The 288358-nt window shown below is 41.4% G+C and overlaps 8 protein-coding genes and 2 pseudogenes across 12 annotated transcripts; 8 read left to right on the forward strand and 2 right to left on the reverse strand.

The window, feature by feature from the left end:
• Positions 1 to 24082: 24082 nt before the first annotated feature.
• Positions 24083 to 61672, forward strand: cntn2 (contactin 2). Of its 2 annotated transcripts, XR_011239228.1 has the most exons (25): positions 24083 to 24380; positions 26914 to 27026; positions 30573 to 30724; positions 33299 to 33440; positions 34617 to 34792; positions 35029 to 35124; positions 35463 to 35675; positions 36821 to 36923; positions 37160 to 37341; positions 37487 to 37623; positions 38186 to 38315; positions 39170 to 39320; positions 42964 to 43091; positions 43825 to 44000; positions 45223 to 45343; positions 47123 to 47281; positions 47386 to 47535; positions 51302 to 51372; positions 53905 to 54139; positions 55423 to 55538; positions 55710 to 55896; positions 58118 to 58230; positions 59319 to 59487; positions 60516 to 60614; positions 61277 to 61672. XR_011239228.1 is itself a non-coding variant. In XM_020104320.2 (24 exons), exons 3-24 carry the CDS (start codon positions 30667 to 30669, stop codon positions 61381 to 61383), a joined length of 3120 nt encoding a protein of 1039 aa, XP_019959879.1. In that variant the 5' UTR covers positions 24085 to 24380; positions 26914 to 27026; positions 30573 to 30666; the 3' UTR covers positions 61384 to 61672. The 2 variants fall into 2 exon arrangements, 1 of the variants encoding a protein (XP_019959879.1); XM_020104320.2 differs by lacking the exon at positions 60516 to 60614 and having other exon boundaries at positions 24085 to 24380.
• Positions 61673 to 63173: 1501 nt separating this feature from the next.
• On the forward strand, positions 63174 to 70984 carry chia.1 (chitinase, acidic.1). 2 transcript variants are annotated; one of them, XM_069514414.1, is made up of 12 exons: positions 63174 to 64845; positions 65089 to 65171; positions 66228 to 66257; positions 66360 to 66564; positions 67660 to 67716; positions 67857 to 68022; positions 68509 to 68633; positions 68943 to 69066; positions 69533 to 69715; positions 70033 to 70149; positions 70338 to 70464; positions 70653 to 70984. In XM_069514414.1, exons 2-12 carry the CDS (start codon positions 65153 to 65155, stop codon positions 70859 to 70861), a joined length of 1362 nt encoding a protein of 453 aa, XP_069370515.1. In that variant the 5' UTR covers positions 63174 to 64845; positions 65089 to 65152; the 3' UTR covers positions 70862 to 70984. The 2 variants fall into 2 exon arrangements, with proteins under 2 accessions (XP_069370515.1, XP_069370518.1); XM_069514417.1 differs by having other exon boundaries at positions 65093 to 65171.
• Positions 70985 to 78407: 7423 nt separating this feature from the next.
• LOC138405485 (uncharacterized) lies at positions 78408 to 79990 on the forward strand (annotated as a pseudogene).
• Positions 79991 to 88866: 8876 nt separating this feature from the next.
• Positions 88867 to 92504, forward strand: chia.3 (chitinase, acidic.3). The gene is made up of 12 exons (XM_069514426.1): positions 88867 to 88890; positions 89012 to 89061; positions 89206 to 89232; positions 89340 to 89544; positions 89835 to 89891; positions 90582 to 90747; positions 90849 to 90973; positions 91060 to 91183; positions 91269 to 91451; positions 91557 to 91673; positions 91763 to 91895; positions 92196 to 92504. Exons 2-12 carry the CDS (start codon positions 89037 to 89039, stop codon positions 92441 to 92443), a joined length of 1410 nt encoding a protein of 469 aa, XP_069370527.1. The 5' UTR covers positions 88867 to 88890; positions 89012 to 89036; the 3' UTR covers positions 92444 to 92504.
• Positions 92505 to 113376: 20872 nt separating this feature from the next.
• On the forward strand, positions 113377 to 128190 carry arfrp1 (ADP-ribosylation factor related protein 1). Its single transcript, XM_020105771.2, has 7 exons — positions 113377 to 113765; positions 119239 to 119326; positions 119789 to 119871; positions 124644 to 124725; positions 125017 to 125087; positions 126466 to 126566; positions 127839 to 128190. Exons 1-7 carry the CDS (start codon positions 113673 to 113675, stop codon positions 127924 to 127926), a joined length of 606 nt encoding a protein of 201 aa, XP_019961330.1. The 5' UTR covers positions 113377 to 113672; the 3' UTR covers positions 127927 to 128190.
• Positions 128191 to 137651: 9461 nt separating this feature from the next.
• On the forward strand, positions 137652 to 144770 carry LOC109641337 (serine/threonine-protein kinase 35-like). The gene is made up of 3 exons (XM_020105773.2): positions 137652 to 138295; positions 139525 to 140266; positions 141738 to 144770. The coding sequence occupies exons 1-2, from the start codon at positions 137806 to 137808 to the stop codon at positions 140241 to 140243; spliced, it is 1209 nt and encodes a 402-aa protein (XP_019961332.1). The 5' UTR covers positions 137652 to 137805; the 3' UTR covers positions 140244 to 140266; positions 141738 to 144770.
• Positions 144771 to 153885: 9115 nt separating this feature from the next.
• Positions 153886 to 220506, forward strand: LOC109643244 (serine incorporator 1). Of its 3 annotated transcripts, none has more exons than XM_069514452.1 (10): positions 153889 to 154284; positions 182029 to 182190; positions 182459 to 182652; positions 213322 to 213401; positions 213540 to 213677; positions 213899 to 214068; positions 214627 to 214717; positions 215122 to 215323; positions 219271 to 219468; positions 220089 to 220506. In XM_069514452.1, the coding sequence occupies exons 1-10, from the start codon at positions 154246 to 154248 to the stop codon at positions 220222 to 220224; spliced, it is 1410 nt and encodes a 469-aa protein (XP_069370553.1). In that variant the 5' UTR covers positions 153889 to 154245; the 3' UTR covers positions 220225 to 220506. The 3 variants fall into 3 exon arrangements, with proteins under 3 accessions (XP_069370564.1, XP_069370553.1, XP_069370542.1); XM_069514441.1 differs by having other exon boundaries at positions 153891 to 154284; positions 219256 to 219468; XM_069514463.1 differs by lacking the exon at positions 220089 to 220506 and having other exon boundaries at positions 153886 to 154284; positions 215797 to 219298.
• On the forward strand, positions 200733 to 205213 carry LOC138405497 (uncharacterized). Its single transcript, XM_069514472.1, has 2 exons — positions 200733 to 201311; positions 204578 to 205213. Exons 1-2 carry the CDS (start codon positions 200733 to 200735, stop codon positions 205211 to 205213), a joined length of 1215 nt encoding a protein of 404 aa, XP_069370573.1.
• A 21008-nt stretch (positions 220507 to 241514) lies between the features above and the next one.
• Positions 241515 to 246224, reverse strand: tp53rk (TP53 regulating kinase). The gene is made up of 2 exons (XM_069514486.1): positions 245920 to 246224; positions 241515 to 242110 (listed from the first exon to the last, which is right to left on the reverse strand). Exons 1-2 carry the CDS (start codon positions 246140 to 246142, stop codon positions 241623 to 241625), a joined length of 711 nt encoding a protein of 236 aa, XP_069370587.1. The 5' UTR covers positions 246143 to 246224; the 3' UTR covers positions 241515 to 241622.
• A 24136-nt stretch (positions 246225 to 270360) lies between these two features.
• LOC138411303 (uncharacterized) lies at positions 270361 to 280218 on the reverse strand (annotated as a pseudogene).
• Positions 280219 to 288358: the final 8140 nt, after the last annotated feature.

Below are 288358 nucleotides of genomic sequence, written 5' to 3' on the forward strand. Positions count from 1 at the left end.
AATTCCAGAGCAGCCTATTACTCATCATTAATAGAGGAAAATAAGAACAACCCGAGGTTTCTCTTCAGCATTGTAGCCAGGCTAACAGAGCCACAGCTCTATTGAGCCATCTATTCCATTAGGTCTAAGTAGTAATGACTTTATGAGCTTCTTTAATGATAAAATTATAACTATTAGCGACAAAATTCATCACCTCTTGCCCTCAACAGGCACTGATCTGCATTATTACACAGCAAGTTTGGAAACAGCTGTAAAACCCAATATATATTTAGATTGTTTTTCTCCTATCGACCTTCATCAAATAACTTCAATAATTTCTTCATTAAAGCCGTCAACCTGTCTCTGCGCACGTGAACCATGAGGAGTGTCCGGGCGGACCAACGCACCCTTGGAAGACCATGCAAACGTCCATGTGGAGATTCCCGGGCTGGATTCAAGCCCCTGACCTGACACTGACTCAACCCCCCCTTCATTTCCTTTTGTTCCCCTGTATAACTTGTTATTTCTCCATCACCCCAACCGGTCCTGGCAGAGGCCGCCCACACCGAGCCCGGTTCTGCCGGAGGTTTCTTCTACCTGGGAGTTTTTCCTTTCCGCTGTTGCTCATGCTTGCTCGGTGTGGAACAAGTTGGATTTTGTGTTTCTTAAGATCTTGGACTTTTGTGCAGCACCCTGAGACAACTGTTTGTTGTGATACCGTGCTATATAAATAAATTTGATTGATTTGATTGATCCCAAACAGGCTGCTCAAGGATGTTCTACCTCTAGTTAGCCCTTCTTTATTGGATATGATTAATATGCCTTTATTATCAGGATTTGTACCACAGTTCTTTAAAGTAGCTGTAATTCAACCTCTTCTTAAAAAGCCCACTCTAGATCCAGAGGTTTTAGCCAATTACAGGCCGATATCAAATCTTCCCTTTCTCTCTAAGATACTTGAGAAAGCTGTAGCCAATCAGCCGTGTGACTTTCTCCACAAGAACAGTTTGTTTGAGGATTTTCAGTCAGGATTGAGAGTGCATCATAGCACAGAGGCCGCACTTGTCAAAGTTACAAATGACCTCCTAATGGCATCAGACAAAGGACTCATCTCTGTATTTTTCTTGTTAGATATCAGTGCTACATTCGACACCATTGACCATCAAATACTTTTACAGAGACTGGAACATCAAGTTGGCATCAAAGGAACCGCCTTTAGCTGGTTTAAGTGTCACAGTTCATCTCTGCCTCACCACTCCTCACCTGCCTGCTTCAATCTGTCAATCAGACACACCCCTCTCATCAAGCCAACTCCACTCACCTGTGTTCTCTGCTCTGCTCTGGCTGCATTTAAGCCCCAGCTCCACTCTCACTCATTGCCAGATTGTTCTCGATACTTGCACCAGACTCTCCAGCGTTTCTCTGCCTGATCTCCCGGTTTCGACCCTGCTTGTCTCCGACCATCCTGCCTGACCGATCTCCTGGTAATCAAGTCAGCCTTCCGTCCCCGACCATGATCCTCGCCTGTCCCTTTCTGGATTCTGCCTGTCTGCTCCCTTGGCTATCCGGTGATTACCTGATTCAGCTCTGCATAGGGAGTGTCACTCTCGTCTCCTCTGTGGCATCCTGCAGTTCTGTGGCTCTGACAATAAAGTTTGTTACCAACGATACCCGCCTGTCTTTGTGCTGCTATTGGGTCCAAACCACACCCTTTACATTAAGTCCTATTTTTTAGATCGATCTCAGTTTGTTCATGTCAATGATGAATCCTCCATGCATACCAAAGTTTGTCACAGAGTCCCACAAGGTTCTGTGCTAGGACCACTTCTATTCAGTTTATATATGCTTCCTTTAGGGAAGTCTATTAGAAATCACTCCGTTAATTTTCATTTTTATGCTGATGACACCCAACTATATTTATCGATCAAGCCTGATGGAACCAATCATTTAACTAAACTTTAAGAATGTCTTAAGGATATAAAAAGTTGGATGACCTACAATTTTCTGATGTTAAATTCAGACAAAACTGAAGTTCTTGTAATTGGACCCAAAAACCTCAGAAACTCTTTCTCTAGAGACGTAGTAACTTTAGACGGGATTGTTACGCCCCGTTGCCGGGGAAAATATAAAGTAAAAAAGTGGAAAGAAGCTACACAAACACGACGAGTTAGCAACCAGTGTGTATTCTTCAGTCAGCCATACTGCTTCTTCTTCAACACGGGAACAGACATCAATAATCAATCGCCCTGCAGCACATTCGCCACGGACTTAATAAAAGAAAACAAAGACACAATTGTAGTTACAGAAATACTTGCAAGTTAAATTTGATCAAAGGTAAGTACAAAGTTGTAAACAAAATAAATTATTTTATCTATAAGTGCTGTCCTGTCTCTGTTCGTCTTCAATACCTGCGAGGCAAAAGCAGTTGAACACTGAATAGATGATCGATCATCATTTTAACCTCTTTTAACTCAAGACACTTGAAAACAATTAATTATTATTCTTTTTTAACTCACTCTTTCTAATGAACTGCTATCTTAGCATATGAAAATCATGAACATGAATTATTATTATTTTCATTCATTTTATCCTATTTTAAACACATGAAACATTTTATTATCCGGTATTATAATCATGACAGTCTTTTTAAACACATTTTGCCATTAATTATTATTATTCTACTCAGTCATAAGCTCTTGGTTAACCTTAGCTTTTTATCATGTTCACTATTACAACCATGTTCACTAGTACAACCATGTTCACTAGTACAACCATGACAGGATCACCCTGGCCTCCAGCTCCCCGTTAAGTATCTTGGAGTTGTTTTTGATCAGGATATGTCATTTAATGTCCATATAAAACAAATTTCAGAGATTCAGACTGCTTTCTTCCACTTACGTAACATCGCCAAAATTAGGCGCATTGTATCCCAAGCGGATGCAGAAAAACTAGTCCATGCATTTGTTACTTCTAGGCTGGACTATTGTAACTCTTTGTTATCAGGGTTGCTCCAATAAGTCTCTTAGGACTTGGCAGGTAATTCAGAATGCTGCTGCAGAGATCACATCTCTCCCATCTTGGCTTCTTTACATTGGCTACCTGTGAAATCTAGAATAGGATTTAAAATTATCCTCCTCACATACAAAGCTCTTCATGGGCAGGCACCATCATATCTCAAAGAGCTCATAGTACCTTACTACCCCTCCAGAACACTGCGCTCTCAGAATGCTGGGTTCCTTGTGGTTCCTATAGTCTCCAAAAGTAGATTGGGAGCCAGAGCTTTCAGCTATCAAGCTCCTCTTCTGTGGAACAAACTACCCTTTTGGGTTAGGGAGGCAGACACGGTCTACACTTTTAAGAGTAGACTTAAGACTGGGGACCCCCCCCCCCCCTTCTCTCTCTCTCTCTCTCTATTATCATCACCATCTGTAAACATAAATGTCTCATTAATGCATGTTAATGCATGTTATTAGCTAAACTTCTCCCCCCGCAGGTTCTCATGGATCATGGCTGCTCCCAGGTCATGGATCATGGTTGCCACTTCTACCATCGCCCTGCCTGACATCCACTACTACTGTTATTATTATTATTAGTCAGAATTCTATGACATTAATATTAACTTGTATATTATTGTAGCATTGTTATAACCCACCACTATATATATTACCACCACTGCTAACCACTGCTACTGTAATGTTTTTGTCATTCATTGTAATTGTACAATATGTTTCTGTTGCTTTGTTCTGTAAACGTGACATCTTTTGCACGTCTGTCCGTCCTGGGAGAGGGATCCCTCCTCTGTGGCTCTCCCTGAGGTTTCTCACTCGAACTGAGGCAAAATGTGTTTTGTGAATTTGGGCTAAAAACATAAAATTTGATTTGATCTGATTTGATTTGGCAGAACAGGTGATGAAGATTTACCTGCTGCAAAACCAAGATGGGTCAGTCGATGTTGTGATTGTGATTGAGGGCAGCACTGTCCTCAGTAGTCTTAGGGATCTTATCAGAGCCTGCTGCTATCTGTTGGGACTAACCTACGCGTTGGATCTGAGATACCCCAAGAACCTCAAATTCAGTTTTGAGGTATTCCAGAAAGTACTGCTGGAACTGGATTTCAAACAAGGTCCAGAGACTGTAAAACTATGTGTGTGTGTGTGTTAATAGTATGTAGGTGGTGGCTACTGCTCAGCAAGATGCTCTCTTAGTGAGAGAATTCTTCATTTGAAAGGTCTGACTGTCGGAAGTTTAGCTGATGCACTATTGTCTTAATGCTTACGTAAGAGTTCAGGTTCCCATTGATAGTGAATTCCATTCTGGATTGGTATTGTTTGCTGTTGTGAAACTTTGATGTGAAGCGTCACTGTTCTTGCTGCATTTTAAACGGATGCAAAATGTCATTGTTCTTGGTGTATTTCAGCTATATGCAGTTAAGTCTGGCCTGATGCTCTCATAGCATGGACATTATTACATGTCATTTGCAAAGTAAAGAAGTTTGGATTTACACTTGATGTTTTAAACTTGTCAAATTAGACAAATAAATGTTTCATGAAAATTTTGAATGTGTGTAGAATTGCTTCATGTTTATTATTTTGTTTCATATTGACCTTAAGCAAAGTACTCCTAGAGTAAAGAGTAAATACATTTTCAAAAATGAAGTAACTGTAACATATTTATTCTGATAACTGATAACTAAAAACATGAAGTAAATGTAGCAGATTTGTTTTGATAAATAATAGTCTCACTTTCAGTTGCATCTACCTTACATTTCACTTGTATCTACTCATTTGTTTGAGTGGTTTGGACTTAGGGTTACTATTGCATTGACTTTTAATAATATCTACTCAATTTTATATTTCATAGTACTCAATGTAGTTATTCAGATATGCTTCAATCTTTCAATTACATTCACTTCATCTATAAGGTAAATCTAAATGATTTCACAGCTTTCATATTTACTCAATATTTTTAAGTGTAAAATGTTACACAGATTAAATTGAGTATAGCATAGTTAGGGTTTTTAGAGTGCAGTTATCAGTGCTATATGTTAGGTAATAAAACTTGCAGAGTGGACCTACAATCTAATGTGTATCACAACTTTACCTTAATTTCTAAGTATTATTCTGTTTCATATTCTGTACTGTATTTTTACATATTCTTATTCTGCTTCTTTTTATTATTGTAATTGTATCACAATGCACACATTTTACAAACTTTTTATTTTAAACTCTTACCCGTATTTAGTTTTTTCTAGTTATTGATTTTTGTTTTTTATCTATTTCTATTCTTGGCTAGAGTGACTTTAACTGAAACCCAATATTCCTCTGGGATGAATTAGTATTTCTGATTCTGATCAGTCTTGTCTTGCTGTCCAGAAAGCACCTCTGTGGTAGTGCTAAATGGTGATGGATTACAACACGCAACAAAAAAGGAGCCTCTTCCATGCTGCATAATACAGCTGTGTTGTAACAACATAAAACATGTCTATGCCTCTTTATATACAATCTATGATATATGCCTACATTCCAGATTTATCATGATTTATTCAGCTACCTGTACAAACCAGTCTTCATTTATTATAGTATCTAAAGGTGGGAATTGGTTTTGAAAAAGATGCTGTTTTTCTCCTCAGGGTGCTCTGCGGTCTGTGTCTCCTTTTACATGCTGCCATCAAATCTAGTCATTTTTCTATTAATCTCAGTATACACAACAGGTCATTCATCTGTGTTTTATTTTTGCCAGTCAATGAGCTGACCAGTAACCTCCAGTCCATCTTTGTCAATCCTTATCCATTGAGAAACTTGATTAGCCGGATTCAAGCTCCCTCCTGGATATCCATCCTCCTGCCTTTTAATAATCAATCTGTGTTATTGTCATATATTGTTCATTACTCAAAGAGAGGATCATCAAACACAGCTCAGCATATAATGCCATTAAAGTTCATTTGTCAATGATTAGAGAAATTAAAAGTGATGTGGTAGCTTAAAAGGCACTGAGCCACAGCAGGCTCAATTTGGCAGGACTAAATAATTCATGTTGCATAAGACATCTGTTTATAGAGATGAGGAAAGAGGTGAGCCAGGAGAACATATTGTGTTTATATTGTATTATTTTCAAAGGGTCCATTTATTGTTAAGAATATTAGACTGGAGATTATTGAAAATAATGAGCTTGATACATTTTATTGCTTATTTGGAGAAAGCTTTTGATAAGATACGCTTAGTCTTATAAAAATTTCAGTTTTATGGTAGATCACTGATTGATTGGGTAAGACTGCTTTACAATGACACTAGTTGAAGGAGCAATTATGTTCATATATCTAAATATGTGCTCTTAATGATAAGAGTAAAACAGGGATGCCCACTGTCTCTAAATGTATTTATAATTGCTATGCAAATATATTAGCCACAACATTATGAAGAATGTGTTCCCCTCACTCATCTAATAAAATGATCTCTGCTCAAGGAAGAGATTGCGAACGGAAATCGGATGCCTAAATTGTTAGTGTGTCACCCTGTCAATAGAAAAACAACATGGTTTAGAGGTAACAAGATGAATACAATTTTTTTAAATTTCTGTTTAACAATGGACAACAGTAGACAAGTCAACATTTTTTCAGTACAAGTGTATTTACAATTTTTTGTCAGAAGGAAAATGTTGAAGATTTGGGATGTAAATGTCATTTTTGTTTTATTGAATCTCAGTCAACAGAACATCTGTTATTATTATTATTATATGAATTGTTGCTGCTATCATTAATAACATCTATACATCTAAAATAATAACTCTTGTCTTCATTATAACAATATATATTATACAACAGCTAGTCTGTCAGAGCTGAAACCTGATGGTACACAACTGTTCCTGGTCTCTCTCTCCTCTATATCCCTCTCTCCTAACCCTCTGCCACATCTCTCTCTTCTCTCCACTCTTAACCAACCATCTCTTCTCTCCTTCCCTTTTTTTCTGCTCACCCCAACTGGTCGAGGCAGATGGTCGCCCACATTGCGGTTTCTTCCAGATAGTGAGAGAGTTTTTGTCTCTCCACAGTCGGCAGAGTGTTTGCACATTGTGGGAGCTGTTTCTTTATAATTTTTAGGGTCTTGACCTTCTATGTAAAGTCCCTTGAGATAATGTATATTATGATTTGGCGCTATACTGAATAATTGAGTTGTTATATTGTTTTGGCCTTTTGGGGGATTTTCAAAGGATGTGTAATGCCATGCATTACATTTCCAACTTTAAAACTGAAAAACAGTTGTATTGTTCAATAAATTATTTTGTTGGGTAAAATATTAATTTTTTAATGTGGATGGTGTATATTCCTTAAATATCAAAATTAAGCAATTGAGGATGAAAAAAGACATGATGACCTTTTACATTGGAATGTCACATATGTGGAAGTTGACAAATTATGTTATGTTTGTTGAAGACTAAAGAACCGAAATAAGACCGTGTGTGCTTTTTGTACATTGTTTAATCTCAGTTTGTGTGAAACTCTGTGAAACTAACACGAAACTACAGTGATAAAATACACAAATACTGCACTTTACCTCTTTATCTCTTTTTATACCTATTCATTTTGTATTCAACAGTTAGACAGATATTGTAATATATAGTTATATGATTGTCTTGGAATATTTTGATTATTGCAGAATCATTATTATAAAAGTAAATCTTCTCTTATTATCGTTAATAAATTGTTATTTTACCGTTATTGTTGGCCATGTATCTTGTATTTTATCATGAGTTATACACTGCTTCCCTACCTCTAGTCCATATCTACAAATGAGCATGTCTATAATGGGCCTCGAGCTGTGGGCTTGTAAGTTTTATTTGTGATAAGATAATGAGTGAGCAAGCAGAATTAAGTAATTTAGAGTTCATATCCATATTATTAGGAACCTAAAACAAAACCAATACAAACGGAATAAAAATTTAAATACTGGATCTGAGCACTGTCCAGAGAAAGAAGCCCAATGCTTTCATGCTGAAGGAACGTCAGCTTCACAGTAGGTTTTAAAACTGTCTGGACCAGGTTCAGCTCCAATACGACTGTACTATGGTCAACTATTTATACACTGTATATTGGTTTGCATATGTGTTTAGGAAGATAGAGTTATGGTGAGTGGGATATAAATGTTAATGATAATAACCTGTCATGCATCTTAAGAGTAAACCACTTATCATTCACTTAACTTCTCCAGCAGTGCCATGATGACCATAGTAGGACCCAATGCACCATGGGCCATCTCAACACTTTTTGTATTGGCAGCAATTCCTTGTGCTCTCTCTTTTTCTCTCATCCATCTCTCTTTAACAGTCCAGCCACTATCTTACAATACTTCTAAAATAAATTATCAAATAAAATCAAACTCCTTCCTACATGTTTTGCTTCTCATTTCGTTTATCCATCTGCACCTTCCTGTGTTTGCTTTTACATTTTCTGTCCCACATACACTGTTGGCAAATCTTGCTGCTAGGCTCACAAGCATCCCTCGCTCTAATCCAGAATCATAGAGTCTTAACAACAGCCAACTTTTCATTAAATCTTGATGTTGTCTGGATCCATGATTGGATCCCTGATCAATCACTCCTACAGTTAACTAACATGCTCTGATTACTGGAGATGTAATGTGTTTACATACTCAAACTCCCATGTCAAATATGCATGAAGACTGTAGGAGACCACTGGAATATCTGTAAAATGTATTAATTTACATTATTGTACTATATAGTATTCATAATTTATTTACTTTTTTTAATCATTTTATCAAACTATGAATTGGACCAAAATTATTATTATTATATAAGAGAACAAATTTCTTGCACACCAATAAGTCATAATGTTCTTATGATCAAATTTCTTAATTGTTCTTGGTCACTTATACTCTCTATATGAACAACTTGTCACATTAAAATAATCAATGACTTAATTTGAGAGTACATCAGTCACTCAATTTTGAAACATGTCACATTTCATTCCCTAAATGTTTTCAGCTATATCAAAGAGGTCTATGTTATTCTTCCATTTTACAAAACGTAGGGCTATAGATACGTTTATAAATTCTTACACTTGACATCACTTTGGAATTCCCAATGACACAAGATGTGTACATCTATGAAAGATTTGACATTTTTCCAGTCCCTTATGGGCTCTATAGTTTGTTTTGGAACAGTGCTAGACCTACTGCCAGGATTATTTTAACAAATTACTCCATTAATCAAAATGTGTAAGATGGAAAGACAAATCCAGGTTGGCTAGCTGTGTAAGATGGAAAGACAAATCCAGGTTGGCTAGCTAACATAAATCAATAGGCAAGTGCAACCACATTGGCTATTGGCCTGTCAACAACATAAATGCTCTAAATCACCAAGCTTCTTGCCAGGGATCAAGCTTTTTTTTGTTTGTTTTGTTAATATTAACAAAATGCAGTGTGATAAAGATCTATCTGTATTCCACAGTGTCCCGCTGTAGAAGTAAAGGGAGCTGACATGAGGCTGCTGTTATTGTAGTGTGATGCCTCACCATTTGTTACACGCGTCCCCTCCTTCCTTCCTTTGTCTCTCTTCCTCTCTCGGGGATTGCACAGACTCCTTAATGAGCTGCATGTATACTCAGTAGCCAGATGCCATTGGACAGCCATTAGCTCATATCCGTCTGCCTACCCCAGACCCACACCCCTTCCCCACCCCCACTACTTTTCCCAGTGATTCCCCTTGTCTCCCCTTCCCACTGTCTCCTGCAGTGTGTGGGGCCAATAGATTGGTTTGCTGAAACTGCTCCAATAACAGCAACAATTTACAGTGTATTATTTCTTCATTTCATTTAAATTTTGAACATCTTCAGTCATCGGTTGTGTGGTTGGTTAGATATGGTCAAATCTGTCTCGTTTCTGTTATGCTGCTGATCAAGAGTTTACTTCAGTACGGCATGACTTTCAGTCATAATTTCAGTAAATATGTTTTAAAACGAATCAATCTTATATATTCTAATGTAAAATCAATATTATACTGTGGAGGTAGCCGGGAGAGCACCTTCACCTGGACCAGAGGATCAATCAGCGCAGATGAGAGCCTTTAGCTGATTAATTCTCTGGTGCAAAAGGCAGCAGCAGAGCTGCCTTGAGGAGACACGCACAGAGGACAGACACTCAGGACACTGATCACAGAGATGGAGCTGAAAAACTAGTCGCCTTTAAGTTACACTTTGTGAGTTTTGCTTGTATTAATAAAATAAAGCAAGGTGAAATGTTAAAAGCCGAGTCATTTGTCTCTGGCTGCTGTGGTGAGAGTCCTGTGGTATGGTATTTATTATCATATCAATATATATCTGAGGTAAATAAAGCACAAAATATTATCTATACTCTAGACTCTAAGTCTGAGTCAATGGGACATAGAGTAGCCGCTGTGGACCTCCAGCAGCCCCGGAAGCATGTCCTGGGGACAAATGAATAAGTAAATAAATAATAAATAATTTGTTTGTTTTATCTTACTCAAATTCAGCTGCTGTAATGTGTAATCAGTGGGGTTCCCTCTGCTTACTCCCAATTCACACTGATATTTATACACTGCAAAGTTTTCAGTTTCTGAGGATTAATTTATATGATAGGAACAAACTCAAATATAAACAGTTACATCTGATGACAATGGTGTGCAGTGTTAAGTGACTTTGTGAAATAAAAATGTTAAAAAGTAATTTTATTTAATATTAGTTGAAAACTTACCACGATAATGACTGTAAAAATCAAGACTGCTCTCTCTGCATTTTCAAACCAAAAACATTATGGATAAGGACTGTCTGACAGCACCTGTCTAAATTAACAAATGGTATGAAACATGTTTTGACAATTATCTAATAAGAATTATTATTATTATTATTATTAACAACTGCAACATTCTCTGCCATGAACCACCAGCAAGAGTAAGGAAAAACTACCCCCCCAAAAAATCCAATGAACAGGGTGAAAAATATTTTAAAAAGACACTTTTGAGGAATCCCTTTTCCAGGATGAACAGAAGTACAATATGGTAAATGATCTGTATTTATATATCACTTTTCTAGACTGGATGCCAGTCAAAGCATTTTACAGTACATCTATGAACAGCACTTTTTCTATGAGAACAGCACCCCTGTCAGGGTGGTTTAGGGTTCAGTATTTTCCTCAAGGACACTTCAGCAAGCAGAATCATGTGCAGAATTGGGAAAACTGGGATCTAGGGTCTAGATCCAGCATCCCGATCCACGATCTGGACAAATATCTGCGAAGCTAGAGGGCAGTCATTTGTGACTTTTGCCATAACTGTTTCTGTGCTGTGATGAGCTCCAAACCCAGACTGAAGGTCTTCTTACACATTATTGTCCTGAAGAAAGTAACACAGCTGAACTCTCCCAAGGATCTAGAAAGAAATGGGAGATTGTTAGAGCGCCACTTCCTTTTCTAGTGTTGGAATGTTGGATCATATAATGGGGCTGATTTTCTACGCTTCTTTTTTAGAGGCGCTTTAGTGTACCTCTTAGGGAAACTAATCACCAAGGTGATCAATCTCAGTGGAACTAAGGTTTTTAAAGGACTCAAGTTGTTATACTGAGGCATGGTATTAAGTTAATTGTCAATGGAACTATATCCTAAATTTAGCTACAGCACTATCAGAAAGTCCAGTAATAAGATATATTTATGTATTAAAGGTTATTATACTATGATCTGATAGAACAGGATAATGTGGAAGCATTATTAAATGTTAAATTTGTACACCTCAGGAGTTGACCACAGGTCAAGGGTGTGATTAACATGAGTCTAATGTAAAAATAAACTCAGCACTAAGGATACCGTTATTAATGTCCACATGAATATTAAAATCACCTACAATAATTACTTTGTCTGTCTTAAGGACTAGGCTTGATAAGAATTCCACAAAAATTCAGAAAAAGCCCCAGGAGCACAGTAAACTACTGCAAAAATGATTGGCTGTTGTATGTGTGTATACATGTACATTTATGTAATCTCTTAAGTCAACTGTACGCTCCCATATATATATATATATATATATATATGTATATTTCTTGTAAAATAACAAGTCTAATGAAAAGCCATAGACTTAAAGGGAATGTATCTAACTAACAATGGTTTTAAAGATTTGTGCTTCATATTTATTAAAAACATATCAATGGGGCACATAGACATGGGTCATTGGTGACATGTTCCTTCATCACTATGAACGCATACACTGTAGTGTATTTAGACCTGGTCCCACACTGTCCATTCTGCTCCTATAAATACTGACTAGTGCATAACATGTAGATTACAGTATAGCTGCGGGATGTCTTCAGACCCTTTTACTTTTGAAAGCTTTGTTGTGCAATCAACACAATATTCATAATGATAAAATAAGATGGACAAAGAGGTCTGAGACCATTCCCTTATGCCTCTTCTCCTCACACCCCACATCCTTTCCAATCCCTTGTTGAGCTCCTTAGTGTTGCATGACTAGCAGTGCCTCACTGAGCTGCCACTCAGCCCAAACACTGAGTCCCATCTGGAAATTTCAAGGTGTAATGGCTGTCTAGCTGGGACAAAAAGTAGGGGCTGGAGGAGGATGGGCACAGCAGGGGGAGAAAAAAACAAGCACATCTTTTATTAATTGGGGGGCGCCTTTAGTGATCTTTATTAATCATTCACATTGTACATTTCATTATAGTTGCTGTCACTTCACTTTTGTTCTGAAGGGCAGAGGGAGGCTGGTTAATTATATGACTTTGACCATCGAATGCTGGATTATGACTTCAGTCTCTTTGATTATAACCACAAAAACCTACAAACAAATTTTTATTTCATACATTGGGCCTGACTTTGAGTGTAGTGTTGAGGTACAGAAGTGTAGCTTTTAAGGCCAATTTATTTCTCAGAAAGGGGTGTGGTAGCTTGTTAGTTTTCCCGCATGTCCTTGTTAATGAGTTACTTCAATAAGAGCTGTTGAGTCTCAAAGGCTCAATAGTCTAATGGATAAATAAATAAATATTCTCTATTCATTATTATATAATTTGTGTCTTCATGTGTGGATATTGATCTGTCTTAAAAACCTCATTGTTGTTTGTTGTGGGGAAATGTAACCTTTTACACATACGTATCAAGCCCTGTAACCATAGCTGTCCTCCTTTTTATGGACTGGCTCCTGTCTGGATTTGAGTATACTTAAACCACATTAATGTCCAATTTTTCCCACTAGCTATTGAAGATGTATAGCCATGGTGCATGTTTTCACCAAAATATAGCCTACTTGCTGAAATGACCACTGCTCTCTGTCTCCTCAGGAGTCTCATGCCTCCCCAGTGTCCTTGTGTAAATTTTCTGTAATGTATTTTTTTCTCCACTGAAGCAGATACAAATCTAAAAAAGACTGTTAATTCTTTTAATATTTCCTTAACCTGGAGGGGCAGCTGTGGCTGAGGGGGTAGAGCAGTTGTCAGCGGCTCAAATCCAAGGCAATGCTTAAGTGTTCTTGGGCAAGATGCTGAACCCAAACAAATGCCCCCTCATAGATAATGCACTAATTGTAATTGTAATTTACAATTAGGGGTGGCTGTGGCTGAGGGGTAGAGCAGTTGTCCTCCAACCAGAGGTTTGGAAGTTCAATCCCCAGTCTTCCCATCTGCATGCCAAAGTATCCTTGGGCAAGATGCTGAACCCCAAATTACCCCATAGAACAACAAAAAGTGCTCCTATTACTTTACTCAATACAATATATCGTTATCATCAGGATATGTACCACAGTCCTTTGAGCTAGCTGTAATCAAACCCCTTCTCAAAAAACCCACTCTGGACCCAGAGGTTTTAGCCAACTACAGACCAATATCCAACCTCCCTTTCCTGTCTAAAATCCTCCAGAAGCCAATCAGCTGTGCAAGTTTCTCCACGAAAGTAATGTATATGAAGACTTTGGGTCAGGGTTTAGAGCTCATCACAGCACAGAGAAAACCTTGTCAAAAGTCACGAATGACCTTCTTATAGCTTCAGATCAAGGGTTTGTGTCTGTCCTTGTCCTGTTAGACCTTAGTGCAGCATTTGACACTAATGATCATCACATTTTATTACAGAGATTAGAACAGTTAATTTGTATTAAAGGAACCATCCTAAACTGGTTTAAATCCTATTTTACAGATTGATTCCAATTTGTGCAGATTAATGATGAGTCGTCTGTGCACACCAAAGTCAACCACGGTGTTGACTTTTCTGACACCAGCAGTAATAAGCACTCACAGATCTGAGATTTTAACATACTTCTAAAATTGTTGCAATGGTTCTGTCAAGCCATCTTTATTCAGTATATTGTGCTATAGCAGTGACAACATTCTGTACACTATTTGTTTGATTTTTCCTTACAACAGAAAAATATTTAACATTTCACATTTGGTGGGGGACTGAGAGAAAGATATATGAAAGCCAAACAAAAATGAACTGTGTTTTAACCCTTTTGTAAAAGGATTCTCAGTCATCCAGGTCAGTTCATTCGATTTTAATTAGAAGAGGGAATCCTGTTGGTGCACTCTCCCTGGGGAGGTATCCTCTGCTGGAGGAGGCTAACAGGTTTAGCTGCCAGTTAGGAACTACCACTATGCAATGAACAGATGGATGTAGACATACTTGATAGGAGACATATGATTGATTATGGCACTAATTGGCTTATCTCTTTAATTCATAATAAAGATGGCCTATATTGACTTCTTAAATTAATAGAGGCCTTCATTATGACTTCAAAGGAAAATAAGCCCACAAGCTGTGTCCCATTTTATACTGTACTCTTCAAAGTCTGCATGTGGTACCCTGCTGGTGGGCCGAGCAGAGAAGACAGTGGATAGCGGTAATGCACCTTGATGTTGGTTGCCACACACCAATAAACTGAACAAAGAAGAAGAAAGAGTCAAGGATTAAGGGTGCGGGACGACCCAAAGATGCAGAAGAGTAAGAAAAGAAAAAAATGTCCTTTAATAAAAGGCAAGGTTCTTACAAAATGTCCAATAATCCATGAACAGAAAAACATGACGAGAGAAACAAAAGGACTGCAAAAATGGCTAAACTGAAAAAAACAACATAAAGACTCACAAGCTAATGTGACAAAGAAGAGATTAAGTTCGATCCCAGTCTTCCCATCATTGGATCTTTGAGTGGTCATCAAGACTAGAAAAGCGTTATATAAATACAGACCAATACGTCTCACTGCCTTCTGACTTCCTGTGTCCCAGCACGCTACTGCTGATAAAGGGGAGATTGTCATTAACCAACACAGAACACCTGTATGCAATCAAACTGTCTCCCTCCTGCAGCCAACACTGATCATACCCCACTACCACAACAGAGTTTCCACTATGGTCCACAGCTGCTCAATGATCAGAAGGTTGGTTTGTACCGTGCTGGAGATTCCTGTGTCCTTCCTTACCCACTCCTGCTGACCTGCTTGTGTGGCTAAATTTAAACATAATAAAAAATCAGCAACATTTAGTGCACGCTCAGTACAACATGAGATGTGACACACACAGTGAGGACTCAGTGTTAAAGTGACTGAAGCAATCCAGATACATGATCCAACAACTTTGATTAATAACTAAATGCATGATTGTAAGTTTGACATCTAAATCATAATCATCCCAAAAAATTAAAAAAACAGAACAAATAAACGTGAACTAGTTCATTTTTGAAACTGTGAACTTTTAAGTGTGAACTGGCACATTACACAGGTTGTACAACTCATCTTTGAATTTTTTTTTTATGCTGACAGTACTGTGCACAATATGAACATACCTTTGGTATTGTTAACTAACTAAGCAACTTAGCTATTTGTAAGATTTGGTACATAGCCATTCGGAAACATCTTTCAGAAACTGAGTTCAGCATCAAACATTCTTTTTCTCACCAAGAATGTCACCAGCAGTGGAAAGCTAATGTTGGGTTTGTAGGAAGACAAACCGTAATCATGAGACCAAAACTACCTACCACTGAACAGCTAACGGACCCATAAGCAACTTAGATTTGAAATCAAAATTAGGTTATAAAATGACTGATCAAGTGCATCATTTACTTTTTCTAAACCGCTGGTTTTTAGCCCAATAGATTAGTAACTGACACTCCATCCATTTCTGTTTGTGCAGTGCAAGACGTGCCCACTCAGACCAATCAATGCCTCTGCCCCTCATCCTCTCTCTATCCAGATAATGGGTTCCATGGGGCTGATCCCCTGAGACCCATTGAGTAGATGTGATGGGGGTTGTTCCTGGAAGGGAGTGGGGTGTCCACACTGTGTTTTTTTTTTTTTTCATCTCATCATGTTTTTAGCATATTTTGTTGACACAATGCAGTATTAATCAGAGTAAGGTTACCCTGCAAGCCATCTATGTTCCTCCACATAGGAAATCAATGTGCACACAGGGTATCTTCTGTCTTAAATTACAACATTACCACAAAACTGAACTCTTCTTTGAGCTCAGTGGCAGTTCTTACCTAATGAGAACTTCTTACATTTCACACACAAGAAAAAAATATACAAAAGCAACAAAATTTACTTTTGAAAATAACTTTTGGGAGTCACGTGATCGGCTGGACAAGACGGTGGCTTAAGGTCTCCGCTTTCGCCCTAACTCTCTCATTTTGGCTATTTTATCTGTTTATCTATTTTAGCTAGTTTGATCTATTCAGTCGCCCCGACTACTTTCTAATTTTAGGAGTAGAAATGGCTGATTTTGCGAAGAAAAAAAGCGTAATTAGAGCCTCCACGAAAGGAAACATATTGATTTGTGTACAGAGTTCAACACCATAACAGATTCACTGATGGAGAAATGTGACTAAATGCACTGACAACAAGCTAGACACCATCCAGACTGAACTGGCATCACTTATAGGTAGTATTGATTTAATTAAAGTCAAAACCTTTTTCTGATGAACTGTAAGTTTTGTTCCAGTACTGCACCACAGTACAACAGTTCAGACTAAAGTTACAGCAGATGTCTACTCCTCACAGAGCATGTTTCTGTCTAGTTAATGCAAATGTACATCTCCTAAGCATTAGCAACAGAATCACAACTTTTACAAAATGTGTCAATTTGGTACAGCATTAAAAATAGACACAAATATTTACCTTCTGAAGAGTCCTCAACCACCATCTTAATAGATAAACTGTCCTCAACAAAGAAGCTAAAATGCCAGTACTTTGGACCAACTGGAGGCTTTTCACAGACCTCCTGGGACATCCTGATGATAAAGAATTACAGTAATCTAGTCTAGATGTAACAAATGTGTGTACTAGTTTCTCAGCATCGTTCTGAGACAGGATGTTTTTAATTATCACAATACTGTGCATGTGTTAGAAAGCTGTCCTAGAGATGTGTTTTATATGTGGGTCAAATGACATGTCCTTGTCAAACATAAATCCAATGTTCCTCACAGTGGAGCTGGTTGGCCAAGCTAATACCATCCAAATTGGTCAGACAGTGTTTCTCTGAGATGTTAAGGGACAATAACAACGACGAGTTTTGTCTGAAGTAAAAGGTTATGGGTCATCCAGGCCTTGATTTTCTTAAAACATTTCTAAAATTGTACTAAGTGATTAGATTTATCAGGCTTCATAGAAATGCACAGCTGGGTGTCATCTGCATAACAATGGAAGTGTAAGTGGTGATGTTGCCTAAAGGGAGCATATATAAGGTGAAAAGTATCGATGATGATGTTGCCACTGGGGTCAGCCAGAGACAAACCATTCACTTTTCAACATGCTTTAGTGAAATTGGCCAGCTGAGCTGAGCTGCCAAGGCAGCTGTCCATGTGTCTTTCTTTGTCTCTCCTCCATGGCAGCTCTCCTGCTTCCTTTTAATCCAGGGTGAGTAATTGGCCAACCCAGAAGTGCCAATTAACCCTCCCTGGTTCACCTGGAGGTGCTCTGACGAGCTGCCTTCACAGCAATGTTATTCATGGGGAGTAGTTGGGGATTTTTTTGACCTGCTCCAGAGCAGGGTGAGTTGGTGATAACAGATCTACAGGATCCTGACAGGGACTAAATACAAAAATTAACTAAATAAAACGTATCTGTACTTAGTTTATCCCTGGCCGAACACATAAAGGATTTTTGTTCATATCTACTGTCTCTTTTCTTTGACAGTTAAATTAAAGGTCCAGTGTGTAAGATTGAGGTGAAAGGGAACTATTGGCAGGAATTTAATGTAGAATGTAGAATGTTCCTCATGATCTTTACATTAGTCCGTTTCATCTAAATGGTATGAATGGTAATTTTCTTTACCCCAGAAAAGACTCTTTATATTTAAATACTTTATATTTGCATTGAGGGGGTCCTCTCTACGGAGGCTGCCATGATTTTTACATTGGTCCAGACTGGACAAACTAAACACCTTTTGAGTTTTTATGACAACTGAAGCTACCACAGTTTCTTTTTCATGTTTAGAAGGAGAGGGTGAGGTGAGGGGTGTTCAGCTGCAACATGCAACTTTAACACTAGATCTCACAAAATTCTACACACACTTGATCATGATTTACTTTTCACTGAAAGTCACCCAGATGTTGCTATTACAGAGTCAGAACTTTATCCATGTTTCTGACAATGTTGCTAGTAATTAACATCTGAACAGTTGAACATTAGTCTTCCTGGTAACCTTTTCTATGAAGCAGTTTAAGTGAAGCCAGAGAATGAAAAGATATCCTCCATCTTGCTTTATAGTACAGGCCCCTGGTCTTTTGTATTGTTTCATGCATCTTTGATTTTCGTATTAAATCAATTCTTCTCCTTTTGTTTCCATTGACTGTGTATAGAGGCCAGGTCAGATTTTGAGTGGAATATTGTTATATGATTAGCTTTTTCATATTTTGTTGGATTGCTTCACATGTGTCTGTACCAGGATCAGTCCATGTGTTGACTTTGTAATGGGCTGCCGTCTTAAAGCTGCTGTATCATACACACAGATTGCTATCACAAACTAGAATGAAAACACAATGATATTAGTAAGAGCAAACTAGATACTACTCTATTCTAAGAACACAAGATTTAAAAAATGTTTTTATCATTGGAATAAAATCAGTCCTATTTTATTCTGTCAGTTATCACATATGCTGTGCAGTCATTGAAGCTCCACTGTGCATACAGAATCCTGTCTCCTTGCATCCAAATACTGCACTTGAAGAACTAGATAGGGCTTGATTAGTCTGATATTCATCATCCACATAAAGGCAGTAAATATTTTGGTTGCATGATGTCTGACTCTAAAGGCAGCCTCCACTCTAGTCCTTTCCATCTACCCAAAAGAAAACGCTAACCACTCAGGCACTGCTTCCAAACACCACTTCACCTAATTATTTGGCAAAGCCAAAAAACTACTTTGGAGATAGGAAGGCAGAAGAGCCAAAGTGGATTGGATCGTTATCTGAGCAAAAGTAAATTCAGATTTGGCAGAATATCTCTTTAGAGTAAGGGGTGGAGATGACAAGCAATGGCTCAAAAACCATTTGGCAAATGAAAGAGAGGACAGAATAAATGTGTATGATGTTCAGACATCAATCACTGAGTCATTCTTTCTCCTCAGCCGTGAATGATTTGTCATTTACTAAAATTGTTTCCTTTGTATGGTTCCTTAATTTGTTATTATCTAATCTTTTAGCATGATACTATGCTGATGCAGTTTTGGCTCAGGTGTAGAAAATATTTGGGTCCCAGCCTTTCTGGTCTGCATGCACAACTGAGATTCCACGAGCACAGGGCTCATGTATAGATTATTGATCTGCCAGGTGCAGAGGAGCAGAAGTTATGAAAACTATGAAATATCTTGCAATGTGACATTACACAACATGAATTAGATAACACTTAGTTCCTGTTTCACTTGTGCCACAAACACCTTGTACCACATCAGTGAAAAAACAGACCAGTTAGGATGATGATGTGCTGAAAGCTTATCTTGAGAGCAGGAGAAACGTGTGTTTCGAAGATGGGGCTGCCAAATGAGTGGTCCTGTTTACAACGTGTTCAATTCAATTCACTTTAATTTGTATCACGCCAAATCATAATATATGTATATATTATCTCAAGGCACTTAACATAGAAGGTCAAGACATATGAGTCAGTTGGATAGATGTGGGGCTTTGGAAACACTATATATTAAATGTTCTGTGTGATGGAGGATGTTTACATTGCTGAGTCTGAATGTTGTATGATAGATTGTCAATAAAGATAAAGTCCTGCTTATTTTTCCATTGACATTATTGTTGATGTGACTGTTAAGTTTAGGGGCACTTACAGGCATGTATGGGCATAAGAGTCTCCTGGTTGTGTGCACATGGTTCCTTTAATTAAATAAAAAACTCAAATATGCAGGACAATTAATTAGGGATTTGCGAAGGAGGATTTATGTTGGAAAACAGTCACCAAGCCTAAAATACTGTTGAGCTCTCCACAAATGAGAGCTGGAGCTAACACTTTGTGAAACACGATGAAACAGAACAATCATATTACTTTGGGATTCTGTCTCAGTGTTAAAGAGACTATGGTGCAGTTTTCTGAATTCCTCAGTTTTATACATCTGACTGACTTTTCTCATTGCAGCTGAGGCTCATGGGTATTTCATTTTAGTTTGTTGGTCATACAAACTGGCCTCTTATGTTTCAGGTATTCGGGAGTTCCAATTGTTTGTATGTTAAAGACTTTTAAGGATATTATTAAAACTTTCGAAGTTAAGAACCAGCACGACTTCTCTCAAAGTCTTTCCTAGATTGGTCTCAAAAACATTCTACGTTAGAGTAACATTAAATATTGACAATATTTCAATCCCAAGCCTACTTAGCTTGGATGATTACTGAGATACAGCAATGTCACACAAGTTCATCACAGTACTCCAATTAATTACAATATAACCTTTCCCTATAAGATGATGAACAGGATCTTGTGAATGTTGATGTTTTTCTCCAGGTGTATTCTGACTTGGACCTCAGCAATTACAGAATTACAAAAGTGATTTATTACCATGCTGATTAAAATTTTGTCAATCTTGCATTGTTTGTTCTCTTCATGACATGAGTCAATTGATTGAAAACCAACATACCCAGAGGCAGCTAGAAGGATGTTGCAACCAAAGCAAAATTCACAAAATATAAAAAAAAAATTGCATGTGTTTTATTGGGGTGGAGAAGCATTTCTGAACATCAGGGATAGAGGGAACATTTGGTGAGAGGCTTATGCCTTCACCATCACATAACTGCTTCAAATGTAAAAATTATTTTAAGTTAAAATCTCAGCCAACATGGATATTCCACCATGAAACCTCTTTGGGTTTGCCAATTCTGTCTTCAAGGACTAGGCTAAAATAGCCTCTCAAGTTTCTCAGTAGGCTTTTAGCCGCCATTATTATCAGCAGTATTGATTCTGTTGCCCTGAGCAACAGATGGACGCAGCCTAAGGGGACAGGAGGTTCTGGCCAGTCTGTCATTCACCTCTTGAGAATTTAATATATTGTAAATCATGAACAATTGTGTATTTGTCTAATCAGTACAAGGTAATGATGGTGATAGTTCATGTGAGAAAGAGTTAACAGATATATATAATAATATATATCATTTTTTTCATTTAAGGGTTTAAAAAGGCAGACATATCTGGAAACCCTTAGGATAGATGTAAAAATAACCTTAATGAATATGTATATAGCAAGTAACTATCTCTCCCAAAATAGAAAGAGTCTGATTTTACCTTACTGCAATGTCACCTCTAGAAGAGAGCTTACAGATGTTGTGGTTTGATTCCTGGCTACTCCAGTTGACATGGCTAAGTGTCCTTAGGCAAGTTACTGAGCCCCAAATACCCCCTGAAAGCTATTCAGTCAGACCTTTAACCCCTGTTTTAGTGAATTATTTTTTAATTTTATTTGAAGAAAGAAAGGTTCAAGGTACTAAGCTCCAGTCCTTGGTAAAGTCTGTAAGACATATAAGGCAAAGTACATTGTATACTGTCACACACTGAAACAATGGCCACAAAACATTTCATCATAATATAGAAATATTTGTCACTGTGGGTTTTCATTGACAACCTACTGCATTAACTTACTCTTGCTGCACATAAACCTCATAAACCTGTAAACCTCATTTGATAAATCTGACACCCCTAGCACACACACACACACCAACCCAGTCTCATCTCAAAACATGTTATACCTATGTAGGTCCACTGGGCAAAATGTAGTAATGTCACACACACACACACGGGGTGAGGCGGATGCACTAAAACACAGAAAGGCATAACGCTACATCTGAGTAAGGTCACCAAATACCCAAAGGGTTTTTGTCACATTTAATTACAGTGTATGAGTTATAATTACACACATTGACCATAGAGAACAGGTAATGGACATTATTACATCATTTACAGAGCCAGATTATAAACATGCGTGTCTCCAAAATATTGTTTTAAAGGATAAATGTCTGCCTGCAAGTCAGGTTGGATCTTTGGGTGCTTAGGACTTTGACACTATGACCAGAGTCCATATAAACTTTCCTCTTATGAAAGTTCAAAATGTGTGGAAATAGCCTATAGTATATACTAAGTTACACACATTTTCTGCACATCAGCCCCGGGGCAGTGGATGCAGGATGACCATTTACCAACCAAAATAAGAACTTTAGTTACTGTTGACTTATTAAGTATGTGATGTGAGAAGTTACCCATCAGCGAGAACCTGATCATATGGGCTCTGTGGGCTGCCTGTTGCTGTGTGTTGTCATAAGATGACATTGTCTGTTCTGCTTTAATGACTGTATAACTATATAGTTATAAATATATGTGGTGGCTGGTCAATAGAGGGTGCAGCCCTCCCTTGTGGAGAGTGTTTTATTTTTTTTAAATCTAACATTAACTATGATCAATTATTTAACAATAACTGTGTTGTATAAAATATAAATAAATATATTCAGTGGAAATGTGTGGGAAACGAGTGGTTGGGGCACACAGTCAGTTCAGGATTTCCCTGTAACTTTCCTATGAGTCATAAGATATCCAGCACTATATGGCACCTCCTTTTATTTTGTCTTAATAGTGTTTGTTTATAGCACTGTATATGTTTCAGGAATGTGTACTTAGTAAACACAAACAGTCTGTAGTCTAATGGTGTACCCTGGCTATGGACTGTTTAACCTAATGCCGTCTGGGAAGCAGCTCAGGTCATTGAAATGCAGAACCAATAGACTGAAGAACAGCTTCTATCCATGGGCTGTCAGAACACTGAACTCCAAAAAATAATTTTAATACTATCCAACCACAACTACCTCCTTTCCCACCTCTTTTTGCACTATTTTGTATAGTTTTTAAAATGTTTTCCTGTAAACATGTTTATTTTTATTGTTATATTTTATTTCTTTTTTACTAAATGCACCTTTCAGTGGTAGCTGCTGTAATTTCGCCATACTTCATTGTGTGATGACATTAAAGGCATTCTATTCTATTCTATACTCTGCTTACTATCTGAGCAACAACTATTAATGATTTACATTATTTATCAATTGGCTGATTATTATTTTGATTTAGTTTTCTAAGTTTAGTTTTTTAAGTTATAAGCATTATAAGCTTTCCATTACAGCTGACATTCTTAAGTTAAAATGCTTTAAAAACAAGACCCTACAAAACAAACCGGATGACACAAAGTTTGATTTCAATTCGCTGTGTTGTAATCATATAGCCATAGTTTATTCCACTGGGCATACTTTATTTATTTTGTGTTTTCAGGTTTTAGCGTTTCAAGATAAAAGTTGAATTAAACTAAATCGAAAGAAGATTGGCCGAGTTTTCAGCTTAATTACGAACGAGTGGTGTAATAAGCGTTCTATTGGAGGGAGTCTGTGGTCCCCGGGGAGCAGGAGGAAGGAGGAGGCGGAGGAGGAGGAGGAGGAGGATGCACCCGCCTCTTCCTCCTCCTCACTTCTCGCCGACCGAGCGCCTACAACAAAAGGAAAGTGCCGCCGCTGCGTCAAGCTTACTGGATACAATCCCCGGAACACTGTCAATATCTCCTTCAAATTAAAAGGTTTGGGACCTCACCAGCATTGTATTTGGACACATTTATTTTGGAATACAGAGACCGGATGTGTTAATTGTGTTCGACGCTGGTGACAGGAGACCAGAAGGTGATCGGTGAATGCATAAATTAGAGAAAGAGAGAGAGAGAGAGAGAGAGAGAGAGAGCGCTACCCTCGCCTCGTCTAAAATGTAAAAGCGTAGAGAGGGAAAGAGAGAACAGGGCACAGGATTGAGGAGGAGAGGAGAACAGGATCGTATCGAGGTGTGAGAGCAGCCTCTAGCATCTGATCCACCCAGCAGCATCAAGTCGCCTCCTGCGCATCAGCCGCGACTCCGCATCGCCACTGCTGCATCTCTGTAAGGTAAACAAACCCTCAGCACCCACCAGACCTCTACCTCTAACCTCGCCTTTGTCCATCCATCCCCCCTCTTATCATAGTGGGGGGGGGGGGGGGGGGGGGCCGCAGATGTGGGTTTTCAGGTTATTGTGGAAAGCGAGTTTAGGCTCAGCGAGCTAATACAGCACAGCGAAGATCCTGCGCGTTAGTATTTTTGACGCAATAGCACAAGTGTGCATCGGGCACCGTTAATTTTACTGAACATGTGAGGTGGTAAACGTTACGCCCAACTTAATTCAAAATTTGGCAATTCAAGGCCACTTTGCAGCACATCTCTAACGGCACATAACTGGTATAATCTTAAACAGCTGACATATCAGCAAAAGATCTACTGGTATTTGTATTAACAAACTAAATGTTGGGATGGAACTGACATTGTGTTGAATTAGTTGCTGCGTTGCTTGCATAAATACGAACACACCCAATTTATTTCAATAACGAAGGGTTATTCTATGTTTGCAGAGAGTCGAATCCAAGCGACCTGTTTTTCACTGTGCGGTGTGACGTTCATCAGAGCGACAGATCCATGGTTATGCTGGAGTGTTTCAGGATAGGTTTTGTAGCCCGTAAACTCTGTGGGTGGCTCTGGTTTCTCATCACGGGTTATGTTGGAGCTCAGGTTCTTTGTCGGAGTACATACATGTCCTGGTCAGGAGGACCATATCAAAACAGCTCTTAAGTCATTTCACCACCACTGATTCCAAACTAGAAGCTAAGAATGAGACAATGGCTGATTAGAGGAAGCGGATGGTAATTTTCTGTTGCCTTCCTAACAAATGAAAGTTTTTTATAGAGATACATGTATTTCTTTAATAATGCGCCTTATTGTGAATATTTTTTAATACAAGGATAAATCTGTTATAGTGATAATTGTCACAAGCATCACATTTGCAGCTATTGTATCCACTATATGGAGTGCACGGTTATAACTCAGTGACCTAACAATTAATGCCATTCCAAACTCTTGGACTGGATCACTAAATTGTGTTTTGTGTGTATGCTGTAATGCTGTGGTACTGAAAATCAGTCTCCTTTACAATCACATCCTCTCCTAATATAGTATACTGGTGATACAGTGTAATAGTGCATATTATTCATTATATCCGAAAAACATTTTAGAAATTTTACATGCAGCTTGGCTGTTTACTTTTTTTACTTTTACTTGAATTTCATGTTTCAACTATTTTCAACATAATGCTCATCAGTGTGTCTGCCACAGTGTGGCTGATACTGGCTTAGCTCATGTGCTAACATGTTATTAGCAAATAATATTTGAGATTTCCAAGAGAAAAAATATTACCTCATCCAGGAATAGTGAAGTGTGATCTATAGAACACCAGGGGTTTGGGGCCCCTAGAACTGATTTTTGATTATCAAAATATCGCATATGACAATATTATCTCATGTTTGTTTTGTAAAACACATGAGAGACAGACTTTGATCCTAATATAAAAATGTATTTGGGACTAAATGGGCAGCATGGTGTTGCAGGGGGTAGCACTGCTGTCAGGAAGCAAGAAGGTTCCCACTTGAATCTGGGTTCGGCTGGGGTCTTTTTCTGTGAGGAGTTTACATGTGCTTAGTGTTTGTTTGGGGTTTTTATTCCAGGTCTCCGACTTCCTCCAACAGTTCAAAGACATGCAGGTTAGGGTTAGGTTAATTGGTAACTCTAAAATGACCATAGGTGTGAATTTAGAGTGAAATGTTGTCTCTGTATATCGTTTGTGCAGTATGCAGTATACTGCTATCTGTTTTGTGTAAAAATGACTCCCCCCCCCCCCCCCCCCACACACACACACACACACACACATACATTAGGGCTGTACCTATTGTTTAATTTTTTATAGGTTAATCTAATGATTAATTTTTCGATTAATAGATTGATCTAATAATATTTTTACTCGAATAATATAACAATGGATTTTTCGATTAATAGATTGATCTAATAATATTTTTACTCGAATAATATAACAATGAATTTATCAAAAATGTAATTAAAATGACTTGTGTAATTAAAATTTATTAAATCATCTTCTCTTAAATACAAACAAACCTGACAAAAAACAAAGTATGCACTTTAAGCATTATTCCACAACAACCAATAGCTCAGTCTAAACTGCTAATCTGCCATCTACAGTCCCATATCTCTCCAAAATAAAATTTGTGCAAGCTTGTTGTATTAGTTGTATCAATGTCTGTATGAAGTCAAAAACTGACAGTCAAACTAAATAAATAAAGTACAATTCAATGGTATTTCAATAATGTTTATTATTAATTTTCACACTGAAGTGGAGGTTAAAATAATAATAAAATAAATATAATTTTTTCGTTTCAAGTAAAATAAGGTTTGCATTTAAAAACAAAATAAAAAAATTTAGTTTGGGTTTCCCCTTTCCTCCTTTTTTCTTGATATATAACTATATATAAATTTCACATGTGAACAACTAAACATATATTAGCAAACTAAAAAGCTTCAACTTTTCTCTTTGTTCCCCAGTTTCTCTTCAGTGAATGAAGTGAACTCTACTGTGTGCTGCCAGGATTTACTACCGCCTGTTGGTGACCTATGGTAGATGATCCTGGACGATTTTTTTCAAGCTTGCTCTTCGGGTGAGTCCATGCTTTGACTGTCTGCAGCCACCTTCCTAATGACGCATAAACGATGACGTTGATTGCGATGACACATCGCCCCAGCCCTGATATACATATAGACTTATCACAACAATAATTAACAACAGCTGGTTTGAACACAGAGCGGACCATTTAGTGTTTTTAGCTTCCATGGTTACAACGCCGTCATCCTCTTGTCAACAATGTCTGATCGTTACTGATAGTGGCAGTGGTGTTGATTTGGTTTCAATCTCTTCCCTCTTGACTTCCTGGTGCCTGTAAATTGGCTCACAGCGCCACCTGCTGTTGTGGCCTGGAGGGAGAATTACTCAGGAAATTTGTGACAAAATCCTCCGCATGAGCAATAGGGGAAAAAAACATGACACATGATATTCTTTGTGTCGTGCCAATTTTGGGGAGCAAGCAGTCATGTCAATCAATCAATCAATCAAATTTTATTTGTCTAGCCCATATTAACAAATCAAAATTTGTCTCATAGGGCTTAACAAGGTGGGACATTTTCTGCCCTTCAACAAGAGTAAGAACAAACTACCAAAACTAACCAAAATCCCCATTAACAGGGGCAAACGTAAATGGTTATGGTTTGTATTTATACAGCGCTTTTCTAGTCTTCATGACCACTCAAAGTGCTTTACAGTACAGTTTTGCCATTCACCCATTCACACACACATTCATACAGTGCATCTATTGAGGATCCCTCCCCCACGATGGACAGAATAGTGTTTAGAATGTTGAGGGACACAGCAGCCAACAGCAGCATAACTAAGAGCAGGTCCAAACCTGAATCAGCTCTAACTATAAGCTTTATCAAAAAGGAAACGTAAACGTAGAGAGGGTTCTGTTTCCCGAACTGAAAATGGGAGATGATTTCACAGGAGAGGAACTTGATAGCTGAAAGCTCTGGCTCCTTAAGGTATTATGGTGCCATATTATTAAGGGCCTTGTAGGTTAATAAATTATATTCTCGATTTAACTGGAAGCCACTGTAGTGAAGCTAAAACAGGAGAAATGTGGTCTTCTTTCCTAGTTCTTTTCAGGACATGTGCTGCAGCATTTTGGGCTTAACCAAAACCCCAATCTTATTTCAATTTTTGTATCTGAACGGATAGAGAACGAAAGAGAGAGAGAGAGCAATAGGTGTACACTTTACAATGAAGCAACAGCATAAAATGTCTTGAAGATCTTTTATGCTATTAATGGACTGTCGCAGTCTGGGTAATTAAACAGCAGTGTTGTCACAAGTTTGTACTTGGTAGGGAAATTTACACACTGGAGCTGCTACTGCTACTGTGAATTCAATTGACACTCCATTACTTGGATATCTGATCTGATAGTGCACCATTGAGGCTTTAACATGTAATCTTGCTAACATTAGCCAATTACACTGGCTGATGGGACAGTCTGAGACAGACACAAGTGGCCAGTCACATCAGTCTTCAACATCTCTACATATGCAGCAAAGAATGAAAGAAAGAAGAAAAAAACCACTGTGGAATTTGACTTTGCAGATGTGGTCTTAGATTCAGCCATCATAGTAATCTGTCTGAGCAGATAGGAACAATGAATTCTCCTTCCTGCCAGCTCCTTATCTCCACAGCCATCTGAATCTTAGGAGCAGCTCAGAGGTTTAGCAGTCATGAAGGACATAGTGCCAAGGCTTTACTGAGATTCAGAGACTGACCTTCCTAGTCTCACCTCTTATTACAGCACAAAGAGCTGTTGAGCAGACTAGGCACATTGACAAGAGTCTTCTGAGCAAGAGAGGTTTGAGTGAGAGCTTTACTGTTCTAGTCACGTCAGTCACATTCAGATCCATTCAACCAGTGGATCAATTGAAGCATTGATGTATGACTGTATGAATGTAATGGTGAGGAATTTAAGGAATAAAAGAAATCATAACTGAACCATCTTGATATCTTAAAATAACTTACTAATAACATATAGCTAGCTTATAATCATGATGCAAAGGTTCAGTGTAACATTGTACAGCTGTTTTAGTAGAAAAATGCACCTAAAGAAATCTCAGTCATTAGCCAGGCAGCCAGCTGGACAAATTCCTTTTTAATGTTGCCCGAGCACCAATCAGAGAACACAGAAGTGAGAGACTGGAACTCTCAATCAATAACAAAACTTTCCTATGTCTCCTCTTGCCCTGAGGCTTTCAGCTATGTGCTGCTAGGAGACGATGCAAATGCTGACCATTAGATTGTATATAATGAGGGATGACCAAACCTGTAACTTGTATCTTAGATCCCATAACTACAAAGGTACTTAAAGAAATTCTGCCCCAAATTGATAGTACTTTACTCAATACAATCCATCTATCACTATTATCAGGATATGTACCACAGTCCTTTAAGCTAGCAGTCTCCAAACCCCTTCTTAAAAAATCCACCCTAGAGGTTTTAGCCAACTACAGACCAATACTCAACCTCCCCTTCCTGTCTAAAATGAAGCCGAATTTATTTTCATTTTATATGCTTCCACTAGGAAACATTATCAAGACACACTCTTTCAATTTCCACTGCTATACGGATGACACCCAGTTCTACCTATCAATAAAGCCAGAACAGTAATCAATTAAGTAAACTTCAAGCATGTTTCAAGGATATAAAAACCTAGAAGACATTCAGTTTTCTCTTATCAACTCAGATAAAATAGATGTTCCAATACACGATTTTCAGTGTGTTTTCTGGCCTGATTCACTTGTGGCAAGCAGAAAAATAGAACAGACGCCGAAACCATCACTGCGGATCGAGAGCTGGCTGCGGCGCTTCCCTGCCAGTGTGAACAGCCCAACTGATTAACATGGGTGCAGAAAGGAAGTGGACAGCATTTCATGGTGCTTCCACCTCCGTTTTGTCCCTGGAGTTAGGGTTAGTTGCAGAGTCTCTCTGGAAGCCGGGCCGGTGGTTGCTGCGAAGGCATGTGCCATATCATACCATCCATGACAATACCAGTATATATTTGTACATGATAAATAAGTATCGTATTGCGATATAAATGATATACGTCAACAACAACGTCGAGCGATATCTATATTTATCTTCCATTCAACACATTCATGAAGAACCTATTATCATTGAATACTGTTATATTGAAATTAGTCACAGAGCAAAGATAAAGTGTGTGCATGGTCAAATTCCCAGAGCTCTTCACCTCAGCAAAGTGTCCATGTAAGTTCATAATTACAGTCTCTGTTAGGGTTAGCAATCAGTTGTTTTAATAACCTGGCAATCTCGATTCTTAAAGGTCCAGTGTGTAAGATTTAGGTGGAAGGAATTTTTGGCAGAAATTGAATATAAAATAATCCTGGTGATGTTTTCACCTTTTGAGTTTTTATGACAACTGAAGGCTACTTTTGGAAGGGGAGGGTGAGGTGAGGAGTATTCATCTGCAACATGCAATTTCACCACCAGATGTCTACACACTGTACCTGTCAACTTTAATTACTCTGATTAAACTTAATGAATAAGACTCTAATAAGTTTCTAATAAATGCTTTCTTGTTCTCTTGTCTGAAAAGGCCTGTACTTCCTGTGAGATAAGGGGAACCCATCTGAAGCCATCTGCATCTGATCTTATTGTGATCCTGTTGCAATCCAGCTGGGTCCAGGATTATGGAGCGGTTGATGTGTCTGCTGGTCCTCAGCTCAGTGGCTCTGAAAGAAGCTGCTGGTAATTTACTTGAATACACATTAATATATAATTGATTTCAGAATCAGTGCTGGTTGTGAGAACGAGGGTTAGAACCAAGCTTACTGCACCCAGTCTGGGTATTTTTAAATTGCTTAATTTTAGAAAAGAAAAAACAGAGTTTGAGTTTCCCCTTTCCTTCTTTTTTGTCAACTACATTTCACATGAATAATCTCAACAAATATTAACAACTAAAGTAGCAGTAAACTAAACTAGCTTTAAAACCTCCTTTTCTCTTTGTTCCCCTATTTTCTCTTGTTCAGTGAGAGAAGTAAACTCTACCTTGTGCTGCCAGAATTTACCCCCGTAAAGACCAAAGAAGCTGCGCAGGATAAAATAAGACAGTAATTACGAGAAAAGTTGCAAGGTTAAAATAGGAACGCTCCGTCAAAATATAATAATAGGTCTGGGTCTGTATACAACGCCGTCTGGGTGCGGTCCGGACCACAGTCCGTCTATTGGTGACATGTGCTTTCAATGATCCGGGGTGATTTTTTTCCACTTTAGCTTGCTCTTAGGGCGAATCCATGCTTCGACTAGGCACAGCCACCTACCTTACGATGAAATTGATGATGCCGATTACTTCAACGCATTACTCCAGCCTCAATTTACAATTATACCAAATAACTTTGTAAATCGTAAATACATACTAATAATTAAAATAGTCTTTAAACAGTAGTTAATGCATTGCATCTGAAAATACAGGCAATATGCTTAAGTTTGTATTCAAAATACATGAGAGGCTAAATACAAATTTTACTCTCCTACAAAAGTCACTTTCCAGCAAACAAAATGGTGATAATTATTATCATGGAGTAGGGGAAAAATATTGTTGGACACAAATGTTTACAATCTCCTCATTAAAGTAGTTAATTAACCTACCAAACTTGTTGATTATTATTTAGGCATAATGTTTAATTTACAAAGTTAAAGGGCCAGTCACAAGTCACAGACATTTAAACATTAGTGTTGACTGTAACATTATGTAGCAACTGTTGGTGGATTGTCCAACATTAGTCCCTTCATATTAACTTTTGTAATAAACACTTTCATATTGGGCAGGCTGCACGACTGTAATGCTCTCCTATCTTGTCTACCCAAAATTCTAAATCAACTACACTTCATTCAGAAATCTGCTGCCCGAGTGCTGAATAGGACCAAAAGGAGAACACATATTACACCTCTCCTATAATCCCTACATTAGCTGCCTGTCAGTTTCCATATTGATTTTAAGTTTCTTTTACTTGTTTACAAAGAACTTCATGGTCTTGCGCCGGCATATATGACTCACATGCTGATCTATGAACTAGTTCAGCCGCTCAGGTCCTCTAGCACTAGTGTTTTAGTTCCAAAGTACCAGACTAAACATTTTGTGCAGTCATCTTTTAGCTTTTATGCTCCAAACCGCAGAGGATCTGAGAACAGCCAGAAATGTTTTAAACATGACCTTAAAACCTACCTCTTCAGTCTTTCTTTTGAGTAAGAATGGTTTAATTAATTTATTTTGTTTTTTTTACAGTTTACTCTCTTTCACCATTATTAAGTTATTTTGCTTATTCTTGCTATATCTCTTTGATATCAACTTTTATTTAACTATTTTATCATTTTTCTTCTTCCTATTCGATTATTTTATAATATTTTCTTAGTTTAGTCTTTCTTCCACACTCTTTTACTGTTATTGTAGCTTTATTATACTATCTTCCTTTTTAAAAATTGTTGAAATTGTTCTTCTTTGCTAGATGTTTGTAAAGTTTGCAGACCTAGGATTTGCAAGGCAATTTAGCCTCAAGTTGACTGAGCCAACTTATGTGCGTATAATTAGTATTGGAGAAAAAGTTAAGCTTATGTGTAACTCTAATGTCTTTGCAGATGTCAAGTTTGGTAACAGCAGATCTCTCATTTATCTCCATTATTCTTTGTCATATTGTATGTAATGGTTTGTATTTATATAGAGCTTTTCTAGTCTTGATGACCATTCAAAGTGCTTTACAGTACAGAGGCCGGCTGTAAATAAATAGAAATTGAAGTTACTGTCACTGTTACAATTATTCCATTAGAATTGTATCCAAGTTTTGAAAAGAACTTGCAGTATGATCCCATTCTCCCCCATTCTCTGCCTGGAGGTCAATAGTCAAGGTCACATTGACCTCGAATTCCTGTGAATGTGATATAGCAGGACTAAGGAATTTCATTACATCTGGCACAATTCACTTAAACTCATGGATGACCTGATTAGAATTTGGCACTGTGAAAGCTCACTGCCTTGTGAATGTGATATCTCAGGAATATCTCAAGAGGATGTCTTTAAATTTGGCACACATGTTTACTTGGACTCACCGATTAACTGATTAGATGTTGTAGCTCATAGGTCAAGGTCCTGATGACCTCCAAAACATGCTCTTGGCTTCTTGAATATGATATCTTAACATCAACTTGAGGGAATTTCTTCAACTTTGATCTGTTTTAATTGGTCAAAGGTAAAGGTCACAGTGACCTTGTATAAATCTGTGGCAATTGCAGTAATTCTAGTTTTGTACATTGTGAAAATGTTTCCAGGTGGTGATGTGTGTGTGTCGGGTCATGACAGTGGGCCAGTATTTGAAGAACAGCCGAGCAGTTCAATTTACCCAGAGGGACTGAGTGAAGGGAAAATTACCCTCAGCTGTCAAGCCAGAGCCAGTCCAGCTGCTTCCTACAGGTGGCACACACACACACACACACACACACACACACACACACACACACACACACACACACACACACACAGAAATTTAAAAATATCTCTCAGGCTGTGAGGAAGCAATAATGCACAGATAAACTACAAATGGAATTGTTAAAATATTCAATGGAACTAATGAGCCATTCAGTCATTTTCACTGTCAGACATGCAGCAAACTACTGCTTGTTAATGATGGCTGCAACTATTTAATTGTTTACTATTATTATTATATATACTGTTGCTGCCATTATTACTATATACTGCTATTATATTGGTATAATTACTATCTATATAAATATATATTATGTTATATTATATACTATATATACTGTACTATTTTTTATATACTGTCTAACAATAACATTACCATCATATCATCAGTACTATTACCATCATATTGCCACTGCACCTTATATTATCTACCTATTCATCTTGTGTTTCTGTTTTTATTCTTTCAACCTCAATATTTTATTTTATTCTATTGTATTGTATTTTATTGTATTCAAATATACCGGCTGCTATGACGACTTAATTTCACTTCGGGATCGATAAAGTAATCTATCTATCTATCTATCTATCTATCTATCTATCTATCTATCTATCTATCTATCTATCTATCTAAAACTAATCACCATGTGCAAGTATCGATGTTGGGAAAAGCTTCAGTTTAATTAAAAAGAAGGAATTATTAGCAGTATACTAATTACAATAATATTACACAATTCAAGTGCTCCACATTCATGCAAAAGATGATTTGGAAGAAGATTTGAACATTGTGGACATCATGTTTTCTTCTCCATTTGTTTTTCTAGTAGAAAAACTACTGGATGAATTAACACTAAACTTGGTGGAAGAATGCAACATGAGTCAGGAAAGAAGCCATTCAATTTTGATGTGGATACAGGGGGCCGATCCAGATAGGGCATTTGGCAACATTTAAGTTGATTGCTCATGGATCTTGATGACAAATGTAGGCATTTTTAGGAGACTACTATATGAGTGTGAGCAATATTGTGCAGATCCAAATAAAAAACTTGATCCTGTGAATTTAACTGTAGTTTCATGGGGATACTTTGGCAGAGGTCTGTTCTCCCTTCTATTTTTGTTATGTTTATAATTTTCTGCTTATATTTGTCCTATCATTTTATCCTGTAGATGGCTTGTGAATGGCACGGATGTCCCACTTGGTTTGGACCTGCGCTATACCCTTGTGGCTGGAAACCTGGTGATCAGCAGCCCTGAGTCTGTTCGAGACACAGGCTCCTACCAATGTCTGGCTATCAACCGTTGTGGAATTATCATCAGCAGAGCAGCAAACCTCAAATTTGGCTGTGAGAAAGCAAGGGTCTTACAACCTTAAAACAGTTTAAGCTGTTTAAGTGGGTCACCGAGGCAGAAATAAAAGGCATTAGATAGAAAGCAATACAGAATTTTACTGAACTCTCCTTGTCTTTTGGTTACTTCCAATTATGTATTATTGGTTTCAGTGTGTATGTGATATTAATCTTATGTAATGATAATCTTTTTTCTATTTCTTACTTTTTTCTACCTTTTCATCTTTCTCCAGACGTCCATGATTTCCCTCCTGACAGCAGGAGTCCGCAGACAGCATATGAGGGTATGGGAACATTCTTGGCCTGCCAGCCACCTCCACATTACCCAGGTATCCACTTTTCCTCAGGCTTCCTACTACTGTTGGGGAATGTAAACACTGTTACTTTACTGTTTTAGATTACAGAAACATGCACAGGAATTATGTTCTGGCAGGTGGAAAATAGTTTACAACATACAGCTGACAGGTGGGTTTAAAGTCAAACAGTGGTATATTTGTCAGGGATTTTTGAATGGGCAGGATTATTAAGCAGGTGCATATCAAATCAAATGTTTAAAGCAAATTAATATATGCATTAAACTAACTCTGCTCACTATAATATTAATTAAGTAAAACCCTAGTATATTCCCACTGGATTACAAGCTTTATTTGTATCTATTTCTCCCTAGCTTTGTCCTACCGCTGGTTCATCAATGAGTTTCCCAACTTCATCAAGAAAGACAATAGCCGTTGGTTTGTGTCGCAGCTCACGGGGAACCTGTATGTTGCTAAAGCAGAGCCAAATGACACAGGGAACTATTTCTGTTTCACCACTATCAACATGGACATCAGCACCAAGAGCACCTTCAGCAAAGCCAACCAGCTCACTGTTCTTCCTGATGGTATGACATTGCAGTTGAATCCTTGATACACACTCTACTAACAGCGACAAGTAGTTTCACATGGAGGTCTGCGGGGAGCCTGGCTGTGTGTAGCACAATCAATTAAAAAACGTCTTATAAATTAAGCTTGCTTATCCTAAGCAATTTATGTTTATGTTTATAATCACCATACACAAAGTAAAACATTGTATAATGCAATGATGAATATGTTTTGATTTTGATTAATTATTTTTATAGAACTGTATTTTAGATTAGGAATTTTTTTTTGTGTTTTGCCCACTAAGTTAATTTTATTAAAAATCTATCAAGGTAGTCAGACTCTTTGCTGTGGCACTCTAATCCTTGAAATGTGTCCTGAACTTGACTAAAGACTGAAGAAACTGAATTGAACACTATTAAAAAAAGACATACTCATATTAGGCTCCACAATTCCCTTTGCATGTCAGGACAAATGTTAGGTCCAACAAACTCTCTGTAGAACTCTGCGATAAAATTAGGACTAAGATCAGGGTGAGGCTATAAGAGCATTTCTAAATCTTTGGGTTTTTCCAGGAGCACAGTGGCCTCAATAATTGTGAAATTGAAGTAGTCTGGAAATGGTCAAATTGAGTAACCAGGCAAGAAAGCCCATGTTCAGGGAAGTGACCAAGAACCTAATCGTCTCTCAAACAGATCGTCAAAATTCTTCTGCAGAGATGTTGAAACCTTTCAGCAGCTCTGCATCAATCAGGCCTTCTGGTAGAGTGACCAGATAGAAACCACTTTGAGTAAATGACAGGTGCTGCCAAATGTCATTTTAGGGATTCAGAGAGTAGATTCTCTAGTTTAAAATTTTACAATAATCAAATTGGGCAGAACTCTTCCATCTCTACAGTGAAGCATGCATGGGAGCAGCAACAAGCTACGAGGGACCTCTTAGCAAACACGGAGACTGGTCATAATTGTGGCCAGAATAATTGCAGCCCAATACGGAGAGGTCCTGCTGCATGAGTCCACAATAACTTAGAGCATACAATAAAAATGTTACAAATACTGTGCATTATAGTAGCAGTAGCAGTGGGCTACTCTATCCAGTTCTTAGATGAGATTATAGCTGTACAATTTGCATATCATTTTTGGTATAACAATATTTACTTTTTTTTCAGCCAATCCCAGGAAGTCAGCTCCAAGCATTAAAGTGCGCTTCCCAGCAGAGATTTATGCTCTGGCAGGACACACAACCCAGTTAGAGTGCTTTGCCTATGGAAAGTAAGCTTCCAACTCTGAAATCTTTGAAATCTTTGAATTATGTGTCTGCAAACTATTTTCAGTTGTGTCCTGTTAAGCTTTTGGTCTGTCAGATGTTTTTAATTATATTACTCTCTGTCTCATAACCTTTTTCTTTCCTTTGACTACCCACCTCTGGTCCCTTTGCTCTTTCTTTTCTAATCTACATAATTTTACATTACCTCCAATTTTCATACAAACTCTACTTTCTTTAACAGTCCAGTACCGAAACTGCGATGGAGGAAGGTGGACGGACTGATGCCATCCAAGGCTGGCTCCTCTGCAGAGGGTCCCATCCTCATCCTGCCAGAGCTCTCCTTCGATGATGAGGGTGTTTACGAGTGTGAAGCCTACAACTCAGAAGGAAGTGATACATACCAGGGACGCATCAACGTGCAAGGTGAGTAAAATATGTGCCGTGAACATCTGTTTATATTGAAGCTAAGAATTTATTTTTATGAGGCTTTATGAGGTTTTTGATTCAATTTCACTTAATTCACATCTCCAGATTTCCAAATGTCTTCTGTTGTGTTCTCCAACTCTAGCACAGCCAGAATGGTTGCAGGTGATGAGTGACTCAGAGGTGGAGATCAGTTCAGAGCTGCATTGGAGTTGTGTTGCTGCTGGTAAACCACGGCCCTCTATACACTGGCTACGCAATGGACAGCCACTCAGCACACAGGTAACACATGTAGGTTTTACAAAAGGTTCTACTCCTATTTCTATATAGGAACTGCACAAAATACAAATTTTAGCCCATTTTTTACCATTTCTTAGTCCTCCCCTAAAACTTCCTCCACCTCCACTAATGTTCAATAAACCAAACTGTATTAATGTCTAATGTTCTCATCAATACCATTTTGCATGAAACAAAAACTATGTAAAGGTAATACTTCCACTCCAACCTAGTGCATTTATTTTATATTAGGTGATTCATTGAACCCAGGAAAGATAAGAAAGTTTTCTGCCATTTCTGATCAAAAAATATACTAAACCACAGTGTTAGACGGAAGTGATTACATGTAGTTAAATAAGAGATCATCTTCAGATCAGATCAGATTCAGAAAAAAACTTGATGACTAAAGGGACATTTATTTTTTTTCTTTTCTGTTTCTGCGGTAAAAGTGTGATTTATTTGAATAGTTTGGTTTATGAAAGTATGACTCCACCATAATTTGTATTGACCATAAATAGGTTATGTCTTTTTCCACCTCTGACATAACCTCTCCTGTTGACCCCCACAGGACAGAGTGGAGGTGAATGGAGCTCGTCTCAAGATCAGTAACCTGGCCCTGGAGGATTCTGGAATGTACCAGTGTGTGGCTGAAAACAAGCATGGCACCATCTACTCCACTGCTGAGCTCAGAGTCCAGGGTAGGAGGAGGTTCTACATTCAATAGTGCCACCTTTCAGTAGATTGTCTGGGACTGTTTCAATGTATGTAATATAGTTATCTTCTTAAGACACAATGTGCTGCATATTTGTAATTTTTTATTCCATTTTTTTTTCCAATTTCCATGCCATCCAGTGACACATACAATATATAAAAACATCCTATTATACCTAGGAGTTAGGGCTGCACGATATATATTGAAAATCTATAGTCATCGCAATATCAACGTGCGCAACAGACGTTTCGCAAAAGACGTAAAAAAATGTGATAAATGTTGATCCATACACCACACATTCACACTCTGCATGTCAATATATTTGGCCAATCAGATGGAGCCCTGCCGTCTTAGATGATAAATAAAAGACATTCAGATCATTGACGGGGTTTTCTGTCAGTGAATCATTGTCGGAAGAAGAGAATATGAAGACAATAGAGAGAAAACAGAGAATTTGAAAATGCGGATATGTCAAATTTCGCTCCGCCTCCTTGGACTAAATTCTACTGTGGAAACTTCTTGTGATCACGTTTGTCCCGGGTCAGATTCATCAATATATGCAGTTGATTATATAAAAGAATTATGAAGCTTATTTATGATCCCAGAACCAGAGGGAAGTAACAGCGCACACATCCACACACACTGCTGCTCTGTGTATGTGTATGTGTGTGTGTCTCTCTCTCAGCTGACGCCTATTGGTGAGTAGATATTGGGTGAATTTTCATTTCTTGTCGAACTATCCCTTTAATCTAACTCCATCCTGTCCTTTTGTGTCTCATCCATCAATTACCTTCTTTTAAACTCCCTGTGCTGTGTTGCTCTTGAACTCTATTCCTTCAGTTCAGGCCCCAGACTTCAGATTGAATCCAGTACGAAAGCTTATTCCAGCAGCCAGAGGAGGGCAAGTGATGATCGAGTGTCGCCCTCGAGCCGCACCAAAGCCTAGTCTGTTCTGGAGCCGTGGCACAGAGCTACTCACCAATAGCAGCAGGTAGTACAGTAACTGGGTCACTGAAGAAATATTCAGACTATTTCAATTATGATGTTTACATCAGTTGCTTATACAATATTGCATTAATATTCCCTGTTACAGCATAGTCTCATTATGACTCATATAAATGTTATGCCCTACAACTTGTTTACACTCCAAATCAGATCATTTGTTTTCAAGCAGATGGTCACTGCTATATGTCAATTAGAACTGTTGATATGTCTTGATTGATGATGCAACGCAATGTAGAAGCAGACGACTGCATAGCGAATAACAGTTTACTACAGGTAAAATTAAGTTTGGCCAGGGGCCATTTTTTTCCTATGCCAGTAAATCAAGTAATTTATTTGAAAAAAAAACCCCGAACACACCAATGCTTGAGTCGAGTGCAGAACTGCGCTTATTTTCAGAAATATGTTATGCAAGTGACACAAGTTCTCAACTTTTCAAAATAAAAGCTCTGTAATTCAGCTCAATATAACTACAGTAGATTAACTACTTAACAGTTTGATTGTAGTTACTGCTCCAGTCTTGCCATCTGCTTTGTGGTGTTTGCCATATTAAGACGTATACATGTCTTTATTATGCATCTACAGTTAGAATACTTCACGTCTTAATTTGATTAATTTAAATTATTGCTTTTTGTTAATAATCTGGTTAAGGTAATAAAATGTTTCTACATAGCAGTATCTTCATCAGAATATTGTCCTAATCTGGTTAATATCGGAATATAGGTGTTGTGCCAGTTTATACCTAAAAAGAACGAGTTCAAAGTTCAGTTCACACAGTTGAAAATGATCTAGTTCACGTTCATAGTTAATTTCTTCTTTAAGTTTTAACTAAGTTCACGGTTTCAAAAATGAACTTGTTCACGTTTATCCAGATCGCTCCGGTCATGTAACACTGAGTCCTGACAATTTGTGAGTGCTCAGTACATGTTTAAATGCAGCTGTTTATTAGTTAAAGTGAGTGCAGGTCAGTAAGAGTGTGGAGGGAGGACTCAGGAATCATCAGCACAGTACAAACTGCTGCTTCTGATTATTGTGCAGCTGTGGACAGTAGTAGAAACTGTGTATTTTGTTGCCACTGTTTTTCAACAAAGTAACTGGCTCAGGTAAATGAGCTCTGGTCCTCTCATCTAACTGTGTGTTGCTCTGTGTAAGTGGGTTGGGAGCGGGGGCCTGTGTGTGGTTATAAACTCCAACATGCTCCCAGTCTAAGTAGTCATTTTCGCTGGCTCCTTGTATTTCGAGTGATCGTCTATACGGTGATGATAAAAAAAAATCGCAATGGTGCGCCTGGTTATAGAATTTAGTCGCACTGTCTCCAAAATAGTCGCAAAATGTGACTAAATGGTCCAGTCTGTAGCCCTGCGATGTGTCCTCTCAAATTCGATGCAGATGTGGCTGACGTCCGGACAAGTTTTTTCTGACCCAGCAGGCACAATTAGCATAAGAACATGAGTCTTCACTTGTTTGTTCATAAAACTGCTTCTAATACTCAAACAAACTGGCTTCAGCAGTAGTAGATGCATCTGTACCGCTAGCAGCAGCCCCGCTGGTCAGTGTTTATGGATACATTTAAACAGTGTCATAAAAACTGAACACGTTGTGTCAATGTAAATGTGTTTTCTGCGATTTTCATTTTATTTTATTAACCATAATGCGGAGTGTTACATACAGCATCAAAATAACAGAAAAACTTGGTATGCATATAGGAAAGGCACATAGGTGTAGACTACTGTACAATATATATACTTTAATCTACCACAGACAACATTGGGTTTATAGCCACAATGCCAGACAGTTTTCAGCTAGTGGTTGGAGGCATTATCTTTACGGGTTGTCCATCCATCCCATTGAGGGAATTTCTTCAAATTTGCATCTTCCCTTTACTTGGTCAAAGGTCAAGGTCACCGTGACCTTACATTTTTGGTTTTCTGAACAAAACATCTCAAAAACACCTTAAGGGAATGTCTTAAAATGTGATGCAAATGTTCACTTGGACTTGTAGATACATTTATTACATTTTGGTGGTTAATGGTCAAAGATCATGGTGACCTCATGTTCTTGTGAATGTGATACATCAGGAACACCCATAGGTAATTTTATTACATCTGGCTCAAACATTCACTTGGAGTCAAGGGTGACCTGATTAGAAATTGGTGGCCAAAGGTCAAGAATGGGTCAAGTTTTTGCCTTTGTCCCTGTTTGGTAATTTTGTAACCTATCTAGTTTTAGATTCATGCGATAGATAACCAAAGCTCCAATAGATGGGATCATCTGCAGGGTGAGCAACCTCAGGTCCCTCTCAACCATAGAGAAACTGAAATGCAGCCCATTAAACAAAATACATGTATACCACTTTAAAAATATTTCGAAGAATACCAGGGTGCTTTTATGGGTCATATTCATTTAATAGGAAAAAATTGATTGAACTGATCATGACTCTGATGACTGTGACAGCCACAATGTATGATCAATGATTCATTTCATACTCCAACCGTATCATATTCTCACCCACATTTCTCTTACATTTAAGAGGCCATACTTCTGTTGTGCCTTTCACATGCAATGTTGCTGTCAGGTTTTGCAAAGCAGGACCCAAATGCAGGATATGCAAAAACAGAACAGGCGGTATCAAGGGAAACCAGGGGTGCGTTCAAATAGTTAATTTTGCTTACAGGAGCCTTCCGAACTGAGTGAAATGACGGATGATGGAAGTATTTCAGCAACCATCAGAATAAGATCTGTGAATTGCTTCTTAAATAGAATTGCTTCCAGAATTGATGTAAATCCTCACACTTGTCTGATATTATATTTATTTGCTTATATTCCTTCTGTCGCTGAAAACATCTTTTATCAGGATGTGTCATTCTGTTTTAGTTGTTCAAGTCCAAACACAGGGCATTTCCAGTCAAGAAATAATAAAAGTCTTTGCAAAAGGCTCAAATAGACGTAGTGCTTTTATATAACACTAAGTTATTCTGGTAATCTGTCTGATAATCTGTCTGATATTCTAGAGTTAAACAGGCCTGAGATCTGCTCTGGTGAGCAGTGGATTTAATGAGAATAGAGGTGATACAGCGAGGAAGCTTTGCAGGAGATTTTATATCAATAACAATAAAATTATGTAGTTCTCTTCTTGTTGCATACCAGTTGAGGTCAAGCCTGCTTTTTCAAAAATTACCCAGTGATGAGAGCACTACTTACCCCCTGTATTTTATCTACTTACACAACTACTTGAAGGTGGTTTGAAGATGAAGCAAGCAGGATGAGAATAAAGGAGATCTTCAATGTGAAGCACAGACATGATAGTTGACAATCACTCTCATGGTTTATTCCCACATAAAAAACTTGAGTTTTATTCTTAGAATTCCAGGTAAGAAACCTGTTATCTCAGGGGACTTTGTATATAAAGCAGCTCTGGTTTCTTAAGACACCAGCTGGTGCAACTTGGACACATCATCAGTGAAGAGCCGAGAGTTACAGAGTGTTCCGGGTCTTTGATCATCATACATTCTCACCTGGATGTATTCACCAGCCAGGGGTGATCAGTCCCCGAGTTGTGTTGCATGGGTTGCAGTACTGTAATCAGCTAACTGCAGGTGCTCTTCACTGTCTGTACTCTTGTGTGTTTTCAGAGTCACGGTAACTTCAGATGGAATCTTGTGGATCCACAACATCAGCAGAGCAGATGAAGGGAAATACACCTGTTTTGCTGAAAACTACCTGGGCAAAGCCAACAGCACTGGTCATCTGTCTGTCAGAGGTACACACACACAAATACATTCACAAACACACACACATCTAGTCTGGCACAATAATGGAACCAGATAACATTTAAAAATCTCTAGTATATACCTGATGTTAGAAAAATGTCATGCATCATACGTCACAGGAGCTGACTATGAGACCTAAACAAGTCAAGGATGAGGTTCTGTTATTTGTCAGCCTTATCATTTTAAACTAGTGCCTGCAAAGTAAGATTTTACAGGATCGTACTTACTGTTACAAAGGAATAATTTGACATTTGTTAAGAGTGAGGTCCATGGCAGCCTGTTCTCTGCAATTTAAATATGGAGCTATACAGCAGGAGGTGGTAAGCAGCATAACAAACTGGAAGCATCTCTGAAGCTCAACGATTTACATTTTTTGTCTCATCAGTTTATTTAGAAACGTACAAACAACAGTTTCTTGGTTTAGGAGTTATGCTCTGTAACTATTAAATCTTTACATTCTTCTAATTGTATGGATTAAACAAGAGATACAGCATTTTGATTAGGGAGATTTTGAGGCACTGGTAAGTTTGAACTCTGATATGGAGTGAGATGGGCTATCTTTTTTCCTATCATGTCAGTGTTTTCGCTAGGCTCGGTTAATCTTCTATAGTTTTAGTATGACACAGAGAGGTATTGATCCACTCATGCAACAGCAAGCAGTTTGTTTTGCAATTTAAGACAGTCTGCTGCTAGCTTTCATCTGAACCAGTTCTCTTTTTGTAGATGCCACTAAGATCACACTGGCTCCTTCCAATGCTGACATCAATCAAGGGGAGAATGTGACCCTGCAGTGTCATGCCTCCCATGACCCAACCATGGATCTGACTTTCACCTGGGCCCTCAATGGAGTCCTACTTGATGTGGAGAACACTGCCGGGCCATTCCACCGGGTGGAAGGGGTAAGTCCTGTGATTGATAATATGGTGGTTTTCAACATGGATAATTTAGACTCTGATATCTGGGGCCTCATATATATCTGTTGCATACCCATCCCTTTAGACCCAATTTAGTGCTTACAGTACTTGGGACCTATAAAAAAGGGAGAATGTGCATAAAAACTTTTTGGAGAAGGGGCGATGCAGATGTGAGATAATGAGTTATCATAAAAGATAAAAAGAAAACATAAACCAGCAGTGTTATTTGTGCTTGTGAAGCATAACTGTGCTATAAGCAAATATATAAAACAACAAAGCAAATTACGTTGAGATACCATAAAACATGTATCACCAAATACAACTTAAGTTTTCATGTATTTTGTGTGTGAGTGTGTTCTATTTCCAATTAATGTCCCTGGGGTGAAGGATGGGATACCAATGATTAACTTGATCAATTTGTTAGGATGTTAAGTCAGATTTATCTAAACATATAAATAATGCGGTGACACTTCTGTGGAATGCTTTAATCTTTTGATAAGGTTATACTTCTTCTTTTTTTGTTGCAGTTATTCACTATGAAAATCGGGTTTGGTCCGCAGGATAATTTAATATTCATGATTTGCATTGACCATTTATTGTTGAATGAGGGAGTGTAGAGGATGGAATATGAGGCAGATCCATGTACGCACATTTCCAGGTGGATTTAGTTATATAGGGAATATGGCATTCAGGTGTGCATGCAACATAAATCCTAATCTTTTTTGCACAGCCATTTTAGGCTTTTGTGCACACATAAACTTTTAGTATGAATCCTAAGTACAGCATGTAGGACTGAGCAAAAAGGCTGTATATTATTTCGGTCAACTTATTTGGTGGCTTATTATTAATACCAACATAGAAAACTGAGGTCTGAGTATTTTTCTAAATAGCAAGAACAAATTGCTACACTACACTATATATAAGCAATATTTCATTTTTCCTACGCACATGACTAGGGAGAAATTAGCTCCTAAACTTGTGCATGTCGTGATTTTCTTTGTCTAAGAATTCGTACCTGACTTGTACCTCAGCTAAACACAGTCAGCACCGTAAGGTTCTCCTGCAACAAATTTGATTCATTCTGATGAAACAATTGAGTGAGTAATGATAAGGAGACCCCCCTTTTTCCTCTATCAGGTATACTCCTGATTTTCAGTGTTGGTTGGTCAACTTGGTTATCTCCATCCCTCTGCTTGTAATCTTTCAGAAGGAAAACATTGGGGATCTGTTGATTGTGAACACTCAGCTCAGTCAAGCAGGGTTATACACGTGTACAGCTCAGACTGTGGTGGACAGCGCCTTAGCCTCGGGTAAACTAGTGGTACGAGGTAAGAGGTGTTTATCTTTTCTTTAACATAAAAAATACAATATTTTGTTAAAGAAAGATGATGTGGATAAGAAGATATCTAGGAAGCTAACAACTGCTGCACCCTTGTTGACTATTGACACAAGATAAATTGTATGCTCTAATTGTTGTGGCCTGTTAAGACAACTACAGGGAAAATAATTTGACATCATGCTTTAAAAGGTACAGTGTGTAGAATTTAGTTATATCTAGTGTAGAAATGTCATGTTGCAGCTGAATACCCCTCACCTCACCCTCCTCTTCCAAACATTAAAAATAACCTGTGGTAGCTTCAATTGTCATAAAAACTCAAAAGGTGTTTAGTTTGTCCAGTCTGGACGAGAGTAAAAAACATGGCTACCTCCGTAAAGAGGACCCCCTCTATGTAAATATAAAATATTTAAATATAAAGGGCCTTTCTTATGATCCATACAATTTAGATGACACAAACTAGTGAAAACATAATGAGGATTATTCTACATTAAATTTCTGCCAATACATCCCTTTCACCTAAATCTTACACACTGAACCTTTAACTGCAAACACTAGCTCTGTCAGGAAAGGAGGGGGGGGAGTGGGACACAGGTGCAGACCCAGGGGTTTCTCTAAGCTATCCCAGGGGATAGCCACAAAAATCGCAGTAGCGATAGATTGGAAATGGGGGAAAAACAAAACACCGAAATTGTATAGAGCCACTACAGACTTCCTTAAAGAAACAATGCACCAAAAATCATTAACAAAACCACCACTGCCAAGCAGGTGACTAAAACCTAAAATTGTCCAGGAGACCCAGAAAACTCTAAATGAAAGGCAAAGGCTGGAGTCACAGCAAACTCTTCAACACCAACTTATTCACTGGGAAAACTACAGGCAAATTTTTAGTGGTGTGTTTTCAGACACACTGACAACGGGGAGAACCTCTCACTGCCTCTGAAGGTGAGACAATGAGTCAGCACAGGGCACTGGAGACTCAGGGTATATGAAGGCTCCCCACACACACCTGATTGCAGTGAGTTGATTCTCTCACCACTCTCAGAGCAAGATTGAGTGACCTCACAAGCTCTGAATTTGTTGATAAAGTGATCAGTGGTCATTATAGTGTAATTAATTCTAGTTGTAGTTTAGTTGTAGTGTACCATTATTTTATATATATGTGGTGATCAGGAATTTGAAACCAGAAACCAGTGTATCACATGTATCACATTACTGCCACATAGAGAAGTCAGGCACACAGGAGCAGTAGATGAATAGCATAAAAGAAAAAAGATAATTTTAAATCATTCAAATCCTCATATCAAGTTCATGATGTAAAATGTGTTAAATGTGTTCAGGTTAAAAGTTTAAATTTATACAAAGGGCCAATTTCAAGGATGTCTGTAGTAAAATTAACAGATGACTCTGCATCTCCCTACAGCTCCCTTTGTGGAGCTTTAGAAAGACATAATAGGTGAATATATGTCAATATTGTGTTCACAACATATATACATCAGGAAATCATTCCAGGTTTCCACTTCAGCAATACAGCACACAGTGTTAGCCAAAGAGGACAGAGCGGTTGATGAGTTTCAAGCTGGCAGTCTTAATTTAAAACCATCATCGGCAATAGGTGTCAGATCACATTTTATGATTTTACTGTTTACCTAGAATGCAAAATCTGAAAAGTAAATTGTGAATGTAGCTGTTGGATAAGTGTAGCACTAGATTTCCATCAACATAAAATGTTGACTAGTTTTGTTAATTTCCCTTCCTCTGCTTGTTCAAGGACCCCCAGGACCTCCTGGAGGTTTACTAGTGAAGAATGTTGCTGAGACATCGGTGGAGCTGAGGTGGAGTCGTGGCTACGATAATCACAGTCCCATTGGCAAATATCTAATCATCGGACGATCCTCACTGTCATCACAGTGGAAGAACATGAGGACAGGTGTGTGTGTGTCATTATTTTTGAGATTTTATTGTATTTTTATTTTATTTTACAGACTATGAATATAATGGATTATTCACATGTCTTAACTTCGCCCGGTACAGAGCCAGTGAACATCGAGGGGAATGCAGAATCAGCTCGTGTGATAGGACTGATGCCCTGGATGGATTATGAATTTCAGGTCATCGCCAGCAACATCCTGGGTAGTGGAGAGCCCAGCGTGCCTTCACAGACTATTCGCACACAGCAAGCAGGTAAAAGGCCACAGAAAGCCAGAAAGCTTCACAAGCAAAAAATAAAGGAAACTAGTTCAAAAATAAATTTAAAAAAGAAAAATGTAGAATTAGTTCATTTTTTATCTGTATGAACTGAACTTTGAACTAATTCTTATTAAGTGTAAACTGGCACAACACTGATGGTAAGTTTGTCATCTAAATCATAACCATCCCACTCTGTTTACTGAGCTGGTTACATATACCTTCATTCAACTGTTTAATATTTATTCAAGAGCAAGTTTTGTTAGCAGAGCCAGAGTCCATCTAATATATTGTTTTGGTTGTGTGGGGTTTATTTTATTTATGGTTTATTTATTGAGGATAATATAATATTTGAAATTCTAATTCAAATGTCGGACTGAATGTCCTGAATTGAAAGTCCATTGCCCTTTGAAAGGGTGTAATTTTCAGTAGTATGAAAATGTTTTTGAATGATGAGAATTACTTCTAGGACAAAATATGATTCAACAAAATGTGTTGTCATGACAGGTCTACCTAAATATTTTTAATAATGCACTGTTGTGCACTGCTACATGTGGCGTCAAAATGATGTTATTATTAATGACTTTGCCTCACGCAGAGCACCAAAAATTTTGTTATTATGCACTTTCCCTCATGCGGGGTACAATTATGTACTTTCCTTCACGCGGGGCACCATTAAATGGTGTGCTTTTGGGCATTCAATAAATGTGGCTATCAGAGAAATATTAAACATTAATATTAAAAATATGAATATCAAATAATAATTAAACTAATAAAAGATAAATCGGGGCACCAATCGGGTATGTGTGTGTGTGAGTCAGTGACTGAGATTCAAAATGGCGGCTGGCCACTATGAAGACCAAAGGCTCCCTGGAGTGGTGAGACCATGTGGCTGAGATCACATGTGTGTGTTAAGTTTGTGGTGTGTGAGGTGTTGGTGCCAGGTTAAATAAAGTAGTTAGATGCATGCAAAGAAGTGATCAGCATAACAGAACTAACATTAACTTTCAAATAACATATTACCAAATATCACAACAACACAAGTCAAACTTATAAACATCACATGAAATAGAAATAGGATTAAACAGTCCTTTGCTTAGCCTAGCTTAATAATAGAGCCCAGTTGTGTTACCCGTCCATGAAAAAGAGGGAAAGGTCCTTTTTGGATGTGCTGTTCGAAGTCCAGTGAAGTGGTCTTGTTGATTTGTGGATCCTGTTGTGCATCTGCTGGTCAGACCTTGTGTCGTGGCCAGTTGTGCTGGAGTTCTTAGGCAGGCTCTCGCGTCGCTGCCCTTGGAAGGTTTTAGCAGTCTGCTCCAGGCAGGCCTGCTGGAAGTTGAGGAGCTTGTGGATGGAGGAAGTCTCCCTGGCTGGGAGAGCAGGGCCAGACCCAATCCTCCAGGAGCAGTCAGCAGGGGAAGAGGCCGAAGAGAGAAGAGGACTAGCAGAGGGGAAACTCGGCTTATATTGGCCTGGTGACCTCATGGGTCATGGGGCACACAGTGACCAATAGTGGTTGAGAGTTGTCTCCAGGAGCAGTTTTACCACCTATGTGTGAAGATGAAGCACCCTGGGAGACTGAGTTCTGGAAGCTCTCCTTTGTCTCCAGAACAAAGGAGACATGTGGTCAGGCTTTTGACTACACATGTAGGCCCAACTATGGTTCACAGATACCAGGTCCCAACAGCACCAAGTTAGAGGCATCAGAGGTGATGCTCAGCCCTAATCAGCATGTACTTAAAGTAAAGGTGAATAGCCAATTTCAGAATAATATATGACAGGACCTAATTAGAATAACTCTTGAGGGAACTAGCTTGGAGGAGGTTGATGCCAAGGAGACTGTACAGATGAGGTTCAGTCAGGGCAAAAGAACTAGAAGGCCCAACTTCAAGGTTTGGCCTTCAGAGGTGCCAGACCCTAGTGGTCCTCAGGGGGATGTGTTCTAAAGAGAGGGGAAGGAGAGGCATTCTGTAAGAGGAAGTTCCTTGTTTACTTGTTTTGTAGTGGTAGTTTTTTTGTACATTTTCTATTTATTACCAAACCATCAGTTTTGGAATGTGTTGCATTGTATTTCATAAGTGGTGCGCGTAAATTTTGTGCTGCAAGTGGAAAAAATTAGTCTGGAGCCCTGACGTTGTAGTCGCTATAAGTTGTCTAATAATGGGGGAAAATGTGAATAATTGTGTTGCAGGACAATATAAGGTGTGCCCCAAAACATTTTCAGTAAGGGGCTTAGTATTACCTTTAATTGAAAATGCCAAAGGTCTTCTTCCATTCCCCTGTGTGCTGCACAAGGATTTCATCAAAGGCTCGATGTCCAAGCAGTCCCAAATGACTTGATGGACAGGCAGTAAAGCTGTGTGTTAAAGGAGAAGTTTTTTTTTTTCAACCTGGTCCTTATTTCCAGCATATGGTATGTAGATCTACTCACCCATAAAGGTTTGGAGTAACTTGGATACCTTCGGACGCTTTTCGATCCACACGCAATCAGCGTATATCCATACAACGCAAGGGACTGGGGCATCCACAATACAGACTCTAAATAACGCATTCTCTGCCGCGAAACTCTTTATTTACTATGAATTGCCAGCACTAGTCCCCTATGAGTCCAAGTTGCTTTGTTTACATCCCGGGCTTTTCACTGGGGTGCCATTTTGAAAAACGGTTCAGACATGCTTCCATCAGTCGTACCATCAGCTGTTCAAAAAATGTGTGCTTACAATTTCTCTCTGGATTGCAAGTGCCAAATATTCTAATATTTCATTTTGTAATTGTGTCCACATCCAGTTGCATATTCTGTCAAACGACTTGCATGCCCCCTCCACTCATGAAGGAACTGAACTTCGACCGGTCGAGGCAGATGACCGCTCACATTGAGCCTGGTTCTAGAGGTTTCTCCCTGTTAATGAGGGAGTTTTTCTCTCCACAGTCGCCAAAGTGCTGCTCATTGTGAGAACTGTTGGGTTTCTTCATATTAATCCGATTTTAAGGTCTTGAACTTCTATGTAAAGTGCCTTGAGATAATGTATATTATTAATTGGCATTATACAAATAAAATTGAATTGAATTGAATTTAGCTTTCCTTCAACAGGGTGGAACCCCTTCTCCCTTGTCTTGCAGCAAACAAAGCAAAATGCATTCTTTATGCAACACATAATGCAGCCACTGCCACTTCAAGAACCAGCCAGGCTATAAATGACCATTCAAATATGTCTGTCCCAAATCTGCTTTTGGCTGACATCACTTCTTGAATCCAGCAGTTGGAGATGCAGAGCTTGGGCTCCTGAGCTGCTACAGCCACGAAAGACCTCGTGGTGGACGAAGTTTCAGCAGGTGTAGTAGACCCACCGGTACAGCAACTGGACACCGCGTCCTTCTGTTTGGCTGCTGGTTTGGTTGCTTTTGCGGGTTTGGAAGTGAAAAAATCCAATATGCTTTTCTGCGGCATTAGCTCCCGCTGTTGCTGCATCTCTCTCAAGTCTAACTTGCTGGCCCTGCCTTGACCTAATGCGATGATGTTGTCACATTCAGATCGGAGATCTGCAGGTGTGCTGATCTAGCCAAGGAAGAAAGGCGCCCACTGCACACATACACACACAGTCACAGAGCTGGGATGAGACAGACAGACACAGAAGGGGGGAAGAGGGCAGCCCAACGCAGACTATAACATTTACACATTGCAGTAGTTTCAATGTAATCAAGAAATGGCAACAAAGATTAAAGACACTCATGATTATTTTGTGTATGTACATTTGACCCTCAGCTCCCACAGTGGCCCCCAGTGGACTTGCAGGAGGAGGAGGAGACCACAATGAACTCATTGTTACCTGGACGGTGAGTGGATTGCACATGTGCATTACAGCATAATAAAGTTCATCGCAGTTCTTTTCAGCTTCTAATCTAAATTTTCAATAAGCACAACTGTTCATTGTCAAGTGTTATTATGTGTGGGGTGGCTCTGGCTGAGGGGTAGAGCGGTTGTCCTTCCTAGTCTTCCCATTTCAATGCCGAAGTGTCCTTGGGCAAGATGCTGAATTGCCCCATAGAACAAAAAAGTGCTGCTAATAGATGCTTTGTATGAATGTGTGTGTGAATGAGTGAATGGCAAACTGTACTGTAAAGCACTATGAGTGCTCATCAAGACTACAAAAGTGCTATATAAATACATACCATTTACCATTTTACCATGTGTACCTATTGGTAGACACCACTGGATTTTCAAAATAAAAAAAAAAACAGATAGTTACAGGATGTTACCAGGAAACCTGAACGGAGCTGGATTTTTTAAAATAAAATCCCTCTGTGTGTGTTTCTCTCTCTCTCTTAAACCAGCCAGTCTGTCTCTCTCTCTCAAACTGAAACAGTCTCTGTGGAACCGGCCGCAAGCACTAGGCACACATTCAAAATTTCTCTGGGAATTTTCAAGTTTGTTTACACTAACCAAATTTGAAGCGTAAATTATTATTCTGTAGGAGGTTAATTAAAGTAGAATGGCTACAAATAGCAAAAACGAAGGAAAATGTTACATTATAATCGCCAGCTTTCTGTTCAATTTTCCTATCATGGACAATGTGTAAAGGGTCCTCAAACCATATTTTAGCTGGATGTGGTCAACCTGCTTGGAGGAGTATGTCACATTATAAAATTATTTCATTTCTTGTTGCCAGTAGGGGCACTATGTCTGAATCTTAGCATATAGATGTTTACAAGAAGGCACTCTTATCAAACATGTAAAGTTTAGTGCAGACTGGATATTGTCCACTGAAGTTTCAATAACTTCACTTGAAATTTAAAGCCACACACTAGACACACCCTCTGACAAAAAACATACAAAGGGTACTTTTTTAAATCAAGGTGTTTAGATTGTACTGACCGAATTTGAAGTTGATCTGATTAAATGATCTCTTCTTCTAGTTCCAGTCAGCACTTTTGCTACAGCATTTTTAGTCAAGTGGAGGCTTTTCAAGATTTACTGGGACATCCTGATAATAAAGAATTACAATAATCCAGTCTGGATGTAACAAATGCAAGGACAGGATTTTTCTAATTTTCCTGATATTGTGCAGGTGAAAGAAGGCTGTCCTAGAGACTTGTTCAGAGTAGAGCTGGGGGCCAAGCTAGCACCATTCAAGGTGACTATCTGGTCACACAATGTATTGCTGCGGTGTTTAGGGTCAAGTAAAACGACCTCAGTTTTGTCTGAATTTAGAAGTAAGAAGTTTTGGGTCATCCATGCCAAGATGTTCTTGAGACATTCCTGAAGTTGATTAGAAGTGATTAGATTCATCATGCTTCATAGAAATGTACAGCTGGGTGTCATCTGCGTAACAATTGAAGTGTTAGTTGTGCTCTCTGATGATGTTGCCTAAAGGGAGCATGTAATCCATCCAAGTAGAGAACCTTGTGGAACTCCATAAGTAACTTAAGTGACATGGAGGAGTCATTGTTAACATTAACAAATTCAAATCTATCTTATACAACTTAAACCAGCCCAATGCTGTTCCTTTAATCCCTACATGTTGTTCCAGTCTCTATAACAGAATCTTATGATCGATGGTGTTAAATGTGGCTCTAAGATCCAGCGGGACAAGTATCGAGACAAGTCCATTATCTGATGCCACGAAAAGGTCATTAGTAAGTTAACAATGGTGTTAAGACATATTAATCTGATTTAGTGTGGAACTGTCAATTAGGGGAAAAACCTCCTTAAAAAGTCTAGTTGTGACAGAGTCTAATAGACAAGTTGTTGGTTTAGAGGAAGACACAAGTGAAGTCAGCTCATTTAATCTGTTACTATAGTATGTTTTAAGGTTTCTGTACTGGACAATGGATTTGTGTTATTCATGGAGAAGAGGTGGTGATTTTCTTTCCTGATATTTTAACAAATTTAATTTAGAGGTTTCTGAAAAAGTTTTAGGAATAGATGGATTAGTAGAGCTATGACTCTCTGTCAGCCTGGTTACTAAGGTAAACGACCGTGAATTAGCCAGCGAGTGAGAGGGAGAGCTATATGAGTGTGAAAAATAGTGTTACAAAGAGTGTAACTGTGGCTTGAAATTAGCAGAAGTGGAAAAGATAATAGCAGAATTAGGAGAGATGGGAAAGAGCAGAAGTTGGTACACAAACAACAGCTAGACCTGAAGTCATCAATACGCTCACGGCAGGCCACCTAATAAGCAATTCAATACTAGAAAGCAGAAAAATTATTCCTTGAATTTTAAATCTTTTGTGGGGACAGAGAGAAGGAGAGAGAGTCCTCAGTGCATGTATGTGCTGTGTAATGATTTTATTAATGATATCAACACCAGATTATAATGATAATAACGATAATAATAATAAGAGGAATTTTCTCTTCAATCCCTCCAGCCTATGGCCAGAGAGTACCAGAACGGGGACAGCTTTGGCTACATCCTGGCATTTAGGAAGAAAGACGCATTATCATGGACAGTGATGCGTATTCCTCATGTGGAGTCATCCCGCTATGTTTACTACAATGAAAGCCTGACACCATACAGTCCCTTTGAGGTGAAGATCAAAGCTTATAACCGCAGAGGAGAAGGTCCATTCAGCCAGATTGCAGTGGTGCACTCTGCAGAGGAAGGTAAGGTAAACCATTCCAATCAAGATTCATGTTGCAACTACACTTAATACATACACTCTGTTAACCTTTGCTTTACAAAACAAACATATTCATATCACTGCTGTTATAATGATGACTGTTAATAAATTGAACATGAAGTATAGTATAGGTATTATTAAACATTTACAACAAAATCCAGTCTTCAATATCTGACATAATCATACAGTAGATATATTAGGTATTTTTATCAGTAATTAAACACATTTCTAGGAAGACAACACATCAGACCGACACAGATTACAAACTGAAACACAGACTGATTTCCATCATGGTAGCAATATTCATAGAATCACTTCCTCTGTAGCAATTTAAATGAAAGTAAAGTTTACAATCTACAAAGTAAATGCATAGCGTTGCTCTATAATTCAGCTTGATGAATTACACATATTTTGTTTTGAAAGGTTGTGAACTTGGGTCTGAAGATTGTGTATTCTGTGAATAAGATCTGTCCAGACCAAGCTCCTTAATCCTATATTATATATTATTACTGTTTTCTTGTTTTATTGGTGGGTGTTTTTTGTAAAGAAATCACCGGATTTGCCGCAGTTCCACTTGAAGTCACTATGTCTTTGCTGGTCAGCTCCCAGCAAAAGTAACTCAGTGACAGCAGGTGTACCTGAGACGGTGCAGAGGGTCGTCCAATCACATTAGATTAAAAAATGTTTTTCAGTACCTAATTGCTGTTAATAAAAGGACAGTGCCCCACACCAGAAAATAAATGTATTTAGACAGAAACCAAATCCAACTAAATACAATTTGAAAACAACTTATATTGAATGCTCACATATGCTTACTGTCTATCAGGTGCATTGCGTGAGCAAACTATTATTATATAATTAAACTATGTTAAACATTTTTATATAGGCTTTATTGTCTCAGGATGTTGATGGGGGCAGTGCCCAAGCGCCTCAGCGCCCCTTATTAACCAGGCACCACTGGAGTTGACACTGACAGTAATAGAGTTGAACACCTGCAATTTGATGGAATTTGTATTATTACTCAAAACTAATTTATTCAGGTTTTTTAAATTAAAAAAGGTTTATTTGGGAGACACAAAATGTACCCTGTATTTGAGCACTACCCAGCTAAATAAATGGTCTACCTGCAGTATTTAATATAACCACCAGAGAGCACCACAACCTTTAATAGCCTCTCCACAGATAGTCAGTTTGTACCTCTCTTAGTAAATATTACATTGCATGTTGCATATTCTGACCCCTTGGCCTCTGATTTGTTCCACATAGAGCCAACAGTGGGACCATCAAACATTAATGCTTCAGCACTGACCGCCTTTGACATCCAGGTTTCATGGGAGCCTGTCCAGCAGATTAGTGCCAATGGCATCCTCAGAGGATACGAGGTAAAGTAAAAGATGTTTTACCAACAACACATTGTAGCAAATGTAAAATGTAACCTGCATGTATAAATCATGTACAGCCCACCTATTCTACCAATACATTTTATTTGTATATAATATAATGAGATATAAGAAGACAGACACTAATATTGGCATATATTGTGTTCTGCTCAGATACGGTACTGGCGACAGCATGAAAGGGAAGCGGCAGCAGACCGGGTAAGGACAGCAGGATTGGAAACGACAGCCAGAGTATCTGGACTTCGACCCAGCACTCGATACCACATCACAGTACTGGCATACAACAGTGCTGGTACCGGGCCACCCTCGCCACGCACCACCGTCACCACCAGGAAACCACGTACGGCTGTAGCATTCACACACATCGAACGTTTATTAGGAACAGAGAAACTGAAACTGCAAACACATTACGCTTGAGCACAGAGGTGCTAAAAAAATCCTGATTTGGTTTGTGTTAATTTTTAGTTATTTATTTGTGTAAAGCTGCTGACATTGAAAGTGTAAGACCCCACCTATCTATCTTTCATGAGTTTGAAAAACTGTGAGACTTCTGTCATACCTACCCCGCATGGTGTGGTTCAAACAAACTCTACTGCATTTCTCATTTTGCTGACTTTATTTTGGCTGGTGTGATAATTATGCTCATTAAGGTTATTTGGTAACATAGGATGCTAGAATGTGATCACAGGGTGCTGTCATGCTAATCACAGAGCAGCAAAGACAATATAGCACATACTGGGCTAAATAAAATGTTACAATGTAAGAATATGATAAATACTGTAAATAACTGTTGGTGGTGAGACATTTGTGCTGACTTAAGCCAAAGCATGAGACTGCTATAAACACTGCAAATCTTCCAGCGTTTCTCATGTGTGTGGGTATATTTGGAAATCAATCTACCCACAATTTTAAACAAGAAAGCACACTAACCAAAGGCTATCTTTCTGAACGATGCTACCCAGTCACCCTGAATAGATGCTCAAGTCCTACTGGTACTGCCTTGGCAGGATTGGCATCAGTGCTGTCATTATTTAACTTCCAATGGAAAACACACACCTATCCTCTGATCCCATGAGTAATACAGCTAGGTAAAATGACCAATGTAGTCCACTTCTCATTCACCCCTCCTCCTGGAAGAAATGGATTATCCTGCTTAGTTGCAGAAGCCAGTGGGTCTTCTCAGTACCTATAGGAATGACAAAAGTTACTTTGTACCTCCTTTGCCTGCGTCTCCAAATGAATTCAACAGTAGGATTGGAGCAGCAGCATGTTACTCAAAGATAAGTATAACTTCTCGACGAAACAGTGCTGTACATAGATGCACTCTATGAACATGTGTGAGTGGGTGAACGGCAAAAAAACTGTACTCTAAAGAGCTTTGAGTGGTCATCAAGACAAGAAAAGCACTATATAAGTCCATTTACCAAGCACCATATTTAGTCGGTCAGTGATTTGGGTGTGAAGTTTGGGAATGTTGAGATTCCACTCTTGAAAAGTGTGAATGGATTTAAGTACCACCTGCAGTGTTTTATAGTCTCTGCAAAGTGTGTTGTGTTTGTTATCATCAGTATCAGTATAATCGGCAATAACCCTGAAATGTAGGAACATTATAATGCATTTAAATGTGCCATGTGTCATTTGTAAAATATGTCTTCTTATTCAAAATGTTTCCGTACATTTGTTCTTAGGTTAAATTCGTAAAAACTGGGCAAATCAGATTGAGCAAATACTCCTTACTTCTCCTCATAGAAAAGTATTGACCTGCTTGACATGCTGAATGCCACCAGCAAATCAGCACTATTTACAGTCTAATAAGAGGTTACGCCTCTTGCCCCATACATCAGTATTCATGAAAATGTCATCAGAGTGTACAATGAACCTTTTGGAGATTGAAGCCTTGCTTTAAGAGATTCTGAAAAGAAAGTCTTGTCAGCTTGCTGCTGGCAGTGTGAAGGCACACCCACCTTACCGACAAAACACCAATTGTGTGCTCTACCACAGTAAAAGTGGACATGCGACACTCATTGTACGGATGCTCCTACTACTGTTAACTATGTGGTCATGAGCCAGTGAGTTTAAGCTTTACATTAATTTATTGAAGGAGACTTTGAATTTTAGGTAAATTATTTAAGATTAGCTGGCAGGGTGACAATTAATAATGTATAAGTCAAGTCAGTCATCTTCATGCACACACACAAGATGCAACAACATTTAGCAGAAACATGACATATTCATTTGAATTTCATTTGAATAATGTCAACATAATTCTTAGTTGTAATTTATCCAAACTAATGAAAGTCACTTGTGAAAAAAAGGATTTGACTAGCAGCTAACTAATGTCACGTGACTTCTACCATAAAAATTCCACAAAGAAAATTCAAAATATGAGAAGATTGTGAATTGTGCAAGTTCTCATAAAATATAAATTTGTGTACACTTAAGTGTTTCTGCAAATTGTTCTTCAATTTTCTTTTCACTCTCTTTCTCTCTGCATTATTTCCCTATATATTTCCTACTGTTACTTATTTTATTTTAACTTTTTAAAACATGTCTTTGTCCAGCTCCTAATCGTCCTCCCGGCAACATTTCATGGAAGGCAGATGACTCATGGGTAATGGTGCGGTGGGACCATGTGACGGCCATGCACAACGAGTCAGCTGTGCTGGGCTACAAAGTGAGTGACAAAAGTCTGTGTATTTGTGTCTTTCTACACATATTGCATTAGAGGTACTGTACTCAGGGTTCTTTCATAAAGGATTGCTTTAGAAGAGAGTTGATTAATAAGCAATTTCTCAATGAACTTTTTCTATGAGTAATTGGATTTAATGTAAACTTTATTTTCTGCCAAAGTTTTGTTTAGTGCAAGTAAGGTAATGAGTATATACTTGTGTGTGTTCTTGTCTGCGTTATCCAAGCTGTTAGTGTATGTTTCTAGACTACTGTAAGTCAAATCAAATCAAACCACATCCACATAGTCCTGTAGAGGCTAGTTGGAGTTGAGCTTTACTTGGTCTTGACAATGTGAGACTTGACTTATTTGTGCGCTCCATAAAGATTTAACATCAGACTTGAGAGCAAAACATTGAATTCTGACAGTTTGTATAGCTCTGGGAACAAAACAGGGGATAAGACAATGCAAGCTTGTTTGGCACTGCACACCTTATACCATTAGGTTACAGTATATGCCCTGAAGGACCTGGTGTCAACAGTATAAAACCATGACAAAGATTGTGTCATTTTTATATCTTGCATTACGTAAGAGACTTAAAAGAATAAACTTTGGCTTGCAGCATTCATATGATGGCTTGTGACTTGGCCAAACTACTGAATATGTCCTTTTGTGTGTTATTATGGACATATACAACCACTCAGTATAAACTGCATGAACCTAGCTGTGAAGATAATGTCTTTATCATGTTCTGAGGCTAGATTACAATTACAGGTTAGTGGCTTTGATTTATACTGACACTTTTAATCTCCTTTTATGTGAGATATGAGAAGCAGTAAAAATACTGCGGAACAAAATCAAAGATCATGTTTATGGGCCTTGAATCTGCTTATGCATGAAGAAAAGAGTACCATCAGAAGATAAGGGCTGTAACAACAGTCCTTTGATTTCAACCTGTGTGTGTGTGTGTGTGTGTATGTGTGTGTGTGTGTGTGTGTGTGTGTGTGTGTGTGTGTGTGTGTGTGTGTGTGTGTGTGTGTGTGTGTGTGTGTGTGCACACATGCGGCGTGTGTGTGTATGTGTTGTAATCTCAGGTCCTGTACAAACATGAGGGCCAGACAGCGCTGAAAGTTCTCGACAAAGCAAAATCATCAGTGAGTCTGCCGCTACCAAAAGACAATGGTTATGTTGTGCTGGAGATTCGGTCCTGGGGAGAGGGCGGGGATGGGCCAGCACATGAGATCATTGTGTCCAGAGACTCAGGTGAGAAACTAAGAAACACACTCCAGAGCCTTCTTTGGATGTTTTATAATAATATCCTGAAAGTGACAGAATCATTGTTGTGGAAAAATAACTGGCAGAGGTTAAATTAGATGGCCTTTAGAGGTTGGTTTGACAAAAATGTATCTGCACTACACAGTCTTTAAAACTACAGCCACAGTCCCAAGATCAAATGTCTCTACATCACTTAGTGCTCCTCAGTGTAGGCTGATTTATACTTAACATTCAGTGGTTTTATATAGAACCAGCTTCTAAGATTTGAGTGTACATACAAACACACTCACCCACTCTCTCTCTCTCACACGCACACACACACACATAATCTTCTCTTACAATTTTAATGATATACACTTGGGGCTTGCTTAGTGTCCCCTGCATTTTGGACCAACTGGAGAATTTTTACCGATTTCCTGGGGCATCCTGATAATAAGGAATTACAATCTAATCTAGAGGTAACAAATGCGTGGACTAGTTTTTTAGCATCCTTCTGAGACAGGATGTTTCTAATTTTGTTAATATGACAATGACATGTCCTGGTCAAACATAACTCCAAGGTTCCTCACAGTGGAGCTGGGGGCCAAGCTGACACCATCCAACGTAACTATCTGTTCAGACAGTGATTCTCTAAGATGTTAAGGGCCAATTACAACAACCTCAGTTTTGTCTAAATTCAGAAGTAAGAAGTTTTGGGTCATCCAGGCCTTGATGTTCTTGAGACATTCCTGAAGTTGAACTAAGTGATTAGATTCATCATGCTTCATAGAAATGTACAGCTGGGTGTCATCTGCGTAACAATGGTAGTGTATGTGGTGCTTTCTCATGATGTTGCCTAAGGGGAGCATGTATAAGGTGAAGAGTATCGGTCCAAGGACAGAACCTTGTGGAACTCCATGATTAACTTGCATGTGCATGGAGGGGTCATTGTTGACGTTAACAAATTGAAATCTATCTGATAAATATGATTTGAACCAGTGTAGTGCTGTTCCTTTAATTCCTATATGTTGTTCTAGTCTCTGTAACAGGATCTTATGATGTATTGTGTGAAATGCTGCACTAAGATCCAACAGGACGAGGACAGAGACAAGTCCCTCATCTGAAGCCAGAAAAAGGTCATTAGTGACTTTCAATAGTGCTGTTTCTGTGCTGTGATGGATTCTAAATCCTGAATGAAATTTGTCCAGCAAACCGTAACTATCTAAGTAATCACACAGCTGGTTAGCAACAGCTTTCTCTAAGATTTTTGAAATGAAGGGAAGGTTTGATATGGGTCTATAATTTGCTAAAACCTCTGGATCAAGTGTAGGCTTTTTCAGCAGAGGTTTAATAACAGCTACCTTAAAAGCTTGTGGTACATAGCCGGTTAACAAAGACATGTTAATCTGATTTAATATGGAACTGTCAATCAGGGGGAACATTTCCTTAAAAAGTCCAGTTGGGACAGAGTCTAATTGACAAGTTGTTGGTTTACATGATGAAACTAATGAGGTCAGTTCAGGAAGGTCAATAGAATAAAATTGGTTCAAATATCATATTATATATGATATATTATATATATTATATTATGATCAATATCATAATCAACATTCTTTGCTTTATCTCTGAATGGCCATAATGCTTTGTCTCATCTGTGTGTTTGAACCTTATTGTGTACCTATTAACAGTGTGAGATGCTGACTCTCAAAACTATGGATATTTCGATTTACCTAATCTCTCGTTCGCTTTCTCTCTCTCTCTCTCTCTCTCTCTCTCTCTATGTCTCTCTGTTTCATAGGAACTGGTATGATGGTACAGAATGAGGCCTTCTCCGTACTTTCCAGTCCTCTTAGCCTCCTCACAGGCGTGGTTTTCCTCACTCTTTCGTCTTTGTCAGGCCTATAATCTCACCCTATCATTGGACTTTTTATTTTTAATGGCTTCAAACTAAAGGCCTTCTGTGTCCCAGCCTGTGTTTTGGGTTGGGGTGCCTTCTTGCAGTTGGGGGAAGGTTGTAACACTGCAGGTATTAGAAGAATGGGGAGTAATGTGGGGATTAATTTTTTGTAATAAAAACAAAGAGGGTCCTTTTGTTTAACAAAAAACTCCCAAATGGGTTACTGGGAGAAAGGGAAGCAAAGCAGCCCTGTCTGATGTTGTGTACCAGTGTCAATAAAAATCATTTTAACCATCACATTTGACCCCAGTCATTTACAATTGAATGGGGCCAAAGTTTAAGATAAAAATATGCAAAAGTCATTTCTTTGAAATGGCTCTGAGCATCCAAAGGCTTTCCAAAAGGAAGTTGCAGATTTCTTCATGTAGTCATCCATTCCAAGCACAGTTCGTTCTCCAAAAACAGTCTAGTTGAGTAGTTTTTTTAGGAATATATTATGTACATATAGTTAACATTTTGCAAGCAACTTTAGGTTTTGTGTCTCCTGAGAGTGGACATTTTCCACCTGAGTCTGCATTTTAGCTCATTTCCCACATGTGCAACTTTTAACAGGAGAAAGTTGGACTTTTCCAGGCTTTGTGCAAGCTTTATACACAGCCAGGAAAGAAAACAAATTAAGTATAGTTCCCAAATGTCAAACGAAGCCACTGATATATTTCTGTTAACTCACTAGAAAAACAGCACCTAAATATCACAATACATTTTAGTGAAGACATGTTAAGTAAAACAATTTCAAAAATTATTTTAAATTCTAGTGATGGTTCCCGCTACATAGACTTATGTTTTAAAGCCTACAATTTCTGTTCTACAGTATTACTCTTGCTTATATTTGTGACAGCTATGTGAATGTCTGGCTGTCATTTCTCTGCAAACACACCGTTAAGTATCTACCCAACTGAACATGTTGTGGTCCCTGCTAGTGTTGTTGCTCAGCCTGTGTACACAAACTACTAACCATATATTGAAGTGATGATATAAAACAATGTCTGTGTGTTTGTTTGTTTGTGTTTTTGCCTCACCGGTAATCATTAGCAAACTGCAGGGCTGGTCCAAATGAATTTTTTCTATGTATTCATCCTTTTTGGAGAAATGAAACTACATTTGTTGTGCCTACATAGTTTTAGATGACAATGTGATAATGCTTCTATTCAGTATTTATTTGGTTCATTGCAGCTGCTTTTTACTGATAGGTTGATCTGAAATATCCAGGGCAGCAAGAATGAGTCACTGAAAGAAGTTAAACAGGTACGAAAGTTTTCATATCATCAGTACAGTGTTATAAATCATTAACATCTATGAACTCTTATTCAACATGTCTGCTTTACTACTGTTAAAAGGAAGGACGTGACCAGTTTAATATTCAGAGGGTTGAAGGGAAACTGATGCTCTGGGTTGCGATTATCGACCAAGATTGAGAAAGAACTGATTTTGGTTTTGCATAACTGCCAAAAAACAGCCAAGTTTGATTTTTGTTCTAAGTTTATTCTGTTTTCTGTTGCTGGTTTATATTCGCTGCCAAAAAACCAACACCAGTGCATGAGTAGTTAATTATTGTACATTAAATAGGACTGTGATGGTCCTGGAAGAGTTCCTATGTGTTCTTTTGTTTTAGATCTGTTGGATGGATCCAAAACTAGTCTTGATATTTTTGATTCTATCGCATCATCTTTCTTTAACCTCACCTGTGTTTTAGTTGCTTTGGCCTGAAAATGTTCCAAAATCTTAGCATAGTAGAACATGAGAGTTCAGTCTTCAACGGCATCACATAGTTTTACAAAGCTTTCATCGAGATGGATCAGATGTGACTTAGATGTTGAACACACAGAACACACTCAGCCTACTCTATCTTCTGGGAAAATGTGGCATGGTTGAAAGTCAGAGAAAAGTATTTGGTGGACAAAGGGACAAAAAAGTGAATGATACACAAAATGAAACCTACACATTTTTACAAGCAACCTAACAACCCAACATCATAATTAAGTATTTTTATGTAGTTTGCAAGTTGTAGCCTTCACTCAGCCTTAATGTTACCACTACTTTGATAAAGTAATCAGAATCAGAAGTACTTTATTAATCCCCGTAGGGAAATTCAAAATAACTCATGACTGATTTGATTGCAGTCCGAGAAAGGATTCCTTGCATAGTGTATGTATATTAGCAGAAAAAGGGACATACAAAGAATCAAGGGCTGTGGAATCATGAAAAAGGTAAGTGAAGGAGGATAGAAACAGAAACCATGTGTGAACAAGCTGGTGCATTAAACTGGAAGATTCTTCTGTAGCCCTTTAATTCTGGACATAGCGTCCAAACAAACTTGTCTTCTTTTATTTATTGTTATTAATATTATTATATAAATTATTTTGTTTTGTGATGGCATGTTTAAATATTTTAATGGTCTTGACAACCAATAAAAACATTTTTCAGTATTATTGTTTTCACTTTGCAAGTGGTTGATTCATAGACTACTTGATTGTATTATACTTTTTCTGTCAGGAAAAAAGTAATTTGTATTGTAACAACTGGAAAGCAAAACATAGTGAACAAGTGTACTGATATTGGTAGTCAACAAATCTCACTTCTTCTCAGGTCCTCCTCTTGGCCTATAAGCTCTTAAACCCAATACACTTTTTGTTATAGTATCCAATAATGCTATAAACATTGGGTTAGTAATATTAAATATCCATCACTGACTTTCATTCTGTTGAGCCTCACACAGCTGCTTCATCTTTGCACTATATAGTTCACCAGTTAAAAATGCTCTTAAAACTGTAAGATGATGTGGTTTTGTGTTTTTGTGCTATACTCTGTCTGAAGTGTATTTCAAAGCCTTTTGTTGTCATTGAGGAGCCATAAGGTCATTTCACAATGTCAGAGTGCTCAGTCACGGACGGAATGTTCTGGCTTAATGTTAAGGTTTATTAGTGGACTGACTGGTCTGTGTTTAATGGGGTTGATACATTAGCTACTCTTGGCTTTGGATCTTTTCATAGTTAGTGGGAGGGACGCAACTTGTAAATATAATTTAAAATAAACACACTGGAATTCTAATGCAGAAATGTGTGCATTACTACCATAACAATATTACATAATCCTGTTTAAAACCTTCTTGCAACTTATAATTATAATTCCAAGTGTTGTTTATCTGAACTATTTTCTTTGAAAATTAGCTGCTATTTGCTCTAGTGTTTGAAACTGAACTAATAGTTCATCACCCACCAAGTCCAATACTATTAATTCTTGTCCTATCTCACCTGGAAGTGAGGTTATTAGGGACGTCAGCCAGACTCCCACCATGCTGAGCTCTTATCTGCTGCACTTTGCCACCAGCTATTAGTCATTACTGTGAAAAATATAAATCCAACCCAACTCCACCTAGCACTGGGCTCTGCTACCATTCCTCCAGAAAAAAGGTAACGAAATCATCACCATGTCTATATTTGTGTCATATACTAGCATTATTGCATGTTATAACAAAATATTATATTTTAAAAAGGGGGCAAAATCTATTACATTTTAATGATCAGGAATCTGTGAGACTAAAGTCTTAAAATATATTGTGTGTGAGAAAAACTAAAAGTATCACATTTACAACTACATAAAATGCAATAAAACATTACAATAATCCAGTTATCACAGTATTCTTATTGTTTCAGCAAGATCTGATCCATTTAAGATCATCACTGCTGCAGGAAATTGGTTGGACTGCCAGGAAGAACAATGTTGAGACTCCTCACAGGTAAAATCATTCATTCAATCATTCATCATTGTCAGAATGCTAATAATAATAATAATGGTAACACTTTATATTAGGGAACACATATCAACCATTAACTAGTTGCTTATTAGCATTGATATTAGAGGCATGACGTTATTCTGCAACTACTCCATTGAACAGTTTTCCCTCAATAACCTCCTAATTACTGCTTATTGATGGTAAGTAAGGAAGTTGTTGTAGATGAATTACAATCAAGTGCTTGGATATGTTCACTTTGTGTGTTCCCTTTTATAAAGTGTTACCATAATAATAATAATAAACAAAATAAGAAAGAGTGTGATCTGAAGGAAATATGGACAGACTGAAAAAGGATATGGTAAGAAAAACAGAAACCCAATCAATATCCACACATGGCCTAGATTGGTGCATATTTCATGAAGTGGGCAGTAAGGATCATGCCAAATAAAATTTAATGTAGTAAAAAAACATGCAAACAGGGTAAAGATGTGCATGTACTAGCTGTTGAGGATTGCATTAAGTTTGGTAGGGTTAGTATGGATTAGTATAGGAAAAGTATATTTTAGTGATTTATAATTATACTTAAACAAAGTACTAATAATATAAAAATGATAACAATTATAATTATTATATATTTTGTTATATCGTGACATTGCACACTTGTATGATACAATAGAATTGTACAGTATTTATTTGAACTGTGTAAGTAATAAACTTACAGTCAGAAAGCCAATTACATAAAAAGACAAATAAATAAAAATGTAACAATGTTGTTTTAAATAACCAGGTAACTTTCTTTTCTCAGTAGTTTTAGTTTTTCCTGCTGATTGTGTTGTTGCCTGTGAACACCTGGTGATTGTTAATTTTATTTTTTCTGTTCTTACAAATGAAATGTATTTGATTTATACTACTACTACTACTAATAAAAAAGTAGTAGTGTGACATACACAACGTCTTAAGTTTTTAGTAGTATATTTCTCATATACATTGCCTGTTAATAAATACTACTACTAATACTATTTCTTTATTTTTCTTTCATATTGTCTCTCTGTTTTACAGCAGTGGGTGTTCTGCTCACTCTGCACATGGGTAAGCATTTCTTTAATGACAGGTGTTGACTGCTCCTTATTAAACTTTTAGTCCAATTCACATAGATTCAAAGTGTTGCTGATACTGTGCATCTTTTTTTAGTGTCGTCCAATAGGCTGGTGTGCCATATGGCCAATTGGGCCCAGTACAGGCCCAGCATTGCCAAATTCACTGCAGACAACATTGACCCCTTCCTGTGCACCCATGTAATTTATTCTCTGGCCACCATCAACAACTTCAACCAGATCAGCCCTGTCGAGTGGAATGATGAGCAGCAGTACAGTCAACTCAACAGCTTAAAGAAAGTGTGAGTTTACACAGTCTGTACAGCCAGCCAGCATGTACAGCAACATTTAGCTGATATAGTTTCTTTAAGATCAAAGCACACAAAATTCAGTGGCATCATTCAATATTGTAAATGTTCTATTGAGTGCTGATTTTAGGTCCTTACCTTTTAATATACATCAGAAAGCTGTCAAGTCATCACATAGAATGTGGCATACATGTGTGGTCTTTACTTGAAAGCATGAAGGGAAATTTCAAATGTATTATATAGAAATAATTTGACATCATTAAGGCAAATGCCTCTGTTTGATAATTTCCTCACCTTGAGACTGAGCCCAACATGTACTGATCTAAGAATAATACTTACTCACAGTCAGCAAGCATATATGTGAGTTTTGGGATTTCAAATCTTTTATCTGTGTGGGGCAGCCAGCACAGACTCTTTACTGCAATTATATATATATTTATATACAATTATAAGTCATATTTTGCAGTATAAGCATTATTCATCAGCCACAATCTCTTGCTGGTTGTTTTGCAAATCCAGTACATAACCTTAAACATGAAACATGTTTAAGGTTATGTTCTGAAACATGTTTCAGGTGAAAAACATCTGTTTAACCCATATATTTAAACAGCAGCAAATGCCATATAGGTATATACAATATATAAATAGAGAACAATAAACGCGTGGGGTAATATGTCAGCAAGTTCATAAGTGTTGTTTCTTTTTATCATGACTGTTCCACAAATGTAACTGTGTATTTATTACTGTAACCATGACCACAAAGGTCCTTTGACCTTAACAGTAGCACTTCATTTTAACCCAAAACAATATTTTCCCAAACCTTATAATGCAGTTTTAATGAAAAAACATTCAAATACCTGTCTATTATTCATATCACAACAAGAATGCTCCAGTGAGCCAAAGTCAAGCGTGCCATATAACCATTTAGGTTGGAGAACTTGTTGATAGGAAGACCTTGCCTTTTTCACTACTGAAGAGGAGTAATGTTGATATATGTTGTGGGCCAATAAGTTAAGTAAACATGCACAGAAAGTGAAATTTTGCATTGTCATCAGCATAACTCTGTGATGTAACAATGTCTGCTTTTAGCAATCCAGCACTGAAAACTCTGCTGTCAGTTGGAGGCACAGCCAAAGGAATGAGCCCGTAAGTACAAATAAAATGCCTGTCTCCAACACACATTCTCAATGTACTTGACACTTATTCAGCTCAGACATCTGAACCCTTCCTCTGCTACTCTATTGCAAGAATGGATGTCACTGTGTTTATTTTCTCAATCTCACTAGATTCATTGCCATGGTCACCAAGCCAGAAAGTCGTGCAGCCTTCATCAAATCTGCAATCAGCTTCCTGTACACCCATAACTTTGATGGGCTAAACCTTGCTTGGGAATATCCAGGACACAATGGCAGCCCACAGGAAGACAAGGAGAGGTTCACTCTGCTGGTCACGGTATGCATAGTCCCCATTTTCTAGTACTTTTTGACATTCATTTAAATTGATGTATGACAACCATTCAAGGTATCATGCATGTCAACTTGCCATCTTGGTTATTGATCACCACTGTAGCCTGTTTTGGGCTGCAAGCTGATGGATCCACATGGATATTTTTTACAAATCTTACACATAAAGTAGTGATGTTGAAGACTGACCTGTTAGCATGTTAGCATATTAATGTGGAAATTTACCACACGTAGCTCTGCAACAGTCATGCAGCACACAGACGCAACAGATAAGTGACGAAGCAGTCATTTGCTGCACATTCAGCCAGTGTGGCCCAGATGTTAGTCAGCCTTGTTAAACTACAGCATAAGCCCATGTTGTGCCAGTGAATGTTATTTTCATACACTTCATCAAAAAAAAGTGTGTCATAGTTGGAGATGGACATAAACAATCAGATGTGAAGGATCTGAGATATTTTGTTCATTGTGCCTACAGGAGCTATCCAAGTCCTTTGAGGCGTATGCCAAAGAAAACAGGAAGACAAAGCTGCTGCTGTCAGCCAACGTTGCTGCATTACGTCCCACCATTGACAGAGCCTATGAAGTCAGCAAGATTTCTCTGTAAGTTTGATTCCACCTAACTGAATTTTGGTATTAGATGTAAAATATAGTAATTCAATGGATTCTAATAAATTCAAATGGGCCAGTTCTACTTACAGTGAATTACAGTATATTGCCCAAAGAGGCCTTGGTAGGAAATATAATAAGAATAAATGGGAGACCAGTATTCACTGAATGGACATATTTCCAATATACCAATATTCCTCTTATTCTTAGTAGGAAGATAGATTTGTCACTTGCATTTTACACTATGTTCTACACCAATAATGAAAATCTTCTAAAAAAAAAAAACCCTCTATAAACCAACAGTCACTTTGACTTCATCAATGTCATGACCTATGATTACCATGGACACTGGGAGACAGCCACTGGACATAACAGCCCTTTGTACGGCAGCTCTGAGGACTCTGGATCAGGCATTCATCACAATATTGTAAGATGCGCACAAACTACACTCACTCTTTGACTTTAGTGTTTGCATTTGATAGTTTGTGTATTTGTTGTCACATTGTTAAAAGTACACTAATGGATGAAAACAAAGTTTAGAATCTATACACTAATTATTGTTTTCAGAAACATTTCTAAAGCGGATTTTAACCATTCAGGAGCAGAGTGTCTCACTAAATGTTTGACAATAATATTGAAATAATGCTCAATTTAGACATGAAGTTTTCGTTTTTAAACATAAGTTGTCTTACTGACTCTCCTTTCAGCTTTGGTTTAGTCACCATGCCAGCTTTTTTCCTACTAAACCTATAAATTATGAAAATGCTACAAAATGTATTCATTCTTGAATCAATAGCACTAGCAAATATTTTACTTTACATTAAGGCATCTGATTCAATGTTAATTTAAATATATAAATATACTATTAATCTCATTTTTCCTTTCGTTATTAGAATTCATCTGTATCCCACTGGTTGGCTCAGGGAGCACCAGCTGAGAAGCTTCTGTTGGGTTTCCCCACTTACGGGCGAACTTACCACCTTAGGAGTGCTACTACTGGCCTGGGAGCACCAGCAAATGGACCTGCAGATGCTGGGCCCTACACCCGCACTGCTGGCTTCTGGGCCTTCTATGAGGTACAGTACATTTGATTTGAAATGATACTCAGCTGAGTTTGTACTAGAATTCAATAATTCCTCAATATTAGCTACTGCACCTGTGGGCACTGATGTTTGCTCATTGATGCAATCAGCATGGGTTGTGGTCATCTACATCCATGTGAACAAGAAAAAACACATCCCTGAACAACTAAATGATTCAAAATTCTAAGCATAAAGATACAGTTTTCCTTATATTATGTCAACTTGTGGGTGAACATAACTGTATTTAGACTAACTCCATCTGAAGTCCTGCTCAGTCTGTTATGTTATGTTGTAACTTTCTGTGGCACTAGATCTGTGACTTCATCTCCAGTGCTACTGTGGCATGGATCTCTGAACAGGAGGTTCCATATGCCACCTCTGGAGGTGCCTGGGTGGGCTATGATGACCAGCAAAGCTATTCTTCGAAGGTAACCACGTGCCTACAGTTTCAATAATGTTGATTATCACTCCTGTGACCTGTGATCAAAGGTTCTGTTGTCTTAAGGTTTTTTATACAAGAAATATTATAGACAAAAGCGTAGTTCTAGGTCTATTTAATAGGGGTGTGGCAGGTGCTGTTCTTCTTATCTTTGTTACTGATTTGGTTGTCCTGTAGGTCCAGTGGATGACTGCCAACAACCTTGGAGGTGCTCATGTTTGGACTCTGGACATGGATGACTTTGGTGGATCGTTTTGTTCAGCTGGGGCGTATCCTCTGATCAACCATCTCAGAATGTCAATGGGTATAAACTGTCACTCAACTTGCTCAGAAAGCCATTTCTGCTCACTAGGATGCCTTTGACTCTATGATTCAATAGTTGTTCACTTATTAGTAGGGTTATTTCATCATTCTGCCAAAAAGAGAAGACATCAAAATTATTTTTGGCACAATGTATTTATAACATTTCCTTTCACACATGTGACTCTGCAGGCTTTCCCCCAAAACCCACCACCACCCCAGCCCCCACCACTACTAGGGATGCCCTGTCCGACTATTGCCGTGGCCGCCCTGATGGGCTTTATGAGAACTCTGCTGATAAGACCACCTACTTGCAATGCTTCCAGGGAAACACCTACCTACACCACTGCCAGGCCGGCCTCATCTACTGGGACTCCTGCAAGTGCTGCAACTGGCCCTGAGCCGAGGTGCTGGATGACAACAGGAACATATACCATTGAGGAAATTCTTGTCTCATTGTAATATTGGTCTTTGGGTTTGACTGTTCTGCTTTCCTAAACAAAATAAACAGAACCTTGATGAAAGTTGGCCTCATTTCTTTTCATTCTTGTGCATACAAATACATGAACTGCAAATTTTGCTTGCATTATACAATTTATAGTTCCCCAAATGATTTATTAATGGGCACTGGTGCGTATCCATTATTTGTAATCACTCAACAATAAAATATTCAACTGAAGCATTACTGCTTAAATAAGGTAAATTTAGATAAATTAAAATCCAATTGCACCTCAGATTAAAATGTATGATGTTTGATTCTACTCCAGTGAAGAAGGAGGTAAAGAGATAGTTAACAGAAAAATGAATTCACTCATTATCTACTCACTACTATGCTGATGGAGGGGTGGGTGAGGTGTTTGAGTCCACAAAACACAATTTCAGGGGTAAACTTTGTTGCAACAGAATCCAATACACTTGATGTCAATGCTACGTCCCACAATAATACAGCAGAAAAAAACATAACATGCCTCCATACTACTCGTGTGGTGTCATCCAAGTGTCTAATGAAGAAGTGGCTAAGCTAGCGGCCATAGCCAAGCGTGGATGCACCTCGTAGGAAAAAAATTAGGCTTAAAACACCATGTAAATGATCTTGTTTCAAGTTGAACATGAATGTCGGGGCTTGCGATGACACCACATGAGCAATATGGAGGCATATGTTTTTTCTGTTGTTTTATTATTATTATTATTATTATATTATTATTATTATTATTATATTTATTATTATTATATCTGAAAAAGGATTCTGTTATTATGTCTGAAGTCCAGGTCACCATTGACTTCTAATGTATTGGATTCTGCTGAAACACTGTTTACCCCAGGTACACAAATGCCTTGTAGTGTTGGTAGATAAAAAGTCCAGTCCTAGGCCAGATAATAAGACTTCTTATTCAACATTCGTCTTTCATCTCTACTGGACTCTTCACTCTTCAAAAAAATTCACTGGAGATGATCAAAGTTCAAGGCAATAGAGTTTATTCATTCACAAGCAATAAACCTGAGCAGGCTCTGGAACCTAACTGAAAATACAAGTTTCAAACCTTGGTATATATGTTCATCATATCGATCTAAAAGGGTCTTTTCCCACCTCCTTCCTTGTTTTAACGTTTCTTATTCGTCCAAACCTAACCATGTCACACTTTCTTTGTAGATTTTTGGCTTTAGATCACTAGTTTTTTTTTAACAATGTAATTAATCATACAACTCTGACACTACGATTGATACAACTTCAAACACCATTATCCACCTCTGTCATTTCAGTGCTGTACATAGATTCACCACAAAGCAACTTGCTGAGTTTGCGCTTTCCTTATCTCCTGTAGCCTCATCATATAGTCACCCAGGTCAGTCTAACTTGGCTCCAGCTTATGACGACGGCCCATGAGCCTCATTATATAGTCAGTCAAGTCGATCCAACTTGGCGGCTGCTCATGAGATCATTATGCTGGCAGCCTTCCCTTTCTCCCTAGATCTTGTCCAAGCTAGGCTGTCTGTAGTTTTCTGAGTCCTTCTCAGCACAGTCATACAGTATGAGAACATACATTTGTAAGGAATAAATGTAGTTTTAATTAATTGAATGACTAATAGGATGACTACACAAGTTTGTAAAGAATAAATGTAGATATAATGAATACAGAATTTTCAACAACAGTAGCAACAATAGAAACAAAGAGAACTGCTACCAATGCCTTGCCATCCAAAACATCAGACGCAGTCCAAAGGACAACTTTTGTCCGTGAGGGGGAACAGGGACAAAAAGGGCCTCCTCCACTGACCAGGGTGGTCAGTTGGAGAAAGCCCGAGACTGGGAAATGTTGATGTTCTGACTCCTGTCAGTGTCTTAACAATGTTTAGTGGCCCCCTAGTGGCATGTCAGGGTATTTCGCCTGGAAAAGTCTGACTTGAGAAGTGCACTCACACACATAACACAAGCAGGCTGTGCTCCACCACGGAGTGGTTGTTGTCTAGGCCTTGGAGTAGATCCATCAGTAAGTATGGCTGCTGTTAGCTCATTTAAGTTGTTGAAAGTGCATTAGAGTTAAAAACCCTTTGTTTAGTTGGTAAAATAGTGCTTACAATGCTAATGCTAACAGGTGTGTAGCTATTAGCATAGGTGGATTCAATTCAGGCCTCATTTATGTTGTATGTTATGTTTATGTGTGAACTATTATCACCATTTACTGTGTTTACGCTGTTACTTACCTGTATGAGCATACTGTAAAAAGATGTGTGTAAGACTCATGTAATATTGTGTTGTACTTACCTGGTTTATAACCTGAAAAGAAAGAAGAAAGTGTGACCAGTGTTGTTACATATATTTAATTTCAATTGTAACATTATGTTTATTTTTATTGTGTTGCAGTTTTACAAAAAAAGTCTCAGAAGATTTCAGTAAATCGTTCACAAACTGGAATCACGCCTACTGGGTCTTTCTTGTTAGCTATCTGTCTACAAATACAGCTCACGTATTATCCAGGACAGAATAGTAAAATGATGACCACTCAGCGGGAAAAGATGATAAAACACCTGTGAACAGCACGCAGAAGCCTAGAACTTCAGACTCTTACAAAAAACACTGCAAGATGAGCGACCACGAGGAACGTCGGTCTCAGCTGGAGACGAGGTCTCGAGTCTCAGCTTCACACAAGTCTTCCAGAGCTTCAACCCGGACGTCCGTCAGCGCCGCTGCAACAAGGGCCAGAGCTAAGGCTGAAGCAGCAAAAATTAAGGTATCCTTTGCAGAAAAGGCTATGATAGAGGCAAGTCTTCATGTGTTAAAACAAGAGAAAGAAGCTAGTGCAGCATCAAAAGAGGCAGCAATATTCGAAGAAGCAGCAGCGCTAGTCAAATATGATGAAAAAAGCGCGCTTGGTGAGTTACAGGATTTAGCTCTTGAAGATCCAATAAAACGCACCAAGGAATATGTAGAAACGCAGCCATTTGATAAACATGCTCCACAGGAACTTCAAGATGCTATGCCACTTCCACCAATCCAACATCATACAACAGTGAAAACACGATCCCCAAGCCACAAGGCACAAGATTCACTGTATGAGTTATTTAAGGAGGAAAATGAACACAAACCTATTACTGGGGAAAGCTACGCACCTTCCCCCGCCCCGAGGGTACCTTTCCCAAGGCAAGAATACTCACCTGTGATTCCTGACACCCAAAAGAAACATACAGCTGCTACACTTCAAGCACCTCACCTGGCACAGGGTAATAAATACTCACCTTCAACTCCTTGCACCCCTGATTTAGCCCAGTATATTATGAGAAAAGAGATGGTGAGCTCTGGACTCCTTGCCTTTGATGACTGCCCAGAAAATTACTGGGCATGGAAAGCGTCTTTCCTAGCAGCCACAAGAGACCTAAGCCTATCTGATCAGGAAGAGCTCAACCTTCTGGTTAAATGGCTGGGGCCCGAGTCATCAGCTCAAGCCAAGAGGATAAGGTCAGTACACGTAAATAACCCTAGGGCAGGTGTTTTTATGGTATGGGAGCGCTTGGAAGAAACATACGGAAGCCCAGAGGTGATTGAAAGTGCTCTAATGACAAAATTAGATAATTTCCCAGTCATCTCTAACAAGGACACACACAAGCTTAGGGAATTAGGAGACTTGCTAAAAGAGCTAGAAGCTGCAAAGGCTGAGGGGTTCTTGCCTGGACTCATGTATCTAGACACGGCAAGAGGCATGAATCCAGTAATCGAGAAGCTTCCTTTCTCTCTGCGGGAACGCTGGATCACAGCTGGATCCAAATATAAGGAGGATTATCGTGTCCCTTTCCCACCATTCAGCTTTTTTGTCAACTTTGTATGTTCCCAGGCTAAGACCCGCAACGACCCCAGTTTCACATTTAACCTCTCCTCTCCCCCCAGCCAATTCAAGGTGGAAAAAGTACCAAAATACTTTCCAAAATCAACTGTGACAGTTAGGAAAACTGAAGTCACTGCCGCAATCAGTGCGCCACAGGCTAGCACAGCCACCAAGAAAGAATAACCAGACAAGCAATGTCCTATGCATAATAAACCTCACCCACTGTCAAAATGCCGTGGGTTCCGAGGAAAGCATCTTGATGAGAGGAAAACATACTTAAAGGAGAATTCAATCTGCTTTCGATGTTGTGCCAGTACCAAGCATATGGCTAAAGATTGCAAGGCCACACTTAAGTGCAGGGAGTGTGAAAGTGAGAGGCATACCTCAGCGATGCATCCTGGTCCAGCTCCTTGGTCGCTTGGTGAGCAGGCTGAGTATACACCTGAGGACAAGCAAAGCGGGGAGCGTGAAGACCCTACACCCCCTATAGTCACTTCCAAGTGTACAGAAATATGTGGTGGCGCCCCCAAGACAAGATCCTGTTCAAAAATCTGCTTGGTCAAGGTTTACCACGCCGACAGTCCAAGCAAGTGTCACAGGGTGTACGCAGTACTAGATGACCAAAGCAACAGGTCTTTAGTAAAATCACAATTCTTTGATCTATTAGACATTGACAGCAGTGCATCCCCCTACACTCTTAAAACATGCTCCGGCACATAGGAGACTGCAGGGAGGAAAGCGAGTAACATCATAGTGGAGTCACTTGACGGGAAAACCAAGGTGACACTTCCCACCTTGTTGGAATGTAACTACCTGCCTGACGACAGATCAGAGATCCCATCCCCTGAGTGTACCCAATATTTTCCTCACCTCAGACCTGTGGCTGACAAGATCCCTCCGCTTGACATCAGTGCTCCTATTCTCCTTCTGTTAGGCAGAGACATTTTGAGCTTGCATAAGGTACGTGAACAGCGTAATGGGCCTCACAACTCACCCTACGCCCAGCGCCTTGACCTTGGCTGGGTCATAGTTGGAGAGTTGTGCTTAGGTGGTGCACACAAGACAGAGGAAGTCAACGCCTACAAGACACATGTCCTTCAAAATGGACGCTCCTCTTTCCTTAAGCCATGCACCAACAACATCCATATAAAGGAGAGGCTTAAAGGTCCAAGCCAGCGTAATCTTCAAATGCTGATGCACAGTGAGGAGATCTTTCAAGAGATGTGTCAGGATGGTCTAGGGGAGAGTGTGTTTCAGAAAACACCTGAGGATGACAAACTAGCCATGTCAGTGGAGGATAACAATTTTCTCAGAATTATGGAAAATGAAGTATACATGGATGATGAAAACCACTGGGTGGCACCATTACCTTTTCGTTCACCTCGCAAGCCCCTTCCTAATAACAGAGAACAGGCCTCCCAGAGACTCCTCTCTCTCCAGCGCTCATTCAGAAGGAGACCTGACATGAAAGAGCACTTCTTTGACTTTATGGAGAAAGTCATTGCCAACCACCAGGCAGAACCAGCTCCTCAACTATAGCCAGGGCAAGAGTGCTGGTATTTACCTACTTTCGGTGTTTACCACCCCCAGAAACCTGGGAAAATTAGAGTGGTTTTTGATTCCAGTGCAGAGTACAAAGGAACATCACTGAACGACACGCTTCTCAGTGGACCCAACATCAACAACACTCTAGTTGGTGTTCTACTAAGGTTCAGGAGAGAGCAAATAGCTGTCACAGCCGATGTAGAACAGATGTTCTATGGGTTCAAGGTCAGAGAGGACCACCGCAATTTCCTTCGGTTTCTGTGGTACAGAGATAATGATCCAGACAAGGAGATCATGGACTACTGGATGACTGTGCACGTGTTTGGGAACAGCCCGTCCCCAGCTGTAGCAACATATGGGATAAGGAAAGCGGCAGTACATGGAGAGACTGAACATGGTACAGACGCAACGCATTTCGTCTTCAGAAATTTTTATGTCGATGATGGACTCGCCTCAGTGGCCAAGGAGGTTGAAGCTATCAATCTTCTGCAGCGCACCAAGGCCCTGCTGGCTGAGTCCAACTTAAGACTTCACAAGATAGCTTCAAATAGCCCAAGGGTCATGGAGGCCTTTCCTATGGAAGAACGAGCAAGTGACTTTAAGGATCTAGATTTAGGTGCAGACCCATTGCCCCTCCAGAGGAGTTTGGGTTTAAGCTGGGAACTCCAGACTGACAGTTTCACCTTTAGAGTGTCAAAAGATGTAAAGCCATTCACTCGGAGAGGCATGCTGTCCACGGTAAATACTCTTTATGATCCCCTTGGATTCGCTTCCCCCATCACAGTGCAAGGCAAAGCATTGGTGAGAGACGTTTCCTCAGAACAGTACGAGTGGGACACACCTCTCCCTCTGGAGAAAGAGAAACAGTGGAAAGCGTGAACCAACTCCTTAACTGAGCTGGAGCAGGTTTGCATTCAGAGAGCATACATTCCAGTCTCTATGTCATGTTGTAAATGGACAGAACTATGTGTTTTTGCAGATGCTTCGACGATGGCTATAGCTGCTGTAGCCTTCCTGCGTGCCTTGGATTCTGATGGAAAATGGCATGTAGGATTTGTAATGGGAAAATCAAAGCTCGCTCCTTACCCTATGCACACCGTACCACGCCTGGAGCTGTGCGCAGCAGTCTTGGCGGTGGAGCTGGCAGAATTGATCCAGTCTGAATTGGATGTAGAGTTGCAAGCAGTCAGGTTTTTCACAGACAGTCGCATTGTGCTGGGCTACAACAGTTCACGGAGGTTCTATACCTATGTAGCTAACCGAGTAGCTCGCATTCGGAGCTCCACCGAACCAAAACAGTGGCAGTACGTGTTGACTGATGTAAACCCTGCAGACCATGGAACCAGGCCAATTCCATCAGTTCACTTGGCTTCATCTAGTTGGTTGCTTGGCCCTCCCTTTCTCAGTCAGCTGAGCCCAAATCAGGATGTTGAGGCAGAATCATTCGAGCTTGTGCAACCAGATGCAGATAAAGACATTCGGCCTCAAGTCACCTGTCTTGTAACCAAGGTCACAGAGCAGTCTCTTGGAGCAACAAGATTTGAACGCTTCTCTGTTTGGAAGAATCTAGTAAGAGGCATGGCAAGTCTCATTCATGTAGCCAAGTCATTCTGCAGAGAGACGAAGTCTGATAGATGTAAGGGATGGCATCAATGCGGCCAGCCGCTCACCACAGAGCACTCTCAAGCGAAGGTGCACATCTTCAAGGCAGTGCAGGAGGATGTGTATAAGGAGGAGCTAAAATGTCTAACTCAGGGCATCAAAGTTCGCTGCCAAAGTCCTCTTGTGAAGTTAGATCCCTTCGTGGATCGAGAGTGGATTGATCAGAGTGGGAGGTCGGATTCACAGGGCAGATCTGGAAGACCAAGAAAAACACCCACTTATCCTACCAGCTGGCCATCATGTAGCCACTCTCCTAGTCCAGAACTATCATGATAAAATAGCCCACCAGGGTCATCACTTTACAGAGGGTGCACTGCGCACCGCTGGTGTCTGGATAGTAGGAGGGAAGAGTCTCATCTCCAGCATCATATTCAAATGTGTCATCTGCAAGAAGTTGAGGGGCAAGGTTCAGGTTCAAAAAATGTCTGATCTTCCCACTGACAGACTGACTACAGACCCGCCTTTCACTCATGTAGGTCTGGACGTGTTTAGTCCGTGGAGTGTCACAACTCGGCGGATGCGAGGTGGAGCTGCTAACAGCAAAAGGTGGGCTGTCATTTTCGCTTGCCTAAGTACAAGGGCCGTCCACCTGGAAGTTATTGAGTCCATGTCGACCTCGAGCTTCATCAATGCCTTGAGGCGCTTTCTATCCATACGTGGACCTATCAAACACCTAAGGTCGGATAGAGGCACAAATTTCATCGGTGCATGCAGAGAGCTTCAGATTAACACAGACGACCCTGAGATCAAGAACTACCTGCAAGAGCAAGGCTGCACATGGACCTTTAATGCTCCCCATTCCTCACAAATGGGAGGAGCTTGGGAGAGGTTGATAGGGGTGGCTAGACGGATTCTCGACGGACTGCTGGTGAAGGATGGACCTACCAGACTGACCCACGAAGTTCTAACAACATTGATGGCTGAGGTAATGGCCATCATGAACTCCAGACCGCTGGTCCCAATCTCATATGATGCCGAGATGCCTGAAATGCTCTCACCTGCCACTCTCTTAACCCAGAAGGCGAGTGCTAATCCTGCACCTCCAGGAAACTTTGAGTTGGACCACCTATGTAAGGTACAATGGCGCCAGGTTCAGAGCTTGGCAGACGCCTTCTGGAAAAGAGACTGGAGTACCTGGCAACTCTTCAGCCACGGAGGAAGTGGACCACGGAGAAGCCTGACCTCCAGGAGGGTGACATCGTTTTGATAAAAGACATTCAAGCAAAACGTAATGAGTGGCCACTTGGTCGTATAGTTAAGACCGTTCCTAGTTCGGACTCCAAGGTCCATAAAGTTATGGTGAAGACTCTTAGTCAAGGTGTTCTTAAAGAGTATCTTAGGCCCATTAGTGACGTTGTTTTACTTATACCAAAGGTGAAAGAGTAAACAGTGGTATAACATATTATACCAAGCGAGGAGTGTTCTGACTCCTGTCAGTGTCTTAACAATGTTTAGTGGCCCCCTAGTGGCATGTCAGGGTATTGCGCCTGGAAAAGTCTGACTTGAGAAGTGCACTCACACACATAACACAAGCAGGCTGTGCTCCACCACGGAGTGGTTGTTGTCTAGGCCTTGGAGTAGATCCATCAGTAAGTATGGCTGCTGTTAGCTCATTTAAGTTGTTGAAAGTGCATTAGAGTTAAAAACCCTTTGTTTAGTTGGTAAAATAGTGCTTACAATGCTAATGCTAACAGGTGTGTAGCTATTAGCATAGGTGGATTCAATTCAGGCCTCATTTATGTTGTATGTTATGTTTATGTGTGAACTATTATCACCATTTACTGTGTTCACGCTGTTACTTACCTGTATGAGCATACTGTAAAAAGATGTGTGTAAGACTCATGTAATTGTGTTGTACTTACCTGGTTTATAACCTGAAAAGAAAGAAGAAAGTGTGACCAGTGTTGTTACATATATTTAATTTCAATTGTTACATTATGTTTATTTTTATTGTGTTGCAGTTTACAAAAAAAGTCTCAGAAGATTTCAGTAAATCGTTCACAAACTGGAATCACGCCTACTGGGTCTTTCTTGTTAGCTATCTGTCTACAAATACAGCTCACGTATTATCCAGGACAGAATAGTTGATGGACGTTGGCCAGTGGTTTACAGTTCCATCACACATTGTCACTACCACCCTAAGACCTAAGACTTGACGTGATACTTTGGTCAAACACCCTGCACGACATTACTTATAGGAAAATGTTGAAGCAGAGGAAAAGGCTGCAGTAACTAGACATGGCATTTAAGGCAGAGCTGTGCCTCTGGAAAGCAATAGTTTGCCCTGTGGAGGATGGCTGGAGAGGTTTCCTTGCAACATCCACCATCACTACGAGACAAGCGGCACAGAGGATGGCTCTGAAACTCTCTCCCATACACAACGCAGAATCTATTGACATCCTCATGCACCAACTCTTCACTAAGGCGTTTTGCCTCAGTTAATACTCCATCCCACTGTTTATTTCTATCTTGTTCTTTTGTACTCACAGCCATTTGTAAAGTGTCCCTGGATCCTGTGAAAGGTGCTACATACATGCAAGCCATTATTAGTATAAATAATTACTTTTGTTAATCTTTTGAAATATTTTTGAAGATTTTATGTCGTAAGACCAATGCAAATTTTCTTTAGTCTTAGTCAAAGTTGAGTATAGAACCTAATTAATCAGCATAAATATGCCACCTGCACTATCAGAGTCCTCCGAAAGAGATCCTGTGCCCGAGAAGAGTGCCTTGAGAAGAAGCTTCACATCATCTTTGACCCCGCCGAACCATCTCAGTTCCAGCTGAGAAGGTCCACAGCACTGCGACACTCGTTCAAGTAGACTTGATCCAATTACTCCATTCTGCTGTTAATGACGGGGTTGATATTGTTACCAGAATTGCAATATCTAAATATTTGCAGATCAATTCACTCACTTATAGATTTGTTTAACAGTTTAACATCATCTTCCACCATCACCTTTCCATTTCTATAAATCCTGATGTATTATTTATTCCATTTTGCATATTCATCTTCCTTGTATATATTCTGTCCTAGACATGAGTAAGTAATTCAAAAACACAGTAGTAAATGGTTTGTTCTTGATGAAAAAGATAGTCTAAAATGCATTTAATAATTGTATTTCCATACTTTGTAAATGATTCACTAACTTTTTGTACATAAATATATAAATTATAAACCAGATATTAAGGAGTTGTAAATAGGTAATAAGAGCCTTTAGAAAGTGTAAGCATATGGTAAATAAACTATTTACTTCTACAATTGTACATGCATTTATACATGTAATGACTTAGACATGCAGCCATGGTTGGTGAGTTCATTAATAAATCGTTTGTAAATACTTATTAATACTGTAGTTCATGATTAATTCAGGTGGTTACTAGTTGTTCGTTAAGTATTTTGAATGACCTCATCTAAGTGGAGGACTATGCCTTACAAAGCATTTACAAATGAGATTGAAAGGCCAGCAGTACCTTGTGACTCACAAAAGTCTGTTATCTTCTCAAGAGAAAAGAAAAACAGACACATTACAAAGTGATATAGAACATATAACTATTTTAGGGCCACAGCTTCCGATTATTTTGGAAATCCGGTACTTTATCGATTATTCCATTGAGTAATCCGATGGGAAATACTTTTGCATGTGTATGTGTGAGCTGAGCCAACAATGTCATGCCCCCCTGTCATGTGCTGATGCAGGGCCTCTAGGAAGGTGCTGCAGCCCATCAGGGCTGTCTAAATTTCGGTCTGATCCTGTGAAAGTGAATGCATAAAGGAAAAGTCATCTGACTCACTGTCCATGTCCACATGTCACCCTCTTGTGGAGGAGTCCCTGATTTGGGTGTTCATTGGGGGGGACTGAGGCCATGAATTGTATATCTGCGAATCACTCAACTACCTGTCTGAGCTCACCACATTCACTTGGCTAGATGTGTTATGTGTGGTGGTTTCCACTGTGTCAGGCCTAGGATCCGGACAGTGCCGTGAGCATTCGCATTAGTATGCCATTGTTCATCATTGTGCTGTATGACCCAGTTGAAAGGGTCCAGCTCCAATATCCATCTAGCTCTTGTTCCTGTGGAGTCGTGGCCAATCGACATGCCTTGGAGGCCCAACAGAGGCTTATGATCCCTTATGTAATGTTTGAATCTATGCAGCTGTATATATTTTGAACGGGCAGTTGAAATAAGGCTGATACTCAAAGGCTGCATCACACTTTGTTGTCCATTGTAAAGGTGTGTATTTACATGTGAGGTGGTGCAGAGGAGCCGCATGCTGGCCAAAGTCCTTAATAAACTGGTCCAGTTAATCACAGCTGATCTTGTTTAACTCATCCTCAGTCCAAAACAAAGCATGCAAGTCACAGCAAATCCATAAACATGCAATATAAAAACAATAAAAACCATAAAACCATGCAATAATATAAAACTAATAAAATCATGTGACACACAAAACCCAAATGTAACTAGAGATAAATACTGGTAAAACCATAAGAATAAATTAAGAAATGGAAATAATTAAGACATGCAATTAGGATAAAATGAAACCAAACTGGGTTTCAAACTGACATCACAAATCACACCCTGACATATGTTTTAACTCACATACAGTATTTTTATTGTTTTGGAATTTTCACCTTTGTCAGATGAGGAAAAGAAGAGATAAGAAACAGAAGATACAAACAAATCTACAGTGACTTTAATAGTGCCATGGCAGAAGTTCGTGAAGATAAGTGCACTGTGTAAGCACATGTGCACAGTGGTGTCCAAATGTGTGAAGTCTACAATTAAGTTGTGACTGTCACAAGTTAATACAGGCGTATTCCTTGAAACAATAATACATGGTGAGTGGTTCACAGGCTTCACAGGAATTGATCGGAACATAAAGGTGATGCTGCTTCTCAGCCTGATCAGTGGCATAGTGGGTAGCATCATTGTCATGATTAACATTAACAAGTGGACCACAGTGTATCGATTCCCATGGTGGGATTTTATTTCTATTTAGCCCCACAATTAAGTGGTTTTGTCTGAAGATGATACTAACACAAAAAGCTCTCAGTCCTCAATTGACTATCACCACATGACATTCTTAAAAATCACGAATCTGCAAGCTTGAACACCACATATTCAACAGACAACATCTGGAGCACAGAAAGTGTAAACAAATACTACCAGTTGCCATGATCCCCAGTTAAATTGTACACCGGCTCGACAGTGTTGTTTAAATCATGTGCAGGGGGGATGTAGATTGAATTATTGTATTCATAACGTTAAGTGCAGATTTCATTTGAGCAGAGGGGACAGGATGTAAGCTTCAAAAGATACAGTCATGTTTCTTTTGCCTTTGACGGATAATATCTGCAGGTTTGGGAGAAGTTGGTGGAGCAGCAAGGCTTCTTTGCCAGAGCTTCAGTACACACACTGTCAGCAATGCTGGACTGAGCCCGAGTTTCGGGAATAAAGTGGACTTCATTCGGATTGAGAGATAAGCAACTCGCAGAGTCCGGAGGCACAACGGTCACAAGGTCAACAGTTGAGACACTGAAGCAACTGTCAGCAATACTGACACAACAGCAGGGCAATCAAATGTCAATGTCAATTTTGTCAATTTAATTTGTATAGCACATTTAAAACAACTTGGTTGACCAAAGTGCTTCACAAGTCAAGGTGGACAAAGAGGACCGTAACACACAATACATCAGAGTAAAAAGTAGAATAAAATAGAAAGTAGAATGAATAATAATTTAAATAAAGTAAAATAAAGATAAGATATATAATAAAATCACTTGGGACAAAAACTTACTGAACTCGAGGAGAAGGCCAATGAGAACAGATTATTTTTTAGTAGTGATTAAAAATGGGAAAGAGTGGGGGTAGATCTAAATTGGAGTGGTAAGTTGTTCCATAAGTTTGGGACAGCTACTGCAAAGGTGCGATCACCTTTGGTTATGAGCCTTGTTTTAGGTTTTAGGTAGGTCCAGAAGGAGCTGAGTGGCTGATCTCGGCTCCCTAACTGTCAAAATTAACACCAAGACTCTTCATGGTGTAGTGCATATTAGGAGCTAGGGGACCAAGGGTCCAGCATTTCAGAGTGTCCAAATACATTAAAATCAGTCTTATTTTCATTTAATTTGAGGAAGTTTGAATTCATGCATAATTTGATGTCATTTAGGCAGTCAAACAAGGGCTGCAGTGAAGTCTTCGTTTCAGGGTTCAGGGGCAAGTATATTTGTATGTCATCTGCAAAGCAGTGTAAAGAGACATTGTATTTTCCAAAAATGTATGCTAGGGGCAGCATATATAGGGAGAATAGGATAGGGCCTAGAACGGATCCTTGAGGTACACCACATTTAAGTGGAGCAGGTGGACAGAGAAAATCCTATTGGTTAAGTATGACTGTAACCACCTGAGTGCTCTACCTTTAATCCCTACAGTGTTTTTCAGACATGACAACATGCATTTTTCATACGCATTATTGTTGAATAGAAATGTTTGCAACTGGGTGAGAACTACCTTCTAGAATAAATTCTAGATTCTAGAATAAATTGAAGTTGAAGAAGTGAATGAAACCAATATTGTGAGTGGAGCATATGGACTGGAGCCAGGTGTGGAGGCTGATGATCCTGCTAAAACGACCAATTCCACGACCCAGTGTGGCAATTGGAGCCGAGATGAAGTCAGACTTTCCAGTGCTGTTCAGCAGGTCAAACAGACGGATGAAGTTGGCTTTTGTCTACTCGGACTGCTGGCGACTGGTATCATTTGATCTGATGTGGACTATTATTCTTTTAATAGTCATTGGATGTGAGGTGATGAGTCTGGGAAATTTTCCGATGATGTTCGCTGTTGTAGCTCCAGGAAAGCAGTGTGTGACTGCATTAATGAAGCAGATATTTCTCACGATGGAGTCTCCGATTATCAGCATAGTTGGAGAGATTAGATGACACAAGGGTGCTACTGGCTTGGACGATCTTGGAGAGAGTCTCTGCACCGGTGCGTGGAATGGAAGAGACCGTAGGCTGCAGAAGCGAGGCAGCATCTTTTTCCATAGAGGATGGATTCCCTGCTGTGATACCTCCAGAGCAATGCCTGATTACAGCCTCCTTCAACAACCTGCGTCGGGCGGAGGTGGAGGACTTGACCGCAGGATGGAGTGGGACTTCTTCCAGAGGTGGAAAGTCCGGAGTATTCAGGATGTCAAATCTGTTGGACAGCTGGAGGTCTTGATGTGGATGAGACAGGCATCCTGCACCATGCTTTTCCTTGCTAGCTACAATCCACTGCTCCTGTTGGCAAGGAGCAGTCGGGGCCTTTGCGGTATGACACCTGGAGTGATAGCAGGATCATCAGGCTGTACTGGAGTAGCCTCGGGATCTGGAACTCCTGTGACGGTGGCACTGAGCCACACCGACCCTGGAGCGGAACAGACTTGGCCTGGTTGCATTCAGGTTAAAACTGCAACCAGAGGTTTTCAAGACCGCGATGTGTGATGCCTGAGTCATGGTGACAGTGGTGAAGCCCATGATGAGCTTGTCTTTCTCCTTGAGTTCAGCCTTCAGAGAAATAATACTTTCCCTCAGCATTGACACAGTAAGATTGCAAGACTCACTCCTATCCAGCCATCATAATGTTAGTTTGTCCATGAAGGTGCTTAAAACAGAGAATCCATAGTCCAAGTCCACAAAGCTCTCAGAGATTAATCCAAAGTTTGAGGCAAAACAGCTGTCCTAGCCGCCCAGTTAAGGAACCTGGCAGCCAGTTTGCTTCAGCTAGCCAAGTGAATGAATGAAGAACTTGAGGTGGTTTGTATTTAAAATCCAGGCGACGGCTAGTTAAAATCCTTGGTCCCAATAAATGATATAATTTAGAACAACTCAAATGTGGCAGGATAGCGCTTTGCCCTCTTGATCACTCTGTTTTGTCAGCCATTCACAAGCACAGGAGTACTATATATAGTTGTAGTTGTCTCCTGAGCTCTCCCCTGATGCTGACGGCTCTCCCTGTTTCCAGTCCGTTTGACTTCCGGATTGACGCAGGTATCAGAGTGGCAGAAATGTTTGAACCATATTTGTGTTTAAACCCCCCCCCATTGCTAAGTGACACCAGGGAGTAATCGCTATGTAGCCCACTGTTGCACCAGCTTTATTATGATTCCCCCTATTGTATTTAATTCCAGATTCATTCATGATTATAGGGACAGTGAGCCCAGCTTGGTGTTTGGCCGCTTCATTGTAAAGCTGTGTCGGCTCATCACGCGCTGCAAGAGCACTGCTGCTTTGCCGGGCTGTACTTCTGTACTTGTGCCAGTTTTGCTTTATCTTGTGTTGCTGAATCTTACGTTTTGTTTTGCTTTGTTTGTTTTGACTTGGCTCGTTGAAGCATCCCGTCAGAGTGCTTTACCGACAGCGTGCATGTGAGTAGGGTTTGTTGCCTTTTGTTTTTGGGTTAGGTTATACCTGTCTGTTTAATTTGTGGGGTTTTATTATGTTCTGTTCCTTTGTTTATTGTATCTGATTTAGCCCCTGTTATGGCTTGATTAATTAGATTTAATTTGTCCTTTGAAATAATTGTATGAGTTAAGTTCTTGTTTATTGTACTGGCATAACTTTATCTGGTTTTGGGATTTTTTCTTTACTTTTGTTTATTTGATTTAATTGTGTGGGGCCTTTGTTTGTGTGTGTGTGTGTGTGTGTGTGTGTGTGTGTATCCCAGGGTGGTGTTGATGGCTTCTCCATGATTGTATTGGCTAAATGCTAAACTAATCAATCACAAACTTCACTCCCTTTTCCACACTAATATAAAGCGTGTAGCATCAAAAGGAAGCTAGAAATTGAAGAAAAGTTTAGATTTTAGAGGAGAGCAACTGGCTGACAGACATGGAACGCCATCATTGAAGTGATGCCAAATGCAAAGGGAGTAATGGGAGTTGTTCTCTACTTAAATAGACTGCCTAATAGAGTATTATAGATGATTGTGGAGAGTGAGGTATGTCACATCATGTATGTCACATGATTTGAGTAGTGCAGCTGGATTTGGAGAGAGATGAGGAATTCAGTCAGTTTATATTCCAGTTAGATGGTGCAGGAGGGAGATTACACTCATTCAGTATGAATAATACAATTTTAAAAGACTTGTTAGTAAAAACAGAGGAACACTTAACAATAATGTAGACTGAGTTGCTTCCATGTTGCCATCATGGATCTCAGATTAAGGTAGAGTACAAGAGTTTTTTAAGAAGGACAAGTAAGTACTAGTAAGAGTTGAGATATATGAAATGTGAGGGTTTATTATTCTATTTAATGGTTTTATAGAATTTGAGGTTATTCCATGTAGATTTTTAGAAAACAAAACATATTTAACTGCACACACATTTTACCCTGCTTGAATATAATCCTAAATAATTCAACAATAATAACTATTGGGTTGAATCTGCTCACTTTAACTCTAAACAGAACTTCTACCAATTAAAACGTTTTGTCTCTCCACTGTTGCAAAGTGTTTGCTAGTTGTGGGAGCTGTTGGGTTTTTCTCTACACTATTCTGAGGTCTTGACTTAGTGCCTTGTTTGGCACCAGGCAAAAAAAATCATATAATTGAATTGCTAATTTTACCCTTGTCATCCCACTGTAAATGTTTGAGGTTTACTGACTGTTGAGGTGTTACGGTGTCCGTCCTCTTCCTTGAGACTGTGCGTGACACCACTTTGAGTGTTCTAAGGTCTGCCAGCCAGCTCCAATCTTATCTAATTGTCAGCCATGGAATATTGTGGACCATAAAGCCAAATGGACAGCTGCGGAACATCTTGATGGTCAATGGTCATGGCCGGTGTGCAACAAAGTACAGAGATAAAGTGATCAAGCTGTTAATCTGCTGTAGGGAGTAGAACAGGAGAGCCTTGGGCTGTCTTAAGTTATTGCATAATGTATCTTTGTATTTGTTTTGATTTGCATCGTGTTGCAGGTTTATCAGTAGTTGATTCAGTGGGAAAGTATTTATACCATAACTGTACAAATAAGTTTAAATTATTTGAAATACAGCACTATTTTATTTTGACATAAGAAAATATGAAAATTTAACAATTACTTGCTTACTAAATAAAATAGTTGTCAGTCTGTTAGTGACAATAATATTACATTTTGTACTTCAATATAATACTAATTTCTGATGTTGACATGATGTAAGATACATACCTTGTAAGTACAACATCTCTGGTTCATTTCTGTTTAAGAAACAATTTCTAATACCATTTCCCTCCATCTCTCCATGTTTCCTAAAGGAATATATGTCTCCAAAATAAACCAATATCCGATAATGACAACAACAAAAAAAAAATCAATATATTCTCAGAGTTGTTAATCGCACAGTTTTACATATTAATGAAATATTAACATTTAGTAAAAACCGATGTGATAACAATCACTTCAAAATACTTAATTACTTAAATAATCATCAACATTTAATTGTTGTAGTTACTCACTTATTCACAATTCCTTGTCAAGATACACCCATTGCTCAGTTTCAATTGATTAACTTTTAGATTATTTAAAGTTACAGATTTATCTCTAGTCAAGTGACCATAACAACAGTAATAACACCCTCATAAGGAATATGATCCACATTATTCTAAGGTAATTTGGCTGATTAATGATATGATAATCAGTGAAACATCCACTGACCTAAATTACAACCTGATAATATGTGTACAGAGTGCTGCATTGAGTAAATTATTGCCTACATATGTTTCAGACTTAGCAAGATCTTATCAAAACATGTTATAGTAGTCTTTGACTTTATTACCCCAATTTATCAAATGCTGCTACACCTCCTTCTTTCTCTGTGCACACTCAACTGTATAAAAGCCCAAACTTAGCTGCTATTGCTTGGGTCTCTCATCTGCTCCCAAGGTTTGTTTACAGAGGAAAATCAATCCCTTTTCCCAAGTGTATGTGATTGTGTTGAGAATGGCAGCTTCCTTGTGTCTCTTGACCCTGGTTAATTTTTTTGTTTTCATCTAATTTTATTTAGCAATCCAAAGACGGTCAAGCTCAAGATGACCAGGCTCACAATTCTAGCAGGTGCCTATCCCCCTCATTTTCACACACACACACACACACACACACACACACACACACACACACACACACACACACACACACACACACACACACTCACACACTTGTGCTTTATTTCTCAAACACTTACCTTTCTATATTCTTCAGGATTATGTCTGGTGATATGCCAGCTGGGTAAGTCCTTATTCTTAACTTGCTTTATCAACCAGAATATGACTCAATGTTTTCACTTGAATTTCATTATGAATTCAAAGCCTAAATGCTGCTCTGCTCCAACACAGCAACTGCCAACCAGATGGTGTGCTACTTCACCAACTGGTCCCAGTACAGACCTGGTGAAGGCAAGTATATGCCACAAGATGTGGATCCCTTTATTTGCACCACCCTGATCTATGCCTTCTCCATCCTCAACCATAACAATGAGCTGGTTACCTATGAGTGGAATGATGATGTCCTCTACAAGTCCTTCAATGCTCTAAAGACAAAGTAAGTTGCCAGTGTTGAGGTACACTTGTATTGCATAGAGGTTAAAGGTCTGGCTAAGACAAAGTATCCAAGGACTTGGAGAAGTGAAGTGCCCTCAAAAGAAGCCTTCAGTGGGGTAATTTTTGCTCAATGAGAGACTTTTGCTGTAGCAAGACTCTTATTTCCAAAATGCAATTGCACTATTTTCACTCGAGCCTCAATTATACATTATTCACATAAACTGTTAGAGGCAATTACATGCTTGGCTTAAGTGTGATAGATATGTAATCTACCCTCTCTGTTGCTTCCAGGAATCCTCATCTGAAGACTCTTTTGGCTGTTGGTGGGTGGAACTTTGGTTCAAAACAGTGAGTAACAGTTAAAACAAAAAGGAGTTGTGTCCATGTCCTATTAGCTTTACTGTTGAAACATTCTGAAAGCCTACCAAAGTTTTAAAGGTACAGTGTGTAGTATTTAGTGATATCTAGTGTTGAAATTGCATTTTGCAGCTGAACACCCCTCACCTCACCCTCCCCTTCCAAACATGAAAAAGAACCTGTGGTAGCTTCAGCTTTCATAAACACTCAAAAGTTGTTTAGTTTGTTCAGTCTGGACTAATGTAAAAAACATGGCGGCCTCTGTAGATAAGATCCCCTCGATGTCAATATAAAGCATTTAAATATAAAGGGCCTTTTCTGGGGTAAAGTAAACTACATTTCATACAATTTAGATGAAATAAACTAGTAAAAACATCATGAGGATTATTCTACATTAAATTTCTGCCAGTAGTTCCCTTTCACCTAAATCTTACACACTGGACCTTTAAGTGTGACTGTAAAATGTTTGTTTTTTGTAAGATAGTTGGCACCTAGTCACTTGTAATTCTTAAATATGTTTTACTGCATGCTAAGAGTAGCAATAAATAACTAACCAGAGAATATGGCTTGGCAGCCATCAAGCTGGCACACAAAAATGGAAAATATGCTGAATAGGCTTTTTTACTAAAATGGGTTCTGCATCATGCCTCATTTGATAACAGAGCTTAATGTTCCCTAAAGGTTTTCTATTATGGTCTCCACTCCTGCCAACCGTCAGACATTCATCCAGTCTTCAATCAAATTTCTGAGGACTCATGGATTTGATGGTCTGGATCTGGATTGGGAGTACCCTGGGGCTCGTGGAAGTCCCCCAGAGGACAAACAGAGGTTCACTTTACTCTGCAGGGTGGGTGTTGATCTGTTTTGCTTCAGTTTAAAGATGAAACCCACAGCAAAAGTTGCATGGTCATGGTGTGTGTATTTGTTATTTTTGTATGTGTTTTGTAGGAACTTGTTGAAGCCTATGCAGCTGAAGCAAATGCTACTGGCAATCCTCAGCTAATGCTGACTGCTGCAGTGGCTGCTGGAAAGGGAACCATCGATGGTGGATATGAGATTGCTGAGATTGCAAAGTGAGTGTCCTTTCTTAAATAACTCTTGAAAGGGAAAAGTGAGGGTTCTGCAAAAAATTTAAAAAAAAATGTTTTCATTTTATTAGGGAACTGGACTTCATCAATGTAATGACCTATGACTTCCATGGAACATGGGAGCAGTTCACAGGACACAACAGCCCTCTGTTCCGTGGTTCCAAGGATTTTGAAGATCTAATCTACTTCAACACAGTAAGTAGAAATTGAGGACTTAAAAATATAACTTAAAGGGAATCATTTCAACAAATTTCACTGCACCTGCCACCAACTTTTGTAGGACTTTGCAATGAAGTACTGGAGAGATAATGGCACCCCAGTGGAGAAGCTAAGGATGGGATTTGCTGCTTATGGTCGCACCTTCCGTCTAACATCATCAAGCACTGAAGTTGGAGCTCCAGCTAGTGGCCCGGCTTCAGCTGGTCCATTCACACGTGAAGCTGGATTCTGGTCCTATTATGAGGTATCATTCATATAGGTAGAGGTGAAGTTTGAGTTTAATTTGATGTACAGAATATATTGGTTACATTGGCATTAAATTATTTTAATCACTCATCATACTGTCTAGATCTGTGGTTTTTTGAAAGGCACAACCATTCAGTGGATAGAGGACCAGAAAGTGCCTTATGCTGTTAAAAACAATGAATGGGTTGGATTTGACACCAGGGAGAGCTATGAAATCAAGGTATGTCTTATGTTAACCCTATAACTTGAACACATTTACAATGCATCCAATGTAGTTACACCAATTTCTATTTCATTTTGCCCCAATAGGTCCGATACCTGCAGGAGCAGAAGTTTGGTGGTGCCTTCGTGTGGGCCCTGGATTTGGATGACTTTGCTGGACGATTCTGTGGAGAGGGAAGACACCCTCTGCTGGCTCACCTTCGCAAACTTCTTAATATCGGTGAGTTTATTGTATGTTTCTCCAGAGTTTTCCATAAAGTAATGATGTAACATTTTTGTAATTATCCCTATTTATATCCTTTCATAATTTAAGTTTCATTTGTACTGAAATCTGGTATTTCAGATGCCTATAATTGCCAATTCATATTGGTATATATATATAGTTCATATTATGAACTACCATAATATGATATTCTGAATGACCCATCCTCTGTATTATGTATTAGAGAGATAAAACAATGCTGTATGGATTATTTATTACATGAAATGTAACATATATACTCCTCCTTTTCTCATCCAGAGCTTCCCCCACTACCCTCAACCACCACTCCAAAACCTGGTGCTACAACCACTACCCAAACCACCACCACCACCACCACCACCCATGCCCCAGGACCTGGATTCTGCAATGGCAAACCTGATGGCCTGTATGCCAACCCAGATGACAATACCAGCTTCTACATGTGTGCTGGTGGTATCACCCACGTGAGGTACTGTGGAACTGGATCTATCTTCAATGACAGCTGCAAGTGCTGCACCTGGCCCTGAACCAGGAATGAAGACCAAATGTATAACTAATGCAAATTATATTAAACATCTATTAAACAAACTGTTAAAGTTATTTTTTAAACACCATCTTTATAGTCATTTTCTTGTGAAATATGTAACATTTTAAAAGCATTGAAGTACATTCATTATTTTACCCTTGTATTTGTACTTAAAACAGGTTTAGTTTTATTTTTTTTATAGAGTCATTATTATTATTATTTAATATCTTTCATGGTGAGACATGAAACAGAGTTGAGGAATGACGTTTAGTAAATAGTTAGGGCAACTGAGTGGTAGTCAAACCAGCATTTCACTCCCAGCATGGGTTTTAAATAATGACGGTGCATTCATATAGATGAACTGGGCCATTGCCTAGGGTGGCACTGTGACAAAGGCGGTGAAATGATGAGGAACGTGTCAAACATGCTGCACCTGTAGGGCACATGTTGAACCTGCAGCCGGCCCCAGCTCTAAAGAGCCAGCAGTCGATTCAATTTAACTATGTTCAGACTCATACATGGGTCCAGAGATTGTTTTTGAGAAAAAAATATAATGCAGCGACCGAAATTATCTGGCTGCAAATATAAAAATGGGTACCTATTGAAGGAGCAAGCACTGCAAAAACAGATGGGTTCGTTGTTAAAATACATTGATCCTGGGCATTGTTGTGCATTAATGCATGCCGGGCTCGCATCGCTGGATGATTCTGCATTGCCAAGAGAAGCATTTGCTTGGGAAGAGGTATGTGTGAGTACTTGTGTTTGTACTGGGATGGATCGGTTCCGTCGGTAGATCTGTGCAATACTGGACTCAATTCAATACAAAGATCCAGGATCACAGATCTATAGAATATATATAATCTGATCACTCATCACCATGGGACAAAAATATATGTGATCACTGAACACTCATTACCTCCTCATTTGCGTGCATTCATCATGCACTGACTGTCACCACAGTATTTATACATTTAGAGCAATCGGACCAATTACTTCAGACATCAGTCGATCCTAACCTCCACTCTGGGGTATAATTTAATAGCAGTTTGAAAGTAAATCGTTTTTTGTTTTTTTTTGTGACTGATCTGTGCGCCTGATGGCACAGTCCCGTTCACTGCAGTGATTTTAAACACACTTGTACTTGATGATACACACATAGTGTTAGAAAATATCAAAAACTATTAATGACTCAGCCCTGAAACTCTGCTGTTTAATGGTATCCAAACTTAAATTGCTGTAAATTGTTTGATATCTTTTTCAATTGAAGGTTCTTGTGGAACAGATATGTCATGTGAGCACAACTAAAGCTGTTGGTTTTAATGTAAATTATGAAGTGGCTCAATAATCTGCTTCAGTTCACCTCCTCACGTCTGCGTCATCTTTTTCCCATCTACAAAATGTACGTATACATGGGTCAGAGTTTGCATGAAAGTCCGGACATTCTCCCCTCAAGTTTGTTATTATAAATCCCAACGTTAGCGAGAGAAGTGGCATATTCACATTTCAGGCCCGGTTTTATGCGTACGCAATGGTTATAAATGTATATATGTGTGTATGATTCTAAAAGGTCAGCAATGTAGCAGGGAGCGAGGCCATGAAGTAAAATCTTAAAATCAATTCTAAAACATACAGGGAGCCAGCGTAAAGACGCCAAAACAGGAGTGATGTGGTTATGTTTCTTAGTTATGGATAAAAGCCTGGCAGCTGAGATCTGGACAGTCTGGAGTCGATCAATAGATTTTTTGGGCTCAGGTAGGTAAAAAGGCTGTTAAAATAATCAAATAAATAATATAATCTAAGCGTGATGAGATAAAAGCATGTAAAATGGTCTCTGTGTGTTTAAAAGTTAGCATGGATCGTATTTTAGAAATATTTCTTAGGTGATTAAAACAGGATTGCACAATCTTAGTGGTGTGCTGCTGAAAATGTGGCTTTTCGTCAAACCAGACTCCCAGATTCTTTGCCACAGGCTTTATGCTATTAAATAGGGAACCAGCAGATGGAAGGTAAATTAATTGAGGAATTATTGTCAGTAATGGTAGAGTATCTGAGTAGACATATTGTATATCAAGCAGTCTTGTTGTAATCATAGTCCACAATCAGATGCCACCACGATTAGGATACACCATTATAATCCATCATCATGATTCACTGCCGCCATCAGGATCCACCATCAGCTGCTACCTCGATCATGGTCCACCACTATGAACAGATGCCAACATGATACAGGATCCGCCATTATGATCATAATCTCTTATTCGCAATCCACCATCATAATCAACGATGTGACGAATCAAGTCAGTAACATGTATAGATGAGACATTAAGTTATTTATTTGAACAGGTAAGCCTAAATTCTGGGAGCACAGTGCTCTAGTATGGTGACATGGTTGTTAAGGGTTGGTTCTTTGTTGGACCCCAAAGCAGACACTGAGAATAGTTTCAATGTTAATGAAAAGTTTAATATCACCAAAACAAAAACGGGCAGGCTGTGGAGGCAGGGTGCTGGCTGGCCAAACTATCCACCGGACAACAAGCACGAGGGAAAACAAAAACCGAAGAGCAGCAACAAGGCACACCGAGGAGTCTGTGTAGAAAAAGGAAATAAAACGGGTTAAATATGAAACACACAAAAAACGACAAGCAAGAATCCGCGGTTGTCATTACTGTACGCTACCGGACTAGACGGAATTAACTGGCAGAGTAGTGGAGTCAGGACCAGGCTTTTATGGAGGGGATGATGGGTGAATGATTGCAGGTGTGCCTTGTTAGCTGCAGCCAGCCACACCCCCTGCCACACACACCACCTGCAGGATCAGAACAGAAGGGGGAGACAGAGACAACACACCAACACCAGAATCACCACAATGGTACTATGAGCTCTTTAAGGTATGATGGAGCCATATTATTAAGGGTCTTGTGAGGAGAAGAATTTTAAATGCAGGAGAAATGTGATATATGTTCCTGGGTCTTGTCAGGACATTTACTGCAGCATTTTGGACAAGCTGCAGGGTCTTTAATGACTTACTGCTGGAGCCTGATAATAAGGAATTATAATAATCAAGTCTGGATGTGACAAAGGCATGGACTAGTGTTTCTGCATCTTTTTGAGACAGGACACGTCTGATTTTTGAGATATTACATAAGTAAAAGAATGTGGTCCTAGAAATTTTGTTTTTAAGTGAGAATCAAAGGACCCTGACTGTTTCATTGGAAGCAAGGTCAATGTCTTCTAGCGCAGCGTATCATTAGATAATGTATCTCTAAGGTGTTTAGGGCCAATTATTAGAATCTGTTTTTTCTGAGTGCGGGTCATACAGGTTTTTATGTCCTTGAAACATGCTTGAAGTTTAGTTAATTGATTACACTGTTCTGGTTTTATCGATAGGCATAACTGGGTGTCATCCGCATAGCAGTGGAAATTTACAGTGTGTCCTGATAATGTTTCCTAGTGGAAGCATGTATAATGAGAATAAAATTGGGCTGAGCACAGAACCCTGAGGAACATCTTGGTTAACTTTGGTGCGCATAGATGGCTCATCATTAATTTCTACAAATTAGAATCGATCTGAAAAATACGATTAAACCAGTTTAGGGTGGTTTCTTTAATGCCATTTAACTGTTCTAATCTCTGTAATAGAAATGAATGATTAATAGTGTTGAATGCTGCACTACGGTCTAACAGGACAAGGACACAAACCCCTGATTTGAGGCTATTAGAAGGTCATTAGTGACTTTTGCCAAGGCTGTCTCTGTGCTGTGATGAGCTATAAACCCTGAGTGAAAGTCTTCATATACATTACTTTCCTGGAGAAACTCACACAGCTAATTGGCTACAACCTTCTTGAGGATTTTAGACAATAAAGATATAATCTATAAAAGCCTCTTATGCATCATTAAGTTTGTATTTCTATCTCTGTATTTCTAAGTCATTGTCAAGGTAAGGCAGATACGATGATGGAAGCAGTCTTGCCAGTAATTCTGCCAAGGGCATTCTCCCATTTAATCCTCTTCATGACCTTACGTTCTCTAACCTTAGAAAAATGTACACATTCTAAGCACTCAAAGACTATTAGATCTTGTCAAGACATATTATTGCTAAGAATAATACTTCTTTCTGTTCTTTCTCTGTTCTTGCTCGCCGTCACTCTGTGCACGCTTGCCGTCACTCTCTACACGCTTGCGTTCTCTGTGTACAAGCTCTCTGTCAGTGACACAGAGAACGCGTGCTGGGGCCCTGGCTGTGCCCCCGGCAACCAGCCAACACCAGCAGCGAGGCCCCGGAGCAGGCGGAGGATGGCGAACCAGTTCCTCGCCTCAGCACCACGGTGACGGGAGCAGGTGAGCTGCCCGAGGACCCCGCTTTATGGGGTGAATAAAACTGAATGCCTTCGTGAAGATGTTATGGTGAGAGGGGCTTCGGCTTTTCACAATCGGGCCAAAAAGTACCCAGCATCGTGCAGGGAGCTGGGGACGGGAAAAACTCTCTCCCTCACAAATGACCTGCTCACTAGTACACTTCAAAATGGATCATTCCATTCCATTTCTCCTCCAATGGGGAAATATGCGGTTTTACATGCAAAATGGTGGAGACAGAGTCAGGGAACATGAGAGGTGCTGAACACAGAAAGTGCATGCTGGTTCTTATGCGTTGTACTGAGAAAGAGGGAACTGTGGATGCTTCACTTGCAAAACAAATCGAAGCAGAAGGCCAGTATTGGAAACAAGTGATCAAATTCCTGGGTGAAAGGGGCCCTCCTTTCCGCGGAGATGATGAACTTTTACAGTCTCCACACAATGGGAATTACCTCAGTATTTCAGAGCTGATCGCACAGTTTGATCCATTTTTGAAGGAGCATATTGAGACCTAGGGTGGGAAGGGCCGTGGATCTACGTCCTACTTGTCCTCAACCATATGCGAGGAATTCATGTGGACCAACTAACAGTTGTTTTTCGGTTTGTGAGCGAGAAGGGCAGAGTTGGTGAGCGCTTTATTGCATTTGAACCCATTCACAGTCACACTGGGTCAAGTCTGGCTGAGTGTGTACAGAGGATGGTCAGTGATTTGGGGCTGAATCTCTCTGATTGTCGCAGACAGGCATATGACAATGCTTTGAACATGTCGGGGACATATAACGGGTTGCAAGCCCATCTTAAAAGACAAAACCCGCTCATCCATTACATCCCATGTGCCGCACATTCCTTGAATTTGGTTGGTGTGAATTGTGTGGAAAATAGCTGTCGGGAAGCAGGACAGTTTAACAGCAAGCACTGTTCATCTTCCACCCACCGATGGAATAAAGTATTACCGTATCACTGAAAAGTATCACTGAGGACGACACAAAAAAGCTAAAGTCCCTCTCCAGCACAAGATGAAGTTGTCAGGGGACAGGACAAGAGCCCTCTGTGAAAACTATCCTGCAATCAGACAGGCTTTGCAGATGATGGCATCTGACAGCCAGGAGCGACAGGGCACACGGTGCGAGGCTGTTGCGCTGTGCAACAAGCTTGGAAAGCTGGAGACTGCACTCATCATGACCATAATTTGGGACAGTGGGATACTCGGCCCGCTCCGGGGAAGGACGGGAGGAGAGAATGGCGTTTGTAATGTCTTTTATTTCTGTTGCCTCTCCTGGCAACCACACACACACATATATATAGATATATATCTTGGCGGGGGTCTTTCAACCCACACACACACACACACACACACACGTCTGCCGCTGCTCTGGTCCCAGGATGCCAGCCTACTACCAGAGAGCAGAACCAGGTTACAAGCATGCTTTTATTGATTGCCCTTATCACCTGATTCTGCACAGCTGTCGGATCACCGGCTGAGCCACTCCTCCCTGTTGTCCAGCAGTTGGCGCCCACACCATACCCCACCGCCACATACCCCCACCGCCCGACTCAGGCCGGGACCCCGCCGGCTGCAAGCCCACCCCCCCCTCCGCCGAGCGGGAGAGGAAGTTGGCCACGACCATCCGGGTACCCGGCCTGTGGATCACCTTGAAGTTGAATGGCTGCAAAGCCAGATACCAGCGAGTGATCCGCGCGTTGGCATCCTTCATGCGGTGGAGCCACTGGAGCAGGGCATGGTCCGTCCAGAGGGTGAAAGGGCACCCCAGGAGGTAATAGCGGATGGCGAGGCACTCCTTTTCCACCGTACTGTAATTCTTCTCCCGCTGAACAAGCTTCCTGCTATATATATATATATATATATATACAGTACGGGGCGGTCGGTCCCCTCCACCTCCTGGGACAAAACGGCCCCCAGCCCACTGTTCGAGGTGTCCGTCTGCAGGACAAAAGGGAGAGAAAAGTTAGGAGTGTACAGCAGTGGTTTACCACAGAGGGCTAGCTTAACCCTCTCAAACGCCAGCAGACACTTCTCCGTCCACTGGACCGGATCTGAGGCACCCTTTCGGGTCAGGTCGGTCAGGGGGCGGGTCAGCTCTGAAAAGGCTGGAATAAAGCGTCTGTAGTAACCGGCCAGCCCCAAAAACCTCCTGACCTCTTTTTTCGTCTTGGGCGCCGGGCAGGCCGCAACCACTGCGGCCTTCTCTACCTGCGGCTGCACCTGTCCGCCCCCCAAGTGGTACCCCAGATACCGTACCTTCCTCCGTCCCACCGCACACTTCTTCGGGTTGGCCATGAGCCCCACCCGCCTCAGGGACTCGAGCACCGCCCCCACCTGCCGTATATGCTGCTCCCAGGTCTCACTATAAATGATCACATCATCCAAGTAGGCCGCAGCATATGCGAAGTGTGGCCGCAGAACCCAGTCCATGAGGCGTTGAAATGTGGCTGGGGCCCGGAACAACCCGAACTGAAGTGTGACAAACTGGTACAAACCGTACGGAGTGGAGAAGGTCGTTTTTTCCTTGGACTCTGGAGACAAGGGGATCTGCCAGTAGCCCTTGGTCAAATCCAGTGTCGTGAAAAAGCGAGCCGTGCCTAGCCGGTCCAGGAGTTCGTCGACCCGGGGCATTGGGTAGGCATCAAATTTGGACACCGCATTCACCCTACGATAATCCACCCAGAACCGTATTGACCCATCGGTCGCGCAAGCACCACGGGGCAACACCAGTCACTGTGGGATTCTTCTATTACCCCCATCTCCAGCATGGCCTGAAGCTCCGTCTGCACAATTTTCCGCTTGTGCTCCGGCAAACGATAGGGCCGTGAACCCCCCGTCACGCCCGGGGGGGTCTCTATGTGGTGGTATATGAGCGTAGTGCGTCCTGGCAAGGGGGAGAACACATCGGCAAACCACCGCTGCACCATCGCAAACTCTGCTCTCTGGCTCGGCGAGAGATGGTCGTCATAACAGACCAGGGCAGAATAGTCCGGTTTTGATACCTCCGGTCCCAACTCATCTCTCTTGATCACCGTGGTAGCCAGAGAAACAGAGGCCACCTCTCTCCACTTTTTAAGGAGGTTGAGGTGGTAGATCTGTGTTGCCCCACCCCTGTCAGACCGCACTACTTCATAGTCTACCTCCCCCACTCGTTGTGTGACCACAAAGGGCCCTTGCCACTTGGCGAGTAATTTGGAGCTAGAGGATGGGAGTAATACAAGGACTTTATCTCCCGGATGAAATGTTCTTAGTTTCGTCCCTCTGTTGTACAGGCGCTGCTGACGTTGCTGGGCCTGGAGCAAATTCTCCCGCGATAATACCCCAAGTGAATGGAGTTTTGCTCGAAGGTCCAGCACGTACTGAATCTCGTTTTTAGAAGCGCTCGGACCCGTCTCCCAGTCTTCTTTTACCAGGTCCAAGACGCCCCGAGGTTTCCGGCCAAACAAAAGTTCAAATCGAGAAAATCCCATGGAGGACTGGGGAACCTCCCGCACTGCAAATAACAGAGGGTCTAACCATTTATCCCAATTACGGCTATCCTCGTGCACGAACTTACGAAACATGTTCTTTAGTGTCTTGTTAAACCGCTCCACCAGCCCGTCGGTCTGTGGCTGGTAAACACTAGTCCGGATTGAATGGACACCCAGTAATTCGTACAGCTCGCGTAGTGTACGTGACATAACGGATGTGCCCTGATCCGTCAGGACTTCTTTCGGAATCCCGACACGGGAGATAACATGAAACAGTGCCTGCGCCACGCTCTTCGCAGAGATGGTCCGCAGCAGCACTGCCTCGGGATATCGCGTTGCATAATCCACTAGAACCAACACAAAGCGATGTCCCCGTGCGCTCCGGTCTAATGGCCCGATGAGGTCCATGCCAATTCTCTCAAAAGGTACCTCAATCAATGGAAGAGGGCGCAACGGCGCTTTTGGTGTGGCCGGCGGGTTAACCAGCTGACATTAGCGACAAGACGCGCACCACCGACTCACGTCTGCGCGAATGCCCGGCCAATAAAAGCAGGCCATTATCCGGTTCAGTGACTTCTCATACCCTAGGTGCCCGGACATGGGGTGAGCCGCCTGGAAAACCATTTCCCGACGGCTTTTCGGCACCAACAACTGGGTGATCTCTTCTCCTGTCTGTGTGTCACGGCTCACATGGTACAACCTGTCCCTAATGACCGAAAAGTGTGGGTGAGTGTGTGCTGCGTTCGGAGAAACAGCGGAGCCGTCAATACCCACCACCTGATCGAAAGCGTGGCGGAGGGTCTCGTCCCGAGACTGTTCGAGTGGAAAATCGTCCATGGGGCTCACCGGTGGGATTAGAGGAGCCTCCGGGCGAGGCTCCGCTACTCCCGTCGCCCCCCCGACAGTCTCGGGCTCTGTTTCCCCGGTGAGCACCGCACACAACTCACATTTCCCTACCGCACGTGAACGCACCCCCACCGCCGCTCTCGCCTGTCCCCGGAACCCCGGCCAATCTGTGCCCAAAATCAGGGGGTGCGTGAGACGGGGACTAACCCCTGCCTCGAGTCTATGTTTTTTCCCCTTATATGAAATCACCACTGGGTATTCGTCGGCCGGCTTCCTCGAAGGTGAGGCCCCTGAACCGGCGTCGGTGTCCCTCCGGTGTGCAACCCAAGCGGTCCAGGATTGCCTTCCTCAGCCGCTGGTACTCCTGCCGAGAGGAAGCCGGCAGACTGTGGGCGGCCAGGTGCCCCGCATCGGTGAGCAGCGGCAGCAGGCGAACAGCCCTCTCCTCCTCCGGCCACCCGCAGGAGGCTGGCGTGCCCTCGAAGAGGTCTAGGTATGCCTCCGTGTTGTCCTCCGGGGTCATCCGCTGGAGGGTCACCGCCGGCAGCCGCCTGGAGCTAGTCCCCGGCTCGGGCAGCGGGGTGGCCGGATGCTGAATCAGCTCCCGCAGGAGAGCCCGGTCCTCCCTCTGGTCCGCCGCGATGTTGGCGAGTGCCTGGGTTTGTTGCTGCTGCAGGGCCGCGGTGCTCTGCTTCATCGCTGCCAGGCGCTGTATAGCGTGTTCCAGGCTGCTTTGTCCCTCCATGCTCTCCTCTCTCAGCGTCCCTGTTCAGGTGCCACTGTACTCGGCCCACTCCGGGGAAGGACGGGAGGAGAGAATGGCGTTTGTAATGTCTTTTATTTCTGTTGCCTCTCCTGGCAACCACACACACACACACATATATATAGATATATATCTTGGCGGGGGTCTTTCAACCCACACACACACACGTCCACACGTCTGCCGCTGCTCTGGTCCCAGGACGCCAGCCTACTACCAGAGAGCAGAACCAGGTTACAAGCATGCTTTTATTGATTGCCCTTATCACCTGATTCTGCACAGCTGTCGGATCACCGGCTGAGCCACTCCTCCCTGTTGTCCAGCAGTTGGCGCCCTAACCATACGCCACCGCCACAGGGACACTGTGCTGCACCGATTCAAGCTTAAAAATGACAGCTTGCAAAAGATGGACATGGATCTAAAGACCGCTGTGCACCTTTTGGAATCACTGCGCACATACATTGCATCACTGCGAGGGCAGTTCATCCAACTTTGAGATTGATTTTGCTGATGAGCTTCTCCAGTTCCCATATTATATGAGCACCAATCTAGAAACATGCACAAGTCACGCACACTTACCCAAGTTGTCCTGAAGAGTGGACTGCAGACAACTTTTCCCAATGTCTATGTAGCTGACGTCTTTTTCTCACAATACCTGTATCAAACTGTGAAGGGAGAAAGGACATTTTCAGGATTGAAACAAATCAAAAACAAACTGAGGACTTCTATGACCCAAAAGAGACTGTCAGCACTCTCCCTGGTGGCCATTGAAAGTGACCTGGTGAAGGAGCTGGATTTTTTAGACCTGGTGGCAGACTTTGCAAAGGCCAAGTCCAGGAAGAAAATCTGCTTTGATTACGCTGTCTGTATATGTATGCTGATGCTGATGTACACACACACACAAATGTTCGCGCATGCAAGTGTGCGCACTGCAAGCAGCTTTATTCCTTTTCAGTTCACAGAATTGTTTTGTAAAGTTGTAAAGACTGATCTTTATAATTTTTTTTCATTGAGAGATAGAATGATAATAAAAGTAATGTAATTAAGGAATACACAGGTTTCTCTTTAACAAAAGATTTACATAATATAAATTGTACACAGAAAACTTGTGGAGACCTACACCAAAATGGCCAATTTGAAACGGCATGGATGTTGTTAGATAGGTAAATAAGAGTTATTTTTGTCCTCTGGCTAATTTGTTTGCTTGTTCCTTCTACAGACTACAGACTTTCAGGGGTCCCCAGAAAACAGTCATACCATCCAGGAAAACTCCTGGACAAAAAAGTCTGTGAAAGATGCAAATATAAAGTCAGTTATGTTTGCTGTTATTCACATTTACACATGTTACACATTGTTGCCATTAATCTTACATGTAAAGGACTTTACAGATCTTCCTTCGTGTTCCAATTTTCCTAATGTGAAAGTATGAACAAAACTGTCCAGGGCATGTATGCAATTTTACTTCCAACTGAACCTTAAGCTTCCTTTTCAATATTGTTTTTAATAAGTTATTAATTAACAAATGTTTGTTGTTTACAGAAACCATTGCCCTCAGGCAATTTTGTGTGAATACAGTATTAATATATTTACTAATGCTGTGGTAAATTCTAGACAGCCTGTCCTATTTTGTCAGCAGTTGTATTCTATCGAATATGACGTCCATGCAAGCTTCTGTGGTGAAAGGTATTTCTTCATTTTCCCATGCATTATCTAAAGCAAAATTTCAAATGTTGGACAGTTCTTTTTGTAGTTGTATCTCAGATCTTAGTATGAATAAACCTTGTCACATGTGTTCCTACAGAGCTTGTGATGAAACCAAGGCCATCAATTTAGTTTCAGATGATGAGGACACCGATGGGACAGAGATATGCCTAAAATGACGCAGACACCAAGAGATTAAAAGGTACCTCAAAAAATCCTTCTAAAAGTTCAGGTAATATTTAATAAACTGTTGAATGATGCAAATCCTGCAGAGCTAGGTCAGGCAGACAACTCAAGCTGTGTCAATCCTGATCAGCTGATCAGTCACATGCTCTCCTCATCTGATTAGGGTGAGATGCTTACCTGTTCACCACTACTCTGCTGTCACTGCCACTCTGCAGCAACTGCTGCTCTGTTGCTGCTGCTCTGGCTTCCCATGAGGTGTTTTAATCTCAACACCTCCTCAACATACTCCTGTGGGCTCTATTTCTACAAAACCCCACATCTCCATGCTATAATTATTTATGCTTTGCTTCAGCTATGCAAAATGTTTAGGCTCAATAGGAATATTGAACTCTATCCAGAGTTGTCTGACTGAAATGTATTTTTTTCTTTTTTCCCAATATTATAAGCATTGCTGACGTCATCCAAAGCGTAGCTAAAAGGGTGGATGAAGCAACAATTATCAGCATCTGCATTACCAGGGACCAGATGCTGGAAAGAGGCATGAAACAGTGGCAGCGACAAAATAAATCTTCTCCCAAAAATCCCCTCAGAGTTCCATTTATAGGACAGGCTGACATTGACAGTGGGGCTCTGAGAAAGGAATTTTTAACTGGTATGATTTTCTTTTTTGACATTAAAAATAAATGTGTGGTGACATGTCATCAGTCTTAACAAATTTTGGTTATATTGGTCATGTAGATGATTATTACTTCTGTATTCTATGCTGACCAATTTGTATCTCCCTTTTCTGAAAAGAATTGTTGGCAGGGAGGAGGAGGTTCTTTGAGGGAGGCATCAGTGGCAAAGTACCAAACTATTCAATGACAGACTTTGAAAAATACAACTTCAAGTAGGTTGTAAAAAAGAGGCCTATAAAGTGAAACTACAGCAATGCTTTTCTATACACCCGCTCTTTTCACATGCACAGGGATACTTATCTTATAAGAAGTATATTGTTTCAAAAAGATTAACATTAACTGTTGTCATTTTAACATCTTTCAGATAACCCATGTGCAGTATTATTGTATTAGTAATAGTATGTTTTTTTTAATGTTTTGGAATCACAGGACTGTGGGACAGATATTTGCCGTCAGTCTTGCGCAGGGGGGACCACCACCAAACTTTTTAATGCAGTGGTGTTACAGCTACATATCCACTGGAGAACTTGACCAGGGATCAGTAACTGAAAAGGACGTTGTGGACCCTGAGCTCATGGAACTAATAAAAGAGGTAGTTCATTTAAATGTCGGAAAAATGCATTCTGAATCATTTCATGTTTAGGTTTTGTATATTGTTGTGATATCATTATTACTTATTTACTTTTCAAAGATTGAGGCAACTGACAATGAAACCCTGATGGAGTGCACGGACAGGATTTTGTCATGTGGATACACAGGGCCTGTGTCCATCCAAAGGAAGGAAGACATTGTGCAGTAGGACATTTCCTTCAGTGTAGGTTCAACTTCTAGGACTGCACTTTTTTAAACTTAATTCAATTTACTATTTTTGTTACAGCTCTGTAGTCCTACACTCCACAGTGAGGTTACTTCCCATGCTCCAACAAATCTCCTCTAAAATGAAACTGTATGACCTCCTCAGCTTGGTCCATCAAGAAAATGACTGCAGACAGCTCTTTGTTGCAAGACAAATAATAAATAATGTCCATTAAAAAAATAAACTGCATTGAATCATTTAAGAAATATTTTTCAAAATTAAACTTTCATGACTTTCTTCTTTTTTGAAAACTGAAGGTGGATGCAGAGTTTCTTGGTAAATCTCTATTGTTGTGGAAAATCTGCTGATCAATGCTAACCTCATCAATGAAGAAAGCATTCAGGAGCCCTTTGATGTCTTATGCTGAAATATTTATTGACGCTTGGCCAAGGAGAAAATCTGAATTCATCCATACAACATCTGTGCATGATGCTCTCGCATATTCTGAAGTCTGCTTTCCTGCAGTCACACTTTAAACAGATCATTTAATCTATGGGTGTGCTTGTTCCTAAACAATCAAATGTATTTTCTAGTTATGGAGACAGTAGTGCTGCTTACGCGGTCTCATATCTGTGATGTCTAGGGAGTGAAGGCTTTGACCTTCGCCAAGCTCTCACACTTCCCAAACACAACAGCCTGTTGCACTATGCCCCAGAGAGTACAAGAGACAGTGTCTATGAAAATCCCTAACAACTATGACCTGTCTTCAGTGAGATGGGTACACTGCCTGTCTTTTCTCTGCTCTGTCAGCAAATAAACCACGTTGCCCACACTAGACTGTCTGTTGTTGTGCTCTTGGATTCAGTTCTGTCTGTCGTCATACACAGTATGAATTACAAGTTTAACATAGAATAATCAGAACGTTTAGTACAATCAGTAGTAAAAATTCATGACTCTGGGAATTTATCAAATATAGCCAGACAAAGGAGGTAGAATACACGTGCACTAAATCCAAGTGTTGCAGTGAGGAAAACTACAGAAGGGTAATTTTTTTAACTTAATTTAATTTAATCAAAAAAGATTACATTTTGGATTACATTTCATTTTAAACAGACTTGAAAAGTGCTATATTTGGTATGTAATGTTGTTAAGTCTAATGTCTGACTTAAATATTTATATATTTATATTTCAAACTTACAACTTATTCTTTTCATTGATTCAATAGTTTTCTTACGTACATGATTTTACTTGTACCTATGGGTTATTGCATGGTTTTACCAGTTTTTATATGATTATTTTTGTGGACTGAGGATCAAATGAGAAACAGCTGTGATTAGCCGGACCCACTGCCGGTGCGTCCATGTAGGCGAACTAGGCAATTGCCTAGAGCAGCACTTTGGCAAGGGTGGCGAAATGTGAATTACTGAGGAACGTGTAAATTACGCTGCACCTGCAGCCGTCTCTTTCACTGCCTCCCGCCCCCCGCTCTCAAGAGCCAGTGGTCGATTCAATTTAGTGTTATTTAACTTTATCATGGATTGTCTTTGAGAAAAAAAATCAATTGAGAGGAACTGCAGCATGTCTAAATGACCAAAATTATCTGGTTGCGTACATAAAAATAGACGATTCTTGAAGATCGTTGTTAAAATATATTGATCCCGGGCAGTGCATGTTCATATTTTTTGACCGCTGAACTGAACAAATCAGTTTACAAATAATGAACATTAGCGTTCACTCCAGTTAACAGTGGAAACAAACATCGACATCAAGTTGGCGCCATGGATGGCAGCCTCGGTACTACTCTCTGGTATGTTTTCTGTTTTTTTGTTTATTTGTTTCCAGCTGTCCCTGTCTGATCACATTGAGCAGGGAGGAACTTTTAAACATCCGACAATCCACCGGTCAAACTTTGTTGCTGTTTTTCATTGAACCAGAAAGTTTACAGGGCTTTTAGTTGGAGGAGCAGCAGCTCTCTATGGGATTTGCCGGAGACACCGACGGGGGAAGCAAGCAGGAGCGCTCGTTAAACTGCGAGAGCGGGGATCCCCGCTCCCATCAATCCATCTGGCGAATGTTCGCTCTCTGGCCAAATGCTGCTCCTGTTGGTAAATAAAAAGTCTAATACCATACCAGATACTAAGTCCAGACTTCTTATCTCACATTCATATTCTATTTCTAATGGAGTCTTCAATCTTTGGTCAAAAGAATTAACTGGAGGTGATCGGAGTTCAATGTAGTAGAGTTTATTCTTTCACAAGTAATAAACCCGAGCAGGCTCCGGAACCTAACTGAAGACAGAGCTTCAAAACTTCTTGTTTATGCTTCATTGCCTCGTCGTACTCTGTAGATTTTTAGCTTCAGGTCACTCAATCATGGGAAGCCTTTGAATAGAACTTGCGATCGATATACCATCATCGATCTCAGTCATTCCCATGCTAAATTTAGGCTTGATGCTGAGCTAGGCCTTTCTTATCTTTGTTGACTATCTTATCTCATCGCTGTAGCAGTGAGTTGTCATTATCTAAACTACTTCAATGTTTATCTTGGACCAGGTGCAGCTTTGAACTTCTGATGCTCTCTGAACAAAGGCACACATCATGCATACACAAGCTTGCAAGAAAATAAATACAGAATTTTCTACAACACTCCTCAACAGAGCAAATACGGACTTAAGCAGATCCGCTGCCCAGTGCTTCACTGAAAACTGGTTTGGTGAGCACATCCCGGACAGCACACTACATCTACCGGGCATCCAACTCCTCCGAGCAGACCGCGTAACGGCATCGGGAAAAATGAAGGGAGGGGGAATCTGCTTCTACATTAACGACGATTGGTGTACAGATGTCATAGTGTTAAAGAAATCATGCAGCCCTCGCCTAGAAACCCTCCTCATAAACTGTAAACCATTTTATTCACCATAGGAGTTTTCCTCATTTATTCTGGTCGGTGTTTACATCCGACCTCAGGCCAGTGTTAGTGCGGCACTACAACACCTGGCTGACCAGATAACTAACATGGAGCATAAACATCCAGACTCCCAGACATTGCTCTTGAGGACTTTAACAGAGCAAAGTACGGCCAAAATACAGACAGCACATTAAATGTCCCACCAGGGACAAGAACACACTGAACCACTGCTACATTGTAATAAAGGACACCTATCTCTCTGTCCCCCATGCAGCTTTGGGACTCGCTGATCATTGTCTGGTCTATCTTCTTCCGACCTACAGGCATAAACTAAAATCTGCAACGCCTGTGGTTAACAATGTGAGGAGATGGACCAACGAGGCAAAGCTGGAGTTACAGGCCTGCTTCGACTGCACTGATTGGAGTGTTTTTGAGGCTGCTTCTATAGACCTGGATGAGCTCACTGCCACTGACATCGTACATCAGCTTTTGTGAGGACATGCGTGTGCCGACTAATACCTCTGCACATACAACAACAATAAACTCTGGTTCACTGCAAAACTCATTGGTGTGGAGGAATTTTTTGCACATCCTCACACATTACTATATATGCCACTATATACCGTATTACGTATATAAAGTGTATATAACATTATATCTGTACACTGTTGGGACCTGGTATCTGTGAACCATAGTTGGGCCTACATGTGTAGTCAAAAGCCTGACCACATGTCTCCTTTGTTCTGGAGACAAAGGACAGCTTCCAGAATTCAGTCTCCCAGGGTGCTTCATCTTCACACATAGTTGGTTAAACTGCTTGTGGAGACAACTCTCAACCACTATTGGTCACTGTGTGCCCCATGACCCATGAGGTCACCAGGCCAATATAAGCCGAGTTTCCCCTCTGCTAGTCTCTCTTTTCCTCTTCTCTCTTCGCCCTTCGGCCTCTTCCCCTGCCGACCTCTCCTGGAGGAGTAGGGTCTGGCCCTGCTCTCCCAGCCAGGGAGGCTTCCTCCCTCCACAAGCTCCTCAACTTCCAGCAGGCCTGCCTGGAGCAGACTGCTAAAAAAAACCTTCCAAAGGCAGCGACGCGAGAGCCTGACTAAGAACTTCAGCACAACTGGCCATGACACAAGGTCTGACCAGCAGATGCACAACAGGATCCATAAATCAACAAGACCACTTCACTGGACTTCAAACAGCACATCCAAAAAGGACCTTTCCCTCTTTTTCATGGACGGGTAACACAACTGGGCTCTATTAATACGCTAGGCTAAGCAAAGGACTGTTTAATCCTATTTCTATTTCATGTGATGTTTATAAGTTTGACTTGTGTTGCTGTGATATTTGGTAATATGTTATTTGAAAGTTAATGTTAGATCTGTTATGCTGATCACTTCTTGGCATGCATCTAACTACTTTCTTTAACCTGGCACCAACACACTTCCAAGGCTACAATAGGTGCACCTGAGCCTGTCAACTCAAACACCAAGGTGTTAAATACATCCGCCGCCTCAAAACTTCACCCTCACAACAAACCAAAGGGGGGTGACAAAAGGCAGCGTAGCGACACAGAGCGTAGCCGCCATGTCCACCAACTTCCCAGAGATAGGCATTCCCACAATAGAAGCTGTAGGAAGTCATACTCTGACATTCTGGCCCAGACACATTACCAGCCACTAGACTGCTCAGATGATGACCACAGCATCTCTGAATACGGTTCAAATCATAGTTATAACCCAGCAGACAGTTACAGCCCGGAGCCACGACACAGGCATTCCAGAGCTCGCTCCTCATGGCCGTAACCAGCACAGTCTCTAATCTCTGTACTGATAGTAGGTATGATGTTTCTTGCAGTTTTATAGGTAAACAGTTTTGTTAGCAACAGCAGCAAACTCCAAAAACCTAAATTCTGATTAAACTTAGACACCACTGTCAACTTTGTAAATACGTTTGGACAAACTACTCTCCATTCACTGATAATACAATCCATATATGTCCTTTCACAACACATGTTAGGACATGAGAACATTATCACACAAAACAATGATACTGCCATTTGGATTCTGAGAATGTTGAAAGATTTATGACACCCTTCAGACGAAACCTGCCTGAAGTTGTTAAAATGTTAAAGTCTCCCAGATCAGACTGAGTCCACATTGAGTAGCATCCACTGAGTGAACAGAAGACTCTTGGATAGTGCAGAAATGGCCTTATCATTGTAGGTGCCACTCTTTCTGCATCTTACTCTACCAATTAACATGTCTAACTTTCCTTTTCTCACTAACCTAGTGAAGAACACAGGTTATTCATATTGTACTGTCATTGTGATCTGAATTATTTGTCAAACTTGACTCTTGCTTAGCCGACACAGTTAGTATAGACAAATGCCCAGATGTTAAAACCCAAATGAACTGAAAAGTAACTTTTCCAGCCGTGGACTAAACATGTTCAAGCTTCGCCCTCAGGAACACACGTCAGGTCCGATCCTGCAACCGAAGGGGGGATGTTGGGACCTGGCATCTGTGAACCATAGTTGGGCCTACATGTGTAGTCAAAAGCCTGAAGCAGATGTTGGGGGGGGGGGTGCCTTGTTCAAGGGCACCTCGGTCGTGGCGAGTGGGAGTGGGGATTGAACCGCCAACCTTCTGGTTATTGGACGACCTGCTCTACCGCTGAGCCATTTATTAGTTTAATGGTGCCCCACGTGAAGTAAAGTACATAATCGTACCCAGCACGAGGGAAAGTACATAATAACAACATTAATACCAACATTTTTGGTGCTCCCTGTGAGGCAAAGTCAGTAATAATAACATTATTTTGATGCCACAACAGTGCACAACAACACCATTAAGAGAAGAGTGCCTGGCTAATTCCACACACACTCCTTTCTCTCTATAAGCAGTACCCAAGGTCAGGTTATAGATAAAGGACAGACCAACAGTTCATTGTAGTGTCTATGCTTAGAGACTTTCATATCTAACTCAGATGCCCCAGACAGAGAGGCACCAACTTCAACTCTCACCAACGTCAACTCTTTTTTGCATATTACACCAGTATCCAATAGGATGCAAACACCTACATGTTGCATAGAGAGTGACAGCAATTCTAGCCATTCATGGATGTGCTGTTAGAATGGGTGACGCAAGTAGAGGAAGATATATGGAGATGCTGTGGGAGACATATTTGGGGGTGACAGTTGCTCATGTTACTCTGTTAGCATTTGTATATTGTTCCACTTTCTGGTCTCCTTGATGCATCAAGTCTACATTAAAATCTTCTGCATAAGACATCAGCTACTGCCTGACTTCTCCTTTCACCAGCTTCCAGAAAACGTACATAACAAATGGCAGCTCAGCGGAAGCTTTGTCAGGCCAAGGAGGACACCTACAGAAGTTTGGACAGGATCCTGTGCAACCAGGCCAGAAACACAAAGGAGATCAGAGAAGCAAAGAAGAGCTTCACTGATATAGCCATAGAGAAACTCCCAGCACTCCTCTAAGAAACGAATAACTCTTCACTCTCTGAGTGACTGTTAAACCTGGTAGTGGACCGTGGAACCACCTTTTTTTTGAAGGGACGTTTATTGATTGATGATTTTTTTTACTAGTTTTATTTGTTTATATTTAAAGGTACAGTGTGTAGAATTTTGTGATATCTAGTGTTGAAATTGCAAGTTGCAGCTGAACACCCCTCACGTCGCCCTTCCTTTTCAAACATGAAAGAGAACCTGTGATAGACTTCAGTTGTGATACAAACTCAAAAGTGTTTAGTTTGTCCAGTCTGGACTAATGTAAAAAACATGGTGGCCTCCGTAGAGAGGACCCCCTCCATGTAAATATAAAGTATTTAAATATAAAGGGCCTTTTCTGTTGTAAAGAAAACTAAAATTCATACAATTTAGATGAAATGAACTAGTGAAAACATCATGAGGAATATTCTACATTAAATTTCACTGGACCTTTAAGAGATGTTGTTATTGAATCACATTTCTATTTTACTTTTGTCAGTTTAAATAATGGGCCTTAAGGAGGACATCTGGCGGCTTTCTGATGAACTGCGGAACAAAATACTCAAGGCACCCATCCCTGATACAGTTCTCTGGGAGTCCTCCACCTGTCCTCAGCTTTCATTCTGCTCAATCTGAAACCACCGTCATCTTGGGGTGAGGTTGTGGTCAGTGATCCTAAGAAAGTCTCTGTCAGGGCTGAATCACCACCTCACCTTAATCTCTCCAACCCCTATGCCGTTATGTCTGATGACTCTGGTAGATCAAGCAGATTCTTCTGATATCTACAATCTCAGGTTCATTCACTGAAAGTCATTGCTTCCCTGGAACCATGCTCCCTGTCATCCTTGGTAATCGTGGTAAATCTGTCTTTTACATTACTTTCTAATGCCTAATGAGATTTAACATAGGCTGCTTTCTTTCAGACATACATTTACATCCCTCTGTATTTTCTCCAGAGGAGCTGCATGTTGAACACAAATGTCAGAGGGACATGCTTTCTTTGCCTGACCTCCTGGTATTAAGTCCATCAAAATCCAGGAAAAGATGATGTGTGTATTGATGTGTGGACACTGCAGAGTTAATACGTCACTTACCACTGGTTCAACTTAGTAGTCGCTCCCAAATTCTCTGAGTCAATGTGTATAAATTAATGGGGGCTGTTTTGTCTTTAGTGAGAATTGTTTATCAAATACAACTATGAAAGTAGTTTCTATGGATAAAGGTGCTATCAGTTGTCTGCTTAGGAATGACTTGCTTGTCATTATCCTCAGTGTTGCTGGTGCGAGGTAGGCCCTTCATCACCAAACAGGTAGGTCAGACTGTTTGAACTGTACTATTTGCATGTCAGATTTGGGGCTCATATGCCTCGTTAGCTGTACGTGTGGTTTGCAATGTGATTTCACAGTGGTTTGCAATGTGATTATGTGCTCCCTTGAAAATGTATTTTTTAGTATTTTTAAAATACAAAAATGCAGTAGTTTATTTTGTTATATGGCATGGCTTTAGTATTTTGTAGTTTGTTTGAATACACTTACAATAAGGTTATTTGATATTTTATTTTAAAATATTTAGAATGAGGGAATCTATTTAGGTTCCCGATCGACATCCCATATCAGTTAGTGGCGGTAATGCACCATAACGTTGATTGCCAAACATCATGAAAAACATGAGAAAGAGGGAGACGTTTTGACATCCTCCTTTCCAGACGGTGGCGGTAATGCACCGAGAAGTTGTTTGAAGAAGAAGAAGTTTTAGCGGGTCTACTTCCGGGTTATGTTACGCGTATTGTTAGTGCTGTGTGTCTGTGTATGTGAGATTAAATCGTCTGTAATTTACTTTATTTGTTTGAGCGCAGCCCTGTATGTGCGTATCTCTCTGTTTTATCATGTTTGTGTAGCTGCCTTGTAATGAAGCTGCAGAGGGCGCACTCGCTGTGCTGGCCCTGATATGCACATTAGGCTAAGTAACAAGCTAACATTGGCAGGATTCAGTACTCGTTTGTTTACATGTTTTCAAGATGTATACTTTATTATCTGGTTTGTATAAGTACATGTTCCAAAAGGACGAATACTGCGTTTTGATTCTGGGACTGGACAACGCCGGGAAAACTGTGAGTTGCATTAAAACCCGAATTAAATTAGGAGGCTATCTTATGTTCCACTGACTATGTTTGTCAGCATGATTACACTAAAAGTAAGGATCCCAGTTTCACTGAGCTTAGTGGCGCTGGGGAGTTGTTTGTGTGTAGTTCAGTCCAGAGACCTTTCATTTTCATCTGATAATTCAGACGAAAATGAATATAGTATGTGAGACAATGCTCTATGAAAGGTCTGGTGAGGTGTAGGCTTTCACAACATGAAATAAAAATTGGAGACGTCACATTGATGAATCAGTAATTTGCAAACCAATTCTAGTCTCATAACTAAGAGAAAACAATGGTACATCTTATCAAGTCTTGTAATAGAATCTTAACCTGAGATCTGCTTTTTACCAGGTTTCGTCACCCCTCCAAAAGTCTGCAGTAAAAAGACAACCATAGCTACTGTAGTTTCCTGCCCTTTCAGTTTTTTTACTCTTGTAAAAATGATACACAGCCTCTTGTTTTCCATTTACAAAGCATTCATATTTTGAATGTATACTCGATGTGCACCTCCTACATGTGCATGATCTTTTTCACAATGAAATGCAGAATCCAAAAGATCATAAATGTTCAGAATTTTGTTGCTTTGCAGAAGAGGCACAGTATCTACACCCCCCCTTAAATGTTGATTGCTGCTTTAATTATTGTTATATCTGCATACAAACATACATGCAGTGTATATTATTGTTTTATACAGAAGGCTTTCAATAAAACATTTAGGGCTGTATCCTGGGACATCAAGGCCTAATGGCCCCTATTTGGTGGACGGACAGGGTATAGCCAAGGGAACAACCCCTTGAATGTCATTGCAGATCTGTATGACTGGGCAAGATCTTAAACTCATGCTCCTTAACATTGTGATATAGGCCATTAGTCAACATTTTAGTTGATTTTTAAGGAAATTATGTCTTAGTGTTGATGTGAAAAATCAGATTTTTTTAAATGTTATTTTTCCTGTGTTTACAGTATGGTGCATATTATCAGACTTCTTTCTTTCCCATTTATTTTTTTTTTTTTTTATAAAAGTGAGACAAAGGTGTGTAAGATACTTTGCCTGTGATGGAGTTATGTAATCTTGTGCCATTCTAATAACTCCACGGCTCGATCCTACAAAGCTTGTTCACTTCTTAAATTACCATGGTAACTAGTGATTGTGAGATGACGCTTCTTGAAGCCCTGAAGCCCTTAAGCCTTCCAGCCAAATGGTTCACAAGAAGGTTCATTTCCAGAGGCTTCATGTGCACCCAAACCCCCCTGCTGGTCAAAGACTGTTAAACAGCCAGATATGTTTTAACAGTGGAGCCACAGGAATGACTATTCAGTAAAAGAAATCAATTGATCTTAATACATGCATTTCATGTATTGTTCATGTATTCCCTCAGATAAATACATTTCTATTCTGTTTGTTTCAGTGTTTTAACAAGGTAAGGGGCAGTGAAAGTGCTTGTGAACATGAAGAGGGCAGTGAAAGTTCTTGTGCAACTTAAGGGGTTTATTAATTTTTATTCAAAAACAAGATCTGTTCAACTGTGCTTGGTTTCAGACGATTCCTTCTTTTGGTTACAATTTCTCCTGCTTTAGAGAACACCCTTTCACATGATACAGATGAGGTAGGGGTTCTGGTAAATAATCCATTGCCCCTCCCAATACTGAAGGGGGTCCTCTGTTCTTGGAATGTTGGGTTCAGCCAAGTACCTCTGGACTTCAACCGTAGCATCTGCAACCCAGCCACATTCCCCCCATTATTTTCATGCAAAGCACGAAAATGCCAGAACATGGATGAGGTGGTGTTGTTGTACCCCAGTTCTTTTGCACACAACAAACACTTCACCTTGGATTATGAGAAAAGACAGTGAGATAATGTAGTACATTGCATAATAAATATTAAAAAATAATAATAATGTTACAAAAAGTGTACTTACCTTATTGGGAGAGATCAAAATTTTCCCACACAGGAGAAAACTTCCTCTTTCTCACAGGCTCCATCCAAATAAGCAATAGAACAAAATGCACCTCTATTTCACACACAAACCAACAAATCGCCCACACTAACCCACAAAGAATGAGCGGATCCATTGTGGTATATACTGTATGTGTTCATAAATCACGCCAATGCTCAAACCACTTCCTGAACCAGCGAGGCTTCGAACGTCATCAGTGACGTCACTCGCCCTGCATGACACAAGTGTCGATACGCACTTCACTAAACACTTCCGGGATTTCTCGACACGTGCCGAAGCATCGGCACGGTACGACCCATCACTAATGGTAACTCATGATGAACAGCTTACCTGCTTTAGAGCAGTTAAAGTTAGAGACAAGAGATCAAGCAGTATAAAAGCTCTGCCCACTGACCAATCAATTCCTTTGAAACATGACCGTTTTTAGAGGATCCTGTGGAGCAATAAAAAAGAAAAAGAAATGATCCTGTGGAGCTGGGTGTGGATTGTTAGAGTCTCTGAAGAGGACAAGGTCTTCAGAGACAAACAAAATCCTTTTACCTACTCTGATGAGTATTTTTATAAAGGAGATTCTCCTCAGATGAAGAAGTTAGCTGAACATAATCAACGTGACACGTAGGCGCAATGTGCTCAGTGCATGATGGGAGTTCCCCCAGCAGTCTAGACCTATAGCAGCATAACTAAGGGATGGTTAAGGACTCACCTGATCCAGAACTAACTATTGGCTTTATCAAAAAGGAACATTTTAAGTTTAACTTTAAATGCTGAGATGCTGTCTGCCTCCCAAACCCAGAGTGGGTTCCACAGGAGAGGAGCCTGGTAGCTGAATGCTCTACCTCCTGTTCTACTCCTACAGACTCTTGGAACCACAAGAGAGCCTGTGTTTGGTGAACAAAGTGATCTATTTGGATAGTGCAGTGTTATCAGGTCTTTGATGTATGAAGGGGCTTGATTGTTAATGGCTTTATATGTGAGGAGCTGGATCTTGAATTCTATTCTAGTTGGAGAAAGCTGTTGGTGAACATGGGCCAGTGGCTTACAGTCCCGTCACATATTGTCACTACCACCCTATGACCAGAACCTGGTCCAACACCAGGAACCTCTCTGAGTTCGTCTATTTCATAGAATTGACAGTACCCTGGGAAGATAATGTTGATAACGCCTATGAGAAGAAAAGGCTGTGGTACGCAGATATGGCATTTGAGGCAGAGCAACGAGGCTCCAAAGCGATAGTTTGCCCTGTAAAGGTTGGCTGCAGTGGCATTGATATTTATTATCTTCTTTTCAGAAAATTCAGCAAGCTATTCACATTTTGATTGTGAGGTAAGACGTGTATTCTGAGCACTGCGACGGATATAAAAAAATATTACTTTACAGAAATATACCTGTCTCTCACAGTGCACAGCTTTGTTGTAGGTGAGGAGGGATCTTGTGACAGTCTCTGTGGGTTGTCAATTTGCTTTTCCTCCACAGTCTCTCAGCTCTATGGCATTCCCTCTTTAGCAGAAGTATTTTTCCATGGCATTAGTTTAGTCTGTAATTTCTTATTTGATTTCTCACATGCCACACTGTCAAGAGCTGATCTGAATTTAGAGTTAAAATGATTCAGTTTTTCATGTATAGATTTAAAATCCCTGGGCAGAGCTTGATTTTGCATTTGAGTACAGAACTCGGCAGCTGAGGATGAACATAGATGGCGTTTCTTAATGATATATTCTATACCATTTTGCCTTGTGCCATCTATGATCACAACAAAAAACAAACAATAGTGATCTGACAGGTTAGTATCACAGGTCTTATTCACAAATATAGCCACACCTTTAAATATCACTAACTCTAGTGTGTGGCCATGGTTATGAGTAGGCCTGGCAATATGTTGTGTAAAATCCAAAGAGTTTAGAAGTGGCCTTGCATGGACTTCATGCAGGTTTTGGTTGGAGGTAAATCCCCATTATATGCGCTGTGGCTGCCTCGAAACACTGCTGTAAAGTTGGAATAACAAATAAGTTAGATCATTAAAACACAAGCAAAGCCTCCTTCCAATAAGAGTAATGTACACAACCAGCTCCCAACCCTCCTCACTCCCCCACTGACCTGCACTGACTTTACACATTAACAATAAACACCAACACTAATCAGAAGTTATAAGGACATGTACAGTAGACTACTGAACTTAACTTTGTGTGTGTTTGATTTGCTCTAGAGTTTATGAGACACTTATTTAAACACATCGAAATCAAGTCCAGCATTTTGTGCGCATACAGTTCATCTGCTGAACCCAACACGAGACGTAGCGTGCACAGCCAGAACGTTACGGATTCATGTTCCAACACAATATTCTAAGAGCCACCTGCTGCCAGGGAGTGATGTTGACTGACGACTGTGGCTGATGTACGCCGCTCCTCTGCACTGTACCTTAGTTGACTTGACCATTATGTTGATAACGTGGGTCAAATAGATGACTGAGACGATGCAGCCAGGTATGATTCCCCTATTAACCCTGTGCCAATCTGACGTTAAAGACCCGGAGCTAACTTTCATCTGGGAATAGTTGTAGTAAGCCAGGGTGAGGTTGTTAATATTGCTGGGAACATGGTGTCTTCCACAGCCTTCCAATTAGCTTGTGGTGTATGGTCCCATAAGCATTGGCAAGGTCCAATCACAGGACCACCAGGTTGCCCCTGCCTTCCTTTGCCTCTCTCAGAAGCTGCATGATTGCCCTTGCCCCACCTTTGGCATATTGATGTAATCATTCATTAGGAGGAACTTTAATTAGCAGCTGGGACAAGATGCTGAAAAATATCTTGCCTTCCAAGATGAACAGTCAGATGGTTCTTAACTGTTCTATGGTTTTGAAGTTCTCCTCCTTGGGGATCCAAACCCCCCCCAGTCCATCTTCACTTCAAACCATTTTTATTTCATTGAGACCTCCTCCGATTACATGATCAATTAAGAAATAACATGCAGAAGTTCCCAATTGCTGTTAGAGCCATAAGCTATAATAAAGGGATTTTTTCAGTAGCAGCAGGGTGATTTAAATCATTAAATACTGGAAATATTAGATAAGTAATACTTTTAATTAGCTGCTGAGTTTCTGCCAGAGGTTGTTATTTATGATTGATCAGGATATTAAGACACCACAATGTAAACTTGTTAATCCACACTGAGACTGACCATGTGTTTGATTGTGTTAGTTCTATGTGGTGGGGCTCTCATACCAATGGTAATTGTATTTCTGATGTCTATGTGCTACCCTGATTACTTTACTGCTGCAAAATGTGTTCATGTAAATCAGCACTTCTAATGTAGCACCACTCAGAATATTGGAATATAAAGCACTGTTACAATTTGGTTGATTTTCAGTGTGGAGCTACAGCATATATGATGTGATCTAATAACCTGTTTTAATATCTTAGCTTGTACAATTATATGTAACATATTAAACAACATGCTCTGTCTGACTAACTTGTCTCTTTCTGCAGACCTTTCTGGAACAAACCAAAACAAAGTTCAGTAAGAACTACAAGGGAATGAATCTATCAAAGATCACAACTACAGTTGGACTTAATAGTAAGTGAATGTTTTAATGAAGAATGATATCCTTATGACCACCCTCGGTGCATCACTGTTCGATTAGATGGTCAAAATTAACAGTTTGCCCCACTCTCCTAGAATCAGAGTAGCAGTGTTCCATGTCAGTTTTTTAGTGACTGTTTCAATCTGCACTGATTACAGTAATATATCTGAAGATTCTCAGTCATCTGGTTCATGGTATCTTCAGGAATTGTACATGTCTACATGTACACTTCTACAAGTGTACTTATGTATGAGTTGTCATGTACAACTCCTGAAGATTACAGTAATTAATCATTTACAATAGTAATCATGACTTTGGAAAAATATTATGTCTCCTTTCTGAAAGACTGTTTATACACTTTATATACTCTAATACTGTCATCACCTGATGCTGCTTATCTTATAGTTTATAATTTGTGCTTTATTTTCACTTTGATGTCTCACTGTCCTTCCTAGTTGGTACAATTGACATGGGCAAGGCTCGTCTTATGTTCTGGGATCTGGGAGGTCAGGATGAGCTACAGTCTTTGTGGGACAAGGTGAGTTAAAAATTAAACACCAACAATATCCTGTGAGGGATTCTTCAGTAGCACAGACTGACACTTAATCTTTTTTGATTTTCTGTACCATGTTTGGTAACACTTTATATTAGGGAACACACAAAGTGAACATATCCAAGCACTTGATTGTAATCATGTACAACAACTTCCTTACTTACCATCAATAAGCAGTAATTAGGAGGTCATTAAGGGAAAACTGTTGATCAATGGAGTAGTTGCAGAATAAGGTAATTAAGAATAAGGCATTAATAAGTGCTTTATAATGACTAATTAAGGGCCAATATGCCTCTAATATCCATGCTAAGCAACTAGTTAATGGTTGATATGTGTTCCCTAATATAAAGTGTTACCACATGTTTTAGATAGATCAAACTGATGGCATTATAATGTTATCTATGTTTTTAACTGCATGCATCAACATAGGGCGAATCAAACAAAGTAAACATCAAGTACTGAACAGGTCCTAAGAACTTCTGATTAGTCTTGATTTTATTTGCTAAAGTGTAAAGTGAGCACAGGTCAGCAGGGAGTTAGGACACTCAGAGAAAAGGCCCAGGCCAAATGTGCTTCTGCCCTGACCCTGGAGCTCGCTTCAGAGGATGGGGAACACTGGGGATTGAACTGCCGACCTTCTGGTTGGAGGACGACAGCTCTACCCCTCAGTCACAGTCATGACTTGACTGCCAGCCATGTAACAACTCCACCTTAAGGAATCCCTGCTCTTACATTTCACCTTATCTGTAACTAACAACCAACTGAAGAGTCGACACCAACGATGCTCATGAAACTGTGTATGGTCACATGATATGGTTCTTCCAGTGTGTTTGTATGGATGGAAATTACTTCTGATACATAGCTATAGTGCTCGTCTGGAGATTGTTCTTTTTTTCTATTGAACCATCGGTATGGGTGAAGCCCATATACCAGGTTTATAATTTTTTGGTCGCAAATGTGAACAAATTCTTTGAAGTATGGCTAAAATGGTTCCTTGGTTGTACCAGTGTGCCAAACATTAAGCTGGTGCATCATGTCGCTTCTCTCATCTCCCACTTTGAGTCTGAGGGTAGTTTACACTCACTCACATACAGGCCCTGGGCCAGCCCCGCTCCTAATTCAAATCAATTGTATTTGTATAGCACCAAATCATAATATACATTATGTCAAGGCACTTGACATAGAAGGTCAATACCTTAAAATCGTATCTTTTTTAATATAGTGAAACCCAACAGTTCCTACAATGAGCAGCACTTTGGTGACTGTGGAAAAACTCCCTTATTAACAGGGAGAAACCTCTAGAAGAACCAGGCTCAGTGTGAGCGGTCATCTGCCTTGACCGATTGGGATGAGCAGAGAAAAATGGAGATGGGAGATGGGTGGAAAAGAGGGGAGAGAAGAGAGAGAGATGTTGGGGTGGGGGAGAGAGAGGCGAGAGAGACTGGGAACACCATCAGGTATCAGCTCTGACTAGTTTAAATGTAAACAATAACAGTGTAAAGAAGTTGATTATTATTGATAACAGCAAAAATTCATATAATAATTAATTACTAATAAGTATTGTTGTTAATAATAATAATAGTTGTTCTCCTGTAGTTCTGGAGTCAGAGATACCTGCAATGAGAGAAAGAGAGAGAAGGACTATGGGAGAAAGAAAGAAACGTAGTTACTGACATGTATTAAAATAAATGAATGTGGGAGGGCGTGGAGAAGTGCTCAGTGGATGATGGGAGTTCCCCCAGCAGTCCAGACCTATAGCAGCATAACTAAGGGATGGTTCAGGACTCACCTGATCCAAGGTGACTATCTGGTCAGACAGTGATTCTCTGAGATGTTTAGGGCCAATTACAACAACCTCATTTTTGTCTGAATTTAAAAGTAAGAAGTTTTGGGTCATCCAGGCCTTGATGTTCTTGAGACATTCCTGAAGTTGAACTAAGTGATAATATTCATCAGGCTTCATAGAGATGTACAGCTGGGTGTCATGTGCGTAACAATGGAAGTGTACGTGGTGCTTTCTCATGATGTTGCCTAAGGGGAGCATATATAAGGTGAAGAATATCGGTTCAAGGACAGAACCTTGTGGAACTCCATGACTAACTTGCATGTGCATGGAGGGGTCATTATTGACATTAACAAATTGAAATCTATCTGGTAAATATGATTTAAACCAGTCTAGTGCCGTTCCTTCAATCCCTACATGTTGTTCAAGTCTCTATAACAGAATCTTATGATCTATAGTGTGAAATGCTGCACTAAGATCCAACAGGACGAATACAGAGACAAGTCCATGATCTGATGCCATGAAAAGGTCATTAGTGACTTTCAATAGTGCTTTTTCTGTGCTGTGATGGATTCTAAATCCTGACTGAAATTTTTCCAACAAACCATTACTATCTAAGTAATCACACAGCTGGTTAGCAACAGCTTTTTCTAGGATTTTGGAAATGAAGAGATGGTTTGATATGGGTCTGTAATTAGCTAAAACCTCTGGATCAAGAGTGGGCTTTTAAAGTAGAGGTTTGATTACAGCTACTGGTTAATAAAAACATAATAATCAGATTTAATATGGAACTGTCAATTAAGGGGAAAACTTCCTAAAAAGGTCTAGTTGGGACCGAGTCTAATAGACAATTTGTTGGTTTGGATGATGAAACTAATAAAGACTGAAAAACTCCTTTGTTCCCCATGCCATCAGACTGTACAACTCCTCACTCGGGGGGCAGGAGGGGTAACAGGAGGACAGAGGATGGGAAGAAGCAGTGGCCACTAGCCACTACCCATAACACACTGGACACTGTGCACTGTGAAATATTCTCTAGCAATAGTCTCAACACAACTTGACAATTGTTGACTTTTTTTTTTAACCTGTGTGCTGCTACTGTCTTTTTTTCTACTTGTTTCTTTTCATTATTTGTTTTCATTTCCTGTAATGCTGCAGTTATTTTAATTTCCCTGAGGGAGTCTTCCCAAAGGGATCGATAAAGTTATATCTAATCTAACAAGGTCAGTTCAGGAAGATCAATAGAAGAAAAAGGGTTCATATATAAATCTGGTGCTACAGGTAGTTCTATGGTTTTCAGGACCAGACAATGTATCTGGTGCTATTCATTGGGAGGAGATGGTGGATTTTATCCCTGATGGTTATACTTTTATTTGTAAAGACGCTCATGAAATCATTGCTTCTTAGGGTTAGAGGGATAGATGGGTCAGTAGAGGTGTGACTCTCTGTCAGCCTGGCTACAGTGCTGAAGAGGAACCTGGGGTTGTTCTTATTTTCTTCAATTGATAATGTATAATAAGAGGTTTTGGCATTTCTGAGTGCTTTCTTGTAATTTATCAGGCTAGGTGAAAGTCAGATTGACTGGTGGAACGCCACTTCCTCTCTAGTTTCCGCGATGTCTGTTTTAAAACACCACCACACACAAACAGACAAAATTACTGTGAAACAGCGATAAGGAAAGAACATAATTTCAATGAGGCTGTTTGTCGAATTAATTTAAGAAGAGTGGCAAAATAATGTGTGACTGCAGGGTTTTCCACTATCAACCAACATTGTAAAACGATTTACACTGCTGTATCAGGATCAGAGCAGAAGCAGTGGTTGGTTTATGACACATGTATTTAAACACATTGAAAAAAAGTCATACATTTTGCGTGCATGCAGTTGACCCCGCCACACACGAGACGCGAAGGGCCAGGACATCAGGGTCATAGTGACTAGAACAATCTGGATTCATGACCCGTCACCAGTGATTAATAAGAAAATAAATGTATCCTTTTTGTGTGAAGAGTGACAGAGATGTGGAGACACCTACACATTCACTGCTACAGAGAGCAGAGAAGTTCCTCCCGCAGATTATGATGCAACAGTGTTAATTAACTTTGTTATTGCAGAAGAAGCAAAGCTCTGTTTATCCAGGAACATAAATATGAACTCAGCAGATTTTTATAAAGATCAGTTCTACGTGTAAGTCGTGACAGCAACATTCATAGAATAACTTCCTGTTTGGCAATTTGTCTTTTAAGTAAAAGCACATAAGGGTCGGCGGTTTGACTGCAGTCTTCCCCATTATTATGAAATATTAATAGAGAAAGATGCATCGATGCACTGTATGATTGTTTGTGAAAGGCAAAAACTGCACTGTAAAGACAAGAAAAGCTATGAATACCAAGCATTTACCACAAATTGAGCTGAATTACAGAGCTTTTGTTCTGAAAAGTTGTAAACTTGAGTCTGAAGATTGTATTGATCACTTAACAAACTTCTGAAGTAGTAGGCATACATTGTATGAAAAAAGAGCAGTTCAGTAAATTATTCAATTCTATATATAAGCCACATACAATCCTATGTATTTTATGAAAAACATTAACTATATCATCTTCACTGCACATAAACCAGGTATGATGACCACAACATGTTTTTACTTCATTCTGTAGACTGTATATAAAAAGCTCTACACACAGTGTCCAGCACACACTAAAATAGTGCCAGTATACTGCAGAACTGTTTCAGGAGAATTCACTTAGGAATAATTCTGTATTAGCTCCGGAGCATCAACACAGGCCAAGCAGAAAGTCCATTCCAAAAAGACAGGGTTAGAATGGTCACTGCATTAGTTTTATATAGGTACTTCACCTCTTCCTTCATACTAAAATGTATGAGTGTAACATTGTCAGTTGGCTCTGATGCTGTTGGTTCTTGAAGAACAGGACCCTGCTCTCACATCCTGCATTTTTCTCATGTGTATTTGTAGTACTATGCTGAGTCACATGGAGTCATCTATGTGATAGATTCAACTGATGAAGAGCGCCTGACAGAATCAAAGGAGGCCTTTGGTGAGTTTGTCCTCCAGTATACTTAACTGCATATGTATCTGTGTCTGAAACAGCTATACAGTAGTCAAACTTCCGATGATCATGTCCTGGATATCCTACTGATGGTTTGTATCTGCTTTAACATTAAAAACTTCAACAGACCAGTGTTTTAGTTCAGTGTAACATAACATAAATTGCTCTATATTATTCGAGAAACAAATATCTGCAACATAAGGGAACTGAGAAAAGTATGTGATGATAGATGTTATTTGCTTATTGTTGAGTGAATAATTTAATTTTTGTCTCCTACAGAGAAAATGATCAACAGTGAGGCATTAGAAGGTGTTCCTCTCCTTGTGCTGGCCAACAAACAGGATGTTCCGGTACTCTATGATGTTTTTAATTTATAAAGACCACCTCCAGGCTAAAGATGAGGGTCATTTTAAAATTAAATGATTCATTAAGTTTTTACCCTTCATCCACATTATAAAGTATTATGCCTCAGCTGTGGCCAGTTTTGTTGTCTGTATCTGTCTCCTTTTGTCCATCCTATTCTCATAAAAGTCCAGGATGAAGTGATTAGAATTTGGTGTTTAAAGTCAGGGACCCTGTGACCTCACAAATCACATTAATTCCAGAATTCATACACTAATTTTGACACAATTTCACACAAATTTCAAAAATGAAGAAGTGATGATACTTTATAATGTTTGGATGTTCTGTAAATATACCTTTCCGATCGATATTTAACAGTTGGCGAACATAGGAGCCCACATTGAAACTGTGGTGATTCTATAGATCTGTGCTGCCATGTTCAAGATGTGTGATGGATCCATCTTTTAGAATTTGTTGCATTTTCGCAGCAACATTAATATATATTTCCATATTTTCTGCTCCCATGGCTACAACTTTGTTTCGGATCAGAAAAGGCTTGATTGGTAAATCATGTTTGATTTCCTCTATGATTGATCAACGGGCCTGAATGTTTGTTTTTCTTCATGAACTTATATAATAATAGAAATACAGCAGAGCCAGAAGAGTCAAATCAATTTAATTTATGTATCCATATATCACAGATCAACAAATTACCAAAGGTGCTCTAAATAGCTAGAGTTTGTATTGAATATTAGTTTGAACAGACATTGATGTTAAGTTCAACTTGACTGGTTGGTGGAGGTATACAACCATGAGGCAGTAACTCTAGTTGTGAACTTGTTTGACTCAAGCAGCTTCTGCAGCAGCTGTAAACTTGAGGCTTGTGATCACCTTTGATTTATCATTTCAATCTATTATATGCATATATTTATCAATAATGAAAACAATCCATAGTAGAACCTTCACACTTAGGCCACTCCCTGCCACAGAGAGTTTAATGAACAACGTTTCAATCCATATAGGGATCTTTGTCTGTTTTTTTTGTGGTTGAAAGAGAATCACCCATATTTATAGGGCATACCAATGGGCTTATAGGCTCCGTGGTGGCAGGTGTGGTTAACTATTTGAACCACTTAACCTGAAACACATCTACCATCAAACACAATTATAATAATTAAATAAGTCGAAAGAGGAGTGGTATATAGAGCGGTCGTCCTCCAACCAGAAGGTCGGAAGTTCAATTCCCAGTCTTCCCATCTGCATGCCAAAGTGTCCTTGGGCAAGATGCTGAACCCGAAATTGCCCCATAGAACAACAATAAAAGTTGGCAGATGTGTCTTTGCAGTTGTAGCATTCAGTCACATCTTGTGTTTCTCCTTTTTTCAGAGCTGTTTGTCTGTGCCGGACATTAAAACAGCCTTCAGTGACTGTGCCCCGAAAATTGGAAAGAGAGACTGTTTAGTCCAGCCTTGTACTGCCCTGACAGGGTAAGATGCTACTCTATGATACACTGTACATTACTTGAAATGGGAAGAGACGAGAGTATGATGCCATTGCCATTATCCATTCTGCGTATGATCTAGGCCTTATTGCTGCCAAAAGTTTTGATTTACCCAATATTATTGGATTGATTGATTTACACAATATTATCATGTGTATATTATTTACACACATTTTAACATTACCATCATTACCAGGATATCACGCCAGCCCAACCATGATTCTTATTGATTGCCTTAAAGGTACAATTGTAGAATTTTGTGATATCTAGTGTTGAAATTGCATGTTGCAGCTAAACACCCCTCACCTCACCCTCTCCCTCCAAACATGAAAAAGAACCTGTGGAAGCCTTTAATTGTCATAAAACTCAAAAGGTGTTTAGTTTGTTCAGTCTGGACTAATGTAAAAAACATGGCGGCCTCCGTAAAGTGGGTCCCCTTGATGTAAATATAATGTATTTAAATATAAAGGGCTTCTGGAGTAAAGAAAACTACAATTCATACAATTTAGATGAAATTAACAATTGAAAACTTCATAAGGATTATTCTACATTAAATTCCTGCCAATAGTTCCATTTCACCTTAATCTTACACACTGGACCTTTAATGATTTTTTACAGTTCTTTGAACAAGAATCAATAAGTCATTTTCCAGCATCAACACAGAAGTTGTATTATCTCTGACTGTGACACTGAGTCTGTCACTCAATTTCTGGAGACTTGAGCAACTTTCAGGCATTCACTGAGCTCCGGAGAATCTCCTGACATTATCCACAGGGGCTTTATGTGAGAAAGCAAATATCCAAGTTAGAGGCTCCGGAGTTTTTCCGACCAGCCCCCTTGTAAAAACTCTGGAGAATGTCTGAATGTTGATGAAGTTTCTAACGTGACAGAAGAAAGGATGGAAAAAAGTAAGACTTACAAATATCTCAGGATGGAGAGAGAGGAGTCATACACATAGAGGACACTGCCAAAGATGTCTAGAGAGCTTTTGGTGATAAGGGTCAATTCTGTCAATATTCTGTAATGGACATGCTATATATGTAACAAACTGTCACATGTAATGCAGTTTCATAGTCCTTTAAGACATGCTGCCTTGGTGACTGATGTAGAAGCTAAAGAAAGATAGAAAATGTTGCTGCTGGAACTGCCATCACTGGTCTTTCTGCTCATACTGATGTACTACATCACACTAAAATGTCCTTTTTTGTGCAACTGTTCAGGAGAATACATAACTAACTTAAGACTTGTTCTCTTGCAGGGACGGAGTAAATGAAGGCATTGAGTGGATGGTGAAATGTGTGGTCAGGAACATTCACAGGCCTCCCAGACAGAAGGACATAACATAAGAAGTCATCAGAACTCTTGACCCTCATTTGGAAGTGAGGGTTTCTCCTCGAGGACATTCCATTAAAACCCTGGAGCTCTTCTTTAGTCTGTTGTGACTTTTGAGATTTTTTTTAGAAATTCATTAAAAATAGAGTGAAGCATAATCTTAGACAACAGCTGTCTCTTTTCCCACTTGTTCTCATTATCGATAATGTGGTTCACTGTTCTCCCCTCATCAAATTAACTTAAGCTTATTTGTATAATAAAACTAAAATAGTAAAATATTACAGCTATTGTGCCTTTTTCAAACCTTTTCAAACATTTTTATGGGAAGAGTTTACCACTTGAGGGCTTCAGTTGTCTGGTTACAATTACGTTGACATAGCCAATATTATAATATATTCAAGTGCGCTTTTCAATCGTCATTCATATTAAAGCTGTTTTTAGACATGACATGAGGGTAAAGTTCAGAGAATTCGCTATAGAGTTTACCCAGAGTTTGCTTTTCACACATGCACACAACACAGGTTCTCTGTACAGACGCGTTCACAGCGGCAACAAATCCTCTGCATTATTCAGGCGAGAGGTGGAGCAGTCAATAGTTCCCTTTCACCTAAATCTTACACAGTGGACCTTTAAATCACAAGACACCCTCTTCTAAGGCAGGCCCCTACAGGCTGATCAGACCTGGGTGTATGTCCCCTATACTTTGGGGCCCATTTGAGATCTTTCATCTTGATCCAGAGCCAATAGCTGCAGAGTTCAGTCCCTAATATTTCTTTTATGGTCTGGCACAGCGCTTATCTGTGAGCAAACTTTGTTTGGTTGACAAAAAAGTTCACTAAGATTAAGACAAATCTATGGTGGATGTTGCAATAAAAACCCCTGCAGCCAACCTCCACGGGGCAAACTATTGCCCTCCAGTTATGTTGTTCTGTCTCAAATGCCATGTCTGTATACCGTAGCCTCTCCCTCTCATTCGCCTCATCATTTGCATTTGCATATTGCCAGGGTGCTGTTAATTAGATGACATGAGGTGATGGACCAGAGTACCACGTCTGGTCTAAGGGTGCTGCTGACAATGTGTGATGGGACTGTAAGTTGCTGCCCTACGTCCACCAGCATTTTCCAGTCTTTGTGCTGCTCCAACTGATCACTTCTAGTCAGTGGAGTAGGCCCTGTCTGTCAATGTTGCCATTCTCAGATAAAAGCTGTCCTTGGAACTGCGCTAAATATATTGGAGGGCAGGTCATTGGTAGCAGTTCTCTTTATTTCAATTGTTGCTGCCAGGCATTTGAGTTCTTTGTTGTCTTCATGTATACCTACCTTGTGAGAGACTAACTTTACAACCAGTGAGGATGTGTTTGAGGGTTGCTCGAGTTGAGCATAGTAGGCAGGATGGATTTTTGTTCAGCCAGTGCTGGAGGTTTGAAAACTTTAGATCTAGCCGACAACCAGGCCTGCAACCTAACTCCAATTACCACAACGGCTAACCACTCATCAAGTATCAGGATGACCTGAAAAAACTACGCATGAAAAAAAGCGACCTCACTTAAATTGACCTACATTATGCCTACACACACTAGAGCACCTAGATTAAGATTACATATCAGAGCCGTCAGTTTGTTTTTCCATTTCAAAGTCCCTATTTTAACTTTTTTTTCGTTCACTCATTACCTGGTTCAGCAACTTGTTGGCTTGACATAAGAAATTCCTCTCCTTTTTTTGTTATTTTTGCTGGTCCTGGTTTCGTACATTAAAATTTAGATTTTTGATGCTCTGGCGACAGTGCACCATTCACTCTGAAAGCATTACAATTATTCAATAGTCAACCTGTTCAGCTTTCTTGAACACGATGAGAATGATTAGTCTGCAAGGTCTAAGATTACAATGCCATCCCGTGGAGGCTGGTGCAAACAAGGTTTGATACACCTGTTGGCTAAAATGTTAGATCTACTTGTAAATAAACTAGGTGTTTGGATGCTGCTATGGTGCATATAATATAACTTGGCAGAAGATTTTTATTGTGATTTTATTTTTTTTCACACCCACAGCTATAGGGAGCCATGCTCTGTCAGTCTAGACTATGCTTGTATTAGGGATGGGGGCAAGCTCACTCTATGCTGAGAACCACAGGGATGATGTTGGGAAGGTTTATGTGTTCTGGGTCAAATTTTGCAACTGAAATTTTGGTTGTTATGTGTGGAAAATGTTAAATTGTGTTTTTTCATTTTTGTTTTATCAAGGCAACAATTTACAAAATCATGTACAGATTTAGGACAGCAAATGGTACAACATGGCAAGGACAAGTGTTTTCAGCCTCTTATAACTCCCATGCTTATGTCTGAACGAGGAGATCCATACATATTTATTGTTGCATAGTTACATACTGTAGAAATGGTATTTCCATATGAATTGGCTACAGGACCCTGATTTTATAGAGGCTGTAGGCAAAAAAAATCAAAGCAATCAAACAGCTGGAATCAGAGAGAAGATTTATTCCAGAAGGGTGTGATGACTGTTGACCCTAGAGAGATAAATGACACCTTTAGACAGTTTTGTTAATCTTTATACTCAGAATATCCACCCAACTCTGACAAACAAACAAAAAATTATTATTATATTATTATATATTATTATATTATAGCTGCAATCGATTCCATGAGTGCCGGCAAGACAGCTGGCCGTGATGGATTACCAATTGATATCTATTAAAGGTATCAAAATAAACTTCTATTGAGATGTTCCCAGAATCTAATGAAAGTTGTTCACTACCTCCTTCATTAAGAGGAGCTGATCATAGCTCCTTAACTATTGAAACCAATTAAACCAGCCTATAAATTTCAATCTTTTTGCCCAATCTCACTTCTAAACTCAGATTCTAAAATTCTCTCCAAGATATTGGTATGCAAATAGAGACTAATTTCCCACATATTATTGAGCTGGATCAAAATGGATTTGTCAAAGGGAGAAAAGGCTGAATGTCCTTTTTATTTTTAATATTAGACCGGTTTAGTTTTGGGACTTCCCTCAGTAAATGGATAAAATTAATGTACACTCAACCCTCAGCAGAAATTGACATAGCAGACTATCTCTCAACCATGTAATATCATTAGAGGGGTGCAACAAGGATGCCCTCTGTCCCCTCTGCTATTTACATTTGCCATAGAAACTTTTGCATAGCATTTAGGACACAAAAGAGTTTGTGTGGTATAAAGCTGGGACAGTTAAATCATCGCAAATTCAATCCTAACCTTGATGGATGTAATAAAGACCTATGGAATATTTTCAGGCTATAAGATAAACAATGCAAAATCTTCTTTAATGTTATTGAATGGAAAAGAAAGATCCAGTTCCTGATGTGAAAAGAACTGTACAAACTATTTACGAGCCAACTTTTGTGTCAATATATAAATCATTAGAGAGATGGTGTAATATGCCAATAAATGTACTTAAAATGAATATCCTTCTGAATCTCCTTATGCAATCCTATATCAATAGATTAAGGAAAACATGTTCAAATTTCATCTGGAATAACAGACAGCATAGATTACATTTAACATTGTTGTACTTGCCATATGAAAGAGGGGGACTCAAACTTCCAGTGATATTGCTTGGCAGCGCAACTGCGCACAATAATGTATTGCCTCTCCCCAGAGCAAATCCCAGCATTGGTAAATAACAAATACATTGCACTGACAGCTAAACTAACACATAGTATATACTTGTACTCTGCAAACATAAAAAAGTTTTGGGAACAAACATCTAACCCATTTGCATTGAATATGGTCAATGTTTGGTACAGTATTCGAGAACTGCTGGGAGAAAGTTCCCTATTATCTAATTCCACCCGAATCTGGGGAAATCATCAATTTAAACCAGGGATTTTTCTGAAATGGGTGTATTTCAGTGTTGTACGACATGTTGGTCTCTAACTCAACTTAATCCTGTATGGTCAAGCTAAAAAGCTTGGAAGGAGGATATACAGGACGATATTTTATTGGATGACTGGGGTGGAAAATGTGCAGAGACACAAACGAACAGTAAATACCAGATTAAGACTTTTGCAATACAATTGGATGATGTGCACCTACATAACACCAGCAAGAGTACACCAATTCAACAATAACATATATAATGTAAAGCTACCTCATTTGCAAGAACAATCAAAGACTTATAGATATGTGTCTACCTTAATCTAAGTGCTACATCACCTTATCATGGAGGAGTCAACACAAACCATAGGTGGGCCATTGGCTGAGGGATATGGAAAATTGTCGTGTTATGGAAAATAGTATATATGTTCTGAGTGAAATGTTTGATTCGATCTGGACTCACTTTATACACACTAAATTATGATATGTCCTATGTGCTACAGGACGTCGACAGTGAGAAATGAGGTTGCCTTAATCCCTTTTTAGTTTTAATTTTTTTCCAATCAGTCGTCATCGTTGTTATTTATTTTTAAAGTTGTATCTTGTTCCTTGCTGCTTTGCCTCATTTAGTATTTCCTTTTCGTGTATGGGTGTGAATGTATGTGTGTGTGCGCGCAGGTATGTGTGTGTATATATATGTATGTACTTGTATTTATGTATACAGTATATGTTTATTCACATGTATGTACTTGTATGTATGTATACAGTATACGTGTATTTACATGTATGCACTTGTATGTATGTATATATGTTTATTTACATGTATAACATTACAGACACTGATATTTGACAGACACATACTTCTCCTTCTTCATTTTGTCCAGTGGCAGATGACAGCCTACTGTGTTGGAGCGTAAATCAGAGTTATCTAGGCCATATTCAATTATTTTGTCCAGTCTTGTCTCCCACAGATAATGTAGCATACTCCCTATTTCAATGATAAATACTACATCTATTTCCAAGCTCAGCTCTTCCACTGCTTTACCATTTCCCTTTTAACTATTCTCGTTCTCTAACATACTTATTGAAGTGAAGCATTACATGCTCCACTGACTCCTCTATATGGCAATTATTGCTTGCGCACAAGACCGATGGGTCAATACGGTTCTGTGTGGATTATCGTAGGGTGAATGCGGTGTCCAAATTTGATGCCTATCCAATGCCCCGGGTCGACGAACTCCTGGACCGGCTAGGCACAGCTCGCTTTTTCACGACACTGGATTTGACCAAGGGCTACTGGCAGATCCCCTTGTCTCCAGAGTCCAAGGAAAAAACGGCCTTCTCCACTCCGTACGGTTTGTACCAGTTTGTCACACTTCCGTTCGGGTTGTTCGGGGCCCCAGCCACATTTCAACGCCTCATGGACCGGGTTCTGCGGCCACACTTTGCATATGCTGCGGCCTACTTGGATGATGTGATCATTTATAGTGAGACCTGGGAGCAGCATATGCGGCAGGTGTTCAAATTTCAAAGGTTTTATATGTCATCTGCACAACAGATACAGCGTACATGTTGGCAATGAAAATCGTAAATCCCAGGCACCTCAAGCAGCTCAACATGTAATAGTGTCAGAAGATAATAAAATAAGAGTAACTAAAAATACAAAATACCAATACACTAGTGCAAATAAACAAGAAAGTACAATGTCATTAACTAGTGCAAAAAATAAAATAAACATTAAAAGGTGCCAATAAACATTACAATAAAACATTATAAGGAGCTAAGGTGAATATAAACATGTGCAGTCAGGATTTAGCAGCAGTTATGGGGAGGTATGAACAGATATGAATTATTGCATTCATTTATTTTTGTGTAGCTTAGAAATATGATGAATAGAAAGATGTAGCAGAATGAGAATTATTATAGATTAAATAAGTAAATATAGTTCTTTGTGTGTATGAATATTATAATGTTTAAATGAATATGTTGCTATAAACAGATGTAGTGACTTCCACAGAGCTCAGGAGTTCAGTCTTATAGCCTGTGGGATAAAACTGTCCCTGAGTCTTGAGGTCTTTGTCCGGATGCTGCGGTACCGTCTGACAGACGGCAGCAGACAGAAGAGTTTGTTGCTGGGGTGATGGGGGTCTTTTAATATCCTGTGATGTGCTGAGCAGTTTTCAAAGCATTTCATGATGATGGGGGTGAGTGCAACTGGGCGGTAGTCGTTGAGGCAGATGGTTTTTGTCTTTTTAGGGACTGGAATGATGGTGGACTCTTTGAGACAAGTGGGGACTATAGACTGGAGCAGTGACTTATTGAAGATGTCTGTGAACACCTCTGCCAGCTGAACTGCACACACCTTGAGAGCATGGCCGGGGATGCCGTCAGGCCCAGGAGCCCTATGTGTGTTGATCTTTTTTAGGGATCTGCATACATCTGCACTGGTTAAAACCAGGGGGGAGGGGCAGGGATCCTGAGCCTTCTGTAGCTCCACAGCCGGGGGTCTCTCAAAGCGTGCATAAAATGTGTTCAGTTCATCTGGAAGAGATGCACACACTTCCTCTGCACCACTTGTTCTTTTATAGTCTGTTATAGTTTTTAGTCCAGACCACATGTTTCTAGCGTTGGAGCCCTTGTAGTCAGACTCCACTTTGTTCTTATAATGTCTTTTAGCACTGCTAATAGCTAATAGATGCATTTGCTGATGTAGCAAATGACCGCGTCTCTGTGTGTGTTTATGTACTCCTCCTCAAACACACACCACTCCATGGTGCTTAAGCAGTGTTGGAGAGCAGAGTCTGACTGCTCAGTCCAGCGCTGGACTGTCCGTGTCACAGGTCGGTCTCTCTTCAGTCTCTGCTGGTAAACGGGGAGCAGGAGAAGAGATACGTGGTCCGACTTGTCAAAGGGGGGGCGGAGGAGGGCTTTGTATCCATTGCGGAAAGGAGAGTAAACATGGTCCAGTGTATTTCCACCGCGCGTGGGGCAGCTGACGTGCTGATAGTATTTTGGCAGGACTTTCTTCATGTTGGCGTTGTTAAAATCCCCAGCCACAATAACTTCAGCCTCCGGCCTTGAAGTCTCTGTCCTGTTGATAACTCCGTACAGCTCCTCCAGTGCTGTGTTGTTGTCAGCGTACGGCGGCACATACACTGCTGTTAGAACCACAGATGTAAACTCCCTCGGCAGGTAAAAAGGCTGGCATCTGATCATGATGTGCTCTAAGCTGGGAGAACAGTCCGAAACAATTATCTCCACATCTGAGCACCAGTTGTTGTTTGTCATAAAGCAGACACCCCCTCCCTTACTCTTCCCTGAGTTTATTGTCCGGTCCTGGCGATGAATGGAGAATCCGTGCGGGACAATGGTGGCGTCCTGGATCGAGGGGTCAAGCCAAGTCTCCATGAAAACCATAATGTTACAGTTCTTAATGTCCCGTTGAAACGCCATCCTGCTTCGGAGTTCATCCAGCTTATTATCCAGGGATAATAGAGTAGAGTAGAGGGTAGAGGAGGCCGGTTTTCACGTTTTCTCAGCCTGACTAGGACCCCGGCCCAGGATCCTCGCCGTCTTTGTCTCCTGCGCCCCCCAGGTAAAGCGCCAACAGGTAACCACGGATACTCGCCATTGTTGTTTTTTGCTGTTTGCCAGCGACCTGATGAGTAAAAGTTGTTCTCTATCATACTGAATGATAGGGCTCGCTTGGGCAGTTTGCATGTTAACAAAAAAATGTTTAAACAAACAGAAAAAGTACTACAGAACGACATTAGAAATGAGAAGTTGGTGAGGAGCTCGAGACACGGCAGCCATCCACGGCGCCATTCACAAAAGGTGGGGGCGGTGCTCGAGTCCCTGAGGCGGGCGGGGCTCACGGCCAACCCGAAGAAGTGTGCGGTGGGACGGAGGAAGGTACGGTATCTGAGGTTCCACTTGGGGGGCGGACAGGTACGGCCGCAAGTAGAGAAGACCGCAGCGGTTGCAGCCTGCCCGGCGCCCAAGATGAAAAAAGAGGTCAGGAAGTTTTTGGGGCTGGCCGGTTACTACAGACGCTTTATTCCAGCTTTTTCAGAGTTGACCAGCCCCCTGACCAACCTGACCCGAAAGGGTGCCTCAGATCCGGTCCAGTGGACGGAGCAGCGTCAGCTGGCGTTTGAGAGGGTTAAGCTAGCCCTCTGTGGTAAACCACTGCTGTACACTCCTAACTTTTCTCTCCCTTTTGTCCTGCAGACGGCCGCCTCAAACAGTGGGCTGGGGGCCGTTTTGTCCCAGGAGGTGGAGGGGACCGACCGCTCCGTAATGTATATTAGCAGGAAGCTGGTTCAGCGGGAGAAGAATTACAGTACGGTGGAAAAGGAGTGCCTCGCCATTCTGTGGGCGGTCGGGGCCCTCTGCTATTACCTCCTGGGGCGCCCTTTCACCCTCTGGTCGTACCATGCCCCGCTCCAGTGGCTCCACCGCATGAAGGATGCCAACGCGCAGATCACTCGCTGGTATCTGGCTTTGCAGCCATTCAACTTCCAAGTGATCCACAGGCCAGGTACCCGGATGGTCATGACCAACTTCCTCTCCCGCTTGGCGGAGGGGGGGGGGGTGTGTTTGCGGCCGGCGGGATCCCGGCCTGAGTCGGGCGGTGGGGGTATGTGGCGGTGGGTGGTATGTGGCGGTGGGGTATGGTTAGGGTGCCAACTGCTGGACAACAGGGAGGAGTGGCTCAGCCAGTGATCCGACAGCTGCGCAGAATCAGGTGATCAGGCAATCAATAAGAGCGTGCTTGTAACCTGGTTCTGCTCTATCTCTTGTAGGAGGCTGGCATCCTGAGACCAGAGCAGCGGACAGATGTGTTTGTGGATATATGTGTGTGTGGGTTGAGAGACCTGTGTCAATATATGTGTGTGGTTGCCAGGAGCGGCAACCTGAATAAAGACATTGAAACGCCATTCTCTCCTCCCGTACTTTCCCGGAGTGGGCCGAGTAATCCCACACCAGGTAATCTTGCCCCCAACCGCCCAGCAAGCAGCGTGCTTGAACACGTGCTCTTGCTGTGTTACGACTTACGACACACCCACGTGAAGTTCCATACTGAGGAGGAAAAGGGGGGATGATAAACTATTGAGTAAAAGACGAATGCATTTCCATCATAATGGAACGGAGTGTATGCCTTCTTACATCACAAGCGAAGACTGACCTGTATTTCATACTTAAATCCACAGGCTTGTGTGCACTAATGTTATAATCTACATTACAATTAGTAAAATATTTTTTGTAATATACAAACTCGGGGGAATGGTTCCTTCAATTGTTAAATGAAATGCTTACCAATAAATTTGTGTTAACTGACATACATTTACATTTGTAGAAAACCTGCTATATTTGTATCCTGTGTTTTGTGGGAGCCTACACGTGGACTTTATGATGTCAGTTCTGCACCCGTCCTCTAGACGTCAATAAGCACTATGACAGAACCTGGAATGGGCAGGAAATAACCGTTTCTGCCTTCGGAAATAGAGCAGTACTTAGTTTTGTGGTACTTTAGTGAAAGAGGTTCAGAAAAACAATGTGGGTTATGATTCATTTGTTTGACACACAGCCTGTAAATCACAAAATTAACTACATACTTGAAAAGAGTCTGACTGGTGTTTTTGTTGGTTACAGCACAATAACATAACTGCCAAATATGAAAAGCGATACAAAAGCAGAATTGCGTTTGCGTCCATTTGGGCAAATATGGGCTCCGTTACCCAAAAAGCAAAAACTGAAAAAAAGTGAATTGTGTATTTCTTAACAACAAATCCCATGTCACGGACTACATTTCACATTGTGCTATTCAAAACAAACACCGTTTTTATTTTGAAGGGCTTGACCGGAACACTTGTATGCATTGTAGCTGAAGTTACCCCCTCTCTTCGTCGACCTATTGTTGAGCAGGTATCTGGTGCTTCTCGACCAGAGGCGAAGGGGACACAACAACATGTGGGCCTTTTTCTACCCATGGTTTGAATTGTGACATAGTCACGCGGACACATGGATAGTGTTGGTGGAGACAACTGGCCAAGACGCAGAAGGACCGCGCGAGTCGTTTGCAGGCAGCAAAAGGGAGCACGGGTGGACAAGGGTGGTGTGCTGCGCTGTGTGAGCGTGGGAAATACGGAAGACCATGACATGGAGGAGGACACGGGCCCCTTCAAGCAGAATAGCCTGGAGCGGAGGGTCATGACGCCTCGCTACAGTCTTTTGCGAGAGGTAGGGAGGGGTACATACGGCGTCGTGTACGAAGCCGTGGCCCGGAGGTCCGGTGCTAAAGTTGCTGTGAAGAAACTGCGGTGCGACGCGCCGGAAAACGTGGAACTCGCTTTGCAGGAGTTCTGGGCTCTAGCAAGTCTGGAGAAAAGGCATGAGAACGTGGTTCAGCTGGAAGAGTGTGTGCTACAGAGGAACGGTATGGCCCAGAAAATGAGTCACGGGAACAAACTGTCCAAACAGTACCTGCATCTGGTAGAGACTTCACTAAAAGGTCAGTATGGTTTTCCAACGTTACCTGTTTCAGTCACCACGACTGTGAGTAGATCAGAGCTGCTTCCCCCATCATTGAATGAAAGAAGTTGCTGTTCGGTATTTTGTTCTGGCATACAGTTGAAGCGCTTACCTTATATATGCAACGTAATAAAACAACCGAGGTCCGATTTAGACACTGGTTGACTGTTTACATGGTCACATATATCAGTGTCATTCATAGGGTCTTTCCTAAAATATACAATGGCTGGTGCCAATCAATCATCGGTTTATGTGGGTGTCTTATAAGTAAACTCAGAGGTACTTCTATGTAAAGCCCAGATGAGTCTGTCTGGAACTTGTCATTCTGCTGGTTCTGCCTTTTATCTTGTAACATACCTATATTTACACCTGCAATGTATAGTTTGTGTGGCGATCTTTGTTTTGTGAATTATTCTTTCAACTAGACTTGTTGTTGTCGCCATGACGCTGACTCGTTGGGGGATGGGCACATTTAAGGCTCACACTCAAGATGGAGTCTTCTGTGTGGGTTTGGTTTAGAGGTGTTCTCTACATTGTCCTGACAACTACTGCACTTCTGCAGCATCCCCCACATCAACTATCTTTCTTACTTTTCGCCTGACCTCATATGCTCTGCTTCTTCCCTTGTGCTTTTCTATTGTAGTGTTCATTCATAATGTATCATGATATATCATATCAAAAATAGTTATTTGTTACTATCACTTCCAATCCACAAATGGGTAATTGTTTCTCTTCAGTGTGCAGCTGTGTGCAGGTGGCTGTAGCAGTGCAAGCAGTGAGACAAATTATTTAGTTAATTGGTGTTGAAATGTACCACTTCTGTAGCTGGTGGCCTTGTAAATGTTAAGATTAAGATTAGTTTTATTGTCATGTTGCATGCACAAGTTACACACAATTGAAATTTACCTTGCTCCCTCAGATCACACACACACACAACACAACACATGCATTACAGGGCAGCCATTATACGGCGCTCATAGAGCAGTCGGGGGTTCGATGCCTTGCTCAGGTGCACCTCGGCTGCTTGGTCCAGCGGGGGACTCGAACCGGCGACTCTCCGGTTCCCAAGACGGCTCTTCCTGGACTGCGCCACCGCCCTCCAGAGTTTAATATCTCCTGTTTAATAATTTCTTTGTAGAAAAAAAATGTTATCTATCCATGTGTAATTTCATTTCACATTTGTGATTAACTGGTTTGTTTCTTTTTCAGGTGAGAGAGTGCTCAGTCCTCCAGAGGAGCCTTGTTATCTTTGGTTCGTCATGGAGTTCTGCGAAGGTGGTGACCTCAACCAGTTCATCTTGTCTCGGCAGCCTGACCCACAAACTAATAATAGCTTCATGCTTCAGTTGACCAGTGCCGTGGCTTTCCTGCATGAAAATAATATTGTCCATAGAGATCTTAAACCTGATAACATCCTCATCTCAGAGAAGTCAGGGACTCCGGTCCTCAAGGTGGCAGACTTTGGCTTGAGTAAAGTTTGTGCTGGTTTGGGTAACACCAATGAGAGCAATGAAAGTGAAGATAAGAACAAAAACATCAATGTCAACAAGTTTTGGTTGTCATCAGCATGTGGCTCAGACTTCTATATGGCTCCAGAAGTGTGGGAGGGCCACTACACAGCCAAGGCGGACATATTTGCCATAGGTATCATCATCTGGGCAATGTTGGAGAGAATAACTTTCATTGATGCAGAGTCTAAGCGGGAATTGCTTGGAACATATGTAAGACAAGGAGCAGACATTGTACCAGTGGGTGAGGCATTGCTAGAGAATCCAAAGATGGTACTGAGCATCCCACAGAAACGCAGGTCATGCATGTCTGATGGGGTGAAAAAGCTGCTTCAGGAAATGCTCGCCGTTAATCCTCAGGACCGGCCTGATGCTTTTGAGCTGCAAGCCAGAATGGATCAGGTTATGTGTGCCGCTTGACCCTCAACCAGGATGTTTTACAGGTACATGTTTTTATTTTGTTTCTCTGACCTTTTTGATGAGTTGTCTGTTGAGCTATCTGCCTGTGTGGTGTGCCGAAATCTGATCACAGATAGATGAAGAAGAAAGGCATTAAAACCAGCGTAAGGAGAGTACTTACATATTCTACCATTACTGACAATAACTCCTCAATTCATTTGTCACTGCTGCTCCCTTTATCTCTATCAGACATTTTCTCATGAGTACTATAAACATTGACACGTCTTCATTATGTGGCAAACTGCATTTACACTTATGTACCAGGGGTGGGTGCAATTTGCTTACTGTTTCGGGCTGCTGGGGGCATATATTGGCTGTATGTCTTTAGTGTGATGTTCTTGTGTGAGGCAGGGCTGGGGTAATGAAACAAAGATTCATGGGATGTGCGGAGATTGAGGAGTGCCCCTGTCTGCTCTTCAGCCAGTTGAAGAGCTTCTCCTGCAATGCCCAATGTAAAGATTCATGCTCATCTGTTTAGCCAAAAACAGTAATTTACATGCTTGCAGAAAAAGGTGAACATTTGCATATACTGAATTTATGGGTGCAGACTTGGCGCCAATTCAGAAAGAGGGGGCTGGTCTAATTCCATGAGCTCCCCATGAGCTCATGCGTACCTAGCAGTTCCATCTGAGCATTAACATGTTTTCAGAGATTGACATCCCCTAAAAATTAGCTGTGGGGACATTTACATCTACACTGGTACCTAGAGATTCAAATGTTCAAAAACACTCAAGTGAGGTTTTCTTGACATGTCCCCTCTTAACTGTAACAGCATCTGGATGACATCTTTCAAAAATTTCAGTCCTCCGAGGAGCTTGAATAAAACCATTTAGTTAAAAATTGTTTCAAAATTGTATCAGTTGATCTCGTCCTTAATTTGATCATTCTTGTGAACATGTGAAAACTTGTGTCTTATGAACAGTTAAGTGATGACACATACAAGATGTTAGCATGCACATTAGAAGTGGATTACTCCAAGATGTCAGGTTTTGAAGGTAACTAGACAGTGTTTACATGCGCTGTAGTAATCAGGTTATATATTCGGATTTCTCCCCAACCATATTACACAAGAGGATGCTATCTGATTTTGTTTTTTCTCAGCCATTCCAATAAGAGACACTTGGTAAATGGTTTGTATTTATATAGTGCTTTTCTAGTCTTGATGTTTTCTAGTCTTGATGACCACTCAAAGCGCTTTACAATACAGTTTGCCATTTACCCATTCACATACACATTCATACAGTGCATCTACTAGCAGCACTTTTTTCTGTTCTATGAGGGTTAAGATTCAGCATCTTGCCCAAGGAAACTTCAGGCAATATAGCATGACTGGGGATTGAACTGCCGACCTTCTGGTTGGATGACCGCTCTACCTCTCAGCCACAGCTCATCTTCTGTCTACCAGGTCTCACATCAACTCTCTCAATAACTCTTATTTTTCTCTTGTCTCTGCAGACATGTGTTGCTACCTGGAAATTCTACAGCAGTGACGGTCTCCCTGTGCTGATCTAAAGTCTGAAAATAAAGGAGAAGCAAAGGCAGTGAGAATGAGAATGGCACCAAGAATGAGAACTATATATAATAAATAAATCGTTTTAAGAATTATTTTCCTCATGAAAGAAACAATGAGATTGCATCTGAATTCACTGTGTCATGTTGAACATGGCAGATGACACTGGAGAGAGTCATTGCGACTGAAGAAAAAACACATTTCTGTTCAACAAATCTGATTTATAAAGACGTTAACAGGAATAAGGTCATGTGTGATGGAAAGGGGCTGATGCAATGAGCTGGTGGTGTTTTGTTTATAACATGTTTGAAGCTGGGACACAGCTGGAGCATGCACTAGGTGCTCACTGCAGCATTTCACAGATCATCATCATCCTGTTGTGAAGATGCTCACATTGTAATCTTTGTTGCTATCTTAGTGTTGGCAGCCTTGAAACCTGCAGTTTTGATGCTGAATGGGAATATTTTGTTTACAACTAGGCCATCTGTCAGTTCAGATAGATTGTCCTGCCTATAATATTCTTTATTAATATTCTAATAAAGTGAAGCATTGCATCTACTAGTAGAATACTTAATTAATGTGATGTAGCCACATCATCTTTTAGACATATGGAGACATTCCCATCAGAAAACAGGGCAGTGGTACTGCATTGACTCAGAAGCAGCACAGTGACTCTAAAGCAAAGCCAGTGTATATGTTTGTGTGTTAACAGGGATATGGGCCTCCACACGGCTAGCACTTTAATAAAACTACAGGAAACCATCTTGTTTAGTTTCATTTTACCTATTAAGAAATTCTAGAAATTTAGATAAGAAATCTGGTTTGTGTTTGATGGTTTATATGCTGACAGTAGCGGTTTTGTTTTAGTGGATTTCCTGTTGTTACAACAGAAATCTGGTAAGCATCAGTACAATGTGTGGCCCCAGAAAGATTTGACAGTTTTACCTGATGACAACAGAAAACACAGTCCCTTTTCCAGTTAAAATGTCTCCAGTTACCTTGGTTTACAATTAGGGATGCTACGAATGAATCATTGCCAGTTCAAACAAGCGAATAGTTTGTATAAAACCCTCTGTCATAGTATATGTCATTTTAGGTAAGACTATTTTAAATTTTCAAAAATCAAAGAAGACAAAAAATAACTAAATTGAATATTGTCATAAAAATAACTTCAGTTCATAGATTCACAGCATTGCCTTCAATTTCTGGATGCCACCTATACATTTAAATTAAATGTATAGTTACCTTGTTATAAACTGTATGGCAGAATGTGTAATGTCTCACTCTCTTCTAATATCACATATATTCTTTTCTGACATAAATGTGAATACATCTGTTATTAATAGACTTTGAAAGTATAAACATCCTAAACTAGAAGCCTGATAGGGTGGATTATTGAAGTAGTATACCTGACAGACATTCCCAATTTCATTTAAGCCCAATTCCTTGCTGTTGACCAGATACCAAGTAGATTCTGGTGGCCTGTCATATAAATGACACTTAAAGTTTTGCTCCAGTTTGTTAAACCTGTGGTGCCTTGAAACTGACTGAGAGGGACATTTTCCAGGGTATATGGATTTATTGCCCCCCGATCTCCAAAACAAGATGCATATCAACAGAGTTTTACTGTTTTTCTGTGGCCCATTTATTTTATGATTGAAATCAGGGTAGTAAAAAGAAATAAAAGATCCAGTGTGTAAGATTTAGGTGAAAGGGATCTATCGACAGAAATTTAATGTAGAATAATCCTCATGACGTTTTCACTAGTTCCTTTCATCCCAATTGTATGAATTGTAGTTTTCTTTACCCCAGAAAAGGCCCTTTATATTTAAATACTTTATATTTACATCAAGGGGGTCCTCTCTATGGAGGCCGCCATGATTTTTACATTAGTTCAGACTGGACAAACTAAACACCTTTTGAGTTTTTATGACAATTAAAGGATACCACAGTTTCTTTATCATGTTTGGAAGGAGAGGGTGAGGTGAGGGGTGTTCAGCTACAACATGCAATTTCAACACTAGATATCACAAAATTCTACACACTGTACCTTTAAGACTTTACGCTGGAACAAGTGACATTTATGTGAAATAAGTAGAGCCATATATTTATTTCACCATGATAGCTTCTAAACTGTTATGAACAGGATATGATTTTTGTTTTCAATATGTGTTGCCTGTGATCAAAAATATGATGTGAAAGACAAGTTTCAAAGCATTGTTTGCATATTTATAAAATTAACTGTAGCTGAATGTTGTAAATCAGTAGATTGTTTGTTTGAAGTCTGAGGACTTCTTCATCTGAATGAAAAAGTGTGTCATAGAGTGTGTCATGTTGAATTCAGCTGGGACCCTAAATCATTTCTGTCTGTTCTACCTCATTTTTCTACACATTTTCTTTACTAAGACATTGTTTAATTTTTCCAACAAAGACATTATGAATGTTAGAAATGAAACTGGCTACTGCCTTTTTGTTTGATTTCATTTCAGCATCAGTTGGGTGTGTGCAGTTTTCCTTTTTTGTGTGTTTATAAAGTATTGGATTGTATAAGTGCCACAGCTGATTGATTGTTTCTTTCTGTTTTATTGCTTTATTGTGAGAAAATAAGTTCACACGTTTAAAGATGTGTACACATCTCAAACTCAACTCAGGCCATGATTTACTTTGGTTAACTGGCCACCATCTTAGTGTCACTACTGTATGAATATTTTAGCTGGGTTGAAATATTTATTTTGAACTAAATATGAACCCATGGTGATGGACTGTTAAGATTTTGTTCAGATTTCAAAGGATTTGCTTTTATTTGACTTAAGTCTGCAATCCAGGTCTGGATGATTTTATTATAGTCATTTGCTCATCCTATCTCAACAGAATATACAGACCTTGGTTCTACACATAATTAAAACCAATTATATGAATGAAAACTTTACTTCTTACATACAGAGCTGTGTTTCAATAAAGGTTGAAAGTACCTCTCACCTGTATACATGTGAAATATTTGTAATGTGGAGGAGATATGGGAAAGAAATCAGTCAATCGTGTGTTGAAGAATTTAGAGGCATGTTGTTTCCATGATTGTTACCTGTGTGTGTCTTTTCTACCTCGTGCCTACATGATGTGGACATGCAGGATTAACAGAGAGGAAGTTGATACTGAACACTAGGTAACATTTAACAGCAACCTGATTGGCTGTTGCCATTGTGCTGTAAGAAGTACAGCTGTAGATTTACTCTTGTGTAGTTTAAAACTGATCAAATTTTCTAACCATACAGTTACTGTCAATAAATCTCATGAAAACCCATAACCAAATGTCTGTGAAGATTCAGGTCATATATTCAGGAGCTGTATAGGCATACATAGGCAAATTGACTTGCTTGTGTTTCATGAAGATGTTCCACCTCTGAATCAAAAGGCTTCTTCAATTCTAATTGAAAAATGGGGGGTTTCGTGTATTTAACCTCTGCGGATCTGTAAAGTACACAAAACACTTCCTGTTATAGACACATGGGTAGTATAGATTGTGTGTTACAGTAATTACATAATGCATTACTATATTACACATGACTGCACATGCCAGCTTACACTCACTATTAAAAGGGACAACTGTAATCAAAACGTCAATATAGATACAAAAGAGACCTATTAATGTAAGACATGTATTTTTTATTTTAAAGCTGTATTTATTGATTTCCCACATACAACAGACTTCTGTACCAATATTATAGACACACCATCACCCCTTAAACCCCTGCCAACTACAACATCAATACTTTAGTTATACCAATATCATAACAACAGTGCAACAGTATAACACCAAGTTAGTTAAACTTCAGGGATATCAATCTGTCTATTTAAAAAGCACGAGTGATTGTGAATAAATTCCCCCTGCTTTGGTGCAGATGAAAGTGACAGCACAGAAACAGCACTCCCAAAAGTCACTAATGACCTTTTCATGGCATCGGATGATGGACTTGTCTCTATACTCTGTTGGATCTTAGTGCAGCATTGGACACCATAGATCATAAGATTCTGCTACAGAGACTGAAACAACATGCAGGAATCAAAGGAATGGCACTAGACTGGTTTAAATCATATATATCAGATAGATTTCAATTTGTTAATGTCAACAATGACCCCTCCATGCACATGCAAGTTAGTCATGGAGTTCCACAAGGTTCTGTCCTTGGACTGATACTCTTCATATGCTCCCTTAGGCAACATCATCAGAAAGCATCACATTTCACGTCAGTTTGGCCTCCAGCTCCACTGTGAGGAACCTTGGAGTTATATTTGACCAGGACATGTCATTTGACCCACATATAAAACAAGACAGCTTTCTTCCATGTGTGCAATATTGTGAAAATTAGAAATATCCTGTCTCAGAAGGATGCTGAGAAACTAGTCCACGCATTTGTTACCTCTAGACTGGATAAATGTAACTCTTTATTATCAGGATGTCCCAGGGGGTCTGTGAAAAGACTCCAGTTGGTCTATAATGCTGCAGCACGAGTGCTAGTTTTTCAGCATGAAGGAGGTATGGGCCATACCTCCTCCATGTCCCCTTTGGTGCCGCCATGGCACCAAAATTTAACAGGTTCTTCCCTGACCAGGTTCTTCCCTGACCATGTTCACACACTTCTATTAAATTTCATGGTAATCCCTGCATTTGTTTTTGTGTAATCTTGCTTACAAACAAACAAACACAAAGGTGGAGGTAATAATACAACTGTAAACAGACATCACCATGAGCTTCATCAGCAGTTTGAATGGAGATTGTGGTTTAAGTAAAGGTTGAGTCATTATATGAGCAAAAAGCTGAAGGGACTTTAATAGAATTCCATAAAAATCCCTTTCACATTTTATGAGATAAAGCGTTTTTCAACATTGGAGCTATCAAGTCTTCTAAAGTAGTTGCTCAATCTTTACCAGCTGCAACATGATAACAATGTATTTATTAATGGATCGCTTCTCATACTGATATATATAACATTCATTATTTTGAGATGGACCATTATCAATAATGAGATAAATACATTTAAGGTTTTTGAGGTATATTCATATTTTGTTATCAATTTTTATAATTATGTAATTTATTCTGGTAAGCCTTTGAATACTTGACTTGCTACTTTTTCAAAATGTGGTGTTGCTACTTTTACTTTTGTAAAAGATGTTTTCAGAAAACTTCTGAATATGGTTGAAAGCTAAGCAAGGAGTAATTGGAGCTTGAGTTGAGAGGATGACCAGGGCAACAATATGAAATGAAATCAAAGTTTTAGTTTCCTGTTGCAGTTCGCACCAAATGAAAATGACTGATAGAGACAGACTACAATGCAAAAAAACATTTATCATTAGACAAATCAAGTGAAAAATGAAAAACAACAATATCACTTTATGCTACAATATTTAGCGAGTGAAGCTTTGTATCACACTGTCCAGGATTGACTGGACAAGTTTGTCTCTGGTGGAGCGGCTGAAGCTGAATTCACGGAGCAGTGAGGGCAGAGGTTTGGAGACCTTGTCCTCAACTGCGTTGGTCAGGCTAACAGCCAGAACACTGAGGTGCTGGGTTGGCATGTTCAGGCAGGTGCCTTCAGGAGGCAGCCAGAAGCCCTGAAGTACCTTAGGAACCTACTCCAGCACCACCTCTTGTGGGCCCAGGTGTTTGGAGGTGAGGGCTGCTGATGCCACTCCTTCAGGATGTTGGAGAATTTCTGAGCCAAACTGATGATCCCTGGATTACTGTAGGTTACAGTCATTGAAAGTTTGTGTACTTCACAACAGCACAGACAAAAAACAACTACTGCAGAGTAACCAAATGAAAAGTATTGGAGGAGCGATGTACACAAACACACAAACAAGGTGTTAAATGTGTGAAATGTGACTCAACTCACCTGATCTTAGGAGGTTTGGTCTTTGGGGACTTGAGGAACTGCCGTGCCTCAAACTCAATGTCCCTCTTCTTCAAACTGTTGCTCACCTCCCAGACCTATAACAAGGGATGACGATGTGAGGAGAAGATTGGACGAACTTACAGAAGAAATCAAGAGTCATGTAACAATTGAAGCCAAACTCCTGAGACGTCTTCTCAGGACTGTGGACTCACCTGATTGAACAGATTGAGCATTGGGAGGAACTCAGGGTCTTTGTAGTCCTCCAGCTGAAACTCCCAGAACCTTCACACAGAAAGAAAACACAAGCTTCATCTTTACTGCTCCTTTTCCTCACGTTGTGACATGAGCAGAGTCGAGGCCAGATGTAGTACTGGAATGTTTATGTGTGTGTGTGTTAATAACTTGCTCCTCTTCCTCATGGTGTGACATGAGCAGAGTCGAGGCCAAGTGTCGTGACTGTCTGTGTGTGTGAGAATGTCATTCTACAGTTTCATATCCCATTATCACCCCTTGTGTTCGAGGGTTATCTTTCCACTTGAAACAGAGTTAAGTTCAGTAACATGAAATTACACATGCTTGTAAAAATTACGATAATATTCATAATATCTTAGTTTGATATCGTTTCAATGTATTATGGTCTTTTTTTCCCACAACAACCTTAAGAAAATCGCTAGCATGCTAACGCTAGCGTTAAAATCACTAAATTAGACCGTTTTGAAAAAAACGCTAGCATACTAACGCTAGCGATATTTTAAAGGTTGTTGTTGAAAAAAGGAGGGGAAGGGCTACGGGGTGAAATGTGAGTTTAAACTACATAAAAAAATTCAAGTTGTACGTGACAATATTCGACAAAGTACAGGACTGTAAATGGTAAATGTTACGATACAGAGAGTTGCTCAATGTAGAGTGTTCGTTGCAAAGCTCAGGACGAAGACTGACAGAGCGAGAGTGTTACGTTTTGGGTTTGGACCAGAGTGTGGAGCCGGACACGGAGGTACAGATCAAAAGAGTTTATTTCCAAAAGGGTAGGTCCATAAACAAACAAAAAACAACCACCAACGGAGGGGAAAAACTAAAGAGGTGGCGGCAACAAAAAGCTGAAGAGGTGGTGGCGACGACAGGCGAGCGGACCCGAGGCACAGAAAAACACAAAGCGTGGCACTCTGCAAACAAAGAACAAAAGGGCAGGAATTAACTAAGAGTCATGGGCAAAGACAAAAAACTCACGAGACCGAAGACTGAGGTGCACTACCATATGGGACAGAATGGAATAATCTGGCAGCCTGATGAACTGGTGAGGGGGTTTTTCTGGAGAGGCTTGATGCAGGTGAAGTGAGTTGCAGGTGTGCAACCTGAAAGTGTATCAGCTCCGCCTCGTCACCACAAACACCTCCACTGAAAGAAAAAAGAGAGAAGGGGGGAAAACAAACACAAGCAAACACAAAACTCTAAACAACCCAGACCATGACAGAGAGTTCTGTATTGATTTAATTCTGCAGCGATCACAGGCACTGTTGCACTGTTTCCATGAGAACACACCACATATTTATGTGTGAATTTTGTTTGACATCTATCAATGAACGTCCATCTTCAGAATTATATATTTTGTGTTGTGGAGTTAAAGATATTATAACAGACTGGTAGTTATGTTAATGTTGACTGTTAAAATGTGTTGATGGTTTAGTAATACAATTTTTACAGAATGTCATTGAACAGGTCAGTGTTTGGGCATGTGTCACTGTTGTCAGTTCCAGCTAGGCTGGGAGACAGGGGTTCGTCCTCAGGTTAGTGTGAGACCTGGGAAGAAGGTGGGTTAAGAGACAGGAGCTTGAGGTTTGAGGACAGGAGCCATAGGGAGGCAGCCACCATGTTACTTTAGTCGTTTACGGCCCACAGTCACCTGTGTACACAAAGAAACCTCTAAGAAAGGAAGCCTTGTGTCATAATCATTCTCTTCCACACATCAAAACCAATCAAATAAACTCAAAAGTGCACTGTCGTAAAATTTAAATAAACCCAGTACTGGGTTTCTAACATATATTGCAATCTACCTAAACTTACCCATTTTTTTGTTTTTGGATCCCAACCAGGGGATCTTGGATTTAAATCTTCTTTTTGTTTGGCAGTCCACAGTTCTGGCCAGTCCTTATTAATGTCTACAGAAAAACAACAAAAGTGATTGAATTACAGGCTATAAATGTAAACAGGGAAACAATGACCACAACCCATTCAAAAGTGTAAAGTTGTCATAATCCGTTTCATTTTATTTATTTAATTTTCCCCTCTAAACAGTCAATTAAAAAATTACTACAGAGCCCTTGAGGTGACATGGATGTCGGTTTTTTTAACTTGCACGCACGAGATACATATGGATGAACGCATCTATATGAAATGGACTAAAAGAGCGGTCAGACATAAATCATTGGCTACAACACAACTCATGACCGCTCTTTAAATCCATTTCATATAGATGCGTTCATCTATATGTATCTTGCGCATGCGATTTACTGTATCTTGCGTGTGCAAGACAGTAAGTTGCACTCTGCAGCATGGCTATCTCCCTCCTACTATGAGACAAGCCTCCATAAGCCTGCTTCTAAAAAAAGATAAAGACCCAAATCTCTGCAGCTCATACAGACCTCTGTCTTTTTATAAATGGCAAGATCCTTGCTACGGCTATAGCTTATCGCTTGGAAAATATTCTCCCAACTATTGTTTTAGATGTACAAACTGGATTCATAAAAGGGCGTCAGCTTTTCTTTAATGTCCATTCCCTCTTAAATACTAGCTATTCTAAAACCACCACAAACTCCCCGAAGTTGTGATCTCTGTTGACAGCGATAAAAGCGCTTGACAGAGTAGAATGGGAATACTTGCTTGCTGTTCTAAATAAAATTGGGCTAGGAAATATATTTATTTCATGGATACGCCTTCTTTATGCATCCCGAACAAGCCAGCATCTCCACCAATGGCATTCAATCCAGCTTTTTTTACTTTGATGCGTTGCACTCAACAGGGATGTCCCTTGTCACCTTTATTTGCCCTAGCAATAGAACCCTTGTCAATTTATTTTAGGTCCTCTTCCATTTCCGCTGGGATATCTCGATCAGGCATGGAATTTAAACTATCACTTTACGCGGATAATCTATTACTGTATGTCTCAGATCCAGATCATTCTATACCTGCTATCCTATCCTTCCTACAGACAGTTGGTTCTTTCTCAAGGTATAAAGTAAGTATTTCTAAGAGTGAATGCTATCCTATCAATGCTTCGGCCCTACAACTTCACAAGACTGATATCCCTTTTAAATTTAGCCCATCTGGCTTCAAGTATCTGGGGATCAATGTGACCAGAACATTAACGTCTCTTTTTTCTGCCAACTTCTCCCCTTTGATGTCCAAAATCAAATTTTACCTTTTCGTTGTTTGGAAGAATTAATGCAGTAAAAATGAACATTTCAGTTTTTGTTTCAGTGTCTCCCCCTATTTTGCCAAAATGCTTTTTTTAAACTATTGATCAAAAAATGTCTTCTCTCTTATGGTGTGGAAAGGCACCCAGAATCAGCAAATCATTATTGGAAAGATGAAAATTTAATTGTGGATTATCTCTCCCCAATTTCTAAATTGTATTATTGGGCAGCACACATCCACAAAATTTCATTTTGGTTTAACTGAAGCGACTCACCCTGGTGTAAGTTAGAGGCACAGTCTTGTGTCCTTTCCTCTCAGTCAGCTTTACTTACCACCTCTATCCCAACCACCCCTCTGGGTTTATAAATAACCAAGTGGTAATTTCCACCCTCAAGATCTGGTACCAATTTAGAAGACAGTTCAAATTTACTTCAGCTTTAACTTTAGCTCCCTTACTAAAGAATCACTTATTCCGACCTACATTCACAGACTCCACCTGTATGACATGCTTAAGGCCTGAAATTGTTTAAAGACATGTATAGGGATGGTATTTTTTGGAGCTTTGCATACCTTTCATGTTAATTGTATCGCCCTTCCTCTCATCTCTTTAGATATTTTCAAATCAGACACTCTATCAAATCTTTGTTTCCAACTTTTCCTTTCTCTCCTGCAAATCAATTATGGGATGAGTTTCTCGGGATGACCGTCACTTATATATCCCAATGTCATTGACAGTTGCAACAAATGTCATTCTTCATCCTACAGTTTAACCCATATGTTTTATTCTTGCCCATCATTATCTCGCTCCTGGCAGACCTACTTTGATACTATGTCAAAAATACTTTAAATAACTATAACGGTTTGTACCCACATAACAATATATGGGCTTCCTGAAGATTATAACCGATACACTTCCATGCAACATTCTGGTCTTTACCTCTTTACTAGCCAGATGCCATCTTCTGCGTCACTGGAAGTCCACTAGAGCTCCCTCCAGCTCTCAATGGCTCAGTGAGGTAATGTCTTTTCTAAAACAAGAGAACATTAAATATTGATTGTGAGGTAATTGCAAAGTTCTTTAACAAGTGGCAATCTTTCTTAACATTTTTCAACTCTCTTCCTTCTCTGCATCCTGATTGATGGGCCCCACCCTACCCCACCCCTTTTCTTCTTTTTTTATTGGATTATTTTTTTTTATTTTGCGTTAGATCTTTTTTTTATTATTATTACTATGTCTTTCCTGTTCTTAGTTACTAATTTGTTGTATAGTTCAAAGACATCAAAACGTAGAAATTATGGCATATTTTTCACTTGACCCAGTGAGTACGTCTGATTGTACCATCATTATTTCTATGGGCGTTAATGGTGATTCTTGCTGTTAAAATGTAATTTCTATGTATCCCCTGTGCCATATTTTCATTAAAAATATTATACTGAAGTAGATACCAGTACTTTACAGTATGAAGCCGTGCATCCCCTGCAAATATTTAAGAATAAAAGCTTTTTAAAAATGAATAAATGGATTCAGTCAACAGAATAGCTGGAGAGCTTGTATATTGAAATGGGTACAGGAAGTGTTGCAAATTTTTATATTTGGCTTTTGGAATTTAAAGGTTCAGTGTGTAAGATTTAGTGATGTCTAGTGGTGAAATTGCATATTGCAGCTGAATACCCCTCACCTGACCCTCCCCTTATAAACATTAAAGAGATCCTGTGGAAGCCTACGGATGTCTTAAAAAAACAAACAAATGTGTCCAGTTTGGACTTCTGTTAAAAACATGGCGGCCTCCGTAAAGAGGACCCACTCCCGATGCACATCCCTCCCACTCACAGTATATTTATTTATTTGCCTATAGTATTTTCTATTTTATTTTTCTATTTAATTTTGTTTGCAATTTTAAATTTTCTATATTTATAATTGCGCAAACACACCACAGCAAATTCCATGTATGTGTAAACATACTTGGCAATAAATCTGATTCTGTTGTAAATATAAAGTATTTAAATAAATAGAAGCCATTCTAGGGTAAAGAAAACAACCATTTCTACAATTTCGATGAAACACACGAGTGAAAACATCACTATGATTATTCTACATTACATTTTTGCCACTAGATCCATTTCACCTAAATCTTACACACTGAACCTTTTAGTCATCGGCACAACAGCTGAGATAATATAAAAAGTTAAGAAGCTGAAAATGTAAACCATGTAACTTAACTGATCTTTAAAAGATCTATTTAAATAAAATAACACCCTGTTGAAATAAGGATACCTTTATTGGCAATTTAAAATAACTAAAACAAGTGTATGCACTTATCTCCAGCAGTATGTTAGGATTAATTTGCTGATGTATATTGCCCATCTCTATTGCACAACAAAGGCACTTGAAAATGTGAGTGGTTATCTAGCTCATTTGGGGCTGATGAAGAGTGCTTATTTAAGCTCATGTAATGTTTTAGCGCACATTTTAGTTTTCTTTCTTTCACATTCTCTATTATTAAACTACGGATCATCAAATAGGTTACCCTGTTCACACATACAGTCCCTGCGGAGAAATAGATCTCTGGAATTCCGGAGGGAGGCAGCTTTACACAACACGGGTGCTGATCTCAGTCATGTCAAAAGCATTCATATAATCTTTTCCTGTTTGGCGATTTGCCTTCAAAGTAAAAGCATAACGTTCACTTTGCAATTCCGCTCGGTATAAGCATTGGATGCGACAACAGAGCTTTAATTTTGAAAAGTTGTGGACTTGGGTCTGATGATTGTATAGATTGATGTAGACCTCTGAAGATTAACAAATAACAGCATTTATGTGAATCTCAAAGTTTAAGCTGCCACATTTGTAGCGTCAGGAAAAATATCAGTCATATCAGAAACCCAAATGGAAGCTCTGCTGCAAGACACGATGCCTGTGTGAACAACAGACGCCCGTGACACGAAGCAGACCCTATGGCGCAGGCGTCATGCGCTGCTCACTCAGGCAGCCTTGCCAGGCGTAATTAGGATTTCAGACTAAACTCCTGTGGTCCAGCAATTGATGTCAGCTCTGTTTTAAACCCATCCTGGAGGGACACATAATTATCGGGAGCAAGAACACGGATTTAGGGACTGTTACTACAAACCTTTGGTCTGAAACTGGACAGCTATGGGAGCTGTACTGGGAGCCTTGACATTCGGAGGTTGGGTAAGTTCTGATATTGTGAATATGAACTGTATTATCAACAGCCGCCATCGATGGGAAATACTAGTGACTTTGGTTTTTCATTCCCCGTCAGTTTGGACATTTGTGGGAAGAACGGAAACGACCATATTCTAATGTCATTAAATGCCGTTTTAATTTCTTGCCCTTTGCTCAGTTGTTAGTTCGGCCACTACTGTCGCTTTACACAGTTTTCGTATTGATGCCATTTCACCATTTTGATAGAACTTGTATCTACAAGCACATAATCAAAACTGATAAGGACTGTTTCACAGCAATGTAACAGGTTACATCGTGTGACCAGTACCTAACCAGTCAAAGACTGAATGGGTAGATGTCAATAATTTCCCCTCGGGGATGAATAAAGTATGTCTATCTAACTATCTATCTATCTAATCAGTGAAAAGAGAAGAATGACACTTGACTGTTGTAATAAGGGGAGGTTTTTTTAAATGTAATAAAAAAAAAAAGCAAATGGTAATTTATCAAATTAGAACTCATTTGGTGACGTCACAGTCAACTAGACATCGCTGAATCATATTAGGCTCCAAGCATCTTTACCGAATCAGCGCAAATAGATGCACATCAATAAATCAATAGAAAAATAAAGCGCAGTTTTGGCAAATGACGGCTGACTTGACCACAGTGCTCAATCAACGTGTCTCAACTAAACACGATCACCTCCGCCAAGTGCTGTGATTTCATCTGTTTGTCAGTTAGTTTGCAGGAAAACGCAAAAACTGAAATTTAGTGTAGGTGTTGTAAATTACCTAAAGTAGAATTCATAAAAGTTTGTTGCGGATCTGGATCCCCATTTTTTTTTCACTTTCAAAAAATTGTGTTTTATTGACATCTTAACAGATTTGCCAGGTAATTTTAAGGATCCTTATTAAAAAAAAACAACAAAAAAAACCAAATTATATTTAGGGGACTGATTTCTATAAGTGTGTTTATTTTGGTGCAGCTTTGTTCAATTTCAATGGGACTATTGGGCCCTGGAGGAGGTTTTTGCTCTACTGAGTGCCAGTGTAGTTTCCAATAAACACAAAACAAAGGTCTCATATTGGAAATCATTTAAGCAGAGGCCACTGCAAAGTAAATGGTTGATCATAACAGACTTGGTCATCTGCTTACACGTGATTAATTGGATTAGCACTGCTTTGTTGCCTTGTGCAGGGTAATTGAAAAGGGCCATATTGAGAAATACTGGCAACATAATTGATTCAGATGATGGTAACAGCATGTAAATGTACTGCAGTAGAAAAGCATAAGAGTAGAGGGAAGGTATGGGAGAGGATCCATTTGAGATAAATGACTTGAGTTAGAACAATTACCACAAGAGGATTATAGGCTTAGGGTGCTGGGTAGTACAAATGCTTTATTCAGTTATTGTTAACCTATTCAATTATCAATTTAACAATGTTACAAGTTATACAAAGTATTTAAAATAATCACTCTCATCACAAGTTTTGCAATAATCTAATATGAAAACAAACGTAACAGATACTGAATTTGCTGTGATTTTGAAATAGATATGACCAGCAAATATATTTTTTTTAATAATATATACATTTTTAAAAAATTGTTATCGATTTAATAAATTACTAATACTTTCAGCACTGTGTTTTTCTTGGCTCTATTCTCCAGTAAAGGATTAAAGGTACTGTAAAGTTCAAGCTAAATTAAGACCTTGCCTCTGTCGGTTTTACACCAATGAACACATTATCATGGTTTGTGTTCGTCTTAAGCTTGGTCTGGTTGGCCATGTGCTGTTATCTGGCACATATTTCCATGGTCTTGTCTGTGCTTGTACTAAGCCGACCTTGTCTGGCTAGGTATTAACTTGTTGACTATATCTGATCCTCTGTTAACACCACCTTCTTAGTGTGTGTGTGTGAGTGAGAGGGAGAGAGCGAGAGAGAGAGAGAGTGTTATAGTACAAACAATATTTATCATGCATTTGTGGAAATTCTACCTGTTGAGGCTCAATAATACATCCTTGGTTTAGTCATTACGCAATGAAGCTTTCAAATATTTTTTAATGTAATCTGCATCTCAATATGAATGTTACAAGTGAATAACTTCCATGTTATTTTAACAGGAATTTTAATTTAGACTGCTCGACTAAAAGTGAGAAAGAGAGTTTCATCAAAATTAAACTGTATAAGTTAAATTGTATTAAAGTTAAACATTAGCCATGCCAGCGTCAGCAGCCATCATTCTTTACAGTTTATCGTTCAAATTTCAGTGCATAATGTGGAAATGGGAATATACTCTGAAATCACTTCAGAGGAAAATATGAAGCAGTGAGAAATTAATAACAGCAGGCATACCTTTGTTGTTTTTGTGGTCTACAAAACCAAGTGCAAACGCCTGAGTGTTGAATACAGAGATGATCTCATAAATCCAAAGTGTCACAGAGTTCCTTTTAAAAGAAGAGGAGGCCAGGTTGTTGAGCTGGGTCATACTCATGGATGCTCTGAGGGCTGTTTTACTCTGACCTGCTGTGGACAACATTCTGTCAAAACTACAAAAATTCATGGGAAGGGTAATAACAACTCAAAGTTGTATTTTAAAAAAATGCCAGGAGCATAAATGTCCAATATTTCTATGAGGGATGGAAATTCAGGAGATACAATGGTGTTCTTACAAAGTCTGCAGTTCCAGACTGAGAGAAAAGTTGCAGCTGCTCTCATTATTCCATATTGATCCTCCTGAAAATGACCAGCTCTGTTAATGTCAATGATATTGCTCCTGTAATGTATTTCATTGATGACATCAAGACCACTTACATTCCTGTCTTAAGCCTGTAAGTTTTGTGTGTGTGTGTGTGTGTGTGTGAGTGAGAGAGAGAGAGAGAGAGAGAGAGAGAGAGAGAGAGAGAGAGATGGAGATAAAGAGAGAGAGCCTGCCTACTGCCCATCACCTGAAGGTCTATAAGTTGTCTTTTAAATAACTACAGCCTTTGAGCAGGTACTCAAATAAATACCAGCACTATACAGTATGAAGCTGTGTATCTTCCGCTTTCTCTCTCTATCTGTCTCTCTCTCTGTCTGTCATGGCCGAGTGAGTGTGTGGAGCTGAGAGCTGGTGGTGGTGACTGAACGTTTAATCGTTTCATTTGCTTTATTTTCTCACAATTTAATGTTATATTTCTCACATAGTTTAATAATCACGTTGTTTCACAGTAGTTTATAGTTTAGTGTTTGGTGTATTTGTGTTTTTTTCCCTCACCGGCATCTCGCAGTAGCGTGGCACCATGTCTAGCGGGAGTTTTAAACATCTCACCCGCAAACACGGTGTTAAGATCTCTGCCACCTTCCCCTGCAGCGTGGAGGACATCGGCCTCGCTGTGGAGGAGAAGGTCGGCCACAGTGGCGTGGTGTCGGCCGCTCGAATGAACAGTGCCGTGGTTGTTTTCCTGGACGAGTGGAGAAGGTGAACTTGGTCGTCAAGACGAAATCGCAGTGAACAGCGTTTTCGTACAGGTGCTACCTCTGTCCCAACCCGCAACCAAGGTAGTCCTGTCAAACATCCCCCCCTTCATAACCGATGAGTTCCTCAGCAGAGAGCTGTGCAGACACGGGAAGGTGGCGTCCCCGATCCGCAAGATGTTGTCTGGATGTAAGTCTCCATTACTGAAACACGTGGTGTCTTACCGGAGACAACTATATATGATACTTAACAACTGGAACAAGGAGCTCAACCTCCGCTTCCACGTTAAAGTAGATGATTACGACTACGTGATTTTCGCCACGTCATCGGTGATGAAGCGCTTCGGTTGTGGAGAGGAGGGACAGAGACAGAGAGAAAGAGTCTGGCCTCATAGATCAGGAGGTTTTTAGATTAAAGAAACTTGTGCTCAAAGCAAAAAAACAACTGAGCAGTGATGGAAAAGGCAGCAATGTGTGTTTTAATTAACTTATTGTTTTCTATTATAGTTTTTAACATCTCACTCACTATGGATGTTTTTAAAATAGGTGTTTTAAATGTAAATGGTGCAAGAGACCAAAAGAAAAGACATTTCATTTACGAATCAGCAAAAATGAAGAAAATAGACATCTACTTTTTGCAAGAAACACACAGTGATTATAATAATGAGTCTGACTGGAGGAGGGAGTGGGAAGGGGAAGCCATTTTTTAACACCTCCCTCAGTGGAGGAGTGGGCTTCCTCTTCTCACGGGCTTTTAAACCCAAGGCACTGGAGGGCCAACATTTTATCGAGGGGAGGCTTCTTTTAGTCAATGCTCAGTTCGACCATTTTGCTGCTGTTTTTATCAACATCTTGGGGGGGATTTTAACTGCACTGAAGTTGCGATTTTAGATCAGAACCACACAGAGCCTCATTCAGCCTCTCAGCACACCTTGAAGCAGCTGGTCCACTTTCACAGCCTGGTGGATGTGTGGAGGAGGATGCACCCAGATTCGAGACAGTACACCTGGTCCCACTTCAGAGAGAGCAGGGTCTCCTTAGTCAGACTAGATCGTATTTATTGTTTTTTGTTTTATTTGTTTTTGTTTTAAATATAATTTAAACATTTTTAAGAGTTGTGTTATTATGCCTGCTGGTTTTACTGATCATTCTCTCCTTTTATCTCATGTTTTTATCAGGAATATTTTACCCAAAAGTGCTTATTGGCATTTTAATTCTGTTTTAACATTTGATAGGAGTTTTAGAGAGGTCTTTATTTATTTCTGGGGTGTTTTTAGACAGAGGAAGGGTGAGTTTAACAGTCTTAGGCAGTGGTGGGATCATGGTAAGACACAAATAAGACTATTGTGTCAACAGCACACACTTAACGTTACACGAGATAGCACCAGATCTATGAAGGATCTAGAGACCGACATAGTGGAGTATAAATTGAGGTTATATTGAAAGCCTCAAGAGCAAAAAATGGCTTTAGCTGACCTGCTGGACAGTAAAGTACAGGGCGCCTTGGTCAGGTCTCGGTTCCAGAACATCACATAGATGGATGCTCCCTCTAGTTATTTCTGCAGCCTGTAGAAAAAGAATGGGCAGGGGAAAGTAATCCACGCACTGCTGTCTGACACGGGGCAAGAACTGACAGAACCAAGCCAGATACGAGGGCATGCAGGGACGGCGAGCTCCTGGCATTGATGGCCTCACAACGGAATTTTACAAGGCCTACTGGGACATCCTTGCAAAGGACATCTCAGAGGTTTTTAATGAGTGTCTGGCCTCTGGTTCCATGCCAGTGTCCTGCAGGAGGGCAGTCCTTACACTGCTGCCCAAGAAGGAGAACCTGCAGGACATCAGAAACTGGCGCCATGTGGCACTGCTCTGTGTGGATTAATTCAATTCAATTCAATTCAATTCAATTCAATTCAATTTGTATAGCACCAAATCATAGGTCTAAGGTCAGGGCCTCAAAATATAAAGAAACCCAACAGTTCCCACAATGAGCAAGCACTTTGGCGACTGTGGAGAGGAAAAACTCCCTCATTAACAGGGAGAAACCTCTAGCAGAACCAGGCTCAATGTGGGCGATCATCTGCCTCGACCGGTTGGGGTGAGCAAAGAAAACGGGGGAAGGAGATGAGAGAGGGGTTGGAAAAGAGGGGAGAGAAGAGAGAGGGATAGTGGGGGGGGGGAAGTAGGTGAGAGAAAGACCGGGGACACTTGGGCGCCATCAGGTATCAGATCTGACTAGTTAAAAATGGAACAACAGTGTAAAGACTATTAATTACTGTGGATAACAGACACATTTTATATCATAATGAATTACTGCGATATTGTAATTAGTAATAGGAGAAGTTGTTGTCCTGAGGTTCCGGGCCGGAGATATCTTAAAAAAGACAGAGAGAGACTATGGGAGTACAAAGTGAAATAGTCATTGACATGTATTAAAATAAATAAATGAGTGAATGTGGAGGGACAGAGAGAAGTGGAGAGGTGCTCAGTGGATGATGGGAGTTCCCCCAGCAGTCTAGACCTATAGCAGCATAACTAAGTGATGGTTCAGGACTCACCTGATCCAGAACTAACTATAGGCTTTATCAAAAAGGAACGTTTTAAGTTTAATTTTAAATGCTGAGATGGTGTCTGCCTCCCGAACCCAGAGTGGGAGCTGGTTCCACAGGAGAGGAGCCTGGTAGCTGAATGCTCTATCTCCTGTTCTAATCTTACTGACTCTAAGAACCACAAGAGAGCCTGTGTTGTGAACGAAGTGATCTATTTGGATAATATGGTGTTATAAGCTCTTTGATATATGAAGGTGCTTGATTGTTAAGGGCTTTATATGTGAGTAGCAGGATTTTGAAATCTATTCAGAATTTTACAGGGAGCCAATGTAGAGAAGCTAAGACAGGAGTAATATGATCTCTCCTTCTAGTTCCTGTCAGCACTCGTGCTGCGGCATTTTGGACCAACTGGAGATTTTTTTACCGATTTCCTGGGGCATCCTGATAATAAGGAATTACAGTAATCTAATCTAGAGGTAACGAATGCGTGGACTAGTTTTTCAGCATCCTTCTTAGACAGGATGTTTCTAATTTTGTTAATATTGCGCAGGTGGAAGAAAGCTGTCCTAGAGACTTGTTTTATGTGTTTGTTAAATGACATGTCCTGGTCAAACATAACTCCAAGGTTCCTCACAGTAGAGCTGGAGGCCAAGCTGACACCATCCAACGTAACTATCTGTTCGGACAATGATTCTCTAAGATGTTTAGGGCCAAGTAAAACGACCTCAGTTTTGTCTGAATTTAGAAGTAAGAAGTTTTGGGTCACCCAGGCCTTGATGTTCTTGAGACATTCCTGAAGTTGAACTAAGTGATTAGATTCATCATGCTTCATAGAAATGTACAGCTGGGTGTCATCTGCGTAACAATGGTAGTGTATGTGGTGCTTTCTCATGATGTTGCCTAAGGGGAGCATGTATAAGGTGAAGAGTATCGGTCCAAGGACAGAACCTTGTGGAACTCCATGATTAACTTGCATGTGCACGTAGGGGTCGTTGTTGACGTTAACAAATTGAAATCTATCTGATAAATATGATTTGAACCAGTCTAGTGCCGTTCCTTTGATCCCTAAATGTTGTTCTAGTCTCTGTACCAGAATCTTATGATCTATGGTGTCAAATGCTGCACTAAGATCCAACAGGATGAGTACAGAGACAAGTTCATCATCTGAAGCCAGAAAAAGGTCATTAGTGATTTTCAATAGTTCTGTTTCTTCTAAATCCTGACTGAAATTTGTCCAGCAAACCGTTACTATCTAAGTAATCACACAGCTGATTAGCAACAGCTTTCTCTAAGATTTTAATAATGAAGGGCAGGTTTGATATGGGTCTATAATTTGCTAAAACCTCTGGATTAAGTGTAGGCATTTTCAGCAGAGGTTTAATAACAGCTACCTTAAAAGCTTGTGGTACATAGCCAGTTAACAAAGACATGTTAATCTGATTTAATATGGAACTGTCAATCAGGGGGAAAATTTCCTTAAAAAGTCCAGTTGGGACCGAGTCTAATTGACAAGTTGTTGGTTTACATGATGAAACTAATGAGGTCAGTTCAGGAAGGTCAATAGAATAAAATTGGTTCAAACATAAATCTGGTTCTATGGTTTCAGGACCAGGCAATGGTTCTATGTATGTGATATTCATTGGGAGGAGGTGGTGGATTTTATCCCTGATGGTTATAATTTTATTTGTAAAGAAGCTCATGAAATCATCGCTTCTTAGGGTTAGAGGAATAGATGGGTCAGAAGAGGTATGACTTTCTGTCAGCCTGGCTACAGTGCTGAAGAGGAACCTGGGGTTGTTCTTATTTTCTCCTATTAAAATTGAATAATAAGAAGTTCTGGCATTTCTAAGTGCTTTCTTGTAACATATCAAGCTCTCCTTCCAGGCTAGGTGAAAGTCATGATTATTGGTGGAACGCCACTTCTCTAGTTTCCGCGATGTCTGTTTTAGAACGTGTGTTTGAGAATTATACCATGGAGCTGATCTCCTCTGATCTCCTTCTTCTTTTTTAGAGGGGGCCACAGTGTCAAGGATTGTTTTTAATGAAGCTGCTGTACTATTAACTAAGTTATCAACTAATGTGGGGGTAAAATTTTGATAACTTTCCTGTATTGTACTGACACATGGCTGAGAGGTAAGTATAGAGGGAAGCAGTTCTTTAAATTTGTTCACAGTTTTATCAGATAAACACCGACTATAATAGAATTTCTGTCCAGAATCGGTGTAATTAGTAATTGTAAATTCAAATGTAATTAAAAAATGGTTGGACAGAAGAGGGTTACAAACTCCTGTCCAAAGTATTGGCCTCCAGGCTGGGAAAAGGCTATGGAGCGGGTCATCCATCCCCGGCAGGTCCATGGTGGACAATGTCCACCTAATTCGAGATGTTTTGGATGTCTCTAGTTCATTAGGTGCATAAACTGGTTTAATTTCCATTTTCCATAGACCAAGAAAAGGCTTTTGACCGTGTTGAACACAGCTTCCTGTGGAAAGTGATGGAGAAGTTTGGGTTCAGCGCTGGTTTCATAGCTAAGATGAAGGTGCTGTCCAGTGATGTTGAGAGTGTGTTGAAGGTCAATGGCAGTCTGAGTGCTCCTTTTAAAGTGTGCTCTGTCAGGGATGCTCTATGCTCTCTCCCTGGAACCTCTCCTGCACAAAATACGTTCCAACCTTCAGGGTTTGTTTTATCCTGGTTTTAGTAGAACCATGATTTTATCTGCCTATACAGACGATCTTATAGTTTTTATTAAGAACCAAACTAAGATTGACGTTTTAGCAAACATTATCAAGGATTTAAGTTCGGCATCGGCAGCGAGGGTCAAGTGGAAAAAAAGTGAAGCCCTCGCTGTCGGTGAGTGGCGCGGCATCTCCCAGTTCTCCCCCAAAACCTGGAGTGGAAGAAAGGAGGTTTAAAATATCTCTGACTATACACAGAGGTGACAAAAAAACACTCTAGAGTAACTGTGTAGAGAGCATCCACCAGTCCGGACTGAGCAACAGGCCCCCCATTGTGTGGTCACAGTGGTGGGGTGAAAATGGACCCAGCCCACAGTGGCGGATTTTATATAAACCTCCCCTAAAAAAACGGACCGGCGACCTCCAGTGGAGAATTTTACACGTTGCCATTGCTTCCAACGCTTTTATTTTTGTTTTTAATCCCACTGTTCTTAATAAGTGCCCATTTTGCGATCTGCGTGAGACTGTCTATCACGTTTTTACAGAGTGCAAGACACTTACAAGTCGCTTCTCTCTTTTAACCCCGGTTTTTAGTCTTTTTAACGTAATTTTTACTGAGAATGTTTTTATCATGGGAGCTGGCTACAACAAATTTAATAAAGAGAAGTGGCAGCTCCTAAAGTACCTCTCTGGTGAGGCCAACTGGCAATTTATATCAGCAGAAAACACAGGGTGGAAAACAGGGAAGGGCAGGAAGCAAAGGCAGTGTGGGGGACAAACCTCAGAGCAAGACTCAGACTCCAGTTCAATTTTTATAAACATGTCTCTGATCTCGAGTCTTTTAAAAAATGCTGGTGTTTTAAAAACATTGTTTGCACCATAACCGATGATCATCTGTCTTTTCCACACTTTTTAACTGATTTATTTTTAAATTATTCTACTTACAAGAGCACTTCATTTTAAAAACTTGTAAAAAATGAAAATATGTAAATAAAGTGTTTTTGTAAAAATCCCAAAAAAATCTCTCTCTCACTCAGTCATTTATGACCATTTCCAGACAAACCCTGTGTAAAACAGTGCTGGCAGACACACTGCCAGTGTGAACAACAGACAAAGGCTGCACCTGCAGTTGTGGGGTTGGGGGATCGAACCACAAAACTGTGGACATTTGGACCGTGATTTCAATTTGTGAATGGTTACAGCCCTACCACAGATCCCGCACGTCTTTCTGGGAGCCATCTCTCTGGTTCCAGTTGTAATATCCCAGCTTGTGTTTTCTTTTTTCTTCATCAGCTCCTCTGTTAGCATCACTTGTTCAAAACACACTAAACCGGGTAAAATTCTCTTTTAGTCCCTCAATTAGGTCAATACACTCAGTTTGGGCTTTATAAACACTGTGTGGCATAATTTCCCAAGTGGGACGAGTAAAAGAATTTGTGGAGCAGGACCTGCACCTCAACTGTAGTTTGATCACTTCTTTCATCATACTCAGCCAGTACTTATTATATTAAATGGTTTGTTCTAGTCTTGATGACCATTCAGAGTGCTTTACAATTTGGTGTGGGCATATTACGTCGTAAACCTTGCGTGTCTGCTGCCTGTCATTCAATTATATTACATTTATTCTATAATATACAATATTATCTCAAGGCACTTTGCATTGAAGGTCAAGACCTTAAACGTTAAAGAGAAGCCCAACAGTTCCCACAGTGAGTAAGCACTTCAGGTGCAGGTGCTCTAGACCAGTGGTTCTCAAACTTTGTACATCATGTACCACCTCAGAAAGAAAAATATTAGACTCTCCAAATACCACTGTTCCGACAAAAATTAAAATACAGTAGCGTAGGCCTAACCTATTCAGTTACAGAAAGTTCACACAAGAGGAAGGTTTATTCCAAATTAGAAAAAAAGTGTAGAACTAGAACTGCGGGCTGGGCTCTTCCTCCGTCCTGGTCCAACTGAATCCAAATTGGAGGAAACTTGCGTCATATCTCCCTACTGTTTTGCACCGTTTACTGCTAACAGGTGCTGTGGAGACTTCACTGGCACTGCTAACGTAGCTACTAGCACTTGGACGGCCACTTCACTTTCAACATGGCTGCTCGAAATATTCTCCTCCTGATTCTGTCTTTTCTTCAGAATAGTTCCTGTTTGGAGCTACGATTGTAATGTTTTTGTACAATCCATTTTATAATAATAATATTATAGTATTTCTGAAATTCTTCTGTGTACCACTAGAGTGAGCTTGCGCACCACTGTTGGTAGGGGTTGCCTTGAAAATGGCCATAAATATGACTACTGTACTCCCTTGTATAAAATTAGTCTTATGTTCTCATATAAATACCAAAACTATACAGTATGAAGCCGTGCATATTTTTTAAACAAATGCTGGAGTGCTATTATTTTGAGTAGCACTCAGGAAATATAAATGTACAGGAAATATATATATATATAACATATATTTAACAGATAAGCATTAAAACTGTAGTAAAGATAATTTTCACTGTCTACTCTGTGCAAGGTACAGTGAGAAAATATGCGAGACCTCGAATCTCTAGAACAGCAGCGCGGCTTGCCTGGTAGAACCGCGGCTGAACTACAGGAAGTGTGTCCACTCTAATCTCAAATGTCTTAAGTAAAACTGAAAAGCATCCTTTTTAATGGCTATTCTTCAGCCAGTGTGGTCCGGGGAGTCAGACTGACTAGACGAGAGCACCTGCTCCAGCGAGTTAGTGGTCGGACTAACCTACGTAGGGATGTATTGTGATATAGCCTAAAACATTGCAATATTTGTTTTAGGCCATATCACCCAGCCTTAGGCTGAAAAAAAAAATATATATATATATATATTATTGAACATATTTGGATTGGGCCAGTGCCATCCAGGCCAATTAAATTGTAAATGGTTTGTATTTATATAGCGCTTTTCTAGACTTGATGACCACTCAACGCGCTTTACAGTACAGTTTGCCATTCACCCATTCACACACACATTCATACAGTGCATGTATTGGCAGCACTTTTTTTTGTTCTATGAGTGTCTGATACACACAAAGGGTGCAGTCAGAGTGCTTTGAGTATGTGTGTGGTTGTTGCATGTGTTTGTTATATGTGGGAGATGCAGACTTGAAATTATAGTGGGGCAAAATAAATGTAAGATGGATTTTTTAAAAGGTCAAGTGTGTAGCCTCTAGTGGGGATGTTTATATTGCAACCAACTGAATACTTCTCACTTAACCCCCTCCCTTCCCGAGAATGAGGACAACTACGGCTTTCCTATGTCAAAATTTCGACGACTGCATTGAGCAGTCTTCTTTCAAGTGATGAGGTGTTGTAAGACTGATATGTTTAGAAATGTCATTTGATGATTTAGTCTGTATACTGTAGTTGCTAGTTTACATGTAGAAAGGTTGTTGCCACATTCTGGTAGCATTTAATTTCTAGTCGATCTTTAGTCTGTTTTGCTAATGCAAGCTACCATAAGGAAACAAGTTATTTAATTGGACTTCTTTACTCTGATAAGAGTGAGACGGCTTTAGCAGGAGAAATAATGATAATAATAACTTTAATTAATATACCACCTTTTAACACGTCACGTTACATGTCAGTAGGGACAAAGAGGAAAAAGAAAATTAATCAATCAATCAAATTATATTTGTATGTATTATATTTGTCTATGTGGAGGTGAGGGGGCTGGGAGAGCACCTTCACCTGTACCAGAGGATCAATCAGCGCAGGTGAGAGTCATGTGAAAATCAAAGGACTAATCAGGATCAAAGATGACTGCCAAATTCCTGACTGTTTTATTGGAAGCAAGGGCAATGTCATCTAGCGCAGCTATATAATTAGATAATGTATCTCTAAGGTGTTTAAGGCCAAGTATTAGAACCTCTGTTTTATCTGAGTTTATGTTTTTTTATGTCCTTGAAACATGTTTGAAATTTACTTAATTGATAACACTGTTTTATTACTAGGTATAACTGGGTGTCATCTGCATAGCAGTGGAAATTTACAGAGTGTCTCCTGATAATGTTTACTAGTGGAACCATATAACACATGAATAGAATGAGGCTGAGCACAGAACCCCGAGTAACACCGTGGTTAACTCTGATGCACACAGATGACTCATCATTTATTTGCACAAATTGGTATCGCAATTTTACAGCTGCCTCTTGTTCTAGTCTATGTGATAAAATGTGATGATTAATAGTGTTGAATGCTGCACTAAGATCTAGCAGCATGAGGACAGACACAAACCCTTGATCTGAGAAACATGGGAGCAGAGTTCTGCACATACTGGAGTCTGTTCAGGACATCTTCTGAAAATATTAAATTTTGGTGCCACGATTATTGTCCTAGGAAATATCTTGGTTTCTGTCATGGGGTTACCCCATGCCCTGTAAGATATAAGGTGGCAAATACTTAATATACACGATTATTTGCAGTACATCAGTAGCATTAGCATGCCTGTATCATTAGGCAGCATGGTAGCTTGTTTAGCTAGTAAACCATAAACTGTACTGATACACAGAGTCCACAACCAATAGTCAGAAATAGCCTCAACAACACACAGTTTTATTTCACAAACATGTATTGTTATTAAATGTTTTGGGTACATGTGTTTGTGATGTTTTATCCACCCTCCCTCACCTTCATGCAGGGTCGTGGTCCCACTGGCAAACAGGAAGTGGGAGATTCCTACTCCATTTATAGAGAGGGGAATCTGGAGTGTACCACATAAAAGCCAGTCCAGAGGGGTGTTTTAAAGTATATCACAGAAATGCTCTTTTAAATGCCCATCTAATATAATAGTGTGATATTTCTGTGACAGGCTAGGTCGGGTGAAATGCTGATGGGTGTATATATATTTTTCAATGTCATATCAGATTTGTTAATTGATATTTGTCTCTATGGTTTGTCTGGTAGGAGGGGCTTCCACTATAAAGCCAGTGGGTAGATGCTCCTCAGGGGGAGTTAAGCTTGGGCCTGGAGGCTGTGTGTATGAGAGCCCATGAGTCACTGGCTTAGTAACGGGTATTTGACTTCAGTTTCAAGAGTATTTATTTATTTGTTTAGTATCTTTTCAATTTTTTTTCAACTATGCACATTCTCACATTGTACCTGCACGGGACTGGTAACTAAAATAAATTGAAGCACCAGGTGAAGATCTCGAATCATGTCTCCTTCTTCCACCATGGGGCACAATATTACAGTTTCGCTATTTTCACAATTTTCACAAGACACAACAGGCAATATATAGCTAATACATAGCTAATAACAAAGCTAATCAGTTAAAATATTCATTATTATCATAAATTATGTCCATTCAGTTTTTATAATTTTGGCTATTATACTATAATTATATATTATATAATATATATATATATATATAATTTATGTAAGATATGTTATTTAGTGGCCATATTGTGGGAGGTTGGTCAGTGAATCTGTATTTCCTGTCATCATAAGCAGTGTATCTGTTTAGGACTTTTATTGTGAAGTCACCAATGGATGTTGGTCTGTTTTGAGAGCTAAGTGTTGACTAGTTGTGAAAAAAGAAATTGGTGTAAGTGTATAGGTATAGGTGAATTAAACTCTCAGCTACATTTAAGCTGGTTTAGGTCTTATTTATCAAATAGATTCCACTTTAGTGTTAGTGTTAATGATGAATACTCATCATACACTAAAGTTAATCATGGAGCCCCACAAGGTTCGGTTCTTGGCCCAATAATCTTTAATTTATACATGTTACCATTAGGCGATATTATTAGAAAACATAACATTCTTTTTCACTGCTATGCAGATGTTCTATTTATCTATGAAGCCAGACGAACTGAACCATTTAATTCGACTTCAAAACTGTCTTAAAGACATCAAGGCCTGGATGACCCAGAATTTCTTATTGTTAAACACAGACAAAACTGAGGTCATAATCCTTGTCACGGTTATGTATTTTCAGTGTTCCTCTCATGTTCCCTTCTGCCTTCCTCTATGTTCCACCCTGTGATTCTCCTGTGTTGTTCTCTGTGTCCCTCTCCTGTGTTCCCCTCCTTGTCCCTCGCTATGTTCCACCCTGTGATTCCCCTGTGTTGTTCTCTGTGTCCCTCTCCTGTGTTCCCCTCCTTGTCCCTCGCTATGTTTCACCTTGTGTCTCTCCTGTGTTCATCCCTGTCTTGGTTATTGTATTTTGTTCTCGTTGATAAGTTTGTTCAGTGCTTCCTGTTTTATTTTGTAGTCCTTGCTCCCTGTGTGTTGTCACCTATTGACTTCCTGCCCTCATCAGGTTCACCTGTTTGTCTTGTGCCACCTGTCCCCAGTTACTAATTAGTTCCAGTGTGTATTTAAGTCTTGGTGTTCCCCCCTTGTGGTTGTTGGTTCGTCGTCGTCATTTCTGGTCTGGTCCTGTCTGTCATCTAGATTCTGGTTCTGTCTGTTCATGTGTCCTGTCAGCTCTCGTCACGTTTCCTCATAAGTTTGTTTCCTGTCCTTCCTGTGTTTCCACTCCTGTTTTTGAGTGCGACTTTTGTTTGTTGAAGATTTCTTGTGTTACGTTTACCCCCCCGCTAAATAAAATACACTTTTTGTTAAACCTTATTTAGTTTCTGCGTTTTGGTAGTCCCCTTCTCACGTCACCCCCCCACTCGAACCCTGACAATCCTGGGTCCTAGGCATCTCAGAGAAACTCTGTCTAACCAGTCGGTTAACCTAGATGATATCCGCCTAGTTTGAAACTTATCATTGATGAAGATTTGTCACTTACCCAACACATTAGTCAAACCTCCAGAATAGCTTTCTTTTATCTGCATAATATAAAGAGAATCAGACACATCCTGTCAAAACAGGATGCTGAAAAACTGATTCATGCCTTTATTTCGTCTAGGCTAGACTACTGCAACTCCCTATTATCAGGGTGTCCCAGCAGATCCTTAAAAACCCTTCAGCTGGTGCAGAATGCTGCTGCACGAGTACTGACAGGACCCAGAAGACGGGATCACATTTCTCCTGTCTTAGCTTCACTTCACTGGCTCCCTGTTAAACAGAGGATAGAGTTCAAAATCTTCCTACTGACTTATAAGGCCCCTCAACAATCAGGCCCAATCATATATTAAAGAGCTCTTAACCCCTTTCTGCCCCCACAGACCACTTTGCTCCCTAAACTCTGGACTCTTTGTAGTGCCTAGAGTTACTAAGAGTAGAATGGGTGGTAGAACTTTCAGTTACCAAGCTCCTCTCCTTTGGAACCAGCTCCCACTCTCAGTGAGGGAGGCAGACACAGTCTCTACATTTAAGGCTAGACTTAAAACTTTCCTTTTTGATAAAGCTTTTGGCTCTACCCTGAACCATAGTCATCCATAGCTATGCTGCTATAAGCCCACACTGCTGGGGGATCACCCATCAGGCACCAGCACCTTCTATCTTCCTCTCTCTTCTTCACTCTCTGCCTGGTTTATTTTGTTATATCTTATTACATATCTCTAACTCCTTGGGTCTTCTCCTCCCCTCCTTGGTCCATACTGTGCGGCTCTCCGGTGCCCGTTCTGGCTCGGGTCATGATGAGGGATGGACCTAGTGAGGTCGCCGGTCTTTCGCAGGGCTGACATGGAGGGTCACGCAACCACCAGCACTCCCACCTGAGGACCTCCCACCTCTGGAGCCATTCAAGGATTCAAGCCCCTGACCTGAGACTTCACTCAACCCCCCCCCTTCATTTCCTTTTGTTCCCCTGTATTACTTGTTATTTTTCCATCACCCCAACCGGTCCTGGCAGAGGCCGCCCACACCGAGCCCGGTTCTGCCGGAGGTTTCTTCCACCTGGGAGTTTTTCCTCTCCGTCGTTGCTCATGCTTGCTCAGTGTGGAACAAGTTGGATTTTGTGTTTCTTAAGATCTTGGACTTTTGTGCAGCACCCTGAGACAACTGTTTGTTGTGATACCGTGCTATATAAATAAATTTGATTGATTGATTTATTTGTAATGGCCAATAGGAAAAGAGAGAGAGAGGGAGAGTGTGTGTGTGTTTGTGTGTGTGTGCGTGTGTGTGTGTCCGCAGGTCAATGGAGTTTTTTGTCCAGCATTGGTGGAAATTGGTGACATCAGTTCCCTCTTATGAACGTTTCAGTGGCTCGCACACACAAGCACACATAAATTAAACTGCTGACCTTCTGGTAGGAGGATGACTACTCTACCCCCTCAGCCACAGCCACCCGTAACATGAATACTGTTGGGACCTGGTATCTGTGAACCATAGTTGGGCCTACATGTGTAGTCAAAAGCCTGACCACATGTCTCCTTTGTTCTGGAGACAAAGGAGAGCTTCCAGAACTCAGTCTCCCAGGGTGCTTCATCTTCACACATAGTTGGTAAAACTGCTCCTGGAGACAACTCTCAACCATTATTGGTCACTGTGTGCCCCATGACCCATGAGGTCACCAGGCCAATATAAGCCGAGTTTCCCCTCTGCTAGTTCTCTTTTGCTCTTCTCTCTTCGCCCTTCGGCCTCTTCCCCTGCCAACCTCTCCTGGAGGAGTAGGGTCTGGCCTTGCTCTCCCAGCCAGGGAAACTTCTTCCCTCCACAAGCTCCTCAACTTCCAGCAAGCCTGCCTGGAGCGGACTGCTAAAAAAACCTTCCAAAGGCAGCGACGCGAGAGCCTGCCTAAGAACTCCAGCACAACTGGCCACGACACAAGGTCTGACCAGCAGATGCACAACAGGATCCACAAATCAACAAGACCACCTCACTGGACTTCAAACAGCACATCCAAAAAGGACCTTTCCCTCTTTTTAATGGACGGGTAACACAACTGGGCTTTATTATTAAGCTAGGCTAAGCAAAGGACTGTTTAATCCTATTTCTATTTCATGTGATGTTTATAAGTTTGACTTGTGTTGCTGTGATATTTGATAATATGTTATTTGAAAGTTAATGTTAGTTCTGTTATGCTGATCACTTCTTTGCATGCATCTAACTACTTTCTTTCACCTGGCACCAACACCTCACACACTCATCTCCACAAACTTAACACACACATGTGATCTCAGCCACATGGTCTCACCACTCCAGGGGGCCTTTTGTCTTCATAGTAGCCAGCTGCCATTTTGAATCTCAGTCACTTACTCACACACACACACACATACATGCATACTTGCATACACACCTGTATATAGTAAGTACACCTTTTGTTAGTTTTTGTGTTTATACTTTTATTATTCTCATAATAAATGTTTTTCTTCAAAACACATCTTAGTTAATGTTGCATAAGTGTGAATTTTGCCAACCTCTACACTGTCAAGAACTCCATATCCTTCAACTTTGCTAGCTATTGATGTGGTAATTTTGGTTAGAGTTATTTATTTAATTATTAATCAGAGTTCCAAATTTGTAGTCAGTAATTTCATGAGACTTATTCAATAAATTGGCTATCTTTTCCCTTCCTTTGAAGGGTGGTGCCCCGATTTATCTTTTATTAGTTTAATTATTATTTAATATTAATATTTTTAATATTAATATTTAATATTTCACGGATAGCCGAATTTATTGAATGCCCCAAAGCACACCATTTAATGGTGCCCCGCGTGAAGGAAAGTACATAATCGTACCCCGCGTGAGGGAAAGTACATAATAACAACATTAATACCAACATTTTTGGTGCTCCCTGTGAGGCAAAGTCATTAATAATAACATTATTTTGACGCCACGTGGAGCAGTGCACAACAATACTATACAAAGTGCCTCAACAAAAATGTTCAAACAGACAACAATCACAAGATGTTTTCATTAAACTCTTAATGTTCTTTGGAACTACTTTGAACTGGATTTGGACAACACACTAAGAAGTACATCACAGTTGATTACATGTCATTTCTTGTTTCTAGTAGGGGGCACTATGACTATCACTGAATATTGGCAGGTAAATGTGTTCAGGCCAGGACTTTTATCTTACATGTGGTGCAGACTGGATAACGTACACTGAAGTTACAACAATTTTCTGTTTCATGGCTCTCGGGCCCTTATGAATACATTTAGGTTGGCTCAACAACTATAACTATGATCCTGGGCATGAATGATAACATTATGGATAGCCCAGGGCAATTATCTGTAAGAATGTTAATGTTACTATACCAGCATTGTGGAAGCCATTTGTTGAACATGAAACCTTTAGGGAATAATGTTCAGCAGCTGTTGGCTGATTGTCTCCGCAATATCACCTAGTCTGAACATTCAAACATTGTATTTGTATCTGGCACATTGTTGTAAAACTGATCCATCAAATGTTGTGCACTGCTCCACGTGGCGTCAAAATAATGTTATTATTAATGACTTTGCCTCACACGGAGCACCAAAAATGTTGGTATTAATGTTGTTATTATGTACTTTCCCTCATGTGGGGTACGATTATGTACTTTCCTTCACGCGGGGCACCATGAAATGGTGTGCTTTGGGGCATTCAATAAATGTGGCTATCAGTGAAATATTAAATATTAAAAATATTAATATTGAATAATAATTATATATAATAAAAGATAAATCGGGGCACCACCCTTCAAAGGAAGGGACAAGATAGCCAATTTATTGAATAAGTCTCATGAAATTACTGACCACAAATTTGGAACTCTGATTAATAATTAAATAAATAACTATAACCAAAATTACCACATCAATAGCGAGCAAAGTTGAAGGATATGGAGTTCTTGAGAGTGTAGAGGTTGGCAAAATTCACACTTATGCAACATTAACTAAGACGTGTTTTGAAGAAAAACATTTATTATGAGAATAATAAAAGTATAAACACAAAAACTAACAAAAGGTGTACTTACGAAATACAGGTGTGTATGCGAGTATGCGTGTATGTGTGTGTGTGTGTGAGTGAGTGACTGAGATTCAAAATGGCAGCTGGCCACCGAAGACAAAAGGCCCCCCTGGAGTGGTGAGACCATGTGGCTGAGATCACATGTAGGTGTTAAGTTTGTGGAGATGAGTGTGTGAGGTGTTGGTGCCACGTCAAAGAAAGTAGTTAGATGCATGCAAAGAAAGTGATCAGCATAACAGAACTAACATTAACTTTCAAATAACATATTACCAAATATCACAGCAACACAAGTCAAACTTATAAACATCACATGAAATAGAAATAGGATTAAACAGTCCTTTGCTTAGCCTAGCGTAATAATAAAGCCCAGTTGTGTTACCCGTCCATGAAAAAGAGGGAAAGGTCCTTTTTGGATGTGCTGTTCGAAGTCCAGTGAAGTGGTCTTGTTGATTTGTGGATCCTGTTGTGCATCTGCTGGTCAGACCTTGTGTCGTGGCCAGTTGTGATGAAGTTCTTAGGCAGGCTCTGGAAGTTTTTTTTAGCAGTCTGCTCCTGGCAGGCCTGCTGGAAGTTGAGGAGCTTGTGGATGGAGGAAGTCTCCCTGGCTGGGAGAGCAGGGCCAGACCCTACTCCTCCAGGAGAGGTCGGCAGGGGAAGAGGGCGAAGAGAGAAGAGGACTAGCAGAGGGGAAACTCGGCTTATATTGGCCTGGTGACCTCATGGGTCATGGGGCACACAGTGACCAATAGTGGTTGAGAGTTGTCTCCAGGAGCAGTTTTACCACCTATGTGTGAAGATGAAGCACCCTGGGAGACTGAGTTCTGGAAGCTCTCCTTTGTCTCCAGAACAAAGGAAACATGTGGTCAGGCTTTTGACTACACATGTAGGCCTAACTATAATTCACAGATACCAGGTCCCAACACAAACAACAAATTGAATTTATATTGGTATGGTAAATTACCTATCCAGCAGAAAACTGGTGAAGTGTTTGAAACCCTTTGTTTCTCAGCAGAGATATCCACCGTGGAGGCAATGCCAGCCTTTTGTCCTGCACATTTCCAGTTTTGTTTCGCCTTGTCGTGTTTTCACTTCTTCTGATGATTTGATACACACCCTTGCTTTTTCTCTTCTTAATGTATAAGTATGTGTGGCAAATGACCATGCCACAGGGCTCCCACACACACAGCCAGAGACAGTATTGTTGCTTTGCAGCATCTTTATTGTCTTCACACAGTGTTAACAAACTAAACACAACTTAATTTAACTGGCGTCCAGAATTTCAGCTGGCACCTCAGCTTTTCAGCTTGTTAGTCCCTCATAAAGTCTCTGTGTCTCTCTCTCCTTGTATCTCCTTTTGTCTCTGTGAGCTTCGCTTATGTCCTAGGTGACTCCATCAGGTAGCTCTGCTGCTGCATTTTAAAGCTGAGGCTCAATCAGCTAACAGCACCAAAACTAAGATCTGACATGAAACATGGAATTTGCAATACTATGTTCCCACACAAAATCATCCACAAGCTCACATGGAAGTGTCATAATGTTTCCACTGTCAACCAGATTGGCCACATCTTGAAAAAGTTGCGCAAGTCTCTTCTAGATGTTCGAGTTTACCGTTGGGCCAATATCAACAGTGACTACCACTTAGTCACTAGCTCCATCAAGTGGAAATCTAGGAATAGAAAAAAAGTAAAGTAAAGATAAAGATAAGATAAGATAGACTATTCATCCCACACTGGGGAAATTTCAACATTACAGCAGCAGAAGGTCATTAGGATAGAGACAAATAAAAATATAGAAATAAAATCAAAAATAAGAATAAAAATATACATATGTATATATATATCTATATATATATATCTATATATATAAAGAAAAATGTAAACAATATACAAAGATACCGGAAAATTCACCATGATTATTGCACATGAGATTGGAGAATATACATTGGGATGTAACAATTCAGAAAGTATTGCACACGCACCTAAAGATTGAATATAAATGTTCTCCGCATTTAACCCATCCAGTTGGCACCTGTTTAAACACGCATAGAAACACACATTGATAGATGCCATGTACACACATATACTGGAGCGGTGGGCTGCTGTTGCCAAGCGCCCGGGGAGCAGATGTTTGGGGGGGGGGGGGGGGCGGTGCCTTGCTCAAGGGCACCTCGGTCGTGGCGAGCGGGAGCGGGGATCAAACTGCCAACCTTTCGGTTATTGGACGACCTGCTCTACCGCTGAGCCACAGCTGCCCCCCCCAAAAAAGGCACTGCTGGTAGTTGAACCCAGGATCTCCTGTTTACTAGACAGGCAGTTTGACCAACTAAGCTATTAAGTTACCACAACAAGTTCCTCCTCTCGAAACAACTCATTAGGAGCAGGATGAAGAACCACCCTGTTTCCCTCTAGACTTCTTTATATACCGTCTGTGCTCTATACGTCACCTCTTCATCTGCATCTGGGGGAAGGGCTGGCATGTATCTTGAAGCATGGATCTATTCTGCTTTACCTTGGATCATAAGGGCTGTTCTGGTTAACAGCACCTGGAACATGCCTTTCCACATATTAGATTAGATTAGATTTAGATTAGATTCAACTTTATTGTCATTGTACAGAGTACAGGTACTGAGACAACGAAATGCAGTTTAGCATCTAACCAGAGTGCAAAATAGCAATAAAAGTGCAGAGTCTGTGCATATGTAAAGTGGAATAATTGAATAAATAAGATATATACAGTAAGAGTTGGGTGTGAAAAAAAGAACATAATTGGGACTAGCAGCAATTGAGGTAGGTAAGTACGGTTAAGACAGTAAAACAGTAAACAGCAAAATAGTATTTTAAGTACAGGTAAAAAAAAGACATTTTTGTGCAAATGAGTAATGTGCAAATGTTCAGTGGTTGTCACTTGTGTGGGGGTGAGGGTGGGGGGGGTACAGTGCAAATGATTAGTGGCTGGAGAGGTGTGTGGCAGTCAGCAAGGGGGGGAGTGGGAGATATAGTCTCAGAGGTGGGGGGGGGGGGGGGGGGGGGGGGGGGGGGGGGGGCTATCTCCGTGGGGCAGAGTTCAGTAGGGTGACAGCCACAGGGATGAAGCTGTTCTTGAGCCTGCTGGTACGGGAACGGAGGACCCTGTAGCGCCTCCCAGATGGGAGGAGAGCAAACAGTCTGTGGCTGGGGTGTGAGCTGTCCTTGGTGATGCTGCGTGCCCTCCGCAGACATCTCTTGCTCTGGACAGCCTCAATGGTCGGAAGAGTGGAACCGGTGATGCGTTGGGCAGTTTTCACCACCCTCTGCAGTCTTTTGCGGTCGGCGACAGAGCAGCTGCTATACCATGTTGTGATGCAGTTGGTGAGAATGCTCTCAATGGTACAGCGGTAGAAATTCTCCAGAATCTGAGGAGACAGATGGGCCTTCTTCAGTCTCCTCAGGAAAAAGAGACGCTGGTGTGCCTTCTTGACTATTGATGAGGTGTTAAGGGTCCAAGAGAGATCCTCAGAGATGTGGACACCCAGGAACTTGAAGCTGGCAACACGCTCCACCTCCATCCCGTTGATATGGATGGGGGTGTGTGCGTCATCTTTCTTCCTGAAGTCCACAATAAGCTCTTTGGTCTTCATGGTGTTGAGGGCCAGGTTGTTGTCAGCGCACCACAGCGCCAGATGCTGGACCTCTTCTCTGTAGGCCGACTCATCGTTGTCGCTGATGAGGCCAATCACCGTTGTATCGTCTGCAAACTTGACAATCGTGTTGGAACCGTGTACAGGTATGCAGTCGTGGGTGAAGAGGGAATAGAGAAGAGGACTTAGCACGCAGCCCTGTGGCACGCCTGTGTTCAGGGTGAGGGTTGAGGATGTGTGGTTCTCTAACCTAACGGACTGGGGTCTGTTGGTTAGGAAGTCCAGTAGCCAGTTACAGATGGAAGGGTTGATACCCAGGTGACTGAGTTTCATGATCAGTTTGGAGGGGATGACAGTGTTGAAGGCTGAACTGAAGTCAATGAACAGCATCCTCACATAGCTGTTTTTATTGTCCAGGTGAGCAAGGGCGGAGTGTAATGCCGTGGAGATGGCATCCTCCGTGCTCCTATTCTTACGGTAGGTGAATTGGAAGGGGTCCAGTGTGGGTGGTAAGCAGCGTTTGAGGTGAGCCATGACCATCCTCTCGAAGCACTTCATGATGGTGGGGGTCAGTGCAACAGGGCGGAAGTCATTGAGGCTCACTGCAGTGGAGTGTTTTGGCACCGGCACGATGGAGGTATTTTTAAAGCAGGCGGGGACAGTAGCTTGGGCCAAAGACAGGTTGAAAATGTCAGTAAAGACCTCAGCTAGCTGCACAGCACAGGCCCTGAGCACGCGTCCGGGGATTCCATCAGGGCCAGCGGCCTTGCGTGCATTTATCCTGCTCAGTGCAGCACACACGTCGGTGGAGGAGAGTGTTAGGGGTTGGTGGTCTGAAGTGACCACAGCCTTGATGGCAGCCTCCTGGTTGTCCCTGTCGAAGCGTGCATAAAAGCTGTTTAGCTCGTCAGGAAAGGAGGCAGCACTGTTTTGGGGGGTGGTGCTAGTGGGTTTATAGTCTGTTATGGCCTGGATGCCTTGCCACATGCGTCGGGGGTCAGAGTTGTTCTTGAAGTGCTCCTCGATCCTAAGCTTGTGGCAGTGCTTGGCCTGCTTGATGCCCCTCTTCAGGTCAGCCCTGGATGAACTGTAGGCCTGAGCATCACCTGACCTGAAAGCGGTGTCTCGTGCCTTCAGTAGTAGACGGACCTCTTTGTTCATCCATGGCTTCTGGTTTGGGAAGGTGGTGATGCGTTTAAGGGTGGTGACACTGTCGATGTTCATGTTAATGGAGTCCAGAACGGATGAGGCATAGGAATCAATGTCCGTGTGGGAGTCCAGTGTGGCTTGAGTGGCAAACACACTCCAGTCCGTGTGTTCGAACCGAAGCTGTAGTGCAGAGTCTGCTCCCTCTGGCCACACTTTGACTGTCCTCACTGTGGGTTTCACACGTTTGATGAGTGGTGTGTATTTGGGGAGAAGGAACAAAGAGAGGTGGTCAGACTGACCTAGGTGGGGGAGGGGGACTGCCTTGTAAGCATCAGCCATGTTGGTATAAACCTTGTCCAAAGTCTTGTCTCCTCTCGTAGGGCAGGAGACATGTTGTTGAAATTTGGGGAGTACAGTCTTCAGGTTAGAGTGGTTAAAGTCACCCGCAACAATAAAGGCTGCCTCAGGATGCAAAGTCTGTTGCTTGCTAATGGCAGAATGCAGTTCTTTCATTGCCAGCTTAGCGTTAGCATCTGGGGGGATATAAGCTGCAGTCTCAACAGTAGATGTGAACTCTCTGGGCAAATAGAACGGTCTACATCTAACCATGAGATATTCAAGGTCCGCAGAGCAGTGACTCTCGATGATAGTAGTGTCCATACACCAAGCTTTGTTAACATAGATGCATAGTCCACCGCCTCTGGTCTTACCGGAGTCCTCTGTTGTTCTATCTGCCCGGAGGATGTAGCGCCCCGTTAGCTCGATGGCGCTATCGGGAACGCCGCTGTTGAGCCATGTTTCCGTGAAGATCATGACGTTGCAGTCCATAATCCATTTATGAGTGGTGATCCGCAGCCGCAGTTCATCCATTTTATTCGCCAGAGACCGAACATTGGCGAGGAATATGCTGGGTAGAGAAAGCCGGTGAGGAGTTAGCTTTAGTCTAGCTCGCAGCCTAGCTCGTAGCCCTCCTCGCTTACCCCGCTTTTGTTTACGGTCTTGACGCCGCCTGTGAGCACTTCCGGTCGGCGTAGCCGGGTTGATAGCTGCCGCTGTCCTGGAGATCTCTGGGATGAGCCGGAGACCGTCGGTAAAGTGGTCGGAATCGCACGATCCGATATCCAAAAGTTGCTGACGACTATATGAGATATTTGCGAGACTGTTCTTAGTGATCAGACTCGAAACAAATAGGCAGAAAACAACTATTTTGCAGATTCTGGAGAGACGCTGAGCCTCGCGTTGTTCACGCGCCGCCATCTTGGTCGAAATATATGATAACAAGACACTTTCCAAATTTGGTTAGTACATAATCTTCTACATGAAAAGGATGAATGAGTTCATTTGTGGTTTTCAGTTTGCTTGATACCTGTAAACGAAACAAGGACTGGTTTAGGTTGTTAGTTAGTTAGTTTATTAACATACTCTTAAATGTTCGAGTTTTTATGGGGTGTCAAAGATGGGTTTGTACTAGGTGTGCTTTGAATGGAATAAGCACAATAGGCAATGTCTTAGGTGGAGGCATATTGTTCAACACACCATCTATGCTGAAATGCTTAAAGCTGACCTTCACTCTTCAACCAAGGCACTCACAGACCTCTTCAGGAAGATTTAAGAAAAGTATGCAATACCCCGAGACTGGAAAAAGGGCTTAATTGTCAAGCTCCCTAAAAATGCTACCTCCAGAACTGCAACAGCAGCAGCAACACACTGCTTTTCATTCCATCCAAACTCTTTAGCAAAGTGCTCCTGGCAGAATTGATACTGCTATTGATTAGAGGGTGAGACAGGTACAGACTGGTTTCAGAAGAGGCAGGGGATGCATTGGTCATATATTTGCTCTCAGAAACATCATTAAGCAGTGCATTGAGTTGAACAATTCAATAAATTTCATTGACTTCAGGAACGACAGTCTGAGATGTGACATTGTGAAGATCTTGTGATCATATGGAGTTCCTCCAAAAATGGTCACACTTATGGGAATGCTCTGTCATCAGTTTGAGTGCAGTGTCACAGTCGATGGATACCTGTAAGATTGGTTCCCTGTAGAATCTGGTGTGCAACAGTAATGTAACATCTCTCCAATATCCTTCTGGTTGCATCAACTGGGTCATGCAGAAGCCGAAAGAAAACAGCTGATTAAACAAGTGGAATTGCTTTTCCCAATTTGAAAACCTGGACTTTGCTGACGGCTGAGCTGCTCGCTTCTCCAAAACTTAGCACAAGCAGGAGAAAACACCTAAACAAATTGAACACCTTCAACAAACAGGTCTAAAAATCAGAAAACCTCCAAAACCAAAGTAATATGTGTTCTGGACGTTTTCTGGAAGCTGGTGAAAGGAGAACTCAGGCAATAGCTGATGTCCTATGCAGAAGATTTTAATGTAGACTTGATGCATCAAGGAGACCAGAAGGTGGAACAATATACAAACACTAACATAAGCAACTGTCACCCCCAAGTCTGAAGATGTCTCCCACAGCATCCCCATATAGCTTCCTCTACTTGTGTCACCCATTCTAACAGCACATCCATGAATGGCTAGAATTGCTGTCATTCTTCATTTTACCTGTAGGTGTTTGCATCCTATTGGATATTTAAGTCGTAAGTATATATTCCTAAATCACATTGTGTCCTTACATCTTGCCACTGGTGAAATATGCAAAAGAGTTGAAGTTGGTGCCTCTCTGTCTGGGGCATCTCAGTTAGATATGGAAGTCTCTAAGTGTAGACACTACAATGCACTGATGGTTGGTCCTCTAGAGAGAAAGGAGTATCTGTGGAATTAGCCAGTCACTCTTCTCTTAATGGTGTCCAAATATAATGTAATATACACTATACATGTATAATACAGTACATAGTGGCATATACAGTAATGTGTGAGGCTGTACAAAAATTCCTCAACAATATGAATAAATGCCAACCCAGAAGCCCAAAATAACATGACATAACATGAAATGTAGCCCAGGTCTGGATGGAGGCAGATAAGAATAGATTTCCATATGTATTAGCTGTGCATGCAAAGTCACCAAGCTACACAAATAAACTTCTCGATAGTCAAATGATAGGTTTTACAAAATACGTTACGAATGCTTGCTAACCATATTCTTATAAGCTGGTGAGTTTCAAATAATAATTACGCTGGGTGTGCTCAATTCCTTATGCCCCTCATAGGATTAAGATGAGTCACTTATTCATTATCTATTTTTTTCAATTGGAAAAAATCTGTGATTCACTCAGCCCCTCCTGGCTCTGCTCTCTCCATCTCGCCCTCTAACTCTCACACCAACATATTCAAAAACAATAGTCCCATCTCTAGTCATATAAGCTAAAAAAAGAGTTTTGCAAAAGAAAAGATCAGTGGTCTTATCTCTTTACTGTCAAACTATATGTCACGTGTAATTGTGTTTCTATGTATCCTTGAGTTTTTAATATATTGTGTAAGCTTTAGTCACAAAATATTTCTCCTCAAATTTGGAAATGTATGATTTTGTTGGTTCCCAGGTGCCATGCCTTTGCAGCAGTGCAACATGTCTGATGTGCAGCTGCTGCCCAAGCAGTAGAAACTCCACTGTTACCAGAGTCATCTACGCCTTTATCTTGCTGCTGGGGACCATTGTCGCTTGCATCATGCTGTCTCCGGGAGTGGACAATCAGCTCAGAAGGGTATAAGGAACTCATAAACATCTCTCTCTCTCTCTCTCTCTCTCTCACTCTCTCTCACAGTTGTCTCATTCCATCTGCAGGATGTTAATAGCATATGGTGATGTTTAGAAACTGCTGTATTTAAAACATACAATTATTTAACAATTATTCATTAAAGTTTTTTTTTTTTGGCCAGCCTTTATCAATGAGGTTCAGCTCCTGATCATCTTAGTGTTGTTTACTGATACTTTGTACAGTTCAAATGTGAATTCCTTTTATTTTGCTTTAGATCCCAGGCTTCTGTGAACATGGGGCAGGTTCTTCTATCCCCGGCCTTCAGGCTGATGTCAACTGTGAAATATTTGTGGGCTACAAGGCAGTCTACCGTGTCTGCTTTGGCATGAGTATGTGGTTCCTGGGATTTTCCTCTCTAATGATCAATATCAAGAACAGTAGAGACCCCCGTGCTGCCATCCATAATGGGTAAGGATTGCACTTACCCCAGCAATGCACACATTTTATTCCATATGTGGTGAGCTAAGCATGTGTATGTTTTGGAAATCTATATGCCTTCTGATTAAATTTCTTAAACCAAGCATATATATGTATTAAAATAGGCTTTTTGTTTGTGATGAGCTTACCCTAGGTTACAAGATCATAGGTGTCATAGGTTTTAACATGTTGATCAGCAGCTGCCTTTGTCCTGCATTCACATTTGGTGTCTTGATATTCTTTACTACAGCTACACTGCTACACTGATCTATTGATTCTATTTTTGATTGATCAGAAAAATTGTTCTGTTTGTTCAGTGTTATGTTTTATTGATTGAAATTTGATGTCATGTTACTTGGTGAACAGTTTCAGTCATGAATTATTATCAGGAGTTTTGTATGTGGGGATATTTGCCATGTTACAGCAGCAAAGAGGACAGTCACAATAGAGATCAGTTAAGTAATAATAAATTAATTTGCAATACCCATAAATGTTAGGAAATTTAAGAAATATAAACAAAATGGAATAAAACTAATATATACAGTGCAAACCGAATATATACAATATTAGAATATGAACAGTAAAATGTATTGCAAGTAGGCCATTGAATTGCACAGACATAAATTAATATTGCATATTTAAGAGTTAAACCTGAGTTAAAGTGCAGTCCATAATATGTGTGTGTGGTCTACTGGGAGTATGGCTGGGTGTACAGTCTTACTGTTGCAGGGAGGAACAACCTGCAATTTCTCTCCTTCAGAAACTTAGGATGGATTAGTCTGTCATTGAAGGAACATCTGGTGGGTCATGGGGGTATCCCAGGACCAAGCTGGCCTACCTATCAGCTGTTGAATTGCTGCTGCCTCAGCAAATCACTCCTAAGATGGCTGATGCCTACACAGAGATATAAAATGTCTTCAGGAGCATACCCTGCACTCCTAAAGACATTTTTCAGGTGAACGCCCTGATACTTATCAGAAGGGGGAAAATCTACCACCAATTCTTTAATTATCCCCGCATGGATCTAGGGGCAGCAACAAAGTCTTTCAAGTACAATCAACACAGAGTTTTACATTTCAACAGAGTTAACCCACAGATAGGACAGGATGTCACATGAAACATAAACTAAACTGACTGACTGTGATGTCGCACCACAGCTTTGTCCTCTGTCAGTTCTCTATATTCCCTCACATCCCCATCTGTGATGAGGTTGACGATTGCAGAGTAATCAGAGAACCTATGACCCTTTTTGTCAGGAAAAGTATCTGTGATGCATCAGAGGCCAAGAATTGCCTGGTGACCTTTCACTGTCAGCACTATATTGCTATATTATCAGATTTCCTTTTATCTGATTCCATCTCTGTCTCTCCTGCATCCTTGGAAGATACTCAGTGTTTCCAAAACAGGTCTGTGATGTATTGGAGGAGTTTGTCTGGGGCGAGAATTGGCCTGGGCCTTTTGCAACGTTGGATTATGCTGTGATAGGACAGTTGTTGAGGGCTGCCTCCACCTCACGGAGAGTTGTTTAGTGACCTTCGTCGCTTAAGTTTACTCCTTGGTGATTGAGGAGAGAATATTTTTGATTGGGATTTTTGAATATGGGCTATAAAAAATAAATTTGATTGATTGATTGATTGTTCAGATGAGACGCTCCCATACGCCTCCATGAAACCATTAGGGGGATTTAAACTCCACTTGATACCTTTCTGGAGAATCAACTTTTGGATCTTATTAAAGTTAAGATGACCAAGTGCTTCTTGAAGTTTGTAATCTATTTGTTTGTTTGTTCCATTGTCAGAGACGATCTCCTTCAACTTGGTCTGTCTGCAGATCTTCAGAGTGCAGAAATAGAGGAGTATTTATACAGAGAGTAGTCCAATTCCAAACGTACAGCTCTGCTGGCAAGGCACGTACACAATGCTCCATACCTCCTCAGTTTGGTCCCCTTGAAGTGAAAATGGGCTGCAGGCAAAGTAGTCTAAGCCAGTATGGGTAAAAGGTGGCAGATCAGATGTGATAAGGTTTAGAGGTTGGTTGGTCATCTTTTGTTCCATTGCAGTAACAGGCCATTGTCTGCAGAGTATGCAGCTGTGAGTTATCTTCCGTACAGCCAGAATATTTTGTTCGGAGTTTGGAGAGCATTTGGCTTCTTTTGTAGTGACCCACCAAGAGTGCGTGTGGCTCAGGAGTAGTCTTGAGAAGTCGCTGTCCTTGGGAAGAATATCCGGCTATTTGGTCTCCTCTGGCATTGCCAGCAACTCTCAGGGTTTCCTTCTTGAGGATAGGATCTAGTTTGTAGGTTATACTGCTCTCAGTAATTTAATTTCTGAAGCATTGCTGTTGAATGTAAGACACAAGTGCTTCAGCTTTTGCAAGATCGTTCATGGAAAATTGTTGTCCAGCAGGGTCTGGTTTAACAGATGTGTGCTTAGAGTGACTTTTCTGCAAGCTTAGGTGTCTTAGAGTCCTTCTGAATTTCAAGAGCTAAGCTGCAGATTTGATTAATTTGTCCAATGATGAGAAATGCCCAGTAAACTCAGTTAGAGGACAATGATCGTGCAGAGCAGTTGCAACAAAAACCACAGCAACTTTCTTGACATCTGGGTCAAGTACAAGACTGACTTAAGGATGCATCGGCCAGTCATCCACAGGTTGCACCAGGAAATCAGGGCCATTAAACCACTGTCCTTCTTTAAGGAGTAACTTGCAGGTCAACATTCTTACAAAATGTACTTACTTTGCCTCTTTTAAAAATGATCAAAAGGTTAATTCATTTTTTTTTTACATTAGGGAGACAATTCAGTCTATTATATTTGTATAGCCCATATTCACAAATCACAATTTGTCTCACAGGGCTTTAATAAGATGTGACATCCTCTGCACTTACAAGAGTAAGGAAAAACTCCTAAAAAAAACTTTTAACAGGGGAAAAAGAATGTGAGGGATCCCTCTCCCAGGACAAAGAGGGATCTCACTATCAGATTCCAACATGATACAGGTTTCTACGTTACCATATCATTATTATCATGATCAGCCAGCATGATACAGGATCCGCCAATATGATCACAATCTCTGATTCGCGATCAATCATCATAATCCACAATGTGACAGCAGTCGCAGCCCTGGATCTGCAAGCGATAAGGCACAGGGACTCCGGGGAAGAAGTCAAGTCAGAAACTTGTACAACATTCTAGACATATAGCAGCATAACTAACAGCAGGTTGACGACAAGCCTGGACCAGCTCTAACTATAAGCTTTATCATAAAGGAAGGTTTTAAGCCTACTCTTAAATGTAGAGAGGGTGCCGTTGCAAACAGCATTACTCCCACAAATACTCTGTTTGATGATTAGTGATCATTTTGTGTCAGCCTGGTCCGTTGTGTATTATCTGATGATATGCATACCCAGTCTTAATATTATTGTAAGCGTACTAGCATATAAGGCTAACATTAACTAGCTTTAGCTCTACCATTTGACCATCATGAAGTGCATTTGCATTGCATAATGACTCTGTTTGCACAGCGAATATATACGAATGTATTCTAATGTGGAATATGGTATGCCAAGATTCTTGGAGATACTGCAAGTGATGACGCGGCAGATGAATCTGTTGCATCAAGGCAAACGCCATCTGTGCTTCAGTGTGGCTTGTAATGCAACCTTGGACCTTTCCATTGTTCAGCAGGTAGTGTAATTATCACTCCTCTATCGAGTATTAGCTATACAGATTTTATAGCAAACACAGAGAGGGACTATGTGAGAAAAAATAAATATAGTTATTGACATGTATTAAAATAAATAAATGAGTGTGTGTGTGTGTGTGTGTGTGCGCGCCCGGTAGCTGAATGCTCTACCTCCTGTTCTAATCTTGGAACCACAAGAGAGCCTGTGTTTTGGGAACGAAGTGATCTTTTCGGATAATATGATGTTATGAGCTCTATGAAGGGGCTTGATTGTTAAGGGCTTTAAATATGAGGAGCAGGATCTTGAATTCTATTCTGAATTTTACAGGGAGCCAATGTAGAGAAGCTAAGACAGGAGTAATATGATCTCTCCTTCTAGTTCCTGTCAGTACTCGTACTGCAGCATTTTGGACCAACTGGTGGCTTTTTACAGATTTCCTGGGGCATCCTGATAATAAGGAATTACAGAAATCTAGTCCAGAGGTAACAAATGCGTGGACTAGTTTTTCAGCATTCTTCTGAGACAGGATGTTTCTAATTTTGTTAATATCACGCAGGTGGAAGAAAGCTGTCCTAGAGACTTCCTTTATATGTTGGTCAAATGACATGTCGTCCTGCCCAAACATAACTCCGGCACCGGGACTACAGGACCACAACGACCACCATCACCATTGTCTGCATTTATTACAAGAACTCAGCAATTCATTAATATATCTAGTCATGTTGTAGATCTATACATTGTTATTGTTATGGTTAGCCTTGATTTTGATGGTGCCAAATTGTTACCGGTCTCTCTCTCTCCACCTCATCTCTCTTCTCTCCCCCGCTTTCCACCCATCTCTCCTTTCCTCCCCCCTTACTTTTCTTTCCTCACCCCAACCGGTCGAGGCAGATGACCGCCCACATTGAGCCTGGTTCTGCCAGAGGTTTCTCCCTGTTAATGAGGGAGTTTTTCCTCTCCACAGTCGCCTGTGCTTGCTCATTGTGGGAACTGTTGGGTTTCTCTATGTTAATATTGTTTTAAGGTCTTGACCTTTAAATGTAAAGTGCCTTGAGATAATGTAAATTATGAATTGGCGCTATATAAATAAAATTGAATTGAATTGAACTCCAAGGTTCCTCACAGTGGAGCTGGGGGCCAAACTAACACCATCCAAGGTAACTATCTAATCAGACAGTGTTAGTCGACTGAGAGATAGTGTCCCTCCAGCTTCATCCTGTACTGTCTCTTGGCCTGGGTGATGGCTCTGCACAGGTCGTTCTTGGTTTCCTTGTAGGCCTCTGCGTCTCCAGACGAAAAAGCAGGGGCCAAGCATGCAGCATGGACCGCACCTCTCTGTTAATCCAGGGTTTGTCGTTTGGAAATGTTCTAATGTGTTTGTAGGGGATTATGTATCAGTGCAGGGACTGATATAACCAGTCACAGCTGTAGTGTACTCTTCTAAGTCCACAGAGCCCTCCTTTATAGCAGCAGTTCTGAACACTTCCCAGTTAGTAGTGTTAAAGCAGTCCTGGAGCAGCATTTCTGTTTCTACATTCCACACTTTGACAGCTTTACTTACTTGTCTGTAGGCTGGGTAGAGGAACACTGAGACGTAGTCTGATTGTCCAAAGTGTGGTTGGGGCACGGCTCTGTAGGCGTTCTTGAGGTTGCTGTAAACCTGGTCCAGAATTGTATCCCCCCTTGTTGGAAAGTTCACATACCGGTGGTACTTAGGGAGGGCGTCCTTCAGATTAGTGATTAAAGTCACCAGTAACGATGAGCGCAGCGTCAGGGTGTGCAGCCTCCTGCTTGCAGATGGCGCCATACAGCGTCCCCAGTGCAGCCGCATGATCCGCTCATGGTGGCATGAAAACAGCCGAGATGAAAACAGCACTAAACACCCGTGGGAGATAGTAGGGTCTGCACTTCACAGCTAGCAGCTCAATGTTCGGTGAACAGTGTTTACTAACAGTTTGTACATCCCTGCACCATCGGTTGTTTACACACACACACAAACACACACCTCCACCTCTCATCTTCCCCGACGCCGAAGTCGGGTCTCCGCGGTGGATGGAGTGTGTGTCCAGCTGGAGAGCAGAGTCCGGCACGATGTCTGTCAGCCAGGTTTCCGTGAAAATAAGAGCACAGCATTCTCTTATCTCCCGTTGATCTCTGTTCCTGGCTCTCAGCTCATCCATCTTGTTACCAAGTGAGTGGACATTAGCTAGCAGCAGGCTAGGTAGCGGTGGTCGTGTAGCCCTAGCCTTTAGCCTAGCATGTAGCCCACCTCTCTTGTCGCGTTACCGCTTTTGGGGCGCTGGTCGTCGGCTACGCTGCTCACTCTGGGCCAGTGCTGCTGTGGCCTGTTGGCTGGCGCTGGGCTGCCGAAAGTTGATGTGCAACTCCAGCAGTCCAGCTTGAAGTTCGTGAGGAAGGTTAGTGGTTTGATCCCAGTCCTCCCTAGCTGCATGTCGAAGTATCCTTGAGCAAGATACTGAACCCCAAATTTCCCCTCACAGAATTTAAAGTGTCTGTCTCAACGCACCATTGAAGTCCTAAAGCTCTCTCCACTGGCAGTTTATCTCTTTCCAGATCTATTTCACACAGGCTCTTCAATGTGTGTTCTTCTTTAATACTTTGAAGCCCCTCCTGACTATTGTTAATTCACTGAGACAGATTGAAACCTCCTCTGCTGCAAACTGCTGTGAGGTTTCTAACCATCAGGACAGCATCCTCTTTAGATGGCAGGCTCTTTAGAGGATTACCCATGTCAAAGTTGCACTTCACCGTTTCATTCACTTCTACTGCAAAGCCAGTTTGGTTATCTTCAGAAGTATTTCTAAGAGCAAAGCATGCATAGCTGGGTGAAGATACTGCCCCAAATATATGAACAGATGCTTAAAAATCTTCCAAGTTACCTTTAGGCCAACTTAAGAAGTCTGCATGTTCCTCTGCCACCTTGACTTTGTGTAACATTCGTTGAATGTCAGCAATTATTGCTGCACATTTCTATCAGACTCCTTAAATGGGCTGGTCAGACTTGGGCTTTGCAGAAGTTGACTGTTGAGATAAATGCCTTTAAACTCTGCTCCATAATCTATAATATATCGCACTTTTCTAGTTTTGTCAGTACAGTTTTCTACCCACACATTCATACATTGCATCTATGCGTCAGCTGTTTCCACTGCATAGCACCCCTGTGCCTCCCAGAGAAATGACAAGGTTCCGTTGATCCTCAATGAAGTCGATTTTTACTTTAACTATAGTTACTAAATACTTTGTTGAGGGTTAGCCATGCCCTCAATTTGGGGGGTGGATCCGGAAACAATGGTGGTCGTGGTACAGGGGGCATCCAGTTTCCCAATCTCTTCCCTCTTCTCTTTCTCCCACGCCCTCTCTGTTCAGCACATGTATCCGTGAATGTATCTAATTCATCTAATCTTTCCATTAATAGTTAAATGGGGCGGAGGGTGTAACCGGAAGCAACGCATTATGATAGGGCGGTTCCATTGTCATGTTCTGGTATACGTGATCTAGTTCAGTCTCATAATTATTCATCTCTAGTGTAACATTATTCTGGACTCGAACAGGGAATTGTCCTGTGACCAATTTCGCTGTTTTCTTTAGCATTACAGAAAAGATGGGGAGCACACAACACATCACTACTGCCACTATTAATAGAAATGTTCCCAAAATCATTCCAATCATCAGTAGGATTTTCTGCCAAGACAGGCCTCTCAGCCAATCCCAAATTTGTGAGAGGACTTGTGACTTGGTGTTCCAATTGGAATTAGTCACATGTTCACCTCTCATTCGTTCTGCAGTTGTTCCGTGAGGTTCCCCTCATCCCCAGTTACCATGGGAATGACTGTGCAGCAGTCATCCCCAAAATAACTACAGATACCATGTTCCTCAGCAGTTAGTTTATCTAGGACGAACCTGTTTTGTAGAGTAATTTGTGCTGTGGCCTAATGCCTTCCAAAGCTGCAATTGTATTATTCAAAAACATTTGTTGGTTGTACCAAAGGTAATTTATCCATCTGCTCTTTCGTACTAAGTACTGGGAATTCATTACTGATCCCACTAGCGGAAGCCATCCTACTGACTGTCCTGACACTATCCAATCTTCACTTATTGCATGATGTTCACTGGGAATCCCAATTGGTTCTTGGTTCCAGGCGATGTAAATGTCATCGTCCTTCTTACAAGGTTTATGTGGTATTTTGCTGCATCTAAGTCCTGTCTGTCCTTGGTCGCTAATTACTGGGATTTGACCTGTTAGCATGACAGGTGAACATATTCCTGTCCAATTTTGAGGCAAGGTAATTCTTACCTGTCGGTTATCATCACATATCCAGAACACGTCGGCCAGGGGCCCTGTACCATTGCTGAGCGTTGGGACTAGGTATTGGGAGTAAGAGGTGTTATTGCGTGTTATATCAAGACTAGTTCCATCAAGTACTATCTGCTCACACTGCAGTGCTGCAGCAGCAGTGGAACTAAACTGCCAATGTTTCATATACCTGTACTCAACTTTCAGACCGTCACTCGATATCTCATTTACAATCAGTCCCACTCCCAGAGTAACTGGCTTCATCGCCTCCACCTTTTTAACGATCCTTAGTTTGGCTCGATCAGCAAGATCGGTCAGTTTCTTTTCCACTCGCTCTCCCCTAGCAATACAAGAGGGATGGACAAGATTATCCGCTACTATTGTGAGTGGAGTTGGCCATGATTCAAATTCACTATTTATTCTTCTGGGACAAACTGTTGTATTTGCAGTCCAATTTCCATAGGCCCAGGTTTCCCAGCTTGCCATCACTGCTACACAATAAGCAAAGCAAGTTGCTCCTTTCCTACCTCTCGAGTCCATTCCTGGAATGGGCGTTACTTTGGGTATCCTCTTCGAGTTATGGCAAGTGATGCAAGCCTGGGAACTGACTTGTCTGGTGGAGTTCTTCAGCCACTGGTAGAACAATTTATTTTCTCTCCCTAAGATTTTAACTCTTCCAACCCGATGCACCATATCCTGCAAATTCCTCGGCTTACGTTGTACAGCCCGTAATTCCATCAATTTGGTTGCGTCAACAGCAGTTAGTTTTCGTCCCGAATTGGTTTCTGTACGCTGGTTGAAAGAGCATCGCATCACTAACATTATCAGCTCTTCTGTCAGGCATTGTGGGTGAAGTGGTTGCACGTCTATTTCTATGCCCTTTGGTCCATACATGAGTGTCTGATTGTCTTGGGTTGACTGTACATACATAAGTGTGATTGTTCTGTCTGTTGGTATTTTTGCGCTTGCCATCAGCCCGGTAGCCATGGCACACTCAGCCGGCTGTTCTCGTTCTGTTTTGGGTGTAGTGGCTCTGTCCCTGGAGACCCACCCTCATCACTGGAGTCTGAGCTACGTTCTTGGCTCTGTTTGGATGGCAGGGAGCCACTACTTGGACTTCTGCTCTCACGTCTCTGCCTTTCTGCCAGTCTCTTTGAGCGTCTGTCTCCTTGCTGTCTACCTCCCAGTTGGGAGGCATCGCCATCCCTTTCTGGTTCGCGAGCTGACTCTTCTGGATCTCTTGTTCTGCAGCAGTGATTTAGATTCCACACCACACTTTCTTACCCTCAACCTTCAGTGCAGTTTGGGTGGCTAGGATCACCTTGAAGAGTCCCTTACGTCTGGGTTGGTCCCACTTTCGTTTGAACACCTTTACGTAGACCCACTCGCCTGGTTTGATCCTCTGTAGCTGTTCAGGAATCTCAGCACGTTTCTCTTCAGCCACTGCTTTTATCTGTTGAAACACCGTATTGTGTATTTGGGTTAGATGTTTCAAATAACATGTCAATTCTCTTTGGCATTGCTCAAGTGGTGGACCTTCATAAGGTCCCCTAAGATATGGAACTGGCATTGGCCTCCGAGTAAGCATTTCGTGTGGGGTTAAGTGTGTTAGTCGGTTAGTTTGTGAGCGCATAGACATTAAAGCCAGTGGCAATGCATCTATCCAATTCACTTTATATTGGCTGTCAGCTTTGATTTTTGCTAGTTTTGCTTTTAAGGTACCATTAGCCCTTTCTCGACTCCGGGCGGATGTGGCAAGGCCTACAGCACATCACAGACTACAGGACCACCACCAGCACCATCAGCTCCACAGACAGCCTACCAGATGACCTCAACATCTTCTACACCCGCTTCGAGACCTCCAGCTCCAGCACAGAGAGGCACACACACACAACAGGTCCACCTCAGACACCACAGCTGCTGCCCTCCACTACTCCCTCTCTCACCTAGAAAACAAGGACTCCTACATAAGGATGCTCTTTGTCGACTACAGCTCCGCTTTCAACATGGTCGTCCCCCACAAACTCATCATTACACTCTCCACACTCGGTCTGCACCCCACCCTCTGTGACTGGCTGTTTGACTTTCTGACTGGCAGGCCTCAGTCTGTCAGGATTGGAAACAGGACTTCAGCCAGCATTATCACCAACATCGGCACCCCACAGGGTTGTGTCCTCAGCCCCATCCTTTACACCCTGTTCACCAACGACTGTGTCGCCTCCCACAAAGACAACATCGTCCTGAAGTTTGCAGATGACACCGCAGTGATAGGACGCATCACTGGGGGAGACGAAGCGGCCTACAGGAGGGAGGTGGCCAGTTTGGTGTCATGGTGTGAGGATAACAACCTCACCATCAACACTGACAAGACCAAGGAGCTGATAGTGGACATGAGGAAGGAGAAGAGACCTCATCCGGGAGCTTGAAGTTAAGAGGGTGAGCAGCTTTAAATACCTCGGGGTCCACTTCAGTGAGGACCTCACCTGGACATTAAACACAACACAACTAGTCAAGAAGGCTCAACAGCGGCTGTACTTCCTGAGGAAACTGAGGAAGTTTGGGATAACTCCTAAGATCCTCAGCAACTTCTACAGCTGCATCATCGAGAGCATATTGACCAGCTGCATCACGTGTGGTATGGCAGCACATCTACGATGGACCCAAATGCCTGCAGAGAGTGGTGAGGACAGCAGAAAAATTCATCAAGACCTCACTGCCCTCTCTGCAGAGCATTTACCACCGCAGGGTTCACAGGAGAGCTGCCTCCATTCTTAAAGACCCCACCCACCCCCAACATGGACTGTTCACACTTCTAACTCACAAACTGTAACACTGGTCTGCACTTTAACATAAAGTATTCCATTTGTACTGTTTAAATTTATATTATATACATTTTATTCAATTTTTCACTGTTACTGTTCAATTTGCACTGCTCAGTTTTGCAAAATCCTCACCTTATTCACCTCAGTCTAGTGTACATTTTGGTCGGCTGGTATTCCAGAAAGGACAGCACAAGAATTTCAATTCACAGGGAAACGTGTGTTGTCTTGTTTATTTGACAATAAAAATCTTTGAATATTTGAGTATTGAATTTTGAATCTTCTACTGCTCCCTGTGATTGTGGATGGTATACACACCCAAATTTCTGTTTGATCCCCAGCATTTTCAGGGCTATCTTAAATGTATCAGCCACGAAGGCTGCTCCATTATCTGAGCTGATGGTGTCTGGGAGTCAAAATCTTGGAAAAACTTCTTTGTACAAAAACTTTGCTGTGGACCTAGAATTGGGTCCTTTGGTTGGGGCAGCTTCTATCCGTTTGCTAAATCTATCTACTACTACTAAGATGTATCTAAATCACTTTACACGTTCAGTCATATCTACGTGATCCATCATTAAATGTCGAAATGGACATTCTGGTGGTGGTATGTGTGCTAAGGGTGCAGAAAATGATTTCCTCAAATTGTGATGTGCGCATACATCACATTCATGTAATGTTCTATCTACTGAGGCCACTAAAAATGGCGTCCACCAGACTTTCTGAAGTCGTCTTATAACCTCCCCCCTTGCGCAATGGTCAGCTCCATGCGCATCTCTAATAGCGATCTTTAACAATGAATGTGGGAGAACAAAATGTCCTTGCATGCTACGCCAGAGACCATTTTGAGGTCCAGCAACAGTATTTTTAATGGCTCCTCTTTTGAGCCATATAGATTCATAAGGACCAGCGTTATCTTGAGCTAATATAAGAGATGCTATATTTGTGAGAGGTTCACAGTCCTCTGCTACTAATATGGGTCCTATGCAGGTGCTGGTAGCTACACATTTAGCAGCTTCATCAGCCAGGTTGTTGCCTTTTGCTATGAGGGAGTTTTTTGATGTGCTGCGCATTTAATAATTGCTAAAGCGACTAGAAGGTGAATAGCATCTAATAATGCTAAAAATAGCTTCCCCATGTGTTACCGGGATACCGTCTGCTCTTAGGACGCCTCTCTGCTTCCAGATGATGCCATGTATATGACATACAGCATATGCATATTGAGAGGCTGTATAGACATTGAGAGTCTTACCTACTGCCAATTGACATGCTGCTGTCAGAGCCTTGATTTCAGCGAGCTGCGCTGAGCAAGGTTGGGGAACTTTGGTAGTTTGTACTTCTGTGAAAAAGCTATTAGATAATAACTACACAATAGCATAACCAGCGTGGGTGCCATTGGCATCTCTAAAACAAGAGCCATCTACGAAGAAAGTAAGTTGTGCTGTTATCGGCTGGTTATGTAAGTCTTCACAAGGTTTTAAGAACACATCTGTAGCCTGAACACAATCATGTGGTGTACCTTCTGTAGAAATTGTCATTCGTGTGGCCGGATTGACTGTGGCACAGCATTGTATAGTGAGTTCAGGCGTTGAGAGAATCACCTCATAGCCTGTTATTCTCACTTGGGTTAACACAAATCTGGGACTAGTGATCAGTGCGTGCAACTGGTGAGATGTGTACAAAATGGTAGGGTGACCCATGGTCACAGCTGACGCTTTTTGAAAGGAAAGGCAAAGGCAGCTGCTGCCAGTCCCTGATAACAGGGAGGCAGGCCCGTTTCAATGTTGTCCAGCTTGGTGCTGTAATATGCGAGTGGTTGCTTACCAGTAGGAGTCTCCTGCATCAAAACAGCACACGCATATCCTGCTTTTTCTGCAACATACAAGTAAAACACTTTATCATAGTCAGGGTTACCAAGCACAGGTGTCGTTTGCATATCCTGGCTTGAAAGGACCCTTCAGCTTCAGCTGTCCATAATAATTCAGCTGAACCATTTGTCTGTCCCGCTAATCAGATTAAAGCTCGCAGCGGGGCAGTTTTGATAGCATAATCACAGATCCATGGTCGACTAAACCCTGCCATCCCCAGAAATGACAACATCTGTCCCACAGTCTGCGGTTTGGGAGCTTTTGTTATAGATTCAATCTGTGAGGGTGCTATAGCACGTTTATTACCACAAAGTAATCTGCCCAAGTACTCAACTTGGGGCTGACAGATCTGTAGTTTATCTTTACTGACTTTGTGTCCTCCCTTAGCCAATGCAGACAGGACTGAAATTGAGTCTTCCTCACACTGAGATTTAGAATGGCTACATATTCAAAGATCATCTGCATATTGAATGACAGTGCTTGTTACCTTAAAATGTTGCAAGTCATGTGCTAATACTCTATTAAATACTGTGGGGCTTTCTACATATCCCTGTGGAAGACGAGTGTATGTGTACTGTTGTCCTTGATATATAAAAGCAAAAAGGTGTCGTGAGTCTGGGTGGAGTGGTACACTAAAGAATGCAGAACATAAATCAATCACTGTGTACCAACATGCTTGTGGTGGAATGTTTGAGAGTAATATGTGTGGATCTGGAACGATGGGTGTCTCCGCATCTACAATGGAACTGATTACCTGCAGATCATGCACTAAGCGATAGGTTCCTGAGTTTGGTTTCTTGATTGGATAAATGGGCGTGTTACAGGGGTTTTAGTTTTTATTAATACACCAGCTGTTATTAGACCATCAATAGTGGGTTTTATACCAGCTATTTGTTGAGCTTATAGAGGATACTGTTTTTTGTAAGGTAATACTATGTTTGGCTTTATTTTAACAAGGTGTGGTCGTGCTGACTGTACTAGCCCTACATCTGTTTTATGTTGTGACCAGACTATGTGAGGTACTTTATTTAGCACTATGCCATGTTCTTCTGAGAGAGATAATTGTGCCAGGGGTTTAATGCTCAACAGCACCTGGGTGGCTGTGCCTTCATCAAAAGTCAGAGGAGACACCAGACAGAGATCTGTACAGCATCTTTCACCATTGGGCCTATGTCACATGATTTGTGGCCTTCTGTGACCAGCAGGTTGACGTGTGGAGTGGAATTAGGCACCTGGAACCACTGATGAATCTCTGGTGGGAGTGTCACCGCCGCTGCCACTCCTTGTGGTCCCACATAGATGTGGTGGCATATAACATTGGCTGTCCGGTTTGTCATCTCCTCCCTCCAGCATTCTCTGTAGTAAGCGTGTAGCATCATACAGAAGCATGTTCTTGGGTATCTATTATAACAGCAATAGTTGGCTCATCCAAGGGCTACATTGATATGACCGGTGTCATGTGCTTCCCCTCAGGTTCCTCTGGGCACCCCTATTGCCAGTTCCTAGCTGGCCCAATCCATGGATTAATGGGACAGTCTCTCCGACGATGTCCTTTCTGCTCACAACCCCAACACAACAGTTCCCCATCTTGTTTTGCCTCCAATTGGGTACTCGACTATGCTCTTCTGAGCGTTTGGGGAGGGATTCCCCTCCCTCTTCCCTGTCGGTAGTATCCTCCTTTTGGTCTGGGCTGTCCTCTATAGGAAGCTCCTCTGTCTGGTGGTGATTGATTTACATGAAAATGGATGGGTGGTAAAGGCACAGACGACGCAGCCATGTCAGGCTCTTGGGGCGCTGAAGCAGGAGTTTGTGGCTGAGTCATCACTGGGTTTTGCTGTGGTGCTACTTGCATTTGAGTCTGTTCTGCCAGAATGGTCTCCTCGTCTTTGCTGCCATCTGCTGTCAGGGCTGGTAGTTTTTTAATATCCAGCACATGTTTTTGGACAGTTTGTCTGAACCACCTGAGCACCTCTCTTTCTTTTGCTCGCTTTCCCTTTCTTTAATTACTCGTGTCTTTAGCTTTGTAATGTTTAATATTGGCCTCTACTTCACTGCAGCAAGCTGCTTCAAAGGTTCCATTCTTTGGCCACCGTAATCATCTTGATGTTCACCTGTGCCATTTATTCATGCAATGTCTTATTTGTTTAACATGGTCAGGCTGCTGTCTGATCACTAATTCCACTGGGGTCAGCAATCCCTCTCCCTTCCCCATTTTAGCTCCCATAAATCCCTGTCTGGCACTGCCTGATAGTCCAAGAATTTCAGGCTCGGGTTGAGCTTTTGTTCTTATTAATATCAATATTTTACTTACTGTTATCCCTTTCTTTATGATAGCTTTTCGTGTGGGATTGAATCTCAAATTTTCAGACCCGTCTCCGGCCAGGGTTTTAGTTATGTATCCAAATTTCCCCGTCTCCCACTCTACACTTCTGGGGACGATGTTTATATCGAGCCTTGGATCTACTGCTGCTCTAGTTCTTCCTGCTATGGTCAATCCTTCAGGTATCCCCAAAAAGGGATGCAAAGGTAATGTGGCTGTTGTAGCTGGTTGATTACATAAGTATTCTAGTACAGGCGCTAGAGTGAAGGGGACCCACAGACCACGTATTATGTTCTCCCACAGGATGACAGGAAATTCTTCCTTTGTCTGTGTTAAGTTTCTTATTTTCTACACCATCCTCATCATAATATGTTCTCTCCAGCCAGAAATGTGTTCTTATACCCTGCGTCACTCTATCTCCTTGTGTTACAGGATTAATAATTTCGTCTTCACTACTACTTCCCTCCCTTTGTTCTTCCATTCACTTTTTATCAAGTCAGGTCTTCTATTAATCTCCACAGAACTCCGCTGAAAAATAAAAGAAACACTATTAAAGTCAATATACCCAGGATTATGTGTCCTCCTGTTGTCTTGTTTTCTATTTGCTGTAGATTATCAATTTTTAATTTATTTAATTAATATTTAATATTTAATAAAATATTATTTTTCTACCAACACTTTCTACTAATTATATAAACTCTTCCTCCACTATCAGAGTGTTTCAGGTTATTAAAGACACTGTCCCGTCCGTGTGTATGCAGGGCATGGGAGATTTACTCTGTCTGCCAGGTCACCGTGCCCCTGAACAGAACAGCCAGGCAGTCAGCCAGGACTAACCACATGAACTGACCCTTATTACAAATGTGAGGCTTGTATATTCTCCTGTGATGTCTCCTACTCAGTGTGTGTGTGTGTGTACATGTGTGTGGTTGTGTGTGTGCAAGCGAATGTGTGTGAGTGTGTGTGTGAGAGCTGACTACTCTCCGTGACCTTGCTTTTTCTATTTTCCTTTTTTCTTTTCTGGCCATTACCTTTTCTAATTTATACTACTTCTGAGCTCTTATCGCCTCTCGAAGGATGTTGTGCACTTTTCTCTTTATCGCCGTCCTGAAGGCCCCTTAGCGATCTTCGTCACTCACTCTGGTGACGGCTGCGTTTCTCTAGGCAGAGCGCGCTATTCAGTTTGTTTGCCCGTTCAGTCCTCCTCTGTTCGAGAAGCGGTATCCACAAAAACCTTACTATCTTATCTTTGATCGTTTGCCCGTGCAGCCCTCCTATCTTTTAAGAAAAAGATAAAAGCGGTATCCACAAACGCCTTATTCTCTCGAGACAATACGAACAACATAAAAGACAAACGAGACGAGTGTGCCCTGCTTGACTTGATACAGTAGTATCACCACAAAATCCCGACACTTTGTAACCCTAATCGTTCTCATTTAACTTTACTCTCTCTCCGAATTCACTTCCTTCACATATGAGATATAAGCTTTCTACATCAGGGATTTGTTTTATATCTTTAAATACACTTCCTCTACATTAAAGATATATGCTCAGCCTTTTACACCTCTTCTGACTTCACTGTCAGCTTTTAAACAGCTTTCAGCAAGTCCCAACACTGTTATCAGTCAGCATGCAGCACAAGTCAAAACACTGATTTTTCCTCATACGTTCACTCTTTCCGCACCATGGTCACACATAGTCAGAGACACAGACACTTTTACATGCAACATATAGAGCTGCCTTTAAGTTCTTGACCTTTTTTGTCCTGCGTTGGAATTTTAAAATGGGTTAGGTTCAGCAGAGGTGAGTCTTAACAAGATCTATTTACCTGGGCAGCCGCACTCTGTTCACAGACACCCTTGGAATTGGCAGAAAATATAAAAGGCTCTGCTTACCTTGTTAATTTGACAGCTGTGGGTCTGTGAAACAGTGTGCGGCCGTCCCCAGGCTCTGGATCCCCGACTCTGGATCCTTGACTCTGTCCTCTCCTGGCTGGCTCGCCAATGTGTTGTGGTGAAAACTAAGTTCCACTCGTGGTCCAAAATTCCAAAGATTTGGTCGAATAAAAAGCAGGAGAAGTCAACTTAAAAGCAGCAGAGTATTATTGTCGATAGAAAACCCGAAAGCATTCAGTAGCGAGCTGGAGCTGCACCAGGGAAGAACTCTGACTAACAGTGGTGTGGCGCTGTCTTATAAACTCTTTTTAGGCCACACCTGTCAAAAGTTCATTGGTTTATCATTCTATCGTGGCCACACCTGTCGTCATTTCATTGATTGCTTTAGTTAGCCTTTGAATCATCCACGAACATTTTGGGGACTTTCCACTGGAAAGTTTCTGTTTTACCCAGACATGCCCAGGCATTTCTCTTTTACTTTTAAACAGTTTGTTTATACTTGACACCATTATCTTTTGTTTAACTAGCTTACTATTTTTTTAAAAGATATTGTGCTTACCTTTGACACCATTATATTTCAATTTTGTCAGACTGCTTTTTTTTAAAAAGATTATTATTTCGTCACACAAGTTATACATACACCACATACTGATTGTTACACACAGAGCATATTGTTTGATTCGTTGGATTCGTAATATCTTTCTTAAACTTAGTGTAATCATTAGCAAATTATGTTGTAATCACACCTTAGTTTGTAATGCAGATTAAAGGTAAATAGTGACATTCATATGTGGCATAGTGTAATGACCAGAAATTATACTACATGATGATTGTCATAAATTTAAATAATCTGTGGCCGATCTGGCATCATCAAAGACCCCCTACTGAGGTATATTACATCATTGTGGAGGTGAAGGGGCGGAGAGAGCACCTTCACCTGCACCACAGAGGATCAATCAGCACAGGTGAGAGCTGTTAGCTGATTGATCCTCAGACTTTAAAAGGAGGCAGCAGAGCTGCCTCGGGGGGAGAACGCACGCGGAAGACACTCAGGAGAACACACACTGGAGAAGGACACTGGGAGAGAGACTTGGAGAAGCCAACTGTCCAGCAGAAAGTGCTGGACAGTTAAGTGCCATGTTTTGTATGTTCTGTGGGTTAAATAAAAAGAGATGTTAAACAAGCAATGGTTGGACTGGTTTGTCTCTGGCTGGCGTGAGGAGAACCCCGTGGCATGGTCGACTGCCACACTGGCACCTGAACAGGGACCTCACACAGCCAGAGACATGGAGTGGGCCAAGACGATGGAGATCCTGAGGCAGACGCAGAGGCAGACGGAGGAGATCCTGAGGCAGACGGAGAGGTTGAGGCTTGAGCGGCTCACCTGCGACCCCGAGCTGGAGAGGGCGGGGAGCGCTGGTCCCCGATCGGCGGTGAAGCCGATGGGTCCGGCTCCAGGGTCAGCGGGGAAGCTGACGCCACCGGTTCCAGCGTTGAGGTCAGCGGGGAAGCCGAGACCTCCGGTTCCGGTGCCTAGGTCGGCGGGGAAGCCGACACCTCCGGGTCCTGCTCCTCTTCCTGCGCCCCGGTCAGCGGGGAAGCTGACGCCTCCGGTCCCGGTGCCGAGGTCGGCGGGGAAGCCGACACCTCCGGGTCCTGCTCCTCTTCCTGCGCCCCGATCAGCGGGGAAGCTGACGTCTCCGGGTCCAGCGCTGAGGTCGGCGGGGAAGCCGAGACCTCCGGTTCCGGTGCCTCGGTCGGCGGGGAAGCTGACACCGGCGGACCCGGCGTCGATGGGTGGGTCTCCCGGACGGCGGCGCACCACTGTTCCGGGGTCCAAGGTGCCCGTGCGGCAGCGCCCACCTGCTCCGGGGTCCAAGGTGCCCGTGCGGCGGCGCCCACCTGCTCCGGGGTCCAAGGTGCCCGTGCGGCGGCGCCCACCTTCCAGGCCGCCTCAGAGATGCCGCGTCCCGCGACGCCCACCTGCTCGACCCCCGGAGCGCCTCAGTCGGTGGGCTGGGTTCCTCCCCTGGCCGGATGGGAGGGGGGGGGGGTAGTTCAGGTCGGATAGCTCCCGGACCTGAATTTGACGGTGGGGGTATGTGGAGGTGAAGGGGCGGAGAGAGCACCTTCACCTGCACCACAGAGGATCAATCAGCACAGGTGAGAGCTGTTAGCTGATTGATCCTCAGACTTTAAAAGGAGGCAGCAGAGCTGCCTCGGGGGGAGAACGCACGCGGAAGACACTCAGGAGAACACACACTGGAGAAGGACACTGGGAGAGAGACTTGGAGAAGCCAACTGTCCAGCAGAAAGTGCTGGACAGTTAAGTGCCATGTTTTGTATGTTCTGTGGGTTAAATAAAAAGAGATGTTAAACAAGCAATGGTTGGACTGGTTTGTCTCTGGCTGGCGTGAGGGGAACCCCGTGGCATGGTCGACTGCCACAATCATATAAACCCAAAACATAACTAGGGCTGCAAGCAGCACTGGCGGGCCCTCACACCTGTGCACGTCAGGGTTAGCTGCAGCTGCTGAGCAACAAGCAGACACAGACCGGGTAAAACATTTCAATGTTACGTGCGTTTTGTGCAATGCATCACTTCCTGTGTCTGTCACGCAACGCTACACCATGCCCACTAATCATGCATTATGGTCCACGCCATCGATCATGGACCACATGGTGACAAAGAAATACATTACATGTCTTGTAAATGATGATTCAGAAACAAATAACCTTCCACATTTTATACAGGTACAACAAATATTAATATCATAAATAAATATTAATACAATACAAAATTTGCATCTTTTTTTTATTTTTGATAAAGAAATGTTTGGTAAAGAATATGATCTAAATGCTACCACCTCATAACATAAAAAAGCATGACAGTTCTTACCATGACCAAACTGGATTTCACTCATAAAATCAATTTTTTCGTGAGAATGAGAGAGTGTAAAAATTTGATTATTAAGACAAATGTAAATTCTTTGAGGTAGGCCATTGTCATAAGACATATTTCCTAAATTCAAATGCTTTGGAATAAAAAATTTTCATAAAGAGAGGAATTTCATACATTAAGGACATACATTCTTCAGGGTTTCTGCGGGTCATTAAAAAGCATTAAAAGTCATTACATAAATTTAGCTAAAATTAATGCTTTAAATGGCATTAAAAAGCATAAAATTAGATTTCCAGAGGCATTAAAAAATTTAAAAAATACTTTAGATATAGGATCTACCTTGACGAAGAAAGGAGGAAGAAAGAGGGTGCCATGCACGGACTTAAGAAAAAAGCATTGGAAGATGAGCTGGGAGAACTGAAAAGAAAAAGGCAGTGTTGACAGAGGTGTGCACCAGCCTTCAGAAGGATGCTGATCAACTCGCTGAGAAGGCCAAAAACAAATCTGGCACACTCATGGCTAAGATGATCACAAAATCTAATACTCTAAGGAGGAGATACAAGAACAAATGCCTTGAACTGAGAAATGTTGAGACAGAGTTGGAACTAAAAGCGAACGAACTAAGGCACATGCACTAATTATCATACAAAGTTAAATCCCAGTGATTTCTTTGTTACGTACTGAACTTAATGCAAACGTTATGTTCCAGCCTTCAAGTTGAAAGTTTCAGTTTTTTCCTTCACTCTCCAGACAGATCAAATTGTGGGTTGTGTATTCAGTGTCAGGACAATTTCCACAAACATAAGCTTGATGGATTCTGGTACGTTTTGAAATTTGAATTTTTTAAATATGTGCAAATAAATTTGACATTGTAAGCTGTCTCATGAGCCATTTCAAATTCTTTATAAATTGAATTCTTAAATATCTTATATCTTATATTATCATTGTCAAATGAAATGCTTGCAATTTAATTCAGAGTTGCGGAGGGATATTTTGTATGTGTGTATATAGGTAAGTATGCACATGTATAGTATTTGCAGTTAGTCATGGGCATTAAAAATGTTTGAAATTGATTGCTTTAGTTAGCCTTTGAATCATCCACGAACATTTTGGGGACTTTCCACTGGAAAGTTTCTGTTTTACCCAGACATGCCCAGGCATTTCTCTTTTACTTTTAAACAGTTTGTTTATACTTGACACCATTATCTTTTGTTTAACTAGCTTACTATTTTTTTAAAAGATATTGTGCTTACCTTTGACACCATTATATTTCAATTTTGTCAGACTGCTTTTTTTTAAAAAGATTATTATTTCGTCACACAAGTTATACATACACCACATACTGATTGTTACACACAGAGCATATTGTTTGATTCGTTGGATTCGTAATATCTTTCTTAAACTTAGTGTAATCATTAGCAAATTATGTTGTAATCACACCTTAGTTTGTAATGCAGATTAAAGGTAAATAGTGACATTCATATGTGGCATAGTGTAATGACCAGAAATTATACTACATGATGATTGTCATAAATTTAAATAATCTGTGGCCGATCTGGCATCATCAAAGACCCCCTACTGAGGTATATTACATCATTGTGGAGGTGAAGGGGCGGAGAGAGCACCTTCACCTGCACCACAGAGGATCAATCAGCACAGGTGAGAGCTGTTAGCTGATTGATCCTCAGACTTTAAAAGGAGGCAGCAGAGCTGCCTCGGGGGGAGAACGCACGCGGAAGACACTCAGGAGAACACACACTGGAGAAGGACACTGGGAGAGAGACTTGGAGAAGCCAACTGTCCAGCAGAAAGTGCTGGACAGTTAAGTGCCATGTTTTGTATGTTCTGTGGGTTAAATAAAAAGAGATGTTAAACAAGCAATGGTTGGACTGGTTTGTCTCTGGCTGGCGTGAGGAGAACCCCGTGGCATGGTCGACTGCCACACTGGCACCTGAACAGGGACCTCACACAGCCAGAGACATGGAGTGGGCCAAGACGATGGAGATCCTGAGGCAGACGCAGAGGCAGACGGAGGAGATCCTGAGGCAGACGGAGAGGTTGAGGCTTGAGCGGCTCACCTGCGACCCCGAGCTGGAGAGGGCGGGGAGCGCTGGTCCCCGATCGGCGGTGAAGCCGATGGGTCCGGCTCCAGGGTCAGCGGGGAAGCTGACGCCACCGGTTCCAGCGTTGAGGTCAGCGGGGAAGCCGAGACCTCCGGTTCCGGTGCCTAGGTCGGCGGGGAAGCCGACACCTCCGGGTCCTGCTCCTCTTCCTGCGCCCCGGTCAGCGGGGAAGCTGACGCCTCCGGTCCCGGTGCCGAGGTCGGCGGGGAAGCCGACACCTCCGGGTCCTGCTCCTCTTCCTGCGCCCCGATCAGCGGGGAAGCTGACGTCTCCGGGTCCAGCGCTGAGGTCGGCGGGGAAGCCGAGACCTCCGGTTCCGGTGCCTCGGTCGGCGGGGAAGCTGACACCGGCGGACCCGGCGTCGATGGGTGGGTCTCCCGGACGGCGGCGCACCACTGTTCCGGGGTCCAAGGTGCCCGTGCGGCAGCGCCCACCTGCTCCGGGGTCCAAGGTGCCCGTGCGGCGGCGCCCACCTGCTCCGGGGTCCAAGGTGCCCGTGCGGCGGCGCCCACCTTCCAGGCCGCCTCAGAGATGCCGCGTCCCGCGACGCCCACCTGCTCGACCCCCGGAGCGCCTCAGTCGGTGGGCTGGGTTCCTCCCCTGGCCGGATGGGAGGGGGGGGGGGTAGTTCAGGTCGGATAGCTCCCGGACCTGAATTTGACGGTGGGGGTATGTGGAGGTGAAGGGGCGGAGAGAGCACCTTCACCTGCACCACAGAGGATCAATCAGCACAGGTGAGAGCTGTTAGCTGATTGATCCTCAGACTTTAAAAGGAGGCAGCAGAGCTGCCTCGGGGGGAGAACGCACGCGGAAGACACTCAGGAGAACACACACTGGAGAAGGACACTGGGAGAGAGACTTGGAGAAGCCAACTGTCCAGCAGAAAGTGCTGGACAGTTAAGTGCCATGTTTTGTATGTTCTGTGGGTTAAATAAAAAGAGATGTTAAACAAGCAATGGTTGGACTGGTTTGTCTCTGGCTGGCGTGAGGGGAACCCCGTGGCATGGTCGACTGCCACAATCATATAAACCCAAAACATAACTAGGGCTGCAAGCAGCACTGGCGGGCCCTCACACCTGTGCACGTCAGGGTTAGCTGCAGCTGCTGAGCAACAAGCAGACACAGACCGGGTAAAACATTTCAATGTTACGTGCGTTTTGTGCAATGCATCACTTCCTGTGTCTGTCACGCAACGCTACACCATGCCCACTAATCATGCATTATGGTCCACGCCATCGATCATGGACCACATGGTGACAAAGAAATACATTACATGTCTTGTAAATGATGATTCAGAAACAAATAACCTTCCACATTTTATACAGGTACAACAAATATTAATATCATAAATAAATATTAATACAATACAAAATTTGCATCTTTTTTTTATTTTTGATAAAGAAATGTTTGGTAAAGAATATGATCTAAATGCTACCACCTCATAACATAAAAAAGCATGACAGTTCTTACCATGACCAAACTGGATTTCACTCATAAAATCAATTTTTTCGTGAGAATGAGAGAGTGTAAAAATTTGATTATTAAGACAAATGTAAATTCTTTGAGGTAGGCCATTGTCATAAGACATATTTCCTAAATTCAAATGCTTTGGAATAAAAAATTTTCATAAAGAGAGGAATTTCATACATTAAGGACATACATTCTTCAGGGTTTCTGCGGGTCATTAAAAAGCATTAAAAGTCATTACATAAATTTAGCTAAAATTAATGCTTTAAATGGCATTAAAAAGCATAAAATTAGATTTCCAGAGGCATTAAAAAATTTAAAAAATACTTTAGATATAGGATCTACCTTGACGAAGAAAGGAGGAAGAAAGAGGGTGCCATGCACGGACTTAAGAAAAAAGCATTGGAAGATGAGCTGGGAGAACTGAAAAGAAAAAGGCAGTGTTGACAGAGGTGTGCACCAGCCTTCAGAAGGATGCTGATCAACTCGCTGAGAAGGCCAAAAACAAATCTGGCACACTCATGGCTAAGATGATCACAAAATCTAATACTCTAAGGAGGAGATACAAGAACAAATGCCTTGAACTGAGAAATGTTGAGACAGAGTTGGAACTAAAAGCGAACGAACTAAGGCACATGCACTAATTATCATACAAAGTTAAATCCCAGTGATTTCTTTGTTACGTACTGAACTTAATGCAAACGTTATGTTCCAGCCTTCAAGTTGAAAGTTTCAGTTTTTTCCTTCACTCTCCAGACAGATCAAATTGTGGGTTGTGTATTCAGTGTCAGGACAATTTCCACAAACATAAGCTTGATGGATTCTGGTACGTTTTGAAATTTGAATTTTTTAAATATGTGCAAATAAATTTGACATTGTAAGCTGTCTCATGAGCCATTTCAAATTCTTTATAAATTGAATTCTTAAATATCTTATATCTTATATTATCATTGTCAAATGAAATGCTTGCAATTTAATTCAGAGTTGCGGAGGGATATTTTGTATGTGTGTATATAGGTAAGTATGCACATGTATAGTATTTGCAGTTAGTCATGGGCATTAAAAATGTTTGAAATGGCATTAAAAAGGGCATTAAAAAGCATTAAATTAGATTTGCTAGTACCTGCAGAAACCCTGTTCTTATATATTGAGAGCAACTGTCACAGAGATTAATTCTCAATCCCTGCTCTGTATAGGTTTCTTACAAAAAAATTCACATTGCCTAAAATGTTAATTTCAGTTAATGATACAGTTCAATCAAAGAAAATATTTGGACCTCTAGATTAATGTAAGCACAGAAAACTGAACTCATAGCATCACATCATGTAGAGAAATGCTGATTTGTATTGTGCATACTTGGACAAAATACTAGATAAGGAAGAAATCCATATTATTCATCATGCATCATCACAAGAAATAAAGGAAAATTAAAACATTCGTATAAATTAAAAAACTAAAAAACGTAAGCACTGCACTCTGTCTCCTCTGCTTGTGAGGATGACTCCATCACATCTGTAACATCATGAAATTATATCATGCATTGTGATATTTTGATGGGTAATTTTAGTCCAGTAATGGTCTGCTTAAAAATAAACAAGCATTAAATGTTTGGTTTCCAGAACTAACACATTTAATGTAGCAAATTGTGGTAAAATTCTTTAATACAAAAAGAATATACCAAGCATAAATGGTATGCCATTTGAGTCACAATTAAATAAATAAATAGATAAATTAATTAATAAATATGGCTATGAAATAAACCCTGAAATAAAAATCTATGGAAATAAATATATAAATATAGCATATCATAAATAAATAACTGAATCCATTTACTTAAATTAAAAAAATACAATTACTTATTTCAAAATTATGTTTTTCAAAAGACGACATTTATTTATTTCACGGTACTTTCCTAATGCCCAATTTATTTATTTCATGGGACTTTTATTTCATAATGCCACATTTATTTATTTCATGGGACTTTTAATTCATAATTCCACATTTATTTCACTGCTTTTTTTATTTGGATTTTCATATGCAAATGTAGGGGGCGTGGTTATCTTCAGACCTAAGCAACTGCACCAGATCATAGGTCTTTGCGGGGCACGAATAATCACTAATCTGTTTGATGTGTCACCCAGCACAGCAAAGGAGATTGGCCAAAGAAGGCCTAAGGTAAGTCACTTAATCGAATATGAAGTTAGTTTTGATTTATAATGAAATCAAATCTATTGAAAAAAAGAGCCCACCTTGCCTGCCTGGGGTTGAGACGTTTGGCCCTCTGAATGTACTCCACTCCAAGGCCATCTTAATAGCCAGGAGCTCACGATCCCCCACATCATAATTCCTTTCAGCAGCCGAGAGGCGAGCAGAGAAGAAGGCACAAGGATGGAGTTTGTTATCAGCCGGACGCTGGGAGAGCACTGCCCCTACTGCCGCATCTGATGCATCCACTTCAACATAAAAGGGGGGAGAGGGGTCAGGTAAGGTCAAGATAGGGGCGGAGGAAAATCTCACCTTCAGTTCACGAAAGGCCCGCTCAGCCTCTGGAGACCACTTAAAGGGGCCAGACTTCTTCTTGGTGAGATCGGTCATGGGGGCGGCAACAGCACTGAAGTTCCTGATGAATTTCCTATAGAAATTGGCAAAGCCAATGAACCGTTGCACCTCCTTGACCGAGGATGGTTGGGGCCAATCCCGAACTCCTTGAGTCTTCTTGGGATCTGTGAGAAGCGTCCCCTTGGACAGGATGAAGCCCAAAAAGGACACCTCAGAGACGTGGAACTCGCATTTCTCGGGGTTAACAAAGAGGTGGCTTTCCCGCAGGCGCTGGAGGACGACTCTGACATGATGGACATGCTCATGGAGGGATTTGGAGAAAATCAGAATGTCGTCCAAATAGACAAAAACATAATGGTTAAGCATCTCTCTCAGTACCTCGTTAATGAGCCCCTGGAAGACTGCTGGCGCGTTGGTCAACCCAAATGGCATCACTAAGTACTCATAGTGACCTGCAGGTGTGTTGAAGGCCGTTTTCCACTCGTCACCATCCCTCACCCGAACCAGGTGGTAGGCGTTACGGAGGTCCAATTTGGTGAAGATAGTTGCCCCTTGAAGCAGTTCAAAAGCAGTGGACATTAAGGGCAAGGGGTAACGATTCCTCAGCGTGATCTTGTTCAAGCCCCGATAATCAATACAGGGCCTGAGACCGCCGTCCTTCTTCCCAACAAAAAAGAATCCGGCACCGGCAGGGGAAGACGAGGGGCGAATGATTCCAGCTGTCAGGGACTCCTTGATATAGTCCTCCATAGCTTGAGTCTCTGTGGATGACAGGGAGAAGATCCTTCCTCGTGGAGGGAAGGACCCTGGAAGGAGATCAATGGCACAGTCAAAAGGCCTATGAGGGGGCAGGGCCGTTGCTCTCCTCTTGCTAAATACGTCACTCAGCTCATGGTACACGGAAGGAACTTGGGACAATTCCAGAGGACTAGGAGGTTTAGGAACTGAGGGCACAGCTCTAGTGAGGAGACAAGAAGATTTGCACTTTGGACCCCACTCGACCACGGTTCCCAAGGACCAATTGATATGAGGACTGTGGTGAGACAACCAGGGAAACCCTAGCACAACAGGGAACTCGGGAGAGTGGATAAGATTGAACTGAATCTTTTCATAATGTTTCTCGAAAATAGACAACACAACAGGAGCGGTAATATGGGTTACCGTACCTTTTCCCAAGGGGCTACCATCGAGGGCCGTCACTGAGAGAGGATGGTCCAGGCTGGTTATGGGCAGTTGAAGGCTGCTGGCGAGGTTGAGGTCCATGAAATTCCCAGCAGCACCAGAGTCTACCAGTGCATGTAGAAGGTGTTGTTGGTGCTCCCAGGAAATGGTGACAGGAAGCTGCAGGCACAAAGTAGAGTCTGAAGGAGTAAGGGTCGCCCCCGTCACAGTTCTCCCTTTACTGGAGGGGGCAGGGCTTTTCCCGTGAGCATGGGACAGGAGGAGCGGAAATGGTTAGGCAGCATCTCTCCCTCATCCTTCGGTCCCGTTCTGCCTGGGAAAGGCGGGTTCCACCAAGCTGCATCGGCTCTTCAGAAGAAGGTGGATTACTCCGAAGCCCTCGAGGCCACTGTGGCGAACTGAAGGTTGAAGCAGTGGCTCCAGAACTGGGGCGGCTCTCCGGCTCTCGTTCACGACGCCTCTCTCGCAGACGGTTGTCGAGACGGATAGTCTGGTCAATAAGGGACTCCAGGTCCGAAACAGGATCTTTAGCTGCCAGCTCATCTTTGATTCCGCCAGCGAGCCCCTGTCGGAACGCCACCATCAGGGCCTCCTCGTTCCACTTACACTCCGCAGCCAAGGTGCGGAAGAGCACGGCATACTCAGCAACACTAGCGATGCCTTGACGCAGCTGAAAAAGGCGGTTAGCTGCATCTCTACCTCCTAATGGATGGTCAAACACACGCCGCATCTCATCCGTGAAGGTTCTGAAGTCATTACAGGAATGGCCCTGCTGTTCCCAAACCGCTGTGGCCCTTTCCGGTCAATGCGAGCACGATCAGTACGGAAGGAGGAGGCTTGAAGTTCAAAAGTGAGAGAGCATTGGGTTAGGAACGGGTTGCCGTCATACCTCTTGGGAGCAGGTAGTCGTGGTTCTGTAGGTGGATGTGGAGCTCCAGAGGGGGCCGGTGGTGGCAAGCAAGCCAGTACCTCCATCAGAGTCTGTTGAAAGTCATGATTGATGTCGGTGTCCGTGGGGCCTGAGATGATAGGGAAGCCCTTGCCTCTGCTGAGTCTGGTTCCATGGACGAGTCTTGCTGTAAGGATCAGTCGGGATCCGAACCTGGGTCTTCCGCGTAGAAGGCGGTTTGCCTACCACTGGGCTATGAGGGATTGATGACTCAGATACAGAGGCAGAGACAGAGGCAGACGACTTGTTTGGATTTAATCAAAAAAGGTTTTTTACTTCAGTCAGGCAGAAGATTCCATACGGTTTAGAACAGGAACTCAAAAATACTTCCAGACAACTAAAAACACAGTCTGGGCAATTTAACAATGACAACTAAGGATGTCCCAAAAAACGGGTAACAAAAGGATCTCAAAAACAAAAAGACTCAAAACAGGTTTTAGCATCTAAAGCAAGGATTCTCAGTGCAACTTAGATGTAGGGTGTTAATCTCAAGACTCGGCAAACACAAAGAAGATCAGGTGGCTTATATAGTCTAGTAAACAAGGCACAGGTGAATTCAATGACACAATTAAGCCAACACATGTGAGAGGAAAACAGGAACACTGAGGGCCCCACATGGTCATGAAGGGTATCGCAGTCCAAAAAACCCTGACATAAACTAGCTGTAATCAAACCCCTTCTTAAAAAACCCACCCTGGACCTGAAAGTTTTAGCCAACTACAGACCAATATCCAATCTCCCTTTCCTGTCTAAAATCCTCCAGAAGGTTGTAGCCAATCAGCTGTGTGAGTTTCTCCAGGAAAGACTTTGGGTCAGGGTTTAGAGCTCATCACAGCACAGAGACAGCCTTTGCAAAAGTCACTAATGACCTTCTTATAGCTTCAGATCAAGGGTTTATGTCTGTCCTTGTCCTGTTAGACCTTAGTGCAGAATTCAACACTACTGATCATCACATTTTATTACAGAGACTAGAGGCATTAAAGGAGCGACCCTAAACTCATTTGAATCCTATTTTTTAGATTGATTCCAATTTGTGCAAATTAATGATGAGTCATCTGTGCGCACAAAAGTTAACCACAGTATTTCACAGGGTTCTGTGCTTGGTCCAATTTTATTCTCATTATATACTGTGTGCTTCCATTAGGAAACATTATCAGGACACACTTTGTAAATTTCCACTGCTATGCAGCTGACACCTGCTTATACCTATCAATAAAACCAGAACAGTGTAATCAATAAACATTATTAAGGATGTTTCAAGGAAATAAAAACCTGGATGAAATGCCATTTTCTCTTATTAAACTAAGATAAAACAGAGGTTCTAATACTTGGCCCTAAACACCTTAGAGATACATTATCTAATGATACAGCTGCGCTAGATGACATTGCCCTTGATTCCAATGAAACAGTCAGGAATTTGGGAGTCATCTTTAATCCCGATTTTTCTTTTGATTTTTACTTAAAACTTTCACTTACGTAATATCTCAAAAATCATACATGTCCTGTATCAAAAAGATGCAGAAACACTAGTTTCTGCATATTTTTGTCCATCCCTTTGTTAGATCCAGACTTGATTATTGTAATTCCTTGTCAGGCTCCAGCAGTAAGTCGTTAAAGACACTGCAGCTTGTCCAAAATGCTGCAGCACGTGTCCTGACAAGAACCAGGAAAAGAGATCACATTTCTCCTGTATTAGCTTCACTACACTGGCTTCCGGTAAATCGAGAATAGAATTTAAATTGTCCTCCAAACCTACAAGGCCCTTAATAATATGGTACCAACATACCTAAAAGAGCTCATGGTACCATATCATCCCACTAGAGCACTGTGCTCCCTAAAGTCTTTATAGTGTGTTACCAATGGTTTTCTTGGTCACTGTGGTCCCAGCTGTCTTGAGATAATTAACAAGTTCCTCCCGTGTAGTTCTGGGCTGATCCCTCACCTTTCTCTTGATCATTGATACCCCACGAGGCGAGATCTTGTGTGGAGCCCCAGACCGAGGGCAACTGATGGTCATTTTGTGTTTCTTCCATTTCCAAATAATCGCACTAACAGTTGTCTGGGGGTCTAGAATGTCTGGGGACACATGGAGCTTCTCTTTCCTCTCCGCCCTCCTTATCACATCAAAGGAATGAATGTCTCATCAATACATGTTACTGACGACTTTTTCCCCGGAGTCCCTGTGCCAGCGAATGATAATTGTACTTTTTACTTAATTTGATAACTTATTAAGTTACTATCAAGCTACTCTATTGGCCAGCCGTCCCTGCTATAGAGTGACATCTAGACCAGACAAGAAGAAGCTCTGTTTTTTAATCTAAAATAAAGCCACAGCAACAGCAAATATTTTCTCTAGTTCCTTTAATATATGCCATCTGTCTGAAAGATCAGTGATCAAGTGACTCTCTTATTGTTAAATTCAGGTTTAACGCTTTGGATGCTTATTTGTGGGTTACTGTACTCTCAATACAACTCCTGAAATAAAACATATATTTTTAACTGCCTGACTGATGCTATTTTAGTTATGTTTATGTGCCTCCTGTATGCTTAATAACAGTCAGTTTATAATTGGTTTTCAGATTTTGGTTCTTTAAGTTTGCTGCCTTGGTAGCAGTTACAGTGGCTGCGTTTTACATTCCAGATCGGCCTTTTACCTACAGTAAGAACTTTATTTTTAAACTTTTTAAAACTCTGATTATGACATCCAATATACAATAATGTGATAGTAGATAATATTAATAGATAACAATAGATATGATATGAAAGATTAATGACACGTGGGCCTGTATTTTTGCAGTGTGGTTTGTGGTGGGCTCTGGTGGAGCTTTCTTTTTCATTTTGATCCAGCTTGTGCTGCTGGTGGATTTTGCCCACTCCTGGAATGAGTCCTGGGTCGACAAAATGGAGACTGGCAACTCCAGGAGCTGGTATGCAGGTAAGAGACTCAAGCTGTGGCCTAGTAACATGCTGTATATGAAAACATGCAGGCACAGTGCAATACACAATGCAATAAGACATCTGCTAACAAGAGAAATAAGTAAAAAGCATTTTAAATCAATGCAGATGAATAGGTTGAACACCAAAGTGTTGAGATATACATATATTATTTTTTTGTATACCTATTGAATAACTAACATTTCTGCCTTCTGCTTCTAGCTTTGATGGTGGTTACATTGTTCAACTACATCCTGTCATTTACTGCCGTTGTTATATTCTTCATTTTCTACACCAAGCCTGATGGATGCCTCATCAACAAGTTCTTCATCAGCTTCAACATGTTGTTCTGCATTGTGGCATCTGTTGTCTCTGTCATTCCCAAAGTACAGGTACAGAACAGAAAACAGTGCTTCAGCATCAAACATTCAGTCAAAAAAGGCTTATACTACACCTTCATGTACTCTGCTTAAAGACCACAGACCCGCTCAATTGATGGTCTAAAAATATAATGTGTTGTTTGAGGCAAACCTGTATGATCTTGGGCCATTTAAATAAAATTGACTTGACTTCTACTTGGCAACTAAAGGTCTTCTCAAATGACATGGGATTCCTGAATTGTACTTACTTTACGTAATTAAAATAGCTGCTTGAAAAGGAATACTAATTAAACAATACATTCATATAGAAAAATTATGTTCCACAAATCATCAATGATTGTAGTCATCAATGATTGACATAGTTGTAGTCATCTCTTTTTTGTCCAAATATTGAGTAATAACCAGTGGATCACATATTTCCAAGATGATAAAATAATTTACAAAATCTTAAAAGATTATTCTTCATACATACTTTTGAAATAATGCATATATAAGCTGCCAATTTAGCATATGTGTAGAAAATACATTTTAATTTTTACATTTCTGACTATTCTATCTGTGTGTCCCTAGGAATATCAGCCACATTCAGGTCTTTTACAGCCCTCCATCATCACCCTGTACACCATGTTTCTGACCTGGTCTGCAATGACCAATGAACCTGGTAAGACTGTTGACAGCCATGTATTAGAGAGAGAGCAAGACAACAACAGCAGGGCAAAGAGCACTACACGCAGCTCTACAATCTCTTCTGTTCGGATCATGAATTTGTCATTATGAAAGTACATTATTATAGTTTAATAAAGTAACCATCAGTTCAAGTTCACATGCTGTAATTAATTGATCTTCTAACCAAAAGTACTTGGAAAAAAGCATGATTATTACTTCAAAATAGTTTGCGTAAAATTTTCAAGCTACTGTCATGGAGCTCATGTGCTTTCAAGAATTTTCTCACAAGAACATGTGAATGTCAAGAATGAGGTTATATATTTTCAGAAATATCTCATTACATTCCATCTCATAAACTATGCTATAGATTAAAACATGTGCTTTTTTTCCTCCTCTCAGACAGAGTATGTAACCCAAGCCTGCTGAGTATCTTTCAGAAGATCACAGCCCCCACGCTCGGGCCTCTTGAGATAGAGAACCAGACGGCTGTGGTGATAATTGGCACAGAGGAACCTGCCCTGTCATCTCCATACCTGCAATGGTGGGATGCCCAGACCATTGTGGGGCTTGTCATATTTGTCCTGTGCATCCTCTACTCCAGGTAGGGTTACTACCCCGGGGTTCGATTTGAGATGTCATGATACAAGCAGTTTAGTAGTACCAATATAATTTAGATTCAATACCACAGCAAAAATTAGAAAGCAACAGAGGCTGCTGTACACACAGCATGCTAACACAGATGCAATTGTGTATGCTGTAATGTCATGCGGTCACTAGTGCAATATAACTGAAAAAAACAGGCAAAAATCAAGAGGTAGACATTTTTCTTCCACTGACAGGCAACTCGGGTAATTCTCTTTATCAAAATCCAACAACAAACATAAAACATCCCAGAGGATGACAACTTAGAATGTAAAATTTTCTCTGGCTGCAGGGCCTTCTGCCTCTTAATAGTTCTTGGTCTGTTATTGTACTTTCCTGCATGTAGTTGTCCAGTCAAAGTTTGTTTGCTGAGCTCCTTCTAGCCATGTGCTACAGTATCTGTCCCTCTGCCCCTCTCCCTCCTCTGTGCAGCTCGTCAGTCCTGCTTGAATTAGGTGGCTTAAGCACCTACACCTGGGTGAGAGGTGAGGCATTCTGGGAGATGTGCATTGGTGGCAATTTTGTGACGTGGTAGCCAATACTGTATGAGAATGTAGCACCCTTCTACTACATGACCCCTTGTGATGCCACAATGCACATGCACACATTCGCACAGACTTGCATATATTCCAGATGTGGGTAAGCTCTGGCTTCTGGGCCAAACATGACCCATGAGACGATTCATAGAATTCAAGAAGGACAAAGGAATAGTCAAGATAGCAATTATTTTTCTCTGAGCTGAGGTGGACTGAAGAGGGTCCAGTGATGATTTCACCTGTGGTCTGAGGTGGGCCAGGACCAGCCTCTCCAGCACTTTCATCACATGAGATGTGAGGGCAACTGGTGGTTTGTTCACAGAATTTAATGTATTCTGTTTTGCAGTCTGACATGCTGTTGATGTCCTCCCCATGTGGCTCACAAAGCACATCCCAGTCAGTGGACTCAAAGCAGTCCTGCATTGCCTCAGTTGCCTCCTGAGTCCACCTCCTCACATTCCTTGCAGATGCAGGCTGTCACTGGACAAGAGGGACATATTTCGGTGTCAGTGTAACCCTGATTAGATTTAGGGCACTAGGAAATACCGGGTTCCCTAAATGCATTGTAGTTTTTCCATACAGTAGTTTTTTGGCCGGTATTGAGATTGCCGGAGCGCGCCCTGAACACATCGCCTACAGCTCTCGGTGTGTGAGGACGTGACACGGAAAAAAGCACCAGAGAAGGCAGAAAAACTCTGTGCTGCCACGGCGCACGCTGTTCTCAAATTAGAATCTTCTGTAAGAGTTTTTAGCAGTGAACCATTAGCAAGTACCTACCCCGAAGTGGGTCGTAGGAGAGGCTCCGTCAGAGTGTTTTCCTCAAGTTTTGAACTTTTCTGACAGTTTTTTTGAGGGACAATTCTATCTGCATCATATGAGAAACTGCTTCATCGTGGTCCAGAACTGCTATTTGTGGATGCCTTCTGCATGCCAGGACGTCGAGACGAGGATGCTTGCCATACTAGGAGGGCGGTAGGAACCAAAACTAAAAGAAACCCACCTGAGAGGCTCTTTATCTATTTTTTTACTACTTTATTCTGCCTGAAACTCAGTTGTTTTTTGTTCATGGGCCCAAGACTTACCAATAAGTGACAGTTGACAACAGAGATAAACTGATAACTGACTTAAGACTGACATCATAAGGAGACTGAAGGTTGACAACCGAAGAACATTCAAGTAAAATGGTTCAAACTGATTAGACAAACAACTTTATGTAAATTTAGAGTATAACTGAGAGACAGTGAAGTGGTACCACATTTATTTATTATTGTTTTCTATTTATTTATTTCCTCATTTTTTTGAGGTATTGAAATACTTTATTTTTGTTTTACATTCATTTTGGTTGTTTAAATTGTTTCTTTGTGGTATATTTGAGTTAATTATTTTTTTCATGATGTTCTTCTTTAACAGAAGTTAAATGAAACTGAACAGGGTATTAATATTAAGATAATTTTCTGTTTCATAAAACTGTGGTCCTGTGTGCTGTGTGGGTTGGAGGTCTTATTTGCTGCCTTACAGGGCCTGCTACTGCCAATCTCCTTTCCCAAACCTAGAAGATCAGTGAGAATCTGAGTAAACCTGTGATAATTCTGAGCTGTTTGGTCCTAGGCCTAAGATTTTTGATACAGACCCGAGATTTAGATATTGTAGATATTATACTTAGGTCAGCAGCATAGATCTCTTCTATAAGAGAGAGGGACACATGTCCAGGTTACATCAGCAATATCAGGTTGTGGTCTGATCTGCCAAGTGTGGGGAGGGCAGTGGCACTGTATGCATCCAGAGCATTTGCAGAAGGTCCAGTGTTTTACTGTCTCTTGTGGGGAGGTTAACATACTGGCGGAATGAAGGTAAAGTTTTGTTCAGTGTGACATGATTGAAGTCACCAGTGATGGTTATGGTTAAAAGCATTGGGATACTGAGCTTGAAAGGTTCTGAGGAAGCTGTGTTATGCAGTTTGTGGGGGACTGAAGCTGCTTTATTTTCCTAAGAACCTGATGAGCAGAAAAAAATAAGACACTCCACAACGTAAAGACTGTGGCTACAGTGAAGATTATTTGATAATCTACCTTGTCTATCTCCCTGTAGAACATTCACTGTTGTCATCATGGCACCATTACCACAGCTGCACCTGCAGAGGAAAAAGCGACATTACGAGTGAAATAACTGCATGAAAACTTAATGTCATGTGTACGTGATGAAAAAAATAGGAAAACGCTAATTACATAACCACAAAATTATACACAATGACATGTGCTTTATGTTTTCAACCTTATTAAGCAACTGGCATCATATCAAATACAATGTTTTCTAAATAAGCATTTTGTTACATGCACTGAGTTTTCAAACCAAAAATTATTAGGAACTGAGTAAACTATTTCTACCTTCAGTGCTGAAACGTTACTCTTATGTCCCACTTTACTATGTTCTCTATCTGAAACTCCGTACTGAAACTCGAGACTTACTCCTAAATTGGCTGACTGCCTTCTAAAACTTGAACAAACATGAGACGGTGTAACTTACCGTTCAGAAACATCCTGTTGTAACCGATTGTGTATGTGTTGCTGGTCTTCTACAGCTGTATCCAAACCTAATAACGCGACTCTCAGCTGTGGTAATGGCCATTCTTGTTTACCGGAGAGTTTGTCAATGCTTCAGAATGAGACCGGTGATAGGCGTGGTCGCATGTCCAATCAGAGGAGGGGCTCATAAATAAATAACGAGGCAGGCAAAACCAGCCTGTTCTGTCTGCAGCGCCAGAGAGAGGAAAAAGAGAGGACATGTAAATACATATCCAGCAGATCTTTCGACTTAAACCACTGAAATATCATCTTGAGGGCACCAATACCTCAAATCAAATCCCAATATATGTACATTATGGGCCCTTTAACAGTGGTGTTTCTGTGCTGTGATGGATTCTAAATCCTGACTGAAAGTCTTCCAACAAACTATCACTGTCTAAGTAATCACAAAGCTGGTTAGCAACAGCTTTTTCAAAAGCATGTGGTATGTATGCCGTTAACAGAGACATAATAACCTGATTCAAAATGGAACTGTCAATGAGAGGAAAAATGTCAATAAAAAGCCTAGTTGAGGTTGAGTTTAATAGACAAGTTGTTAGTTTAGAGGAAGAAACTAGTTTAAACCCTATAGCCAAACATGAACAATGTCTTGGACAGTCTCTTTGTTGTAGCCTTCACAAACTTCATATCATTTACGGGGTTCATCAGCATGAAAAATATGTTTCATCTTGTTTTGTCATATGCTGTTGTGGTTCATGCTTTTGGGTCTTTGTAAAAACACAGTAATTAATAATAAAAATAACTGTACAAACTATTCATTTAACTCTGTTTAGCATTCGTTCATCCAGCACTAGTCAGGTGAACAAGCTGACCATGGCCTCCAAAGACGAGGGTGGCAGCAGCCCTGACCTATCAGAGGAGTCGACAGGACCCAGGCGGGTGGAGGACAATGAGCGGGACATTGTTCAGTACAGCTACTCCTTCTTCCACTTCATGTTCTTCCTGGCCTCACTGTACATCATGATGACCCTCACCAACTGGTATAGGTCAGTACACCCCCTCTCAACAAACCACCTAGATCGTGTTACTCTGGGTCTATAATACAGGAGTCCAATTCAGACTTCACATTAAAGTGATATATATTTGCCTGTTTAAACTAATGATGAATATGGTCTGGTGAAAAAGTTTAATTCAACCACTGCCATATTTCTAAAGAGTTCCCAACTACCTTACTGTTTTGCAACTGAAAACTGATCATTAACAAATAATAATGTCATTTGTATTGGTAACAGCTGCTGGAAATGTACCTGTATAAGTATACTATTGCTGATTTCAGACCAACCAGAAGGAGTATTCAGACATCAGAAAAGAGTTGGCTTCATGCCTGTCCTATTTTTGATGCATTTGTTAAGTGAAGATTCTGCATTTTGCATCAGGGAATTGGAATGACATTTATATTTAGTTCTGAAGATGACATTCTGAACTATAAGTAATGGTAATTACTCCTTAAGTCGCATCTGCATGTCCCAGCTTGAAAAGTCATGAAAAATTTATGGTAAATGTCATTCTCTTTTGTTGTATGTAAAATATATTTTTTCCAGCTTGATTCATGACAAGTTGAAAAATTATGACTAACGAAAGGCCTTTGCTGTGTTTTTTCTGATAGCCCTGATGCAGACTACACCATAACTAGCAAGTGGCCAGCAGTGTGGGTTAAGATCAGCTCCAGCTGGGTATGTTTGGTCCTGTACATCTGGACCCTGGTAGCCCCCATGATCGTCACAAACCGAGACTTCAGTTGATCGACCATTCTTTCTCACTCCACTTTATCTTGCACAAACTTGCTGTCAAACTACAGCCACATTGCCTAAATATTACAATCAGAATGAAAAAAAAAATTGGTATGGTTCACAGATGCTATAACAACTGTCAGGTACAGGTATAATATATGTCATATATGCCAACCACATATTTTGTATTGAGGCTCTTATCACTTTTTGAATTCCATTTTATGTTTTTGTTCATTTCTGCTGTAACAACAACAAATATTCGGAATAAAAATAAAATATGATGTATACTTTTTACATTGCTTTCAAAGTGAATGAATTTATTTTAGTCTTACAACTCCCTTCAGTAGTTAATACTGAGGGTTGGTTTGTGAATTGCATACAGCTGTAAGCTGATATACTTTGCTGCTATGCCCTTGTGGTGGCAATTTCTGTGAAACAAGCTCAAAGTCAAACACTTCTTTCTGTAGGTTTAATTCAGCATCTGCAGATGGACTCACAGTACACATTACTATTATTAATTACAATACTATTCATAATATAATATTATAATATAATTACACTCCCGCTCTTCCCAGTTTCCCCCTTAGCAGTGCAGGTTGGATGGTGTTGAAAGCACTGGAGAAGTTGAAGAACATGACTCTCACAGTGCTCCCCAGGTTGTCCAGGTGAGAGAGGGATCTGTGCAGCAGGTACAGGACTGCATCGCCTACCCCGATGCCCTGACAATACATGAACTGAAGGGGATCCAGTTCGGAGCTCGTAAGGGTCCTTAGGTGGTTCAGCACAATCCTCTCCATGGTTTTCATCATGTGAGAGGTCAAGGCGATGGTCTGTAGTGGTTATGCTCTCTTGGATGAGCAATCTGTGGGACCGGGACCACACATGAAGTTTTCCACAGGATGGGTACCTTTTCCAGTTTGCCATAGATTTGCCATAGTATTTGCTATAGATTTGCCATAGTATTTGCCATAGACTTGCCATAGACATGCCATAAAGTCGTGTTTTTTTGAGGCCAAAAAATGAAAGTCTCTTAAGCCATCATCGTAAACCCTAAAGTTGCCCTTTTAGACAAAAAATCTTAAGTACATCAGTGTATTAAACCAGGGAGAATAAACTTGACAAATATCTGCAATATGATCTGAAGTCAGTTTAAGTTTCTGCCAAATATTAATGGTCAATGGCCATGTGATAAGCTAAATGTCAGTTTCTGTTCAGTTTCTGTTATTTGGAAGATTCGTGCATTCAAATTTATTTTCACAAAAGCAATTTCATTTACTTAACTCACAACTAAGATAAACAAGGTAGTTTGACATGCACCATTGTAGCACGCTCATGCCACCGCAGGTTCCTCGTCAAAGATGATGTAGGACAGGGTTCAGTTAAGTTCTTTTATTTTTCCACACACACACGTACATAAGCATATATTAGTCCGTTTTTCCGTGTGTCCTCCAGCGCCTCTCTTCTTGTGGCCTCCTTTGTCCCAGCACGCTACTGCTGATAAGAGGGGGGGAGAGAGTCATTGGCAAACGCAGAACACCTGTACACAATCAGACTCTCTCCCTGGCACCAATCCCTGAGCCACCTGCCCACTCTCTCCCTCTTGCAACCGACACTGACCACCCCCCCACTACCACAACCATGTTCATCAGAACCTGTGAACCACGTCATCACAGCTGCATGTTAAAACAAAAATGATCTAATGATGCTTCCAAATAAACTACTTTTCATCAGAATACGGTGACTGTTTCCATATACCCAGTACACAAAGCTAGTTATGGTCATGACATAATATGGAACAATACATTAAACAATGATCGTCTTTACAGTGAACAAAAAATGCCTTGTCCCGTAAAAATTCTTAGAACACTGCTAATATATATGAATATCTGTATTCTAAAAAATAGTTGTTATATAATTGAAATGTTTTTTATAACAACTAGGCAAATACAATAAAAGAATAAAGGCAACAACAACAACCAAAACAATGTTTCCAAACTGGTACTGTGAGTGCAAAAAAATGGTTTTCAGTAAGTTACTGGTGCATCTCTAGGTGTTACTATGGACTAGGCCCTGACTCTGGACCAACATGCCAAATACCTGATTCTGTCACGAATTCTCCTTCCTATTAATGTTTTCAATATCAGTTTTCCATATACTAATCCCTGTGTCGTTTCAGAGTTCAGCCACTCCCCTCCTGCTCTGCACGTCCACACCGGCTCCACCCACATACGCACCTGTCTCCAATCCTCTCATCAGTCACCTCCAGTATATCTGCCTGCCAGTTTCCTTTGTCCTCTGCCAGATCGTTAGTGTTTTCATGCCTTACCTTCCAGCGTTATCTTCCCTACCTATCGCCTGCCTGACCTCCGTGTTACCTACCCGCCTGTTCTCTGGACCCTTCTCTCGCCTACTCCCTGTCGGACATTGTTTGCTGTGGACTGATCACCTGGCTCCTGACCTCTGCTCTGTTACCTGGATTCCCCTTTCGCCTACTCCCTGCTGGTTCTGTTTGCCCCGGACTGTCTGCCTGGAAATCGACCTCTGCTTTGAAATAAACCCTGAACTTTGCCTAATCCTTGTCTGCTTCCGTGTCGTGCATTTGGGTCCACGCCTGCCACTTCTGCCACCCCCTGACAGAACGATCTGGCCAAGAATGGACCCAGCCGACGCCCAGAGACTCTACCAGGAGGTGGTTGCACACGCCAATGCACTTAAACAACAGGAGCGACAACTCACCTCCATGGCGGAGGCCGTTCAAGCTTCTGCCACACGCCACGACCAACGACTGGAGGCCATCAACGACCAGGTCCAGCAGTTGGTGCAGATCTGTCAACCACCGGCGAGTCAGCCACCGGCGGTACCGCAGCCGGCCAGTCCTCCCGCTCGTGCTGCTTCGGGTCCGGAACCTCGTCTCAACGCTCCCGACCGATTCTCCGGAGCTCCCGGTACCTGCCGATCCTTTCTCACACTCTGCTCACTGACTTTTGAATTACAGCCTCTCACGTACCCCACCGAGAGATCGAGAGTGGCTTGCATGATCACCCAGCTGTCAGGACGAGCACGGGAGTGGGGAACCGCCGAGTGGGAGAAGCAGTCGGCGATCTGCTCTTCCGTTTCTGCCTTCTCCGAGGGGCTCCGGAAGGTGTTCGACCATGCTACCCCCGGCCGTGAGGCTGCTCGGGGGCTTCTCAACCTGTCCCAGGGGACTCGACGAGTGGTGGACTATTCCATCGACTTCCGGACCATTGCAGCGGGGAGCGAGTGGAATGCCTCCGCGCTGAGAGACGCCTTCCACAACGGGCTCTCAGACGTCATCAAGGATGAACTGGCGGCACGCGATCCTCCGGCCGACTTGGACACGCTCATCGCTACTGCTATCCGCATCGATGGGCGCCTCCAGGAGCGGAGACACGAGCGGATGGGGACGAGCAGTCAAGGTGGGCGCTTACCTTCACCACCGCCAGGATTCTCCCCGGCATCTATCCCGAGCGCGCGCAGCACTCCAGCCGAACCGATGCAACTGGGGAGGACCCGGCTGTCATCAGTGGAGCGACAGCGGCGCCTGGTGGAGAATTGCTGTATGTACTGTGGCCGGGGAGGTCACTTCGTGTCATCATGCCCGGTAAAAGATCAGGCTCACCAGAGATTCAGAGGGCGCTGGTGAGCCACACTACAAGTTCTGAAAAGCCCCCTCGACCCCTTATTCACGCCCAGCTATTCTGTAATGGACAGATTAACACTGTTTCTGTTCTTATTGACTCCGGGGCCGACACCAACCTCATGGACCGTGAGCTTGCTGACCAGCTGGGCGTTGAACAAGAGCCCCTGTGCCAGCCTATTAAAGCCACTGCCCTGGATGGCCGTCTCTTATGCACAGTAACTCACCGCACTATTCCTCTCCGCCTGGGCATGTCAGGGAACCACACGGAACTGCTCACATTTCACCTGATCCAGGCACCTCAACAGCCTATTATCCTGGGGCACCCCTGGCTAAAGAGACATAAGCCCCACATTGACTGGGTTTCTGGTTCCATTCTCCAGTGGAGTAATTACTGTCATGCTATATGCCTCAGATCTGCATCATCACTTGCCTCCGTTCCCGCTCAGTCTAAGGAGGTTACAGATATGAAAGGAGTTCCAGCTGACTACTTGGCCTTACAGGGCGTGTTTAACAAAGCACGGGCCACTTCGCTTCCTCCACACCGCCCGTACGACTGTGCCATCGATCTCCTTCCTGGAACCTCACCACCCCGAGGGCGATTATTCTCCCTGTCTGCTCCTGAGACCAAGGCCATGGAGAATTATATCAATGACTCGCTGGCGGCGGGCATCATCCAGCCTTCGTCATCCCCTGCAGGAGCAGGATTCTTCTTTGTGGACAAGAAGGACAAGACCCTCCGGCCCTGCATTGACTACCGAGGCCTGAATGACATCACCGTTAAAAACAGGTACCCTATTCCACTCATCTCTCGGCATTTGAACTATTGCAAGGGGCGACAGTCTTTACTAAGCTTGACCTCCGTAATGCCTATCACCTGGTTCGTATCCGGGAGGGGGACGAATGGAAAACGGCATTCAACACACCCAGTGGACATTATGAATATCTTGTTATGCCATTTGGTCTTACTAACGCTCCTGCTGTCTTCCAGGCCATGGTTAATGATGTTCTCCGGGATTTCCTCAACATCTTTGTATTCGTGTACCTGGACGACATCCTAATATTTTCTAAGTCTGAATCAGAGCATATCCAGCATGTACAGAGTGTTCTCCAGAGGCTCCTGGAGAATCAGCTCTTCGTTAAAGCGGAAAAATGCGAATTTCATGCTTCTGAGGTCACTTTTCTGGGATTTATCATCAGACCTGGGCAGATCCTGATGGACCCCGCTAAAGTTAAAGCAGTGGCTGATTGGCCAATCCCCACCACTCGGAAGAAGCTGCAGCAGTTCCTGGGGTTTGCTAATTTCTATCGGCGCTTCATCCGCAACTATAGTTCTGTGGCGGCTTCTCTTACCGCTTTCACCTCTCCTAGACTCACCTTTCAGTGGTCCTCTGCTGCTGATAAAGCATTCTGTGAATTAAAATCTAGATTCTCGTCTGCTCCCATTCTCGTTTTTCCAGATCCGGCGCGTCAGTTTCTGGTGGAGGTGGACGCATCGGACTCCGGGGTGGGAGCAGTCCTCTCTCAGCGGTCGGCAGAGGATCAGAGGATGCACCCGTGTGCCTTTTTTTCACGCAAGCTGTCACCTGCCGAGCAGCATTATGACATTGGGAACAGAGAGCTGCTGGCGGTGAAAATGGCTTTGGAGGAGTGGAGACACTGGCTGGAGGGGGCGGAGCAACCGTTTGTGGTCTTGACCGACCACAAGAACCTTGAGTATATCCGGTCTGCCAAGAGGTTGAATTCCCGTCAAGCCAGGTGGGCTCTATTTTTTAACCGCTTTGATTTTGCCTTATCTTACCGACCAGGATCAAAAAATATCAAGCCTGATGCCCTGTCCCGGCAGTTCCATGCAGACAGTGGGCCCTCTGTACCCGAGAGTATCCTCCCCTCCGAGCTGGTCATCGGCGCTGTCACCTGGGACATCGAGGACAAGGTGAGACAGGGTCAGGCTAATCACCCAGCACCTAGTGCCTGTCCGGTAGATCGCCTGTTTGTGTCTGCTAACCTGCGCTCTCAAGTTCTCCAGTGGGGACATTCTTCCCGACTTGCCTGCCACCCAGGGGTCAGGCGCACCTTAGCGCTGGTGAGGCAACGTTTCTGGTGGGGGTCCATGGAGGAGGACACAAAGGAGTTTGTCGCTGCCTGCCGTACCTGTTCTCAGCACAAGAGTGCCCATCACGCCCCTGCTGGCCTGCTCCAGCCACTGCCCATTGCCCATCGCCCCTGGTCGCACGTCTCCCTGGACTTCGTCACTGGACTTCCGCCATCTGACGGTAACACCACCATACTCACTGTTGTTGATAGGTTCTCCAAGTCGGCCCATTTTATTCCGTTACCCAAATTACCATCTGCCAAGGAGACGGCGGAGCTCATGTTACAGCACGTCTTTCGTGTGCATGGTCTTCCTTGTGACATTGTCTCTGACAGGGGCCCACAGTTCACCTCTCGGTTCTGGATGGAGTTCTGCAGCCTGCTGGGTGCCAGGGTCAGCCTATCTTCTGGGTTCCATCCACAATCCAATGGCCAGTCTGAAAGGATGAATCAGGAAATGGAAACAGCTCTGAGGTGCGTGGTGTCCCACAATCCATCCTCCTGGTCTAAGCACCTCCTGTGGGTAGAATACGCACACAACACCCTTCCCAGTTCAGCCACGGGACTCTCCCCATTCCAGTGCTCTCTAGGATACCAGCCCCCACTCTTCCCGGTACAGGAGCGAGAGGCCAGGGTTCCATCCGTCCAGGTGTTTATACGGCGCTGTCGTAGGACCTGGCTGCAGGCCCGCTCTGCACTCCTGCGCGCTTCTGACCGGTACCAGAGGGGGGCCAACCGACACCGCACCCCGGCGCCCAACTACACTACCGGCCAGCGGGTTTGGCTGTCTACCCGTGACCTTCCTCTCCGGGTGGAGTCCAGGAAATTGGCTCCGAGGTTTGTGGGACCTTTCCCGATCGCGCAGATCATCAACCCAGCTGCTGTCCGGCTTAACCTGCCCCGTACGATGAGGGTTCATCCCACATTTCATGTGTCCAGGATCAAACCCGTCAGCGAGAGCCAGCTTCAGCCCGCCTCCAGGCCCCCACCACCCACCCGACTTATTGATGGGGGTCCTGCCCATACTATAAATAGGATCCTGAAGTCCCGACCACGGGGTAGGGGTCTCCAGTACCTCGTTGATTGGGAGGGATATGGACCGGAGGAGCGCTCCTGGGAACCCTCTCTCAACATCTTCGACCGTTCTCTCATCAGAGAGTTCCATAGGTCACATCCTGACCAGCCTGGGGGGACGTCAGGAGCCGTCCCTAAGGGGGGGGGTTCTGTCACGAATTCTCCTTCCTATTAATGTTTTCAATATCAGTTTTCCATATACTAATCCCTGTGTCGTTTCAGAGTTCAGCCACTCCCCTCCTGCTCTGCACGTCCACACCGGCTCCACCCACATACGCACCTGTCTCCAATCCTCTCATCAGTCACCTCCAGTATATCTGCCTGCCAGTTTCCTTTGTCCTCTGCCAGATCGTTAGTGTTTTCATGCCTTACCTTCCAGCGTTATCTTCCCTACCTATCGCCTGCCTGACCTCCGTGTTACCTACCCGCCTGTTCTCTGGACCCTTCTCTCGCCTACTCCCTGTCGGACATTGTTTGCTGTGGACTGATCACCTGGCTCCTGACCTCTGCTCTGTTACCTGGATTCCCCTTTCGCCTACTCCCTGCTGGTTCTGTTTGCCCCGGACTGTCTGCCTGGAAATCGACCTCTGCTTTGAAATAAACCCTGAACTTTGCCTAATCCTTGTCTGCTTCCGTGTCGTGCATTTGGGTCCACGCCTGCCACTTCTGCCACCCCCTGACAGATTCGCTCTTGTTTTTTTCCAGCTGAGAAACATTGCAAAACTAAGGTCCATTGTGTCTCAAGCATAGATGGAAATTCTCATTTATGCTTTTATATGATCTCATCTTGATTATTGTAACTCACTTTTCACCTGCCTCAGCAAAACTTTCTTGGATTGTTTACAAGTGGTCCATAATGCTGCTGCTAAACTCATTACCAGGTCCTGCAAAAGGTCTCATGTAACACTGATTCTGAGTGCTCTTCACTGGCTACTCATTAAATTCCAAATCAAATTTAAAGTTCTTGTGATGACCTATGGAGCCCTATGTCACCAGCAGGTCTCTAAGATCCACAGATCAGGGCTTGCTGGTTGTTCCCCGATCCAGACTTAGGACAAAGGGAGACTGTGCTTTTGCGGTCATGGCTCCTAGACTTTGGAACGCTCTCCCTTTGGTCTAGTATTAAAAATATAAATATTAAATAATAACTTTAATTGATAAAAGATACATCGGGGCACCACCCTTCAAAGGAAGGAAAAGATTTATTGAATAAGTCTCGTGAAATTACTGACTACAAATTTGAAACTCTGATTATGATCAAATTAATAACTATAACCAAAATTACCACATCAATAGCTAGCGCAGTTGAAGTATATGGAGTTCTTGACAGTGTAGAGGTTGGCAAAATTCACACTTATGCAACATTAATGAAGACGTGTTTTAAAGAAAAACATTTATTATGAAAATAATAAAGATATTAAAAGTATAAACTAGCAAAAGGTGTACTTTCTATATACAGATGTGCAGGTGTGTGTGTGTGTGTGTGTGTGTGTGTGTGTGTGTGTGTGTGTGTGTGTGTGAGTGAATGAATGAGATTCAAAATGGCGGCTGGCCACTATGAAGACAAAGGCCCCCTGGAGTGGTGGGACCATGTGGCTGAGATCACATGTATGTGTTAAGTTTGGGGAGATGAGTGTGTGAGGTGTTAAATAAAGTATTTAGCTGCATGCAAAGAAAATGAACAGCATAACAGAACTAACATTAGCTTTCAAATAACATATTACCAAATATCACAACAACACAAGTCAAACTTCGGAGTGAAGAGGGAGATAACCTTACACTATTGGAGGAGTGTGAATCGGAATAACCAGAATCACACTGACTGAACAACTGACTTGAGGCAGGGCCTTCTACTCTAAGTTTTAACAATTCCTCCTTGTGTGAATAGAGATCTGACTCTGCTGAGTGCAGATCTTCTAAATAGTGCAGGGCTTTCTTATTAGCAGTTTGAACCTCCTGGAGGAGAAGAGCATTTTGAGCTCTTAGGGCTTTTACCCCCTGTTCTAGGGCTGCTTTGCTTTGACAGGCAAGATTGGTTTGCCTGTGGAAATTTAAAAGCAAACATCTCAACAATGGACCCTTGGATGTTGTCTGTGCATCACACCTGTCATTAAGTAGTGAGTCTATCTCTTTCCTACACTCACTGAAGTTCAACTTACTGATGTATTCAGGGTAGCCAGGGTTCAGGCTTTGTGCAAGGGAAGAAACAAACTCTTCTACACAGGGGTTCTCCAGGGTTAGGTCTGAAATACAAGGATTAGATTTATAGTTATATAAATCAATAAATCGGTGTGGTTGGCTATGGTGTTGCTCTGGCAGACACCTTGTAGTGTCGTTTTGGTCGTACACAAGCCTAACCAAAATTATGGTGGGTAAATCAGTTCACCAAAATTGTTTAATCACACTACCTGATATGCAGGGCAGTGACAGTTAGGGGTTCTATAAATTCACAGGACTGGAAGCACGCTGTGGCTCTTTCTCAGGCTCTCTTATCCAACTTAGGCTGAAATGCTTGGCAGTAACAGCCAGGTACAAGCTCTGTTACATAGGGCCGGGGGCACGCTGTGTCTAAATTACTGCACTTAACAGTTACAGGAAATTTGACAGCTTGACCAGTTAACATTGAATATGAGATATTCAAATGTTAAAAGAAATTCTTAAAATTTCAACAAAGAATATTCAACTGGAGTTATTATCAACAATAGCAAGCTTTAAGTGTAACACTATGAGGACTTAGAATGGTTGTTATTAATAATTGATTATTAATAAAAAATGTATGACCAAATACAATTTCACTATCATATATGTACTTACGTATGTAAGTACGGTTGAATGTCTACTCTGGTGGCAGACTAGTGGAATTGAATTCAAACTTTGCTTCACAGAAAATTCACGATTCCACTTATTTCTGTTTTTGTTTTAAAATCAATATTGCATAATTATGAATTATTGCCAACTGTACTCTGCCTCACGCGGAGCGTCATTAATGTTGTTTGCCTAACATAGGGCACCATTTATGTTGTGATTATGTACTCTCATTAAACGTTGCACCATAAAATGGTGTGCTTTTGGGCATTCAATAAATGTGGCTATCAGAGAAATATTAAATATTAATATTAAACCACATATTCCTCCACCTTCCTCTTCCTGGTTATGTACACTGCCACCTTAGCCTGCCCTAAAACAAAGTTTAAAAACTGTCTCTTCTGTTTGTGCTGGCAAGTGTATCTAAAATAAACACCTGCTTGTTAAAAACCTCTTTAAAACTGGTAAAAACAACTTGTAAAAACAGAAATAATTTAGACAGACAATGACACTCATAAAAACAGTGAAAGACAGTTTCTCTCTTGCCACAGAACAGGCACTTGTCTTTCACTGTATGCTTAATAAGTGAGACAAAAGAGTTCACTGCCATGATGATGTGCAGCACCATCCACTGTAAGTCTGCGTGTCTTTTGCTGAGTGGTTTGTACAATGACCTCCACTGAGGCCTGGATCCATGGTCCAGACCCAGATAGCTCCTCCAAGGAGTGTCAGTCCATCCATCTAGTTTTTTCCTGTTCAATGTTTTCACCATCAGTTTGTAAATAGTTTTTCCCAAAGCTCCTTCCAGGGAGACCGGGTGAGCTGCAGCAGAGGCCCAGAAGAGTATTTTATGTCCAATGCCAGGAAAGTGGTGGGGAAAGGTGCCTCCACATTAGGGGAAACAGATCCGTTAGTATTTAGTCTTTAAAAAAAGGATGTCCTTCCCCAGTCTATTGGCCAGTCGTTGGATTCTCCAGCTGGGGCCCAGCCAGCTGCACTACCTGGCCCAGAGTGGAGACCCCCGCAGCTCGGAGCACTCTGGACAGTGTTGCACACAAGAAGGAGCAGGTTTGATAATTGGCAAAATATCAATAATCATAAAATATGATTATTGAAATAATACAATTATTAATTATCATTAATAAGACGGGGCACCACCCTTGTATCAGAGACCAATAATCAACCTGTAGAAATCAGTCTCAATTTGGGAAAATTCAATTAATAATCAATATGTGTAATATTAATGATTTAATCGAATAGTGAAGGTTTGAGTCTGAGCACTGACTATTATAATCCAGCTGTATTCATAGACACATACACAAAGAATCCAGTTGAAGCTAGTTCCTTACTTAGAAAAATAACATCCCAAATATACCAAAAACATTACAAGAAACACACATGTGGCACTATGTGTGTGTGTGTGAGTGAGTGTGTTTGTGTGTGGAGATGTGTGTGAGGAAAGAAAGGGGGGTGGAGTAAAGATGGCGTGCCAGGTCACGTTGGTGACGTTGTATCGCCAAATCCAAAATGGCAGCAGTGACTCAAAAGGAGTAGGGGTAGAAGAACAACGGATCAGATGATCTTGTGATTCTAATCACAAAGTGGCGATCTATGAGCGACGGGGCTCAATCTTACTATGTATCCCCTGAATGCATACAAATGTGATTTGTATTTATCCGTGTCTGAGTGAGTGTAGGGGGAAGAGATAAAGAGTTACGAAGATGGCACACGAGACCACGTTGGTGATGTTGTGTTGCCGAATTCAATATGGCGGTTAGACTGCGTGATTTAACAAAGGGGAGGTCGTGAGCTATAGACAATGTAATCTAAACAGTGGCTTTAGCCATGGGAATGGTGATCGCCGAGTGCCGTGACTCGATCACTCTATCTGGTCTATCGCGTCTCTAAGACTTGAATGTGTGTGTAGGTGCATCTGAATGTGTGTGTGTAGTGGGTTAGTGGAGGAGAAGAGTGAGAGGAAAGAAAAACATATAACAAATGATCAGAGTATATCTAATCAACCCCGTGAGTAATATGCTGTGATTTACTCACGGGGTGACCAGGCGGGCGAACAGAGGTCTGTCCAGCTGGACACCGGTCATTTAACGAGTAAAATCCCAGCTATTTCCCTAACGGTAACAAGCAACAGTGCGCAGGCGCTGTGTGGAAGCGCGTAATCTACACACGGCGCAACAAACAGTAATTACAGCGTAATAACGAGGACCGAACGGTCCGACACAGTACTATATTCAGCAAACTGTTAACTATTAAACTAGTCTCTGCCCAGACATAAGCCTCTTACTTGGCGTGGCTCCGTGGTTCGTCTGTGCGTAATTGGCACGGTCCGTGAAAGCAGGCGGGGGCCGTTATCTAGTTCCGAGAGCGGCGGCGATGCGCTGGTTTCCTCTGTGGCAGCGGTGGAAAACAGCGAAGTCGACAAAGAATTCGGTCCATATTCAGCTGACTGTACGTAGCTGGGAGTGGATCCTTGGGTAAAAAGTCTGTAAACTCGACCCGCGAGTGGAAGACGTGTGGCCTAGGTCTTTAAAGGTGAAATAAAAATAAAATAAAATTTACTCAAAGTAAACTAAGATTAAAACAAACGTTTGAGAAGTTGCTCCCTTTTAGCAACCTTGAAGAGGGTCTAGTGGTAACGGCGCACGGGAAAAAAGCAAAGGAGTTGCGGAGCCTGGTCCCTTTTATCACCTGAGTGACGTCACAGGCCGTTCCTGGGGAGCTCCAGGCTGTCTGTTGGCTCTTAGCCAATGAGAGGCTAGAATTGAAATTTAGCCAGCGGTTTACAACTTCAGGGGGGATCACAAAGGAATGCGACCACACCCTGGCCAGATGCTGAAAATTCTAGCTCAGGCTTCTGGAGTTACAAGTAGGCCCTCCATTGTTCTCCTTACTTGTCTTTAGATCTCAACAACAGGGTGACTTCTGCCCAGCAGGGATGATCTCAAACAGTCCCATACAAGACAGGCTCCTGCAGCAGCAAGTGCAGGATGTCCCCCTGCTGCTGTCGTTTTTAGCAGGTGCCAAACTGTAAAAACACTTTTGTAAAAACCAGGAAGATATGATGTGAATACCTATTATCATTCATTAAAAAGAGGTTAAAATCCAGAACCAGGCTATTTAAATGTTGCAAGATGCATCAAGATAAAGGTCTCCACAGAGTGTCCCTTGGCCCAGTCAGCAACCTCTGGAGGAACAGGAGGCAGAAGGCAGCTCCCCCGCTGGCCAGATGGACCAGGCCCTGCCCCCCTCCTCCTTAGGAAGGAAAAGGACACTCTGTGGGATCCAGTGCATCCTGCCCCAAAAGAAATCTACTAAAACCCGTTGTACCTCTGCCAGAAGAGAAGGTGGGGGATCGACACAGGCCAGCCGGTGCAACAAGGTAGATGAGACTAGGTTGTTTGTTATCAGTGTCTGGCCTCTGTAAGACATTTTTTGGTAACAACCACTTCCACTTTGACAGATGACCTTTGACCATTTCTAGGACATTGTCCCAATTTTTGTTCCTGTGTGTCTCATCTCCCAGGAAGCTCTTCCCCCAGTTTACCTTTGCAGAAGACATAAAAACAAAGTTATTTACAGTGTCAATTAAAACATTTTTTTGTGTGTTTACAAGCCCGATGAGAACATCTGTATAAACGGATAATTTAAAAGACACACTGCACTTGGGGTAAACACACACCTTTTAAAACCATTCTTAGCTTATGGAGCAGAGGCTCGATGGCCAGAGGATACAACATACCAGAGAGAGAGCAGCCCTGCCTCACCCCTCTCTGGATGTTAAACGGAGCACCCAGCCAGCCATTTATTTTCAGAACACTCGCAATGTCAGAATAGAAAACCTGGATCATGGCTATAAATCCTGGGTTGAACCCAAAAGCAGCCAGAGTCTGCTACTGGTGTTCAACCCAGTCAACAGCCTTTTCCTGGTCTATGGAAATAAGACCAGTCTCTACTGCCAATGAACTGGAGAGGTCCAAAACATCTCGAATCAATGTGACATTGTCAATTATGAGCCTGCCGGGCACACAGTAGGTCTGGTCAGGGTGGATGATGGATTACCTCCTTCAGTCTGAGGGCCAGAGCTTCGGACAGGATTTTGTAATCCGTGCGCAGCAGAGAGACCGGCCTCCAGTTCTTCAGGTCCTGTAGGTCTCCCTTCTTCGGCAGCAGGGTGATGGCCCTCCTGCAGCTCAGAGGGAGCCTTCCATTCTGGAGACTGTTGTTTATCACCTCGAGCAGATCCTATGATGGACCAAAAAGACTTAAAGAAGTCAGCAGGAGGGCTGTCTATCCCTGGAGCTCTGCCGCTCTGCAGGATCATGGTGGCTCTGTGCAGCTCTTGCAGTGTTATCTCTGCTGCTAGCTCTACATAGTTATCCCTGCTGACCTGAGGGAGACCATTCAGGAAGCTGCCGTGCACATTTGGATTACTTGACCACTCACTCTTGAAAAGGTCTCTATAGAAACCGGCAGCACACTTCCTGATCTCAGACAAGTCTGAGACTTCAGAGCCTCTACCCATTCGTAAACAGTGAAAGGTCTTCCTTTCTCCATTTTTCTGCTCCAACCCATAGAAGAAACAGAAGGGGGCGTTCATCTGTGAGATGTTCATGAACCGCGACCTGACCAGAGCTCCCTGTGCTAAAACGCCCAGCAGGTTGGCTATGGCCGACTGTTTGGACTTGAGGGAGTCTAAAGGCCCTCGATTTCCTGTAAAGACTGTAGTTCTTCTACCTGTCTTTCCAGATCCCTCATAGTCCGGGTTACTTCTCTGGTGGCATTGCGAGTGAACTGCTGGCAAATTGTTTTATTTGGGTTTTTCCAAAGACCCACCACTGCTGGATGCTGTTGAAGGCAGGCCTGCTCTCTATGTGGGAAAACCAAAACAACTTTAAAGCATTATTATTATTATTATTTAGTCATCCTATATCGCCCGCCCACTGCTTATACAGAGTTTCTATATGAATTTGCAGAATTTCTGTCACAACTGTTCCTTAGTGCAGATAAAATCATCATCATGGGCGACTTTAACATTCATGTTCATTAAGCAAATGATAGCCTTAGAGGTGCGTTAACTCTGATTCATTTGGTTTCAGTCAGCACATAGATAAACCAACTCATAACTTAAACCACACCTTAGTCCTTATACTGACACATGGCATTGATGTTGATTATCAGATCATTTCTTTCTCTCATTTGAATTTACGACTAGCAACGGTACTCGAATTTCTCCCATAGAGCTGTTGTAAATCAGCTGCTCCACGTCCATGTGGAGATTCCCGGGCTGGATTCAAGCCGAAAAACTCCCAGGTGGAAGAAACCTCCGGCAGAACCAGGCTCGGTGTGGACGGCCTCTGCCAGGACCGGTTGGGGTGATGGAGCAATAACAAGTAATACAGGGGGACAAAAGGAAATGAAGGGGGGGGTTGAGTCAGTGTCAGGTCAGGGGCTTGAATCCAGCCCAGGAATCTCCACATGGACGTTTGCATGGTCTTCTAGGGCGCGTTGGTCCCCCCGGGCACTCCTGCCTCCCTCACGTGCGCAGTAATAGGACCCATGGCTCCAGAGGTTGGAGGTCCTCAGGTGGGAGTGCTAGTGTTTTCGTGAGCCCTCACGTCAGCCCTGTGAAAGACCGGCAACCTCACTAGGTCCATCCCTCACCAGGACCCTCACCAGGACGGGCTCCGGAGAGCCGCACAGTATGGACCAAGGAGGGGAGGAGAAGACCCAAGTAGTTAGAGATATGTAATAAGACATAACAAAATAAACCAGGCAGAGAGTGAAGAAGAGAGAGGAAGATAGAAGGTGCTGGTGCCTGATGGGTGATCCCCCAGCAGTGTGGGCCTATAGCAGCATAGCTATGGATGACTATGGTTCAGGGTAGAGCTAAAAGCTTTATCAAAAAGGAAAGTTTTAAGTCTAGCCTTAAATGTAGAGACTGTGTCTGCCTCCCTCACTGAGAGTGGGAGCTGGTTCCAAAGAAGAGGAGCTGTCACGGTTATGTATTTTCCTTGTCCCTCTCCTGTGTTCCCCTCCTTGTCCCCAGCTATGTTCCACCCTGTGATTCTCCTGTGTTGTTCTCTGTGTCCCTCTCCTGTGTTCCCCTCCTTGTCCCTCGCTATGTTCCACCCTGTGATTCCCCTGTGTTGTTCTCTGTGTCCCTCTCCTGTGTTCCCCTCCTTGTCCCTCGCTATGTTCCACCCTGTGATTCTCCTGTGTTCTCTGTGTTCCCCTCCTTGTCCCTCACTATGTTTCACCCTGTGCCTCTCCTGTGTTCATCCCTGTCTTGGTTATTGTATTTTGTTCTTGTTGATAAGTTTGTTCAGTGTTTCCTGTTTTATTTTGTAGTCCTTGCTCCCTGTGTGTTTTCACCTGTTGACTTCCTGCCCTCATCAGGCTCACCTGTTTGTCTTGTGCCACCTGTCCCCAGTTACTAATTAGTTCCAGTGTGTATTTAAGTCTTTGTGTTCCCCCCTTGTGGTTGTTGGTTCGTCATCTTCGTTTCTGGTTAAGTCCTGTCCGTCATCTAGATTCTGGTTCTGTTCATGTGTCCCGTCAGCTCTCGTCACGTTTCCCCGTAAGTTTGTTTCCTGTCCTTCTTGTGTTCCACTCCTGTTTTTGAGTTCGACTTTTGTTTCTTGAAGATTTCTTTTGTTATGTTTACCCCTTTTAAATAAAACACACTTTTTGTTAAACCATATTTAGTTACTGCGTTTTGGTCCTCCCCTTCTCACGTCACCCTCCACTGAACCCTGACAGTACGAACCAACCAAATATGGACCAAGCAGAGCTTAATGTTTTTTGTAGCAAGGTTTTTTATTTGGACTCCTTGGTGGACGAGCTGAGCATCGCAGGCACCAAGCAGCATGCAAAGCTCCTGGAGAGGATGGCACCGGTGCGGGATTGGCTTAAGGACAGACCCTGGGTCAGCCACTTTGTCCTGCACCTGGTGACCGTAGAGAAGAGACTGAAAGACATCCTCTCATCCCCAACTCCCCCTGCAGATCCCTACCTCGGCACCCGCCTGGCTTTTGGGGGCCCCCGCAGTCTGCGTAGAATCGCTACGGCGCGGGCCGGACGCCGGAGGGGAGCCCCCTCACTCTGTTTTCATCCATCTCCACCTGTTCACAAGCGGCAACCTCAAGACAGGATATCATGGATTCTGTCAGAAGCATCCCACGTTCCGGCGTCAGGGATCTCGGCGGACGTCACACATGTTCCGGCGTCGGGGATCCCGGCAGATGCTACCCACATTCCAGCGTCGGGGGTCCCGGCTGACGTCATTCACGTTCCGGCGTCGGGGATCTCGGCGGATGCTACCCACGTTCCAGCGTCGGGGGTCCCGGCTGATGTCACTCATGTTCCGGCGTCGGGTATCCCGGCGGATGCTACTCACGTTCCGGTCTCGGAGGTCCCCGTTCCTGTTCCTGCCCCACGGTCGGGGGTTGAAGCAGTCGTCTTGCCAGTTCCTGTCCCTCGGCTGAGGGTTACGGCGAGCGGCTCTCCAGTTCCTGTTCCTGCCCCACGGTCGGGGGTTCAAGCAGTCGTCTCGCCAGTTCCTGCCCTTCGGCTGAGGGTTTCGGCGGACGTCTCTCCAGTTCCTGTTCCTGCCCCACGGTTGGTGGTTCAAGCAGTCGTCTCGCCAGTTCCTGCCCCTCGTCTGGGGGTTATGGCGAGCGGCTCTCCAGTTCCTGTTCCTGCTCCACGGTTGGTGGTTCAAGCAGTCGTCTCGCCAGTTCCGGCCCCTCGTCTGGGGGTTACGGCGAGCGGCTCTCCAGTTCCTGTTCCTGCCCCACGGTCGGGGGTTCAAGTAGTCGTCTCGCCAGTTCCTGCCCCTTCTGGAATCCGGTCCTTGAGGGGGAGGTTCCGTCACTGTTATGTATTTTCTGTGTCCATCTCCTGTGTTCCCCTCCTTGTCCCTCGCTATGTTCCACCCTGTGATTCTCCTGTGTTGTTCTCTGTGTCCCTCTCCTGTGTTCCCCTCCTTGTCCCTCGCTATGTTCCACCCTGTGATTCTCCTGTGTTCTCTGTGTTCCCCTCCTTGTCCCTCGCTATGTTTCACCCTGTGCCTCTCCTGTGTTGATCCCTGTCTTGGTTATTGTATTTTGTTCTTGTTGATAAGTTTGTTCAGTGTTTCCTGTTTTATTTTGTAGTCCTTGCTCCCTGTGTGTTTTCACCCGTTGACTTCCTGCCCTCATCAGGCTCACCTGTTTGTCTTGTGCCACCTGTCCCCAGTTACTAATTAGTTCCAGTGTGTATTTAAGTCTTTGTGTTCCCCCCTTGTGGTTGTTGGTTCGTCATCTTCATTTCTGGTCAGGTCCTGTCCGTCATCTAGATTCTGGTTCTGTTCATGTGTCCCGTCAGCTCTCGTCACGTTTCCCCGTAAGTTTGTTTCCTGTCCTTCTTGTGTTCCACTCCTGTTTTTGAGTGCGACTTTTGTTTCTTGAAGATGTCTTTTGTTATGTTTACCCCTTTTAAATAAAACACACTTTTTGTTAAACCATATTTAGTTTCTGCATTTTGGTCCTCCCCTTCTCACGTCACCCTCCACCGAACCCTGACAGGAGCTTGATAACTGAAAGTTCTACCACTCTTTCTACTCTTAGTAACCGAGTTTAGGGAGCGAAGTGGTCTGTGGGGGCAGTAAGGGGTTAAGAGCTCTTTAATATATGATGGGGCCTGATTGTTGAGGGCCTCATAAGTCAGGAGGATTTTGAACTCTATCCTCTGTTTAACAGGGAGCCAGTGAAGTGAAGCTAGGACAGGAGTAATGTGATCCCGTCTTCTGGTTCCTTTCAGTACTCGTGCAGCAGCATTCTGCACCAGCTGAAGGGTTTTTAAGGATTTGCTGGGACACCCTGATAATAGGGAGTTGCAGTAGTCTAGCCTTGACGTAATAAAGGCATGAATCAGTTTTTCAGAATCCTGTTTTGACAGGATGTGTCTGATTCTCTTTATATTACGCAGATGAAAGAAAGCTATTCTGGAAGTTTGACTAATGTGTTGGGTAAGTGACAGATCTTCATCAATGATAACTCCTAGGTTCTTCACAGTGGAGTTTGGAACCAGGCGGATATCATCCGATCCTGGCAGAGGCTGTCCACACTGAGCCCGGTTCTGCTGGAGGTTTCTTCCACCTGGGAGTTTTTCCTCCCCGCTGTTGCTCATGCTTGCTCGGTGTGGAAAAAGTTGGATTTTGCCTTTTTTAAGATCTTGGGCTTTTATTCAGCACCCTGAGACAACTGTTTGTTCTGTTACCGTGCTATATAAATACATTTGATTGATTGATTGATCTGTAGCACCAGATTTACATGTAAACCATTTTTCTTCTATCGATCTGAACTGACCTTATTAGTTCATCATCTAAACCAACAACTTGTCGATTAGACTCTGTTCCAACTAGACTGTTTAAGAAAGTTTCCCCTAAATTGACAGTTCCATATTAAATCAGATTAATATGTCTTTGTTAACCGGCCACGTACCACAAGCTTTTATGTAGCTGTAATTAAACCTCTGCTTAAAAAGCCCACTCTTGAGCCAGAGGTTTTGGCTAATTATAGACCCATATCAAACCTGCCTTTCATTTCCAAAATCCTCTAAAAAGCGGTTGCTAACCAGCTGTCTGATTACAAAACTGAGTTCGTTGTAATTGGCCCTAAGCATCTCAGAGAAACACTGTCTGAACAGATAGTTACGTTGGATGGTGTTAGTTTGGCCTCCAGCTCCACTGTGAGGAACCTTGGAGTTATGTTTGACCAGGACATGTCATTCGACCAACATATAAAACAAGTCTCTAGAACAACTTTCTTTCACCTGCATGATATTGTGAAAATTAGAAACATCCTGTCTCAGAAGGATACTGAAAAACTAGTCCATGCATTTGTTACCTCTAGACTAGATTTCTGTAATTGTTTATTATACCTGTCTTAGCTTCTCAACATTGGCTCCCTGTAAAATTCAGAATAGAATTCAAGATCCTGCTCCTCACATTTAAAGCCCTTAATAATCAAGCCCGTAATATATCAAAGAGCTGATAACACCATATTATCCAAATAGATCACTTCGTTCACAAAACAATTCAATTCAATTCAATTTTATTTATATAGCGCCAATTCATAATTTACATTATCTCAAGGCACTTTACATTTGAACGTCAAGACCTTAAAACTATATTAACGTAGAGAAACCCAACAGTTCCCACAATGAGCAAGCACAGGCGACTGTGGAGAGGAAGAACTCCCTCATTAACAGGGAGAAACCTCTGGCAGAACCAGGCTCAATGTGGGCGGTCATCTGCCTCGACCAGTTGGGGTGAGGAAAGAAAAGGAAGGGGGGAGGAAAGGAGAGATTGGTGGAAAGCGGGGGAGAGAAGAGAGAGATGAGGTGGAGAGGGAGAGACCGGGAACAATTGGGCACCATCAGTATCAGGGCTGATTATAACCATAACAATGTAGTGATCTACAACAGGATTATATATAAATGAATTACTGAGTTATTGTAATTAATGATAACAATGGTGATGGTAGTCGTTGCCCTGCAGTCCCAGTGCCAGAGTTATCAGGCTCTCTTGTGGTTCCAAGAGTCAGTAAGATTAGAACAGGAGGTAGAGCATTCAGCTACCAGGCTCCTCTCCTGTGGAACCAGCTCCCACTCTGGGTTCAGGAGGCAGACACCATCTCTGCATTTGAGGTTAAACTAAAAACGTTCCTTTTTGATAAAGCCAATAGTTAGTTCTGGATCAGGTGCATCCTGAACCATCCCTTAGTTATGCTGCTATAGGTCTAGTACTTCTCCCCTTCTCTCCCCACATTCATTTATTACATTTTAATACATGTAAATAACTATCTCTCTCTTTCTCATTGCAGGTATTACTGACTCCAGAACAACTAATATTATTATTATTAACAACAATACTTATTAGTAATTATTTATGATATGAATTGTTGCTGCTATCAATAATTAACCACCGTGCTATTATTAAGTTAAACATGTCTCCTGTTGACCAAACAAATGAAACTACTGTTTCTACGCATTTGTTGAACACATTTGTTGACATTTTTACTGAATAAAAACTAAAGAGCCTAGTTCGAGTTAACATCACTTAATTTCCCACTGCATCGTCTCCTTGTCAGCGTTTGTGTGTAAGTGTACGCATACACGTCTCCAGGAGACAGAATCAGACCAGTGCTCTGTAGAAGTGACAGCTGGTGCTCATCAATGTAAGAGACATTGATCATGACAACAGCGCTTTAATGACATCAGGTGCATTCATGACAACAGCGACATCTGATTCTCCAATTTTGGGGCTCTGTGTCAAGCTTGACTGGGCTTTGAATAGGCATTGTGCAGCAGCGGTGATGTGGCTCAGGGTTCTGCAGACCAAGTCCTGCAGGCAGTCTTTATTTCTCGCAACTTCATTACTGCAGGTCACTTTCAGTTTCAGAAAAGCAGAAAGCTGCATACAGTACTACCACAGACCAAGCACACAGCCCATTCAAATAGGTATGTTTAGAATGGGCAATGCATTAGTTACTTGTTATGTAAAAGTGATGAGTTTCCCACTGAAGGGAAATTAGTCTCTGTATGTGATACTGAAATGCCTACATTATATTTGCCATCTTCTTTTGTTCAGCCCATTATGACAAGAGAAAGCTTGGTTTCTACAAAATACTTTATTTTGTAATTACTTCACCTACAACTGTTGCACGCACAATAACAGGTCTATATTTTTAGCATGTTTTCAAAATCATAATTTCCAGACTTATCCCACCATTGACCTCTTCCTCCCTCTTAGCCTCACCTCATCAAGCTTTTTAATGACTGCTGATGACTTCTTAGAAAATGTAGTGTAGCTCTCCAACAGCTTCTGGTACAGAGCCTCTGTGTTGGGGTGGGTACTGAGGAAAGCCTTTTCCAACACATACAAGTCCACCCCCTTATCCTCTGGCAGAGGGGATATGTAGCTCAAACCGAAGTCAATAAGGACCAGGTCTGACTCTTTGTTCTCCTGGCTGCTCCTCAGAAGCATGTTGGAGGTGGTCAAGTCTCCATGGATGACGTCCTCATCATGCATTTTGGCCAGGATCTGGCCCACCCGCTGAGCCAGCTGCTCAAGTTCATGGTCCTCACATGAATCGGTTTGCTGAGTGGATGCAATGTGGTCACGCACAGTCATGGAACCCAGGATTTCCTCCATGAAAATACAGTGGAAGTTGTAGTCCACAAAGTAGACTACAGGGACAGATATGCCTGAGGGGAAGAGAAGGAGACTGATTATTCAAAAAGTATACATTGAAAGCTACAAAAGTTAATAACATGTCAACAGTGTTTTCACAGGTCTACCCAGCTATAACCTTTCACAGGATACAGTAAGTTTAACATTTCTAAAGGACAAAGTTTTACACCCTGTCAGTGGGATTGAAAATCTCATTGTGACTGTCCAGGCCACTGCAAGCCATATGGTAGGCTAGCGGGGCTAAAGGCAAACCTTCAGGCCGAGAAATGAAGGTGGGAGGAGGATGATGGTGAGACTCACCCTGTCTAAAAATATCAGGTATGCAATTATTTTGTAATCGAATCTTTCAACTCAGGGGGTCACCATCAAAGGAGAAGCTAGTGGCCTAGCAGAAGATGGACACCATAATGAACACACCAAAGCTGAAGCAAGCAGTGAGAGCAACAGTTGACTGTACTGTGCTGCACTTGAAACAAAGATTCAGCAGTCAACTTGACAAGTGAAAGGACAACATTATAATAACTTAACTGTATATATAAAATAATCAATCATTATCACACTCTCATCTTTGGTGTTTTTCTCTCTCTTTTAATAGATGAAGAGTTCACATCATAATAGCTTGAATTTATATAGTGCCTTTCAAGAGACCCAAGGACGCTTTACATGTGTCACTGGGGACAAAAAGAGAAAAGAAAGTAATTTGCACAAAACAGGACAGAAATAAACAGCAATGATGGCAGGGTGGGGCATTAACTGAGGCCAAAAGCAAAGGCCAAAGTTTTTTGAAGCTGTCCAGAGATGCAGCATTGCAGATTTCTGCAGGGAGAGACTTCAAGAGGGGGGGGGCTGTGACACAGCCGGCTCTGTCCCCAATAGGGATGTTACGATATGAAATTTTGGTGGCACGATTATTGTCAGAGGAACTATCACAACCAATTCTTAAGGTTGTGAAATTGTGACGTTATCAAAGCGCGGTTATCGTAAAACCGGTTAATCCCAACATCCCTAGTCACCAAAGGTTTGCAGTTTGGTGTTGGGGATGTAGAGTAAACCTGTGTTTGAGACTGCAGCCTTCTGAGCAGAGTGTAGGAGTGGAGAAGGTCAGTTAGATATGGTAGGGCTAGGGCATGGAGGGACTTATATGTGAGAAGGATTTTGTACAGGTAGTTGATACATAAGCAACAGCAAAGACTGTTAGGTCATTCAAGATTTTCAGTCTTGATTCCTGGCCAGAGCAGAGAGACCAGCTGATGAGGAGTTGGACGTCCTGCTGGACCACTTCTCCACCGTATTATCATGGTCATTGACTCTTTAAATCATTATGGCACAGCATATTAAAGACAGTATCACAAAGGACTTCATTTCACCTAACTTGATCCTACAGAAACTTCGGTCATCTTTTTCTAAACTCCTTTCTGAAATGGCAGTGACACCATTCTGGCTAAGGAGAAGTTTCAGTCCATAAAGATGTTAATCTTCAGAAACTACATAGACAAATCCTACCAGGCCCTATATGGGAGATAATGCAAACAAAGTTGACATTCTGCTCTGATTACAAGGTCCAAATTGTGTACTCATTAATGTGTATATGTAAAGGATGACTTCTTGATTATATCAAAGCTAAACTAAGGTTCTATTCTTTGCAGAACATCCTACATCTTGTGCACATTATGCAAGTCCTCCCTGTCTCCTCTGCTGTGTGTGAAAGGGGATTTTCAGCACAGAAGAGAATAAATGCTGATGTAAAAGGATCCCTGCATGCAGACATCCATGCAGAGTCGACCACCTCTATACAGTAGCCCAAACCTTAGTAGTGTACTGCTGCTTCTGTGTGCTTCAACCTAACCTGATGTGGGTGTGACTCTATTCCAGCCACATGATTGGTTCGGCGCAGTGCTATTCTCATCATCATTAGCTGTTCGTGTTGTCTGTCAAAACATGGATGGGATGAGTTCTATCAACATTTCAACCATGTCTTAAAAGTTATATTGCAATAATTATCGCTATTGTTTTATCGTGCAGCCCTATCTGGAGCCCTGTAAGCATATTAAAGGAATTATCTCACTGGTTATTAAATGCATTTACTGATGCATCTTATTTAAAAGTCCTTTAAGGGACAGGAGAGTTAATGCTGCCCCTTTGTTTTCGCTGTGAGATACCGAGCCGAGAAAAAAAGAGGGAGAGAATAGCAGAAAGAGAAAATTTTTACAAAAAAAAACAGCCAGTAAACCATTAACTAACTTTCTTCTGTGGATATTTTGAGATTTATTTCACTCTTCTACCTAGTGAGTAGAACTGTTTCTGAATTAGAAACTGTCAACATAGCTGTTAATACTATGCAATGAGGGAACTAAACAAAGGGTTTTATTTTCTGTACTTGCTCTGCGGCACCCCAGGGTGCACTTTTCTCATTGGTAAGATGCAACCTTTATGTCAATGTCAAAGTTATTTATATAGCACATTTAAAACTTGGTTAACCAAAAGTGCTTCACAGTACAAGGTACAACAAGAGGACAGTAACACGCAATACATAAGAATAAAAATAGAATGGGAGAGAAAGTAGAATGATTAAAAATGTAAATAAAGGAAAATATAGGATACATAATAAAACAAAATAAAGTCAGCTGGGATAAAAACTTACTCAACTCGAGGAGAAGGCCAATGAGAACAGATATGTTTTTAGTAGTGATTAGATCTGCCCCCTCTCTTTCACATTTCTAAAGTGGAGTGGTAAGTTGTTCCATAAGTTTGGGACAGCTATTGCTAAGGTGCGATCACCTTTGGATATGAGCCTTGTTTTAGGTAGGTCCAGAAGGAGCTGAGTGGCTGATCTCAGTTCCTTAACTGGAGTGTGTGTGTATGGAGAAGTTTGGCTAAGTACAGCGGTGCCGGTCAGTTAAGAGATTTAAAAGTTAATATTAAAATTTTGAAATCGATCCTGTGACGAACAGGAAGCCAGTGGAGGGAGTGCAACACAGGTGAGATATGATCTCTCTTTTTGTTTTTGGTCAGGACGTGAGCAGCAGCATTTTGGACGAGATGTAAGTGTTAAATGGAGGATTGGTCTAAGCCAGGGGTCACCAACATGGTGCCCGCGGGCACCAGGTAGCCTTTTGATATGCGTTTCTAATTAAATGCATTTTTTTTTTATACTGTCAAATTTTTATCCTCATATTGAAGTTGACTATTGACTATGATTTGTTAAAAGGGTTTGTCAGTGTAGTCAAAATGGGACATTTTTCTTTATAGAAATGATCATCTGAAAATTTAAAGATTAATAGAAATAAAGTGTTGAATATTGATATTAACTGTTTCCCACCTTGTTAAGTCATTGTTGATAATTTTTGTGAGAAATCATTAACGTGATCAGTGTCTTCACATAGATGAGTATCATTAATAATAATACAACTAAAGGCAAACTGAGCAAATTTGTTATTTCAGAAGAGTGTATCAAACTGGTAGCCCTTCGTATGACTCAGTACCCATGAAGGAGCTCTCAGTTTCAAAAAGGTTGGTGACCCCTGGTCTAAGCCTACATACAGGGATTTACAGTAGTCGAGTCGAGAGGTTAAGAAGACATGGATAACCTATCGAGATCCTTTTGTGGGAGATAGGACTTTACGTTGGCTTAGCTAAAATAAGCTACACATAACAACCGAGGACATTTGCTGGTCAATTTATCTTTAAGTAAGAACTTATACCGTAAAACCTCGAATAGACAAGCATCACACTTCAGCAGCCGACTTTTGACCGTTGTCCGGTGAGTGCACGTTCATTTTATATAATAAGTTGAACAAAAGATTGAGGCTGCTGTCAAACGTACCTGCCCTCCGGCAGCGGAGTATAGAACGGACTTCCTGCACCGTCCTGCGATGAGTCAACTTCTCGTCCAACCCAGGGTGTCTGTAGCGTTTAGCAAACCTTTCTTTCACTATCATAGGCCTTCCAAGAAACTGTGCCTGGTACACTCGGGCTTCCGCTCCTTGTTTTAATAACTCTGCTTTTCTGAGTAACTCATGACGCACCATATTTCTCTCCTTCGCCATCTTCTTCTTCTTCTTCTTCTTCTTCTTCTTCTTCTACTTCTTCTTCTACTTCTTCTTCTACTACTATTTCTTCTTTTCTTTATTGACGGTTGGCAAACCAGGTTATAATTGCATTAGCGCCACCTTCTGGACTGGAGTGTGGAGCAGTAGATTGATTCCAAACAATACCAAACAAAACTCAAATGAAATTATTTAATTAAGTCCTGTTTGTCTTGAGTAATTCATTACAATATGATCTATATTCTTTGATGTCTTTCCTAAGAAATTTACTGGTGTAATATTTGGCTTTTCATCTTTTAATCTTGATATTATTTCCATTTATTATATTTGTTACACTCTATCAATATATGAGTTAAAGTTTCTAGGGTTTTTTTTGGAATGTTCGCAGAGTCCATTTGGGTGCTGTGTATCATTTAATCCTGTTTGACCAATTCTAAGATGAGTAATGATTTTCTCTCCTCTGCTCCTCTCACCAGTGCCTACATGTTTTTAAATTCTGTACAAATGTGTCATCCAAATATTCTTTTTTTGTGACTGTATTATTAAATGAGAGTTTTTATTTCAACTTTGCTTAATGGTAGCTTTATGTTGATTGACGATCGCTTTAATGACTGTTTTGCCAATATATCTGACTTCTTATGCCTTTCACTCACTCCAACATGAGTAGGGACCCATACGAAGGAGATATTCAACCCTCTCTGATGTAATCTGAGGATTACATGAAAAGGTTCATAGACAATATCTTGTCTGCATGAGGATTTGATTGACTTAATACTGGCAATTGCTGACATGCTGTCGGATGCAATGACAATCTCATTGGCATGGCCACTTTCCTCTTCTTGTACTTAAACATATCCTATCCATCAAAAATAATATGGATTTATTATTCTCCCAACACTCCGAACTTGTCCCACATTTAACTTTTTTAAGTTGGTTTGTGCAGCAGACATGTAGACTATACACCCATTATCTAGAGCTGCTGTCATAAGAGTCCACTTATCCTATGCTTTGCTCAAATTGTTTAAAGAATATCATTAATCATTATATTATAATTATATATAATATTGGACTACAAACAATACCATGAGTTTCCATTTTTTGCTTAATATTTGTTAGAATATTCTGTGCCCTCTCTAACTTTTGTTCTGCCAAACATGAAATTTAACACCACAACAATTTACCCTATATCCCTAATTTATTAAGTGAAATAAGAAGTCCCTCTTTCCATAGCATATCATATGCTTTTTCAATATCAAAGAACACACTGTGTAATCATTCCAATGAATAATAATAATTTCTTCATTGGTTTGGGCATTTTTTAATTTCTGATTCTAGACATAGAACACAGTCCATTGTTCCACACACTTTTCTAAATCCACTTTCATATCCAGAGACTATGTTTGCTCTCTAGATCAGGGGTCACCAACACGGTGCCCGCGGGCACCAGGTAGCCCCAAAGGCCCACATGAGTCGCCCGCAGGCCTGTTCTAAAAATAACACAACTATTATCTGTTTCCCACCTTGTTAAGTCATTGTTGATAATTTTTGTGAGAAATCATTAACGTGATCAGTGTCTTCACATAGATGAGTATCATTAATAATAATACAACTAAAGGCAAACTGAGCAAATTTGTTATTTCAGAAGAGTGTATCAAACTGGTAGCCCTTCGTATGACTCAGTACCCATGAAGGAGCTCTCAGATCAGGGGTCACCAACACGGTGCCCGCGGGCACCAGGTAGCCCCAAAGGACCACATGAGTCGCCCGCAGGCCTGTTCTAAAAATAACACAAGTCACCAGTGAGCTGTGTCTAAAATTTGATATGCGTTTCTAATTAAATTAAATTATTTATTTTTTATACTGTCAAATTTTTATTCTCATATTGAAGTTGACTATTGACTGTAATTTGTTAAAAGGGTTTGTCAGTGGCTAGTGATAATGGGACATTTTTCTTATGAAATTTTGTACAAGTGATCTTCTGAAAATTAAAAAAATTGCTGAGATGAATAGAAATAAAGTGTTGAATATTGATATTATCTGTTTCTCACCTTGTTAAGTCATTGTTGATAATTATTGTGAGAAATCATTAAAGTGATCAGTGTCTTCGCATAGATGAGTATCATTTATCATTAATAATAATATATAACTAAAGGCAAACTGAGCAAATTTGTTGTTTCAGAAGTGTATCAAACTAGTAGCCCTTTGTATGACTCAGTACCCATGAATTAGCTCTAAGTTTCAAAAAGGTTGGTGACCCCTGCTCTAGATCAGTTCCATAGTTTTCCCTACCTATGATGTTAGTACTACCGGTCTATAACTTGATTAGGCATTGGATCTATAACCGAATTCCAATGTCTAACATAATCTAACATACTTCATCTTTACCTGGACAAGTTTGTTGTGTGACTAGAAATGTCTCTCTTCAATTCAAATATACTGAATGATAGATCCAAGAAATCCCCTGTTGCAGCCTGTAACAAAGGAAACTTCATTACTTGTAACTGTAGGTGTATGCCTTGTGAATATTGCATAAATGGGATTTGTATTTATTGCACATTAAACAATTATGTTAACGATACACAGATTGCACTTTTATAACTGTATTAGCACTTTATTTGCAGGATTTGCACAGAACATTTTGCACATTGCATATTTGCACATTTTCTAGCAAGTCATTATTTATCGTTGTTTGTGAATTAGTTTGACCAGTGATTGGGCTGTCGTCTTGCGGATGCTGCGGCGTGTAGTCGGCTCTGTCTAAAACAGAAGGGAGTTAGATTATGAAGCTGACAACGTCATGTGGTAGTATGCAGTGATTTGGTCCTAGTGACTTTCAGCTGGGTTTCGATCCCAGCCAATCGCTGCATGAGAATGCTGTATAAATACAGGCAGAGAGCACCCGTCTGTCTCTTGTTTGCCAGAGGCTGGGTTACGTCACGTTCCGGTGTCTTCCACTTCCGAGTCCGTGTGGTGGCAGGTAGGCTGTCTGTAACAGGTGTCTTCTCTCTCTTGTTGTCCATCCAGTGCTCAATTTAGTAATTTTTGTCGTAGAAGCTTATCTTATGCCTCTCAACGCTATTTTCATGTGTCCTCTGTTGTGGCGTTGCATGTGTAGCAACCTGTGTGTTATTTTACAGGTAGTGCTCGTGTAGCGCCGCTCCCTCCGCTCCAGGCTGTGTTGTCCGAGACTGCCTGACCGGTATGTAGTGCGGTGGCTTTAGCTTCCACCTCCAGCCATTGTAAGTTGCTCATGTATATATTTGCTTTGTATTGCAGGGTAAAGATAGCCTAGCAGCGGCATAGCGCCGGCTAACCTGCAAGAAACCACTGCTGCTTTGCTTCCTTTGGCTTTGCCTGGCTTTGCCTGACACTGATTGTTCAGTTGGCCAGTTGTTCCCGTGGCGCAGCTGTGGCCCAGTAACGCCGTTTCGTCCCTCAATTGGGTCAAGCCACGTTTTGTTTGTTGTTCGGTGTGTGTGTGTGTGTGTGTGTGTGTGTGTGTGTGTGTGTGTGTGTGTGTCTGTGTGTGTGTGTGCGCAGCCTGCAAGAAAAAACATTAGTCGATGTGGCGTTCGACCACGCCACCGGGTTCCCCTCACGACAGCCAGAGACAGACCAGTCCAACCATTGTGGGTTCAGAAACATCTTTTATTAATAGCAACTGAAACTTACAACATGGAACTTAAAGGGTCCAGCACTATCTGCTGGACCTCTGGCTTCTTTGAGTCTCTCTCCCAGTGTCCTTCTCCAGTGTGTGTTCTGAGTGTCTTCCGCGTGCGTTCTTCTAGTGCGTTCTCAGAGCGTCCTTCTTCCCGGAGTTCTCAGTGTTCTCCCGGAGGCAGCTCTGCTGCCTCCTTTTAACGTCTGAGGATCAATCAGCTAACAGCTCTCACCTGTGCTGATTGATCCTCAGTGGTGCAGGTGAAGGTTCTCTCGCCGCCCCTTCACCTCCACAGTCGACTTCGTCTCATTGACTCCAGCCAGAGAGCAAAGGTTCAGCACCTTCACACAGCTGTGATAAAGCTGCTTCTTCCCACAAGAGCTTAAAACACCCAGCCCCGGTGTTTTGAAGGAAAGAGCCAGTCCACTCTCCTCTTGCCACCAGTCAGTAACAGGGCTGACGATCAGAGGAAAAAACATACTCACAGTTATCATCCCACTGGTCAGCTACAGCTCGATCTTCAGCAAACGCTCTCAGTGGTACAGACAGGGACTGCAACACTCCCTCCACAATCCTCTTCAGCGCTCTGGAGGACCTGACACTGGCAATGTCAGTGTGTTTCCTAAAGATGCCTTGGTGAGATGCCCCAGTTCAAACCTAGTTCTTAGTGTTGCAGAAGTTAAAGTGGTGGTTTTCAAGAGGTCATTGTAAAACAGCGGCTCCTCAAACAGCCACATCGTCTGTCTGGGGTCAGGAGTCCGTGTGACCTCCAGTGTCTGCCAGGCGTTAACCACTGAGCTGAAGAAGGGTGTCAGTCTGGTCAGGTCACCTTCAGATGGTGACATCAGAAAGAAATGTTTGTCCAGCCCTAGCCGGCCAGCTTGTCTGAGGAGCACACGAGCAGGAGCCATCCAGCAGAGACCACAGTCGTATAGCAACTTCTGCACTGTCTGATAGATAGGTAGACATACTTTATTCATACTATGTCTATCTATCTATCTATCTATCTATCTATATATATATCTATCTATCTATCTATGCAGTCTGAAGGCTGCAGTTCTGGACACAATTTCAATGAGTCCTTGTCCTCCCTCTGCCTCAGGGAGATACAGGGCCAGTGCCCTCAGTCAGTGCTGACCAGACAAGAAGAACTTTACCAGGAGATGCTGCACATCTTCCACCAGACATGGAGGTGGCACCAAAACAACAAGTCTGTGCCAAAGAGACGAGGCAACCAAGTTATTCACTATCAGAACTCTTCCCATGTAGGACAGATAAGGTAGCAACCATTTACATTTAGACAACTTGGCTTTTACCTTTTCCAGCCCCTCCTCCCAGTTCTGCCTCTGAACACCCTCACTCCCTAGGTAAGTGGTGTCAAACTCAATCACAGAGAGGGCCAAAATAAAAACTGGGACTATGTTGGGGCCAAACTGTGTCAACATGTATTAAACAGGATAGGCATGATATTGGACAAATTGCAAAAGAAAACATATATAGGTATGGGCTACATTCTTCTTTTATTTACATGCTGGTCTTTCCGTGCGTATCTAACTGGGCATTGCGCACCATGGCTCAGCCAGTGGAGCCTGTGCACTCCGCCTAGCTCTCTGGCCAAAGTGAGATGGAGAGCGAAAGACAAAAGGAAAAGAGTGATAAGCCTGAGAGACATTGTGAACTTCACAGGGCAGGCACTGGGATCTCTGGAATGCTGGAAAAATAATTTAATATCATCAAATTCTCGGCAACTGAGTGGAGAGGAGCTTTCGCTCTGTGTGCGTCTAGCCGGGCATTGGGCACTGTGGCTCGGCTTATGGAGCCTGTGCACGCCACTGGCTCCTAATCGGCAAGTTGAGAGTAGGACTCGCTCACTCTTGTGCTTCTAGCCGGGTTAAGCGCACCGCCGGAAGTGGCACGCAGGCCTTGAGTTTGACATTTCTGCCCTAGATAGACTCCTAGAATTTTGATGCCAGTCCTTCTCCACTGGAGATTTCCAGGAAGACCAGGCTCAGTTCCTGGGCTCCACTGACCCGTCAAAAACCCTTCACATTTCTCCCAGTTGACTCAGGCTGAAGAGGCTCTCTTATATTTGACAACACCACACTTTAAATGCTAGACTTCATGTTGATCATGTATAAAAACATTAACATCATCAGCATATGCTGAGACGACCACAGGAGGGTTGTGAGCCAGCCGCAGCAGAGAGAGACCCCTCAGCATGCTCCTCAACCTGCCGAGAAGAGGCTTGATGGCGATGATGTAGAGGTGTCCTGACACAAAATCCCCCCCAACACCAAAAGCCTGCAAGGTTGAAAACAAAGAGTTATGATCTACACGGTCAATGCTTTCTCTTGATATAGTGAAATAATACCCACATTCACGTTATATAATTTACAAGCATCACATACATCTATTATTAAAACAGATACATCTGTCAGGTACCAGAGATGTTCACAAGTCTCTTTTTGCAAGTCCAAGTCAAGTCTCAAGTCTTTGTTGGGTGAGACTTGATCAAGTCTCAAATCTTTGGTCAGGAGTCCAAGTCAAGTCTCTAAAAAATAAAAGTCTCATGTCTCTTCTGGTTGTAATGAGCCTTCTATCATCTGCTGCTATCCAGTCTGTTATGAATACTTCACAGCTATATATCTAATCAAATATATATATATCATATATATGTAAAATATGCAGAGGAAAACTCAGGAGAAGCAGCCGCTAGACGTTTCTCTGTCAACCCCAAGACAGTGAGAGATTGGCGCAAAAATAAAACTGAGCTTCATCGTCTGTCTGAGGAGGACAGTAAAAGAGCCAGGCTGCCTGGTGGAGGTAGGAAGAAGGCTAGCGAGGAGCTTGAGATAAACACGCGGGAATGGGTTATCAGCAAACAGGCACAACACGAGAGAGTGTCCCGCAAAATGATCAAGGCGATGGCGAAACAAATGTGCGCCACCATGAGCAACAGCAGAAATGAGGAGTTTGCCACGAGTGCTGGTTGGCTAAATCGTTTCCTCTGCCGCAACAACTTCACTTGCAGGAGACGTACAACTATTGCCCAGAAGGATTTTTGAGGAATAAATTAAACCCAAACTGCCGCCTGGTCCCAAATAAACGCCTGGTCTGTTAAGTGATTGAAACAAATAAACGCCCTGGCTATTATTTCGGAATTTACAGCATATCATATATATATATATATGATATATCATGTATATATATATGATATATCATGTATATATCATATATATATATATATATATATATATATATATATATATATATATATATATATATCTAATCGCCATGGTTTACCCTCATCTGAGATGCAAGAGGCGTGTGCCGACGTAATATGGTTACCATGGTTACCATGAAAAAAAAGGAAGGACGCCCTTCAGTTTCCTCAATGTTAATACACCAAAAATAGAAAACATAACGATTGTTCACGAGTCCCAAAACACGAGTCCGAGTCGAGTCCGAAGTCTTTTGAGCAGGAGTCCAAGTCAAGTCTCAAGTCTCTGTGTGTGCGATTCGAGTCGCAAACTCAAGTCCCCATCTCTGTCAGGTACACAGTAACATTGTTCTGGGTTGATCACTAGCTCAATGCAGGCCTTCAGTCTGTTCAATTTAATAAATCTGTGCATAAAAGGGCCACTGGTCTCCAGTTCTATTTACAGGCTAAGATCTCCCTTCTTAGGCAGTAGTGAGAGAACTGCAGGCCTACAGGAAGTAGGAAGTGTCCCATTTTTAAAACACTCTTTAAAAATGTCTAAAATGTCTGGTCCCAGAGAGAAGTGTATAAAAAAGTCAGACTGCAATCCTGGGGCCTTTCCGTACACCATCTGTGACACAGCCCTGATCAGTTCCTCTAAGGTGATGTCAGAATTGAAGGACTCTTTATCACCAGGATTCAGCAGAGAAAGATAAAATAAACTCCATTAAAACAAGATGATGGTCAGTAAATGCAACAGAGAAGATCTAATAGTTAAAAACCTGATTAGAAAAGGAGGCAGAAAGGTAGAACCTGTTTAACCTGTCTCCAATGATCCTTCCATCTAAAAATTTGACCCAGGTGTATTGTTGGGCTGAAGGATGCTTCAACCTCCACACATCCACCAGATCTACTTTTTTATGACCTCAGATAAAAGCAAAGATGACTGAAAGTGTGGCTCCCCCTCGTCCTATCTAAATTAAAATCTATTCTGCAGTTCCTGTCTCCACCCTGCACAATTCACTCTTCTTGGTCAATGCCACTTAATGTTTCTTTAAAAAAATTTAAAACTCTTTACCGCTCGGACCCTTGATTTGCTGCATAAATATTGATAAAACTGAATTGAACATATTTTACTTCAGCTTTCACCAACAGGATTCTGTCTTGTATGATCTCTGAGTGAGAGATAATATTTAAATTGGACGTGGAGGAAAATAAAATGGCAACTCATGCACTTAGATTGACCTTATTTATACTGTCACTGTGTGTTTCTTGTAGAAACACAACATCTAGCCTTTTCTGCTGAATTGTTTCAGATAAAACTGCTCTTTTCTTTGCATCTCTGCCCCCATTTATATTTAAAGACGCCACCCTTAGACCTTGCATAAAAAGAGAGGAGAGAGAAAACAGAAAAACAAAAAAGCGAAACACCCAGTGACGTACCAACATGTTTATTTAGATGTTTTCATCTTCTTAACTGTTGTCATGTTTGATTTCTCTTGCATGCTGTATGATTGTCTGACCTTCCTTGCAGGGAATAAAGTATACTTAAAACACTATTATTCTCAGATGTCTTTGTTTCAGAAGTCTCACCAGGTCAAATTTACATCACACAAGTAAGAATTTTCATATAAGATTCATATAACATCATTCGATATATTCAAAACAATATCTTTGATTATGTTTTCACTACTCAAAACTTCAATTTTGAATTCATGTTTGTTATTTCATTAAAGAAATGTACAATTCAGTTAAATGATATGTTAAATACTATAATCTTTCATTCCAGTTTTGGATTAACACTATTTAATTCTGACTGAGTCATGAATACAACACCATACTAACTAGTTTTGAACTTGAATTTTGACAACTCAGAATTAAATGGTAGGTATCTGAAACTGGAATTATAGTCATATTAAATTGCAGATGTCTGTAATACATCAATGTTCAAGAAGAACTTCTGGAAAATTTAGCTTTTTGTCTTTTTATCCAATTAATCGGAAAAAGATAATACAAAATAAATAATCATTTATTATAAAATAATAATCAATCATCAAAATAAATGCAGCCCTATGGTCAAGCAAACAGCAGCCTCCTCGGGTCCAGTTAGGGTCCAGCTAGGTCCACCATCACCAATCTGGCCAGGATACCCTGATCCTCTAATGGAGGACACTGGACAATATGTCATATGCCAGCATTAAGCAGTCTCACCTGAGCCCTAGCGTGGGGATTGCAGTGTGTTTGCTGTTTGGATCATAAACGTGTAATTGCCAAGCCTCCAGTAGAAGGTGATAGCATGTTGTGTTTGACAGATGTGCCTTAAGCTAGAGGCCTAAGGCACAAGATTAAGATTAAGATTCCTCTTTATGGTCCCACACACAGCATGCAACATGCAAACATGGAGAAATTTGACCTCTGTATTTAATCGAACACACAGAACACAATCCACACACTGACCACACACGGAACAGTGGGCACCCATGAAGGAAAATAGTGTACTCCTCATTACATGTGTGTGCAGTAAAATCCTTCTGTGTGCGGGCTCTCTACATTCTCTTATCTGAGACAAGGTTTATTTCAATATCAAATACAGTGTTTTCTACTAAAGCTTTTTGTTACATGAACTGAGCTTTCAAACCGAACATTATTAGGAACTGAGCAAACTATTTCTACCTGCAGCAGTAATGTAACGTTACTCCGTATTCGGGACTCTAACTGTTCTGTAACTCGGGACTGTAACCTAGAAGCCTACATTGGCTGACTGTCCTTTAAAACTTGAACAAACATGAGGCAGTGTAACTCACCATTCAGAAACATCCTGTTGTAACCGTCTGTGAATGTGTGGATGGTCTTCTATAACTGCAACCAAACACAATAACATTAGTTACGTACTGTAACTCTAGATTCTGTGAGTATAGGCGCAGCCCTTTAAGGCTATTGCTAGGGGGTGTATCCCTCACGCGCATGCGCAGCACTGAAAAAACTATAGTCCACGCCCACCTGCTGTTGGCCCCACCCCCAGTCTCACCTTCAGTATAAATTGGCCTGAGACCGGGTGATCGGCTCCCAAAACAGCCTTTTTCTTCAGCCATTAAGGGAGCCAGTGAGGCCCAAGACTTAAAAGGCTGCACCTATACTCATAGAATCTAGAGTTACAGTACGTAACTAATGTTCTATATCGTATAGGCTTTACCGTTTTAGGCTGTGGCAGTGGGTTAAAGGTGAAGCTCGATGTAGTCCATGCCTCACTGGGTCTGTACAGTACCACGAGCATAACACACCTATATCAATAACGAAAACCATTCCTAGGCACCATGCGTTATGTGTAGATGCAGAATGAAACCCATATCTACTGGTAAAGCCCATCATAGCAGAATATAAGAATTCTCCATGATGGGGTGGGCTGGGAACAGAGATGATACCCACCTGCAAAAGAAGTGATAGATGAACATTACGCACTGTAACAGTCCAGCGAAGACAGAGTAGGCAGAAATTCAGGCAGCTCTTGTCTCCACATACCAATAGGTGAGAAGGAGAGTGTAGTACACAGATATCCATGAAAATAATCACTCTGACAAGACATTCAGTACAGAGTGAGTCATGGAGAAACGGAGACATCTCTCAGATAAAACTTGAGGACAGAACAGGGGGAAGAACAGGAAGCTGCTGTGTAAATATCTTCCACTATCATTCCTCCGTGCAGAGCCGCAGAAGAGGACATTCCTCTGGTGGAATGTGCAAAGATAGGCCTGTCTGTGTAGCCTCACAGAGCCAATGAGACAGGCGCTGTGCAGACAGGGGGAAGTCTCTGAGAGTGTTCTCTGTAGTGCACGAACAGGTGCTATGAGAGTTGCAGCGCAGCCGTGCGTGCAATGTAGCAGGAGAGCGCGTGCACTGGACAGAGGAGATGAGATGTGGCTTCTTCCTCTGAGTTGTGAGGAGGGGGGAAAAACCTCTCCAAGGTGATCACTCTCGATCTGAAGGAGCTTGAGATGTTCTTAGGTGTGAAAACTGGGTAAGGGCGCAAAATAGCCGAGCTGCCGTCTTCTTGAATCCGGAGCCAAGAAGGAGCCTGTAATGGAAATTTTACATTCGTGTATGTATAATTGCATGAGCAGACATGTATGTGGAGGACTGACCAAATGGTTGACCAAGTTGTTAATCTAAAAGGGCAACTTTAAGGTTTACAATTGTGGCTTAAGAGACTTGAGTTTTATGGCCTCGAGAAACCACAACTTTATGGTATCTTTTGGTATCTCTGATTGGGATCTAACACCTGGGGTCTCACAGGGGGGTCATCCACAGAACATATAAACAAAAGGACAGGATGTCTCCTCCACTGAGAAAAACTATAGGAGGGTAATAAAAACCTTTGCATGCTTAGTGGGAGGGGGCTGTGAGTTATAAGAACACTGATTCTCCTATGTTCTTTGCTCATTTGTGCATGTCATTCAGGTGATGTGTACTGATGAGTCCATCTGCAGATGCTGAATTAAACTTACAGAAAGAAGTGTTTGACTTTGTGCTTGTTTCACAGAAATTGCCACCACAAGCCACAAAGAGCAGATAAATCACTGACTCTGTTTGGAGATGTCAATGCCAATGTATGGAATGGAAATACACATTGCAGCAGTTTTTTTTACTTTAAACCAGTGATATATCACCTCGGGGGTACCAATACCTCAAATTAAATCCCAGAAAGGTGTACAATATGGGCCCTTTAAGACCTCTGTAGACATCCTGCTTCAGTTGCTGGGCCTGCTTTGCAGTCTTTGAGGCTTGTGTCATAGCATCGTCTAAGGCTTTTTCTTGGTTTCTTAGACAGTGTTGGAATGGGTTCTCCATTAATGTAGAACCTATGGTCTGATCTGCTACCTTTGCTAATTGAGATGCTTTCTGATTTTGATGATTTGATCCTCATTCTTGCCCATGTGATGTCGTCTTCAAGTTAACCTAGCAACCGTGCTGTTGTGTCAGGGTTGTCACGTCGTCCATGTAGGCCCTTATTGGTGTTAATTGGACCCCCGACTTTTGTCGCTTGCCACCTACTACTAATTTTGAAGCTCTAATAATCACCTTCATCACCATAGTTAATGCTACTGGGAAGATTCAAGAGGTTTTATTGTCATTGTACAAGTACAACGGAATTTTGTTTGGTAGCTCTCTGCTAGCTAACAGCAATGATAATAATATACTAAAAATATAAAAATAACAATAACAATGGTGATAAAATATACAGCAGAATAAAATGTTCAAAGTGGTTGTTTATAATGTGCAGATAGTGGGGTGTGAGATGTGCAAATAGACAATGTAAACATTTGTAAACAATAAAAACAATTATTGAGTGATAGAGGCCACAGCTCTGGGGAAGAAGCTGTTTCTCAGTCTGTTTGTGCGGGATGTTATTATCCTGTACCTTCTCCCTGATGGCGCGGGGGGACAAACAGACTGTGGGTTGGGTCCTTGCTGATGTTGCTAGCCTTGTTGTGCAGATGGCTAGCATATACTGTGTCCAGAGTCGGGAGCTTGGTTCTCACGATCCTCTGTGCTGTCTTGACTACTGGGGCCAAGTCTCTCCGGTTCTCTGCTGTGCATCTGGTGTACCACACTGTAGCGTTTTGGCAGATAATTGTCTCTATGGTGCATCTGTAGAAGTTGACAAGGAGCTTGGGGGGGAGTTGTGCTTTTTTGATTTTCCTCAAAAAAAAGAGCCTCAGTTGAGCTTTCTTCACTAGGTGGGAAGGTGTCAAGGGCCCACGTCCGATCCTTTGTGATGTGGATTCCCAGGAACTTGATGTCATTCACACTCTCCACTTCCTCACTGTTTTTATCTGGAGAGGGGGAGGTTTGGTCTTCCTGGTTCTCCTGAAATCCATGATGATCTCTTTGGTTATTGTCAGTGCACCATTTGAGGTATATTGGGGCAGCGATGATGTGAAGATGATGAAGGAATCTCAGATGACACCGTCTTGATTGTATAAAAAGTTTATTACAAAAAGTTCAGCATCAATACAAGCACTGCAGTCTGCTTGGAGAGAGATCCGGGGCCAATGTGAATCTCTACTGCCTGGAGAGAGATTCGGGGCCAATGTGAATCTCTTCTACCTAACAAATTCAAATCCCTGTTTATATATGAGAGTTGTCATCGTAAACCTAAAGAAAACACATCTGGCTTTCCTCCAACCCTTCTCATCTGCCTGGTAACAGGGAGGAAAAGGCACCAGCTCAAATTTAGAGTAACAGTTAGAGCTGTGACCTAATGCCCTAACATATACGTTCAGTTTTCCTCTGAAAGCCTAAACTTATGGGCCTCTGAATCCGCAGGACCTATGGGCTTCAGACCCATAGATCAACTTCCTTCAAAGAGAACACAACACATGGCATTTCAGACACCACAACCACTCCACCAGATATTGTACTTCCTCTCTGTAGTGCACCTCCTCATTGTCTGAGATCAGTCCTACTATAGTGGTGTCTTCACTATGGTCTTAGAGGAGTGGATGGGTGTACAGTCCATCCTATTACTGTTAAAATATTAATATTAAATCATAACTTCAATTGATTAAAGTTACCTCGGGGCACCACCTGTCAAAAGAAAGGGAAAAGATGGCCAATTTATTGACTAAGTCTCATGAAATTACTGACAAGTTTGGAACTCTGATTAGTACTTAAATTCATACTATAACCACAATTACCACATGACTAGTTAGCACAGTTAAAGAATATGGAGTTCTTGACAGTGTAGAAGTTGGCAAAATTCACATTTATGCAACATTAATGAAGACGTGTTATAAAGAAAAACATTTATTATGAAAATAATAAAAGTATAAAAACACAAACTAACAAAATGTGCAGATGTGTATGCGAGTATATATGTGTGTGTGTGAGAGTGAGTGAGTGAGTGAATAGGATTCAAAATGGCGGGTGGCCACTATGAAGATAAAGGCCCCCTGGAGTGATGGGACCATGAGGCTGAGATCACATGTATGCGTTAAGTTTGGGGAGATGAGTGCGTGAGATGTTGGTGCCAGGTTAAAGAAAGTAGTTAGATGCATGCACCGCAAGTCACAACACAGCACAAAGTTTGTAGCGAGACAGAGTGTCAGCAAGACCAGCTAAATAAACCATTGTGGACCATTGTATCAACCAGCTTGTTTTTCATAAGATAGCGTGTCAGCCTTTGGGCTCTCGTACTAAAAATATTGCCTTCTACATTGTAGACGTGAGCAGGGATTTTGCACTGATCAGTACTTTCTGAGAAGTCAATCAAGTCAGTCAAGTGAAGTCCAGCGACCAAACACCCAAAGTTGGCAGGACATTCGTCCCCTTGTATCTGAGGAAGTTATATCAAGCACAGAGGCAGTAGCAGAAGAGGCTATAGAGCCCACACAGCCAGGACAACCAACAAGGGGGAAGGAACCATTACAAAACAAACCAAAGGTAAACTGGCACCAGCAATGGAAACCAAATCCAGAAGGCAGTTGGAAATGGAATACCTGGTACAAAAGAGCAGGGAGCCTAAAAATCAGTGTAAGAAAGCATCAGAGGAGCAAAAGGGGGGAATTAACATAATGCAGGAGAAAATCAAGAGCCGACTGACAACCTTAAGTCAGGCAGAGCATAAGCGCAGCTCGGAAAAAAAAAAAAAGAATGAGCAAGAACATGATTCTTTAAGAACGACTTTGTGAAATCTCTTTTCACCACAAAGAAGGGAGGAACCCTGAGGACCTCAAAGCAGGACCTAGAGGAGCACCTGGAACACTCTGATCCAAAGAGACATGATCCGATAGCTATTCCATCTGTAATCCCACCCATTGAGCAGCCAAAGCACCAGATTAATGAGTTGGCTGGGTGAAGCAAACAATACCCAAAGCTTGGCGCAGAGCTGGAGGAGTACTGATACCAATAGTGGAAGGAAGAATCCTCAAACATCTACCAATTTCGGCCATTCAGTCTCCTCAATGTAGAAGGCAAGATCTTCTTTAGTGCCATAGCTCAAAGGCAGACAAGCTATTTGATAAAAAAACAAGCTAGTGGATACAATGGTCCAAAAGGCTGGAATTACAGGGTTCCCTGGATGTTTAAACACACCAGCATGATCTGGCACCAAATCCTATCAGCCAAGCATGAGAAGAGAGATGTGCCTGTCATTTTCCTTTATCTCGCTAATGCATTTGGGTTAGTACCACATAGTGTCCTCTGGGCTGCTTTCGACTTTGTCAAAGTACCAGAACCTATCACAAATATGATTAAAGCCTACTTTGAAGATCTTCAATTCTGCTTTACAACACCATATTTTCCACCAGTCTCAAAGTGGGCATCATGGCTCATCATCACCTCCCCACTAGTTGTCACTATGGCAATTGAGGTGATTATTAGAGCATCAAAATGCATAGTAGGTGGCGAGTGACAAAAGTCTGGGGTCCTATTAACACCAATCAGGGCCTACATGGATGACCCTGGACGCAACACCATTCACCAGACGGTTGCTAGGGAAACTTGAAGACAAAGTCACATCAAAATCAAGAAGCATCTCTATAAGCAAAGGTAAAAGATCAGACCATACCCAGATAGCAACAATTATGTGGTCCAGATCTGGCCCAAAACCTCCATAAATTCTGGCCCAAACCTGTAAAACAGACCCGGGCCGGTTTGCTTTGGCACAATAGGCCAATACCGGTACTGATCCAGTTTTCATATCTGGACCAACACTGGGCAAGCATTAAAACGAATGATGATTATTTTGTAGTCATCTGGCCCAAAGGTGAGGATCTTGTCAAACTATTCAAACTTACCATAACCATAACTGACGAGACATAACAATAGGGTCATGGAGGTATCCAGTTTCTTGGAAGACTTGCTGGGATATTTTCAATCTCAAGACTAATGGTAGGGGCGAATGCCCCTGGAGTTACAATTCTGTTGATGAGTTTTTTTCTATTAACTGATCTATATAGAATACAAAATGAATTGAAAATCATCAAGATACACCCCAAAGTTCCCTGTTCTACTTATGGAATTATCTTCTTGCACTCTGTGGCACCTCCTATAATGTGCTATCAGTAGTGGATGCTCAGTTTACAGACAGCTTTGCACAGGTACACCAAACACTGCACTGTTGTTATGGCCTATAAGGCATGATATGTGATGTCACATCCCACTGCATTTGAGGTTAATACACAATGGGTACATTTACACAGTTATCTGCAGACCTTTGATAAGTATAGTGAAAGATCATGGTAACATGCTAGTATAAAAGCGTCCGCTTAATGAAATGTATTTTAATTGATTTATTTATCTACACAGTAACCTATTCACTGCATTCTTTCCTTCTCAAAGTTCAAAAAGGCTGGCATGTTTGCTGATGCCAGGACTGCTGCTCTTTGCTATCATGTAGCCCGGCACCCTCTGTTCAAGCCAACAAAGCAACAGAGATTCAGATAAGACAATACATCCCTGGCCTAACTTTTCTTGTTATCCAAACAGCACTGCCACCTACAAACCACAGACTACAGCAGTGAGATACTTAAACTTCCCCACAAGGGGAAATTCTTTTTACACTCATGTTTTCATGATTAACCCACAATCCCACACACACACACACACAGAGGGCTCAAAGACATGCACATTTTGGAGAGAGATGGTAGTAGAGTGATGGGCAGCCCCAGGAAAAGCACCCTATGAGCAATTGGGGGGTACGGTTGCTCAAGGGCACCTCAGCAGTGCCAAGGAGGTGAACTGACACCTCTCCAGCTACCATGCTTATGGTCCATGCTGCACTTGAACCGGCCACCCTCCGGTTCCCAAGCCAAATCTTTATGGACTGAGCTACTGCTGCCCACGGTCATGAAGGCTGGTTTGAGATGAGTACAAGTTCAACATCATATCCAGTGTTGCAGTCATATCAAAACATGTAGCTACTCCATCTTTCTACCCTATTGTGAATGATCAAACTGCACAGTTAACTGTGTGTATCAGTGCCACAGTAATAAGCAATGTATTAGGCATTCATGTTGTTGTAATAAGGCAGTGAAAAATGGATAATGGAATGTACAGGCAAGAAAATGACAAAACAAAACAACAGTCTACTTTTATTTTATGTGAATAGGACTGACAAAACTTCAAACACAAAAATCCTTTATCTGATCCTGTGTGTTTATTTGACAATTTATGATGAAATGTTACACCATTATATATATATATATATATATATATATATGTATATATATATATATATATACATTTTTTATAGACTATGTTGTATATATGCCAGTTGATGTGTATACATAATAGAATGAAGTATACAAATTGTAAAATATACAGTATCTTTACGAGTTCAGCCACTGTTCCTCAGTGGAATGTTGAGATGCCTCTAAACAACCAATTGTGAAATTAAAAAACACAAAACATAAATGTTGATGCCAAAGACTAGCATGATGCTTTATCTGAAATTACCATGGTTGATGCCTCTCTAACCCTGGCACGATCTTTGTGGCCATCTCCCCTGTCAGATGCCAGGTTGAACCAGTGGATGGCATACTGGTCAATGTCACTGTCTGGAGCACTGGTAGCTGCTTGGTTCTTTCCTCACAGCCTCTGTTAAGAGAGAAAGTTCATCATTTGATAAGCTGTCACCAAGAAAAATAATCCATTTTCCTAATTTACCAAGCTAATAACCCACTTTTTGTTTGTCACTTCGTTCACAAAACACAGGCTCTCTTGTGGTTCCAAGAGTCAGTAAGATTAGAACAGGAGGTAGAGCATTCAGCTACCAGGCTCCTCTCCTGTGGAACCAACTCCCATTCTGGGTTCGGGAAGCAGACACCATCTCAGTATTTAAAGTTAAACTTAAAACGTTCCTTTTTGATAAAGCCTATAGTTAGTTCTGGATCAGGTGAGTCCTGAACCATCACTTAGTTATGCTGCTATAGGTCTAGACTGCTGGGGGAACTCCCATCATCCACTGAGCACCTCTCCACTTCTCTCTGTCTCCCCACATTCACTCATTTATTTATTTTAATACATGTCAATGACTATTTCACTTTGTAATCCCATAGTCTCTCTCTCTCTTTTTTGTCTCTCATTTCAGATATCTCTGACCCCGGAACCTCGGGACAACATCATCTCCTATTACTAATTACAATATTGCAGTAATTCATTATGATATAAAATGTGTCTGTTATCCACAGTAATTAATAGTCTTTACACTGTTGTTCCATTTTTAACGAGTCAGATCTGATACCTGATGGCGCTCAAGTGTCCCCGGTCTTTCTCTCACCTACTTTCCTCTCTCCACTATCTCTCTCTCTTCTCTCCCCTCTTTTCCACCCATCTCTCATCTCCTTCCCCTGTTTTCTTTGCTCACCCCAACCGGTCGAGGCAGATGACTGCCCACATTGAGGTTCGCCCACTGGTTCTGCTAGAGGTTTCTCCCTGTTAATGAGGGAGTTTTTCCTCTCCACAGTCGCCAAAGTGCTTGCTCATTGTGGGAACTGTTGGGTTTCTTTATAATTTGATTTTAAGGTCCTGACCTTCTATGTAAAGTGCTTTGAGATTATGATTTGGCGCTATACAAATAAAATTGAAATGAATTGAATTGAATAGTAACCGGCCAGCCCCAAGAACCTCCTGACCTCTTTTTTCGTCTTGGGCGCCAGGCAGGCTACAACCGCTGCGGTCTTCTCTACCTGTGTGGCCGCACCTGTCCGCCCCCCAAGTGGTACCCCAGATACAGTACCTCCCTCTGTCCCACCGCACACTTCTTCAGGTTGGCTGTGCAACCCCCCCCGCCTCAGGGACTCGAGCACTGCCCCCACCTGTCGCATATGCTGCTCCCAGGTCCCACTATAAATAATAACATCATCTAAGTAGGCTACAGCATATGCAAAGTTTAGCCGCAGGACCCAGTCCATGAGGCGTTGAAATGTGGCGGGGGCCCCGAACAACCCGAACGGAAGTGTGACAAACTGGTACAAACCGTACAGAGTGGAGAAGGCTGTTTTTTCCTTTCCAGGAGTTCGTCGACCCGGGCATTGGGTAGGCATCAAATTTGGACACCGCATTCACCCTACGATAATCCACACAGAACCATATTGACCCATCGGCCTTGCGCGCAAGCACAACGGGGCAACACCAGTCACTGTGGGATTCTTCTATTACCCCCATCTCTAGCATGGCCTGAAGCTCCGTCTGCACAGTTTTCCATTTATGTTCCGGCAAACGATAGGGCCGTGAACGCACCGTCACGCCCAGGGAGGTCTCTATGTGGTGGTGTATGAGTGTAGTGCGTCCTGGCAAGGGGGAGAACACATCGGCAAACTGCCGCTGCAACAAAGCAACCTCTGTTCTCTGGCTCGGCGAGAGATAGTCGTCATAACAGACCAGGGCAGAATAATCCAGTTTTGATACCTCGGGTCCCAACTCATCTCTCTCGATCACTGTGGTAGCCAGAGAAACAGAGGCCACCTCTCTCCACTCATTAAGGAGGTTGAGGTGGTAAATCTGTGTTGCTCCACCCCTGTCAGACTGCACTACTTCATAGTCTACCTCCCCCACTTTTCGTGTAACCACAAAGGGCTCTTGCCACTTGGTGAGGAATTTGGAGCTAGAGGATGGGAGTAATACAACTTTATCCCCCGGATCAAATGTTCTCAGTTTCGTCCCTCTGTTGTACAGGCGCTGCTGACGTTGCTGGGCCTGGAGCAAATTCTCCGGTGATAATTCCCCAAGTGAATGGAGTTTTGCTCGCAGGTCCAGCATGTACTGAATCTCATACTGTTTTCTCAAACCCCACACACATTCCCACACGTCCTCCGGCTGCTCCAGTCCCAGGAACCCAGCCTACTGCAAGAGAGCAGAACCAGGTTACCAGCGTGCTCTTATTGATTGCCTGATTACCTGATTCTGCCCAGCTGTCTGATCACCGGCTGAGCCACTCCTCCCTGTTGTCCAGCAGTTGGCGCCCTAACCACACCCCGCCGTCACAACCATAAAAACAGTGCAAGAGTAGATGTGGTACAGAGATAAAGTGATAAAACAGTGCAGGTAGTAAGTGATACAGTGATGTGCAAAAGAGACTAGCTACTATATACAATCTACGAGAATAACATCTACTGATATTTAATACCAGTCATTATAAATAACATCAAATAAATTAAATTTACAATGCAGATGGGAATAGGAGACTAATGTATTTAAGTTAAATCGTCAGTTGTTACAATTGCTACAAGGAGTTATTATAATAGAACCTGATGGCGGATGGCAGGAATGGCTTCCTGAATCTGTCCTTGTGACAGCGGAGTTGTCTGAGTCAATGTGAGAATGTGCTCCTCTAAGCCTGGAGGATGTGGTGGAGAGGGTGGTCGGGGTTATCCATGATGGATAGCAGTTTGTTCAACATTCTCCTCTCCACCACTGTTTCCATGTTGTCCAGTTTGCAGCCGATGATGGAGCTAGCCTTCTTAATTAGTTTATTAAGTCTGAAAGTTTCCCCGGCTCCAATGCTGCTCCCCCAGCACACAACGGCAAAGAACAGTGCGCTGGCCACAACATACGAAATATCTCCAACATCTTGCTGCATACGTTAAAGGATGGTAGCCTCCTCAGGAAGAAGAGCCTGCTCATCCCCTTCTTATACACAGCAGTAGTGTTCGACTTTCAGTCCAGTCTGTTGTTGATGGTCACACCCAGGTATTGTATTCAGAATCAGAATCATAAGTACTTTATTAATTCCCGTAGGGAAATTCAAATGTTACAGAGCCCATGAGAAAGAGGTGAAACAGCAAAAGCAGCCATCTCCGTCTCCTCCCCCAACACAATCAGCGGTCGTGGAGCTGTCGTCTTCCGCCTGAAGTTGATCACCATCTCCTTGGACTTGGCCACATTCAGACGCAGGTGACTCTCACTGGCCCACTCCACAAAGTCAGCCACCACTGCCCTGTATTCCTCCTCCTGTCCATGAGCTAATACCAGCCGCTCCAGCACCTTCATCACGTGGGACGTAAGGGCCACCGGGCGGTAGTCCTCTGGTCCAGATGGTGACTTCCTCTTGGGGACAGGAACCAGGCATGGTGTCATCACAGCGCTGGGACCATCCCCTGTTGCAGGCTCAGGTTGAAGAGGTGCTGCAAGATCACAGACAGCTGGGTGGCACAGGCCCTCAGGAGTCTTAGGCTGAGACCATCCGGGCCAGCAGCCTTGTTCGGATGTAGTCTCTCCAGCTGTCGTCTGACCTGGTAGGTTGTTACAGAGAGAGAGAGAGGGGAGGGAGGAGGAGGGGTGGAGGGGAGAGAGGAAGCATACTCAGGAGGTGAGAAAGTGTCCACGGAGGCAGATCTGGGCTGTGTTGAAGATTGTGAGCTGAACCTATTGAAGAAGAGATTCATCTTGTTTGCCCTCTCCAAGGGGCCTTCTGTCTGTTTCTCCTTCATGTTAAATCCAGTGGTGGTCTTCATCCCAGACCACACCTCCCTCATGTTGTTTTGCTGGAATTTGGACTCCAGCTTCCTCCTGTAGGTGTCTATACACTCCTTCAGCTTCACCTTCAGGTCATGCTGTACATTCCTCCTGGTTCCCGCACCTAAAGGCCTCTTTCTTTTTATTGAGGAGGATCTTTAAATCCCTGGTGATCCATGGTTCGTTGTTAGGATAGCAGTGTACAGTCCGGGCTGGAAGTACGGTGAGTTTACACAACCTGATGTATTCTGTGATGCAGTCCGTCATGGTGTTGATGTCATCCCCATGTGGCATGCAGAGTGCCTCCCAGTCAGTAGACTCAAAGCAGTCCTGCAGTGCCATGTCGGCATCCTGTGTCAATCCTCCTCACTGAGCGGGTGGCCACAGGGACATACTGCGGCGTCAACAGGACAAGGTTGTGATCAGACTTGCCTAGAGGGGGGAGGGCAGTGGCAGTGTAAGCCTTACAAGATAAGAGTGATCTTGAAATTAGCTGGGAAAACTCATTTTCAGCTATATTTTACTAGTATTGTGATGTTTTGTGTCTCATAATAAGCTTGTGATGCTCAAAAATTATATTTTCCCCTCAGAAGTAGCATCTTTTTTTTGTCATCCTGTTTGTTTCAAAAGTAATAATGTTCTAGATTCAAGACATTCACCTACTAGAATCAAGACATTAACTACTTTTAAGACAGAAAAAATGAAAACTAGTCTTGCATTTAACCAACCTTTTTTTAATTTAAACAGCAAAAAGTCCCATAAGACTGCATAAAGGGGAAACAGCTTAATTGTTCAACATATTGGCTCACAGTAGTTAGGGAACTGCAATATGAAAACATAGCAGAACATTCCAAATATGTGAGTGAGTTAAGGTCAGGTCCAAACATCTGATCAATGTGCCCCTCAATACATGTACAAAATGTAACGGGTATGGTTTGAACCCAAATGCAGCACAACAAGCATGGACAGTTGGTAACAGTCTTTATTCTCAGCTCACAGCAGATCAGGTGGCAGACAATACAGACAGCAAAAGGCAGAAGACTTGGTCAGGGACGGAAGGCAGCGGTGATTACCAGGTTTCGGACGAGGCAGGTTAGTCAGAGACAGGCAGGGTCAGCAACAAAGAATCAGTCCGGAGATAACTGCTGGAAAGTCTTGCATGAAGGCGTCAAACAATCTGGCAACTGACTGAGAGTGGAGCTGGTGAATATATACTGGGCTGATTGCATGTGATGAGGAGCAGCTGTGTTGGATTGGTGAGAGGGGGAGGCTTGGCTGGCAGATGAAGCAGAGGCGGAGTCCATGGAAAAGTACTGAGAGGTGGAAGGATGGGAGACTGACTAAGAAGTGGGAGGATGGGAGACTGACTGAGAGGTGGGAGGATGGTTGACTGACTGACACAAAATCTATGCTTTGCACAGGCCCATTCAAAGCATAAAGAAACACTAGGCACACAAACTGCTCCACCTGTAACATTCATTCTTAATACAAATGCTTAATATTGTAACATTCAAATTGAAGGTTGTGGGCTTACATGAACAACTAGTCCCTCAATACACCATTAACCATTGTAACATCATTAAGGATGCACCATACTGGACTTTTTGCCAATATCCAATATGTTAATATTTTACAACTCAACTGGACAATAAGCGATACCGCTATGTTCACTTTTATCCAAACCTAACTGCTAAGTCGATTTACTCATTCACAGTAGATGCACCTAAATTAGTGACTGCATCTGCTAAACAGACAATTAGTTGTTTAAACTCAATATTAACTGAAAAGTTAAAATAAACTTAAAACTAAGCAGAATCTGCACTGAATTGTGCAAACAACACACACAAAATATAACATCACAGGATATCAGCATGTTGGCTAATATTGTCGTGCACCCCAAATTAACACTGGGCTAACTTAGTCAAATTCCGACCAAGAATCAATAGCAATGAACATGGACTTTAGTACCCTTGGAGGAAGAGAGTAAGTACACCACCATACACCATATCTGACCACTGGTTTTATTGGCCAATAGCTCAACGCCGGGAAGACCAAAGAGCTGGTGGTGGATTTCCGCAGGCACAAACAACCCTGCACAAAGGTGAACATCCAGCGAACGGACATTGAGATGGTGACATCTTACAAGTACCTGGGTGTTCACATGACCAATAAACTGGACTGATCACACTGCAGCAACATATAAAAAAGGTCAGAGCAGACTGCATCTGCTAAGGAAGCTCAGGTCCTTTGGTGTGCAGGGTGCACTCCTGACTTCTTTCTATTACTCTGTGGTGGCATCAGCCATTTTCTATGGTGTAGTCTGCTGGAACAGCAGCATCTCGGCAGCAGACAGGAGGAGACTTGATAAACTCATCAAGAAGGCTAGCTCCATCCTGGGATGCCCTCTTGACTCAGTGCAGGTGGTGGGAGAGAGCAGGATGATGGACAAGCTGTCATAGCTGCTGGTGCAGGAGACCCACCCCCTACAGGTCACTCTCACAGCACTGGGCAGCAACAGACTGATACACCCCAAGTGTGTGAAGGAGAGGTATCGAAGGTCCTTCCTTCCTGCTGCTGTCAGACTTTACAATCTGCACTGCTCCCAGTAGCATACATCTGCATACAATTTTTATAAATACCCATATTTATTATTCATTATCACTAGTAAATACACTGCCACACTGTCTTTTTGTAAATTTATTGCACACTGAATATGTTCATATGTATATAGGAGTATATTCTTTCTTTTCTATTTTCTTACTTTTAAATTATCTTGTTTATTTTTCTATATTGTTATTGTTTTTAAAACACTACTGTCCTGTTGCTGCTGTGGCGAAGAAATTTCCTCGTTTGTGGGACAATAAAGGGATTCTGATTCTGATTGTAAGACAATGTGAGATCTCTCTAATGGATTTTTTCTAAGAGGACCTCCGACTGTATGACTGAAAGCAGAGTGGCTACACACTTTGGATAAGTCAGGTGTAGGGTATCGTAGTAGGCAATAAGGTATAAAGCACTCTCAGTAAGCTTGCCTTTTGGAAAAGTGGTTATTGCCACATCTCCTACCACTAGGAGGTAGTTGGACGGACTGACAATCAGGACTGGGCAGGAGAGAGGGCGTTTCTTCAAGTAGGAATTGGGGTCTTCTTTTTCCTGTAACACATAACAGACATCCTTCTGTCAGGATAAGGCATTTTGGTGATTTGGAACCTCGGGTAGAGGGTTGTTTACAAACACATAACTTTACAAAGCAAAATTCTGACAAAAGTTACAGTACTGAGAAAGCTCCATCTGAAAGTGCTATTTTTTTTAACTATCCCCAATGCATTTACTGTTTACATATGTCTATCCTTCCAAAATAACTAAAAACCAAGGCTAGGCTAGTCTTGCTTGGTTATCATTAGGGTGATAAAACCTGCTACCATGTAATGCACCCATTTTTGTACATACTGTGACATAGCCAAGACATCTACCCAGTGAAAATCCTCTTTCTAAAAACAAATGTTTTATGTGTCTTTGAAGGCTTACAATATACAGTATGTGAATAGGAAATACATTGGGAATCGTCAGAGGCAGCACCTTCAGTTATAATTTTTATCCGATATTGCAGTCAAAATGATGCTGCAACATTTTACACAGCTCACCTCGAGGACATGCACCAGAGCCTCACTCGCATCTTGAACGCTTTTTGGAGGAGCAGACGTGGAGGGGAACAGTGATGGCAGCACACGTATGATCTCAAGAGCCTGTTCAGCTGTACAGGAAAATATTAATTACTTAAACACTTGGACAAAGTGCACAAGGTCAAATCTGATCAAAAGGTATACAACAGATACAATACTTAAAAAAATCAAGTTAATAATGGGATAGCCATCATAGATGAAAAAGAAGGACCACAAAACACTAGTGTAACGACCTCAGGCACAAAAACTGGTGGACTCAAATGCACGACTCAGACAAGACGTGGATATAACAAAAAGAGGTTTATTTCAAATCACAAAAGGTGTATAACAAAAAGCGCTCTCGAAGAGGATAACAAAGTAGCAAAACAAAACTCTAACAAAACTAATAGGGAAACAAGAAATACAAACCATGAACGAGGCTTACTCTTGGCTTGGCAAAAATATCTCACTTGATCGTGAGGACAGAACAAGACCAGTTGGCCAAGGACCAAGTTGGGAAATGGAGGTTCGAATGGTTGATTGGTGTTAGCATGGGGCCAAACACTCTGGGTGGCAATGACCCAGTGATATCGGCAAATGACACAAATAGAACTGGGTGTTTTCGCAAAATAGGTGCAATGGAATGTATTCCATTGTTCCTATTTTCCACTATTCCTATTCCTAATGTATGCAAGATGTCATGCAAATAAAGAAGTCCCGCCTGGCTGTAACTTTTCTCCACGAGTTCTGAGTCTTTCTTAACTTTCAGTGTTTTACTGAAGTCGAGCATTTCTCTTACAACATCTGCAGACTTGTTAGCTGTAAGACACAAAAATACATAATTAATATTCCTCACTTTAAAAAAAGTTAATCTCATGTAGTTGCATGACAAAAAATATGTCAAGGAACTGCCATAAAAATCATACATTAATATTAGACTAAACTTTCATGGAACAAATATCAGCCCTGATCCTAAATACCAAATACCTACTCATTTTTGTAATTTTAACCATTTAAATGCCATTTTAAAAAATCAAATCATTTTTTGTTTAATAAATACATGAGAACTATTTGCTCGTATGATCATGCAATCACATACAATTGCATGTAGGCACACAAGTACCCCCCTACAAAGATGCGCACACCCCCACTACACACAGTCATGAGGCAGTGGACAGAGGTTATAGAAAGTAATGTTGCACAGTAGACTGATACTAAAGGGTACTGCTGTACCCAGCCGTTCAAAATGATACAATACCAGCTTTTTATTAATACCAGATTTCTGTTAAAACTTAATTTCTACAATAACGTTAATAAATTGATAATAAAACAGTACAAATAATACCATAGACTGTATGGTAAATACCTATCCTCTGATGTCCATTTTAAAGCCTTTTACTTCTGTCATGTCAGGACTGTCATCTTGACCAATTTTAATTTATCTAAAATATAAACACCTCACAAGGGCAAATATGTAAATATAAAGTTTCTTTACTGTCTGAGCCTGGGCTGCCACTTCCTTGTGTGGACCGATCCAGAATGATTGTTGAGTCACTTGAATCGATTTCATCTGTGGCTGCTCAAGACAGCACCTCTTTTTAAAGCTGCAAAGATTATTCAGTTAATCAATTAGTTGTCAAATACTAAATCAATCAATCCATCTGACTTTATTTATATAGCACTTTTCATACAAACAAAATGTAACACAGAGTGTATCGTAATTGAAAGCAATATCCCCCACACACATCCAAAACAATTACTTTGTAGTCAAACACTAAAATAAGAGCACTCATTAAAAACGGGAAGTGAGGAAACACTAGAGACGGATCACCCAGGACATTGACATGATTGATAATTTTGAGTCATTTTTCTTTGTTTTTTTTGAATGTCCAAATATGATTTCAGCTTCTCAAATGTGAATATTTTCTAGCTTCTTTAGTCCTCTATGACAGTGAAATTAATATATTTAGGTTGTGGACCAAACAAGACTTTTGAGGACATCACCTTGGACTTTATATTGACCAGACAACTGATCAATTAATAATTAATAAGATCAATTAATCTTGAAAATGATTAACAGATTAATCTTTGGGGGATCTCACATTTTGCAATCTTTTGTATAGCTGTGTGTACATAGTGACCTACACAAGACATTTAATCAATTTTTCTAATCACTACTAAAAATATCATAACATGAAACACAGTCATCACCTGGATGCATTTCACTAACCCATGCATGGAGGCCTTGGTCCTGCAGCATGGGGTAGTACAGTACTATTCTCTTTGCCATTACTGTAATTTCTGGCTTTGATGGGTATCTGTGTGATTCTCCATCCCCCTTTGCCCTCAGGATTGCAATCATACTGGTCATGGTGTTTCGAATGAGCCGGCATCTGAGCTCCTTTGACATCTGGCAGTTGCGCTGTTCGCCTCTCTTCAACAACTCAAAGTATTGTTGTCGGACTTGCTCAAGTTCTGTGTCGGTGTGCAATACATATTCTGGAAAGATTAACTTCACAACCTTTTCAGGGGTTGTGTGCTTTGCAGGTCTTGCATACACAGGAGTGGATGTCTCTCGCATGGGTGACGCATTAAAGGAGGAACTGCCCGATAACTTTCAGTGTTCTTGGCCAGACTCCTGTAAAATAAAAGATAATGAACTAAAAAAATTTAAATTTTTTGTGACAACACAAAATGCAATGTAGCATTGACAGCTCTACACACGTATAAATAAGCAATGTTCCATTTTAGGGGTGAAATCGATTACATCAGCTAACTGAACACCTATCAATTAATCTAAACTGAATTGAACACACATGTAGACTACCATGCCTGTTCCAAAAACACTGTGCTGTTAGCTCAATGTGCTGCTGCCAACTTAAATAGTTGGTTAGTTTAGGCCACTTAACTGAGAAACTGACCTCCTCTGACGCACCATGACAGGCATGCCAGACCGCTTTTCTCCATAAAAGTTCTCTGGGCCTGGGAAAAGATCCCGCAAGTCTTCACGAGACAGGGTGCTCATCATTGTCTCTGTGATGTTTGCAGCTATAAAAACATTGCAAGATGAAACAGTGCCCTAGAAATGAAACTGCATGAGAGAAAGCCAACCTCTCTGGTTGGGTGGAATGATCATTATTTAGCTTACGACGTAGAAGTTCCTGACCTAGCTCAAGCCAATATTTTCACGGATGCTGAAAAACATGTTGATTTTACACCATACTACTATGTAAATTTCAATAATAGCAAGTACATTCCACTGATCTCACAGACATCATCAAACATTCTTGAGTCTGTATTGTATGTGGGTATTTGGGCTGAATTTTTTTTTTTAAGCACTGACTGTAATGGGAATTTTTACATTTGTGAATTTTTAATTGCATTAGCAGACATGTATGTGGAGGACTTACCAAATGGTTCACCAAATTGTTTATCTGAAAGGGCAACCTTAATGTTTACGATGGTGGCTTAAGAGACTTGAGTTTTATGGCTTCTCATGGTATCTCTGATTGGGATCTCACACCTGGGGTCTCACAGGGGGGGTCATCCACAGAACATGTAAACAAATGGACAGGATGTCTCCTCCACTGAGTGAAACTACAGGAGGGTAATAAATACCTTTGAATGCTTAGTGGGAGGGGGCTGAGAGTTATAAGAACACAGATTCTCCTATGTTCTTTGCCCATTTGTGTATGTCATTCAGGTGATGTGTACTGATGAGTCCATCTGCAGATGCTGAATTAAACTTTCAGAAAGAAGTGTTTGACTTTGTGCTTGTTTCACAAAAATTGCCACCACATTAAGCACTGACAAACACTGTAATTGATGACAGCATTTATTTTTACTTATTACTTTTGGAATTATGTGGTACAGTATGTCCAGAGTGCAACAGAACAGAGAAGGCCACATAATTCCAGCTTTTGCCTCTGTCTTTTTTACATATCACATGGACATGGTTTGATTGAAATGTAAGAAAAATAGCCACACTGTACTTTGCATTGTGGTGAGTTGGGCATGTTGACCTGCAGTTTTCAATAAAGCAGATTTGTTGTCTCAATTCAAGTTAATTCTTCTCCCTGAAACAAGATGATTCATCTTTTACAAATAACACAGCAGCTTAAAAATCTTATGACATGTAAAAAAGCTTGTGTCATCTGAGATATGAATCAAAACAAGATGTTTTCAAGACTGTTTCACTTAACAAGATATTCAAGATGCACTGTCTAAAACAAGCTCCTTTATCTCACTTAAATCGTACTGTTTAGGTGATTTTGTCTTACATTAAGTATGATGAGATATTGTGACTAGAAATTAAAAAAATATAATTGGCAAGATTTTGAGTTTTTTGCAGTGCCCTGATCTACTAGCCATCTTTACACTGTATTCCATAGTACTTACCGATCAACAGTATTCTGATTTGAATTTCTTTAAAGGACGTTTTCCCATTTACTCCTTCCCAGTTGATCTTTTTGGCCACCATGTCTGAAAAAATCCTTGACAGCATGTTCCATGTTATTTTTTTGGTGTTCTGTCTTCCCACAGCTCCAACTTAACTTTGCTCATGTCTGTTAATTCAGTTAATGTTTTCCCCAATGCTCACAAACTGTCCCCCTTTAAAAAATGACATCGTGTTCAGTCTACCCACTAGGCCAGTTTGGTTGCACTGTTTTGAACCTCATTTAAAACTACATGTAACGCATCAAATAAACAAACACATTTCCCAGTGTCTCTGTCATCACACAATCGTTCCAAGGTAAAAGTTGTATCACCCAGCCCTAGATACAATCATTCAAATTTCATGTTGGTTTACCAAATCCGACCTGAATTTTTTATTTTAATATATGAAGAACATTTAATTTTGTTGGCCAACTCTCTAAAGTTTATAATTCTGTAGCAAATTATTCCAGACAAAATAATGCTGGGTTTATCTGAACATAAAACCCCCAATTATATGAAAATATACATCTAAGAGGGGCCCTGTGACTGACTGGCGACCTGTCCAGCCTCTTGCCTAATGTCAGCTGGGATCAGCTCCAGCCCCAACAACGCTTCAAGGGATAAGCTATGTAGCTGTGGATGGATGCACATTATATGTTTGAAGTGATGAGAGTTTGTAGTGAAGTCAGCCTTTTACAGCAACCTGCCAATGGCAACTGACCCCTTTTTTTAATTTGCCAATGTAGATTTTTATTTGTATATGGTGAGTAGTGGGTGCTTATCTTGGATCCTGGCTGGATGGATCAAAGAGGGGCTATGCAGAGAACTGACAATACTCACACAAAGTAGACTGAACAGCATTGATGGATCTAGCTTAAAAAGTGATGATGTAAAAAAAAGAAAAGATGATGACATTGTTTTGCCTAGCATGTGAGTTTCTTGCATCTTTAAGCCACTCCTACTTCGGCCAATGCTGACATTTCGAGGCATCTCAGCCACAGTCACCATTCTTGCAGCAAGATTATAGACAGTCACAGCAAGCTGTATTTGCTGCTCCTTGATATGTTCCAGCAAAGTTAGGATGAGCAGCTGAGCCACAAAAAAAAGAGTATGGTTATATGAAAGATATGTTTTTTCCCCTATTCAAAACATATCTATCATATATGGGGTAAAGTAGTTCCAAAGAACAAATTATCTAACTAAAAATAAGTTTTCATAATAGCTCTTATTTAAACCATTATATGATCACAGGCTATTTTAAAAGGATTTTACCAGAGCAAGGAATAGGTCCGGTGCCAGTCCACCCAGTCTAAAAGTGTGATCAAAAGAATGGCCATGGTAATCATCTTTGAGAGGAGTGACAGAGGTCTGGTGCCTAGGACTTGAGGGCAGGACAGTTTGTTGTGATACCGTGCTATATTCAATTCAATTCAATTCAATTTTATTTATATAGCGCCAATTCATAATTTACATTATCTCAAGGCACTTTACATTTAAAGGTCAAGACCTTAAAACAATATTAACATAGAGAAACCCAACAGTTCCCACAATGAGCAAGCACAGGCGACTGTGGAGAGGAAAAACTCCCTCATTAACAGGGAGAAACCTCTGGCAGAACCAGGCTCAATGTGGGCGGTCATCTGCCTCGACCGGTTGTGGTGAGGAAAGAAAAGTAAGGGGGTAGGAAAGGAGAGATGGGTGGAAAGCGGAGGAGAGAAGAGAGAGATGAGGTGGAGAGAGAGAGACCGGGAACAATTGGGCACCAATCCCTATCAGGGCTGACTATAACAATAACAATGTAGTGATCTACAACAGGATTAGATATATTAATGAATTACTGAGTTATTTTAATTAATGCTAACAATGTTGATGGTAGTCGTTGTTGTCCTGCAGTCCCGGTGCCAGAGTTATCTGAAACGAGATAGAGAGAAGAGCCAGAGGGACTATGGGAGGACAAAGTGACACTTTGACATGATGACATGTTAAAACTAATAAATAAATAAATAAACAAGTGTGGGGGGGCAGAGAGACAGAGAGACAGAGGGAAGTGAAGAAGTGCTCAGTGCATGATGGGAGTTCCCCCAGCAGTCTAAACCTATAGCAGCACAACTAAGGGATGGTTCAGGACTCACCTGATCCAGCCCTAACTATAGGCTTTGTCAAAGAGGAAGGTTTTTAGTTTTACTTTAAATGCTGGGAAGGCTGCACTAAGGTCCAACAAGACGAGGACAGAGACAAGTCCATCATCTGATGCCATAAGAAGGTCATTAGTGACTTTCAATAGTGCTGTTTCTGTGCTGTGATAGGTTCTAAATCCTGACTGAAATTTTTAGCAATAAACCGTTACTATCTAAGTAACCACACAGCTGGTTAGCAACGGCTTTTTCTAGGATTTTGGAAATGAAGGGCAGGTTGGATATGGGTCTATAGTTAGCTAAAACCTCTGGATCAAGCATAGACTTTTTAAGCAGAGGTTTAATAACGGCTACCTTAAAAGCCTGTGATACGTAGCTGGTTAGCAAAGACATATTAATCTGATTTAAAATGGAACTGTCAATTAGGGGGAGAACTTCTTTAAAAAGTCTAGTTGGAACAGAGTCCAGCTGACAAGTAGTTGGTTTAGATGATGAAACTAACAAGGTCAGTTCAGGAAGATCAATAGAGTAAAATTTGTTTAGACATAAATTTCTTCTTTTTTAATAGGGCGACAGCTTCAAGTGCTGTTTTTAGTGAGGCTCCAGTACTATTTACAAAGTTATCAAATAGTGTGGGAGTAAGGTTTTGATAATCTTCTTGTATTGTACTGAGACATGGCTGAGAGGGAAGTGAGGAGGGGAGCAGTTCTTTAAATTTGTGAACAGTTTTGTCGGATAAACATCGACTGTAATAGAATTTCCGTCCAGAATTGACGTAATTAACAATTCTGAATTCAAATGTAAGTAAAAAATGGTCAGACAGAAGCGGGTTCTGTTGGAATATTGTAATATTTTCTATGTCAATGCCATATGTCAGGACAAGATCAAGAGTGTGATTCAGGCAGTGGGTCAGTTGATTCACATGTTGAGTGAAACCAATCAAGTCTATTATTGATTTAAATGCTGAACTAAGGCTGTCATTGGCAACATCTACATGAATATTGAAATCACCGGCTATAATGATCTGATCTGTTTTAAGAACTAGTTCTGATAAAAATTCAGAGAATGCAGATAGGAATTCAGAGTAAGGGGCGGGTGGACGATATATGATTACTATATTAATTGGTTTATGTGACATCAGGCTTGGGTGGATGAGGCTGGTTTTCGAAAGAGTTATAACTCTCTTTTGGTCGGGGGTTGATAGATAGATCAGATTTAAAGATTGCTGCAACCCCTCCACCTCTGCCTGTGTTCCGAGGAATGTGAGTATTAGAGTGGGTTGGGGGCGTCGCTTCATTTAAACCTACATATTCTCCGTCTTGTAGCCAAGTTTCGGTTAGGCATAATAAATCTATATGATGATCAGTAATGAGATCATTTATAAGTAAAGATTTTGAATTTAGTGACCTGATATTTAATAAAGCGCATTTTATAGTTATGTTTTTAGCTGATGTTTTGGCTGTGTTAATTTTGACTAGGTTTGAATGTATCACCCCTCTCCTGTGTACTTTTGATTTAAAGAAATTAGGTGGTCGGGTGGCAGACACAGTTTCTATAGGACATTGTGATGGTGACTGTTTGAATAGAAGCGCAGAGAAGCGTGTAGGACTGCGACTCTGCCTCCTGGTCTCAACTCTGGATTGTCACGGTATAGACTTTCTAACAAACGTTGTCATGTTTCTAGATATGAGAGCTGCTCCATCCCAAGTGGGATGAATACAGTCTCTCCTAATCAGACCAGGTTTCCCCCAAAAAGTTCTCCAATTGTTAACGAAGCCCACGTTGTTATCTGGACACCACCTTGACAGCCAGCGGTGAAAGGATGACGTGCGGCTAAACGTGTCATCACTGGAAACATTAGGCAGGGGTCCAGAGAAAATTACGGAGTCCGACATTGTCTTTGCATATGTACACACCGAATCAATATTGATTTTTGTGATCTCCGACTGACGTAGTCGGAGGTCATTACTGCCGACGTGAATAATAATCTTACTGTACTTACGCTTACCCTTAGCCAGCAGTTTTAAATAGGACTCTACGTCGCCCGCTCTGGCCTCGGGAATACATTTAACTGTGGTCGCTGGTGTCGCTAATTTCACGTTCCTTAGAATAGTGTCGCCAATAACCAGAGTTTGCTCCTTAGCGGGTGTGTCGCTGAGTGGGGAAAATTTATTAGACACGTGAACGGGTTGGTGGTGAACCTGGGGCTTCGGTTTAGGGCTACGCTTCTTGTTTCGCACAGTCACCCAGCCGACCTGTCTTCCCGGCTGCTCGGGAACTGCTGGGGGGACTGGAGAAGCTACAGCTATGTGGCTCGCACCGGCTACTGGGGACTGGCTAACTACATCGCTACACGATCTACTCTCCATGGTGCAGAGCCGCGACTCTAAAAGGCTCATCCTTGCCTCCATCCTGGCAAATAAGCTACATTTAACACATGTATCGTTATCGCTAAAGGAGGCAGAGGATTAACTGCACATCAAGCACACTGAGCAGGAGAGAGCAGGGGAGTGAGAGGGAGAAGCCATCGTTAATTGCTAATGCTAAATTGCCTTAGCTAACACGGGTAGTGTGTAGCTCACAGTGATTTTATGAACGAGTCGCTGAGACAAGGGGGTGTATGAGCGACAAGTCAAGATAGCACAACTATGAAAGTAACTTAGAATTAGCTTAAATGATTAAGATGTGAAAGGGAAAAGGGAGAGACGAAGAGGAGAAGAGACCGGTACAACACACAGTAGCTAACACCGGAAGTGACACAATACGCAATACGCAATACGCTCACGGCAATACGTCAGCATGTCCTCCCATAGAGTCCAGACACAGGCATATAAATAAATTTGTATATCCTCGCAGATTCAGAGCCTCTCTCTGAATCTACTCTGACTCTCCCCAGTTCTCCCCAGCTGCATGGGCTCCTTAGAGGGTTCAGCAGATGTTGAGTGGGGGAATTAATCAGGTGACAGTAAACAGGGTAAGGTTCTAGTGTGTGAGGCTGGGGCTTGCAGGCGACCTGCTCACTCTCTTTCTTTTGTTTGTAATGACTCCAATCTGTTGACTCAGAATTTTTCAGAGAGAGAAGTTATATAGTTGAATGGCCAGAGGCAGGAATTACCTTCTGTGGTGCTCTGTGGTGCTTTTTTGAGTCTTATACAGCATCCTCCTGTCTGAATCCGCCGTTAGAGAGTCAGGCTCCACCCCTACAATATCACTGGCCGTTTGTTGACTCTGTTGATGTCCGCAACCCTCTGCTGCACACAACAGCTAACAGGAGAGCACTGGCCACCAGTATCATAGAACATCCTCAGCATAGTCCAGCAGATGTTGAAGGACCTCAGTCTCCTCAGGGAAGTAACAGTGTTACCAAGTGTTATGAAGTCAAAACCTTCCGAAATCATGTCAATAAGCATTAAACTGCTATCAAAAACAACAACACTTCTCCAGGTTGTAAGAGCGACTGCGATTCTGCCTGGTCTGATCTGACCCGGTCAAGAAAAAAACTAATTTGCACGCTCATTCCCACGGTTCTGGCCCGTAACTGCTTTGATTCTGCTGACTGACTCTGACTTCCAATGACCGCGCCCACTCTTGAGTACACAGCTTGGATGCAGTCCATATCCATAACGGGTCTTTATAACAGATGTGACTGTAACATGGATCTGCTGGTCTGGTCCAGAGTCAGCTGCTATCTGGGTAGGTTTTACATTAATGGAGAACCCATTCCAACAGTGTCTGAAAAACCAATAAAAAGCCTTGGACTATGCTATGATGCAAGCCTCAAAGTCAAAAATGTCAGCAGAGGTCTTAGGAACATCAACCAGTGTTTCCCGGCAAGCTGTAAGCTGGTGCTTACAGTTTGGCCTTTTACCCTAACTGATGTGGCCACTTACAGTAGTTGACGTTCCTATCACAAAAGTTGAGAACATGGAGAGAACAATAAATTCCTATGTGAGAAAGTGGTTAGGAGTCCCAAGATTTCTGAGCAACATTGGCCTGTATGGACATGGCATTCGTAAGCCGCCTATCTTGTAAAGGAGTGTGGCGGTGGGGTATGGTTAGGGCGCCAACTGCTGGACAACAGGGAGGAGTGGCTCAGCCGGTGATCCGACAGCTGTGCAGAATCAGGTGATCAGGGCAATCAATAAAAGCATGCTTGTAACCTGGTTCTGCTCTCTTGTAGTAGGCTGGCGTCCTGGGAACAGAGGAGCGGCAGACGTGTGGATGTGTGTGTGTGTGTTGAAAGACCCCCGCCAAGAGATATATATATATACATATATACTGTATATGTGTGTGTGTGTGTATGTGGTTGCCAGGAGAGGCAGCAGAAATAAAAGACCTTACAAACGCCATTCTCTCCTCCCGTCCTTCCCCGGAGTGGGCCGAGTATCCCACAAGGAGTTTAAATGCACCAAAACAAGGCTGGAGATGACCCTCTCAGAGTCCTCTCAGGGCTGTCGGACCATCGTTGACAACAGAACTGAAATGGACACCAAAAGATGCAACTCAACAATCAAAAGCAGCACTCCAGCACTCCCTGTTGACATTGTGGGCCACATTCAACAGGGAGGGGGAGGTTTGGGCCTAGGTCAGAATAGACCCCTGTGGAACAAAGCAACTCCTTCAGAGCGGCGAAAATTGGTGGTCCTACAAATCCGGCATCAGGAAGATGCAGCAAGATGTGCAAAGGCTGTCACTCAAACCAAAATGGGCAGTGGATGAAATGGGAGAGCACGGAGAAAGGAAAGATCAGCTGGAAGAACTTGTGGGGAATGGAAGCAAGCAGGATTAGTGTGGGGGTGGGCTAAGCACTGAGTTGATTGGCACTGCTGCATTGAGTTGCCTAATGATCTCCTCTTTTAAAGGCAGTAGCGACTGGACTGTAGTGATGGGAATTCCGGCTCTTTTAAGTGAGCCGGTTCTTTTGGCTCCTTTCACTAAAAAGAGCTGGCAATTTCGGCTCCCAAGTTAATTTATTTACCTCATTTTTTTTGTTTGTTGCCTTTGTTACTATTTGCAATTGAACTTTGTATGAGAAATTTAAAAAAAAAGCGTCTCCCAAACAGGAGCCACCCATCGTTCACTTTAAAGTACCAGCTCTAAAAGCCGCCTCGTTCGCGACCAACACATCACTACTGGACTGAGAGGGGGCTGCTGACCGACACACACGAGCTGTAAGTACGTTAACCCTGGACATTTAGATGCTCCGTGCTGCTGAGTGGTATGTTCTCCTTCAATAAATACTTAAAAAGTTGCTCTGTGTCCCGTGTGCTCCGTGCTGCCTCAAACCAGTAGTAACCTAATGTGTTACAATGAGCTTCCTGCTTAGAGCAACCTATGATGTACTTCCCTCACCCAAAAACCTACAGTAGTGGCTGAACGAAGATACATCCTTCCCACAATGCTCAACTCCAGCTACCCTCAGGCATATCCTCACTGGTTGTAAAATAAATCTCTCCCAAGGTAGGTATATGTGGAGACACAGCCAGGTACTCAAATGCTTTGCAGCAACAATAGAAACAAAGAGAACCGCTACCAATGCCTTTCCATAAAAAAAAAAAAAAAAACATCAAACGCAGTCCAAAGGACAACTTTTGTCTGTGAGGGGGAACAGGGACAGAAAGCACCAGTGGAGGACACTGATGGTGGTCAGTTGGAGAAAGCTTGAGACTGGGAGATGTTGGACCAGCTGCCTACAGTCCCATCACATATTGTCACTACCAACACAGCGTTGCGTCATAATGTGCAAGAACAACTTCTCTCTTGTCAGCAGGAGTGCATGTGTTTTTGTGTCTGCCCATCTATTTAGCTCTTCACATAAACAAAAACGATAACATTTATGATGGGTAAGGAGGGAAAACATTCAGCTGAACGTATTGGAAACCCTTAGATAATTGTATTAAATATTTTTTACCAATGAAATATCTCAAGTCATTATAAGTAAATGAGGTCAAGTCAGAGTGAAGTCTCTAGTCAGTGGTGATAAAGTCAAAGTTGAATTTTTATTTTGTTGAGTCAAGTATGAATTCATCAAAATCGTGACATGAGTCTGACTTGAGTCCAAGTCATGTGACTCAAGTCCACATCTCTGCTTTGTTGTTGCACAGCTGTCGTACTTGTTGATAATTGTTCTTGCTAATGGTAACTAAAATATTATAAGTATTTGCATAAAATAGCATAAATTTTAACAGAGATATACTTAACTATTCCTATAATACTTCTATAATTAGACTGTATTTGATAGGCTGTTTGCATAATGTATGAATAAGTGCAGTGTAACACTGAGCATAAAGTCAGAAATTATTTTGTTTCAGCCTTAATGCACTCCTCAATTGTATATTTCTTAATTCTATTATTCAGCCCACTTCACTTTCATTGTGTTCTTATTGTTATGACCTACAGGCTTTTGTGTTGACAAAAAAACAAATTTCATGTCTGTTGTAAAAAGACCAGTCATAACTAAACCATAATTGAATGCACACACGGGCAGAAACATTTTGGAATTATACTGGTCTTTGTAAGACCAAATTTTAAAACAGGACTTGGATAACCATGATAGAAATGAGGAGTAATGTTGCCGTGTACATGTGCATAAGCGTCACCACACACATCACCAACCACTGATCAGTGATGATGACACAGGAGGTGTCATCCTATAAAAGAGAACTGTGACCAAGTAAGGGGACAGGGGGTCTCAGTCAGCATTGGCCTGCAGTGTAAAGGTAAGTGCAGAACATCTCAATTCCTATACACACTTTAGTATTTGTTTGATGATGAGGTCGCTGTAGTTAATGTCATCATAGTCCCAGCATCACTGTGTGTTTGTCTTTGTGAAACTTGGAAAATGTATGTGTTATATTCTAATGAACATATAGTCAGTCAGTGTTTGACACTACATATAGAGTATAATAACAGGAAAGAGTCAGAAAGTCATTTGCAACCTGTCAGATGTTTTTTTCATGTTGTGAGCTAGTGTGAGGTTAGAGTCTATATTTATTCTTTTGTGTTAGGATGCCATCAGCAGATTTTGATGGCCTTCATTTCACTTATAATTTTATGTTGTACTATATTGGGTTGTGAATCATGGGTGTAAAAAACTTTATTTTAAGTTTGACTATATGATCCTTATTACATTGGGATCTGTCAGTTAAATTGTTACTTATTAATTAAGTAGTGAGTGAGACATCCGATGTTGACCAAAGTAGTTACCATTAGAAAACAGAAATCATATCCAGGTTAGTGTTTCAAGTTTATCTAGTTGAACCATTTTTGTGCAGCTTTTGTTTTATTTGTATTTATTTAAAAATTGCAGCAAGTCTTAAATATTTATACTGATAATAAACCACACAGGCATGCACACACACAGCTGTTCATTCGAAACATGACCATGGACACATGAATTATTGATCAAAAACTTGCAAAGCTTTTAATCTCTGTGGGATGTGTTGGAGCTAAGGTTAGACTGATATCATCCACAAAAAATTATAGAGATCTGGCCTATATTTGTGCTAAAGGTTCACAGCAAAATAAAAACAATAGACAGTGGAAATAATACTTCACCACAGCTTCAATTTTTATCAGTTAGGTATGTCAGAAACATACATAATTGCAACACTTCTTGTACCCGTTTTAAAGTAAAAGCACTCCAGCATTTCTGTAAGGGAGCAGTGTGTGTATCCAATTGCCATGCAAACTCACTCACTGATTGCTGCACCATGTGCAGTGCATTAGGTATCCGTCCTCTTACACTTTTGGCACTTTTATTTTTAAAATCCAGCCCTTATTCATGCTTCATGATAACATCCTGTAACTACCTGCTGGCTTTTATTCGGGTTTTCTGATAACATCCTGTAACTATCTGGGGGGGTTTATCTTAGAAATCCAGCCTTGTTTCAGGTTAATGGATGACCTTGGAACGAAGGACAGAAAGTCCGGGGAAGAAGTCAAATCAGTGACATGTATTGATGACATGTTCACGTTATCAAACCCAGATCTAGAATGCTCACATTGGGGGGACAATTTGAAATTTGAGGTGGGTAACTTTTCACACAGTGGACTTAGTTTTGAATGTTTTAAAGAACGAGTTACAATAGGAAATTCAACCAAACTGTGGTGTAATAATAATACTCTTAGATACTAAGATAAAATGCATCAGAAAGGTCAAATGTCCTATTTGACTAGATTGTATGTGTGAGAAGCAACCTCTAACATTAAAACATTTGTATTGACAAATTAGCTCATATTAAAATGCAAAAAATCTATTGTAGAATAGTACTAAAAGTAAATCAAATAATATCAAAATTTTACTCTGGATATACTGAAAATAAAAGGTAGTTAATTTCAATTTTTTTTTTCTCTTTCACATATACATACATGTTCATACATTGCAAATTTTCCCAAGTGATTCAACATAAACATCCCTCCCCTCCCACTAGCCATACCTACAAACCATGATTCCTGAGGAGTATTATTCCTGGAGTGTTGTAGGGAACTGCTGGAAGTCAAGTTTTGAGTTGTAAGATAAATAAATAACAAAAATAAAATAAGTAAATAAACATACAAACAGGATGATTAGATAAATAAATAAAGATAAATAAGTGTGAGAAGGCAAATTTAGACATTGACTGATACAGACACTGTAACTGAAAGAAAGAGACAAAAAGCAAAACAAAGGAAAGGAAAGAGGGGCAGATACTTAAACTTGACTTAAGGTTCTCAAAATATTTTAGGAAAAGTCCCCATACCTTCTGGAACTTCTTGCTCAAGTTACAGAATAACAGATCTTTTCTAGGTCTAGACCATAGACTGTATATAAAGATGGACGTAGTGTCCATGACGTCACCCGTTGGTTTCTGAAGAGTGAAAATGAGGCTTGCAGTGGACATTTCACCCAGCGCCATCTTGCCGGGGCCTGACTCCTCCTAGTTCCTGGCTAACCCATGGACAAAGAGAAGGCGCACGAGTGGACGCTAGGTAGGCTGATTGAAGACTGACAACTGAGCCACGCCCACAGAGCTTATCGTTACCTGGTTAGCTAAGGCTAAGGAGCTTGGCTAAATGCTACCCGCTACTGCTAACTGGCTAGCGCTGCGGTGTTGTTGCTCCGGGATGATTGCAGTCGTAACAACGAACCGAACAGTAAGTTACCCTGAAACTTTACAACAACAAAACCTATTGATTTATTTATTATCATAATCATACCACATATACTTACATGCCTCAAGTGGTTTTTGATGTTATTGTGGTAATTCACCGTTTATTTAACACGTCTAACGAACAGTTTGAAGCAAGTTAACTACCTTTAGTAAAGAGTTGTGTTTTGTCATTTGATTGTAATTTTAATAAGTTAATACTAATAGGCTGCATGTGGAAGTTGCATGTGATAGTAACTGTTTCACAAATGTTCTGATACAGGCTCGTATAACCACCATTACTATTACAACCTCTTTTTTTTAGCCTGTTATGGAATTCATAGTGAATAAGACTCAGTGCAGATGTTGAGGGACTTGATGTGGACTGTTATCAACAGCACTATGGGAGATTATCACCTTGAATATTATATTATATGTGGTAGAAATACATTTTATATATTTGTACAATGTTTATTTCTTTTAGTACATCAGTTTGGCTGAAATCTGTGGTGCTTCCACCTGCTGAACACAGAATAAACTGTAAGTACCCGTCTTGGCTGCTTAACACAGCTGATATTACATGTGTCAAAATTATTGTAATTATTGTATTGTACAGTATCTGTAAATAATCATGTTTCTCCTCTGTTCCTTAATATCTACAGATGTGACAATGATTTCAGCATAAAACATCCTTTAATGTGACTTATTTCATTTCATTACATGAAGCACTGCAACACCTGATGTCTTCAGAATCCACTGTGGCAGCAGCAACAAGGTGGAGATCGGCAGCTTCAGACTGGTCAACATGATAATAATATTGAGTCAATTTCTATATCCATTATGGTTGGTACAATTAACACTGTTATCACAACAATGTTCATCTTTTACTTTCTGATTTGATAAACTTTAGATAAAAACAGAGTTTTCTTTTCTTTTTTGCCATAATAGACAGAACACGGTCAGCACAGCTGTGTCCCTCAGGTTCGTCCGCCCCTAATAAAATGACAGGAAACATAAAAGTATGGCATTATTGCAGAGATAAATGTTATGATAAGTGTCCTTATATTCTGTGGATATTCAACTATGTATTTGAATATGGTTTGGGATTAAACAGTGTACTACAATGAATATGCAGTATGGAGTTCTTTCACATTAAAAGTATTGCATATATGTCAAGTGATAATTATTCACAATTTCAAACCTCTATATTATCTAAAATTCCAAAAGCGAGGCAAAGGACAGTGTGCGGCTTTTGGTTGGAGTGAGGCGCGTATCATCTTCACCAGTGGTGCTGAAAAGGGTTGGGTTCTAGCTCAAGATTAAGAATAAGGGACAAGGTTTGGAAAACATCTCTCCAGTATCTTTCCAGGCTTGGACAAGTCCAAAACATGTGAATAAGCGAGGCCTCACCTCTCTTACATTTGTCACATAAAGGATCAACGTCTGAGTACATATGAGATAATTTAACTTTAGATATAAGAGCCCTGTGCACCACCTTAAACTGTAACAGGCAGTGACGTGCACAGAGAGATGTTGTATG

Source organism: Paralichthys olivaceus, chromosome 2 (genome assembly GCF_024713975.1).
Source record: "Paralichthys olivaceus isolate ysfri-2021 chromosome 2, ASM2471397v2, whole genome shotgun sequence".
NCBI classification, from domain to species: domain Eukaryota; kingdom Metazoa; phylum Chordata; class Actinopteri; order Pleuronectiformes; family Paralichthyidae; genus Paralichthys; species Paralichthys olivaceus.

Coding starts and splice junctions, on each gene's coding strand:
- cntn2 (XM_020104320.2), top strand. CDS start 30,667: ATGGAGCGGTTGATGTGTCTGCTGGTCCTCAGCTCAGTGGCTCTGAAA. Junction 36,924..37,159: donor GAGTGCTTTGCCTATGGAAA/GTAAGCTTCCAA, acceptor TTTCTTTAACAG/TCCAGTACCGAAACTGCGAT. Junction 38,316..39,169: donor TGCTGAGCTCAGAGTCCAGG/GTAGGAGGAGGT, acceptor CTATTCCTTCAG/TTCAGGCCCCAGACTTCAGA.
- chia.1 (XM_069514414.1), top strand. Junction 67,717..67,856: donor ACAGCCAAAGGAATGAGCCC/GTAAGTACAAAT, acceptor CAATCTCACTAG/ATTCATTGCCATGGTCACCA. Junction 69,067..69,532: donor CAGGCATTCATCACAATATT/GTAAGATGCGCA, acceptor TTTCGTTATTAG/AATTCATCTGTATCCCACTG.
- chia.3 (XM_069514426.1), top strand. CDS start 89,037: ATGACCAGGCTCACAATTCTAGCAG. Junction 89,233..89,339: donor TCTGGTGATATGCCAGCTGG/GTAAGTCCTTAT, acceptor GCTCCAACACAG/CAACTGCCAACCAGATGGTG. Junction 89,892..90,581: donor TGGAACTTTGGTTCAAAACA/GTGAGTAACAGT, acceptor TGTTCCCTAAAG/GTTTTCTATTATGGTCTCCA.
- arfrp1 (XM_020105771.2), top strand. CDS start 113,673: ATGTATACTTTATTATCTGGTTTGTATAAGTACATGTTCCAAAAGGAC. Junction 113,766..119,238: donor TGGACAACGCCGGGAAAACT/GTGAGTTGCATT, acceptor CTCTTTCTGCAG/ACCTTTCTGGAACAAACCAA. Junction 119,327..119,788: donor AACTACAGTTGGACTTAATA/GTAAGTGAATGT, acceptor TGTCCTTCCTAG/TTGGTACAATTGACATGGGC.
- LOC109641337 (XM_020105773.2), top strand. CDS start 137,806: ATGGATAGTGTTGGTGGAGACAACTGGCCAAGACGCAGAAGGACCGCG. Junction 138,296..139,524: donor GGTAGAGACTTCACTAAAAG/GTCAGTATGGTT, acceptor TTTCTTTTTCAG/GTGAGAGAGTGCTCAGTCCT.
- LOC109643244 (XM_069514441.1), top strand. CDS start 154,246: ATGGGAGCTGTACTGGGAGCCTTGACATTCGGAGGTTGG. Junction 215,324..219,255: donor CTGTGCATCCTCTACTCCAG/GTAGGGTTACTA, acceptor AACTCTGTTTAG/CATTCGTTCATCCAGCACTA. Junction 219,469..220,088: donor ACCCTCACCAACTGGTATAG/GTCAGTACACCC, acceptor TTTTTCTGATAG/CCCTGATGCAGACTACACCA.
- LOC138405497 (XM_069514472.1), top strand. CDS start 200,733: ATGTTAAACAAGCAATGGTTGGACTGGTTTGTCTCTGGCTGGCGTGAG. Junction 201,312..204,577: donor CGAGACCTCCGGTTCCGGTG/CCTCGGTCGGCG, acceptor GGGAGCGCTGGT/CCCCGATCGGCGGTGAAGCC.
- tp53rk (XM_069514486.1), bottom strand. CDS start 246,142: ATGGCGAAGGAGAGAAATATGGTGCGTCATGAGTTACTCAGAAAAGCA. Junction 242,111..245,919: donor ACTCCGCTGCCGGAGGGCAG/GTACGTTTGACA, acceptor TCTTCCCCTCAG/GCATATCTGTCCCTGTAGTC.